At 35.6% G+C, this 288,358-nt stretch overlaps 1 protein-coding gene across 3 annotated transcripts; it reads right to left on the reverse strand.

Moving 5' to 3' along the window:
• Positions 1 to 30,257: 30,257 nt before the first annotated feature.
• On the reverse strand, positions 30,258 to 215,150 carry TUSC3 (tumor suppressor candidate 3). 3 transcript variants are annotated; one of them, XM_061177632.1, is made up of 10 exons: positions 214,818 to 215,150; positions 153,785 to 153,954; positions 137,780 to 137,897; positions 133,754 to 133,894; positions 129,665 to 129,805; positions 108,472 to 108,561; positions 59,239 to 59,302; positions 48,249 to 48,323; positions 44,579 to 44,669; positions 30,262 to 31,368 (listed from the first exon to the last, which is right to left on the reverse strand). In XM_061177632.1, exons 1-10 carry the CDS (start codon positions 214,953 to 214,955, stop codon positions 31,353 to 31,355), a joined length of 1,044 nt encoding a protein of 347 aa, XP_061033615.1. In that variant the 5' UTR covers positions 214,956 to 215,150; the 3' UTR covers positions 30,262 to 31,352. The 3 variants fall into 3 exon arrangements, with proteins under 3 accessions (XP_061033616.1, XP_061033615.1, XP_061033617.1); XM_061177633.1 differs by lacking the exons at positions 44,579 to 44,669; positions 48,249 to 48,323; positions 59,239 to 59,302 and having other exon boundaries at positions 30,258 to 31,368; XM_061177634.1 differs by lacking the exons at positions 30,262 to 31,368; positions 48,249 to 48,323; positions 59,239 to 59,302 and having other exon boundaries at positions 44,584 to 44,669.
• Between the last annotated feature and the right edge of the window lie 73,208 nt (positions 215,151 to 288,358).

A 288,358-nucleotide genomic window follows, 5' to 3' on the forward strand; every position in this document is an offset into this window, starting at 1 on the left:
GCAGTGTCTGTTGTAACTTCTCCTTTTTCATTTCTGATTTTATTGATTTGAGTCCTCTCCCTCTTTTTCTTGATGAGTCTGGCTAATGGTTTATCAATTTTGTTTATCTTCTCAAAGAACCAGCTTTTAGTTTTATTGATCTTTGCTGTTGTTTTCTTTGTTTCTATTTCATTTATTTCTGCTCTGATCTTTATGATTTCTTTTCTTGTACTAACTTTGGGTTTTGTTTGTTCTTCTTTCTCTAGTTCCTTTAGGTGTAAGGTTAGATTGTTTATTTGAGATTTTTCTTGTTTCTTGAGGTAGGCTTGGATTGCTATAAACTTCCCTCTTAGAACTGCTTTTGCTGCATCCCATAGGTTTTGGATCGTCGTTTTTTTGTTGTCATTTGTCTCTAGGTTTTTTTTTTTTTTTTTTGGCTGCGGTTGGTCTTTGTTGCTGCACACGAGCTTTCTCTAGTTGTGGTGAGTGGGGGCTACTCTTCGTTTTGGTGTGTGGGCTTCTCATTGCTGTGGCTTCTCTTGTTGCGGAGCATGGGCTCTAGCTGTGCGGGCTTCGGTAGGTGTGGCACGCAGACTCAGTAGTTGTGACTTGCAGGCTCTAGAGCACAGGCTCTGTAGTTGTGGTGCATGGGCTTAGTTGCTCTGTGGCATGTGGGATTTTCCCGGACCAGGGATCGAACCCGTGTCCCCTGCATTGGCAGGCAGATTCTTAACCACTGTGCCACCAGGGAAGTCCTCTAGGTATTTTTTAATTTCCTATTTGATTTCTTCAGCGATCTTTTGGTTATTTAGTAACGTATTGTTTAGCCTCCATGTGTTTGTGTTTTTTACTTTTTTTTCCTGTAATTTCTAATCTCATAGTGTTGTGGTCAGAAAAGATGCTTGATAGGATTTCTGTTTTCTTAAATTTACTGAGGCTTGATTTGTGACCCAAGATGTGATCTATCCTGGAGAATGTTGCATGTGCACTTGAGGAGAAAGTGTAATCTGTTTTTTTGGGATGCAATGTCCTATAAATATCAATTAAATCTATCTGGTCTACTGTGTCATTTAAAGCTTCTGTTTCCTTATCTATTTTCATTTTGGATGATCTGTCTATTGGTGTAAGTGAGTTGTTCAAGTCCCCCACTATTATTATGTTACTGTCGATTTTCTCTTTTATAGCTGTTAGCAGTTGCCTTATGTATTGAGGTGCTCCTATGTTGGGTGCATAAATACTTACAATTGTTATATCTTCTTCTTGGATTGATCCCTTGATCATTATGTAGTGTCCTTCCTTGTCTCTTGTAACATTCTTTATTTTAAAGTCAATTTTATCTGATATGAGTATTGCTACTCCAGCTTTCTTTTGATTTCCATTTGCATGGAATATCTTTTTCCATCCCCTCACTTTCAGTCTGTATGTGTCCCTAAGTCTGAAGTGGGTCTCTTGTAGACAGCATATATATGGGCCTTGTTTTGGTATCCATTCAACAAGCCTGTGTCTTTTGGTTGGAGCATTTAATCCATTCACGTTTAAGGTAATTATTGATATGTATGTTCCTATTACTATTTTCTTAATTGTTATGGCTTTGTTTTTGTAGGTCCTTTTCTTCTCTCGTGTTTCCCACTTAGAGAAGTTCCTTTAGCATTTGTTGTAGAGCTGGTTTGGTGCTGCTGAATTCTCGTAGCTTCTGCTTGTCTGTAAAGGTTTTAATTTCTCCATCGAATCTGAATGAGATCTTTGCTGGGTATAGTAATCTTGGTTGTAGGTTCTTCCCTTTCATCACTTTAAATATATCATGCCACTCCCTTCTGGCTTGCAGAGTTTCTGCTGAAAGATCAACTGTTAACCTTATGGGAGTTCCCTTGTATGTTATTTGTCGTTTTTCCCTTGTTGCTTTCAGTAATTTTTCTTTGTCTTTAATTTTTGTCAATTTCATTAGTATGTGTCTCGGCGTGTTTCTCCTTGGGTTTAATCCTGCCTGGGACTCTCTGTGCTTCCTGCACTTGGGTGGCTATTTCCTTTCCCATGTTAGGGAAGTTTTCGACTATAATCTCTTCAAATATTTTCTCAGGTCCTTTCTCTCTCTCTTCTCCTTCTGGGACCTCTATAATGTGAATGTTGTTGCATTTAATGTTGTCCCAGAGGTCTCTTAGGCTGTCTTCATTTCTTTTCATATTTTTTTTTATTCTGTTCTGCAGCAGTGAATTCCACCATTCTGTCTTCCAGGTCACTTGTCCGTTCTTCTGCCTCAGTTATTCTGCTATTGATTCCTTCTAGTGTAGTTTTCATTTCAGTTATTGTATTGTTCATCTCTGTTTGTTTGTTCTTTAATTCTTCTTGAACTTTGTTAAACATTTCTTGCATCTTCTCGATCTTTGCCTCCATTCTTTTTCTCAGGCCCTGGATCATCTTCACTATCGTTATTCTGAATTCTTCTTCTGGAAGGTTGCCTATCTCCACTTCATTTAGTTGTTTTTCTGGGGTTTTATCTTGTTCCTTCATCTGGTACATAGCCCTCTGCCTTTTCATCTTCTCTGTCTTTTTGTGAATGTGGTTTTTGTTCCACAGGCTGTAGGATTGTAGTCCTTCTTGCTTCTGCTGTCTGACCTCTGGTGGATGAGGCTATCTAAGAGGCTTGTGCAAGTTTCCTGATGGGAGGGACTGGTGGTGGGTAGAGCTGGCTGTTGCTTTGGTGGGCAGAGCTTAGTAAAACTTTAATCCGCTTGTCTGCTCATGGGTGGGGCTGGGTTCCCTTCCTGTTGGTTGTTTGGCCTGAGGTGACCCAACACTGGAGCCTACCCAGCTCTTTGGTGGGGCTAATGGTGGACTCTGGGAGGGCTCATGCCAAGGAGTACTTCCCAGGACTTCTGCTGCCAGTGTCCTTGTCCTCACGGTGAGCCACAGTTGCCCCCTGCCTCCGCAGGAGACCCTCCAACACTAGCAGGTAGGTTTGGTTCAGTGTCCTATGGGGTCACTGCTCCTTCCCCTGGGTCCCAATGAGCACATTACTTTGTGTGTGCCCTCCAAGAGTGGAGTCTCTGTTTCCCCCAGTCCTGATGGAATCCTGCAATCAAATCCCACTAGCCTTCAAAGTCTGATTCTCTAGGAATTCCTCCTCCCATTGCCAGACCCCCAGGTTGGGAAGCCTGATGTGGGGCTCAGAACCTTCACTGCATTGGGTGGACTTCTGTGGTATAAGTGTTCTCCAGTTTGTGAGTCACCCACCCAGCAGTTACGGGAATTGATTTTATTGTGATTGCACCCCTCCTACTGTCTCACTGTGGCTTCTCCTTTGTCTTTGGATGTGGGGTGTCCAAAAAATCATTGCCAAGACCTATGTCAAGCAATTTTTTTTCCCCAGTGTTTTCATCTAGGAGTTTTTGGAATCATGTTTTATGATTAAGCCTCTGATCTATTTTGGGTTAAATTTGTGGGTGATGTAAGCTAAGGGTCCAATTTCATTCTTTTGCATGTGTTTACCAGTTGTTCCAGCACTTGTTGAAGAGACTATTCTTTTCCTATTGGATGTTCTTGGATCCCTTGTCAAATATTGTTTGAATCTAAATTCTGGGCTGTCTTCTGTTCCATTGTTCTATGTGTCTGTTTTTATGCCACTACCATACTGTCTTAATTACTGTAGTTTTGTAGTATAGTTTGAAATCAAGAAGTATGATGCCTCCAGCTTTGTTCTTCTTTGTCAGGATTGCTTTGTCTTTACAGGGTCTTTTGTGGTTACATACAAATCTTAGGATTGTTTTTTCTATTTCTGTGAAGAATGCCATTGGAATTTTGATTGAACATAATCCCTATCTATGGATGGCTTTGCATAATATGAACATTGTAACAATATTAACTCTTCCAGTCCATGAACACAAAATGTCTTTTAATTTGTGTGTATGTTCTTCATTTTCTTTCAGCAAAGCCTTGTAGTTTTTGCTAGTATACAGATCTTTCACTTACTTGGTTAAATTTATTCCTAGGCAGTTTATTATTTTGATGCTGTTGTGAAATGGCATAGTTTTCTTTATTTCTTTTTCATATGTGTCAATAGCATACAGAAATACAAATAATTTCTGCATGTTGATATTTATATCCCATAATTTTACTGAATTGTTGATTTAGTTCCAACAGTTTTTTGGTTGAGTCTTTGAGATTTTCTATGTAAATAAATCATATCATTTGCAAACAAAGATAATTTTACTTCTTCCCTTTTGATGTGGATGTCTTTTCTTTTTCTTGCCTGATAGCTCTGGGTCGGACTTCCAGTACTATGTTGAATAAGAGTGATGAGAGTGTACATCCTTATCTTGTTCCTGATCTGAGAGGAAAAGCTTTCAATTGTTCACCATTAAGTATAATGTTAGCTGTGGGTTTATTTTATATGGAGTTTATATGTTGAGGTATGTTCTCTCCATATCTCATTTGTATAGGGTTTTTATAATGAAAAGATGTATTTTGTGAAATGCTCTTTCTGTATCTATTGAAATGATTATGTGATATTTGTCTTTTATTAGTGTAGTGTATCACAATTAATAATTTGCATATTTTGAACTATCCTTGCATCTCGGAGATGAAACTCACTTGATGATGGTGTATGATCCTTTTAATGTGCTGTTGAATTCAGTTTATTAGTATTTTACTGAGAATTTTTGCATATATATCCATCAGGGATGTTAGTCTGTAATTTTTTTCTCATAGTTTCCTTATATGGTTTTCATATGAGAGTAATACTGGTCTCATAAAATGACTTTTGAAGTGTTCCCTCCTCGTCAGTTTTTTGGAGGAGTTGGAGAAGAATTGGCATTAATTATTTTAAAACTTGGTAGAATTCATCCATGAAACCATTTGGTCCTGGTGTTTTCTCTCTTGGGAGTTTTTTCTTTTACTTCTTTGATTTCTTTGACCCACTGGTTGTTAAGTAACATGTTTAATCTTCACATTTTTGTGTTTTTCTTCCCATTTTTTTCTTGTGATTTATTTGTACTTTCATATTTATTATGGTTAAAGAAGATGCTTGATATGATTTTATTCTTGAATTTGTTGAGACTTGTTTGGTAACCTAGCTTGTAATCTATTCTGGAAAACGTACTGTGTAAACTTGAAGAATGTGTATTCTGATGCTTTTGGATGACATGTACTGTATACGTCTATTAAGTCAGTCTGATCTAATGAGTCATTTAAATCTGTTACTTATTTTCTGTCTGGATGATCTATCCATTGATGTAAGTGGGGTGTTAATGTCTCCTACTATTGTTGTATTGCTTTTAATTTCTCATTTTAAGTCCATTAATGTTTGCTTCATTTTTCTTGGTGGTCTTCTGTTGGATAAATATCCATTTATAGATATGGTATCTTCTTGCCGAATTGACCCCTTCATGATTATGTAATGCCTTCTTTCCCCTTTATGATTATGTAATGCCGTCTTTGTCTTTTGTTAAAGAATCTGTTTTAAAGTCTATTTTGTCTGATATGAATATTGCTACCTTAGCTTTATTTTTATTTCCATTTGCATGGCGTTATCTTTTCCCATCTCTTCACTTTCAGTCTGTATGTGTCTTTATCTCTGAAGTGAATCTCTTGTAGGCAGCATATAGATGGGTTTTGCTTTTTTATCCATTCAGCCACCCTATGGCTTTTGATTGGAGTATTTAGTTCATTTACATTTAAAGTGATTATTGATGGGTATGTAGCTTTTGGCCATTTTGTTACTTGTTTTCTGGTTTTTTGCAGTTCTTCTCTGTTCTTCTTTCGGTCTCTTTCCTTGTGATTTGACTTTTCTTTAATGTTATAGTTGGGTTTGTTTCTCTTTGTTTATTGTATTTCTACTATAGGTTTTTGGCTTGGTTACAATGAGGGGTGTGTATATATGTATTATGTACATACATATAATCTACCTGTTTTAAACAGTTATTTAAGTTCAAACACATTCTAAAAGTGCTACATTTTTTACTAACTTCCCCCCACACCCATTTTGTTTGTGTCATATTTTACATCTTTATTTGTATCCCTTAACTGTTGACTGTAGTTATAGTTGATTTTTACAATTTCGTCTTTTAACCTGTGTACCAGCTTAAGTGATTGATCCACTGTCTTTACTATATATGTACCTTTACCAGTGAGATTTTCTCCTTCATCTGTTAAAGCCTTTACCTTTTCAGTTAAAGAACACCCTTTAACATTTCTTGTAAGTCCAGTTTGATGGTGATGAACTCTTTTAGTTCTTGTTTGTCTGGGAAATTCAACATCTCCTTCAATTCTGAATGATAACTTTGCCACTAGTGTATACTTGGTTGTGGGTTTTTTCCTTTGAGCGCTTTAAATATATAACGTCGCTGTCTCTGGTTTGTAAAATTTCTGCTGAAAAATCAGCTGATGGCCTTATGGGTGTTCCCTTATATGTGACTCTTTGTGTTTTGCTGTCTTTAAAATTATTTCTTTATCTTTCACTTTTGCCGTTTTAACTATGATATGTCTTGTCATGGATCTCTTTGGGTTCATCTTGTTTGGGACTCTGGCTTCCTGGACTTGGTATATTTTCTTTGGTTAGGGAAATTTTAGCCATTATCTCATCAAATACGTTTTCTGCCCTTTCCTCTCTTCTCCTCTGGGACCCCTATAATGCAAACATTAGTACACTTGATGTTATCCCACAGATCATTTAAACTATCATTACAGAAAAAAACAAACCTTTATTTTTGCTATTCTGATTTCCACTATTTTATCTTCCAGTTTGCATATGTGTTCTTCTGTATCACCTAATCTGCTATTAATGCTTTCTAGTGTATTTCTCATTTCACTTACTCTATTCTTCATCTCTGACTGGTTCTTTCTTATATTTTCAAGTTCTTTGTTAGAGTTCTCACTGTGTTCCTCTATTCTTTTTCTAAGCTCAATGAGTATTTTTATGACAATTTTTTGATTTCTTTTATCAAGCAAATTACTTACCTCCATTTCATTGGGTTTTTTCCCTGAGGTTTTATCTTGTTTATTTTGTTTGTAACATATACCTCTGACTTCTCGTTTTGTTTGACATTTTCCTTTGTCTCTATTAAATTAAGCAAAGCAATTACCTTTCCCACTCTTGAACGCATGTCTTTGTGTGGGAGGATCCTTATATAGTCTCCGTGTGCCCAGTAGCTTTGGTGGGAGAGCTGGATCTAAAGTGAGCATGGGCTGCATCTTTCCCCAGGGTGTGCTGGTGGCCACCACCTTGGTAAAGTGTAAGCTGGAGCCACAGGGGCTAGAGCCAGAACCTGTTGCAAGCCAGGGCTTCTCCTTTGATATGATGGTGATCATTGCCCTATTGGGGGTAGTGACAAGGCAACAATCAGGAGCAAGCTGCAGCTTCTCCCCAGTGCAAAAGCAGTCTTCACCTTGTCCTGAGTGAACTCCTCTTCTCCCTGGCACAATGGTAGTTGCTGCCTTGGCCAAGGGCAGAGCCAGGGCCCAAGGAGCTGGAGCCAGAACCCAGTGCAGGCTGGGGGTGCACTGGGGTAGTCCTCGCAGGCCAACCAGAGAACCAGGCAGTTTTTAATCTGCTGCCTCTGTGCTAAAACTGGGAGCAAGCAAGTCTGTGTGTGTACTCAAGAGCAGAATCTCAGTTTCCTGCAATCCTCCTGTAAGTCTCACTGGTTTTCAAACCAACCAAGGAGGCTTGTCTCTCCAGTGCTGGATCTCAGGGCTGGGGTGCCCAACGTGGAGCTTGAACCCCTTGCTCCTTAGGGAGGATCCCTGAGGCTGTGATATTCTTCTCCTCTTCCAGATCACCCACTGGGGATGTGGATCTCAACTATATTACTTTTTCTCTCCTACCAGACTCCGTGTGGTTCTCTCTTTATAACCTTGGTTGTAGAAGAGCTGTTCTGCTAGTCTTTATGTTGATTTCAATGAGACTCAATATATGTATAGTTGTACTTTTGATGTTTGTTGAGGGAGGTGAGCTCAGCGTCTTCCCACTCTACCATCTTTATCCCACCCCTCTTAATGAGTTTTAAGAGTTCTTCGTGTATTCTAGGTACAGGTCCTTTATCAGATACATGCTTTGCAAAGACTTTTTTTCTGGTCTATGACTTATGTTTTCACTCTCTAAAGTATCTTTTGAAGAGTAGACATTATTTTTCTGTTTTATTTTTATTTATTAATACTAAGAAAAATCTTTATTTTTTTATTGAATTATAGTTGATTTACAATGTGTTAGTTTCTGGTATATAGTGGAGTGATTTAGTTATATACTATATATATATCTATATCTACACATATATATATATTCTTTTTCAGATTCTTTTCCATTATAGGTTATTAAGGTATTGAATATAGTTCCCTGTGCTATACAGTAGGACCTTGTTGTTTTATCTATTTTATACATAGTAGTGTGTATCTTCTAATCCCAAACTCCTAATTTATTCCTCCCCCTCCTTTCCCCTTTGGTAACCATAAGTTTGTTTTCTATGTCTGTGAGTCTGTTTGTGTTTTGTAAGTAAGTTCATTTGTATCATATTTTAGATTCCACACATAAGTGAAATCATATGATATTTATCTTTGTCTGACTTACTTCACTAGGTCCATCCATGTTGCTGCAAATGGCATTATTTCATTCTTTTTTATGGCTGAATAGTATTCCATTGTGTTGATGGACATTTAGGTTGCTAGCATGTCTTGGCTATTGTATATAGTGCTGCTATGAATGTTGGGGCGCATGTCTTTTTGAATTAGTTTTCTCTGGATATATGTCCAGGAGTGGGATTGCTAGAGCATATGGTAGTTCTATTTTTAGTTTTTTGAAGAACCTCCATACCATTCTCCATAGTGGCTGCACCAATTACCATTGCCACCAACAGTGTAGGAGGGTTCCCTTTTCTCCACACCTTCTCCAGCATTTATTGTTTGTGGACATTTTAATGATGGCCATTCTGACCGTGTGAGGTGATACCTCTTTGTAGTTTTGATTTGCATATCTCTGATAATTAGCGATGTTGAGCATCTTTTCATGTACCTATTGGCCATCTATATGTTTTCTTTGGAGAAATGTCTGTGTAGGTTTTCTGCCCACTTTTTTGATTGGGTGGTTTGTTTTTATGTTATTGAGTTGTATGAGCTATTTGTATATTTTGGAAATTAAGCCTTTGCCGGTTGCATTGTTTGCAAATATTTTCTGCCAGTCTGTAAATCCTTTTCATTTTGTTCATGATTTCCTAGACATTAATTTTAAATGAAGTCCAAGTTATTAATTTGTTTTTTTACGGATCATACTTAGTGCAATATCTATGAAATTGTTGTTTAACCCAAAATTACAAAGATTTTTTCCTAAAAGAGTTATATTTTATGTTTTAAATTTAGGCCTGTGATCCACTTTAAGTTAACTTTGATCCATACTTCACACCCTATATATAAATTAATTTTTAGACGTATGGATATCCAGTTGTTCAAGCAACATTTGCTGAGACTATCCTTTCTCCACTCTGTTGCCTTTGCACTTTTGTCAAAAATCAGCTGTCCATATCTGTGGCCCTAATTATAGACTCCATTCTGTTCTGTTGATACATATCTTTGTCTTTGTCCAAATATGTCACTATTTTGATTACTGTAGTTTTATATTAAGTGTTAGAATCAATTAATATTCTTTTTTTTTCTTACAGTTGTTTTAGCTATTTTAGGTCCTTTGCATTTTCATACCAATTTTGTAATTAGCTTGTCAATTTCTACCAAAAAAAACAGCCTCCTGGAATTCTGATTCAGATTGCATTGAATTTATAGATATCTGGAGAGAAATGACATCTTAACAATATTGAGTCTTCCAATCTGTGAATGCAGTGTATCTCTTTAGATTTTCTTTAATTTCTCTCAGCAACATTTTAGGGTTTTTAGTGTAAAAATCTTGTATTCCTTTCATAAGATATATTCATAAGTATTTCATGTTTTGATAGTATTGTAAATGGCCTTTTGCTTCATTTCTGATGTCTTTTTTATTGCTTATATGTAGAAGTACAACTGATTTTGGTATATTGGTCTTGCATTCTACGGCTCTGTTAAGCTCATTAGTTCTAATAGCTTTTTTGGGGTAAATTTTCTGGATTTCTACCTAGGCAATTATATGATCTTTGGAGATAGTTTCATTTAATCCTTTCTAATCTGAATGCCTTTTTATTTCATTTTCTTGCCTAATGGTATTGGATAAGACCTCTTTCTAGTGTATTGTTGAAGATAAATGGTGGGAAAGACCATTCTTATTTGTTTCTGATCTTACCAGGAAAGCATTAAAACTTTAACTGTATGTATGACATTGACTGTATGGTTTCCATAGATGCTCTTGACCAGGTTGAGGAGGTTCTCTTCAGCCTAGTTTGGTGAGAGTTCTAATCAGAAGTAGGTGTGATTTTTTTCTTTTCCCCAGTGATCTTGAATTTACAGATGTTAAAACATGCAATGACTTTTTTTTTTAATAATTTCTTTCTAAGATTTTTTTTTTTTTTTGATGTGGACCATTTTTTAAAAGTCTTTATTGAATTTGTTACAATATTGCTCCTGTTTTGTTTTGGGTTTTTGGCCACGGGGCATGTGGGATCTTAGCTCCCCGACCAGGGATCGAACCTGCAACCCCTGTACTGGAAGGCGAAGTTTCAACCACTGGACTGCCAGGGAAGTCCCATATACAATGACTTTTATGTTTTTCAAAAATCATATTATCTTTTAAAAAAATATTGAATTTAAAAAATAAGGTTTTTTAGTACCATTTTATCTAACCCTGGGAGTTGAGCACTTTTTATTCCTCCGCCTCTTCTTAGTCATTACCAATGTGAGTTGTAGGGATAATGTATTAAGATTGTGATTACTAAAATTTTAATGTACTTGCTGAAATTTTAAATGTATTAAGGATTTTAAAAAATCAATTGGTTTACTTATTTACAACAATGTTTACACAACTTTTTACATTGCACTGGTATCAATATTTATTGATCTCTTGTGCCTTTTTGTTCAAGTTCTTATATTTGATTAATCATATGGTTGAATAAAGAATATTTTTTGAGTAATTTTTTCCATGAAAAGTAATAGGCAATACATTTTGCCCTCAGAGAGAAATTAAAGCTGTCATACAATTAGATAGACATAGAATTTAGGGTAACTACATGTTCCTTAAAACTCTAGAGTGATACTAGTTCAATTTCATCTCTTACTTAATGTTATCAGGTCTTAAAATTCTTTGCAGTTATCTGTTCATTTTAATTAGTTTTCTTTTCAGGCTATAGAATTCCGCCCCTCACATTTGTCTTGAAATTAATGATTTCTTGAGGATATATCTTGGGATTAGTTTCTTCTATTAGCTTATTCTGTAACATGTTAAATCATTTAGTCTTCAAACTCAGATTATTTATTTAAAGTCTTTTTTTTTTTTTTGGCTGCATTGGGTCTTTGCTGTATGCGGGCTTTCTCTAGTTGCGGTGAGCAGGGGCTGCTCTTTGCGGAGCATGGGCTCTAGGCACGCAGGCTTCAGTAATTGTGGCACATGGGCTTAGTAGTTGTGGCTTGCAGGCTCTAGAGCGCAGGCTCAGTAGTTGTGGTGCACAGGCTTAGTTGCTCCGTGGCATGTGGGATCTTCCTGGACCAGGGCTCGAACCCGTGTCCCCTGCATTGGCAGGCAGACTCTTAACCACTGCGCCACCAGGGAAGCCCCAGATTATTTATTTAGTACAGGAAAGCTTTCTTCTATGATATATTTGATTACTACTTCAATTTCAGTTATGATAATCTTCCTTAAGAGTGTCTATTATTTTTTGACTGAATATTCATTTCTTTTTATGTCTTTGCTCACTGTTTTAATGTCTTCATTCCCCTTGGGAATTCTTACAGTCTCAAACTTTTCTCTACCACACTGAGTTAATTTCCTACAGATTTGCCTCTATTAATCTCTTTAATTTAGTTTATAATTGTTTTTTTCAATTTTTTTCCTACATAGTCTCACCACTGCCATCTCCTTTTGATCCTGTACTCTGTCTTAATCATGTCCCCTTTCATCTTACTTTACACTGCTATGGACATGATCCTTTTTGTTGTCTGCATCTTATTGAAAACACAAATCAGCTTTCATTTTTCTATTTTTATTCAATTTACTAGTGAACATATTGGACAGTATAGCATCAAAATTCAATTAATAAATTGACTAAGTTGAAATTTGGGGCATTTGTGCAGCTCTTTAGACAAATTCCTTGAGTATGTCAAGGATCTGGCTAGTGTCAGAGTGTAATCTACAACAATATCATGAAAGTTTTTACTACCACCCTTAAATTCCAGAAGATCCATCAGCATGTCACTGAAATAATGAATCCCCTATTCAAGAATCTGCACCACTACTTCCATTCTTTATGCCTCTAATCTCTGTCTCATAATCTGTCTAGGGGATGCTGAGACTCCAGGTTCAGAGTAGTTTATACCTGTTGGTGTACAAAGAAGAGTGGCAAAAGGCCAAGATTGATGGAAATATATGGAAGGCAAAGATACTTCTTCTATCTCTTGAAACTCTTCCAGAAATGTTCCCTCCCAACACCTGAGAGAAATTCTTGGACCGATAGAGACTATGAATTCCAAAACAAAGTTGGTGCTCACTAGACACTCACATTCAAGCATAAATAGGAATAGGAGACAAAAGACAGAGCATTCTAACAATTTTTAGCATCTGGAAAGCAAACTTTATTAAGGAAAATTGATTGCACATGGATAAGAAAAGACTGGAAGGGAATTTAATAATTAGAAAGAAATGATTTATTCTCCCTTGCCATTGAGAACAAGGGTAAAAGAAATTGGCTTAGAGAATAAAATGTTTTGTTTAAATATTACAACATACTTTTTTATGTGTGGCTTTTATTACATCTTTCAAATATAAAAGTGACTCTTCTGAATATCTTTAAAAATAGATGATCGTTGTATGTGTTTGGAATTGCTTATCTAAAGGTGAGTAATAATACTTTATATAAACTACTACTCCCAATGTTTCAATATAGCCTTTTCACTTTTTTGTGATAATATACTTCTTAATGGACGGTTTTTCCTTGTAAATTTGATGTAAAAGTTCTATGTAACAGAAACTATTCATAGGCTCCATATTATTAAATATTATTAAATTTCTACTGATTTAATAATAGAAATCAAGGTTCTTTTTTGGCAGTACATTTTCTAATTACAGGGTTTTGCTAGGATTGCTACCCTATTCTTCTCCATCCTTTTCACACTCCAAGGATATAGCCTTTATCCAAGGTCCTGGTTTCTCATGCTGGAGACATATGGGTTTTTTCCTTGATCCCATGGATCATGGTATTTCTTTATGGAAAATCTCAAATAGTATATACCATTACTCTTTTTCTACAAGTATTATGGAGAAAGGATAATGCTAAGGGTGGACTACTCCTAGTAACTTCCCAGGATGCATATGAGCATAACTGAAACAGAATATCCCAACCCCAGCCCTACTCCTGAAACATTATTAAAGCTAGCTTTTTGGAGAGGTAATATTCTAGAGCCCTGGGGTTTAATATTCAAATAGAAGTAATGTAAACTCAGAAAAACAAAACTTTTAAATGCCTCATTCTGTATTCATTGTTTGATATCTAACAACCCAAAGCAGAATAACATGCGTAAAAAGTTTCTTTCTATAACTTGCATTCCCAGATAATCACCTTTTTGAGGCCACTTATCGTCCCCTTTGTATAAGGTGAAGGTATATTTTGGGAAAAGTACTTTTGGAAATACACACGTCTCTTATTTAGTATAAAAATCTAGGTAAATAATGATTTTCTAGGTGAATGGCATAAGGTACCTTTTATACTGTGCTCAGTGTGGTAACGATAAATGTTGGCAGCAGAATAAAAGAGAAAAGATGGTTGCATTTATAAAATCTTTGTTCATAGTTTTCTTCTTTGAGTCAGACCTGAATTTAGTCCCCTGGTGTAGTAGATAATTAGTCAGTAACATCTAATACAATATTAGAGTCCAAAGATTTCTGCCTTGTCTTTTTGTCTGTTATTCCCAGCACCCTAAAAAGGCACCATTATCGAGGAAGATGGTTTGTTACTGGCAACACTTTCTCTTTCTCACTTAAGGTTGTTGTTACCTTAGTGCTAATTATAGTTTCCAGAATGAATACAGTAAACCGACTTTTTATGGAAATCAGTAGCTTTGGTACCTGAGCAGTGACTCTTAATTGGGTGGGAGCAAGAGTTTTGTTAGCCAAATTTTTTTGCCTGATTGTATTGGGCTCTGAATCTCCAAAGTAAGGACATATTGGGATTGGTGGGTAAGGAGAAGGAAATGGTGTTCTTCAAATGCTCTTTTTGTTTGAGATTTAAATGCTGTTTTTGTTTGAGATTTAAGCACAGACTCCTTGCTGATCATTTCTAATCTGGTCCATCTACACTGAAGTTAGGTGAATTCCTTCAAGAAACTGACAAAACCGTACATCAGTAGCTTTACTTTTTCAGAACTTTCATGAATTTATACTTTCTGTGTCCTTATATATGTGTGTATGTGATACTTTAAAAGGGAATTTCAGAGAGAAGAAAAGAGGATGAATCGGGAACAGTTAGCCAGTAGGCATCACAGCCCATCAGTCTTGGAGCATTTATTTTCCTCTGTGCTGTAGGCAACTATCAATACAAAATCTGTAGTTATACTTGCCTTATCAACTATAAGAAACTGTAAGGCTCAAATATAAGATAATATATGTGCAAAAATTTCAAAGAGTTAGAGGTGCCATATAAAAAGTTAGTATTATTTATTTATTATACATTTATTTATTTATTTTTGGCTGCGTTGGGTCTTCATTGTTGCGCACGGGCTTTCTCTAGTTGCGGCAAGTGGGGGCTACTCTTCATTGTGGTGCGTGGGCTTCTCATTGAGGTGGCTTCTCCTGTTGCAGAGCACAGGCTCTAGGCGCACGGGTTTCAGTAGTTGCAGCATGTGGGCTCAGTAGTTGTGGCACATGGGCTGTAGAGCACAGGCTCAGTAGTTGTGGCCCACGGCCTTAGTTGCTCCGAGGCATGTGGGATCTTCCCGGGCCAGGGCTCGAACCCGTGTCCCCTGCATTGGCAGGCAGATTCTTAGCCACCATGCCACCAGGGAAGTCCCGAAAGTTAGTATTATTTATATACTTTGAATCTGCTCGAGTTGTGGGACTCTGTGTTTCCTCCTTGACCCACTAACATCTAGCACAGCACAAGACTGAATTTACATATTCAAGCTTATATTTAAGCAGCATATGTAGAGATGTAATATCTTCTACCCATTAATTTTTGTGCCCTGTCACCAAGATAGGATAAAATTAAATCTCCCTTCATAAGTAATGAGGATTGAAGTAAAGGGAATAGGGACTATGGGAAAGCCATAGAGGCAAGTTATGCCTTTTTTCATGTTGGGAACAGCTTGGTAACACCTCTCACCCCCCAATAAGGGTGTGATGGTAATCATGTTACCTTGATTTTTTTTCACATAATAAAGGCTTAATCTCACAGAGATTTATAGAATTCTTTTGGAAGACATCACTTTAAATGATTATAATATCCAAAGAAGGCCTTAAAATAACGTAATTTGCAATGGTAGAGCATAAGACCATTAAGAAGAAATATTTAAATGATAATATAGCTCATTGCCAATTAGAGACAATAGGAATGAGGCAAAAAATACTACTAAAAGGCCCCCGAAGAATGTTAAAAATGGATTTGAATATCTAGCACAGTGACACTAAATGTTAAAATTTCTTAAACACCAAATAATGATAATACAGAGAAGGTTAAAAAGCTGCATTGAACCTTGCAAATATGAATACATGGGCAAATAACAAATCTAAATCCATGCGTTTTGAGATAGGACTGAAATTTGAAAACAGCATATTGACACATCAAGTATTGCAAAGATGCTTCAGAAATAGTATTCCCTAAGTATCAAGCAACAGCCTTCTCTCCCAGAGGAATGGCAAGCCACGTGCTTACACTTTCAGGAATTCGTCCTTTCATAAAGGAATCTAAAAACATGTGCTAAATATAGAAGTGCCTTCTTCCTTAGGGGTCATAGAAAAAAGTGTCATGTTTTTAAACATGATCATAGGTGAAAATGAGACACCAGAAATTAAAAAGCTTTATGAGAACTTTCAAAAGCTTCTCTTTATGAGAATGAACTTTTTTCATAATCAGCTGAAAAGATGCTGATATAAAAGCAATCACCAGTGAAGATATTCTTCAAGGCTACTGTCCCTTGCGTAGTGATAACACTAAATGTGCTTACAATGCAGAAACTACCAGGCATTTGAAAAGCAGTGAATTAGACAGGCACATCTTTTCTGTATCTAAAAACTGTATAGTAAAATTTCAGAAGAATTAAAGAAAAAGAATTGAAAAACAATCTCACACCCCTCCCCACCATTTAACTTGATTTCCTTTTTCTACATTGGTTTGATTATCTTGTTTTCTGCCCATTTTTCTCATGTTTTCCACACTGATCAACCTCTTTACTCCTATACAAAGGCACAATACAACAGGGAAAAAAAGGCACATTCATAAGCAATGCCTCTTTTCTATAAAAGAATTTTGCCTTTTTACCATTAAGGATATTTTATTTATATATACATATGTGTATATCTGTAAATCTACCTTTTTGGTCATTATGTACCTAATTTAGAGTCTGAAAGTCCAGATGACGGGACCATGTCTTCTTGAATAGCACTGGTTTTAGGTTGCCAAAAAAAATTTTTTATTAAATAGTTACATGTGTAATTTCTTTGTGGTGGTAAAAAAAAAAAAAAAAAAATCCATACAATTTACCATTTTAACCATTTTAATGTGTATATTCAGTGTATTAATTACATCACAATGTTGTTCAACAATCATCACTATCTAGTTCCAGAATATTTGTCACCCTAAAAGAAAACCCTAAACCCATTATGTAGTCACGCCCCATGTTTCTCCTGCCCCCCAGCTTCTGGCTACCACTAATCTGCTCTCTATCTCTATAGATTTTTCTATTGTTGGCATTTCATATAAATGGAATTGGCTTTTTGTGTCTGGATCCTTTCACTTAACATAATGTTTTCAAGGTTCATATGTTTTAGCGTGTATCAGCAATTCATTCCTTTTTATGGCTGAGTAATGTTTCATTGCATGGATACACCCATTTTGTTTATTCATTCATCAGCTAATGGCCTTTTGGGTTGTTCCATCTGTTGACAATTATAAATAGTGCTGCTATGTACCTTCATGTACACATTTTTGTTTGAACATCTGTTTTCAATTCTTTGGGGTATATACTTAGGAGTGGAATTGCTGGGTCATATGGTAATTATATGTTTAATTCATTGAGAAACCATTAAATTGTTTCCAGAGCAGCTTATTCATTTGACATTCACACTAGTAATGTGTGAATGTGTGCTCCCACTTTTCCACATGCTTGCTAACACTTGTTCTTTTTCTTTTTAAATTGCAGCCTTTCTGGTAGGTGTGAAATGGTATCTCATTTTGATTTTGATTTAGCATTTGACTAATAACTAATGACATTGAGCATCTTTTCATGTGTTTGTTGGCTGGTTTTGTATCTTTGTCCTAATGTTTACTCAAGTCTTTGCCTATTGTATTAGATTCTTAGGGCTCCTGCAACAAAGTACCACAAACTGGATGGCAAAAAATGACAGAACTTCATGGCCTCCATGTTCTGGAGGTTAGAAGTCTAAAATGAAGGTGTTGGCAGGGCCATGTTCCCCCCGAAATCTTCAGGGGAATCCATCCTTGTCTCTTCTTAGCTTCTGGTGGTTTGCTGGCATGCTTAGCATTCTTTGACTTGTAGCTGCATCCTGCCAATCCTCCATATAGAATTCTCCCTTTGTCTGTCTTCACATAGTTGCCTTTGTCTAAGGACACCAGTCTTATTGTATTAGGGGTCCACCCTATTACAGTATGACCTCATATTAACAAATTACATCTGCAGAAACTCTATTTCCAAACCATCCCTTCTGAGGTACTGTTCTTAGGACTTTCATGTATCTTTCTTGGGTGGAACACAGTTCAACCCACAACATCCATTTTTATTTGGGACTTTATCTTTTTGTTATTGACTTGTAAAATTCTTTATATATTCTAGATATTAGATCCTTATTAGATTTGATATGCAGATATTTTCTCCAATTCTGTGGATTGTCTCTTCACTCTCTTGAAAATGTCTTTTGCACAAAAGTTTTTAATTTTGCTGAAGTCCAATTTATTTTTCTTGCTTGTGTTTTTGGTGTCATATCCAAGAAACCATTGCCAAATCTAAGATCATGAAGATTTAATGCCTATGCTTTCTTCTAAGAGTTTCAAGTTTTAGCTCTTATATTTAGGTCTTTGATTCATTTTGAGTTAGTTTTTTGTAAATGGCATGAGGTAAGTGTCCAACTTCATTCTTTTGCCTGTGGGAATCCAGCTGTCCCATTATCACTTCTTGAAGAGACTATTCTTTCTTCATTGAAAGATCTTGGCACCCTTGTCAAAAACTAAAAGAACAGAGACTAGAGGTATATTTTGGGGCTCTCAATTTTGTTCTATTCATCTGCATGTTTATCCTTATGCCAGTGCCTATTTTGGGGACCTTGTAGTTGTCAGTACCAATATTTCCATTACTGAAGCACTGAAGTAAGTTTCAAAATTGGGACATGTGAGTCTTCCAACTTTGTTCCTCTTTTTCAACATTGTTTTGGCTATTGAGGGCCCCTTGCAATTCCATGTGAATTTTGGAATCAGCTTGCTTATTTTTGCAAAAAGCCCACTGGACTTTAATAGGGATTGTATTAAATCTGCAGATTGCTTTGGAGAATATTGCTGTCTTAACAATATTGTTTTCCAATATATGAACACAGGATGTTTTTCCATTATTTAGGTCTTCTTTAGTTTGTCACAGCAAAGTTTTATATTTTTAGGTCCTTGATTAAAATTTATTTGAAAGTATCTTACTCTCCTTGATACTACCTTAAATGGAACTTTTATTAATTTCCATTTCAGATTGTTCATTGTTAATATATAGAAATACAGCTGATTTTTGCATGTTGATCATGTATCCTGTAACTCTGAAATCATTTACTTTTTAAAAATTCTTTAGGATATTTTTAATATATAAAGATCATGTCATCTGTTAATAGTTTTATGTCTTCATTTCAAATTTTGGTGTCTCATTTCTTTTTCTTGCTGAATTGTTCCGGCTAGAACATCTAGTACAGTGGTGAAAGGGGGTATTCTAGAAGTGGTGAAAGGGGGTATTCTCATGTTCCTTAAGGGGAAAGGTTTAAGTCTTTCACTATTCAGTATGATGCTACTGTATATTTTTCACAAATGTCCTTTATCAAGCTGAAGAAGTTCTCTTCTAACTTGTAGTTTGTTGAGACTTTTTAAGAATGAAAGTGTATTGAATTTTGCCAAATGATTTTTCTTCATCAACTAATAATACTGTGTAGCTTTCCTGCCTTCATTCTATTAATGTAGTCTGTTACACTGAATTTTTTTTATCAGTTAAACCACCTTTACATTGCTGGAATAAACCCCACTTGGTCATGCTGTATAAAACTTTTAATATGCTGCTGAATTAGATTTGCTAATATTTTGTTGAGGATTTCTGCATGCAGTCATAAGGGATACTGGTCTATAATTATAGTGTCTTTTCCTGGTTTTAGTATCAGAGTAAACGCTGGCCACATAAAATTAGTTAGGAAGTGTTCCATCATCCATTTTTTGGGGAAGAGTTTAAGAAGGATTAGTGTTCATTCTTCTTCATTGGTGAATTCTACCAAATGTTTGAAGCCATCTGGTATTGCGTTTTTATTTATTGGGAGCTTTTTAAAAACTGATTTGATTTTCTTGTTATAGGTCTGTTCAGATTTTCTGTTATCTTCTTGATTCACTTTTGGTAGTTATGTTTCTACGAATTTATCTATATCATCTAGGTTATCTAATTTGTAGTTGTACAGTTGTTTATAGTACTCTATAATTTCTGTAGGGTGTTAACGCTCCCAATTTCATTTCTGATTTTAGTAATTAGAATTGTTGTTTTTTTTTCTTACTTAGTCTGAAAAGGTCATCAAAATTGACAAACCCTTAGCTAAAGAATCAAGCTTTGGTTTCCTTGACTTTTTCAATTGTTTCTCTATTCTCTATTTTGTTTGTTTCTCCTCTAGTTTTTTTTTTTATTATTTCCTTCCTTCTGCTACATTTGGACTTAGATTGCTATTCTTTCCCTAGTTCCTTAAGATGTAAGGTTACAGTACTGATTTGAGATTTAAAAAAATATAGGCATTATCGCTATATATATCCCTCTGAGTATTATTTTCACTGCATCCCATAAGTTTTGTCATAAAGTGTTTTTTCTTCTATTCATCTCCAGGTATTCTCTAATTTCCCTTGTTATATTTTTTTCCTTTGACCCATTGGTTGCTTAACAGTGTGCTGTTTAATTCCACATAGAGTTGACCCTTGAACAATGTAGGTTTGAACTGCACAAATCGACTTATACACAGATTTTTCCATAGTAAATAGTAAACAGTACTACATGGCCTGTGGTTGGTTGAATCCATGGATGCAGAGGAACCGTAGATACAGAGAGCTAACTATAAGTTATATGCAGGTTAACCCTGCCTTGTTCAAGTGTCAACTGTACTTGTGAGTTTTCTAGTTTTCCTTCTGTTACTGGTTTTTTTTTTTTTTTTTTTTAGTTTTATTCCATTGTGGTTGGAGAAGATACTTTGTATTATTTTGATATTTTAAAAGTTACTGAGACTTTCTAAAATAGTCTGTACTGGAGAATGTTTTCATGTGAACTGGTGAAGAATGTGTATCATGCTGGTATTGGTGGAGTGTTGTATATATGTTAGAATTTACTGGCTTACAGCATTGTTTTTGTCCTCTATTTGCCTTTTTCTCTTTGGTTACCATTTGCATGGAATATCTTTTTCCATGTATTCATTTTAGTATATTTGTATCTTTGGATATAAAGTGAGTTTCTTATAGACAGCATATAGTTGGATATATTTTTTTAAATATTAAAACCATTTTATGGACAAAGGTATACATGAATGAACAACAGTTTTATGTCTCTCAAACCTTTCTGAATATATTGGGTTATATATATAAACTTGGTGCCTCTAAGTAGAAGAATATTAGCTATCAGTCTCAGAAAAGTACTTTTCTGCATGTACCATACCTTTTTTTTTTAAAAAAACAAGGTAACATTGGTTTGTAACATTATATAATGTACACAAGAAACTTATATATCAACTTCTATATACACTGCAGCATGGTTACCACCAAAAGTTTAGTTTCCATCCATCACCATACAGTTGACCCCATTTCACCCTCCCCAACCCTGCTCCCTCTTTTCCTCTGGGAAGCATTAATCTGTTCTCTGTATCTATGTGTTTGTTTTGTTTATTCATTTATTTTTTATATTCCACATATGAGTGGAATTATATGGTATTTGCCTTACCCTGTTGGACTTATTTCACTTAGCATAATAGTCTCAAGCTCCATGTCATAAATGTCAAGATTTTATGCTTTTTATGGTTGATTAGTATTCTATTGTATATAGGCATGTATATATGTGTGTGTGTATACACACACAAACACACACACAACTTTATCCATTCATCCATCAATGGGTACTTGGATTGTGTCCACATCTTTCTGTATTTTGGCTGTTGTAAATAATGCTGCAATGAACATAGAGGTGCATATATCTTTTCAAATTAGTGGTTTTGTATCTTTGGATAAATACCCAGAAGTTGAATACCTCGATCATATAGTAGTTCTATTCTTACTTTTTTTGAGGGACCTCCATAATGTTTTCCATAGCAGCTGCACCAATTTACATTCCCACTAACAGTATGTTTATGAGGGTTCCCTTTTCTCCATGTTCTTGCCAACACTTGTTATTTCTTGAGTTTTTGATAGTAGCCACTCTGATGGGTGTGTGGTGATATCTCATTGTGGTTCTGATTTGCATTTTCCTAATAATTAGTGATGAACATCTTTTCATGTGCCTGTTAGACATCTGTGTCTTTGGAAAAATGTTTATTCAGATCTTCTGCCCATTATTTTGATTGAATTGTTTGTTTTTTGTTATGAGTTCTTTATATATTTGGAATATTAACTCCTTATCAGATATGACTTGCAAATATCTTCTCCCATTTGGTAGATCTTTTAATTTTGTTGATGATTTCATTTACTGTGCAGAAGTTTTTAATTTGATGTAGTCCCATTTGTTTATTTTTGCTTTTGCTTCCCTTGCCTGAGACATATCCAGAAAGATATTGCTGAGACCTAAGTCAAAGAGCATACTGCCTATGTTTTCTTCTAGGAATTTTATATGGTTTTAGGTCTTATATTCAACTTTAATCCATTTTGAGTTTTTGTGTATGGTACAAAAAAATGTCTTTTCCTTCTTTTTCATGTGGCTGTCCAGTTTTTCAACACCATTTATTGAAGAGGTAATCCTTTCTATGCTGTATGTTCTTTGTTCCTTTGTTGTAAATTAATTGTCCCGCTGTATGTCTGGGCTTATTTCTGAGCTCTCAATTCTGTTCCATTGATCTTTATGGCTGTTTTTTTTTTTTTTTTGCTAATACCATGCTGTGTTGATTGCTATAGCTTTGTAGTATAATTTGCAATCAGGGAGTGTGATATCTCCAGCTTTCTTTTTGCTCAGAATTCCTTTAGCTATTCAAGTTCTTTTGTGGTTCCATACAAATTTTAGGATTTTTTGTTTTAAATCTGTAAAAAATGTCATTGGGATTTTGATAGGGATTTCACAGAATTTGTAGATTGCTTCAGGTAATATGGACATTTTAGTAATGTTAATTCTTCCAATCCATGAGCACAAAATATCTTCCTCCTTCTTTGTGTCTTCAGTTTCTTTCAACAGTCTTAGAGTTTTCAGTGGACAGGTCTTTTACCACCTTTGTCCAATTTATTTTATTCTTTTTTGCTGTGACTGTAAATTGGATTGTTTTCTTAGTTTCTCTTTCAGTGAGTTCATTTTTAGTGTATAGAAGAGCAACATCTTTTTGTATATTGATTTTTATACCCTGAAACTTTGTATCCTTTTATTATTTTTATTGGATTTTTGGTGTAGTCTTTATGGTTTTCTATATATAAGATCATGTCATCTTTAGTGACAATTTTACTACTTTCTTTCCAATTTCAATGTTTATTTCTCTGTCTTGCCTAATTGGCCTGGCTAGTACTTCCAATACTATGTTGAAAAAGAGTGGCAAGAGTGGGCATCCTTGTCTTGTCCTTGATCTTAGAGGGACAGCTTTCAGTTTTTCACTGTTGAGTGTGATAGCTGTGGGTTTGTCATATATGGCCTTTATTATGTTTAGGTTTTCTTCTATACCTGTTGTGAGTTTTAAAATCATAAATAAGTGTTGAATCTTGTCAAAAGCTTTTTCTGCATTACTGAGATGATCATACGCCTTTGTTTCATTTTGTGGTATATCATGTTGGTTGATTTGCAAATGTTGAACCATTCTTACATCACTGGAATAAATCCCACTTGATCATGGCGTATGATCTTTTAAATTTATTGTTGTGTTTTGTTTGATAATTTTTTTTGAGTATTTTTGCATCGGTGTTGATGTCTGTGTTGTCGTTTGGTTTTGGTACAAGGTAATGTTGGCCTTTTAAGATAAGTAGGAAGCATTCCCTCCTCTTCAATTTTTTGAAAGCATTTGAGAAGGATAGGTAGTAAATCTTCTTTGAATGTTTGCTAGAATTCACCTGTGAAGCTGTTTGATCTTGGACTTTAATGTTTGGGGAGGATTTTGATTAGTCTTTCAATCTCTTTACTAGTAATTGGTCTAGTCAGGTTTTCTATTCCTTCTTGATTTAGTTTTGGAAGTTTGTATGATTCTAAGAATTTATCCATTTCTTCCAGGTTGTCCAATTTGTTGGTGTATAGTTCATAGTATTCTTCATAATCTTTCATGTTACTTTTTTATCCACTATAATTTCTCCTCTACCGTTTCTGATTTTTATTTATCTGAGCCTTCTCTCATTTTTTTCTTAGTGAGTCTAGCTAAAACTATGTCAATTTTATCTTTTCAAAGAACCAGCACTTAGTTTCACTGATCTTTTATATTATATGTTTAGTCTCTATTTCATTCTTTTCTGCTCTGATCTTTATTTCCTTCTTCTAGTAACTCTGGGCTTTTTGTTGTTGTTGTTGGTTCTTTTTCTAGTTCCTTTAGATGTAAGGTTAGATTGTTGAGATCTTCTTGTTTCATGAGGTACGTCTGTATAGCTATAAACTTTCCTCTTAGTGCCACTTATGCTGTATCTCATAGATTTTGGTACCACAATTTCATTTTCACTTGTCTTCCGGTACTTTTTAAATTCTACTTTGACTTCTTTGAGCCCATAGTTGTTCAGTAGTGTATTGTTCAGTTTCCACAGATTTGTGATTTTTTCCCAGCTTTCCTTATGCAGTTGATTTCTAGTTTTATTGGAAAAGATGCTTGAAATAATTTCAATCATATTACATTTATTGAGACTTGTTTTGTGTCTCAACATATGGTCTATCCTTGAATGTTCCATGTGCACTTGAGAAGAATGTGTATTCTACTGCATTTGGACAGAATGTTGTGTATAAGTCTATTAAGTCAATCTGGTCTAATGTTTCATTTAAGGCCACTGTTTCCTTGTTGACTTTCTGTCTGGATCATCTGTCCACTGATTTAAGTGGGGTGTCAAAGTCCCCTACTATTATTTTGTTGCTGCCAATGTCTCCTTTAAGACTGTTAATAATTGCTTTATATATTTTCATGCTCCTATGTTAGGTGCATATATGGTAATAAATGCTACATTTTCTTGATAAATTGTCCCTTTTATCATTATATAATGTCCATCTTTGTCTATTGTTACCTTTTTTGGCTTGAAGTCTATCTTGTCTGATATGAGTATGGCTACACCTTTCTTTTGGCTGCTATTTGTTTGGAGGATCATCTTCCATCCCTTCACTTTGAGCCAATGTTTGTCTTTAGAGCTGAGATTAGTCTCGTAGAGGCAGCTTATAGTTGGGTCTAATTTTTTTTTAATCCATAAAGACACCCTGTGTCTTTTGATTGGCAAGTTCAACTCATGTACATTTAGGGTGATTACTGATAAATGAGGACTTAGTACTGTCATTTTACTTTTTATTTTATGGTTGCTCTAAAACTCCATTGTTTTCATTGTGTTTCTGCCGTTTTACTTTGGTGGTTTTCTGTTTTTTGTCAGTTTCTTCTTTTTTAATATGTTGTGCCTCTGCTCTAAGTGTGTTTTGTGGTTATTATGAGGTTTGTATAAAATGATAAACTAGTCCTTTGTCTGCTGATAGCATCTTCATTTGCCTATACGACTTCAGTCCTTTTGTTCCCCTTATGTTTTTGTTGTTTCAAACGATCCCTTTTTATTTTGTGAGTTTGTTACCCAATTGAAGTAGCTATAGTTATTTTTATAGCCTTTTCTCTTTAATTTTTATGCTATAATTGTTTAACAACCTATCCTGATACAGAGTTTCAATTTTCGGAATCTGTCCATCTATGACTTTACTCAAAGTTTTATGTACTTTTGCCTTTTCATTTCAGGTAGAACTGCTTTCAATACTTCTTTATAGGGCAGGTCTAGTGGAGATTAACTCCTTCAGCTTTTGTTCATCTGGGAAATCCTCTATTTCCCCTTCACATCTGAAGGATAACTTTGCTGGACAGAGTAGTATTGGCTGATGGGTTTTTCTTTCGATACTTCAAGTCTGTCACTCCATTCTCTCCTGGCCTGTAGAGTTTCTGCTGGGAAATCAGCTGATAGCCTAATGGGGATTCCTTCATAGATTACTGTCTTTTTTCCTCTGGCTGCTTTAAAAATTTTTTCTATGCCATTGACTTTTGCCAGTTGTAATGTGGATCGGAGAAGGTCTCTTTTGTGTTGAGATAATGAGGTGTTCTCTTAGCTTCATGGATTTTATATACAGTTACTTCCCCAGGATTAGGAAGTTATCAGCGAATATTTCCTTAACTCTCTGTGCCCTTCTTCTCCCTCTCTTTTCCTTCTGGGATATCCGTTATTCTCATTTTGTCTTTCCTAATAAAGTCAAATAGTTTATACAAAACTTCATTTAAAAAAAAAAAAAACTCTCTTCTTCTACCTGAATCATTTCTGGAGTTCTGTCTTAGAGCAGACCTTGTGAAAGAGAAAATTAGCAAACTCAAATTTCCAATGCTTTCAAATATGTTCTTCATCTCATTTATTGAGTTCTTCAGCTCCAGAATTTATGTTTGGTTCTTCTTTTTAGAGTTTCAATCTCTTTGGTAAAGTGTTCCTTCTGTTAATCTGATTCTTGAGCTCACTGAACTGCCTTTCTTACTTTTTTTTGGAGCTTGTTTCTTCATGACAGCTATTTTGAATTCTCTCCAGTTGCAGTGTTCTGTGACTTGAAGTTTGGTTTCTGGAGAATTGTCATTTTCTTTTTGTGACTCTGTTACCATGGTTTTTCATGGTGCTTGATGAATTGTTTCTCTGCCGGCACATTTTGAAGTAGCAGATACCTTTCTTCTTTAGGTAAAGCTTGTCTTTTACTTTGATTCTAACAATTTAACAGGTTGGTAGTTAGAGGCCTTTCTTTGTTTTTCAGTAGGTGGCCCTATAGCATAAGTTACTTGTTTCTTTTACCTGGTCTGCCTCTGGCTATATTTGAGAATCAGTACTTTTTATTTCATGGTGTCTGACAGGTCTCTTAGGTCTCATAGGCATTGCCCATTTTTCCTTCGTTCTTTTTGTTTTGTTTTTGTTCCTCAGACTGGATCATTTCAATTGATGTAGTTTCAAGTTCACTGATTCTTACATTTGTCTTTTCTGCTGTTGATTCCCTCTAATGAAGTTTTCAATTCAATTACGGTATTTTTTAGCTTCAGAGTTTGTATTTGATTCCTTTTATAATTTCTATTTCTTTATTGATAGTTTCTATTTGAGATATTGTTTCAAATAGTTGTTTCCTTTAGTTGTTTATGGTTTTATTTAGCTCTTTGAGTATATTAAAGACAGTTATAGTCTTTATCTAGTAAGTCCAATGTCTGTGCTTCCTCAGGGATAGTTTTCTGCTAATATTTTTCTTTCCTGTGAACAGACTATGTTTTTTTGTTGTATGCTTTTATTTTTTGAAACTGGTCATTCTTAATACTACAATATGGCAACTCTGGAAATTGAATTCTGCTCCCTCTTCAGAGTTTTTGTTGCTCGTTGTGGGTTGTAGTTGTTTGGTGACTTTTCAAAATTGTTGTTGTAAAAACTCTATTCTTTATCATGTGTGGCCTATGAAGTTTCTATTTCATTAGCTTAGTGGTCAGATAGTGGTGTGACAGCTTTCCTTAAATGCCTAGAGACAAAAAGAAATAAAAGGAAACAAAAGAAAATACTATCCTGGTCTTTGCAGATGGACTCTGTGTTGTGGTGCCCTTTCAACACTTACCTAGGGTGTTTACAGTTCTGCTTTAGCCTTCACTTCCTGCTTGGGCTTGGGTGTAAAGATCAGCAAGAGGTAAAAGCTTAAGGTCTTTCCAGATTTTTTATGAGGATGCATCCTGCCCTGGGTTATTGGCAGGTCCTTTTAGATTCCTTAGAATATGTGGGTGCTTTTCAAAGCCCTTACTCCCCAAAGTATGTTACTCTCCAGTTTTCCTCTCAGGCTTTCAGCTCTGTGTCTGTTGTTTATCCCAGCTATTATCTTTTGCCCAGGCAGCAGCATGTTCATTTACCTTCAGTTTTAGAGAAACACCCTCTGTGTGTATCCTTTTTGCTACCCTGAGTTGGGTGAAACAAAGGCAAGACCCTTGCATCAGTTCTCCCAGGACCCTCCAGACACGTCAGAACAAACACTGTTCTTTGCGAACAAGGTCTGTTCTGTTTCCTCCAGAACCAGGCACCCACACTAGGAACACAGGCTGCCATTTTTAAGAGGCTGACTGAGGAGGAGGGTGGAGGAAAAGTAAGATGAAATGCCATTAAGCTCTCCTCCTGGGTTTCAGCTGTTGTTTTATGTTTGCTTGTTTGTTTGTTTTTTAGCATTTATTTGGCGCCTGTAAGCCTTTAACTATTTTCCAGACTTTGAACAAAACTGACTTCTATCAGTTTTTGCCAGTTTTTTTAGTGTTTCTATGGAGGGGGCAGGTCCCTAGAGTTCTTCATTCTGCCATTTCTGTTGACATATATGCATATTTTTAATGGAAGTAATGCACCAACATTTGGGTGAATGTGAAATGATTTTCCTATTATAGTCTGAATATGTGATCTTTATTAAAACTTTGTGTACTTATACTCTAGTTATGATATAAACATTTGCATATATTTCAGAAATATAAGTAGATAAAGAGTATGGAAAATTAAAAAATGATAGATGCTCATGAATTATATAAGGAAATTTAGGGGCTTATATGTACATACTTATACCCTTTGAGTGTAACTAGCTACTATGCTCATCCTTTCCCACTATTAGAAAAAGTACTATTAGATTATTGGTCAGACCCAGTATAGCTTCCTGCTGGCATATGAAAAGCATCTTGTTTTAATGTTTTAAACTTAATGTTCCTCAGAGCCCATGGAATTCATTAAGTTTCCGAGAGGCCACTCAAACGTTTTGTCCCTAGATGCTACAGCTAATGTGTTTGCCCCTGTCACCAGTCCTTCTTAAAACATGATGTTTAACGTCTTTGGTATGTCATGCCTTATTTAGAATAACGACTCCCTTCATGTACCCTTAGAGAGGTTCTCATGATAGCAAGAAAGGGAATACTTGGCAAGCTCTTTGGTGACAAGATCTCATCTCCCCAAATTACCATGCTTGCTGAATTGTAACTGACAAGGATATTACTTCATGTACTAAAAAAAAAAAAAAAAAAAAAAATCAGAGTAAACACACAACACTATTGGGCTTACTCTTGTGAATATCTTCTAATGCAAGGAAGAGTGTGCTAAGGAAAATGGAACACTTTATTCATCAGGTGTTATTATAGATGAAATTTTTATATTAAGATTTAAATGGAATTTTACTCCTTTGGATGGAATTTTATATTAAGATTTTTCTCTCCAACTGAGTAGGAAAGTTAATTCCTCTTATTCTAACTGGAGATCATTAAACATATAATACATTTTTAAGGGAGTCTTGGCATACAGTGAATCTAGCTGAAGTGACATTGGAGGATATAACATAGCGCATACAAATTAATTTTTCAATTTAAAATATTTGGGAAAGGTAAAGATAATATATTTTGTATGTGATTTTCCACATGCTACATTCTGAAAGCAAACTACATTTGAGCCACTCTTTGTAGCACTTTCCAGTAACAACTTATTTTAAGGCAGATTTTTCCCTTTCCCTAATGCAACAATTGTCTATAGAGAAGCCACATCTTTTTAAACTGAAATTCTGAAAAAAAAATTGTTTTCATAGTTGGCATATTTTTAATATTTGGAGAAGATTACAGAATGTAGGCTAGAATTTTTTTACTAATCTGAGATAGGGAAGTTTTCCTTACCTCAGTCACAATGTCTGAGAACTCTCTGACTGTGGTCATGATTAAACGTTATTAGGCTTTATACAGAGAGATTAGATGTGTGTTGTTAATAAGAATTTTGAGCTTTAAGGGGACAAACATAAGCAACTGTAATTAATAAACATTTACTTGATGTAAAACTTGGCCTCAAGCTCCAATTTTGATGTTTGTACTGAATAAACTTTAGAAAACAGAAAAGTACTAGATGGATTAAGATTTATAGGTCAAATGCTACCTAGGTGTAGATATTAAACAAATTATTATAATCACTTAATGGCTTTTCCATAAATGCCATTCCAATACTGAATTTATCAATCTGTGAACAGGAACTAGGGGAATGAATGTGATTTTTAATAATAGATTTTGGGAATATGTAATAGCGTTAACATAGTTCAGAATTTATTTCGTAATTTTTGCTGAATATAATTGTGTTTTGAAAAGATAGCTTTCTTCCTGCTAGCACACATACTGCCCTGGGATTTAACTTCATATACCCTTGTAGGCTTTTATAGTTCTCATTCTTTACTGAATTTCATAGATACAAAACAGGTAGGGTCACTGGATATACACCTGGGTCCTGGTTTGAGACTACACAGGTGGAAGTCTCAACTAACAAAGTTCTCCATGGTCTATTACTAAGATCTTAATGAAAATTAGATAACAAAGCCTAAAAAAAAGTTTATTGAGCTGACTAAATAACTGTGTTTCTAAATCCTTCTTTAGGAAGCACCACAGAAAACAGAAATTCAGGTTTGAGAGTTTGAAAGCCCAGTTACAAGCTCTATTTTTTCTTTGCGGCTTTCAGCTTCCAGTACTTAAATAAGTCAGATAAAATTTACATTTCCTGTCTAAATTCCTGTCTAATTTACAGGGTTGATGTGAAGAAAAAAATACCATAACACATGGGAAAGTGCTTTATAAACTAAAATACAATATACAAACATAATAATGGTTACACTCCTATATTTGATTTTCAAGAAAGCATCATTGAGTCCTTCATATTAGGATAACTAACCTATATCTGGGTCTGGGAATAAGGTTTTGATGGCAAGCTTCTTCCATATAACACAAGGGGAAAATGTCCATAGTGGGTTAGTTTTGTGGTTGTAAGTCTGGATTCTTGGGTGACACTTCTAAAGTTGGAGAAGAATTAATTCCTAGTTGTGGTGTGTTGCTTTCATTGCCTGATGCCTTGAGGCATGTTGATTTAGTCATGTTGGCTTTACATTTATATTCTGGTAAGGACCTCCATGTCCCAGCGTAGGCATCTGAGTACTGTTCATCCAGCTCCCTGTCCTATCTCCTTTATCTGGTTATGATGAATAAGAACAAAACGCTATTTGTAACCATACATGTCCTTTATACTGAAACTGCAGAAAGTATTATTTTTCAGTACATGACATATTTTCATGCATACACCTATCTCTGTACAATCCCAAGAATTAAGATACATTTCATAGTTTTCTTTTACTAACATTGTGGTTTTCTTTACTAGTGAGTGGACAGTTTAAAAGCATGAATTCATAACTGCACTGTCATTTATTTCAACCTATTGCATACAGTGAATATAATATGCTTGAAAAACACTTCAATGATGCCTTTGTTTTTTCCATATTAAATTTAACCATCCATGTCTATGAATTAAGTTCACTAGGAAAACTCACGTTTTAAAAAATTGTACAAGAAACAGCTGGATTATCACAATCAGCAAGGAAATGAACTCAAGTATTTGAACTAGTATGTCAGGAACACTTTGTCTTCATGGTAAACATTCACTTTATGCAAATCCCACTCGGCTTCATTTAATTAAAAAGCTGAAAAAGAAAGAAAATTCTGTGCTGAAAATAAAGAAAACACCATGTGCTTTTTATTCCATTCTAAATTAGTACATGTAAATATAAAATAAAAATGTCATAGTTACATTATTTCATCTCATTCTAATTTTTATATCAGGGCAATTTCTCTGAACTAGTTCCTGTAATGGGATCAGGCTTGTGGTAAGAATAGGTCAGGGGTGGAAGCAGTTGTTGATAAGAACTTGAACTTGTGGTGTTTAAGTTTAAGTAACTTCTTTTTTTTTTAATAGTTGATTAACAATGTTGTGTTAGTTTCAGGTGTACAGCAAGGTGGTTCAATTATACATATACATCTATCTCTTCTTTTTCAAATTCTTTTCCCATTTAGGTTATTACAGAATATTGAGCAGAGTTCCCTGTGCTATACAGTAGGTCCTTATTGGTTATCTATTTTAAATATAGCAGTGTGTACATGTCAATCCTAATCTCCCAATGGGTAACTTCTGTGAGCCATTCTCATTGTTAGCTAGACCATTAGTTAAATTGGCATTTAAACTGACAATGTAGGGGAAGAAAAGGGAATGGATTGAAACACATATTTGGAGTGGGCCATTTCAACGTCCTAAACAAAATATTTTTTTCTGGTTATTTAATCTATAATGCATTTCTTAAAATAACTAAAGACTTTTAAGGATTTTATAATTTCATTGAACAGCCAAAAAAGAATGTATTATAAATCATAATAAAAATATCATCAGATTCTGATGAAACAACACAAATATGTATTTCTATATGTACATATAGAAATACAAGTAAAAAGTAACTATTTTTCCCTTCTTAACTTCCATAAGCAAAACTTTAACCTATGAAAAGAAATTTATTTAAGTTTGTAAAATCGTGAGTCAATTTAAATAACATTCTGTAAGCTTTTGTTGGTTATTTGTACCTTTCTGCTAACAGGTAGCAACTTTTTTTTCTAAAGTCTTGACAACATAACTTTAGGACAACCAGAGATGAACCAATTCTTAACTAAATATTAAAAAAAAATATTAATGGTTACTATAGTTGAAAAACTGTGTAGTTGGGAAACTGTTCAAACTAGTAAGTTTAATACTTGAACATTTAAATTATAATATCCTAGGCATATGTTACTTCGTCTTTCTGAACCTCGGTTTCCTCATTAGTGAAAAGAACGGTTGTTTTGGATGATTTCTAAAGTTCTTTCCAGTGCTAATATTTTATAATCCTGGTGATACTATATGCTAATATTTTATAATCCTGGTGATACTATATGCTAAAAGTAAATATATGTATTATAAAACATTATATAAAATATTTAAACATATACCTTAAGTATATGTTATCTATATTGGTTTACATTATATAATAAAGTAATTATGCAATAGAAACTAAACTTTTTATTACTCTGTATCTGTTTCTGAGGAATTACTAAATTACAAGACAGAAATCATTGTGCTGATATCTAGATGCAACAAGACATTGCTTCTATTTTTTGAGATAACAAGTTATGACTTAAGTACTGCCAGGGTAACCAATGCCATGAAGAGTCAGAAGTAAAATTCCTCAGAACATTAAGATACAGATGCTATTCAATCCACATAATCCTTAACAACACTGATGGCAAAGCGGGTATATATGTCATGTGTAGATGAACACTTCGGCTTTCTCTGTCCTCAATGAAAAGACTGCCCTGAAGATAAAGCTGACTGAAGAATAAGGGTTAATGAAAAAAGAAAACCTGATCATAAAATATTTAAAACTGTAATTAAAGTTGAAAAACTTATAACTTAAAAGAAACCTGAGAATTTATAGTTTCTTTTGTGTGAAAAATAGTCCGCACATTTCCAGCGACGGAATACTAAAGATCACCTTTTAGCACTGCTAAAAGTATTACCATCATAAAAGCAAGAATAGTAATATGACCTTTATGGTCATTTTATACTTGCTAACTTTCTGGTGCTGGAAAGGTTAAAAAGGTTCTACAACTTTTTATATGTTGCTACATTCACAGAGTAAAAGGATCTTTGTATTTTCTTAATATTGAAATAGACTAAGAATCCTTAGTTACCAAGGTATTTGTTTACACCAGGGTTTTTTCCAAACTGAAATGTTTTTAGAAAACTGTTAAAATAATCTTTTTTTATATATTATTATGAAATGAGAAATACATATTTAATCTTGAACTGATCATTCTATTAATTGTACTAAAATAAAAGTTTAATCTAGCAGAGTACTATCTAATTTATATTTAAAAGCTTTTTCATAAAGAGTTATAAGCATTTGTTCAAGACACCGGAAATACCTGAGGCACAAAGGTGTCAAATATTTTGTTAAGATGTTTCTTAGAAAAGTATGAACTATTATTCTCCAGGTAATCATTCAATAGTTCATGTTTGATTTTATTTTTTTATTATATAAATGTCCAAGTTGTGTTCCAGTATGAATGTTTTATACTGATTTCATCGCTCAAGAAATGAGTTCCCTCATTTCTATGTATCAGGGTCTGACATACTTTTTGCTCTTCTCACATTTACCTGTCTAATGTTGATGTATCATCTAACGGTTCTCATAGATTCATGCTTCTAATACTGTTTGGATATTAACTTTCCTAATAAGGCTTATTATAAAACACATACAATGCTTTTGTATCATACTTAAAAACTGTTGAATGCTAAACACTGAATATATTCCTCTTATTTGGAATGTATTTTTCAGTGTTTCAGTCTGTTTCCTCAGAGGGAGAAGCTGCCTTGGGTGCCACAATCAACTTCTGTCCACCCGCTATCATGAATGAATCTCATGACAATTCATGGTAGTCTATACATGCATAACACTGACTACCGTGGCTGGCTTATTCTCAAGTGAATACATGCATGGTCAACCCTAACTCAGGTAGCGGTATAAGATGGATGCTACTTGGCAAGGGTATTGACCTGTACCCAGCAAGAACAGGTAGAGGCCAGGACCAGCAAATATGCCCCAGAAGCTCCCCTTCTCCTAGCCTAAAGGGATGCAAATATTCCCTTCTAGTGTGTAACTTTATTATTGCTTAAAGTACATCAGGGATGCCGAGGGGCCTTGTATATACAAAGTCAAAGCACTTCTCCCTTTAAGTCTGGCTCTCTGCTAATGCTCCCTCACAATAGCAGATATTCAGGATTTAGATAAAAATGCAGTCCCTGACTTGCTGGGGAGTGATATTCCAAAAGTTCATAAACAAGCTTATTATTTGAAATCAAGTTTTTCTAGAGAAAGATTATTTAAAGTAGTAACTATTTCCTCAAATTCAGGGCCCCCAGAAGTCAGCTTCAATCAGTATTCAACAAGACTTACTGATCATCTACTGTGTAGAAGAATATTATGAATAGAAGGGTGTTGCAAGAAAAGCAATGATTGAAAGTCATGGCCGTTATGTTTCTTCTCTAGAGGAGAGAGACCTGGATACAATAAAATATAACAGTGCCACACTTGATAAGATGGCAAAGAACAATTTAAACAAGCAAACGAAGGAAAAAACTGGGAACAAGTGAAATGAAGGGATAACAGCCTAAGCGAAAGGAGCTGATAGAGGAAAGACAAATTATGAGAACAGATTCCGTGTGTGCCTCACGGCTAAACCAGGAGTCCGCACACTGTGAAAGGCCTGGAAGTCAATATTTTAAGCTATGCGGGCCATAGGTCTCTCTCGGAATTACTAAATTAAGCTGCTCTAGGGCAAAAGCAGCCAAAGACAAGGCATAAACAAATGAATCTGGCTGTGTGCCAATAAAACTCTATTCATGGACACTGAAGTTTGAATTTTATATAATTGCCACGTCACAATATTCCCTTTTTTCCAGTGATTTGAACCTTTCTTAGTTTATATGGCACACAAAAATTGGCAGTGGGCTAGACTTGGCCCAAAGGCAGTAGTTGCTAACCCTGCTCTAAACCACAGGGTACAGTGAACGCTGTGCTGTAGGATGAAACAGATGGAAGCAAACTTTAATATAACCCTTCCCTCGGTTCAAAATATATACAAGTCAAACTGCTGACATCCCAACTTGAGTGTCGGGATTATAAAACATTTTATTTTATTCAGTTTCTTGATATTTTCTAGAAGGAACCTGTATTAACTTTTCCTTCTTTCTGGTTAGCCATCAATGGATTTTGATGAAGCAGCAGCATAATCTGTGCATATCTTAAAAAAATTCTGCATTACTCTCAAGTAAGTGATGGCTTATCGATGATAACGACTAAACACAGAGATAAATTAAGAGGCTGGGTGATATTCTGAAAAAGATACTAGGTATATAATTTAAGACGGCAGCAGTGGGAATAGAAAGTGATGGAGGCCAAACTGACTCCAAGGTTTCTATCTTGTATGATTATGAGAATAACAGTGTCGTAGGGAAAATGGGCAGGGCAGGAGACACAGGTTTGGAGCAGAGAGTTTGAGCTTGGCTTTGGGGTTGAGGGTGAGGGGTTAATGTGGTATTAAGGTCTGTTTCTAGATCTCAGGAGAAAGATCAGGATTTAACCTGTATATTGGGGACTGAGAAGTAATCTAAAAGGAAAAAGGAAGGTCCAAGCGTGCCATGTTACAAAGTCCAGGGCATATTATGTCCAAGAGGAGCTAGTTAACTAAAGTCCTAGAAAGGTTACACGGGTTGCAGAATGAGAAGAGACATCTGGATTTGGTCATTGGGTGGCTGCTGGAGACCCATATTTCATGTAATATGTAATGTTTGTTCCTTTTCTCTTCCTGTGAAATATCTGAACAGGCACCAAATAGTGGTTTGCACTTTGTTTTGACTTCTCTTAATTAATTTATCTGTTCCCCAGTGTTTTAAAAAACCAGAATGTATGCGGCGCTCTTGAATGAATGAATTCTGTCCAATTGGGAGCAGGTTAAATTCTCTACCAAGATCTTCAGCTGGACAGAATTTTCTTGTCTTATGTTCTCACTTCCTATTCTCAAACTGGGAAAGAAGTCAGAAACCTCATGGTTATGTAATGGCACTCGGTCGCACAGAAATCACTTCTGTGGATAAGGGGCAGCTGCTCCGATTTCATCTTGGAGCCAAAGAAGTGCAGAAGGGAGGAAAAGCCTTGGTTCTTTACTCAGAACAAGGATAGGCCACTAGTGAACTCACTCCTGTTCCCCTGGCCTTGTAGCTAGTAGAACTTAATGAGTCACTGTTCTCAGGATTTTCTAACCTTTATATTCACAAGTGTTCTAAGGGGATGCGAGGGAGAAGTAGTTATGGCTGTCAGCCAGGCCTCTTCAGCCAAAAGCCCTGGGGCTCCCTTCTTTGTAACAGAAAATTACCCAATCCAGAAAAGTCTTCAGGTCTGAAGTACATGATCTGAAATAAAGCCCTAAAGAAATTCAGGACTTTATTAGGAGTTGGGAAAGGGATCTTTGGGAATGGAAACCTTTCTATTGATATACCTACGGTTACGCAGGGTGAGAGCGGTCAAGTTTAACGACTGTTGAGGCCTCTTCTCTACAGCCTACAGAGCGGGGCACTTCGGAAGAGTCTGGATAACATTATTGTCACTATAACCAGGTGTGGTCAGAGACGTGGATGCTAGGTCTGGGGGGAAAAGACCAATAAAGCTAGTATGTGGGGTAAGGTTGGGGGACAGGTGAACAACAGAACTTCTAGATCACAGGAGCTTCCTACTCTTTCCCTCCTTTCGGGGGTTGCTGAAGGGTGGAGTTTCTGCCGGCGTAAGAAAGTTGTGTTTGCACAGTGGAAATAACCCTGTAGAGCTTCCTTTGCTGTGTGTGTCTCTGCTCAGACCATGTGTTCTGAGGTTTGAGGGACTGCAGTGCAAAATCAAAAAGCCTGGGCTCTGAGTTTTCTATAAAAATCACTTTGGATTTATACACAGGTTCCCAGCATCTATTTCTGAATTACCAAATGTTGATTAAAAAATCAGTACGTGTTTAGAAGACTTGTATTTTATTATTCTGGATATTAAGGCTTATATTGTTTGTTAGTGGGAAAAGGCATTTGACTATATTTTTCCTCAGCAGAATTAAACATATTTCTGTCAGTTGTTCTGCTTTCCTCCCTCAAGTAATAAAACAGAAGTAACCAAATAGAATTATATTTTGTTTGAAGTGGTGGGCATATGCATGCATATGAATATTATTGTTTAAAAAAACATACTGTGTTTGTCAGTGGTTAATTCCATGGGTCAAAGTCTATTGCTGGAAATTTTTTTCTGAGGGCTTGTCCCTGTAGCAGCTAAGTACAACAGCGTAAGGCTGGGATACGAGCTCGCATAGTTCTAAGTTATCTTGCATTTGTAAAACAATAGTTGGCCACAACTTGTCTTACTTATGAGATAAATATTATGGTTGTTATCCGAAAGATGAGGAAAACTGAGGCTCAGAGAAGATGAAAAGACTTGCCTGAGGTTACAGTTTTAAAGTGCCATGGTCCAAATCACATCTTCTCACTCAAAGTCCAGATCACTTTCCAATACACCACAGTGAAATACAACAATATGGAGAAAATAGTCCTTAAGATTCGATTTCCATTTGTACAATAGTATTACAAAGATTTAGCACTGTATTCTTTATGTAGATAAGATAGGACACACACCGCGGTGCTGCTATAGCACTCCAGCTCTTCTCTGAACCACCTCTAAGTCTTTGGTCCTTTACGTCATTCTTCAAAGCTGGAACTCAGCATCAGAAAGGCAATCCCAGTGAAATTCTTATCAATGATACATATTGTGGATTGATCACCACACCATTTCTGTGTTTTCTTTTGGTATGGCTCAAGATTGTGTTTTATATTTTCCCTACAGATGAAAGATCTACATCTAAGTAAGATGTAGAAAGGAAAGTGATATTGTTACATAGTGTACGTCCTGGGATTTTTTGCCTTGCTGTGCTTGTTCACTAGCATACTTTTCTCAAAATTCATTAGGAGTATCTTTCATGTCTAGCTTTTATTCTGTACTTTCCCTTACTGAATGTCAATCCTTTTTTTGGTTATTCATCATCTCTCAAAGTAACCAAAGCCATCATGAATTACAAGTATCTTGTTAAGACAATGGAATAGTTTCTATGTCCACTGTAAGCTTAATTAATACATATTTTTATATTTACTTTTGATGCCAGCCAGCTCAGGATCATTTTGAGGTTGCAATAAGTATCTTTAGAGCCCAGGTTTCTGGAATAATGTTTACACACTCCACACACCCCTCTAGGTGTGTGGAACAACCCAACAACTCCATGGGGTATCATGTGATGTGAATTCCACCTTCTGGAGTTGTGCAATGTGGCAAACCAGTACTCTTCTCTCCACTATGTTTCTATCTTAATGGTTCCTGTTGCAGTTAGATAAGGAATAAATAAAAAATGTTTTTGAATAAACATATTCAATTAACAAGTATATGATGAGCACCTACTATGTGCACAACACTTTGGAGATATAAAAAAGGCATTTCCAAGGACCTTCTCTAAAATACCTTATGATACTCTAGAATGAAAAGAACTGCAACACACAAAAGTTATATATGAATACTTAATGAAAAATGTAACGTGGTAAGGTGCTACTGAATAACCAAGTGCTGAAATGGCTAGTACAGGCAAGAGGTAGGTTAAGTAATTACTTCTGAGAACCCACTACCTTTCAGGCACTACAAATTGATTATATAATTTATCCCCTCAAAATTCTCAGATAGGTATTAATTATTATGCCAAGTTTACAGACGAAGAAACAAGCTTAACAAAGCTGTTATCCAACCCCATAAAAACACTACTTTTAGAGGTGAAGAAAAATGAGACTCAAAAGTTAAGTAACTCCAAGTCCCAAAGTTAGTGAAGAGAACGGAAGATTCAAACTTGGATCCGTGTGACTGCAGAGCCAGAGTTCTTAACTAACATACAAAATTATATACTGAATTTGAACTCAGATCTTGTGATTCTAAACATTATTTTTCCATTATACCATACTACCTCTCAAAGACAACCAAAGATTCGTAAACAGGAAGCAAAGTGATAGAATTAGTAGAGAATGTTTCATGCTGTTTTCCTACTAAAACAGAGACTTGATATGTCAAATAGTTTTATAGAAATTTTTTGAAGAAAACTTTGAATCAAAGTGTGTCAGTGGAAAACAGTGGGAAAGTAATTACCCATAATGGAAGACTCTCATGTATGACCACTAGCACTTTACTCTTCTTAGAAAATGGAATAAGCCCTAAAGTTAATCTTTATTTAGTACACAAGATGAATTCAGTACTATCACTAGAATAAAATTCCTTCTTTTTCTGAACTATGGCTCAGATGGTAATTACATCAAATTCTTAATAATCTTTGATATTTCACTGATAATTTCAAGGGATTCGAGAGCCCAATTAAGTTCATCAAAAGGTTCAGGGAAAATCTGTTCTTCACCCAACTGAACCATGCAAATAAAAAACAACAGTTGCCAATCCCAAACTCCCTAACAACAACAACAACAACAACAACAAAAAGACAAAAAATAATTGTAAATCACTATATTGTACACCTGTAACTTATATGATATTGTACATCAACTATACATCAAAAAGAAAGTGAAAAAAAATAACCCCAAAACAACAGTTGCTTAATCTTTAGCGTAAAAAAATCCTGCTTAGGAAAAATTAAATATAAATGTGTAAAATCTTTATATCAGAACTAATAAGAATAATTAGCATCAAAGAGTTATTGAGTAATTAATACTATGTGTCCTTTGCTAAGTACCAGGCAATGTGCTAAGTGATTTACATCATGTAATCTTTACAAATGTCAAAGTATGTAAACATTTCCCATTTACAAATGAGAAAACCAAGGTTTAGAAAAGTTACTTAACTTTCCCAAAGTCACTGAGCTAGTAACAGGTAGATCAGGGATTTAAATGAGGGAAGTTTGCTTATTGAAACTTAAAGATGATCTGGGAGAATTTAGTGATGGCATGAAACATGTTGATACTGTGGGGAAAAACCCTTAAGACTAAAATGTGGGGAAGATTTAAGGAAATAGAGTAAACATGTAACAGACTTTTATCCCTTTCAGCAAGTACATAGACCAAAAACAAAAAAAATAGCAGTGTGAAGTACTCAGAAAATAGGAAGCGCATTAATGTTTAAGGTTTTGTGAGGTTTAAAATTAAAATAAAAATGAAAAGCAAAAAGATCATTCCACATAGAAGAAATTAAAGGTTGTATATCAGACAATTCAAAATTGTGAGGAAATAAAAAATTAGTTTTAAAATAAATCTGGACATAGTTCTGTGCATCAGAGGCATTTCTTGGTACAAAAGTTATAATTCACAAACCTAAAACACAGATATCAAAGCCTACCAAAGGCTGGGACATTACACCCAAGAGAGTCCTTTGGCATTGGAGCCAAAGCCCCTGGCTAAAGGTGTTTTTCAGTTAGTAGATGGTGTTATGTTCAAATATGCATTTTCAGTAAAGGACATCTCTCGTCTTATCCAAAGTACTGGTATTATCTAAAGTAGGTAGAAGTGGGAGGTTTTTCCATTCTTTTTGAAGAAAACTGTTTATTTGTCCTGGCAGCTCATCTCATAGTCAAGGCAATGGTCTTGGTTGAGAAAGTCGTCTTTTTTTTTTTTTTTTTGCAAGCCTACTTCAATGTATGTCTGGCACAAAGGATTGGATTGATTTAGCTCTTGGTCACCAGGGTTTATGATTCATTATACTAGGCACTAGCTCTCATTGAAGATGGACATCCACAATGTCTTTTCAGAAGTACCCAGGCCAGGACATACCTCTGGAATATGGAATACCTTTCCTCTTGCTATAATGATGGTGTCCAGTATCTCATTTTCTCATTCCCTACAAACTACTTTTATCCGATAGGAGCAATATTTGGTTTGTTTTTTATTTATCAAATACTATAATGCTGGTGCCACAGACACGTGCTTCTGGGAATGCAAAGTGTTCCTTCAGAATGTGGTACTATGTTCATAACTGACCAAACCTCTCCCATAGGATAATTCAGTGGGAAATCTCTAGTCTCTTTTCCTTTTTTATTAACATGTCATCTTTCAACTATTCCCAGAATTATTTCTCTTGTCCTTTCTTTCATTTATTCCCTCTCTCACTCTGGCTTTTGCTATCACCTTTGCTTTCTCTCTAGTGAACTAGTTGGACAGAAATTTTTTTCACTATACTGCCAGGTTTTTAGAACTTAGCTCAGGATTTATCCAAATCTCTGGTATATATACTCTCTCCAGTCCTTTTGGCAACACTTGCTCTTGATGTTAATCATCTATTTATTATCATAATCATTCGTAAGAGAACTGATAAAATTTCTGAGAAAAAACCTTATTCTGAAAGAAAATGATGCAGTGGATTAAAAACAAACCCCAAAGCAATAGTAACCTACCATTACTAAAGTAACTCTGGCATATATCCACGTGTTAGACTAATAAGAGAATAAAGCTTTTCAGATGCAAAGTTGGTATTTTTTGCTCATAATGCTCCCCTCTACCATATTTTGTTAGCTCAGAGGGATGCTGTAAATGTAATGAAGGGAACACATATAACCTATTCTATCAACCTGACAAGGCAAGAGAATTTGATGATGAATGATTGGAGAGGTATGAGCTAGGAGGGCTAGAAGGATTTATGGAAGCATGATGAACGATGATGCATCACTATATCCATGGAAAAGACAGAATGCAGAAAAGCAGATACAAACAAAAGTTCTTAAGAGGCTGAAGAGAAATATTAGAAAGCTTTGAAGTGATATGAAAAGAGATGAATAAACTAAAAGAATGATTTAAACTGGGCAGTGGAAGAGCTGGATGGCTAAGTCCTGCAACAGTGCAGCAAACAGTGGAGCTTGAAAGAGTGGAGGCCAAAGCCAGGATCCTGCCTTCACGTCTCTCTAATGACATGTCACAGTCTTTCAGTGCACTGGGTTTCCCAGGCTTTTTTGCTGAGCTCTGTTCTGATTCTGTTTCTTGGCAGCTCCTTTTAGGGGTTTTCATCTAAACTATGTCAAATTTCATATTCACCAACCACTCTTGGGCGTGATTTCCATCTGACTTCTTACATCTCCACTTCCAGCCCCGTGAGGCCAGCTAACGGCAAGCCCAGTCCTTGTTTAGCCTGGTGGGCCCTCGACAAGGGAGTGTGACTGTGGCCCAGTAAGAATGGTTGATGCCACACTCATAAAGAAATAAGCGTATACTCTGGTTCAGAAATGCTTACTATGAATATCTAGGGTGAGGCCTGGAATAGGTATTTTGAAAAGCTTCCCAGGTGATTTACATGTCCACTCCTGGTAAAGAATCAGAGGATTAGAGATTTATACTACTAAATGACAATTACTTCTTGGGAAAAAAGTACAAACTTAAACTCTTCATATCATAACAAAATAGTGCTGTCAAATGTAACATTATTCTATGGAACGAGAAAAACAACTTTTCTCTACTTGTTCTAACATAGAGATATAATGACTAGAAAAATCTAGATAGGGGATGATATTCTTGTTAGATTTTGATGCTCTGATGTATAAGGAAAGCTGGAATTTGCTCTTTACCTTCCCCTATTTTCTGACCGTCAACTAAATAGGTTTTAAGAATCGCACAACATCCCTTACTATAGTAGTTTACCTTTTATTAAAATAGACACCTTTCATGGACACTGTAAATGCTGTAGGTTGAAATGAATTAATTTAACTGGTTTTTGGCACCCTGAATAAAAACTTAAGAGAAATAGAAATACTCTTCTACAGATTCCATCAACAGAAAACATGCAAGTCAAACTGAGACTCCAGTCATACAGAACCGTGATTCTCAGTCTTAGGGTAGGGGAAAAAGAAGAACATAAACTGCATCTTTCTTGGACGTACTTAATCTGGGATTTGATTAGTCTGATTTCACATTTTCAAAACCAAAATCAGATAGCCAGCCAATGTCAAGAATAAAATCAAGAAACTGGAGGCTTTAATTGCCTTTCTTATTACTCTTCTTGCCCTCAGAACTAATGTTTTTTAAAAATTCACTTATGCTGCAGGCAGGATTAAAGGTAGATGGCCTCACAGCTCAGATCTGATACTCACATTTCTTCCACTCCTTTAGTACATTTATTTTTAATGGGTGTGAGAAGAAGAGATTGGAAATGTGCCTCTGTCTATATGAGAAAACAGAGAGGTGGGGTTGAAGCGTCTTATTCTTCATTGTAAGCCCATAATCAGATCTGTGTCATGGGAATAGTTCTGTGCCCCAGAAAAAGCTATACATTGCTGCCATCACCTATGTAGAAACATTCTCAATATAATTGCTCAGTTCACATGCTAAAGGGATGTAAGGTATGAGATTTTATTTTCTACCAATATATCATTAGTTCTACTATCTCAACAGAAAAGAGTTTTCAAAATCTCTGAGAAAGGAAATACAGAACCTTTACTTATTAATTAGAGAGAAGGATGGGTTATTAGAAGGACTCCCTAGAGAAAGAGAAAGTGGAATATTGATTCCTTTGAGAGAAGCTGAGGGAGGAATGTGGTCAAGAAATGAATCTGCCTAATTCATGACCTGGACGACTCTAATCTGGCACATCCGTTGTATTTTGCTTCAGTGAAAAGTATAGTTTGGTTATAATAACATCATTTTGGAATGAATTTTCAACATCTTTCCATCCCCAATTATGAAAATATGTTGGTAAAAATCTTAGGAGATACTCATTATACAACTTCCAGTGACCAGACATTATTTTATCATTTAATTTTGCCTTTCAAGTTTGCTTTTCTTATTTGAAAAAAAGCTAAAACTTTGCAGAATTCAAAAGATGATGCAGTTTATTGGACATTGAACAGTAGATTTTATGAGAAAAAAATTTTGCAAATGAAGTAAAAATCATGATGGACAGGCAAACCAAGACAAGAAGAAATTCTGATAAATTCCACAAAATTTAAAACATTTTGTTATATGTTTATATACATATGTAATATGCATATAACATGTATCTCTAAAATAAAACTATACTATGCTAGGGAGCAGGAACCATGCCTTATATCTCCTCCATATAGTCTATGCGGAACACATGGCAGGTGCTCAAAAACTTGCTTAACAGAGTTTAAAGTCACTTGGCAAATAAGTTAGCTACTTTATATTAATCCTTAAATATATATTAACCATTGAAATTCTATTTATTCTATTAGTTAAAAATGAAAACAGTCACATTAGTATAATGATATTACCTGTAAGGGTAGCCGTGGTACTTGGAACGAAATATTGAAAGTAGAAAACTGAAGAAGAAGACCACCAGGCCTAATCCCACTAGACAAATGACTAGAAAGAGACAGAAAACTCCATTGGTCTAGACACACACAACCCAAATGTTTATATTTTTTAAATGCATTCAGTTAATTACAGTATACTTACATGTAACAGTTCATGGCACATACAGGTACAACAAACCAGATAATCATTATTTTCCACATTCTTCTCAATGAAAATGTACTATTTGGGGTATGAAAACAACAAAAGTGACTGATCTAAGTCTTCTGGTGGTTTTCTTCTCTTACAGAATTCCTACAAGTACTAAAAGGCCCCCAGAGGGATCAAAACAAAACACAACAAAATATGTGATAAACCGCAAACAAGATTATCAGCCCCTGCATTGTGAAGTACTGGCTATATTAGCAGAGACATTTGCATTATTAGAATGTGCAATATAATTTTATTTTCAGATGCCATGGAATATTTACAAAGAAATGTAATTTTAGGTTATTGGCTAGATTATTGCCTCAGTAAAAGCCTGTTACTTATAAATAACAGTTCGTCCCAGCGCACTGAAGGCTAGAAACAAAAGCTTGGGGAGTGAGAAAATATGAACTCTGTGACAGTCAAAGCAGGAGAAAATCCCCCTAAATTGCTGGTAATAGTGTCACGGTATTACTGTTTGTTTGTTTGTTTTACAAAGGAACACACGGTGTATGTTACAGCAGAATGTGCTTAGGCTGTGGTCTAGGTTTTCAGTATCACTTTGTCCAAGGCAAATTGACAACAGGGAAATTTCTTTTCCTTTCTGTTATGGTTAGGAAGATTTTACTCTAAAGTAGATGACTAATCAAATATATATAATATATATAATAAAAATGTATGCAAATACATATATTGGATTTTAATTAAATAAGATACATTGCTATTAGTAAAATAAACAAAACATAAATGCTTAAAAATCTGAGCCAATTAAATGCAGGTATGTTTAGAATAAAAGAAAACATAGGTATATTTAGAGAAATAGAAATTTATTTAAATCTGTTCTGTAAATAAGTAGAAATTAGTTCTCTTAATAAGAAATAGCTAACCGTTTCTTAAGAATAAAACATTTGCGCGATACTTGTATCCTTTGGTTAGTTTCAGGGAATTCTTTAAAAACACTGAAATATCTAATATAATTAATTATAAAAGAAAGGGGAAGACAAAAGAGATTAAACACACTAAGAAGGAAACAAGGAAGATTAAACGGTTCTATATGCTGCTATAGTGATGAAATACGATTTTTAAATTAATCTAGCATATAAATTAGACCAGGTTTAATTACAATCCTGGAAATCAGGGAGTAGATGAGGTATGGCATTGTTAAAACATGGTCTAGAAATCTGTCAGTTTTCTTTCAACTCTGTAGGAATACCATTCTCTCAGTTTTGAGAACAAATTGCGAAAAGTCCTAAGTGCTTAATAGCGTTGAGCTGCAGCCTCTGTGGCATTTCATTTCAGATGACACTCATGAAGGTGAACTTCAAATGAATATTGGCAGAAAGCAAAGCAAAAACAGTTGCTGAATACCACAAAAATGAAAAACACCTTTTTTTCCTTAAATTGTGGAATGTCCAAGTATGACAGACACTAAGCCACTAGACATAGCAACTGTGCTTACAATAATCTTAGTAAACCCAGAATTAATGACATGATGCTTTACTTTATACCTTCCTACATTTGGCATTACCAAATACTTCTTCCTTTCCTCTGTCTTCTTCTCCAGAAGCTGAGTAAAACACTTTTTCACTCCCTTTGCCGCTTTTGGTAGCCTCATCTGATTGTGTTCGATGGGAAATAAGCCTCAAAATGTGATCAAGTAAGACAGAGTATATTACTTGATTCTATGCAGTGGAACAAAATAATGCTGCTCAAGTACTCGCACGTGGGGGAGAGGACCCGCGACAGGAGTCAGTAATGACCCAAAAAACCACTGCAGCCCGTACGAGATAACATACTTGTGAGAAGAAAATGCTATGACGACACAGCCGCATTCTGACCTGGGCAATCATAATCACAGTACTTGTATTATATCAAAAATAAAAGTCACACTGGAATCAAAAGGGATAATTTAAAAATATTTTTCCCATTCCCCACCCCTTCTGTCTGTCTCTCCCCCTGGCACTCTCACACTCACACACACACACTCACGCACACACACACACTCACACTCACACACACACGAATAAATAAACTGGCAGTGGGTGGGGGCTGGAGTGATTATTTATATATATATAATTATAGACCTGCGATTAAAAAATTACTACATATTTCTTACTATTTTAATATGAAGGATACATGATAAATATATAAACACATAAGAATTTGTCCTTATAAATATTACTTGTCAGTCCCAAGAACGTCACATTCATTATTCAAAACATAGATCATAAAATGATGTTCTGAACAATGATTAACTAAAGAAAGTAATGTGTTCGGCGCTTGTGTAGTTTCTTTCTAACAGTGTATAGATGGCATCATGGGAAAACAGAGGGTAGGCTAAAGTGTCTGTTACGTCCAAAACATTTCAACACTTAAGATACCTAAGAATTATATTTAGAAATCACTATGACTGACTTACATACATGTCACCATAACTAAAATTCCCGTAAAAAAAAAAGTCTGGATTTTTATTTTAAACTTCTTAATAAATTATGAGTCTTTTCCAGATGCCTGTGTTCCTCACACATACATTCTGGGTTTTAAAAAGGGTTCAGAAATGCAAAGCATATTGAGAAAAATCTTAATTATAGGTTTCTGGAAGCATAATCATAAACTCACATAGGGACTTTATATTAATTATAGAAAGATCTGTGGCACGAAATACTGAATTTAAGGCTGTCTGTCCTTTCCTAACCTATGCTCCTCAGGGCAGAAGATTTTTCCCATGTGTTTTCCCTTTTCCTGCCAAAAATATGTTACTTTATAAACATGTATTCTTTTTCTACAACCCCCTGAGAGGAACAGTTCTGTCAAAGGATAAAACGTAGTCACCTTGTTAAGACATAGTGCTGGAACTTGGCAGAGTTGTAAATCTTGGAGTATCATTGGAAAAGGCAAAGACACTGGAAAACATGGTATCACGAAATGCCCCCTTTCTAAATGTTGCTAAAAGGAGGTTTTGGAGGTAATCGGAAGTATAATATTTCAGGGTACAAGACCTAAGCAAAAACTTCTCTGTCTGAGTCAGTCCTTGAATGCATACCTGATTCCTGTGGCACAGGGAACATATCATTAGCCAGTAAAACCTCTGAAGACTCTGCCCGCAGAATTTTCCACCTCTTCCTGTAGGGTGGACATGACTACAGAGACTACAGCTTCAGCAGAGATGAATCAGAGCACCCCAACCAAGGGTGAATAAGAGCTCTTCTTTATATCCAGTTCCACAGAAAATCACCCAGTCCCATTTTGGAAGAAATGTATTTTTAAGTATTTGCACACACACATCCAAGAATGAGAAAAAAGTAAGAAACACCACAACTGTCTTCAAACCAGAACATTTCTTTAGAAGTTCATTTACAGAGGACTTTTTATCTATTTCCCATTTGATTTAAATGAAGCTTAAGACTAAAACAAACTTAGAAAAATACCAACACAGAGACTTACTCCGTCTTTTTCCAACATCGCCTTTGGATGTTGCCGCTTCATTTAGAAGAACCATCCCCATGGTGATAGCAGCATCTATAGTAGTTGTCAAGGAAACAGTAGAAATAGATGCAAATAAAATCTATTAATTTTTCTGGATCTGAACACAATGTGTTCTGTCCCAGAATGATTAAATTACAAACGCACACAGAGGTGAATGCAATTTATTCTCTTTATATTAACATAAGATTACCACTCTTTGTGTATTTAAATATGCCTTAATTTTTAGACTATATAATCTGAAACTTCGAGATTTTAAAGGTCTAATTCTAAATGCCCTTAAATTCCAGAACTTTCATAGTGCATAGGAATTATAAACTCTCAAAACCAATAATGGTATTTCACATTATACATAAAGATATACACCAGTTACAATTAGAATGACAATTTATTGGCAATCATAGAAAATTAGAATATATTCAGCATGGGTCCAACCAACCAACCTCGGCTGGACGCCTCATGCATACAAGAGAAAAAGCCACTACCAGCCCCATGCAATACCATCCCCCTGCCCGACACACATGTATACCACTAAACTTTGAGGGAATCCACAATAACACAGAGGTTTGAAAACCTCTGAAATTTAGATAATTACTAAGTTCTTTGTGTTTCAATCATGTCGTCATGGCCTGAAAGGACAAGGTAAGAGAATGAATGTTTTGCAGTAGCAGTATGTTAGTTTGTGGACTTTAAGGATTCATTATTCTTAAGGTGTTTTGGACAATTTACTGATATAAACTCTCTCGAGTCCAGAGTCATAGGAGGTTGCCAATAATGATCGAAAAATTAAAAGCTTGTATCACTCAAACTGCTGATACACAGGGAATTTCGACTGCTTAACTTAGTTCTCTGGAGCAGACTGATAGGACTGATGTAGATCCTTAATAAGGAATTAAATTAGGGTTCTCCTTTCATCTTTCTTTGGCAACACCCTTTTATATTCATGTAAAATTCTAATCTATACATTTATGTACGTATTTGATCTACTGAAAATTCACAGAGTTCTGGATTATTTTAACTATCACAAAAACATTTTTTATAAATATTCAAAATATAAATGACACTTAAAAATGATTTTATATAGATAATATAAATGAAACAAATATTTCTTTTATGACACCATCTGCTCAGTAGCTTCCAAAATTCCTTTATAAAACAGGGAAAATCACACTATTTTTATTTCTGGGGAAAACAAGTTTTAAAAATTAAATGCTTTAAAATTTTAATGAGAGTAAAGCCATATATTCAATATTCTCAGGATAAAACTGAATACATGAACACACATGTGTACATAATATATATGTGTGTGTGTTATTAGCACACATAGACATAAATATGCACTTAGGGAGAAGTTATTAAGTAAATTATATTTTATTGGATATTAACTATGGTCACTCAAGTGTAATATATCCCTGTTAATATATCTTCATACGTGTTATTTTCACTACTGTCCCTCTGTAAATTGCTGCATTATTATGTTGTAAACTCTGTGACCTACATGCCGCTCATTTGACTGCTTTTGAACTTCACACAAATTCAAACAATGTTGTTACAAAATTGTAAGATTTTCTAAGAGGGTACCACATGTTATTGCTTCATCTTACTGATGGGCATTTGTTTCCAAATGTTTGCTATTTCAAATACTCCTACAAAGACTGTCTTTTTATATGTACACATGCAATATTTTTTTCTAGGGTCTACACCTAGAGTCTTTGAGAGGCTGATATGTGTATTTTCAAATTTACTAGGTATGATCATATTCTGTAAAACAAGTAGTGTTAAGAGTTTCCATTTTTCTTACGTTGCTGAAGAAACGTTACGTTGGTATTGCTGAAATACTGATTTTATCAAATTGTTGAGTGGGGATCTGTATCAATAGTGAGTCTGAGTATCTTTCGATATGTTAATTCTTTTTTGTTTAATCTTTTGTATAGTGCTTATTTATTTGTCCATTTTTCCATAAGCATACTTGCCTTTTCTTACTAACTTAGAAAATGCTTCACTTTTTTCTGGATATCAGTTGATTAAAGTGTTGCATATAGATTCTTCTACTTGTCTTCTGAATTGTTTAGTTATGCAGAAGGTTTTCATTTTAGTATGGTCAAATTATTATTCTTCTATGAGCTTTGGTTATTGTTTCTTGCTTATGAAATTAATTCCTACCCCTCAGTCTTAGAAATATTCTCTAGCTTTTCTTAATTGAAATATACAATATTATGTTAGTTTCAGGTATACAACATAGTGTCTGGACATTTAAATACACTAGGAAATGATCGCCACCATAAGTCTAGTAACCATCTCTCCCATACAAAGTTACTACAATATTATCAACCATACTCCTTATGTTGTGTATTACATCCCCATGACTATTTTAAAACTGTAAGCTTGTACCTCCTAATCTCCTTCACCTGTTTTGCCCAACCCATCACCCACCTGCCCTCTGGCAACCACCCTGTTCTCTGTATCTATGAGTCTGTTTTTGATTTGTTGTTTTGTTTTGTTCATTTGTTTTTTAGATTCCGCATACAAATGAGATCATAAGGTATTTGTCTTTCTCTGACTTATTTCACTTAGCATGATACTCTTCAGATCCATCCATGTTGTTGCAAATGGCAAGATTTCTTTTTACTTAATGGTTGAATAATATGCCATTGTGTATATATACGTATATATATGTGCATATATATGTGTGTGTGTATATATATATATATATACACACACATACACACACACACACCATATCTTCTTTATCCATTCATCCATTGATGGTCACTTTGGTTGCTTCCATATCTTGCTTATTGTAAATAATGCTGCAATGAACACAGAGGTGCATATATATTTCAGAATTAGTGTTTTTGTTTTCTTCAGGTAAATAAAATATCCAGAAGTAAAACTGCTGAATCATATGCTGGTTCTATTTTTAATTTTTTTGAAGCACTTCCATACTGTTTTCCATAGTGGCTGTGCCAAATTAGATTCCCACCAACAGTGCACAAGGGTTCTGTTTTCTCCACATCCTCGCCAACACTTGTTATTTATTAAGTTCCTGATGATAGCCATTCTGATGGGTGTGAGGTGGTATCTTATTGTGGATTTTATTTGCAGTTTCTTGATGATTAGAAATGTAGAGCATCTTTTCATGTGTCTGTTGGCCATCATCTGTCTTCCTTAGAAAACAGGAAGTCCTCTTCAAGTCCTCTGCCCATTTTTTAATTAGGTTGTTTGCTTTTTGATACTGAGTTGTATGAGTTCTTTGTTTATTATGATATTAACCCCTTATTGGATATATGATTTGCAAATATCTTCTCCCATTCAGTAGGCTACCTTTTCATTTTGTTGATGGTTTTTTTCAATGTGCAAAAGATTTTTAGTTTGATGTAGTCCCACTTGTTTGCTTTTATTTCCCTTGCCTGAGGAGACAGATCCAAAAAATTATCACTAAGACCTATGTCAAAGAGCATACTGCCTATGTTTTCTTCTAGGAGTTTTATAGTTTCAGGTCTTTAATCCATTTTGAATCTATTTTTGTATATCATGTGAGAAAGTGGTCCAGTTTCATTTTTTTGCATGTAGCTGTCCAGTTTTCCCAACACCATTTATTAAAGGGGTAGTCTTTTCCCCATTGTATATTCTTGCCTCCTTTGTTGTAGATTAATTGACCATAAGTGCACAGGTTTATTTCTGGGCTCCCTAGTCTGTTCCATTGATCTATGTGTCCGTTTCTGTGCTCATACCATACTGTTTTTATAATATTACCATAGCATTTTAATATGGTTTGAAATCAGGGAGCATGATACCTCCAGCTTTGTTGTTCTTTCTCAGGGTCGCTTTGGCTAATCAGGGTCTTTTGCAGTTCCATGCAAATTTTAGGATTATTTGTTCTAGTTCTGTGAAAAAATGCCATTAGTATTTTGAAAGGAATTGCATTGAATCTGTAGATTGCCTTAGGTAGTATGGACTTTCTAATATATCGTTAAAGTCAGTCAGGTAATGCCATTCTTCTCCTCAGAGCACTCTTATAGCTTTCCATCTCACTCTGAGTAAAATCTAAAGACCTCAAAATGACCCCAAGGCTGTACCTGATTTATATCCTGACCCACTTCCTATACTTCTCTGCCCTTGATTGCTCTGACTCATGTCCTTGGTATTCTTCCAACAAGAGGAACCCCTCTGCCTCAGGATCTTTGCAATTGCTATCCCACTGCTTGAATACCCTTTCCCCCCAATGTCCATGTAACTCACTCCCTCACTTCCTTCAGGTTTTTGCTCCAATGACATCAGAGAAGCCTCCCTTGAACTCTGTACTTCTTTATCCTGCTTTGTTTTTCTCTATTAACATTGTTTTTTAAAGAAATTTTAGATTCTGTATCTTTTTTATTTACTTATTGTCTCTGTCCTGTCACTACAAATGTTAGCCCCCAAAGGGTAGGAACTTTGTTCACTATGTTACCCAGTACCAACTACTCTTTGAACTACTCTTTGATGTAGATACTGTACTATCATTATTATCCTCGGTTTACAAATAAGGAAACTGAAGCCACCAGAGAGGTCCAAATAACTTGTGCAAAGCCACAAAGCTAGTGACTAAAAGTTGCAAACCAAAAGAACATAGAAGGAATGAAGTAGGATGATGAGAGGGTTAGATGAAAACGATGAGGGAGAAGCAAAGGAACAAAATAGCTAAATCTATTTTAACATAATGTGTTAGCATAAAATTTTATGTCAAGTGAAAATGTACATAAACAATATAATCTCATCTCTTTAAAAACAAATAATAAGAGAAATGCAGGGAAAGAAAGATAATAAAAAGTTGAAAGCAACTGTCTTGGGGTAATGAGGTTGTTGTGGGTTTTTGTTTTCTATTATTCATATTCTACATAGCAGTAGTTTGCAAACTTTTTCTCTAAAGGGCCAGAAAGTAAATATTTTGGGCTATGCAAGCTGTATGGTGTATTGTTGCTACTCAACTCTGCCATTGTAGTGCAAAGTAATCATAGACAATACACAAATGAAAAGGTGTGGCTGTGTTCCAATAAAACTTTATTTATAAAAATAGTAGACAGGCTGGATTCTGCCCGTGCTGGTCCTAGTTTGCCAACCCTTGCTATAGAGGATCTAAGACCATGCCAAAGATACTATAAACTATTATGTCTGAGAGGAAGTTAGCTTTGCTCTTATGTGAAAATAAAGAAATGAAAAACTTAGTAAACCCTTGTGTTATGATCTTGAAGTAGGAATTTTAAAGCAAAGGGATTACTAGATACAGGTGTTTTGTACAACTCCAAGATAAAATATTTTATTAGAAAGTAGCAGGGTCAGGAACCAAGTGTGAGTTTGTACTCAGAATGTTTCCTGCAAAAGTGAATTTTCTAGGCTTTAGCAAGGAATGAGCTGTGAACCCACTTTAAACTTGATGGCTGTAATTAAGATACATGAATTAAACTAAAATGGCTTTAAACTTGCCAACCCTCCTCTTTTATTTAAAGATACTTTTAAACTTAAGGACTTCGAGTATTGAGAATTATTTAGCTTAAGTTCTACTGTATCACTGAAAACAGTTTTGGCTAAAAGAGAGCCTACATAATACTTATCATTTCGGGAAAAAAATCACATTGGTAACATAAACATTCTTAGATAAAGGACTGATTTATAGACAGAGGAAGAAGCTTGAAGATTATTTGTCAGAGTTAATGTGTAGGTCTTCTTTCATTGGGTGGAAGGCTGAATGACTAATGAAAGGTCCTACAAATCTCTAAGAGATTCTATGTCTGACTCTGGAATAACAGATGCTTTTCTGTCATTAAACTGATGGGTGTAACCATTTGACTATGCCTTATTAAAGAGTCTCAACATTAAAAGAGAATAAAAGAGACGTAAATATACACTAGATAAATTATAATGTTCCTGAGACTTTTTCTATTGTTCTGAGATTGTTAATGCCTATGCCTACACACACACACACAAACACACACACACACACACACGCCCTTGTTCTACTTCATGTATTACTTTGCACATTTGCATTGATTAATATCACAGCAATATACACTCAACTACTGTGTACTCCAGTTTCTCTCTTTATCCTGTCAATCACCTTCTTACCACGAAAAAAGTCAAGATATTGATATGATCCTACATAAAACAGAAGCTGCTGTTTGTGTAAATTATATACAAAACCCAGAGGCAATGAGCATCCTACTGAACTGGTAACACATACATTTGCATTACATTATAATCCATTCTCAATTGCACATGATGTTGGGTTTACTGTTGCTCCTAGGAAGAGAATCAGGACTGTCAATTTAAAGATAAATGCAAACAAATGTTGAAAAAAAGTCAGCACATTATAGAAGACTTGGTCTTCTATCTAAATATAAAATATCAACTTGCATCCATCATTAATTTTCTTCTATAGTATGTTTCTCCTTGGATATAACACATTAAAATAAAAGAAATATTTGCTCTCTATCATAGATTGAAAACAAATCAGAGTAAAATCATACTCTTTCATAATAAGTGGAAAACAAATATTTTTCTCATAGGGAAAGCAAATATGAACCGTGTAAGAATACATATGTTTTTAAATATTTTAAAACTGTTATTATTGCTAGTGAAACTTTTGCCTTTTATTTCAGAACTTTTACTTCCAATTGACACTAATCTTATGTCACCTTCTTGAGATTCCAGAACTTAGAGGATATGCAGAATTAAGGGACAGGTCAGAATTTGTATACTTGACAATAAAGCCAATCCTGGAACTCATGTGTCTTGTTTCAACTAGCACATATAACGTATCTTGGTGATTGAAATTTCTTAGCAAGGTATGGGAAGATATTCATTATCCAGCCAACTAACCTTTCATCAATCTGCCCTTCACAGTTTGAGAATACTCTCTCATTTTATGTTTTTGTACCTGTTGCACCTTCCACTGGAATATTCTCGCTCACTCATTCTCCACCTGGGGAGAAACCCTTTTTCTGCAGTATCAAAACCCAGCTGAAAAGTCCGTTCAACTTCTCCAGGCATCAAGTTGCTCCTTCCAAGCACTGATTATAGGATCTGTCATACCAGATTAAAATTATTTCTCTATCAGTCTACCTTCTTGCAAACAGCAAATATCTTATATTTTCATTACATAACTAAATGAAAAATTTAAAAAATATTTTACTCAGAAAAATATAAAGGATTATATGAGTTAGTCTTAGTTCGTATATTCCTTATTAAAATGTCATAACATTTTTTATTCCTTTTTAAAATAGTTTTCTCTCAAAGACTACTTAGGACTGTTCTCCCCCCCCCCCTCCCCAGTAAGGTACTGAAATAAAACACTACTAAAAGGGAGAAAAATCTTACTTTTACTAAATGTGAATCAATAACCTATGACGTCAAATGATTCCATCTGTTCTTTCTTAGGTTTTTTTCAATAAAATTTTGTATATAGCAATTAAATCTAATGATCTCGCTTACTAAATTAGGAAGAGAAAACCAGAAAGGCAGAAATGTTCTCTAAACAAAAAGCAACCACCTGGAATTTACCTTTTTTGTTGTTGTTTAAAGAGAAAAAATATACATGCAAATTACAAAAAAATTACATGATAAGTTTAAAAAAAAATATCGGTAGACTCTGCCAAGGAAAAGTAAAATCAGAAATTATTATATATATAAAAAAAGAAATTATTATATACTGGCTTCTACTAAACTTTTACTGATAATTTTAATGAGTCCACCATTTTAAAAGACATTTTCTCTTTTCATAGATATCTGTAAATAAAAATAACAGGAGCGATAAAGCAACAAATAGTTACTAGTAGCAGAAAGAAAATAGGGGCTTTTAATTCTATGTACTACTGTTAAAGCAATTATACTCCAATAAGGACGTTAAAAAAAAAAAAATCTACATGGAAGACTTCATACTGTTTGTGGAATTTCTTTGCATCCTAAATCTCAGCTTGATGTCAATGAACCAGGAAATGAAACCTTGGGGAATTCCTGCCATACAATGGAATGATGGTCTCAACAAACCTTTTCATTCCTTTTGCTAGGTACTCCTGATGTATTTAATAGGCTAACTGTTTGGAATAAAGTATACTGCTGAAATGCCACATCATGGATTGAAATTAGATAGAAAAGAAAAAAAAAGTCCATACAAATAAGTACCAAAAAGTTACCTCCAATACATATTCCCCCTTTTCTGCAGGTTCACTTCTGTGGTTTCAGTTACCCACAGTCCAAAAACATCATATTGAAAATTCCAAAGTAATTCATAAGTTTTAAATTGAGATTTAAATGTCATTCTGAGTAGCATGATGCAATCTCACACCTTCCTGCCCTGTCCCACCCGGATGTCAATCATCCCTTTGTCCAGAGTATCCACGCTGTATTCACTAACCATTCATTAGTCACTTGGTAGCCATCTTGTTACCAGATAAACTGTCGTGGGATCACAGTGCTTGTGTTCAAGTGACCCTTTTTACTTAATGGCCTCAAAGCACAAGAGTAGTGATGCTGGCAGTTTGGATATTTTCTTACTGTGCCTGATCTATAAATTAACCTTTATCATAGGTATGTATGTATAGGAAAAAATATATGTAGGGTTTGGTACTATCCACAGTTTCAGGCATCCACTGGGGGTGGTCTTGGAACGTATTTTCTGTGGACTTTGGGGGGGGGATTACTGTACTGTGTTTTAACACAAATGTGTTTTACTTCATAAATTAACTTATATAATTAAAAGATAAATTAAGAGCAAATATGGCATTACCCTTAATTTTTTTAATAAGGATGAGATGTTCTTAGAAATGTATTTGCAAATATTTTATTTTCTCACCTAAATTCCCTCTAAATGTGCAGAAAGTATTAATCTCTTATATGAAAGTTGGAAAAGAGAAACCAAGTAGTTAACTTATCAAGATCACAAAATTTGAGAATGGAATTGGAAATACCTACATTTAAGTAAACAATCTGAGACAGACTAGAGCAAGAAATACTCATCATAGTACCTTCTTAATTGTGAAGCCACAAAGCACATAGGTAATTAAGTAAATGCAAGGAATGGGTTACAGATATGCACAGTTCCGTGAAATGCACTCAAGTATGAGTAGCCAAGGCTGAAAGGAATAAAAATGTTGAGAACTGATACAGAGGAAGATGGTCGATGTTGTTTGATGAGTTTCAAAAAGATAGTGTTTAGTTCCCCTCTAATAGAAAATGGAGTCTTATAATCTCATTTAAAGCTTCATTTCCAAGGTCACATCTTCCAAAGGTGTCATTTTACTATCTTGTTAATTACACATGATCAATGCGCTCAGTGAATTACACTCCAGAAAAATTAATCCATTATGTTCCCAGTGTAACCTTTAGAATTCTGATAAATACCATAAGACTATGTTTTTGTTTTGTTTGTTTTGTTTCCGGTCATCTACGCCTTTGCCAAATGTTAAGAGAATCAACCAGTAAATGTTTATGCATGGTATCTGTGACCAGCAAAGTTTTGAGTGAGAAAGATGGGAAAATACAACGGGAAAAACTGAAGCCTTTAGTGAATACTAGATGTTTTCTTTGTGCTAGCTATCTCGTATTCCACAGAGAAGTGCCATGTGGTTAGTTTACTAACCCTGGTTTTACAAATGAGGAAGTTTGTGAGCTTCTTGAGAATTGGGAGTGCTTTTAAGAACCTCCCACTCCTTTCCTCCACTATAGTTAATACAAGTCTCAGTATATCCTGGCACCTGATGCACTGTCCAGAACATATTATGCAAGTAAAAGAGAACTAAAGGTGGCATATACGTATTTGCTAGGTGGATTAAAGAGTGCACTGTTATAGCACAACAAAGTAATAAAATACAAAGCTTTAATGCTATTAAAAGATAGTCTTTTCCATCCAGAATAAAACTAAAAACTTCAAGATGTCATGACTGACACTTATTCATGAAATCCTGTAAATAATAATATAATATATAAAACCTGTACAACCAGTAGACTATTAAAAAACAAACAAACAAACAAAAAAAACTGAATTCTAATTCTAGTTCTTCCTCCAACCTAAGGCAAGTCCATTAAATCTTGTGGGTTTTAGTTTTCCTAGCTATAAAATAAAGTTTTGGCCTAGGTGAGTTCTAAGAATCCTTAAAGGTTTAAATAGTTATGGTTACATCAAATACTGGAAAATTTGGTCTAGACTGCTTCATTTGAATATGAATCTCAGTAACCAGGAGACTAATCAAATTTTATAAATGACACTATAAGGCACACTCTAAATCCCGATAATGACTCAATACTTTCAACACTAAATTTAACATACAAATATTTCCACGGGACTCACACAAATGTCAATGTTCCCCCAAAGTACAGTTTTTTGCCCCAAGAGTAACCTTACTTCATTCTAGTAATATTTAGTTTGTTTTTAGATACATGAACCTTACCTCTTTCCTATCCTGCTATCTTCTTTACCCTTCTACCTCTAAACCATAAATTGTACTGTTATCTGATTCATAACATTTAGTCTGCCATGTTCCAAAAAGATGTCAAATTATCCTAAATCTCCCTCTTCTCACTTACTATAATATTTAAGGGAACCACTATTAAGATAATTTTTTTATCCTGCTTTTTATATAATAGGACACTTTTTTCTCCCCATTAAGATCCTAAAGGGGAAAACCATAGAAACGTCACAAAAAACTCTAGCCAGAGATAATCAATGCAGAGCAAAAGCTATTCTTCAAAATTCAGTAGTCAGTTAAAAGAAAAAAAAAGAAAATTACAGTCTATTAATGATTCAGAATTTAAAAAATTACAATGCAAGAAAAAATAATCAGCATAGGAATTAGAAAATTAGTCAAATGGTAAAGTTTAAAATTTAATGTCTTGAAAGTCTTGATATTAGAAAAAAATCAATTTGATAGCATGCAGCTTTGCTTTGTCCTTTTCAGTCCATCTGTGTTTTAAAGGATACTTAGTAGCAGAATAATGTGTGACTCTGCCACGAATTGAGCCTGGCTGCTCCCATGGATGTAGCTCTATAAAACAAGACAAAGAAGCGAAAATTACAATCCGGGCAAAAGCAGATGTTGGGTAGTTTTTTTCTTTGTATTGTATAGTTTTATGCCTTGAAGATAAACAATGGATGAATCTATGAATTAAGCCCTTATTTATAGTTTTTTTTGAATAAAATAATTATTAGTTATTTTTGAATAAAATAATGATTAGTTAACTAGAAATAACAGATGAAAATGTTGGTGGCTGATGTAACTGTAAACTGTAGAAAGCAACCTAACATCAGAAGTAAACTTAATATAATTTGTTAAAAGGTTTTACCACAAACACATACGCACAATGTAATGATTCTTCCAGAGTTACTGTAAAATGTACTTAATATAACATAAGGTACAAATTAGAGCAACTAAGTTTAATGACTCTCCATCCTTCAAAGTAAGTAGAAAATGACCTATCAAAAGTTATATGACTCTTTTCCACATTATCAAAGTTTTAAAAATAAGGAGATAGCTTTATCAATGCATTCATTTTATTAGAGAATTTCAACTGATTTTTTTCAAAATATAATTACTATAATCGTTTAACTCCATTGAGAAATGTACAGTGTCCTATACCTAGTTAGAACTCTATTAGTTGATACCAGTCAGTTATAGAAATTTGACAAAAATCTCCATGCAGGATATTTTGCTGATTCCCACAGTATTTCTGCTTTAATGGAAAGAGTATTTAACTAGGAGTCAGAAAGTTATTCCATCTTGTCCTCAACCCTGGCATGTCACCAAATCTCTCAGATATTCAATATCCCCTCATCTATAAAACTAGGAACTGGATTAGATGATTCCTGTGATCTTGTGGAAGCATATACAGTCTTGTGTATATTGTCATCAACTCTGTCTTGGTATTTCCACGCAAAGGCTGCTCTTGATACTCTGATCTAAACTGTCTTTGTTTCCATCTCTAATTTCTCAGTCATTTGTAGTGCAGCTGCCTCATCCAAAGGTGTGTTCGGATATATTTTTAAATCACAGCTTCAAGCAAACTGACTAAAAAATAGCCATTTCTGGTTTATTCACATTATAGCTTCTGAGGAATCCTATTATGTGTGTTTTCTTTTTATTCTATTAAATATTTACCAATGAATGACAGTAGTGTAGCAAAACAAATACAAATACTATAAGCCATGTGCTTGACATTACTTCATCTGATTAGAAACTAAGATCTTCAGAACTAAGAAATGAAGGTTTTATTATTCTAATAACTGTAACAGCATAGATAATAACAAATACAACCATACCAAGTACTAATAACAGCTACCATTATCAAGCACTCATTTTGTGTTTAACACAAGCTCTACATGCAATATCTCATTTAATTCTAATAACTGTAACAAAGTAGGTATGCTTTGGCATAAGTTCCTTACAAGAAAAAAAAGGTGCTCACACCAATCCCAGAGAGATGTGATTTTGAATTGTGATCACTGAAAAAAATGTAACTTATTTAAAAAGAAGCATTTATGACACCAAGAAAATGGCAAATGAAAACTAAGGTTTGATAGTGCCTGGTGTTACCCAAATGACAGTTTCAGTTCAAGGTCAAATCCACAAAAGCACTTTTGGTCCCTTCTTTCATTTTTAAAGTACAAGATTGCAGAATGAACCAACAGCTTGTCAACAGCTAAAGGAAACGCTGTTGTGATTATAATTTACCATCTACATGAATTCTTTCTGTCCAGTCTTTTCATGCAGTTTGACTCAAATTAGTTATGAAATTTTATTTGCTCATTTTCTTTCCCCCTTCTTGCATACATCATGAAAAATTACCCGTGTGAATCCTTTCAGCTTTTTTCAGTCCCTTATTTACTATCTCCCAGTACAGGAAGAGCAGACACTTGAAATTTAAGAAAATATTTAAGTGATAATCTCTCACTTGTCTAGCATATGACTCTCATTCTTTGCAACAGAAGTACTACAATAGCAAAAAAAAGAAAACAATGATTTATTATCAACATAAAATCAGAATGTAGGATGAAAATCTTGTATTTTCTTTGGCAACACTTCCAAGAAGTCAAAAGAGTTGCCTCATTGCTCTTAAATAAACTTATGTCTTTAAGGTTAAAGTAATTAATTCTCATCCCTCCCACAAAAAAAAAAAACCACTTCTAAATAACAAATGGGTTAAAGAAGAAATCTCAAGAGACATTTTAAAATATTTCGACTAAATGAAAATGTAAAACAACTTATCAGAATTGTGGAATGTAATGAAAACAGTGCTTGGGGGATATTCATAGCACTGAATGCATATATTAGAAAAGAAGAAAGATCTGAAATCAGTAATCTAAGTTTCCGCCCATAGAATGTACACCAAGAGTGAACTCTAAGGTAAACTATACACTTTAGGTGATTATGATGTGTCAGTGTAGGTTTGTCCTTGGTAAAAAAAAAAATAAAATAAAATAAATAAAATACCATTTTGGTGAGTGATATTGATAATGGGAGAGACTATAAATGTGTGAGGTCAGGGGATATATGAGCAATCTCAGTACCTTTCTCTCAACTTTGTTGTAAACCTAAAACTGATATTAAGAAAATAAAGTCTTTTAAAAAGAAAGAAAGAAAAAAAGTTAATCTTGGCTATTTAAGATTTGCCAGTAGAAGAGCCACTGCTTTCCTGATCAAAGCCCATAGACAATGAGGGATCCGTTTTTTATATATGATAGAATCAATCCCTTTTTTTTTTTTTTTTTTTAAACCATGTAACTCTAAATAAAGAAGATGCTATTTTAAGATATATTAATTAGTAGGAGTGCAGTAATGACACCCTAGGCCTGAGTCTCCTTGGTGTGCCCAGGTACCCAGAACTAAAATGAAATCATCTTTATTATTTCCTTCTCAGTTTCTTTCTGAGAATACTGACATCCAGGAAGAGATTCTTTTGAACTATCAAGACATACTATCTTATTTAGTGTTAAATTTAATAGAAGTACTTAAAGGCATTCTGTGATCTTCCCACTGTATGATACTACAATCTTGCTTAAGGTGGAACCAATTACTTGAGTCTTATAGTAAAAACAAAGTGTGAGAGCAGGCAGGTAGGCAGACGGGCAGGCAGGTGGGCTTCTGTTGGCAAATGGGAGTATCTGGGTCACCTGCTGGTGCACAAAACGAGTGGAAATCCCGAGGTACTTAGCACTCTGACATCCTAATAAAAGATTTCTCTATTTCTTGACAGTTACATATTCCTAGCCCTTTCCTTAGGGGTCCTCTTTTTATTCATCAAACTACATAAACTTCTCTGAGGTAGCACTAGTTCTTGCTAGGCTGCTACACCAAATGGCAGATGTGATATAGATCATACAATAGCTAGGCCAAGTCCTCCTGGATTTACCTAAAAGAAGAGATATAAATAGGTATTATCTATATCCAGGTGGCAAAGAATGCCACTGTGTTTGATTTCCCCAGGCTAGGAAGGGTATGATTGGTCTTAATCAAACCCTTCTCTACAAAAAGTTGTCAGCCCTGCTAGTACAGTGAAGAAATGGCTGTCCTTATGAGCTTTACCTGAATTACAGTGCCAATAAGACTGGTAGTTCACATACTGTAAAGGGGGGAGGGGAGGGGGGAGAAAAAGTAACAAAACAGAACACCAAAAACAAAAAGCTCCAATCAATACTAAGGAAGTCCCCAGCAGAATATGCTGAAATAGTTCATTATAATTGGCCCTCCCTAGAAGGTCAGCCAATGAGAACACAGAGTGCAGGGCTGGACGACACTGCAGATACTATAAAACAACCCTAAGCCCCAGACACTAGTAAGACAGCTACTGGGGATAAACTATGTTTGGAGAAGCACCTTTTACTTTTTGAACAAAACTGATAATATGACTGATGAGAGAGCTTCTCATATTCACTGTGCTTTCAAAATGTTGAGAGGTAAAAAATGTGACAACACAGTAAGACTAAGTTTCTTCCAAGTGTACGGCAAAAACTTAAAAGGGCCTATGACTCAGCTTCTAAGTAATTTTAGTAATTAATATTTTCCTGAGAACACATTTCTAGACTTATTATAGATTTTCTTTTATTCACTAATGAAAGAAAACTTGAAATGCACAGTATAATTACTCTCATAGAATTTTTTTGGTAACTAAAGTAGTAAGTTCAAAATGAAAAGTTACGTTATATTCTTCATTTTAAAATCCAACAGAACAGCTTTTGATGTGAGATGAACTGAATACGTAAATCTACAATGCAAAAGTTTTGGTAACTCTGTCATATCAGATATATATGAAAAGTATAATTTAATAAAAATATGTGGGCTTTTCTCCTTTTTATCCTTGGAAAAAAAATCAACCATCAAGGAACATTACTATTCTCATGTCATTATTGTAAATGTAATCTAAAATGCAAGAACAACAACAACAAAACAACTAATGTAGCTTAAAATTTACATGATTCTGTGTTAAAAATAAAATCACTCATTTCATATCACTGAATATTTTGCATCTGTGATTGGTGTAAGAAATGCATTAGGAACAGAGTTTCTCTTTTGCCCTATCCTAGCTTTGCAAATAAATGATTTCCCCCAGGAAAGCCATTTAACCTCTCTTTAATTCATTTCCCTGGTACGGATCATTTTTTGTTACTTATGGGGCTACTAGGTGATAAAAAGATGCTATTATCAAGAAAAATCTATAAAATGCATTTAAACAAAAAATAAACAAGAAAAGGACCACTGTCTTTTGAAGCATAGTCTCTTATATTTTTCCTCTTTTTTGGCTTATCTGTGAAAATGGACATTCACATCTTCACTCTCAGTGCTCACATGATAATCTTTGATAATCCTATATATGGAAGCATCTTCACATGGATGAAAGTACCCTGGGTGGCTAGGCAATTATTTCTTAATAATGAATCTTTTAGCGTATCTATTAGATCATCCTTTGATCACTGTTTTTACTTGCTATTTTTTCCTGTCACCGCCTCACTGACTGCAACATGAGTAAAACACTGCTCAGTCTGGGTCCCATTACATCATGCTGGACTACCTGCTATGACAGTTTTTCTAGTCCAGTTCTTCAGATAGCTTTAGTCCTTGAAACTTCTCTTATATTGTCTTAAGAATGATACTCTCTCTAAAGTTCACCTAATGCCAACTGCTTTAAAAGTCCAGTGTCATCCATTTTCTCCGAATGTCCAGGATCACTGCATTTTGATGAGCAAGTCTGGAAAATCACTGCCTCTGTATCTTTGACGTCAGAGACTTTATCTTGACATTTGATGTGAAATATAGCACAATGGTATGATAAATGAAACCTGTCTAAAAAATGAAAATGACGCTGATAAGGATTCAGATATTAGATCCATATAACACTGTTGACAGTACCACGGCTCTGCAGGCCTTGAGACTGGCTTTAACTAATGATGGATGCTACTGGTGGAGCCTGCTAATCTGCCAAATGAGACATCAAATTCTTGGTGTGATTCTCTATTTCTTTAAGCTTAATATTTGAAGGCTTCAAATTAACGGCATTCATCTGTATATTTAATCAGTATACTAACAACGTGAATCCAGGTATATTTTGCATGTAGAGGCTAATATACAACTTCTGGTTCTTCCATAAAAACTTTATAGCACCAAACACAGCAGTCATCTTCAACAGAAGTACCACACTGATGGCTGGGAACTCTGGCTAGAAACCAGGCTGCTAGCGGTGTGGGATGGGGCGTGTTACGTAACCGACCTGTGGTTCCGTTTCCGTATCAGTAAAGCGAGGATGTTGTAGTAATTTAAAGCTTTAGAAAAGTATGACATGAAGTAAGCTTCATTAAGTGTTGGCTATTGTTGTTATATTTATTTATTCAACTGGTATTTATTGAATGTCTAATATGTGATAGGTACATTTCTAGGCACTTGAGATAAGAGTGAACAGAGCAAATATCCCTGGCCTCATGGGGTTTATAGTCTAGTGTTTGTGCACACATGTGTGTGTTGGGGAAGAGAGCCAGAGAAAGACAAAAAGACAATGAACATAAATAAATACATAATACATGTATGTATATATAAATAATATAAAATTAATTGTATACAGAGAACAGTATTAGCCATACTGATTTTGAGGGATGCACACACCAGGCAGAGGGAAATCATGGCCGGCGCGAAGGCCTTAAGGTAGAAATGTGTTCAGGGAACAGAGAGGTCAGTGTATTGGTGAAGCCTTAGATTTTACTCTGAGTCACATGGGAAGCCTTAATAGGTAAGTTTTGAGCAGAAGAGTAATGTGAGCTATGCTGAGAACAGACTAAAATGGAGTAAGGATAAAAGCAAAGAGATGAGATGGAGGTTACTACAGTAATCCAGACAGCAGATGCTGGCAGTTTAAAGCAGGTTGATGGTAGGTGATAACAAGTGATCTGACCCGGGATACATTTTGAAGGAAGAACAACAGCATTTCTTGTTTGCTGTGTGTTCTTATGCAAAAGGAGATCAAAACTTTATAACAGATAGAATGTGTAGTAAAAATTTAGTTATTTCAAAGTTCAAATTCATAGTAAATATATATATTACAGTATTTATACTAATATATAGAACATTTACATTCAATTGGGAATACATGAATTTAAAACAAAATCTAGGTATTCATGGGTTTATTAAAATAAAGAGGTCATTAAAAATGGTAACATGTACTTTAATTAGTAAGGACTCTATAATTGAAATATAGAAAAGTTACGTTATTTGTCCATGACATTCTATTCTCTTTTCACATTTTCTCCTTTGGATGATTCATACTCTTAAATTCAATAGCTCTTTTGTATGAAAGACTCCTTCTCAGACAGGTCTATAGTGTCACATTTTATGGAGTAACTACTAATTGGATATATCTACTTGAATATCCCACTTGAATGTCCTAACACTCGAAAACCAAAATTTTTTCAAACAAATGTCAGTGTTTTCCACACAAAATAATTTACCTTTGCCAGACTTGCTAGACTTCTATGCTCCTGTCAATAATGCAACCATTCTTCTAACGACCAAGTTTCAACTTTAGCATTTATGTCTGCATCAATCATAGAGCCAGTGAACACTTCCTATTCTACATTTGCCATTTTTCTGTTACCTTGACACAACTGATTGTGTCTGAATGTTTATTATATCATGCTTGGATTACAGATGCTCTAATCTTTACACTCCAATCTCTCACTTCTAGCTAAATCTTCGAAAATCACCACTTTCATCAGTCTACTGCCCACAAACCTTTGAAAATTTAAAATTGCTTAGAGACCAAAGCCCTTGTCAATTAAGTCAAACACTTTTGAATCAATCAATTAATAAATCAAGCCAGAAACTATCTACTCAGTACTTAAGAGAGATACTGTATTCCATAAAATGAGAAAACAAGTAAATATAAAACGTGGTTTTTTTGCTCAAAAGGAAACATAGTAACATTTGCATAAAGAGATCTCTAACCATATAGACAAAATAAAATGAGGGCAGTGTACTTAAAACACTCTAGAATTAGTAGACTAAGATTTGAGTCTGGGCTTGAGTTGCCTCCTTCGTAAATGGGGATAATAATAGAATCTTTCTTACTGAGGACTGCTATAGGATTGAACCGATCAGAAGTTAATAAAATTAGCTACTAAATTACATGGTATTTAGTAAGGACTATAATTTTGGCTATCAGTTTAGCTATGTGTCCAGTGAGTTCTAGAGAAATATAAAAGGTGAAATTACTGTAGGGTGAAATGGAAGGAAAAGACTCCAAAGATGGTTAACTGTAAACAGGGTATTTCGATGGAGATTATGTTGAGATAAATTAGGAACACTGGGAGAGGATTTTAATCAGGTAGACTGTGACAAGGAAATTAACAGAGGATGGGAAGGAGTTTAATCTTACTGGGAAGGGGTATGGAGGTAGACATGATTGGGATGTCACATTAAGTCCATTTATTCTCACACTATTTCTATTAAAAAAGATTACACCTCAATTAAAAAAATAAAATTATGGCCCCCAAACATCCTATCCTCATTTCCACCTCTATATGGGTTCTTAAGGCTGTTCCATTTTTTTTTTTTTCCCTGACCCATATCAAGGAATGATCTTTATTCTTACTGGGTAACCAAAATTCAGCTTGATTTAATGCCAACTCAAATTCTATCTCTTTTAATAAAATTTAATAATTAATTAATAAACAGTTAATGCTCTTAAACTATTATAATACTGTCTATAACATTTAATCTGTATCTTAATCACATGGATTTAGAATGTTAGGATTCTGGACTTAAAACTCACATGAATAACACTGTATCAGGAAAAAGGATATATCATTTATAGAATACAGAATATTTGTTATTTTTAAAAAAGAGAACAGGCTTCAAATACTTGCTTCTACATATTTTAAAGTAATTTAAATACAAAACATATTTAAACCCTAAAGTGAAATGTAAAATGATTGTAGAACTCTGTATATGTAGTGTAATTCAGGAATTTTTTAAAAATCTAGAGCATCTATTAATAACTCCATATTTTTTAACATCTTAGATGAAGCTAACATATGAAGTTAAATTCCTCAAAATAGCATAAAGAACAGTTAAACTCTGGAAATTTTATATATAAATCTTAGAGAAAAAGTGATGCTTTAAACAGCTATGTAGCGTGAATGTTATTTAAAATTAATAAAATCAGAGTTTACTCTTTTCAGATTGAGACTGAGCTCATTAAATAATGATTGTTTTTTAGTAAGCAGTTTTTTGCCAATAAAATTTTTAACAAGTAAATATTGATATTTGGTGGTTATCAGTATGTACTATAAGCATATAATTTAAAAAATCATATTTCTCCAGATATTTCAAAAGTGTATTCCATCATTAGTAATTAATGTGTTACAAATGTACTTGTGTATTAGTATTACAAGGGAGTATTTGTATGCACTTAATGAATTTTTTACATATAAATTGGTTTTGTCGTATATAATTCCATTTTAAAAACATTGGCTTTTTCTTTATAGATTTAAAAAATCTTACATGAGAGCTTGCAAATATCAAAATGTGAACTTACCTTCACATATTGAGTTTGTGACACTATAAATATATGCATTATATAAAGACTAAAGCTTCTTCTAACTGTGCTTTCTCTCTCTTTTTTAAATTTTTTAAAAATTTATTTATTTTATTTATTTTTGGCTGTGTTGTGTCTTTGCTTCTGTGCGAGGGCTTTCTCTAGTTGCGGCAAGTGGGGGCCACTCTTCATCGCGGTGCGCGGGCCTCTCACTGTCGCGGCCTCTCTTGTTGTGGAGCACAGGCTCCAGACGTGCAGGCTCAGTAATTGTGGCTCACGGGTCTAGCCGCTCCGCGGCATGTGGGATCTTCCCAGACCAGGGCTCGAACCCGTGTCCCTTGCATTGGCAGGCAGATTCTCAACCACTGTGCCACCAGGGAAGTCCTCTCTTTTTTTTAAAACTGGCTAATTCATAAGAAATTCTTCAGATTTGTTCTTAATCAGAAATACACAATAGGGGGAAAAAGGCACTCACAAATTTTGTATTTGGATATTTAAGGCCAGTCAAAACTCATCTTATAGATTTAAGACTTTTGCACTTTTCTGTCAATTCTAAAGAGGTATATTTTCAAAGAAATATTATCCGGAAAAAATAAGCAGAAACAAATGAGAGTCTTTCCATCGTATCTGTAATAAAATTCTTCCATGAGTTTTTCACTTATAATCAGGAAGTACTTTTTTTCAAAAACAGCCAGCACTGCTGGGAGAAATTTGAAATGACTTTTTACAAACACAAATTATATACACATATATGTATATATATATATTTTTTACAAGTGGACATGTGTGGAAAAGCTTAGAAAAGCAACTGGAAAGATCTGCACAAAATTGTAAACCACTGTTAACTGTGGAACATATTTTACAAGTTGAGAGAGGAGTATTGATAAAGGAGGCTTACATATTTTCTTTTACATAGTTTTGTATTATTTGAATCTTTTACAACGTTTACAAAAATATTTGTGGATTATTTGGGGAACAACATGTTCTTTTAAAAAAAGGCAAAATTTTTGCTCTTGTCATCAAGTAGTTTATAATATTCTAGAAAAGTAAGAATTGCTTGCAAATGCTGTGGACAAATCAGATTTTAAAAATGACTGGAAAATGTCCATCTGATTTAACAACATGGAAAGCCCTGGTGAACTTGGTGTGATTTTGAGGGGAGTGATGGGTGTACAGGAGCCAGACAGAAGGACGCTGGGAGTGACCAGAAATGAAGTGAGTTCATGGGCACAGACAACCTAAGAGAATAGAAGAAACCGAATTCAGTGATACTAATTTCAAGTTTGAGAGCTTGGTTTTGGGAAATGTTACAAGTTTTGATGAGGTTTCAAGTAAATAGTTCCCAAATGGGCAGTTTAAGTGGAATGAATAGGTAGGTTATAGAATTTAAAGAGAAAAAAATGATCATAGGAGGCCAGTGTCCTAAAAGAATCGACAGCATAGGTGTTCTGAACAAAGGGACTGAAAAAAAAAAAAAAAGATTTCATCATGTCTGAAGACAGAAGAATGAATTAGATAACGTTTGACGTCTTTTAAGACCCTCTAATCTTATTTTTCAATGAAGTTACTACATGGTTGTCTTCAATATTGTAAAGAATATTTTCCAAAAAGAATATCAATGACACAAAGAATATTGAATCCTAAGAAATAAAAATGTAACATCATTTACATAAGTGCTGCAAATCAACTTAATGGGATTTTTTCCCTCTTGAAAATATTTAAAAAAATCAAGGGCTGCACAGGTCTAATTTATACTACTTAATTGGAATTAATATATCATCTGGTGGCTATTGCAATGTTTTCTTTAACAAATCACAACAACATGTATTCATAAAGTTAGTTTCTTATTTATGGTTTCCTTTCAGTTCCTAAAAAAATAGTGAAAACCTGACTGTATCAAACTGGGGGGAGAAGGAAGGTATAAATTTAAAAACAAATTCTCAAATAGAATAACTCTGTCAAGTAAAATTTCGAAAGCAGAAAACCTACTCAGTAAAAGATAAAATATATTGGCAATTAGCATCATCTTTATGGATATAAACAATCAAGGTACTATTGTCCACTTAAAGATATTTTCTTGGACAATCTAAACAAAACTCAGTCAAAACTGTTTACAGATTTAATTTGCTTAGTAAACCAGGCCTGCACCGTACAATAGTGTACTTATCTAAAGATAATGTTGAATTATCACAAACTCTAAAATTGAGTCCTTCTTTTAGTGAAGTATAGTTGACTTACAATACTGTGTTAGTTTCAGGTATACAGCATAATGATTCAGGGTTTTTGCAGATTATATTCCATTATAGGTTATTAAAAGATATTGGGTATAATTCCTTGTGCTATACAGTAAATCCTTGTTGCTTATCTATTTTATGTAGTTTGTATATATGAATTCTATATATATTGAGTCCTTAATTAATGCTTAAAGCAATTAAAAAATATATGTACCTTTCTTTTCTTTAAAATGTAGTAAGGTGTTTTATAAGATAACCTTTTGGTTTAGAAAAAATAAATTATCAATGGCAAAATGCTTTGAAATTTTTATCCTTTCAATCTTCCAAATAATGTTTGAGAAAAAAAAAACAAACTCTTCTATGCCTAGTGGACTAATTCTGGAACCCTACAATAGAAGGGGGAGACTCCCAAAATATGATCTTAGGGCTTAAGGAGTTCAACACTGAGGAGAAACTTACAAGAATTCTTCAGAAGAAAAGTTTTATGAATTTTTATTATGAAGGAGAAAGCTGGTAGGGAGGGAAGATGACAAGAAAACGGAGGGAGAAGAAAAAGGAGGAAGTACCTTGGGGAATAATGCTTGTTACATCTGCATGACCAGGAGCAGGCCTGGACTGAGGCAGAAGTTCTGAAACTTCCTGTACATAAAACGCAGGAAACCCTTGACGGGTGGATTGAGGTGGATTAACTAGTGAATAAGGGGAGTGTGGAGCAACTTCTGGAATGCAGGCTACACTATATTTCTTTTTTTTTTTTTTTTAAAGAGAGCGGTTGCTTGAGGATAAACAGCTAGTTTTTTTTTTTTATTAATCAATTAATTAATCCATTTATGGCTGTGTTGGGTCCTCACTTCTGTGCAAGGGCCCTCTCTAGTTGTGGCAAGCGGGGGCCACTCCTCATCGCGGTGCGCGGGCCTCTCACCATCGCGGCCTCTCTTGTTGCGGAGCACAGGCTCCAGACGCGCAGGCTCAGTAATTGCGGCTCACGGGCCCAGCTGTTCCGCGGCATGTGGGATCTTCCCAGACCAGGGCCCGAACCCGTGTCCCCTGCATTGGCAGGCAGATTCTCAACCACTGCGCCACCAGGGAAGCCCTACACTATATTTCTTGATCTGGGGCTGGTTATGTAGGTGTGTTCTCTTCATGAAAATTAAGCCACACACTTATGATCTGTGCACTTTCTTAAATTTATGTAATGTTTCTATTTAAAAAATCCAAGATGAACAAACAAGTAAATAAATTGGGAATCTTGCTACAAGGTACATTTCTGGATACCATTTTCTGGAATCTGCATTTTCAACAAGTACCCTGGGGGTCTATGCAGCCATTCCAGAACATAACTGGAAAAACAATAGCTGAGAGGTTCAAAAGTAATTTCTTCATCCTCTCAGCAACTGCTTTCTCCAGCCACAGGCATTTCTGGGTATTCAACAAACCTGCTGATTTGAAACCCTTCTACTCTAGTTGGCCAGGAAGCAGCTGGATTACTGACTATAGACGTGGGGTCATAACTCATTTCCATCCTTACTCTTTACTTATCTAGGCTTAAGATGCACCTGGCCCTGTACTGGATACCAGAGAAATGAGAAAATCATAGTTTCTGCCTTCAAGAAGTTTATAATCTAGTTTAAATAACTATACATTACCGAAAATACAAAACAAGCAAAAAATTAAGTGGTGTAAGTAGCAGCAAACAAAGCACTATAAAAGTAAGAGGAAGGATAGAGAAGCAAACAAGGCCTCTTGGAAGATAGCATCAAAACTAGATAAAACCTAAAGTAAAATGTCAACAGACAAGAGAAAAAAGAGGAAATGCTCCTGAAAGGGCAGGTTGGGAGCACTATGGTAAAGACAGCACGGACTGGATATGGGCTACTGGGAAGAAAGTAGTTAAAGATGAGGCTAGAAATGCAGGTGGTCCCTACCTTTAGAGGGGTCTTGGATAAAACGCAGAAATAACTATGCCTAATTTTAATTTTATAGGAATAAGAAAGTCACAGAGGACTTTTGAACAGAAAGGAGACGTGATTGTAAGTCACTTCAGGAAGCTGAATCCGGAAGCCACAGATTTAATGTACCGCGACAAGATGAAGGTAAGTCAACATGCTGTATCACGGTGACTGTAAATCAAGGCTACACAGAGAGATCTAGGTTCTCTTGCTGCTCTACTTGATCAAGCTGCTTAACCTCTCTGAGTCACGGTTTCCACTTGTGATTAGGGATAATAGTGACTACTTCATATAAGGGTACTGTATGCACAGAAGGAGGTAACATGTAAAGTTCCTAACATTAGAGGTAGTTCGTCATTGTGGTCCTCGTCGTCATCCACTTTTTCACATCACTCAAGTTTTTCCTGTGCTCTTAGATATGGTATTTTTGGAAGGCTCACATGAGTTTGCCTGGAGCTAAATTCTGATGAGGAAAATAAAGGGTAAGGTAAAAGGGGGTAAAGTGAAGAAGGTATAAGATACATGTAAGAAGTTCAGTATGCCAAAGAACTAAGATATATGTGAAATAGCCAAAAATATACAAAATACAACTTTTCTAGTAGTACTTGTTCTCATCCTCGGATTTGGGTAAAAGCTTCCAGATTGGCTTTGATCCCTCTAATAAAATAACAGAACTGTATATTGCTGTCAAGATAATACAACTAAAAGAAAACGTGCTTTCCCTCCCCCCCCCCACCCCCAGCGGTAACCAATCTGCCTACCTGATGTTCCAAGATAGCTTACATTGGTTTTACATATCCTAGATTTTTACGTATGCCTTTCCAAATTTAACACAGTCTAGTATTTGGTTGCCCTCTCTTTTCTAGTCAGGGTATCTCTCCTCTTTTGAACCAACTTAAATATGACTTATCAAATCTAAATTCAGTACCACTTTCTTTCTTTTTTTTTTTGTTTTTGAATTTTATTTATTTTTTTATACAGCAGGTTCTTATTAGTTATCTATTTTATACATATTAGTGTATATGTGTCAGTCGCAATCTCCCAATTCATCCCACCACCCCCAGTATCACTTTCTAAATGAGGCTTCTTATAGCACTCAACTTGACATTGATCTTTTTCTAATCTTAAACTCTGTAGTATGTTTAAGTCAGAACTACTAAGTTTATACCTGATTATATGTTGATTTGAATTATTCTCTGCTTCACTTTTATTAGTCTCATGACTCCAAATGTCTGGTAAAGTTCTTGAAACAGGACCATGGTTGTGCATATTTATCTCCAAAATACCTAGGATAATGTTAGAAAGTGTTCCTAAAAAACTGCGGATTGGGACTTCCCTGGAGGTCCAGTGGTTGGGACTTTGCCTTCCAGTGCAGGGGTTTGGGTTTGATCCCTGGTCAGGGGGCTGGGATCCCACATGCCTCTGGGCCAGGAAACCAAAACAGAGAGCAGAAGCAATGTTGTAACAAATTCAATAAAGACTTTAAAAATGGTCCACATCAAAAAAAAAAAAAAAAAAAGTTAAAAAAAAAACAACCTGCTGATTGCTCAATGAAATTCTCCATCTAAAAATTTAATGTTATATCTTTCCTCCCCCATGAACATTCTTAGTTACGTCATAGGCTATCAACTTGCCTCCCAAGCCAATCTCAAAATCACCCCAGTCCTCTCTTCTTAATTCTACTCATTTTACCAGGCATAAAGTTCTGTCATTACCAGTCTAGAGTCACTACCACACTTTTTGTTCAGGAACCCACCATCTGTTACCTCAGTCTTCAAACTAGTCTTCCAACCAACAGTTTTACATATCACTTCCCTAAAAAATACAAATCTACCCCTGGCCACTCAAAGACTTATAGGTTTCTAGCAGCCAAATGCCTACAGAAGACTGTCTAAACATCTTAGTGTAGCACACAAGGCTTTTCCAAATCTGTACCAAATCAAACTTCTTAGAATCACCTGAACAGTACTCAAAATTCACTCCATTTACTCTAAATTGATTACCCTGAGCCACCTAATAACTTTTCATGCCTCTGTGCCTTCAGGCATTTTCTTTATTATTGTACTTTGCCCACTGTAGTGGGTTGAATAGTGTCCCCACACAATTCGTGGCCACCCAGAAACTCACCACATGACCTTATTTGGAAATAGTGTCCTTGAAGATGTAATTAGGTAGGACTGGGATCATACTGGATTAGGGTGGGCCCTAAATCCAAAAAGAGTATCCTTATAAGAGACAGAGAAACAGAAGGAGGTGATGTGAAGGTGAAGACAGAGATTGAAGTGATGCCTCCACAAGTCATGGAAGGCCAAGACTTGCCAGGAATCACCAGAAGCAAGGAGAGGGGCATGGGATGGTTTATCTCTCAGAAACTCCAGAAGGGAACCAACTCTGCCAATATCTTGGTTGCAGACTTTTGGTCTCCTGAACTGTGAGAGAACAAATTTCTGTTGTTTTAAGCTACCCAGTTTGTTGTACTTTGTTATGGCAGTTCTAGAAAATGAATTCACTCAGTTATCCACTTGTCAAAATCCTATTTTAAACTTAAAGATCTGGGCTCTTTCATTTCTCTCTCCTCATCTCCTATAGATTCATCCAAGCAGTAAGCTGTTGCTCCATCTTTGCTCCCACAGAAATATATTGAAGCTTATGTCTGTCACTGAGTTGCATGGCTGTTGTCTATTTATGTCATTTCCCCTGTGGCTCTGGGAGCATATTGAGATTGATTTCCAGTATTTAGTGGTGCTTGACATAATAGAAACTTTATGCTAAAAAGTACAGGCTGCTAAAAGTATAGGTTTTAAGAAATAACATAAGCCCTACAACTTACAAATTTTATATTGTATTCAATACTGTCATTACAATGCTTATTACAGAAGTTCAGGGTAGAAAAAGCCCAACACCTTAAACCTAATTTCAGATTTTTTAACATGTAAATATAAAGCTTTTGAGAATAGCTTGGCAAAAGCATTTTTCAGCTGTATATGCATTTACATTAACCTATTATCTAGGTTCAATTACTCTGTGCACACACTGTGAAAGTAGCTGAATCTCAAAGAAAATAACACCATCCTATGTAAAATTAGGTTAGTCTGACAGACTTTAGTGTAATAGTAAACAGTGGTGCTACAGCTTCCAGAGACATAACATAACTTGAAAACAAAATTAGTATTCAGAAAAAATATGGAGTCTAAAATTCATGAAATACACTTCTCTTATAGTTCACAAATGAGGATTTATAATTCATACGATTCAATGATCAGGACTAGCGTTCTTCTAGTTATCACTGTTTAACGTTTGGACGGCTGAATCAATTTCGTGACTTCACCTACGGCTTAATTTCCCAAATTTAAAAGCACAAAATAGTGGACTAAAGAGTAGAATAAAGATGACGACAATATATGCTTCTCTAGAAGTACTTTAGTTTCATGAAATGTTGAAATGGTTGTACAGTGCAAGCAAGGGTGTTCAGAAGATGTTCATGAACAGATTTTTGCACAATCAAGGGTTCAATGTGGTTTGTGTTGCATCCATGCAAAAGGCGTAATTATGATTTTACTGTCAAGTTATGAAATATTTATCATTGTATTAACATCTATCATATTACAAACCACATTTTATAATATAAGCAATGTAAAATTGCTTACACTTTAAAAACAATGGTAATAGTGATATCTTTTCTCCACTCCTGCAAACATAATTGCAGAATGGAAGCTTTTTCTACTGACATTTCAAACACTTTTTTAAGTATTCACATGATGATTCTGATATGTTTGATAAGTACAATGTCATGAAAAAAGTTTGAAGAATAATTTCTTCATAAGCTTACTTAGGAACCAGTATTTTATTACCTAATTAAATGCTTTTGTTAGAATATATATCGTGAGAAATCTTTGTTTCACTTCCTGGGGAAAAAGCACCCCAAAATAGAATGCTGTTCATAAGAAATAACATTTTCTTCTTTTCATTTGCTTCCTTAACTGATCTATTGATAAAATAAATGCAAAGAATAATACACTAAGTTCTAAAATGAAAATAAGCAGCAGATATACAATTATACATCAAAAGATACCATAAATATATGGTATAAGGTATATACATGGTATCTTTTTAAAATTTTTATTTTATACTGGAGTATAGTTGATTAACAATGTTGTGTTAGTTTCAGGTGTACAGCAAAGTGATTCAATTACACATATATATGTATCTATTCTTTTTCAAAATTTTTTCCCATTTAGGTTATTACAGAATATTGAGCAAAATTCCCTATGTTATACAGTAGGTCCTGGTTGGTTATCTATTTTAAATATAGTAGTGTGTATATGTCAATCTCAAACTCCCAATTTATCCCTCCCCATCACCTTTCCGCTTTGGTAACTGTTCAGTTTTTTTCCAAAGTCTGAGAGTCTGTTTCTGTTTTGAAAATAAGTTCATTTGTGTCATTTTTTTTTTTTTAGATTCCACACATAAGCCATATCATACGATATTTGTCTTTCTCTGTCTGACTTGAAGTTCACTTAGTGTGATAATCCCCAGGTCCATCCATGTTGCTGCAAATGGCATTATTTCATTCTTTTTAATGGCTGAGTAATATTCCACAGTGTATATGTACCACATCTTCTTTATCCATTCCTCTGTCAATGGACATTTAGCTTGCTTCCATTTCTTGGCTATTGTAAACAGCGCTGCAATGAACACTGGGGTTCATATATCCTTTCAAACCATGGTTTTCTCCAGATATATGCCCAGGAGTAGGATTTCTGGATCATATGGTAGCTCTGTTTTTAATCTTTTAAGGAACCTCCATACTGTTCTCCATAGTGGTTGTACCAATTTACATTCCCACCAACAGTGTAGGAGGATCACCTTTTCTCCACACCCTCTCCAGTACTTACTGTTTGTAGACATTTTGATGATGGCGATTCTGACTGATGTGGTAATATCTCATTGTAGTTTTGATTTGCATTTCTCTAGTAATTAGCAACGTGGAGCATCTCTTCCATGTGCCTTTTGGCCATCTGTATGTCTTCTTTGGAGAAATCTCTGTTTAGGTCTTCTGCCCTTTTTTTGATTTTTTTTTTTTTTTTCTTTTTGATATTGAGCTGCATGAGCTGTTTGTAAATTTTGGAGATTAATCCCTAGTCAGTCACATCATTTGCAAATATTTGCTCCCATTCTGTGGGGTTGTCTTTTCATTTTGTTTATGGTTTCCTTTGCTGTGCAAAAGCTTTTAAGTTTAATTAGGTCCCATTTATTTATTTTTGTTTTTATTTCCATTATTCTGGGAAATGGATCGAAAAAGATATTGCTGTGATTTATGTCAAAGAGTGTTCTTCCTATTTTTTCTCTAAGAGTTTTATAGTATCAGGTCTTACATTCAGGTCTTTAATCCATTTTGAGTTTATTGTTGTGTATGGTGTTAAAGAATGTCGTTTCATTTTTTTACATGTAGCTGTCCAGTTTTCCCAGCACCATTTATTGAAGAGACTGTCTTTTCTGCATTGTATAGTCTTGCCTCCTCTGTCATAGATTAATTGACCATAGATGCGTGGGTTTATTTCTGGGCTTTCTATCCTGTTCCACTGATCTATATTTCTGTTTTTGTGCCAGTACCATACTGTTTTGATGACTGTAGCTTTGTAGTATGCTCTGAACTCAGGGAGTCTGATTCCTCTAACTCCATTTTTCTTTTTTAATATTGCTTTGGCTATTCAGGGTCTTTTCTGTTTCCATACAAATTTTAAGATTCTTTTGTTCTAGATCTGCAAAAAATGCCATTGGTAATTTGATAGGGATTGCACTGAATCTGTAGATTGCCTTGGGTAGTACAGTCATTTTGACAGTATTGATTCTTCTGATCCAAGAACATGGTATATTGTGCCATCTGTTTGATTTCTTTCATTAGTGTCTTATAGTTTTTGGAGTACAGGTCTTCTGCCTCCCTAGGTAGGTTTATTCCTAGGTATTTTATTCTTTTTGATATGATGGTAAATGGGATTGTTTCCTTAATTTCTCTTTCTGATCTTTTGTTGTTAGTGTATAGAAATGCAACAGATTTTGGTGTATTAATTTTGTATCCTGAAACTTTACTGAATTCATTGATGAGCTCTAGTAGTTTTCTGGTAGCATCTATATTTTCTGTGTATAGTATCATGTCATCTGCAAACAATGACAGTTTAACTTCTTTTCCAATTTGGATTCCTTTTATTTCTTTTTCTTCTCTGACTGCCGTAGCTAGGACTTCCAAAACTATGTTGAATAAAAGTGGCTAGAGTGGACATCCGTGTCTTGTTCCTGATCTTAGAGGAAATGCTTTCAGTTTTTCACCACTGAGAATGATGTTTGCTGTGGGTCTGTCATATATGGTCTTTATTATGTTGAAGTATGTTCCCTCTATGCCCACTTTCTGGAGAGTTTTTATCATAAATGGGTGTTGAATTTTGTCAAAAGCTTTTTCTGCGTCTACTGAGATGATCATATGGTTTTTATTCTTTAATTTGTTAATATGGTGTATCACATTGATTGATTTGCATATATTGAAGAATCCTTGCATCCCTGGGATAAATCCCACTTGATCATGGTGTATGATCCTTTTAATGTGTTGTTGGATTCTGTTTGCTGGTATTTTGTTGAGGACTTTTGCATCTATGTTCATTGGTGATACTGGTCTGTAATTTTCTTTTTTTGTAGTATCTTTGTCTGGTTTTGGTATGAGGGTGATGGTGGCCTCACAGAATGAGCTTGGGAGTATTCCTTCCTCTGCAATTTTTTGGAAGAGTTTGAGAAGGATGGGTGTTAGCTCTTCTCTAAATGTTGGATAGAATTCATCTGTTGAAGCCATCTGGTCCTGGACTTCTGTTTGTTGGAAGATTTTTAATTGCAGTTTCAGTTTCATTACTTGTGATTGGTCTGTTTATATTTTCTATTTCTTCCTGGTTCAGTCTTGGAAGGTTGTACCTTTCTCAGAATTTGTCCATTTCTTCCAGGTTGTCCATTTTATTGGCATAGAGTTGCTTGTAGTAGTCTCTTATGATCCTTTGTATTTCTGTGGTGTCAGTTCTAACTTCTACTTAATCATTTCTAATTTTATTGATTTTAGCCCTCTCCCTTTTCTTGATGAGTCTGGCTAAAGGTTTATCAATTTTGTTTATCTTTAAAAAAAAAACCAAAAACAGCTTTTAGTTTCATTGGTCTTTTCTGTTGTTTTCTTTGTCTCTTTCATTTATTTCTGCTCTGATCCTTATGATTTCTTTCCTTCTACTAACTTTGGATTTTCTTTGTTCTTTCTCTAGTTGCTTTAAGTGTAAGGTTAGGTTGTTTACTTGAGATTTTTCTTATTTCCTGAGGTAAGATTGTATTGCTATAAACTTCCCTCTTAGAACTGCTTTTGCTGCATCCCATAGGTTTTGGATCATTGTGCTTTCATTTTCATTTGTCTGTAGGTATTTTTTGATTTCCTCTTTGATTTCTTCAGTGATCCATTGGTTGTTTAGCAGAATACTGTCTAGCCTCCACGTGTTTGTTTTTTACAGTTCTTTTTCTTGCAGTTGATTTCTAATCTCATAGCATTGTGGTCAGAAAAAAAGCCTGATATGATTTCAATTTCCGTAAATTTACCAAGGCTCGCTTTGTGGTCCAGCATGTGATCAATCCTGGAGGATGTTCCATGTGCACTTGAAAAGAATGTGTATTCTGCTGCTTTTGGATGGAATACTCTATAAATGTCAATTAAGTCCATAGGAGACCCTCTAATACCAGCAGGTAGTTCTGGCCCAGGCTCTTATGAGGTCACTGCTTTTTCCCTTCGGTCCTGGTGCACACAAGACTTGTGTGTGCTCTCCAAGAGTGGAGTTTCTGTTTCCCCCAGCCCTGTGAAATTCCTTCAGTCAAACCCCACTAGCCTTCAAACCCAGATTCTCTGGGGGCTCCTCCCCCCATTGTCAGACACCCCCAGGCTGGGGAGCCTGATGTGGGGGACTCAGAATTTTCACTCCGGTGGGAAAACCTCTGTGATATAATTATTTTCCAGTTTGTGGGTCACCCACCTGGTGGGTATGGGACTTGATTTTATCGCGATTGCGTCCCTCCTACTGTCTTGTTGTGGCTTCTTTGTCTTTAGATGTAGGATATCTTTTTAGTAGGGTCCAGCATTTTTTGTCAATGGTTGCTTAGCAGTTAGTTGTAATTTTGGTGGGTTTTTTTTGGTAAGAAGAGGTGAGTTCATGTCCTTCTACTCCGCCATCTTGTCCTTATCAGCTATGTGGTATCTTTTAATAGTCATCCCTGATTTCCTGAAAATTCAGAAGCACACTGTGTACTCCTATGCTCAGTCAGGGGAATTGAGACAATAGGAGGTAATGCTCCTGTCTCTAGATGAGAATCCAGTTCAATTAGGTACAAAAGATAACTATTTGTTAGACTCAGTACTGAAATCTGGGAGAGATTCAACCATGTATAATATGAGCATCTGAAAAAAGTGTACTTAATTGTCATCTAAAATTTAAGTTAATGACATTTAAGAAAACAGATAGTAGGCAATGGAATGCCTTGAAGTTCATCTCTGTTGAGTCACAGCACAGGGATTCAAGCTTTATGAGCAAGAAAGGGCATATGGAGTTTTACCTGATTATAAATAAGATGTGGAACATGACAAAGGGGATGACAGCAGAAAGAGAAGCTATAATATCTAAGAAATATGACTGACTGAACATGACCCACCTGCCATCACCACTGGAGTGAAGCAGTACTACACAGAGAAGAGGCATGAAGACCTTGTTTTTCCTAATCTATCACACGGTCATGCTCAAGGAGGTCAGGGTGCAGTCTTCTGAGAAGGATTTATCAGAACAGGCTATCAACACTTGAAGGCAGTTTGGCAGTTCTATCATATTACCCCAAGAAATGGTTACATGAAGACTTTGTTCAAAGTTTATGTAAATTTATATATATGGCAGTAGTGTTAGGTGATCAAATCTAATGTAACAAATATTCATCTTGATTTCTAAAAATAGTTTCACAAAAATGAATAAATTCTGGATTACTTTTCTACAACCATTTAAGATGACTTCTTGCTTAAATATTAATGTTTAGAATATTTAAACATTTATAGTTTGCTTTTGCTCAAAGTAAATCTTTTCTTTTTAAAAACATGTACACCACCATGAAGCTCTACTCACCATAAAAGCCAATATTGCTTTTTATCATCAAAATACTGTCTCTGCCCTCCTCCTTTGGAATAATTATTTTGATGATTATGGCTCTAATCCCTGCCTCTAAGAAGGAATGCATGATTCTGAGAAAAAAGTCATGCAACCAGGGCATTTTAAATGATCTCTGGAGAGATGGGTCATGAAAATATAAAGATGTAAATAATACACTAATGAAATAAAGCCATAAACTATGAGATGCCAACTTGCTATGTGGCTTTGGGCAAATTATTTAACGTCTTTGGTTCCCAGATTCTTACCTCAAATTTAAATGACTGGAGTAAGGATTCTTCCCATTACAGAATTCTATGGTAAAAGAGTTAAATCGCATAGGAACAAACAATGTTCATTCTCTCTATTCCTAAGCATCATAAATCTGCAAAAGAAAAAGAGAAGGATGGAGGATGAGAGGAAGAGGGACAGACTGGGATAGAGGGTGAGTGCGATAAGAAAAAGGAAGGAGCAAAGGGGAAGAGGAAGGAAAGGAAAGAAGATTTCCTCTAGCTGGCATTCATGCCTATCTCGGTACTGTTCTTGGAGTGTTTCTGAATGAAGGCGCACCATTTGTGATGGGGGAATTCTGATTGTTAGTGTCCTACACGCTGCAGAACGTTTTGCTTCTCTGATCCCTAGTCACTGTGAAACCAAAAATACCACCCTATACTTCCAAAGTGCACTTCTGTGTGGGGGAGGAGGACACATTTCTGCACGTGTCTTGTGGAGGACCATATTAGAATCCACTTTATTAGCAGCCCTAAAGTGAATGAAAACTAAGAGCCAGTAAAGCTGCATGGCTGTCTTTTCAAAAAAAGTGATTCTTTTAAAATGTCAGTTCATCTCACCCCTCTGCTTCATATCCTCCAGTGGCTTCCACCCCACTTAGATGAAGTCCAAAGTCCTCGCCATGGCTCACATATCCCTACAAGGGTACATACAAGGTCTGCGAGCCAACCCACACCCCCAGCCCTACCCCTGCTATCACTCCAACCTCAGCCATCATGCTCTCCTTCACTCTCATCACTATAACCACACTGGCTTCCTTGCTAGTCCAGAAAAATGTTAAACATGTTTCCACCCCAGGGCCTTTATATTTGCCACTCCTCCTTCCAGGTATTAGTATAAATCACTTTCTCACTTCTTTCAGGTCTCTGCTTAAATGACCCCTTTTCAGACAGGCCTTCTCAGAACGCTATGTAAAAAAGCATTCCCCCCAACCTCCTATTGCTTGGCTTTATTTTTCTCAAAGGGCTTATTACCACCTGACACATTTGCTTTTTACTGTCTGTTTCCCTCAACTAAGTGGAAAGCTTTTGGAGGTCAGGAGCTTCATCTATTTTGTTCGCCACTTAACTGTAGTGAGTAGCCAAGATCACTTAGCAGCCTGATTAGAACAGTATTAGTAGACACTCTTTAAACTTCTGTTGAATGAATAAATAAGTGAACAAATGGATATGAGGCTGCCAAAAACTTATTTTCAGTATCACTAATATAAAATACACAATGTTAAAAACAAGACTGAAACTTCAAACTCTCCAACTCAAGTGCAACCCACAGTATGCGAAATTGGAAGAAATTCCCATTTAAAATAGATCAGAAAAAGAATGAGTAGTGTAGGGTAGTTGGAATACAGTATTTATTTTAACCCCTATTTCGATTGTGCTATATCCTGTAATTAATTAGGCTCCAGTCACATATCTCTTTAAAGTTTACAGCTATACTAGTGTCCCCTGCTATTTCTTCTACAAAGTCCTTGAATTCAAAGAGTTTAGAAAGATGCTTCCTTCCCTAATAACAGCAAGCCAAGCAAGGAGAATGACATTTTGCCATCATTTGGGGAATCAACAAGCAAGAATCTCAGCAGTTCTTCCCAGTACTAGGGTCTGAATGGAGCAAAAATAACCAGAGCATCAGTGCTCCTGCCTTTGCACAGCTGTTTTCAAAGAAGGACTAGCAGAGTCAGATGTGTGGTATCTCTCCCTGCCTAAGAGTTAATCACTGAAGAACAGAGATTTCTTTAAAAATATAAGAAATCCAAACACCGTCTATTCATCTGGGCTTCTATTGACAATGCTTTCTAATCTCTCTTTCTCAAACCACTAACTCTTTGAGGGGGCATTCCTTCAGAAATACAACTAGATTTTCTCTTTCAACTTGCAGAAGCATGGTTTTTACCATGGTTTTTCCTTACACCAACTCATTACAAAAACGTCCATTCACTTTTAGATGGTACAGATCTGAAGCAAAGAGTAGCTATTCTCTTTTCAGTTAGTAACTAGGGACAGTGTACTTCCAAGTGTCATGCACATAAACAGGTAGTTTCAACTCATCTCTCTGGAACCCCATTACCTGTCATCCTCAACTGTCCCTAGTAATGGTGAAACCAAATGAGCTGCGAGTTTAAGTGTGATGAAGCTGTTAGAAGGCTCTGAGAAAGTTAGTTTTGTTTTTGTTGTTGGTCTTTAAGTATGTAAGCCTGGTACCCAGAAATAAATACTTCTCCTCCTCCCTGTTCAGAACATATTCAAACTTGAACACCGCAGTTAAGAGCAGCACTGACAAACGAGAATAAAACAGAGGACAGTAATTAGGACAGTGAAGACTTACACTCTGCCCCATGGTAACAGTTGAAGGAACTGGAAATAGGTTGCCTAGAAAAGAGTCCAGAATGATAACCCACCTCACATTTGTTCAGCTGATATACAGAACTTAGAAGGCACTTATTCTGTGAGATTTCAGCAGGTGGGGCGGTGAGTATTAGTATTAGGCATTTCAAAGGAGCAGTCTTCAAACCAATATAAGAAATACCTTCCCAACAAATAAAGCTAAAATTGGCTGTCTCATGAGAAAGCTAAGTTCCCTCTCATCTAAATTGTTTAAGAAGAGGCTCAAAAACTATGATTTAATATGGATCTTATAAAAGGGATTCTTACTCAGAGAATTCTGGCCTTGATAAACTTCTAGAATCCCTTCCATCTATAAGATCTATAAAAAGTCTGAAAATTAAATGCCAAAGTGAAAAGTCTACAAAAGTAAGCCCCATCAGCCCCTGAAAACAAAATCTCTTTATTTTTACTCCAAATATACCATATTGATTCCTTACCTAAAGGTTCTCCCGTTCTCATCACATCACTATTACTGTGGTTGCAGCCTTAATAACTTGAAATTCATCAACAAACTTTTAACTTATCCCTGAGAACTGAGACCATCTGTGTCAACATGACTTAGTAGTTTGTTCAAAGAAATCTTTGCCTGGCAAAGATAAGACTATAAACCAAAAAAACAACCTCACTGTTTGCTTCAGGTAGTTCTTACAGATCAATTTATCAGAGACAGTAGTCTGCACACCTGAACAAACAGCTTAAAGATTTTCACCTCTAATTAATGCACAGAAATCTCTTGCATTCCTATACACTAATGATGAAAAATCTGAAAGTGAAATTAAGAAAACACTCCCATTTACCATTGCAACAAAAAGAATAAAATACCTAGGAATAAACCTACCTAAGGAGACAAAAGACCTGTATGCAGAAAACTATAAGACACTGATGAAAGAAATTAAAGATGATACAAACAGATGGAGAGATATACCATGTTCTTGGATTGGAAGAATCAACATTGTGAAAATGACTATACTATCCAAAGCAATCTACAGATTCAATGCAATCCCTATCAAATTACCAATGGCATTTTTCACAGAACTAGAACAAAAAATTTCACAATTTGTATGGAAACACAAAAGACCCCGAATAGCCAAAGCAATCTTGAGAAAGAAAAACAGAGCTGGGGGAATCAGGCTCCCTGACTTCAGACTATACTACAAAGCTACAGTAATCAAGACAGTATGGTACTGGCACAAAAACAGAAATATACATCAGTGGAACAGGATAGAAAGCCCAGAGATAAACCCATGCACATATGGTCACCTTATCCTTGATAAAGGAAGCAAGAATATACAATGGAGAAAAGACAGCCTCTTCAATAAGTGGTGCTGGGAAAACTGGACAGCTACATGTAAAAAGAATGAAATTAGAACACTCCCTAACACCATACACGAAAATAAACTCCAAATGGATTAAAGACCTAAGTGTAAGGCCAGGCACTATAAAACTCTTAGAGGAAAACATAGGCAGAACACTCTATGGCATAAATCACAGCAAGATCCTTTTTGACCCATCTCCTAGAGAAATGGAAATAAAAACAAAAACAAATGGGACCTAATGAAACTTAAAAGCTTTTGCACAGCAAAGGAAACCATAAACAAGACAAAAAGACAACCCTTAGAATGGGATAAAATATTTGCAAATGAAGCAACTGACAAAGGATTAATCTCCAAAATATACAAGCAGCTCATGCAGCTCAATATCCAAAAAACAAATAAATCCAAAAATGGGCAGAAGACCTAAATAGACATTGCTGCAAAGAAGATATACAGATTGCCAACGAACACATGAAAGGATGCTCAACATCACTAATCATTAGAGAAATGCAAATCAAAACTACAATGAGGTATCACCTCACACCGGTCAGAATGGCCATCATCAAAAAATCTACAAACAATAAATTTTGGAGAGGGTGTGGAGGAAGGGGAACCCTCTTGTACTGTTGGTGGGAATGTAAATTGATACAGCCACTATGGAAAACAGTATGGAGGTTCCTTAAAAAACTAAAAATAGAACTACCATATGACCCAGCAATCCCACTCCTGGGCATATACCCTGAGAAAACCATAATTCAAAAAGAGTCATGTACCACAATGTTCACTGCAGCGCTATTTACAGTAGCCAGGATATGGAAGCAACCTAAGTGTCCATCGACAGATGAATAGATAAAGATGTGGCACCTATATACAATGGAATATTACTCAGCCATAAAAAGAAATGAAATTGAGTTATTTTTAGTGAAGTGGATGGACCTAGAGTCTGTCATACAGAGTGAAGTAAGTCAGAAAGAGAAAAACAAACACCGTATGCTAACATATATATATGGGATCTAAAAAAAAAAAAAAAATTCTGAAGAACCTAGGGGCAGGACAGGAATAAAGATGCAGATGTAGAGGAAAGACTTGAGGACATGGGGAGGGGGAAGGGTAAGCTGGGACAAAGTGAGAGAGTGGTAGTGTATATATGGATATATATACACTACCAAATGTAGAATAGATAGCTAGTGTGAAGCAGTCGCATAGCACAGGGAGATCAGCTTGGTGCTTTGTGACCACCTAGAGGGGTGGGATAGGGAGAGTAGGAGGGAGATGTAAGAGGGAGGGGATATGGGGATATATGTATACGTAGAGCTGATTCACTTTGTTATACAGCAGAAACTAACACAACATTGTAAAGCAATTATAATGCAATAAAGATGTTAAAAAAAATTAAAAAAAAAATTTTCACCTCTAGGTGTCCAGTAAACCTAAACTATTCTGTAATAATTTTGCCTAATTCAAATCAGCCACCTGCCTGGAAAAGCCCACCCTAAACCATTTGAGTTCAGATCGCAAGATCCTATAAATAGCCTACTTCTACTTCCTACTTCCGAGATACTGCAAAGGGATTCTTACTGCAGCAAGTTCTGATACATTTAGCTTTGCTTTATTAACGGTTGTCTGATGACACTGTGGGGGGTTATGCATCTCCATGCACCAACCATCCCTTCACCCCCAAAACACCTACTGTACAACTAACTTCCTTCTTAAAAGATTACTTTTTAAAAAACGATTTATTTATTTATTTATTTTGGCTGCGTTGGGTCTTCGTTGCTACGCACGGGCTTTCTTTAGTTGCGTTGAGCGGGGGCTACTCTTCGTTGCGGTGCGCAGGCTTCTCATTGCGGTGGCTTCTCTTGTGGAGCACAGGCTCTAGGTGCACGGGCTTCAGTAGTTGTGGCTCACAGGCTCTAGAGCGCAGGCTCAGTAGTTGTGACGCATGGGCTTAGTTGCTCCGTGGCATGTGGGATCTTCCTGGACCAGGGCTCGAACCCATGTCCCCTGCATTGGCAGGCAGATTCTTAACCACTGTGCCACCAGGGAAGTCCCTAAAACATTACTTTTAATATATTGTTCTATTGCTTAAAAATTTTAATAGTAAAACTATATACACACACACAGACGCTCATAAATCATCTTCAATCTCAAAAACACTGTTAAGTAAGACTATATATATTACAGATATATACTCTGTAATTTTTTTTTCTTAAATTTTTAAGCACAGGCAAATTAATCTATGGCAATGGAAATCAGAACAGTGGCATCCTATGAGGGAGTGGGGTGTAAATGGAAGCAGGCCTGAAGAAACCCATGGGGGGATACCAATAGTCTATATTTTGATTGTTACAGGAATATATACATGTATGAAAGCTTATCAAGTTGTACATTTAAGATCTGTATATTACATTGTACACTTTACTTCCATAAAAAATTTGTAAAAGTCAATGTTAAAACTTGTGGTTATGGACAAGATGGAATGGACATACTTCTCCTCATTCCTCGTGCCAACTACTGCCCCAAACCCTGGATGTTACTTACATATAAAACAAACATAAGAAGACTCTGAAAGGTAGGGAGAAGAACACATACAGGCTAGGGACCTCAGGAACCAAAGAGCAATACAAGTTCCTTGGGGTTTCTTTGTACTTCTTACATCCTGGAGTGGATGATACTGTAGAAGCCGGGAAGCCAGAAACATTAATGGCCCAGACAGAACAAAAGCCTGCTCCTTCTAGCCAAAAAAACCCCACAACAACCAGGAAAGGGGCAGCCTCACAGTGCAAAATCATTTAGACAGACATTCTCACGCCATGTCACACCACTCTTTCTGCACAACCTCCCATGATTTCCTACTGCTCTTATGATTAAGAACAAATTACCATAAGGCTTTTAAGGTCCTTCATGATACAGCGCCAAGGTATCTTTACAGGCTCAGTTCTCAACATTCACAGACACTAATCACATCAAATTACTTTCTCTTCTCTGAATAAGGCATATGGCCTTTGTTCACTCTGTCCTCTCTATCCTGAATATATTTTCCACTTGTCCTTTAACTGATAAAATTTTATTTTTCCTACAATACTCAGCTGGAGGGGAAAGGTCTGTCATTCCTTCTTACTCTCTGCTCACGCATCACTTTGCCTTTATCATGATTATAGCTCTTGTCACACTGTATACGAAATGGAGTCTATATTTTCCTGCATCCTTGACTAAATTGTGAAACTCGAGAATGCAAGAATTAAGCCCAGAATATTGTTACAATGCCAGAGCAACAGAGAGTGAAAAGCACACAGTAGTTATTTGTTGAACTGAACTGAAATGATTGAAATGTAAATATTTCTGTGGTATCGCATGATAACTTCAATTTTTTCTGACTCAGTGCCACTGGTTTCCTAGACTTCGAGTTTATTTGGATCTGAGTGGATTTAGATACTTAAAATACCATCACCTAGGCTTACTGCTGTCACTGCAATCTTGTTCTTTTTTTTTTGATCTCAGGAACATGCAAAGGACAAGGTATTCGATTTCTACAACTGATAATGGATTCTGTTAAATTGTACACTATAAGTAGATTGTGATGTAGAATGCCCTTTATGCTGACGCAAATCCTGCTTATAAAGAATGAGCTGGGATGATCTTTTATATGGGCTTTGTTGTTTCTGTAACTCTTGCTTCTATGCTATTTGTTGCAAGGACAACCATTTGGTAAAGAAAAAACAAAAAACAAACACCTATTTTATAAGTTCTATTTCTCCTCTAAGTGCTTTATAAAACACAGAATTAGCTTTTCCCTCTGCCTTAGTTACTGACTAATAGAAAGTCTATACTCTGAAAACCGCACTAAATCTAACAAGCCACAAAGTATTCCAGTGATGTGTCACACTAGTCCAAGAGAGGGAAAAAAGCCATGCATTATCACTATGTAAAATTCATTAGAAAATCCAACCATAATTAATAAGTAAGTTTCATTCTGAATTTAATCTTCTTTCTGGAGTAAGTAGCACTTTAAGTATTTTCTCTGCAGTATTTTTTCCAGCTTTACTGAGATATTAATTGACATATAACATTGTATAAGTTTTAAGATGTTCAACCTGTTGATTTGATACACTTATACTGCAAAATGATTAACACTATAGCATTAGCTAATAACTCCATCACATCATATAATTACCATTTCTTCTCTGCTGTAAATGATATCCCCAGGATATAAGATATTCTTATAAGGTAGACATATAAGATACATACCTTATAACTGAAAGTTTATAACCTTTGACCAGTATCTCCGTATTTCTCCCACCTTCAACCCTTGGTAACCACCACTCTACTCTGTTTCTCTAGGTTTGGCTTTTTTAGATTCCACATATATGTTATACCATACTGTATTTGTCTTTATCTGTCTGGCTTACTGCACTAAGCATTGTACCCTTAAGGTTAATTCAAGTTTTCAAAAGTGGCAGGATGTTCTCATGGCGGAATACTATTCCATTTTATATATATACATATGTATATCACATTTTATTTATCCATTCATCCACTGACATACATGCAGGTTGTTTCCCTATCTAGGCTTTTGCAGATGTATACCCAGAAGTGAAGTTGCTGGATCATATGGTAGTTCTGTTTTTCATTTTTTGAGGAAACCCCATACTGTTTTCCATAGTGGCTGCACCAATTTACATCCCCACCGAAAGTACACAAGGATGCCTTTTTCTCCACATACCTCGCCCAAAACTTCTCTCTTTTATTTCTGATGATAGCTGTTCTGACAGGTGTGAGGTAACATCTCATGGTGGTTTTGATTGGCATTCCCCTGACGAGTAGTGATACTGAGCCGTCTGTTCACGTACCTTTAGATCATCTGTACGCCTTCTTTGGAAAAGTGTCTATTCAGTTCCTCTGCTCATTTTTTAATCAGGTTGTTTATGTTTTTGCTGTTAAGTTGTATGAATTCTTTATACATTTTGGATATTAACCCCTTATTGGATATAGAATTTGCAAATATTTTTCCCATTCTGTAGGTTGTCTTTCCATTTCGTTGATGATTTCTTTTGCTGTGCAGAAACTCTTTAGTTTGATGTAGTCCCACTTACTCTGCTTTTGTTTCTTGTGATTTTGGTATTACATCCAGAAAATCACTGCAAAGATCATTGTCAAGGATCTTTTTCCCAGTGTTTATTCTAGGAGTTTTATGGTTTCAGGCCTTAGGTTTAAGTCTTTAATCTGCTTCAAGTTTAATTTTTGTGAGTGGTGTAAGAAAGGGGTCCAATTTCATTTTTATGCCTGTGCTTATCTAGTTTTTCCAACACCATTTATTGAAGAGAATATCCGTTCCCCTCTGAGTATTCTTGGGTCCCTTGTCAAATGTTAGCTGATTGTATTTGCAGGGTTTTATTTATGGACTCTCAAATTCTATTCTGTTGATCTATGTGTCTATTTTTATGCCAGTATCATACTGGCATAAAATTACTATAGCTTTGTAGTATAGTTTGAAATCAGGAAGTGTGACATCTCCTGTTTTGTTCTCCTTTCTCAGAATTGCTTTGGCTATTCAGGGTCTTTCACAGTTCCACATAAATTTTAGGATTTTTCTATTTTGTGAAAAATGCCATTGGAATTTTAAAAGGTATTGCATTGACTCTATAGATGGCTTTGGATAGTATGGACATTATAATATTAATTCTTCTGGTCCAGGGCCATGGAATATCTTTCTATTTATTATGCTTTCTTCAATTTCTTTCATCAACGTCTTCAGTTTTCAGTATACAGTGTATATAGATCTTTCATTTCTTTGGTTAAATTTATTCACAAATTTTTTTGATAGTATTGTTAATAGGAGTGTTTTCTTTCTTTCTCAGATATTTTATTGTGAATGTATAGAAATGCAAGTGATTTTTATATGTTGATTTTCTATCCTGCAGTTATACTGAATTTGTTGATTAGTTATAACAGTTTTTTGGCAGAGTCATTAGTATTTTCTATACATTTTCTATACCTTTTCATACCATTGGCAAAGAGTTTTACTTCCTCCTTTCTGATTTGGATGCTTTTATATTTCCCTTTCTTGACTGATTACTCTGGCTAGGCCTTCCAGTACTACACTGAACAGGAGAGATGAGAGTGGGCACCCTCATCTTGCTCCTGATCTTAGAGGAAAAGCTTTGAATATCTCACTGTTGAGTATGATACTGGTTATTAGTCATATATGACCTTTTCCAGGTTTTTTCCTGTTATTAATAGTTTCACAGCACTGTAGTCAGAAAAGATAACTTGGTATGATTTCAATATTCTTAAATTTGCAAAGACTAGTTTTGTGACGTATCATATGGTCTCTCCTGGAGAATGTTCCATGTGTGCTTGACAAGAATGTGTATTCTACTGCTGTTGGATGGAATGTTCTATATATGTCTGTTAGGTCCATTTGGTCTAATGTATGGCTCAAGCCCAATGTTCCCTTCTTGATTTTCTGTCTGGATGATCTATCCACTGTTGAAAGTGGGGTACTGAAGTCCCCTACTATTACTGTACTTTTATTATTATAAAAGTACAGTAATAGTTTTTTATTTTTATTATTTTTTATTTATTTTATTACTGTACTTTTATTATTAGACTGTACTTTTATTCTACTTCTTCCTTCAGATCTGTTTACTAATATACTGCTTCAAATATTAGTAAACTTAATGATCCCCTTATCATTATATTGATATAAAGACCTTCTTGTCTCTTGTTACTGTTTTTGGCTTAAAGTCTATTTTGTCTGATATAACTACCCCTGTTCTCATTTGCTTTCTAATTTCATGCTATACCTTTTTTCCATCCCTTCATGTTTAGCCTGTGTCCTTAAAGCTAAAGTGCATCTTTTGTAGGATGCATATAGTTGGTGTTTTATTTTAACCATGCAGCCACTCTATGCTTTTTGATTATTCAATACATTTATATTAAAAGTAATTATTGATAGGTAAGGACTCACTGATGTCATCTTCCTGTTTTCTGGCTGTTTTGTTTTTTCTTTGTTCTTTTCTTTGTCTTGCTGCCTTCCTTTGTGAATTGATGATTTTCCATAATGATATGCTTTGATTCCCTTCTCTTTATCTTTTGTAAATCTACTGTAGGTTTTTGCTTTCTGGTTACCATGAGGCTTATATAAAACATTATATATATATATATACATATATGTCCATTTTACACTGATGACAATTTTACTTTGATCACATACAAAAACTCTAATCTTTTACTCCCTCTTTTGTTTTTGATGTCACATTTACATCTTTTTATATTATTTATACATTAACAAATTGTTAAAGCTATAGCTATTTTTAATACTCTTGTCCTTTAACCTTTATACTAGAGTTAAGTATCTAACACATCACCATATTACAGTGTTATTCTGAATCTGACTATACGTTTTCTTTTACCAATGTGTTGTACATTTTCATATGTTTTCATGTTACTAATTAGTGTTCTTTTGGCGAAGCTTGATGAACTCCTCTCAGTATTTCTGTAAGGTAGGTCTAGGGATGATCAATGCCCTGCATTGTTTATTAGGAAAAGTCTTTATCTTGCCTTCATTTATGAAAAACAACTTTGGTGGGTAAAGTATTCTTGGTTGGAAGTTTCTTTCTTCTGCACTTTGCATATGCCACTCTTTTTTCTCCTGGACTGCAAGGTCTTTGCTGACAAATCTCTGATAGTCTTCTGGGGCTTACCATGTATAAGAAAATTTTTTTCTTACTACTTTTAAAATTCTTTGTCTCCGATTTCAGATAGTTTTGTTACAATGCATCTTAGAGAAGATCTTTTAAATTGAAATTTTGGGTTTACCTGTTAGCTGCAGAACTTGGAAGTCCAAATATCTTCCTATATTTGGGAAGTTCTAAGCCATTCTTTCTTTCTTTTTTTTTTTTTTTGGCCACGCTGCGTGGCTTGTAAGAGCTTAGTTCCCCAACCAGGGAACCTGAACCTGGACCCTCAGCAGTGAAAGCATGCAGTCATAACCACTGGACTGCCAGGGAATTCCCTATTATTTCTTTAAATAAGCTTTCTATCCCTTTCTTCTCCTTCTGGGACTTCAGTGATGCAGACATCATTTCTCTTCATGGTGTTCCATCAGTCCCATAAGTTCTTTATTCCTTTTCATTCTTTTTTCTTTTTGTTCCTCTAACTTGATAATTAAAATTGATGTGTCTTCTAGCTCACTGATTCTTCTGTTTGGTCAAGTGTACATTTGAAGCTCTCTACTGAATTCTTCAGCATTGTATTCTTCAGCTCCAACATTTGTTTGGTTCTACATAATGTTTTCTATCTCATTGTTGAACTTCTCATTTTGTTCTTGTATCATTTTCCTGGTATTGTTAAATTATCTGTGTTCTCTTATAGCTCTTTGAGCATCTTTAGAGCAATTATTCTGAATTCTTTGTTGGCAATTCCTGGATCTCTATTTCTCTGGGGCCAGTTACAGAGGTTTACTGTATTCTTTGGTGGGGCCATGTTTCCCTGATTCTTTGTGATCCCTGCAGACTTGCATAGGTGTCTAAGTATTTTAAGAAGCAGTCACTCTTCCAGGCTTTATGAACTAACTTTGATAAGGGAAGCTTTTCACCTGTGGGTGGGGCATAATAGAGCATGCTGTCATCCTGGGTCTAGTGGTCCAGACCACCAGGTGCGGGGCATGTGGTGGCACCAGGTATGCATGTGTGCGTGCACGTGTGTGTGTGTGTCTGTGGTGGGACTCAGGCATAATACCGCTTCTGCTCAGGTTGCCGGACATGGAGCTTGAGGTTAGCAGGGAATCTAGGCTTGCATCTTGCCTCACAGAGCCCTGAACTAACTGCCACCATGGCTCCCAGGTTCCTGTGAAGGTGGGGAGGGACTCAGACGGCTGGTGTCTTACCCTTGTGCAGATGCAGAGGACTGTGATGGCTGCTGGTGCAGTTCTGGGGCTACAGCAGGGGTGGGGAGGAACTCAGGTGGCTAGTGTCAGCAAATGTAAATACCTGTGGAGTGAGACATGGCAAAATTTGCTGGGGGTCCCTGGTGGCTGTGCTGGCCATTGGCTTCATCAGTGGCAAAATCTGCTGAGCCTGTCCTCAGAGCAGGCCTCTGCGAAATGCAATTATTAGCACTGCATTTGTGCTAATAATAGTCCCTGCTTGTCCTCCTTGATCCTAGTTGGCTCTATAAGTCTCAGCTTTGTTGGTGTGGGTGGTGTGAAGCTGAAGTTGCACAGGGCCCCAAAAGGATGAAGAAGCTGTTTGCTCACCCCACTCTTCCTTTTTAGGCAAGGGGAATTCTTTCTAGCTAGGAAGTTCCTTCCTGGTGCTGAACAATGCCAGCATGGGGGTGGGATGATGCAGGCAAAACAAAGCTGTTTTCCTTCTCTTCTCATGAGATTATTTGCAGGTGTTTTGTTCCACTGTGTTGCTAAAACTTCCTAAGTGGACTTTCTAGGTTTTTATTTGTGGATAGCAGTCCAATAATTGATTTTTATGAGGCGCATGGGGGACTGGGAGCCTAGGATCTCCTATGTTGCCATTAGCACTTTTAAGTCATTAATTATCTCAGATCATAGTATCCCTACTAATGCTAGATTTTATGATAGACTTTGATTACTGACAGCTGGAGACTTAAACACCAAACAACTTGGATTTTTTTTAATAGCATTAATGAAATAGAAAAAAAAAGGGAGCTATGAAGGTTTGAAACTTTCCAGAACCATGGTGAACGTAGGAAGTGTTTGGAAAAAAATACAAAGAAAAAAGTTTCTCTAAGATGAGGATGTCTTGGGACTTCCCTGGCCGTCCAGTGGTTAAGACTTTGCCTTCCAATGCAGGGGGTGTGGGTTCGATCCCTGGTCGGGGAGCTAAGATCCCACATGCCTCATGGCCGAAAAACCAAAAACATAAAGCAGAAGCAATACCGTAACAAATTCAATAAAGACTTTAAAAATGGTCCACATCAAAAAAAAAACTTTAAAATGAGAATGTCTTTAGTAATGACTTAATAATCAGTAATGAAGTGTAGATTATAACTCAGTGAGGAGTTATTATAGTTAAATGATTGCTAGTTATATTTACAGTGTCTTTTAATAAACCTGTTAGTTTTTAAAAATACGTTGAAGATGATCCATGCTTTCAGAATTTAATATATTAACCAATAAGCAAATTTATTGGTTATTACAGGAATAATGGTTTCTAGTCAACAAAGCTAAAATATAAACGATATAAGAATATCATGAAGACATAACATGACGACAGATTCTTGTGAGACTTGATGTAGGACACAATAATTTTGTTTCTTGGCAGAAATAAAACGTGGCTTTTCAGAGTAATTGCTTCTTTGGGAGAGAATTAAAGCATCTTTGCATTATTAACACAGCAGCTCTGCTAGTACATCCATTATAAAATTCATTTTAGTCATGAGGCTTATTTAGAATATTATAAATTCAACAGTTTTTTTTAATGTTACACTCAGGGATAAAATAAAAGATTAGACATTATAGTAGAGGCAAGCAATATTTAAAAATTGTTTTAAAACATTTTATGGTATAGACTTTGTATTTCAATACACAGTTTGGGATAAACCCAAATCAGACAAGTCCAAACTTTTCAGAGAGATTAAACTTTAGTAAGGTAAGAAATAAACAATTACAACCTGTGTAAGTAAATTATTAATAGACTACTAGATATAATTGTATAGCTAGAAATAATTTCGTAAGTAATCATTTCTATACTGTATATAGTCAGTGGTCTCCTAGTTAGTGAGTAGAACAAAATTAATTTAAAGCACTTATTTTCTCCGATTAACCTAAGAACAAGCAAATAAAAAACAAAACAAAAACTTTGACACTTTATAAATAGCTAGGAGAACACACACAGCATTATCGGCCCAAATACAGAATAAAATGTACATAATCCATCAGGTTTGATCATTTTGTGTGTGTGTTCTTTGGCTCGTTTATTCATTCATTCATTCATTCATTCAACAAGTCTGTATAAGTCTTATAAAGAGAATTATACAGATAAGTAATATTCTAATTCTGTGGCCAAGGTAATTTCATTTTATTAGTGGAGATGATTATGCAAAAACTATATAAGACTGAGAAAAATGAATATGACAAATAACTACCATGGCCATTCAGAATTGCAGAACTTTATATTCATCCAGGAGCATAAAGAAATGACTTCATCCAAAAAAGCAGCACTTCTTTGGATGAGAGAGGAAGAGGGTGTTACAAGTATAGAAAAGGAGGAATGTCATTCCACAATTATAATACTTACAATAAAAGGAAATGTATTATGTGTACATTGTTAACAAGAGTTAACAGAAAATAAAATACCTCTGACTCATTTTTCTACTTGAGTCCTATTCTAATACATCCTTTAGGCTATTTTATTATTTAGCTAAAATGACACCAAAAGTTTAATAATATTTAGGGGGAGGGAAGAAATGAGTAAGAGAGAATTACGGAAGGGGAGAGAGAAAGACAGAGATCTACTGTTACTTCAAAATATTCAGCATGACTCCTCCAAGATAATGGGACATTTCTCCAATGCAGACCTATTGTTTCTTCCCCTTGAGGTTATTAATTATTCATAAACTATAGCATAATTTGGTCTACAGCATGACCATATCACACTGTGGCATTTTTTTTTTTTTTAATATAAGAGGGACACAGTATATTTGATTCTCTGTTTTGATAAATATATGTGACACATATGATGTGGTGTTTAAGGCTTTATGGGGAAAAAAGGTTACTTAAATATACAGAAACACTAAAACTTATTTTAATGTAACCTAATATGTAAATTTTACACAAATTTTCTCATGGCTCCTAATCTTTATATCTAAAGGTGATGTGATAATATGAATATTGAAATAATTTTTGAATGCTAATTTCATCCAAGTGTATAAAAAATTTATTTAAATCATTGATTAGCATTTTAAAGAATCAAAATATAATGATGTTGGAAAATATGCAATGAATAAGAAATATTCTGAGTTACTGAAATTTACATGGTCTTATTTTGAAGTTGTGGAGATATACCTCTAAAATGCTTTTTTTCAAATTAGAATGTATATGCTTATTATGTTTAATATAATTGACTCAATTTTATTCATAGTATGAGAATAATTTCCTTGGTTTATAATGACCATAGGGGTCTATTTAGTCCATTATTCTTTCCAATGTACTAAATAATTTACCAAAATTGGAAAAAACTTAAATAATACAAACCGGTTAGCAAATAACTTATCCCTTTCTCTGTGGGTGGGTCAATTGTTCATGCCTTTGCTTTTTTACTATTTTCTCTGAAATCACATTTATTCTGGATTCTCAGAATGTTTAACTGTATTAGATTAAGTTTGACGTCGTAAAACACATTCTCATTTTGTAGTTTTATAATCCCTTTGGGTATGTGCTTCAAGGTTTTAATTACAAAGTACAAACAAAGCTCAGGAGGGAAACCACTGTTTTTCAGACATAGTTAACATTTTTGAAAGGCTGAAAATATAACTTGAGTTCCTATTTGCAAAGAAAGATTTATTCATCTATTCAGCTTTATTTTTATTTAATATCTGCCATGTGTGAAATGTTTTGATAGGTGGTAAGGATACAAATCACATGGTCCTTCTTAATTAATTGCCAGGGTTGTTTGTTTGTTAGTAGCTAAACAGTTGAAAAGGAAGTAAAGGAGCAGTTTGGGTTGGCTTCAGAAGTTGGTAAAGATCAGTGAGTTTAGGATCAAAAGTGCATACTGTGATGATGAAAGTGAAAACCAGGTGTAGAGAGGGCAGAGAGAAGCAGCAATAGATGCTAGAGATAAAGGCAAAGAGTCTTACCAATGGCCAACTAGACGCAAAAAATTTAAAAATCAAAAGAAATAAAAAGATAAGGCAAAGCTTCCCAAGAGAGAAGATGCAAGGTCACAGCAACAGAGCAACCATGGTACTGAGGCAAAATTTTAAAACAGCTCAGTTTCTAATAAATACCACACAATGCAATAATAAGCAGAACTTTAATGACTGAGACTTTGGGCAAATCCAGATCATACTGCATCTCTCCACTAGTCAGCTCCACGATACAGCTGTACTACTAGGGCAGATACAGTACCTGGTATTGAATGGGCTCTCAACAAACATTTATTGGATGGAAAAATAAAGGAATGAATAAATGAAAAGGCAGACTCTCAAGTCCAAACTCTACCATAAATTTTTTGCATACCTTTACCAATTATTATTATCTTTCTGGGTTTTTTTGTTTAACATTTTTCATTATATGTTGACATTCTCTTTGCTGGTAGTATGAAGATTATAATAAAACTCCTGAATATCCTAAATAAAATAATTGTATTTAGTTTAAATAAGCCTATACAATTTTCCACTTAGGGCTAAAATATGTCCCTCAAAGAGCTAGTATATGCAAAAATCCCTGAGGCATGAGAGTGTACAGCACTGGAGAAAGTGTAAGACTATTATGGCTACCTGAGACATAGAAAAAGTGCTACATTAACGATAAATTCTCGATTAAGCAGCATGCATTTTTGCAACAAAATGCTTTTGCATGTGCATGTAGAACACAGCTCTTAGCTACATTCACAACTGAAGTATAATGCAGTGAAAAATTTTGGATTATATATGGTAAACCCATAGCAACCCTCAGGCAGCAGCTAAAAGCCAAATCTTAAAAAAAAAAAAAAGGACAATATATTTATTTAGTTGGGAGTTATAATCTAAGCACAAGTTTATTTCACTGAATGCATCTCATTCAAGATTTTTTTTTTTAACAACAGAAAATGTCTTTATGTCCCATGTAATCATACAGTTATATAGATTCCCTTTAGCTACACAGTAATGACTTTTTGTGGTGACTTTCACGCTGTGAAGTAGACCATCAGCACTTGACTTGTGCCATTACATAGCAACTTAACAGTAACAAACAAACTTGCAAATCAGCATAGTAACATACTGCCTGCACTATTTTCTTTACATTCTCTATATTCATTTACGTTTAAGTTCAGTGTGGTGAAACTTACTCTGATAACATCTGTAGATCCTTGTAGACATGTGTTACTTCACAATTAATATGTGAAAATGTGAACAGTCACTGATATTACAAATATATATAATTTTGTAAAGCTAATAGCTAAGTAAAGACCCAACAACATACTCCACAGTCTTTTAAGCTTGTCTGATCCAATTAGCTCAGTTCAGAGAGAAAACTGAACTACTGAAGCTAGAATCAAAACTTCAGAGCTGACACAGGCCCACTATCTATCAATTCTGTTGATGGCCACTAACTATGCACTACTCAAACCAGTGTAGATCCTAAGGTGAATGAAGAGTGGGGATGGATAGCTGAGAGGACTGTAATGTATACCGCTTCCCGAAAATACAATTCAAAACACAGGCCCCATTGACAGAGCATCAGTAACAAACCTTCTATAAAGGAGCAAATAATCTGTTCACCTACGTAAGAATTGTTAACATGTACAACAGGATAAAACAATTTCTGATAGATATTCTTAAATAAATACGTTTTTATACTTTTCCCTACAGGATTATCTACAAGACAAATATGATATTGACTTAAAAAATTATTCACAATTGGTGAGACATTTTGACTACTTGTTGCTATTGTTTTCAGAGCGTGGTATCTTAAAAACACCAATTGAAAAGTATGTTTCTTCATGATTTTTTCCCTCTGTTTTGGAATCTACTAACAAAGAATAAATTCTTAGCATATTATGAGAATCTGTAGTAGACACATCTACAAGGGCACTGCCCGTGCACCAGCCTGACTTCCACCAGCAGCACCTGCATTTCTGTGCCTGGGTGGCTTTCTTGAACACCTGAAATCCACCAGTGCAGGGAAAGTAATGCCTTCCCCAGAGAAATAGCACTCAACGAGTGACTGATGAGAGCTGGTATATAAATATCAATACCTTAGTTTCCCTCACCACTTGGGTGGGAAAATCGCTGTATGTGTTCCACACCAGCTCCCAGAGATCCCCAAGCAGTATTAAGCTTCAGTGGCCCACAGCACTCATGGGCTGGATACGGCATCTTTTTTGACTGCCTTCCCTTCCTGAACTCAGTTTCCCGCTCCTTTCTCACGTTTGCCTCACCTCCAGCATGAGCTACTTTCATCTGAACTGCTGTCTTTGGGTCTGTTCTGGGAGGGACCCAAACTAAGACAGGAGTGTTTTCAACTTTTAAAGGCACTTATACATCTATGATTATATTTTATCTCACAAACTGCAAGGTAAGAAAAGCAGTATTAGTCCCTCTTTTCTTATATTAAATGAGTCTAAGTAACTTCCACCCCTAGCGACACAACTGCTAAGAGGCAGAGCTTGGGAAGAACTCAAGCCCGTTTTCTTCCCATCTGTTTCTCTGCCTGTACACTTCAGGACAAGGCATAAACATGACTCCATGGGCCTAAGAGTCATTTTTACTCTCTTAAGTAAACATCTCTTTTTAAGCATATATAACATGTCCAAGATTAAATAGCATCTACTAAGATGGATTAAAGCAAACAATTATACCCCAAACATTTTCATATCACTTATATTTAGTGATGGCATTCAATATATACAATCCTCCCAAACATTAAACCACAGGTCAGTGTGATCCGAAGCACTCACTGGTTGCTTCAATTAAAAAAAAATTTTTTTTAAGAAAGTCATCCTTTGGGTATAAATGCTAGATGGGATGGCTTTCTTGTCTACAAAATATGTAAGAAAACAAAATTATATTTAAGATTCTCTGGAGCTTCTCATTTTCAACACTGATGTTTGAGCCCGGTGCTTCCCTGCTGTGAGCAGTGTCCTCTGCACTGCAGGATGCCTAGCGGCATCCCCGGCTCCATCACTAGTTGCCAGTAGAGGGCACATGCCCCCACCGCTGTGACAACCAAAACCGTATCCAGAAACTACCAAATGTCCTCTGGGGGTGCCGGGAGGAGGGGGGGCAGGGAGCCAAATTCATCCCTCTTGGTATGATATGCGTTTCACAGCCCAAACATCCCTTCACTACTTCATGAGACAGCCGGTCTATAAGGGCTACTTCATGAGATAGCCGGTCTATAAGGGCTACTTCATGAGATAGCCGGTCTATAAGGGCTACTTCATGAGATAGCCGGTCTATAAGGGCTACTTCATGAGATAGCCGGTCTATAAGGGCTACTTCATGAGATAGCCGGTCTATAAGGGCTACTTCATGAGACAGCCAGTCTATAAGGGCTACTTCATGAGACAGCCGGTCTATAAGGGCTACTTCATGAGACAGCCAGTCTATAAGGGCAGTAAGGGTCAATGTGGCGTTGGGACAGAAACCACTTATACCTACCTTGAAATTTTACAAATGAGGAAAAGTTGAAGTCCTGGTAACATTTACCTAACGTTACAGGGTTCCAAAGTTAGCAAGAGTGGAAGAAGTTAACAATGGGTGTGAAGCTTATGCTTCTGAAACATTACTTAATGCTGTTTCACAGAAAGGACCATGGCTTTTCATGTTTGGGGCCAACAAAGGAATCTGTCATCAGCTTGTCTTTCCCACTAGTAGCTCAACATAGCCCTGACAGCATGAGGCAGAACATGAAACCTCTGGTAAGATGAGAGGAGGACATGGGAAGTAAAACAATATTTCTGGGGAATAAGTAAAATAAATGTAAGCATACTGATGGCAACTTAAAGAGAACTCTGAGGAAGTTCATAAGCACAAAGAAACTATATGCCAATGTCCATTTCAGTAAATTCAGATGTTAACAGAAGTTCTCGCATGCTTTGGGATTTGGGTTTAATTAGCTTTACTTTGTAATTCTGTTGTTGGCTTTGCATTTTGATGAATCCCTATCAATCAGTATTTAACAAGAAGGAAGGCAGAGGTGTATCATACCACCATCTTAACTCTGAAAATCTCTCTTCACTTCTGTTTCACTGTCATCTTTTTATAGCATCATCTTAGGAATGTACATAGACCCATCCCCTTTGTTAAACTGTGCGTATGTAGGTTTAAATCTATGGTATTTGCTTGATGCAAGAAAAGGCTAGTCAATTCTCAGTGGCCTTTTAAGCTCTCTGCATATATTATGAATGACTAGCCTAGCTTTTAATGTTCTGCATCTCATACTTCTCCTAACTTTACAGCTTAATGCAGCAACATTCTCTTTAATCTCTTACCTATAGGGAGACAGTTTACTTAACTACATAGTGTGTTCTTTCTCCTTGACATGAAACTACAAGGGGTTGCATTTATTGATACCTATTTTTTATAATTTTCTAAATTTCCATAGTGAGCATTTATGAATTTTATGATCAGAAAGTAAACTTTAAAAGCAAAAGTTGAAAGAGGAAGTCAAAGTGTCATATTTCAAAGAATAATGAGAGGAACCAGATAATAGAAAAATACAGCCTGGAAGCTAATGACACATTCTAGGATTACACCTGGCCATGTGTATCTTTAAGCCTCTAGGGTCTTATTAGGCCTTAGTCATTTTATTTAAAAGGATTATGTCTGTCAAGGTTATGGAGGTTTCATGACATTTCACCCATATTTAATTAGTCAATCTCCCTGCAGAAAACAGTAGGTATCATTTCGGATTCACAGATTGCTCAAGGCCCTCAGACTTCTTAGAATTTCTGTCAAAAATTTAAAACAGATTTTAGCATCAAAATCCAAACATTAACCACTGTTACTAACAATATTTATGTCTAAACTTTAAATATGTATTTTAAATACTTAGTCTAATTATTATCAACTTAGTCTTCAAATGACTCTCGATCATGTTACAAGATCCACCATTCTAATTCTGGCTTCTACTACTTGGACTATTATTTTTCCTCATTTGTAAAATACCTGCTCTCTGACCTCACAGTATTATGCTTAAAAGGTATAAAACTAGACGTTAGAAAGCCAAATCCATTAAAAACTCCCATATACAGGAAAAACGGCAAATTAGGCAATTTAAAAAGTTCGACACAAAAGAACTCACCACCATCCAGAATTCTATTTAGAAACCAACTTCAGAAAAAGGGGGGGGTGGGCGGGGAGAACAGCCCAACTATTTCTAGAAACCATATAGACCTTCATAGTACAATTTTAAAGTATTTACAAAGTTAAGTTCAGTTTAACATTGAAATAATTCTTCATAAACAATTTTAATACAAATTTCTTAAACCATCTAACATAAATCAAAGTTGAAGCCAAACATATTTTAAAAATTAATTTAGAAAAAATGAACAAAAATTAGAATCCAATTAGCTGATATTTATGTGTAATAGCTAACTAAAAATAAGTCTTTAAAATGTAAATGGTTATTCAATTATGTTACAAATATGAAAACCACAGTAAACTTACTGTTTCATATACCTTACTCCACTAAATGTGCATTGGTCATCAAGAATTAATGCCAAATTATAAAATTCCTTTATAAATATTCATAAGATACTCACTTTGTCATTTTATTCCATACCACTGAAAGAGATAAATAGCCTAATTATAGTTATTCTCAAAAACACAAATCCTACATGGTAATTTCTTTTTAGAAATACAGGTTAAAATATGAAGAAATTACCAAGAAGGATAGTGCTAATTTTCAAGTTATATCTTGAAATTTAAACACATCTATTATAAAGAAAACCATTCACTATTATTATTCTAATGGACAGTCATTGTTTAAAGTATAATTCTGTACCAGTAACCACTTGATTTTATAAAGCAAAGTTAATCTTCTATTTTGTTCCAGTAATATGAAAACACATTATTATGCAAATCAATTCATTAAAACAAAACTTAATTTTCTGTTTCAGTGTATGTTGACATTATGCATATTAAAAAGCAGGAAGGGAAGTTTTGCTAAAATACGTTAAAATGCAAAACAAGAAAAGAGCTATATACTAATGGGCAACATTCTCCTGCCCCTTTAACCTGCTTTTGTCTATACTGCTTAGTAAGTAACATCTTAGTAATTAACATCTCAGATCAGTCCAAAACCGTATCCACATCTCTGGCCAAGAACACACTCAAGCAATTGATTGTGTAGCAAGAAGCTCCTATGTTTCCAAGACTTTTGTGATTTTTTTCCTTCAATCCTAATACTTTATTCAAATATAAGAAAAAATATTTTTTATAAAATATGAGGGTGAAGAGTTTGGGACAAAATTCATTTCTTTAAACTACTGGGTTATAGGTTTAAGTCTCATCATTTCTGTAACTTTTGATTAAGGTGCTGAAAAGCTAAAATACATACACTGAAAGCCAGATGCACATATGAAGGAAAAGTTTTTTTCTTTTAAAAATATAGAAAATTCTGTTTTCTTAATGTGTTCCTCTGGGCCATCACAGTACCTTTTCCTAAGGGCCATGCCAATCTCTACCTACAAAATAGTAATACAACAATGTGGAGGGGGGATGATAAAACATTTTCTAAATCAATAGAGAAAATTTCTTTCCAATCTAATCTAAACCTTAAAATAAACGTTCCTGTCACATTAAGGTTACTAACTGGTTTATGTGGAATTAACAGTGACATGTTGATCCTATTATCCTTCAGACTAGTGACAAAAAATAAAGGGAAAGAATTAAGATAATACAATTCAAGAAACCAAAATCTCCTAGTGTGAGTCTTTATAATCATTTAATAAAACATTTATTGAGGACAAGCTGTATGTAAGTGTAAAGATGAAAAATAGCTTAAAAGAAACTCCCTATGTTAAGAATTTGACTAATACATGAAATATTAAAAAATTATTATAAAGGAATGCAGAGATACATAAATGGGCTAACTACATATTTATAAATGTGTAAAGGGAAGAAGAATTTCTAACGTAATTAAGGAATGCATTTCACAGGGATGGCAAATTAGGTGGTATTTGAAGGATGGGCATGATTTGATAGAAATTCCGGGAATGGAAGCAGCAAAACAAAGCATATATTTAGAGGACAAGGGACAGTACAAATACACTAACACGGAGTTTCTCTGCAAAGGAGTAGAGGTCTTAGGCTGAAAAGGAAAATTACGATGGGCAAGTAATGGAGAGCCACTTAGGATTTCCAATTTAACTGGTAACTCTGGTCCACACATATTAATATTATCACTATAGTCAAAGTATGCTTTAGGAATATTCATCTAGTGGCCTAAAATACTCATTTGTGAAGTCTCGTGCCTAGCATATATTCAGTGAGCAACAGATGGCATCCACGTTGTCACTGTTACTGTAATCAGTGCAAATTTTTTTGGAGCTTACTCCAGTAAACATGTGAGGGGATTAGAGTCTCATGATTCAGCAAAGTAATGGCTGAAATGGTAAGAAGATTACAGTGAGAATGAAGAGTGACAGTATACAACACTTTAAAATATGCCACTTTGGCCTAAGAATTATTTTAAGCTGAAGGCACTGAGAAGAAGCAGATACTAGAAAAGTTCTCTGCCTTCCCCAATCTGCCTAAAAGCAGGACATAAATTCACAATGGTGTCCCTCCTCCTTTCTCTACCAGCAAGGACATAGGTAGAGACAATCTACAGGTAGAGACAATCCCTGGAGACAACTTTAGATCCTTATCAATGGAGAAGGCAACCACGAACTTAAATCTGCACACTACACCTCACTTTTGCTTATCTTACTTTTCCTGGTCACTTCCACAACTGGCTTTCCCGCAATACCTTTCTTTCTGTCTGTAACTGAAGATGGCACTTAAGCCTGAGCTCTAAGCCACCTCTGAGAGTTATTCATTTTTCCCTATCTCCCATGTATACATGAGGTATACATGTTAATCAATTTGTTTGTTTTTCTCTTGTTATTCTGTCTTTTGTTACAGGGGCCTCAGCCAAAGACTCAGAACAGTAGAGGGAAAATTATATTTTCTTCCCCTACATAAGCTAAAACATTTCACAAGAATGTTGATGAATTTTTCATGTACTTTAACAAATGTATTTAAGCAAATAATAAAAAGCAATGCTTAATATGTTTATTTGCCTAAGGAATATTATAAGAATATTAAAAGGCAGTAATAAAAATTTTATCAATTTCCAAAATTTACACTTTTAAGTATCATTAACACAATAGTGATCAAATCTTTGTGTCAGGCCCTCTTTATGAAATAGGAACATATCAGGGACCAAAGTGGATAAAAAGCCATGCTGTCAAGTGCTTATACCCTACTGGGGTCCTGGCAAAAGACAAACAAAAGTAACACAAAATAAGTAAATTATATAACGTGTTGTAAGTGCTATGGAGAAAAAATTTAAAAAGGAAAGGAAGACAGTGAGTATGGGTATTGGGGAGGAGGATGAGAGAAAAGGACTATACTTTTAAATAGGATGGTCAGGAAGACTTGAAGATAAGGGGACAATTTATTGCTTGATAATTACTTCCAATTACTTTTTCTGTAAAATTAATTTTGAATATGAGACATTCAAATCACTTTTCTAAGTAGTGACAGATTTAAAAAATACATAGTACACATAACAAAAGACATGTCTGATTTACTACAGCAGCTGATTATCCAGAGTCTAACTTTAACTCCATATTCTTGACACCTATAGAAGAAATCTGAAAATGCTGACAAAAATATGAGACCAAAATGGTTATTATATAGTATCAGTGACTGTAACTAGCAACCAGCCCTTAAAATCTAATTGAGCCATCAGGGTACATACAGTAAGTAAAGTGAATTATACCCCTATATTACAGTTCCACAAAGAAGTTCAAAGAAAGTCACAAACAATTTAGGAAGAAGAAATAACTTGGTAGCTTTTTTAATATTAAAGATATTTGAAGTACTGTAAGCAATGAAGAACAAACCTCATAAGCTTACATTATACATTTAGATTTATAGAGAAATTATAACATGATTTGCCATGGGATAACTTTATTCCATTCAGAGCCACAATTTTCAGAAATTAAGAATTTATTACCATTTTAGGTGTGATTCTGGTACTGTGGTTATGATTTTCTAAGAAAACCTCATCTTTTAGAGATACCTACTGAAATATTTATGTTTGAAATGAAATGATACTGGGCAGTTATTTCAAAAGAATCCAACAGTGGTAAAGAGAACTGAGTGGGAGAATAGATGAAACAAGATTGGTTATGAACTGGTAATTAAGTTTGGTGATGAGTGCACGAGGGGTGTCATTATAAAGAAAAAGCTAGAGAAAAAAGGCACATTTTAAAACAGTAATCTTCACCAACCTAATACTAAGCCTCAAAGACAGTATTCTGCAAAGTTGATCTATGACAATATTTCCCACCCACCAAAAGGAAAGGGAAGGCAGCAAAACAGTAGCAGTTACTAATGTAAATTTTGCTACTGATTTAACTATACACCAATTTCACTTTCAATTTTCTGGCAAACAGTTCCTGGCATCCTAATACAATGACTTCAGGGTTCTTAATGATCTTCTGAACTGAATTAAATTTATCATTGCTGGGACACTGGCTACAAACTGTTCCTATTTCCTCTTTTGGCATTACATATTATTGCCATAGCAGTCTACAAAGTTGAAAAAATAATTTATGTGTGTATATTTGATAAGCAGGTACACTGACTGAATTTATTTTTTTAATCCATGCTAAAGCAGTCCTCACCCTAAAAAAAAAAAATATATATGCGCATGTTGTGTGTATGTACATGGTGAAGGTAGTAAATGAGAAGAGAAAGAACGTATATTTAGATTTACAAATAGAATCCTTTCTTACTAAATGCTAAACATAATTTCGGATTCCTATGTAAACAGGATTAAAGTTCATAATACTGATGCATAGAACATGCACTCACCACTTGTCCATTGTGCGGGTTTTTATGAGCATATGGTGGTCCACGGATATGATTCCACATCTGGCCAGAAGTCATAGCAAAGACTATACACTGAAAAAACAGGGTACAACATTATAACATGTAAACTGAAAAATAAGAGAATACTGCATTCTTTAAAAAAAAAAAGGGTCATGAAACTGTCAAATATCATGTAACAGCTCATACATTAAAATCATTTTCATTTACTAACTATGGGACCTTCAGTAAGTTACTTTTCTTCTGCTTCTCAGATTTGATATCTATAAACTGGGGATACCAACTATGCTGATGACATACGTTAATGATTAAATTGGGTAACATATGTAAAGCATCTGGCATGGTGACTGATAATCTGATATGTCCTAGCTAGAGCTAGTCAAAAGTATAGGTAAAATATGATGTTTTAGATATAGCCAGGAATAATTCACAGAAGCCATATTCCTGCTAGATCTAGCAAAAAAGGCTGCATTTGGAAAACTAATCTTAAAGATCCGAGACATTACAGAGATGGTGGGGGAGGAAAGAGTATGAACCAGAAGTCACAGTCAATCACTATAACTTATATGTAAGCATGTTTTGTTTAAATCATACATGCTTAAATTTATAAACATGGACATCTTTAGACTGAAATATGTCTTCAGGTTAAAACACTTCCTACTGTCTCAGAACTTGCCCGGCTCACTCTTTATTTGAACTGCCCACCTCTGGTAGGCAGCTATATCAACAAAGATTCAAGGTCAGAATGAGCAATGTGTGACCAGGGATCTAAACATACAAGATTTGCACAATTTTTAAAGGAGAAAAGAGGATACAAAAGGGGAAAAGTAGGATGAGGCAAATTAATGGAGGATTTTTAAACCCAGAGAATAAATCTGAACTCTGTTTCATAACTTCTTGGGAACCACAATATTTCAAAAGAAAATAAAAATGATATAACAGGATTATAGAGATTAATCTGAATCCTTTCCACACTTTCTTGAGAATAACTCTGAAATAAACTGAAACTTCTTAAAAGTCAGATTTGACTTGTATATAGACTTTGCCTAGATTGAGATTATTTCCTGAAAGTCAAGACTTTACAAAATATTTGCACTTTAAACTTAGAAGGTACATTAGAATTTAGGCCCGAAGTGAAACAGAGAATGATGCACCACCTAATAAGTCACTTAAAAATATGAAATTGTTACGTGAGAAAAATAAATTGTATATCTAATTTATAGGAGTATCATGTCAGTGATTTAGAGAATATATTAAAGTTGATTATTCTGTAGATAGATTATAATATAGTAGTGTGAAAGGCAGAGTATATTTTAAAATCCAGGAAAAGATATATCTAGTGAATAAACACATTTATAGAATAAGCAAGTGACATTTTTGTTTTTAGTAGATGCTCAGTAATACTAGAGTTCTATCTTTTTTGGGATCTAACCCTCATAGTCACTAAATCAGCACTGAAACTGTATGTATTTCTGGTTTTACTTTTACCTGTCTGCCTATTCCTTCTCTGTCTTCTACTGCTTCACTTGATATTCCTATTTCCAACTATGGTGGGAAAAAATGCATGATCAAGTCTGTATTTTAGAAGGATGGTACTAGTCACAGTATGTAGAATAGACTGGAGAAAAGTATAACTTGAGGTAGAGAAATCAGTTTGGAGGCTGATGCATAAAAACGCTTGAGAGACTATAGTGGCCAATTCCATGGTAGTGATAGAATTGAGAGATGTGGACAAACAGGAGAAATATTTAAGAGATGGAATCAATAGACTTTTGTGACTGACTGATGTGATAGAAAATAGTCAAAATTAACCTCTGAGTTTCTGATTTGAGCAACAGTGTGTAGTTAGTGGTGACACCCAATGAGATACAGAATAAGGCAGAAGCATGTAAGGGTGAAAGGGAAGAAGGCAACAAAGATTTGGAGTTCCCTCTGTTTTAATTATATATATATTTTTTACAGTAGGTCATTGTTGTTTATCTATTTTAAAAATAGCAGTGTGTACATGTCAATCCCAAATTCCCAATCTATCCCCCCTACTCTTTCCCTCTGGTAACTGTAATTTTTTTTTGAAGTCTGTGAGTCCGTTTCTGTTTTGAAAATAAGTTCATTTGTGTCATTTTTTTAGATTCCGCACATAAGCGATATCATATGATATTTGTCTTTATCTGTCTGACTTACTTAGTATGATAATCTCCAGGTCCACCCATGTTGCTGCAAATGGCATTATTTCATTCTTTTTAATGGCTGAGTAATATTCCATTGTATATATGTACCATATCTTCTTTATCCATTCCTATGTTGATGGACATTTAAGTTGCTTCCATGTCTTGGCTATTGTAAACAGTGCTGCAATGAACATTGGGTGCATGTATCCTTTTGAACCATGTTTTTCCCTAGATTTATGTCCAGGAGTGGGATTACTGGATCACATGGTAGCTCTATTTTTAGTTTTTTAAGGAACCTCCATACTGTTCTCCATAGCGGCTGTACCAATTTACGTTCCCACCAGCAGTGCAAGAGGGTTCCCTTTTCTCCACACCCTCTCCAGCATTTATTGTTTGTAGACTTTTTGATGATGGCCATTCTGACTGGTGTGAGGTGATATCTCACTGTAGTTTTGATTTGTATTTCTCTAATAATTAGTGATGTTGAGCAGTTTTTCATATGCCTCTTGGCCATCTGTATGTCTTCTTTGGAGGAATGTCTATTTAGGTCTTCTGCTCATTTTTTGATTGGGTTGTTTGCTTTTTGGATATTGAGTCACATGAGCTGTTTGTAAATTTTGGAGACTAATCCCTTTTTGGTTGCATCATTTGCAAATACTTTCTCCCATTCTGTGGGTTGTCTTTTCGTTTTGTGGTTTCTTTGCTGTGCAAAAGCTTTTGAGTTTAATTAGGTCCCATTTTTTATTTTTGTTTTTATTTCCATTACTCTAAGAGGTGGATCTGAAAAGATATTGCTGCAATTTATGTTGAAGAGTGTTCTGCCTTTGTTTTCCTCTTATAGTATCCAGTCTTACATTTAGGTCTTTAATCCATTTTGAGTTTTTTTTTGTGATGGTGTTAAAGAATGTTCTAGTTTCATTTTTTTACATGTAGCTGTCTGGTTTTCCCAGCACCATTTACTGAAGAGACTGTCTTTTCTCCATTGTATATCCTTGCCTGCTTTGTCATAGATTAGTTGACCATAGGTGTGTGGGTTTATTTCTGGCCTTTCTATCCTGTTCTACTGATCTATATTTCTGTTTTGTGCCAGTACCATACTGTTTTGATGACTGTAGCTTTGTAGTATAGTCTGAAGTCAGGAAGCCTGATTCCTCCAGCTCCGTTTTTCTTTCTCAAGATTGCTTTGGCTATCGGGGTCTTTTGTGTCTCCATACAAATTTTAAGATTTTTTTAATCTAGTTCTGTGAAAAACGCCTTTGGTAATTTGATAGGGATTGCATCAAATCTGTAGATTGCCTTGGGGAGTTCATTTTTAAATGGGTTAACTCTAATGTACTTTCAAAACATCCATTTCAAAACATCTTTGGAGAGTGAGACATCTAAGAGACATTTACATATATATCTAATGACAGAGGTGTAGGGAAGAAAAACTACAGATCTGGGAATTGTCAGCATATAGGTGTTCACTGAAGTCATGGGAATGGATAAAATTGCTCAAGAAGAGTAAATAGGGTGAGAAAAATAGAAGGCCTAGAGGGCTAGAAAAGAACACTGATGAATACTTGTAAGTTCATAAACTCATAATGAACTCATAGACAGGAGCCTGCAAAGGAACCTGGGACACAGAAGTAGGAAGAAAATGAAGGTAGGAGATATAGTGTAACAGAAGCCAAGGATAGAATTTTGAAAAAGAAGAATGTGGTGGTCAAAAATGGTCAAATGCTGGGGAATGATCAAATACAAAACAACCTGAAAAGACTTATTTTTTCTTGACTATTCATTTGAGACACTAAAATACTTAAAAACTATAACAGTTAAAAAGAAGTTAAAAGACAGTAGTATCTATCCAGTGACCTGCAACACTCTTAAGATCCACCACTGGTATGTTTAAAGTACTTTGCCCAGCAGTATATCATAGTAGTTAAGGACAGCGGCTCTTAAATTAGAACACTTGAGTTTCAGATCTGTCTTGAGCATTTGGAGAAGTTCATCATTCTGGGCCTATAACATTAGGATTATATTAGCATCAACCTTTTTAAGCTATGGAGGTTTAGTAAGTTATTATTATTCCAATGCCCTCCACAACCTGGTCCCACATTCCTAAATAGCACCGTGCCCCACACTCCTTAACTGGCTCTCTATGCTTCATTCAGGTCACTCTTCTTGCTCCACCCCCTCCATCCAGGAAGCAGTGCCTACGTTTACATCTTGTTAATGCGATACCTGCCCAGGACTCCTACCTAACCAACCTCTCTACACTTGGGGGTCTATGTATGGTTCTCTCTGAAGCCATTCCAGTTTAATTTACTCATTTGACAATTATTAACTGAGCATACCAATTATTTACTGGATACTAGGAATATAGCAATGAATAAGATAAAGATAGTCCCTGCCCTTCAGTGAAAACCCTAAATAAGTGACATGTGCTCTGCATCATAAAAAATAAGTAGGTATTTCTCATTCATTCATTCAACATTTATATACTGAGAACCCACTATATATTCAAGAACTGTTTCAGAAGCCAAGAATAAAACAATGAACAAAAATATAAGGGGGGAAACTCTCCTCATGGAGCTTACATTCTACAGGGAGAAAACAGACAGTAAAAAATTAATTAAATTATATGAGAGACAATGATAAATGAACTGAGGAAAAGTAAAGCAGTGAAGGTGGAAAAAAGTCATGAGAGAAGGGGTCGTAATACTAATAAGTGGTTGGGAGGGGCCTCTCCAAGGCAGTGGCATTTTCAGCACAGATCTGATGATGTCTAAAAGCCGTGTAAATACTTGGGGAAAGAGGGAAGAGCCAGTGAACCAGGCTCTAGTGAAGGACAATGTCTGGCATATTTTAGAAAGAGTAAAAAAGCCAAGAGGACTGAAGGACAGTTGATGAGGAGAAATGGATAAGGTTGGTGAAGCAGTACGGGGCCAGATCCCAGAGCCTCCTGGGTTGGAATTTTGAAAATTAGCTGTATGGTGGGTAAAGATGGAAGCTAGGATATAGTTAAAACGCTACTGCAATAAGTGGATTAAGAAATAATTAGAGCTCAAACAAGGGTGGTGGGTATGGTGAGAAATCGTTGGAATCTGGACATATTTGGAAGGAAGAGTCAACAGGATTTTCTGAAAGATTAGATGTGGGGTATGGCAGGGAAGAAGTGGTGAAGGAAGACTACAAGGTTTTTGACTTGAACATGAGAAGTCAAAGGCTATGGGAGAATTAGGTCTGGGGCCTGAGATGGGGAGTCTGTCCTGTACCTGTTCATTTGGAGACACCCAGTAGACTTCCAGGTAGAGGTGTAGCATGAGCAAGTTGGATTTATCAGTCTGCAGTTTACAGGGAAGATCTGGCCCCAAGATAAAATTTAGGACTCAATAATAGTTAGACAGTTTTTAACCTTTAAAGCTGGACACCAATTAAGTAAATATAATTAGAGAAGATGACCAACATCTGAACCCCTGCTAACACCAAAATAAGTGCAGAAGATAAAAAATGAACGAGCAAAGATGATTAAGAAGTAGCAGTCAGAGAAGTAAGGAAAATCATGAGTGTGGCCTCCTGGAAGACAAGTGATTCTGGATGAAGAGATCAGTTCTGTAGATACAGAGAGAGCAGTCATATGAAGACCCAGAACTAAAAATTGAATTTATTTCCCTGGAAAATATTTGTGCCCTTGACTAGAGCATTTTCAATGGAACAGTGAGGCAAAAGCCTTATGAAAAAATAAGGAAACAATGTAGACAACTGTTTCAAGGAGTTTTGCTCTAAGAGGGCTCAGGTAAATAGAACAATATCCGGAAGGGAAAATGGTGTCATGTCCCTTTAGGATGAATAAGGAGATGTTTGCATTGCTAACGAGAATGATTCAGTAATAAAAGAAAAAATTAGGATGACAAAGAAAGAGGGGAGAATTGTTGGAACACTGTCACTGAATAGATGAGATGCGATAAGATCTAGTACACAAGTGGGGGTGTTAGTCTTAGATAAGAGCAGAAAAGGTTCAAGTAATACAGCAGTACACAGACTCCAAGGGGCTGTGCATAGAATGCAGTGGTGGAAGGAGATCTGGGTACTTAAATGGGATAAAAACAAATCTTCATTTTCACTATCTTCTAAATATATCATTTCCTTCAACTATGAATGTAGTTGACAGACCACAATAGTTTTAGCAGCACCTGTGATTTTCATTAGTGAGGGAAATGCAAATATCTTCATACTATAACATTTTCATATTATAACAGTAACTATCTCATATATCTCTTATATTCATACTACTTGAAAACTATGGTAGTTATTAGATCCACACTAGGTTTGGTGATTTAATGCATTAATAGGAAACATATATATTCCAATATTATAAATTTTACTTACACATAAGAGAAAATGCTCAAATTTTAAAATGAGATGTTAAAATTAAATAGCAATAGCTATACTATCTATGGTTTGTTACAGAAGTTTTAAAAAATTCATCTTAATACATGATTTATTCAAAATTCCAAGAAATGGTTCAATAAAAGAAAAGCCGACTTAAACATGGTGTTTAAACATGAGTCATTTCAAGTAGTGACAGATGTATTTACAGTATTTATTTATAATTACACACAGAGCTGTGGCACTTCTCACAACATAACAAAATACTAAACAAACATAAACTTCTAAAATGCAAAATGGGCCAGATTTATAGAAACTCTTTTTCTAAGTAAGTATAATTGATATTTCCTTTTTTGATTTTAACAATTGAAATGTCCAGTACTTCACTGCTCTCATTAGTTTAGAAATTTAAATTTTTGTAATTAATTTAACTACAATTTTATTTTTGTATCTATTTACTAAAATATTCATGCAAAAAAGGACATGATTCATAAGTTCAATGAATGAATGAATTTTTACATGAGCATACCCTTGTAACCAACACTGAGATCAGGAAGTGGAATACTATTAGAAAAACAGGAGTCCAGTGATGCCTCTTCCTAATCATTACCTGCATAACCCTCCGAAGGGGTAAGGATATTTTCTTGAAAATGCTGAATCATAGAGTATGTGTATACCAGGCTTTAGTGGACTAACCAAACATTTCTCAGAACTTTCGATCAAATTTACTCTCCAACTAGCAGTGTTTCAGAGTTCTGGTCCATTCACATCCATACCAACAACTGGCATTATCTCTGCATGTGAGTGTATGTTCATCTTGGCTATTCTGGTAGAGGTGTGGCAGGCCATAATGTAGTTTTTTTTTAATTAAATTACTTATTTATTTATGGCTGCATTGGATCTTCGTTGCTGTGCATGGGCTTTCTCTAGTTGTGGTGAGCGGGGGCTACTCCTCGTTGCAGTGCGTGGCTTCTCACTGCGGTGGCCTCTTGTTGCAGAGCACGGGCTCTCTAGGCATGCGGGCTTCAGTAGTTGCGGCTCGCAGGCTCTAGAGTACAGGCTTAGTAGTTGTGGCACACGGGCTTAGTTGCTCCGTGGCATGTAGGATCTTCCCGGACCAGGGCTTGAACCCATGTCCCCTGCATTGGCAGGCAGATTCTTAACCACTGTGCCACCAGGGAAGCCCTATACTATAGTTTTATTTCACAATATCCAGATGATTAACAAAGTTGAATATGTTTTCATATGTTTACTGAAATTTGAACGTTTTGGTAAAGTACCCAGCAAGTCTCTACTCCTCTTCAAAATTTGATTATCTGACTTTTGCTTATTGTTTTCTAAAAGTTCTTTATATATATAAAATAAATAAGTATACACATGGCAAATAATCTTTACCAAGCTTGTGACTTGCCTTCCTTTTCATTTTCTTAACGGTATCTTTTGGCAAACAGAAGTTCTTAATTCACTGCAGTTCAGTTTACCAGTTATTTCTTCCATTATGGTCTGTTTCAAGAAATCTTTGCCAATCCAGCAATCATAAATACCTATGTTTTCTTCTAAAAGTGTTAATGTTTACATTTCACACTGAGATGCACAACACACTGAGATTCACAATTCACCTTTTATTTTATTTGAGCTATAACTGACATACATTATATTAGTTTCAGGTGTACAACATAATGGTTTGATATTTGTGGGGAAATGATGACCACAATAAGTCTAGTTTAACATCTGTCATCATACATATTTATAGACTATCTTTCTTGTGATGAGAACATTTAAGATCTACTCTCTTAACAACTTTGAAATATGCAGTACAGTACTGACTATAGTTGCCATGTTGTACATTACATCCCCAATAGTCGTTTACTTTATAACTAAAGTTTGTACCTTTTGACACCCTTTGCCCATTTCACCTACTCGCACCACACACCCCTCTTCTCTGTATCTCTGGTTTTGTTGGTTTTTTTGGGGTTTTTGCTTTTTTTGTTTTTGTCTTAGATTCCACATGTAAGTCTTTCTTCACTTAGTATTGGGTTGGCCAAAAAATTCGTTTGGTTTTAAGTAGACATTTTTCAGTTTCACCAATAACTTTATTGAACAATGTATTCACTAACCGAACGAACTTTCTAGCCAACCCAATATAATAATGCCTTCAAGGTCCACCTATGTTGTCACAAATGGCAACATATAATTTTTTAATGGTTGAATAATATTCATTATATTTACCACAAAGTCTTTATCCATTCATTGATGGACACTTAGATTGTTTCCATATCTTGGTTATTGTAAATAATGCTGCAATGAACATGGAGGTACATATATATTAGTTTTTTTGTTTTCTTCTGATAAATATCTAGAAGAATTGCTAGATCATATAGTAGTTCTACTTTAATTTTTAAAGGAACCTCCATACGCTATTCCACAGTGGCTATACCAATTTACATTCTCACCAATAGTGCATGAGGGTTCCCTTTTCTCCACATCTTCTCCAACACTTTTTATTTCTTGACATTTTAATAATAGCTATTCTTACAGGTGTGAAGTGACATTTCATGGTGGTTTTTATTTGCATTTCTCTGATGATCAGTAGTACTGAGCATCTTTACACATGTACCTGCACCATCTGTATCTCTTTAGAAAAATGTCTATTCAGATCCTCTGCCTATTTTTTAATTGACTTGTTTGTTGTTTTTACTACTGAGTTGTATGAGTTCTCTATATATCTTGGATATTAACCCCTTATCAAATACATGATTTGCAAATAGTTTCTTCCATTCAGGTTGCCTTTTCATTTTGTCGACCTTTGCTATGCAGAAGCTTTTTAGTTTGATGTAGTCCCACTTGTTTATTTTTGCTTGTTTTGCCTTGGTTTTTGATGTCAAATACAAAAAATTATCACCAAGAAAAACGTCAAAGGACTGTCAAATACAAAAAATTATCACCAAGAACAACATCAAAAAGCTTACCACCTAAGTTTTCTCCTGGGAGTTTTATTGTTTCAGGTCTTACATTCAACTCTTTTATCCATTTTGAGTTAATTTCTGTGTACGGGGTAAGGGTAGGGGTCAAGTTTTACTCCTTTGCATGTGGCTGTCCAGTTTTCCCAATACCATTTATTGAACAGACTGTCCTTCCCCAATGTATATTCTTGGCTACTTTGTCATAAATTAATTGACCACATATGTGTGTGTTTATTTCAGGGCTCTCTATTCTGTTCCATTGATCTGTACGTCCATTTTTATTCCAATACCATTATATTCTGTTTACTACAGCTTTGTAATAAAGTTTGAAATCAGAGAGCATGATGCTTCCAACTTTGTTTTTAAGATTGATTTTGCTATTCAGGGTCTTTTATGGATCCATAAACCTTTAGGATTTCTTCTATTTCTATGAAAAATGCCATTGGAATTTTGATAGGGACAGCACTGAATTTGTACATTGCTTTGGGTAGTATAATATTTGGTAGTTAATGTTAACAATACTAATTCTTCCAATCCATGAGCATGGTATAACTTTCCATTTATTTGTATCATCAATTTCTTTCATCAATATCTTTCATCAATATCTTAATAGTTTTTGGTGTACAGGTCTCTCAACTCCTTGGTTAAACTTATTCCTAGGTATTTTATTCTTTTTGATGAATTGTAAATGGAATTGGTTTTTTAATTTCTCTTTCTGATAGTTTGATATTAGTGTATGGAAATGCCACATAGTTCTATATATTGATTTTTTTTAGCCTGCAACTTTACTGAATTCATTTACTAATTCTAGTAGTTTTTTGGTGGAGTCTTTAGGGTTTTCTACATACATATTATGTTATCTGAAAATAGTGATGGTTTTACTTCTTCCTTTCTGATTTGGATGTCCTTTATTTCTTTTTCTTGCTTAATTGCTCTGACTAGGACTTAAATAAAAGTGGTGAGAGTGGACATCCTTGCTTTCTTCCTGATCTTAGAGGAAAAGCATTCAGCTTTTCACCACCAAGTACCATGTCAACTGTGGGCTTGTCATGTAGGGCCTTTATTATGTTGAGGTATGTTCCCTCTGTTGAGAAATCTTATGATAAATGGAGTATAGAAGTTAGGTGGTCACTCCATGTACTGGATCTTCACATTGAGGCTTACTTGTGACTTTATAATAAGCAAAAAACTCAGACAACCACATTCAAATGCAAAAAAAAGGCAGGTCCATCTCTCTATGAGTAATTTTAAAATGTTCTTCAAGTTTATTGACAACATTACCTATCCTCCTTAAAGAAAATTAAGTGCTAGATTTATTAAGAAAAATATACCCTAAGAAGATGATAGATATTAATTCATTTCATTATATTGTTGCCATACTCCTGACCCAAACAAAAATGTACAGAAATTACCTATGTCTAAATGGACATACCTATCTTCAAATGGGCAAATGATTCAATTGCCTGATGGGAAAAACTGTTTATTCAAACAGTTACTTCATTGGAAAAAAATATTATCAGCAATTATTTGCTTTTCACTTGGAAAGAGAACAAAATAATATGCCACAGAGATCATACCTATATATTACATAGTACATAATTTTATTCAAGAAAAATTTGAACGAAAAAGGAGCTTATTCCACTCTATTTGAAGGCAGAGCAGTCACAAAAAAATACATTTCTACTGATACACCACAATGTATAGACACCAAAGAACCGTTCAGGAATTGTGAAAATTGTGTAATAATATATATTAATCTTGAGCTTTTAAGTTTTTCATAAAACTAACATAATTAAACTGATATAATTTCTTTGAGACAGAAGAAACATTAAGGTATGTGAATCATCCTATAATGCAGAGCATCAGTGTTAAAAGGCAGAAAACAGCTTCTATCCTACTGAGATTTACTGTAATAATAAGGTTTGGGTTATTAGACCTTTTAAATGATGTTTTATCTTTCATGGTTTTACTCGCAGATTCTTAGGATGTTTTTCTTTTATGTTTTTAATGAATGTAACTACTCCTCACACTCATATTTCTGGTTTGAAATGACAGCCATCTCTGAAGAGCATTAGCCTTCCATGAAGCTCTGCATTTAAGAGCTACAAAATGTAACATTTTAACTCATTTTGATATTCCTAGTCAACATTTCTTCCTGAAGACCGTAAACTATATAGCTATCCTACACTCCCTGAAGTTATGTACTGGTGTAGTTAAATACTTTTACTCAACCATTCTGCTTTAAACTCACCATGAAGCAGGTACTGTGTATACTTATTGTCCATCATCCTCCATCTTTAGGGGGTGGAAGAAGTTTGGAAAGCCAAGTGAAACCAAAACAGAACCAATGTATCTTCAGCTCCATAAACAATCATCAGTACCTATTAAATAGTAGTTAACAAGCACTTTTCCCCTTAGGAAGCACTTACGAATGAATACTCTTTTACCTATTTTTTTTTTAAACTCAAAACCAGGAAGCTCTAATATCTATGTATGTTTGTTTCAACATTTGCATATGTTACCTCCCCTATGCCAGGAAATTGCAAGCTTTGTCTCTAGCCTACACCCTAAAGCACTATGAATAGCCTCCTCTCCCCAGTATACACTTCATTCTTAATCCTGTGAGTCATAAACAATAATATGAATATGATAATGAAAAAGAAAAAAATTACCAGCCATAGAATACAGTCTACCCAGAACTAAGGACTCATAACACTAAGTAATCTCAGAAGTACTTCTGCACAGGTTCAGTGGTAAGACACAACTGCTAACTGTAGGTAGACTTGTTCTTTACTAAGAAGTGAGCATGTGGCTAGAAATTCTCTACCGAATTGTGTTTCTCGTTATTTTCCTTTTGCAGATAAATTTTTTCATTACAGAAGTGGTCTGCTGTTGTATAGTTCATTACTATTTTTATTTTAGGACTTTCATTTTACTGTGCAATCCAAGGCTTTCATCAGAGTTTCTACAAATCAGATGACAAGGCTTTGCCAAAAATTATTTTAAAATATATTCTCATTTCCAAAGGAAAATGGGATATTGGTTGCTTTTAATAGACAAATGTTTAAGAATCTGAATAAATGGTTCAGCATTTTGGATAGCCTCTTAACTTTGTAAGGATATCCCAAGAATAGGATTAAAAAAAGACTGGAATTGAACAAATCCAGTTTTTCACTTAAAAAGTTTTTCTTTATAAACAAAAATCAATCAAGTTTGGGGTGGTAATGGTGACTATCAGACAGAAAATGGTAAAGGAGATTCAAATTATTTATCTGACCTCATTGTTTAAGTGACTTGAATAGTTTCATAAGCCATCAGCAGATAAGAAAAAAACCCCACAAATCTGTATAATTCAACATTTTATATTCAGAGTAGTTTTCAAATGTATTGTTTGTTTGAAAACATGTCTGTTCTCTGCGTCCTGTTACTGACGTCTGAAAGGCTGCCACTGGGGAGCAGATATACCTGACAAGATTTCCTTCTCAAGTATGTGTGAATGTTAGAATATCTTCTGTTATGCCAAGCTCATTAGCTTTCAAGGATTCAAAGAAGAAAAACAAATCTACATGATGTAGCAGGGTGCAAGAAAATTGATTGTTGAAGTACTAACATTTATGCATCACATAAATGTTCTTAGGCATTTATTTACAGTCCTAATGGCTCACATCTGACATACAAGACATGTGCCCAGATTTAGAGAGAGAACGCGGCACTGTGAAAAGAATACAGAACTTGAAGTCAGACACACACACAGAATCAAATCCCAGTTAACCATTTTCTAGCTGTGTGAGCTTCTGCAAATTGAGTTTACTGAATCTTAGTTTCCTTGTTTGTAAAATGAGGATGATACAAATTCCTTTTCATAGTTATTGTAAGGAATAAGCATATAAAACATACCCCAAAAGAAAGAAGAGATGCAGTAAATGGTAATGCCTGTTATTACTAACTTTCAACAATAATTCTGGGGGTCTTCTCAAGGAGAGAGAATAATAAAGGCATGCTAATGTCATCTGAGTCCACTTCAGCCACGGGATTACATCTTAAGTAGACAGTTTTTTAGTAGACTGAAACAGTGACAAAATTTGGTATATTAATGTTGAAATACTAAAGGAGTTTTAACTTTCCAACACTTTGAAAGAAGTGCTGTATTTTTACCAAGAAACTGGGTAGCTTTACTGAATGAAGCAACCTGAGCAAAACACTTTCAAACTTAATGACTACAGTGACTGAGATCATCCATAGTATCCAATTATACTAAATAGAGTATAAACTAATTAATCTCTTTTAACTCAATTATCAAAAAGTGAGAAAATATTAAGAAACTTTCCTTGAAAACTCTTATCTTCCTTACTCTAAAAAATCCAAACTTAATCCAAACTTCAAATTCGTACTTCTCTATCTACCACAAAGCCATAGAGGTTCTCTGTGAATTTCTAGACTCTAGCTATTATTACAGATGATGGGTGCTTTAAGGTGATTTGCTTGGGCTGCTTATTAGTCTATCCTATCACATCCAAGTCAGTCATAAACACCACTAATTCTTGGCTGAAAAGAAAAATGGAAGGATGAAGGGCTATTGCAAGAAGGCAAAAGGAACAAACTGACACTTAGCATATACATTTGTATGCATATATATTAAACTGTTTCATTTTTGATATTGTTTACAAATATTTTATACATCTTTTGTTACTTTTAAGTACCATTACTTTTCTTCTTCCTACTGGGAAAGAGACTATATTTTCAATTATCTATTGAAATTGTTTACTAATGATTTTTGGAGACTGACTTTGAATTCAGAAAACTGTTCAACTCTAGTATTAATTTCATTATTGGTTCTCCATAAATTGTGATGAAATTTCCATATGGACAGTCATACCATAGGCAAATCATATCTTAAGTAAATCTCTTTTTTTTTTACACTTTTTTGTTCCCTGTATTTCTTTTTACTAGTGGTCTTAGTCAAAGTATAAGAACAGAAAATGATGAAAAGCAGGTGATTGTAGGCATCATTTAAAATTATCACTACTAAGATATTTGCTAGAGATTTTAAGATACCCTTAACCTAATTAAGAAAGTTCACTTTCTTAATTCATCATGAATTAGCTAAATTTGGTTGGTAACACATTTTCAAAAAACTTTTTGCTTGCTTCTATGTTCATAAGCAGGATTTGCCATATACCATGGCACACCTTGAAGGTGGTGAAAGTAAGCCTTTGCAACAACTACTGGCACATGCAGAAAGCCAGTCAACTCTGCAGGACTAGGAGAAAGAACACAAACTAGAGCATTCAGCACCACCCTAGGGAAAGTGAGCAAATGGGAGGCTATCAGCCCCCAACCTAGCTTTACAAGATTGTGAGAAAGGATACAATCTTGAGTATGCCCACAAGAGGGAACAAGAAGTGTGGAACAGGCTTATCCACAGAAAAGATTTGAGAAAGCCTCAGGGTCCCTAACATGACTGAAGAAAGGAATTTCTCTCCCAAAGCCACCTAATTTTGGAGGAGGTACACTTCTTCAAATATGAAGAAAGTAATGCAAGACTTCAATTTCAAGGGACATGACACCATCAAAGGAAAACAATTTTCCAGTGACCAACTAATAAAGAATTCAAAATAGTTGTTTTAAGGAAGCTCAGCCAATGAGCTACAAGAAAACACACAAAGATAAGTCCATAAAATCAGGAAAATAATACAAAATGAGAAGTTTAACAGAGAGATAGGAATCATAAAAAAGAGCCAAATAGAAATTTGGGAGCTGAAGAATATTACAAATAAAATGAAAAATGCCATAGAGAATATCAACATCAGATTGGATCAACTGGAAGAAAGAATCTGTAAAGTAGAGATCACTTGAAATTATCCAGTCAGGGGGAACAGAGAAAAGAATAGAAAAGAGTGACAAAAATCTACATAAACTATGGGATATCTCTAAAAGGAACTATCCCTGCATTACTGGAGTCCCAGGAGAAAAGAAGAAAGGGGCAGAAAGTTTAAGAAATAATGGCTGATGAAAAGAACCCCCAAAACAGAATTAAATCTGAATTTTCACAATTAGGAAACAAATACAACCGTCACTGAACAATGCATTTTTTTTTAAGTTTTAGTTTAAAAATATGTATACATATGTATATTTACATAAAGGTCTTTATAAACATAGGAAGAAGTCAAAGGACTGCTTTGCTTATTAGACGTTATCCCTAGGGAATGTCCCTTCCTGATGTAATTAAAATTGAGGGAAAAAAGATAGTTTTTAACAGCAGTAAAGTTACTAAAAAGTAGACTTGTTATTTTCAAAACTACTCTCTAAGCATATTTGCTAAAGACAAATGTGAACAATCTTGCCCTAATTTATTTTCTCCACTTTGCAAAATACTGTTCTCCCAGCCTAAATCATCTCCTCCAAGATACACTATAGTAAAACTGTCTAAAATCAAAGACAAAGAGAGAACTTTAAAAGCAGCAAAAGAAAAAAAAAAAAAATCCCTCATATACAAGGAAAACCCCTTACGGCTATCAGTGTATTTCTCAGCAGAAACCTTACAAGCCAGGAGAGAGTGGAATGAAGCATTAAAAATGCTACAAGAAAAAAAAAAATGCCAACCAAGAAAACTTTACCTGGCAAAGCTGTCCTTCAGAGATGAAGGACAAATAAACACTTTCCCAGACAAACAAAAGGTAAGAAGTTCATCACCAATCAATTTGCCTTACAAGAAATACTGAAAAACATTCTTCATGCTAAACACACTGGTAAAGGCAAGTATATAGTCAAATTCAGAATACTCTAAAACTGTACTAAAACATGGTACTATGTTAATGACTTAAATCTAGAACAAAAATTAAATAAAAACAACAGCTATAAAAAAGTAAAATTGTGACATCAAAAACATAAAATGTGTGTGGGGAGAATAAAAGGTAGTTTTTGTATACAATCAAAGTTAAGTTATCAAGGTAAAAGAGACTATTATAAGATGTTTTATGTAAAGCCTCATGGTAACCACTAAGAAAAACTACAGCAGATGCACAAAAGAAAAGGAGAAGTGAATCAAAGCATACCACTACAAAAAATCATCAATTCATAAATGAAGATAACAAGAGAAGAAGAAAGAAACAAGGGAACTACAAAACAGCCAGAAAACAATTAATAAGATAACATTAGTAAGTCCTTACCTATCAAAAGTTACTTTAAGGGGCTTCCCTGGTGGCGCAGTGGTTGAGAATCTGCCTGCCAATGCAGGGGACACGGGTTCGAGCCCTGGTCTGGGAAGATCCCACATGCCACAGAGCAACTACGCCCGTGAGCCACAACTACTGAGCCTGTGCTCCGCAACAAGAGAGGCCGCGACAGTGAAAGGCCTGCGCACCGTGATGAAGAGTGGCCCCCGCTTGCCGCAACTAGAGAAAGCCCTCACACAGAAACGAAGACCCAACACAGCCAAAAATAAATAAATAAATAAATTTTTTTAAAAAAAGTTACTTTAAATATAAATGGATTAATTTATCCAAACAAAAGGCATAGAGTGAATGACTGGATAAAAAAGGAAGACGTAACTATATGCTGCCCTCAAGAAACTCACTTCAGCTTCAAGGAGACAAATAATTTCAAAAAAAGGGATGGAAAAAGATATTTCACACAAGTGGAAACCAAAAAAAATAAGAAAAAATAGAGTAGCTATACATTCATCAAACAAAATAGACGTGAAGGAAAAAATGATTGCAAGTGACAAGGTAAATGAATAAAATGAAAGAGGAGACATTAAACTCATACTACAGAAATACAAAGGATTATAAGAGACTACCATGAACAACTGTATGCCAACAAATTGGATAACCGAGAAGAAACAGATAAACCCTTGAAACACAAACCTATCAAGACTGAATCGTGAAGAAATAGAAAATTTGAACAGACTTATAACAAGTAAGGAGATTGAATCAGTAATTAATGACCTCCTAACAAAGAAAAGCCCAAGACCAGATGGTTTCCCTGGCAAATACTACCACATATTTAAAGAAGAATTAATACCAATCCTTATCAAAGTCTTCCAAAAAATTAAAGAGGGAACATTCCCAAACTCATTGTATGAGGCCAGCATTACACCGATATGAAAAGATAAAACTACAGATCAATATCCCTGCTGAATATACATGAAAAATTCTCAACAAAATACAGTAAACCAAACTCAACAGCACATTAAAAGAATCATACACCATTAACAAGTAGGATTTATCCCTGGGATGTAAAGACAATTCAACATCTGCAAATCAATCATTGAGATATATCAATGAACAAAATGAAGAATAAAAATCACATGATCATTAATGTTGATATAGAAAAAGCATTTGACAAAATTCCACATCCTTTCATGATAAAAACTCAATAAATTGGGTATAGAAAGAATGTACAACAACATGATAAAAGCCAGATACAATAAGCTCCCAACTAACATCATGTCCTCTAAGATCAGGAACAAGAAAGGGTGTCCTATCATCAACCTTATTCAACATAGTACTGAAGTCCTATCTAGAGCAATTAGGCAAGAAGAAGAAATAGTGGATATTCAAATCAGAAAAGAAGTGAAACTGTCTCTGTTTGCAGATGATATGATCTTATACACAGAAAGTCCTAAAGACTCCACCAAAAAAGGGTTTGAACTAATCACTGATTTCTTCACTAAAGTTGCAGGATTCAAAATCAACATACAAGGACTTCCAAGGACTTCCCTGGTGGCGCAGTGGTTAAGAATCTGCCTGCCAATGCAGGGGACATGGGTTTGGGTCCTAGTCCAGGGAGATCCCACATGCCATGGAGCAACTAAGCCCCTGTGCCACTGCTGGGCCCGTGTGCCACGACTACTGAAGCCCATGCGCCTAGAGCCCATGCTCCACAACAAAGAGAAGCCACTGCAATGAGAAGCCCGCACAACGAAGATTAGCGAAGAAAGCCCACACGCAGCAACGAAGACCCAACACAGCCAAAAATAAATAAAAACAAAACACAAAATCAGCATACAGAACTCAGTTGCATTTCTACACTAATAATAAATTATCCGAAAAAGAAATAAAACAATCCCATTTACAACAGCATCAAAAACAGTTAAATTCATTCCTAAGCATTTTATTAAGGAGGTGAAAGATCTGTACATGACGTTCATGAAAGAAATTAAAGAAAACAAATGGGAAGTATCTTGTGTCCAACTATAGATATCCAACTACCTAGATTGGAAGAATTAATATTGTTAATATGTCCACACTACCCAAAGCCATCTACAGATTCAATGCAATCACTATCAAAATTCCAATGGCATTTTTTACAGAAATAGAAAAAACAATACAAACCACAAAATGATCCCAGATAGCCAAAGCAATCCTGAGGAAAAAAAAAAAACCAAAGCCAGAAGCATCACATTTCCTGAAATCAAACTATATAACATAGCTACAGTAATCAAAACAGAATGGTACTGCCATAAAAATCACATAAACCAATGGAATAGAATTGAGAGCTCACAAATAACCAATGCATATGCCATCAAGAAATATTTGACAAGAAAACAAAGAATATACATCAGGGAAAGGACAGTCCCTTCAATAAACAGTGCTGGGAAAAGTGGATATTCACATACAAAATAATGTGAATAACTACTTCCTATCTTATACCACTCACAAAAATCAACTCAAAATGGATTAAAGATTTAAATATAAGACCTGAAACTGTAAAACTCCTAGAAGAAATACAGGGAAAAGGCTCCTTGACATTAGTCTTCACAGCAATGTTTTGAATATGACACCAAAATCTTTTCATTTTGTTGATGAGCTTTATAGATTCCCTTTACTGCTCCTTGAGCCAGAACCAGAGATACCTTCTAGATATCTTTGCTCCACATGGCTCACTTTCAACTTTCAAGCTGAACTGAGTTTAAGTCAAGAAAAACCAAAATAGTAAACAAAAAATTATCAACCCTCAACATCTTCTAATTAGATGTCATTTTGAAAGCTGATGTTCTTACCTGATCTACCTGCTGACACTTTTTAAAAACATCAAATACTTGAGCCTTGCATTCTCTCCAGGTTTTATAGTTATATCACCAGGAGAAAAAGGTTGGCATATGCATAATGCCATCTTACCTATAAACAGAGTGTCATTTTTTAAAACCATGATTTCTGTCTTATAACTGAGTAGCAATAATCCTTTACATATTCTATGTGATAGCACATAGTCTGCTATTGCATTTTGATCCAAACTGACAATTTCTGTCCTTTGATCAAGGTACTAAATCTGTTTATATTTAAAGTACATAAGTATATTGATATGATATGACTGATATGATAGTATTTAGGTCATTTTTTAAATTGTACTGGGTTTCTTGTGTTTTATTCCTCTGTTCCTCCTTTCATTCCTCCTTTGTGTTAATTATACATACATATTTTTAGTATTCCGTTTTAATCACTATCTTAGCTTTCCAGCTAATCTCTTTGTATTATGTTTTCAATTGTTCCTCTGAGGATTACAATATGTATCTTAAACTCACCCTAATCAATTTAAAGTTGATATTGAACCACATCGGGTAAAATATAGGCACTTTTCAACAACATAGCTCAATTTATCCTTTAACATGCTATTGTCATGCACACACACACAACAAACCCACCAATCCATCAATGCAATGTCATATTTTGCTTTAAACAGTCATATGTCTTTAAACTATAAAAAGCAAAGAGAAAAATATTAACCCACTATAATTAGGAAAGCTCCATTTTCTAGTAAGAATTTAAGTCTATTTGCATAATATAGATATTATGCTACCATTTATATTATTTTACACCAATATTTTTAATTAGTATAACTATTAAGTATCAGATATATCACTGAATATATTTTATTTATATACTGTTTACATTTCCATTTTATTAGCTAATTTTTTTTTTTTAATTTAGCACAATCATAAAGGGAAGAAAAATCCTTTTAGTACAAACTGAAATAGGATCATGTTCACCTGGATTCTCCTAATAGTATCCTAACCAAGTTTCCCAATCCCAGATTTACCCTTCAATTGATTGCCCACTGCTACCAAAGTGATCATTCTAAAACATAAATGATGTCACACACTCTAGGAAGCCTGTCATGACCTTCATCACTCAAGATTAGGTGACCTTCCTATGACCTTCCTATGATATTTTGTGCTTACCTCCATCACAGCATGCGTAACATTACACTGTATTTGTCTTCTGATTAGTTTGTATCCCCACGATGAATTACGTACAGGTAGGGTCTACGTCTTACCTTTATACCTCCAGTACCTAATAAACATCAGGCACATAGAAAAGAGTTGCTGGAAAAAAACAACTGAATGAGTACATTTCCAACTGCTTCAGTTTGTAAGAGTCTCCAAACTACTAATTCTTAGTATATTTCTAAATGTATTCAACATACATTCATTTAGCACTTGTAATATGCCAAGTACACATGGAAAGACATTACATTTTAATAGTGAAAAGTAGAAGGGAGGGAGCACAGTCTAGGCTAACAGTGAACTTAAATTATATCACCTTAAGTCCTAAAGAGCTAATTCCTCTCATCCAGACTTGATTTCCATTATAGTAATAATAATCTGGCTAATTTTGTTAATATTATACAACTTATACCATTACACAAAGAAATAGGGTAAATGTGTTAACATACCAGAGATACCATGGCCCAACCAGTCTTGTTATAGATGAACTCCAAGTTGTTCCTTCTTAAATAGAGCAAACCACCCACAAGTGACACTAACAAGGCCAAAGCAATGGTGCCAGAGTAGTTGGGTGGTCTGAAGACACGAATCTGCAAGAATACAATGAAAGTTTTTAAAGTTAAAGGAAAGTATTACTCTTTTTCGCTGGACCATATTCTGGTCCTTCCAGTCTTTAACACAAATAATTCAGCAAGGTGTCACCTTACTTTTCATACCTGGAAATAACATTCCTTTTGCTGTTTATGAGTCAAAAAATACATGCCTTAAAACATCATGGCTATGTAACACGACTTGCTCTTCAGGTGCTTTTAGGTGAATACAGTTAAATATATGCAAAACCTACTTATATTCATCCCAGAGCTGTTCTGGTTCACCCATGGAACATGGGATCATCTGGTAAAAAGTCGAGGTGAGATGGGGGGTATAATACTTGTATTATTTCAAATTGGAACTTTTTAAAAGGTTTTTGTAAATAGCTTTATTGAGCTATAATCCATATACCATACAATCCACCCTTTGAAAGTGCACGATCCAATTTTTTTTTTTAGCATATTCACAGATATGTGCAACCATCACCACAGTCAGTATCAGAACATTTGAATCACTTCAAAAGGAAATCCCATACCCTTTAGCATTCACTCCCTTACTCCTCTCACCCTCCAACCTTAAGCAACCACTAATAAATCTACTGTCTGTCTCTATACATTTCCCTATTCTGGAATTTCATATAATATGTAGTCTTTTGTAACTGGCTTCTTTCACTTAGCATCATCTTTTCAAGGCTCATCCTTGTTGGAAAATGTGCCACTGCTTCATTCCTTTTTTATGGCTGAATATTCCATTGTATGGATATCACATTCTGTTTATCCATTAATCAGTTAATCAGTTGATGGGTATTTGGGTTGTTTCCACCTTGTGGCTATTATGAATAATGCTGCTATAAACATTCTTGTACACGTTCTTGTGTAGGTGCATATTTTCATTTCTCTCAGGTATATACCTAGGAGGGGGATTGCTGGGTCACATAGAAACTCTATGTTTAATGGTTTGAGGAATCGTCAAACTGTTTACCAAAGTGGCTGCACTATTTTGCATTCCCACCAGTGGTGTATGTGGGTTCCTATTTCTCCACTTACTTGCCAATGCTTATGACCTCATTTCTTGATTCTAGCCACCCTAGTGGGTGTGAAGTGGTATCTCACTGTGGGTTTGATTTGCATTTTGCTGATAACTAATGATGTTGAGCATCTTTTTTGTACTTATTGGCCACTTGTATACTTTCCTTGAAGAAATGTCTATTCACATCCTTTGCCCGCTTTTTAATTGGGTGGTCTTTTTATCAGTTATAAGAGTCCTACATATATACTAGATATAAGTCCCTCATAAGAAAAATGATTTGCAAACACTTCTCCCATTCTTGGGTTGTCTTTTCAGTTTTTGATCGTGCCTATCAAAGCACAGAGACTATTTTTTTTAAAGTAGCTGTATGAAAATCATAAACACGATTTCACAGATCTTGGTTCCAATAACATTCCCCATGAGAGGAAACCAAGGCTCCTAGGAGAGATGGCTAACTGAGCACTGGGTAGAATATATGTGTAGATACAAGATGATCCTGAAACATATTATGTCAGAAAGTAAGAAAGTGTTTAAAAGAAAATGATGGAGACATGTTACAAGGACAGGGAAGCCGGCATGAAGGGACACCCACTAGTCAAATCTAGAACAATTCTGGCACCAAAACATTTAAGCACAGTAATAACTTACAAACCACTGGAGGAAAAAAAAAAGCAATTCATGAGTCTGTACCAATGAGTAAGTGATAAAGAGGGGAGGACTCTTGCTTACAGTAGAATGCTATGAGCCAACTAGAAATATGGACAAAGTGCTAGAACTGGAACACCATCATTTTGCAACCATCATGATAAAATCTGGATCAGGCAAGGATCATCAATGGATGCTAAATATTGACAAAACTTTGATGAGGAGTAGGATCTTTGCATGATCTTAAGGTGTCTCCACATAGATAGCTTACTAATTAGAAAGGGGGGGGAAGAATAGTAATTATATAATGGAGAAATGAAAGACACCTTGGTAAGATGTTCAAAATTAACATCACCAATGAGGGACAGAGGGCATCATGGGCTATACATGTAGTTAGAACAAAACATGACCTCTGTGGTATTGTGGTCAAGAATGCATTAGCAGAATCCAGTCAAAAACAAACATCAGGCAAATCAAATGAGGATCATTCAGTTCAAAAAGTGGGAGAGGATTATATTCTTCAAGATGTCAATGTTTTTAAAAGACAAAGATAAGTTATGGAAATGTTCCAGGTGTTCCAGGTTAAGCAAGGATAAAGGACAAGTAAATGTAATACCTAACTCTAGACTGGATCTTGTACTGAAGGTGGGAAAATATTATTAAAGGATAGTATTAGGTCAACTGACAAAGCTAGAATATGTACCATAGCTCAAATAGAAATATTATACCAATGTAAATCTGTGAAGGTGATAACCGTACCATCTTCATGTATTTCTTAGGAAATGCAATGCACCTTAAAATGGTTCAGAAAAAGACTGTGTGTGGGTGTGTAAGTATGTGTGGAGAGACAGCGTGGGGGAGAGGTAAGAGAATGAGAATGGCAAAGCAAAAGCTGTAAAAAGTCAACACGATGTGAATCCTGATAAAGGGTATACACTGAAACTATTTATACTATTTTCATTTGTGGAACTTTTTAATTTGAAATTATTTACAAATAGATCCACATTTGTAAAAAAAAAAAAAATATCTACTAACAATGTGTAAGTATGATAATAGGTTAGAATCATTTCTGATTAAAATTTAGTATTTCTTATAAAGAATTAATAGTACTTTTCCATATTACCTTTAATATTTTGTACCAAATAAATGATACACTGTAGAGCTGAGTATCTGCCAAAACATTTCCAAAAATAATGATGAGTTAGGAAGTAAGTTTAGCCACTGAAATATCATTAATACCTATATTATTTTATTTACAATGATGGTAGTATAATATGAGAGACGTCTTTCTCTCTCTCATATAATATGAGAGACTGAGAATAAATGTGTTTACACCTTATGGTAAAATTCAATGTTTCTGTATTACTTCTAAGGTAAATATAATTTTAAAGTAGCTGGTTATAACCGTTCACTGCAGAACATTCTGGTGGCATTAAGCGCTCCACACAGACATGAACTATCGTCCACATTTTTGTTCATTCACTTGCTGAATAAACTGTCTATACATCTACACTCATATTTATGCTTTTCTGAGTCATACTATAAATACTATTTTTCTAACCTACTTTTTCACTTGTTATACCTTAAGCTTCTTTCTACATCAAATATTCTTGCAAACCACCGTCTAGACTCTGGCACATTTAATCAAGTCTCTTATTTTTACACATTTGATTTCTTTACGATTTTTTCCATTAAAATGAACGTTTAAAATTTTCTTCCTATGGTTAAGAATTTAAATCATTCCTGATTATATCCTTAAGTTAAATTCCTACAAGTGGAGTTATTAAGTTAAATTCCATAAAATAAAGACATGACACATACCATTAGAATAGTTACACCAATTTATAGTCCCAAGCACAGTATATGTCAGTGGCATTTTCTCACATGGCTCATGAAAAAGTGGGTATTATCCCATTTTTATTTGCTCAAAGGATAGATAAAAATTATACAACTGGCTTTTTAATTAGAATTTCTTTGATTACTAAGACCGCTGAGCAACAGTCAGTATATTTTTTAGCCTGTGAAATTACTTTGTGCCTAACTTACGTATTAATGGTTCCCTGATATTTTAAGAACCATTATTTTAAAAACCATTTAAATTCACCTAACTCAAAGTTTAACTTACAGCTATCAGATGCAGTTTTCTTGAAGCAAGGAGAAATGTTCTATAGAGAAATTGAAAAAAAAAAAAAAATCCTGTGGCCTTATTACAATGTTCTACCAAACCACGCTAATTAACCTATTACTAAAACTGGTAGGGAATAAGAACATACATGAACATCCGTTCTGTCAGCAATCCACTTTGCTAGTTGCTCAGCTGCAAATCCAATTCTTTGAAGGTCAAAAGTATCCGCTCTCTTGGGTCTGCCTTTTGGAGGAAAATGCATAAATGTAGGAGCAGAGTTCATGTTGAGCTGTAAAACATGAGATAAAACATACTAAATACAATATCCCAGCAATCTTTATATATCCTTCATCTGACATTTTATGGGGTTTTTTCCTGCATGAATTTTGGAAAGATAGCGTTTATTACGAAAATCCAAGTGGCTTTCCAGAGCTTAACTACTGTTTTTATTCATCTTAATATATTGTTGAATAGAAAAGAACTTAGGAATTAGGCCAAGCTTGCTGAACCTTCACATTTAACATACATCATTCATATTCTCAGCTGCATCATCTATTTCATCGGCCATTTCCTTCTTTATTTTCTAGAGATCTACAACTAAAGAATGAAATGATTCAAAGTGCAAAATAGAAACACTGTAATTTGGTGGTACATGGACTGTTTTCACTTCTTAAGCAAGCAGTTATTAAAGAAAAAGGACCGGCATTTGATGAAAGATATAAATATATCATGTAATTAATTTCAAGTATATTGACTTCTCTGTTAAAACTTTAAAGACTTTTGTTCAACTCCTCTATTATTTCAACTGTCTCAAAATGGTTATATCGCATAACTATTTTCTAAAGGCAAGCTCCATTTGAAAAGTATACTGAATAAAACACTATTATAAACAATATAATATCTAAAAACAAATATGAGGTTAATTTGCATTGAGGAGTAAACTGCAAAACATACATACAGATTAAATTCTTGCTGCCCAAGAATTATGAAAAATGTTTCAAATGAAAGGCAAAGAGATTTTTGGCCCTGACTTCCAATATATAGTTCAGCATTCCCCAATAATGAGAATAGAAAGCAAATTGAAGTAACAACAAACATGAGCTCATGCTTGCTGTCATCAAGGTAAAGATACAGCAGTACCAGCTGTGGGCCTGCATGTTACGGACATTTAGTAATTTTTATTAAATTGAACAAAACACAGTCACCAATTCCTCTCTTCCCTGTGCTTTCTCCCCCTCCACACTTTGTTCACGTGTTTCCTGACAGATGCACGAGAGATAGCGACAGCCAATATGTAAATGTAAGATTCAGGGAGAGGAAGTCCCTGCATTAGAACAATCAGAAACTCCACGCTTAAGACTTCACATCCTAGAATTTTAGAGTTAAAAAAATATAACTCAAAGCTTTCATCGTAATTAAAATGTACAAATTCCCAAGGCTACACAAAGCAGGGTACAACACACTCCTGATTGCTAGTGCAGAGCGCCTTCTAACACATCATTAACTTGTTGGCCTGCTGTCAGACACTTAGCCTCAGCCATCACACGGGAATCACATATAATTTACTTTCCAAACAAGTCTCCAACAAGCCAGAGATCGTCAAATTTCTGCACTTGTTCTTAATATCATATCCAGACACCACAGTGACAGTGTCGACTGACAGTGCTTTAAGACATCAGTTTAGAGAGAGCACTTCAACAAAATGTGATCCGGTAGTTAGCAAGAAAGAAAACATACGCATTAAGAATCTTTTAGTAGTTCCCAAGTAAAACAAAATATACACTTCCCTATTTTTGTAGATTATAATTCCCCATAAAAATCATTAGCAGCTATAACTTTTATGCACTTCTGCATTTTAAAATGAAAACTCCCATTGCTAAGCCAGGGGCTAGGTTTTGGATAAACAAAGCAGTGCTGTGTTTGGAATTCTGCTGATTCAAAATTAACCTGAGGAAATTTTTCAATTAAAAACAATCTTGACTTCAACTCTCATATCTATGCCAAAGTTAAAAAAAAATGTTTAAAGCATATAAAAGAACTCAACAATTATATCTAACAGTATATCTATATGTTTATATACTGGCAGCCTATACAGTCAGTACCTAGCACAAAGGAAGAATTACTTTGTCCCACAATTTTCTTTGGTTTTCTTTAATCCGAATTAGCTGCCAACGTTTTAAAGATAGAAAAATTTCATATAAAAATTCATTATTTGGGTCTCTACTTGAAAAACAGCTCTAGCTCCACTGGCCTGCATTTCTTCACTAGAGAGAGAGCTGAGATGCATCTCCCTCACTGGGTCGGCTGGTCCTGTCCAGTCCGCTGTAGCCCCACCCATGCCAGTGAAACCAACGGTCAGCTGCATGGCATTCTGCTGATTTTGTTTCTTACAGCAGTTAGGAAAAAAGTGAAATTTGAGTGTTTCCATTAAATATTTATTTTTTTAAAAAAGACCGAGAAAGATTTTGTTCTAATAAAGATAGGAGGGAACATATTTAATTATTCCAGTGAAGAACTAATGTTTTTAATATACTAAGTATGTACATAAACAAAGATCCCATAATGAAACTAAACTCATGTAACTGGTTTCCCTCATTCAGCTTCCAGGCCTAGCCAGGGTAGACGTTTGGGCTTGAAGCCTCTGCTCTAGCAATCAGACTGGACCTGGGTGACTGTTTTCTAAGATGGCAGAGAGGATTCATGTATATACTGAGTGAACATATATATTCATTAATACATTAATGTACAATTATTAATATATATATTCATGTATATACCAAATGCTATATATATAGCACTTCCATTGGATGATCTCTAAGGCCAAGTCTCCTGAGATTCTACACAGACCTATAAATTACATGAAAAAATATTTGGATGTTATAGCACTGTAATTTACCTTTACAAGGTTATTTGAAATTACACACTTATGTTTATGTGTTTTTCTTTATTTTTATATTATTAGCTCCCTAGTCTATAAGCTCCTTATGGGGAAGAACTATGTATGTTTTTCTTACCAATTCAATAACACTTCCTGAATAGATGGACAAAAGGAAACATGCCCAAAAGGTAAAATAAATTTATAAGGAAAAAATAAATGAAGAATACTAATAGGAAAGCCCAAAGGTAAAGGGTATTGAAGGCAAAAAGAGAGAATTTATCCTATTTAACTAGAAACTGTCAAAGAAAAATGAATTATCAATCTGGAAGCAAGTAAGCAGAAACACTCACTAATGGACCATTTACAATTAGCTTGAGTCTTTACAGAACTAAATACTTTTCCATGACGTGGTAAAGAACTGCACCAGAGTGTCACATGTGAGAAAAATAAAATAGACCAAGATACCCAAACTAATCAATGCTGGGTATGGCACTAAGTTTTACATTTGAAAGGCATGATCAAGTAGTGATAAATACAAGAAATTAATAACTGCAGGGTACAAGCAGGGATCAAGAAGCCAGACAGCTGAGCTCAAATTCTATCACCATTTTATTTTATTATCTCCATATACTAACTCTAACCTTGGACAAGTGATGTTAACCTCTCCATACCTTAATTTCCTCATCTATGAAACAGAGATAAAAACAACATATTTCTCTTTGGATTGTTATGAAGCTAAATGAAAGAAAACACATGAAGTACTTAGAAGAGTCCTTGGACTTATAAGGACTCAATGTTAGCGATGATGATGTAATCACGACAAATTCCAATAGGACTGGTATCCTTATAGGAAGCAGGACGTGAGTCCCATTGGGTTAGGGTCCCATTCTTAATGATCTCATTTAACCTTACTTACCCCCTTAAAGGCCTTATATCCCCCCAAAACAGCATAAAGGTTAAGTAAAACTTACACTGAATCTTACATAAAATTTCACAAATTTATGCAAAATACCACCCAAACCACATACAATTAAATATCAAAATAAGGCTAATGCATGTAAACTGCCACTGTATGCTGAAAAAACATACTTCCTCTATAATGGAAAAGTCAAAATGTGTTTATTCACTAATGGCAAAAACTATGTACTGATAAAGATAACATTGACTAATTATAGTAATCATATCACATAATTAATAACTACTCATTGTATTCACTGAATTGTATTTTTATCTGGCAAAGATGCAGCAATCGTAACTAACTCTATTAAATATGTTATTAAAATAAAACTCTTTTACCTGCTGAAAAACATCTGTCCCCTCATCGTAGTCCACCATACTGAAGAAGAGTTTGTTACAGAAAGCAGAGGAATAGCGCCAGGAGTTAGCCAGTATTTGATATTCTTCGTTAGCTTGCCTGATAAGGATAATGGGACAGAGTAGAAACATTATCAGTATTGAGACATCAACAAAGCTATTAATAAAACAGGTAATTCTGGGGCAAGAGTTGGCCTGTTTTAGTGTGGACTACAAGCTAAGAGTAGATTTTATAGTTTAAACGGAGGTAAAAAAATAAAAAGAATATTCCATGACATGTAAAAATTATACAGAATTCAAACTTTATCATTCGTGAATAAAGGGTTACTGCATCACAGCCACACTGATTCCTTTACTTACTGCTATGTTTGCTATTACGCTACATAAGGGCAGAGTGGAGGAGTTCTAATAGAAAGTGTGTGGGCAAAAAAGCCCATCTTGACCCTTTAAATAAGAAGCCCGACAACTCTTATTACAGGGGATAAAATCATTTTGTGCCGTCTCCTATACATATAACATAAATCTTCTGATGATTTTTAGTAAAAGGCATAGAGCAATTTTTAAGAATTTTGGAATTCACTTTAATAGAGAAATAAAAATCATGGATATATGTTTTAAAACTGTAAATACAGTTGTACTGCACCTTTATATATTCCATCTATCTAAAAATGCATTTACATTCACACCTAAAAGTAAGCAAAAATTTGAGTAGCTAAACCAAATGCCACAAACAAGCTCTTCTCTAAGAGCATATTTACTCCTATTTTGAGTTTGTTTCTATCGGACATTTTGTTGATATGCCAGATACTAAAGCTCTATTTTTAGGTGAAGGCAGGGAGTAGAAATAAAGAAACGGTGTTGCTAGAAGGATGTAGGTACAGTCATGGAAAAAGAAGCAACAGTGATTGCTAAAACTTTAATTTTAAAAAGAGAGAGAGGGGGCTTCTTCCATACGGTTGACTATTCACAGGAGATCTGGGGAGTCTCTCCCAAAAGAAGTATAGATATAAAAAGGTATAACCCCACAGTCACAAAAAGACTTGGAGTGGAGTCAGCAGCAGATAAGCGATTTCAAGAACTATCTGGAAAACATAAGGCTAGTGGAAAAGTTTTGATGGAGGAAGTTACAATCTCAGAGAAGACTGCAGTACAAGGAGAAGCTAGGAAAAATACTGGATTAGAAGCAGCAGAGATGCTGGGTCTGAGATTTCATCTTGCTAACGAGCTAGCCTGTTACTGTTTCATGGATGCTGGCAGAAGCCATGAGACTCCTGGGTTAGAGACCTAAAGGACTTTATTCTTCGTGTTTGTTTGCATCAGTTCCCCATGCCCCCAAGTTCATGGGGTGGCACAAAAGGCCCTTCCTGAATACCTGCACACACAGTTCACTGTGTTACAGGAGAGCCATACTGAGTTTGGAGGACTTACTGTTTTTATAGCATATGATGATAAACCCCATGCTTTGTTCAGTGAAACACATAATGCCACTCCTTAAGGCTTGTCACCGCACACACAACCCTTTGCATTCTTGGCATGCCCAGCAAGAACATGCAGGATCATCAGAGCCCATGGCAGGATGATCATACTGTTGCTTTTCCCAACAGTATTCACAAAAAAATAACAATGCCATATAAAAAAAAAAAAAAGAGCAAAGAAAGTAAAAGAGCGAGCACTTGTAAATAGAAAATATGATTTCTCAAATTAAACACCAATATTAGAAGATAGAGTTAAATCAAGTTCAAAGAACAAAAAGGACACAGGTGGACTATATTGGTGGGAGGAAGGAGAAAGGGACCTAGGCATATAATCCAATAAGCCCAACCTTCAAATAGAAGGAGCCCCAGAAAGAGAAGAGACAAAGGAAATTTTCTGGAAACATAATACAATTAAAGGAGACTAGGTATTCAAATTAAAATTACTTCCCAGGTTCTGAATAAGAGGAATAAGAAAACACCAACATATTGTGATATTTTAGAACACTATGGATAAAAAGAAGATCCTAAAAACTTTCAGAAAAAAAAAAAAAAAAAGTACTTAACAAAGGCAAACAGTGAGACCGGGATTGGACTGGTTATTAGCAGCACTAGACGCTGGCAGATAACAGAATAACGCCTTCAGAGTTTTGAGGGCATGTTATTTTCAATCTAGAATTGTACATCAAGCCAAACGATTGATTAAGTTTGAAATAAACACGTTTGAAGAAATGTAAGTCATATGAAATTACCTTAGGCTATAATTGATAGAAATGGTAAAAATGAGAGTGTGATAGAAGAACTGTAAGGAAGGTAAAGGGGCAACTAGAAATATGATGCAGTAGGAAAGGTGGAAGATGTGTAAGAAAGCTGTGATCCAACTACAAAGCTATGAAATACAAATCAGGACAGGAATTTACTTGGACTTCAAGATGAAGAGAACCGATTCTAAGCAACCATTACAATTAGAAAGAGTGGCATGATGTCCAGACTATCGTTAAGGCACATGTGGTCCTGCGACAGGAAAAACAACAACAACAAAATGAATCTAAAAGGCAAGGTCCAAAGAAGAAGAAAATTAAAATGTATCATAATCTTGATTGCTAGGTGATGGGAAAAGGTAGTCATTTTGAACATTTTCTTTTGCATCAGGGAGGGGCTCATAAACAACAGCACTGTGGGAAAGGAACCATAATAAAAACCTACTACTTTGCAATTGATGCTATTTCTGTGAAAACAATAAGTCAACCTACAGACAGAGCACAGATGTAATGATGGTTACAGTACAGAACGTAAGAGCTATCAACTATGACAATACAGAAGTACAGGTAACAGGATTTGGTAGGTAAAAGGGAGGGAGAAGGTGTACTTGCTAATCTTCGACTTAGGGAATCAAGAGATATCACTTACACTTATGAACAAGAAATAGAAGAACGCTATTTACTGTTTACAATAATAAAAGAAAACTATAAAAATGATAAGGGGTGAGATGAGTTAAATCCTCACCTATTAGAGCCAGAAATGTAAAAGATCAGGTCTACTGCATGAAATATATAAGACTAACATTTAGACGTATGAAAAAAACACCAGGAGAAAAAAACACAAAGGAATAACAGTGATTGCCTGTGGCTAAGTCTGCAAATAAGTGAGTGCAAGGGCTAGGGACATTCTAGGCCCGTCTTTATTAACAAGGAGCACATAACGGTGCTATGATTAAAATATATTTAAGTGGGCTAAATATGAACAAGGCTATAATCTGAGGTCACTTAGCATAAAGACCTTAAGGGCACGTTTTAAGCGAGCACAGTACAAAAACCGACCACTGTAAAGATCAGCCTGAGACTGCACTGTGCTCACTAGGCAGAAACTATATTGTATACATTCTGAATCTGTTCAATGAAATAGTCACAAACTTTCAAAACTTCGGTGGTTAAATAAGATTTAACCTGAGCACCTAATAGCAAGAAGTGAGCTAATCTCCAAGGTCTCTGCTTTCATGGAGTTGACGTTTTAGTGAGGAGACATATAATAAACAACCAAATAAACGAAAATCATTAAAAGGTAAGATATACACTGAGGAAAAAAATTACATGGAAATGTATTACAGAAAACAATGGAGGATATACTCAGATGACACGGTCATAAAAGGCTTCTCAGATGAAGCGACACTAATGCTCAAATCCCAAGGATGAGAAAAAGCCATCTCTGAAAAGAGCTAGAGAATGAACATTTCGGGGAGCAGGAAGAGCAAGCACGAGGGCTAGGAAGGGAAGGAATTTAAGATGCTGGAGAAATGAGGCTGTGATATAAATGAGAACTGCTCTCTGTTTCCTGGAGGGATACATGCGGATTACATAGTTTACACCCTCCCTCATCTATTTAAAACAGTGCCTCACGGCTCCTCTTCCAACCCTAAATAAAAGCAGAGTTAGGACCAATAGGAGCCCTAAAATCTGATTTGATTTTTGTCATATGGAATATAATATTACAGGTAATTATTCATCACTGATTTTCAAAGAAAAAAATGTATAGTAATGTCTCACGGTGAATTGGCACTGACGATTAAGTAGATCTGAAAGTCTCTGTACTAATGAACCTTAAGAGACCAGTGCCTCCTTAAAAAAAAATCATTAAAACGATAGCATAACAATTAAGAAAACAGTTTATTTTTTCACAAAAGAGCATCTTACACAAAAGCACATTTTAACTTTTAAAATGAAACTTAGGGAAATGGCACATCTGCAAAAACTGGCATTCTTATGATAATGATGCTCTGAGAAATGAAAATGCTTCATTTTGAAAAATACACAGGAAAAATACTATCAAATTTTGGTATTCAACATCTGTATATAGTATCTTATGGAATGACATAAGACTGGGATAATCTTGAACTTTTTTCCCATATAATGTTATAACCTACCCCAGACCTATTAGAATCTACTAAGTATACATTCATTCACTCATTAATTCACTCCACAAATATATATTAGTGCCAACAATGTGTCAGGTAATGAAGGACTGAATAATAAGTTCAAGGGCCCTGACTTCAAGGAGAATACACTCTAGTGAGAAAAAAGATGCCTCATACAAGTATACACAACATGTCAGATAGTTAGAAATACTCTGAAGAAAATAAAACAAGAAAATGTGATAAGTGGTATTGAGGGGTCAAAGAGGATGAATTCATTTTGCCTTCAAACTCTGTTTTCTACACCATCCACTTCCTCAGTTTAATTTCCTAATAATCAACTGTGGGTTCTATCCTCTGTTCCAAAGTCCTAAAGAGTTCCCCACTGCCCATATAATGAAGACCATGGGCAGAAGAGAAGACAAGAGCCCCTATCCCCTGGCCACAATTTACATCTACAGTCTGTATCCATAGGAACATACCACACGCTCAAAGGGTCTCTCCGTTTTGTGACACCCTGTGTTCATTCTTTAAGCTTTAAATCATTAAATCCTCTGCTTAAAATGTCCTCCCTTCTTTCAAAAGCTTGCTCAAGAATGCCCCTCCTTCAGAAGCCACTTCAATTCTCTATAATACTTCGGGCAACTGTCAGAAATGGAAATTCTCAGCTTCTGTGCAGCGCTGTTTATTTTATGCATATACTGTTCTGCTTATGCATACTATGTTTACGCAGTGATTGTTCGGTGGCTAGGCCTTAGTCCAGAATAGGCATTTAATAAAGGTTTGATGATGAATAATATACTTTCCTAAAGAGTCAATATATTACATATACCCTAAAACTAAATAATACTAAATTAGAGATTTTGAATTCTGGACAGTCTGACTAAAAGCCCACTTAGTCAGATTTATGTCACAGGTTAATGTCTCTCTTAAGGCCAATTTGCTTCACGGTATTGGTGGTCTTAGGAAGAAAAAAAGAAACACCTTAAATCTTTGTACCATCACAAATATATGCTATTTGTCAAAGGAACAGTGGTCTTGATTTGAAAGATTATAACGACTAAATCATCTCCTAACGTCATGTTCCTAAATCAATTTCATATGAAATATAAAATCTAGATCTTAATCATCAGTGATGTTTATTCAGCGTTTTAATATATGCTGCAATAATAAAAAAGTATACCTCACAGTCTCCGCCTTTAAGAAGCCTGTCAGAGAACAGAATGGACACACACTAACACACAAGTAAGATACACATATTGAAGAAAGAATGCAGATTGTAGGTGCTATACAGCATACAGAAGAGAAAGGGATCACAGTGGATTGGGGCAGCTGGACAAAGTGTGAATGTGAAAATATTCAGAAAAGAATGGAAGGACTAAAATTCTAATAATCAAGGAAGGACAGGAAGAGAATATGAAGGCAACAGAAGCAGTATAAACAAAGGCTACCCAGTCTGAAATGTATATTATGTAGTCAAATAACAGAACGAAGTTTCATGTTAGAAAATAAGGAAAGAATAGACTGGAAGCTCTCTTCCAGGAGAAAGATAAATAAGATCTTGACTTTATTCTGTAAATAGTGAACAACTCCTACAAGTGTTTTGAAAGAAGTGGATTATGCAAAATACTAATTAAGAAAGCTGTATCTGGCAACAGTGTGCATAATGTATTAGAGGAGGAGAAAATAAATGTTTGTAAACCACTCAGAATGTTACTATACTGGTCTAGTTGGGAAAATATATGCGGCTATTAAAATACTATATAAATGAAGATATGACCTATTTCTTACATATTCTCCTTTAGAATCTAGAGCACCAAAGCAACGAGCAAAATTTTCTACACATCTTGCTTCTAGTTAGGAATCTATCTGTTGGCATAAAGAATTCCAGGGGAGCTAAGCAAATTACATTTTTTCAACACAAATACAATACTCGGAGAAAATTTACTACTGACAAGGTAAATGGGGGCTTTCTTCTGTTGAAGGTAATTTAGTAGCAATAGGACTAGAGACCAGATCTGGTTGTCACTAGAAATAATTCAATAAGCCTGAGAAAAACATACTTCAATGTTGATGATATCTATTTAGGGTAAAAAAGACTTGTTAGAAGGAATATGCCCCAATAACATAAACCCTGTTCTCTAAACTTAACTACTCCATCATCTCTTATCTCTCCATATTCCAACTTCTTCATGCTTAACAGGGGGTAGAAGAAGCCTAACTAATGACATAGAAAGTGACTGGCTTCTTGCATATGTTTGTGTCAGCTTAGACTAATGAGCAAAGGTGTCACTAATGCTTATTAGAACCCGTCAAACTTCACTGCCATCTGAAATTGAAAGTTGAAAACCACAAATGCTCCTAGCACTTAAATAAGCACATTTCCAACACTGTTAGCTAAAAAAGTATTTTGTTTTAATAGTTCATAGGAACATTAGAGACATAACTTTATGAATGGAAGGAACACTGTAAATTTTTCTAATCTATTAACATGCAGCCTGAAGAGGGCAGTCAAGTTGCAGCAAAGCATCCAGGAAGGCTTAAGCAGTAACTGCAGGGCACAGTTCTGCTAAAACTCTTATATTAAATCTTCTCAATTTTTTATTATGGAAACAAGAAAAAAATCAATCCAAATGCTATAACAGTTTATAATCCTTTTTAAAGGGTTATGTAAAACTAAAAAGGATTATTAACTCATCCATAGTTGTATATATTTAATATAGCTCCCATGATGAATGTAGTTTTTATCTTTTATGGCCTTGAAGGGATTTTTAAAGAAATATGGTTTCTCTTTTTAATGTTAATCAAACTTCTTATAAAATAAGATTCATATTAAAATCTCTCTGTATGCCTTTTATTTATATTTTTATGATAAATTATATATAGATATAACAATATATTGCATGGATATTCCAAAGTGTATCTTCATAAAACCTCAAATTATTCAATCTCTATAGATAGTGATATAGAGAGAGAGAGATCTGGTGTGAGTGGAACCATCCATTACTTACGGTTCTGATACCCTGAAGAGAAAAAAACTGGTAAACAACACCCTGCACAAAGATTTCAACAGTGATTTCTCTCTGGTTGTGCTACAAGTATTCAGGACCCTACTGAACATACTGAAATATATTAAATAGACCCAATGCCTCTGAAGAGCTGAAGAATCCACAGTTAACTACCACTTTGTAACTGGCTCTGTGTAATTCACTACTTGCCAGATAAAGATATTGTGTCCATTACGCCTATGTTTTCTGAGCATCTATTTTTTTCTTTGGAAAATAGTTCTAAGGTGAACATGCGATTCCAACACATATATTACAGCAAAAATGTATATGAACGTAAGAGATATTAAACTGTATATAACATGCATAGTAGCAACTCAGTTTATGAGTCAGCAGAATTTTTGTTCTCTTAAGAAAAATGGTAACACTAACATACAAAAAAGCTTTAAAGGTTGTATGCTAAGAAAACTGACACATAGCTAAAAGAAGAAAGGAACTGTGCAGAAATTAGGAAGTCTAGTTCATGATTTGTTTTCAGAGATCATACTGGTGTTGTAATTCTAAAACTACTTTATATGCACTGAAAGGGAGAGCAAATGAGCAAATACACCAATATTGCTGGGATCCAGGTTTTCATTTTGGAGAAAGGAGATAAAACTATGGAATAGGGAAAATAGAGGAAAAACCCTACAATGTTAGCTTGGAATAGGAGATATCCAGTTAAAGTCATTTATATATGTATGTATGTATGTGTACGTATACACATGCACACATCCTAGCTCTATCTACTAAAAAAGGCTGAAAGCAATGATATTATCCCAGCAGTAAACAGTATAACTTGCCCAGTTCTTGCTTTTTAAATATCATTTCCTACCAAAAAGACGAAGGACTCCTTGAAAAAAATGCTTCTTGCAGTTCCATAACAGGGAAAGTATATAAAGTAGGCTTAGAATATTTTGTTGAGCCAGAAAGCAAAGACTAACAGAGGCATGTAATGACACAGGAGTTGGTTTCCACTGATCAAATTTAGGGCAACTTGAACACTGAAGAAGAATAATCACAGCAACAGATTAGTAAATAAAAAAAAGAATCTTTGCATTGAGATACTCAGAAGGGCAAATGGAGGAAAGAAAAGCTCTCATTTATAGAAGAATACCAACTAATTAATGTTAAAGCAATGACAGAATGTTTAAAAATCACCCCTTCACAATCATCAATGTAATATCAAATTCAGGCAGAGATTATCAATGGATGTTACAATCACTGGGTAAAAAAGTGCCAAGAAACAGGATAGTCATATTATCTCAAAGTGTCCCCCCTCTTAACCCATTCATCTCCCCCAAACACTTATTACAAGGGAAAGATATACTTGTACAACAGAAAGATGTGATGATCACCGCCTTGATCAAGTGATCGATCTCATCACTGGTATTTGAAAGAACTAACATGATGTGCCTCCTGATAGGATGCAATAAGAAGTACACAAATAACTGCTATAGTACTTTTTAAAAAAGCAGATTATGTCATTGAATTAATGCCATTTCACTTAAAAGTAATAATGGTATTCTGATTAGGTAAGAATGTCGTATTAAAATATGCAAACTGAAATATTTAGCAGTGGTATTTCAAGATGTCTACAAGTTAAAAGTACATTTGCTGGTATGTGACTCATTTTTTACTTATACTTAAAAGAATGTGAACAAAGAAGAACAAAGAGCATCTGTCATCACCCACTTCCACAGGGGTTAAGTCGCAACCATTGCAGCCACCCACAGACAGTGTACCAAGAGGAGTTCAGGATGAAAAACAGGGTGAGGCGCCCTGTGCTTTGGATAAACAGGCCCTTAGATAGTTAGGCACATTATCTCAGGAAGAATTTCAATGACCCGAGATTCTTGCATCTTCCCAGACATAGCAAAGCACTAAATCGTTAACTGGATACACCTGTTCTTTGGAATTAGCAGTGATCTTTTACCAAGATGTGTGTCATTGCTTTTACCAAGACTGCATGTTATTTCCTAACCAAAAAAATTTATAAACTGGCCCCTCCCCTACCTCTTCAGAGCAGTTTCCTCAGGACTAACTGAGTGGCTGTCTCCCAGGCTATATATAGTCCCCAGTAAGACCGTGAATAAAACGTAAACTCACAACGCTTATGTGTCTTTCTTTAAGGCAATGAGCAAAATCAAATGTGGCAAAATGTTATAATTAGTGAAATCTTGGTAAAGTGTAGACTGGTGTCTTTGTACTACTGTTTCAATTTTCTGTAGGTTTGAAATTATAAGATGGGTGACTAAAGCTGGACTTTATATACAAATAATATAGAAAATAGAGCTCAGAGAATGCTACAGTGTCGCATAGATAATGAAAGTTCATTGAAAACATCCACTTATTCATTGTAAAAGAGTTGGGATTATCCAATCTGAGGAAGACACACCTAGGAGGAAATTTAATACAATGAACTTAAATCACATCCCTTCGACCTAAAAAAATAATTAAACTAGACAGCGTTCAGCAATAACCCTAAAACATCATTTATATTAAACTGGTCATGGATTCAGTCAAGTCTGAAACAGTCCTCACGTATTAGCCAAGCCAGGCAAAGAATGTGTGAATGGCATGAGAGTTTGCCAGTCTTTGACAAAGAAGTGAAATACTTTGTCCAGGTAGCCAGACATATTAGAAAAACTTAAGAATTAAGGCCATAGAGAAATATTATCCAAGGACTAAAGGAAATGATAAGGGTTGTAATCCCAAAACCATTTAGAAAGCACTTACCAGTGCATTAAGAGATGGACAGGGTAATTTTATCTATAAACGATTCTCACATTATGTGCTCACTTTAGAATTGAATCTCCTAAGAGATATGACTTCACTGTAATGAAACAAAAGGCTGATGAGCTCTTCCACATGGTCTTGGCCAGCTATCTCCACCTCACCAGCCCTTGCTATGAAATGCTAATCTGAATGAAAGCTTTTCATGATCTAATGAGTTTAAGGAATGCTGGCTGATGGATAGCTGCACTAAAAGATTAATAATCTTAGTTGGGAATGCAAAATGCAAATTACAGTTCACAGGGTAGAAGCAATAATGAATATGTACACTTAAGGAAAGCATTAAACTTACTAGCTCTGGAGTCACAAATCCCAACCCTGACAGGGTATTAGCTCTGTGACTTTGGGTAAATTATATAACCTCTCAGCTTTGATGTTGTCATCTAAAACATGGATTTTTTTTCAGTCCTACCTTTTAGAGTAGTGAGAATGACATGAGATATTATATATATAAATGACCTAACACAGGGCTGCCCAAATAGTTTATACATAATAAACAATCATTTTATTTAGTTAGAGAAGAAAAGATGTTAGCCAGTTAATATCTAATATATCAATGTAATAATTTATTCTCCCTCCTCTTTAAAATACCTTTGTAATTACTAATCATTTTTTCATTTATTTGAAGTCCAACAATATATTAACTTCCAATACATTACCAACCTTTGATTGTATGTGCACCCTGCTTGATTCTACATGTACTTTTTGATTTTCCTTCATCTGGATGTTTTTTCTTACATCTATTGAACAATAGAAATAACCTTAGAAGAGGTTATTTTGTTCTTAGAATTTTTAGCGAATTCTGGAAGAGATGACTTTATGGTAGAATACATCTAAAAGATTTAGTAATTATGGGGAATATTCCTTATAGTACAATTTGGTAAAGGAAGTTTGGAGTTAACACTTACAGGAGGTGAGAATTGTATTGAGTAGTCTTAATTAACAACTTTATTTGGCCAAGGAGTTTGATGTGTGCACTGAGGAAGGTGAGAATTGAATCCTGAGATTTGTGAATAAACTGACTTTGTGAAAGAAGAACAGAATGATTTGCTAAGAGGGCTTACAAGGAAGCCAATAGCTCATTCATCAGCCATTCAGCAAAGAAAAGCAACTGGAGAATCTTTAAGTGTGTCAGCTCTAGAAGAAAATTTCACTTTTTCTTAAAGAAAAAAGCAGAAAAAGTCTCACAAAGGAAAGCACTAATCTTTTAAACTTACAGCTATGAACATGTCAATGATTCTACAGAATTATAAAAAAATTATAGCAGTATTATAGAAATGGTCCCAAATTACACTGACACAGAAGGACCCAGGAGAATTCAAGTTTTTAAACAAAAATGACTGCTGATGATAGAGTGCCTTTCTCAATGAATCTACAACTCCCTTTGAGGCACTTAATTTATAATACAGAATATAATTTGAATACTTTTTCTTGAAAATTTTTCTTGAAACTCCTCTTTACCTTTTCATCTTGGTTGTCCCCTTGAGATCTCTTTCATTCACTCTGCTCATGTGGGTCACATTCGGTACTCTCTTGGCTCAATGACAGTAGATCTCAGACCACTTTTCAACCACAATTATTTAACAGATCCTCCTTTTAAATTTATATTACTCTATAATGTAAATCTATCAACCTCATCCAATAAACTCCAAGACATCCCTCTTTCAGCTCACTTAATATTTTTCCTCTCCAGTTCCATTAAAATCCTGAGTTATTTCGACATACGTGTTTATAATCTAGATGTGACCCCAGCCTTACCATTCCTAAAGCTTCTCTATTATATCCACAATCATCTACATTATACTTCAGCAATTTACTCATTTATTTAATCAACCCTTTACAACTTCCTAATTTTCAACCCCGTCCTCCTTTCACACAAAACCTCTCCTTCACTCTTGTGAAAATCTAGCTTAATTGTATCACACCTAGTTTATCAGCTGTCCCCTGGCTTCTTTGACCCCCTAACCAACTTTTAACCCACAGTTATACATTTCAGATATACTCTCACTAGCATTCTCAGAATATTTGCCGATTAATCCACTTCGTAGAATAAAGCAAACAGGTTAATCCCTATGGAGGGTGTTCTTGCTCTTAAATTGCTGAGTATTGGGGAAGAAATCATTTAATTCTAGAGATTCTTCACTAAAAATCTGAGTATTCTAGTTTCATAAAGGATCCTTGTCAATGCTATATGGTCATCCAATTAACTAATAAGGCTTCATCCATTCCCATTGTTCCTCAACGAAATTAAATTTTAAAAAGCTGTGAATCATGAACCTGCTTCTTAGCTTCCCTGTCTCTATACTGGCTGCACACTAGAATTACCTAGAGCATGTTTTTTAAAATGTCAGTGTTGACTCCCCCAAAAAAACCCAATTAAACCAGAATGTCTAGGTATGGGAAGCACATATCTGCTCTACACTTTTTATTTGCCTCTAAACCTTCATGGCTCTTCCTTTCTCCTCTAACAACTTCACCATCATCTTGATCCATGAATTAACTTTTTCTAATAACTTCAATCTTTTTCTCTTGTAAATCTAAACTACTCTAAAATTTAAAAGTTTATTACAAAATAGGCTGTAATAAACAAGTAAATAAAGGTTATTTTGAGCTAAGCATCATTAAAAAATTGAGGGTCCATATTTAACCATTTAACAACATAATGAATTAAGTAAACTATTAAAGGATATACCATTTAACAGTATGCTGTGGTTTATGTTATCAAAATATATACAATTATATGTAACTGAAATAAATACTTGGATAATAAAGTCTTTCTAGGTTACAGTTGCAAAAAAATATAATAATCAATTAAATAGATTTCTTCATAACAGTGGTGAATACAGGAGATCAATATATTCAGTTTTTAGAAGCAAAGAAATGATCTCCCTAAAATATATAAGGTTTTGTAGGATGCCAGAGGACAGTTTATATTTTTGTGGAATCTGAACTGTTATACCAAATGCCAACTAAGATGGTATTTTTGCCTCAGGAGAGCTTTTCAGCACCCCTTAGATAAACATAAAATACCCTGTCCTTAAGTGCTAACCTAATTCTGACAAATGTTAATGTCCACTTAAGTACTGGTCCTCAAATTGATAGGAGGGGAACTCAGAATCATCTGAAATGGTGTTTTTCAAAATATTTTGCTTTTCATCTTTTCTACCCACTTTGAGCTATGTCCCAACATACACTCATTATTAGATTGTGATAAAATCTTTCATGAAAATTTCCGAACACTGAAATTACCTTTCTGCAAGCTAGTCTGAGAGAAACTGGTTTATTTTTTTCATTGGCCCATGTTACTAATAATTTTGGTTTCCACTAAAGTTCAAAATGGTTTAGAAATCTAAAGTCTACAGATGAATATACAATGTGAAGAGTCTGAATGTGGAGCTACAAGTGTTTGTTCTTGAAAAGAAAGTGTTCAGCCAAGAAGAAACAGAAAACCTGAATTGTCCTTAACAATTGAGGAAATGGAATATGTAATTTAAAATCTCCAGGTCAAGAAGATTTCACTGGAGAATTCTATCAAACATTTAAAGAAGAATTAACATAATTTCTAAAACTGTGTAATTTCACAAATCACTTCCAGAAAATAAATGAGGAGGGAACATTTCCCAACACATTTTATGAGGTATTAGCGTAATACCAAAATTGGACAAAGACAGTATAAATAATGAAAAATATAGATCAATATCTGACATGAATTTAGATATAAAATACTTCAACAAAATATTAGCAAATAGAATTCAGCAATACATAAAAAGAATATAATACAATCAAGTGGGATTTATTCCAAAATGCAAAGCTGATTCAGCGATTGAAAATCCATCAATGTAATCTACCATATCAACAACCTAAAAAAGAAAAAGCGTAACAACTGACTCCCCAAAATCTGACAAAATCCAACACCCATTCATGACAAAAGCGCTCAGTAAACTAGTTCCTCAACCTGATAGAGAACATCTACAAAACTCTTACACCTAGTATCATACTTAGTGATGAAAGACTGAATCCTTTCTCCCAAAGATCAGATCAACATGTAAAACATAAAACTATAAAACTTTCAGAAAAACACATAAGAGAAAAAAATAGAACTTTGTGATCTAGGGCTAGGCAAAGAGTTCAATTTGACAACAAAAGTAAGATCTGTAAAAGGGGAAACTGATAAATTGGACTCACTAAATTAAAATCTGCAAAACACCTTGTTATGAGAATGAAAACACAAACTATAGACTAGGAGAAAATATTTAAAAACCACATATCTGACAAAGGACTAGTATGTACAATATATAAAGAACTCTCAAAATTCAGTAAAAAAAAATTCAATTAGAAATAGGCAAAAGACATGAAAGATATTTCACTAAAGAGGTGATACACAGATGACAAAAAAGCAAACGAAAAGATGTTCAACACCATTACACTAGGGAAATGCAAAATAAAACCGCAAATTAAAACTATATACCCATGGAATGGCTAAAATAAAACAATGACAACACTGATGCTGGTGAGGATATGGAAAAACTAGGTCCTTCACACACCACTGGTGGGACTGTCAAATGATACAGCCACTCTGGAAAACATTTTAGCAGTTTCTGATAAAGCTAAACATGCAACTACCATTGCAATTCAGCCATCGGACTCTGGCTATTTATCTCAGAGAAATGAAAACTTAAGTTCACACAAAGCCTGTACAAGAATGTTCATAACAGTTGTATTTGTAATGGCCGAAAACTGGACACAATCCAGGTGTCTTTTAACAGATGGATGCTAAACAAACTGCAGTTCATCCACACCATAGGATATTACTCAGTAATAAAAAGAATGAAGTACTGACAAATACAACAACTTGGATGGATTTTGAAGGAGTTATGATAAGTAAAAAAAGCCAAATATAAAAGGTCATATACTATATGATCTCACTTACATGATAATCTTTAAATGATGAAATTATAGAAATGGAGAATAAATTCAGGAGGTGGGGAGATGGGGTGGGTGTGGCTATAAAGGGCAAGAGGAGGGATTCTTACTGTGATGGAACTGTTCTGTATCAATACCAATATCCTGTTTGTGAAACTGTGCTACAGTTTTACAAGATGTTAGCATTGGGGGGTCACTGAGTAAAAGGTATATAGGATTTCTCTGTATTATTTCCTAGAATTGCATGTGAAACTACAATTATCTCAAACTTAAAAAGTTTAATTTAAAATAAGCACTGTTGTATATATATTATATTTATACTTGTCCAAAACTTTCTTTGGTATGTTCCCACTGAAAAATATTTCATTCACTTCAAATCATATCATAGGAAGAAATTTCTATATCATAGGAAGAAATTTCTCATCATTAGAGGTACTGAAAAGTAAACAGACTTCCTTGAGTATGTCCTCTTGATTAAACTATTTAATCAGAGTATGTTTAAGGGGGCTACTTCATTGCCCCTAAGATATATGTAGGTGACCTACAAGGCAATATTTGAACCAAATTCTATGACATATGTACCTTTATACAGGACATAAAGATAAAAAAATCTGTTTTATGATTACATGTGGATTGGTCAAGTAAATATTTTATACAATATAAAAATATGAGCCTATCAAAGTCATTTCCTAGAAAACAATGACTTCGAGCTTACATTTAAATGCACATAATTATAGTTGACTACAACATTGAACAAATGTTTAATTCTATTATATACACTTATCTTAAGTCTAACAAACATATAATCATACAATGTTTTTAATTTTTTAAATACATACATTACCTGCACACAGAACACTGCCGCTGAGGTTGAAGAGCAGTGAACATAACAATCATAGAATAGTTTCGAGGTGGTGTCTTTATAAATTTTCGGAATTTGTCACCATTCATTCGGAAGATTGAGCGCCTGGAGCTCCATTCCATCAGCTGTTCTACTTTCTCAGCTAAAAGATTCTGCAATAAACATAGGAATTTAAATTTACACAGGGTTAAAATTCTTCAGTTTGTACTTCAAGTAAAAAGAATTACATGGGATTATATTTTACCTAAAATTCATTTCTGCTAAAAGTTCTTGTTTTGGTGAACACAGTCATTGCTAACTGACCATATATGCATAAAATATTTCATCTATTTTTCCTAACAATTGTTAAAGTTTATAAAAATAGATATCAAAAGTAAAATAGACTTTCACTTCCAGAAAGATGGAATAGATACGCTTTTCCCTAATCCCCCACTAAATACAGCTAAAAACTCTGGTCATTTGAAAGACAAGCGTAAGAAGGCTCTGAAAAGTGGAAAGAAGAAGGAAGGCTGGCTGGCGACCCCAAAATGAAGAGCGCCGTGGTGGTGAGTGCCCTGAGTTTTGTTTCAGCCTCACCCATCCCAGACTGGTAGCCAGAGACACTGGCAATCCAAGAACACCAATGGACGCAAACAAAAAAAAAAACCCCAAGAAAAGCCTGCTCTCTTTACCCAAAGGACAAAAAAGGGCGACCTAGTAAGACAAAAACTAACTGCTCTGGTCTAGGCAAACACCACAGACGAAACACTGCCCTTCCACCACTTCCCTCGCTAGCAAGGGCGGAATGGGGAGCCTCAACCCAACTCTAAATTCCCCTCCAAGCATCAACATGCAAACAGCTTGGAGGGACCTCATGAAGACAAAACTGAGCGAAAGACACGTATGCACAAAAGAGCACTGCATGATTCTACTTATAGTAAGATCAAAAACAGGAAAAAATCTACTGTGCTAAAAGTCAGGATAGTGGCTTACTGCAGCAGGCACTGGGATGGTGGGAGGCGTAGTGAGGCGAGATGGTACCATGGCTGGGGGCTAGGAAGATTCTCTTCCAGGGTGGGGTGACAGTGAAAGTAACACTCTAGCCTCTGTACAGAATGCTCTTAATCTTTAGATTGTCCATTTTACCTGAAAAAGTCTGAGAAGTAAAAAACTCTACAGGGTTGTATTCCTATAAGAAATTTGTTAGCCTTGGAAAATCAAGAAAGAATGAGTGGTCGGGAGAAAAAGGCTTCAACTGTGCCATTTAAGAAGGACTAAGGACCTAGGCACAGACGAAATCTTAACTGATGAGACGTATGATACCTAGAGTTACACCTGAGCACACCAAGCACAGTCTAAGAGTCCTGTACGAAAAGAAAAAGGGCTGCGTTCTGGTCACTATACACGAAAGCTTGGACAAGACACTTCACCTCTCAGAACGTAGGGACTCAGCTATTAACCTCTGACCTTCCAATACATACCTAGATGATTTACTGAGAGATGATAGATTAAAAACCTTTGTAAATTATAAAGTACTATAAAATACAAGGCAGTATTGGTAGAAGTATTGTTTTCACTATTGTTACATAACAAAGGGTGATTTTACCACTATAATCCTACATGTAGTCTACAATTCTTTTCCTGTCAAATTTCCTACATATTCTGAATATACATCAAAACACATGAGAACCACAGTTTGAATTCTGGCTATTACTGGAGAACTTGTGAAGAACATTATATTCAGATTAAATATTAGATGACAAAAAATAATGAGATATTATCAAATAAAAGTCTATCTTTCTCTAGTTACAGTCTCAGAATATTAAGTGCTTTAGACATGCTAAGCGCCATGCTATGGACATCACATATGCTATCTTATTAAACTCACATAGCAACCATAGCAGCACAGAGATAATAAGCTTAATCCACAGAGGATGAACCTGAAGTCTAAAGAACGGTAGCTCTCGCCACTGCCCTACCCTGAAGTGGTTTTACTTGCAACAGACTTTAAAAAGTACACCAGTTACCTTAAACCAGCAACTGACATCTCTAGTGAGCTCTCACTTTTACTCGTTTGACAAGCCTCAAATCCCCCATTATTAGAGGAAAAGGTACTGCTGACGTATTGTTTGAGATAAAACACCTTACCATGGTAAGTGGTACAGAGGTTTATTAGTTTGGGTTTTTTTTTTTTTAAATGAACATTCTAATTTTAAAAAGGTGGTAAGTCAATAATTTCTATATGTGGAGAAAATATTCTTAGTAAACCAAATACATGTCTTTCCATGTGAAAAAAAACATATAAACAGCAACAATTTCTGAAGATACTCAACTATATTAACAAATCAGGTCTAGATACAAAACAATAAAAAGGGAAAGGTATTGTAAAACATAGCAGTCATGCACCTTAAAGATCTGTAGTAGTAACAATAGCTAGCACTTATTGTGTGCTTACTATATGCTAGACACTGTACGAAATGCTTTTCTTATATAATGAATTCATCAATCCTCATAACAATCCTATGATGGGGGTATCATTGACATTTCAAGTTTAGAGACAAGGAAACAGAGGCACCAAGACATTAAGTAACCTGTCGGAGATTATAAAGCTAGTAAATGGTAGAATTGGGGATTCCCAGTCTTATTCCAAAGTACATACTCTAAACCTCTATACACACTGCAGGATCTTACAGGTTTTAGAGGTTACAGAAAAATTCTTGCAACCAATAGCCTAATATTCAAATGAACACATTGCATTCAAAATAAAAATGTTAAGGGAATTCCCCGGTGGTCCAGTGGTTAGGACTCCACTCTCACTGCCAAGGGCCAGGGTCCAATCCCTGGTTAGGAAATTAAGATCCCATAAGCCATGCAGCGCAGCCAAAAAAAAAAAAAAAAAAAAAAAAAAATTAAGTAAGAGAGTCTACATAATGAAGAAGGGACAACACTACTACATAAGGAAAGAGAAACCTCATCGCATCTTGAACTAGTCACCTTTGCACAGAAAAAGAAATAAATGGTCTAGGAAGGTAGGTTTTTAGGGCATCATGGTTGATTCAAACTTTCAAGAGCGTTTGTTGTAAAGAAGGCTAAGCTACTTCTCAAAGGAAGATGTTACAAGGTGATGGAGTAGAAATATTCAGTAAGGAACAGAAATCGGATTAATGTGGATTCATGCTTTTAAAATCTACTAAGAAAGAATCACAGGTCGAGCTACAGTCCACAAATAGGGTTTATTCTACGTTGCATTTCTCTGCGACAGGCATGTGATTTTCTTTAAGGAGAAGGCTGGGTGCATCTGTTCTGTCAAAGTATTTCCCTTGTCAGGGCCATTTGTACCCCTCTGTGTTGGGAATTTTTCTGCACGCTACAGCTTCCCTTGTCCAGGACTACTTTCAGGACTTCACCACCTTCTCTGTTTGTGTGTCCCTTTCGGTCTCTTGAAGAGAGTGACGCTCACGAATCTCTCTTCCCACTGGAGAATGAAACCTGAAACAAAACCATGCCCAAGGGAATTTTGTGTAGTGAAGGGAACATGGAAACATCCACAATATGGAACATAGTGCAACCTTTAAAAATTGAAAAGGCGCCATATGTTCATTTTAAAAATAGAAAAGAATTTGATGGCTGAAGTTTAAATGACGATTCTGTATTTACATGCAGTGTGACTTGACCAAATTATTTCTCTGAATCTCATCTTCATCTATAAAATTGAAATAATATCTCACAAATTGGTAAAATTAAATGAGTTAATGTATGGAAAACTCCTAGCACAGCATCCAGAAAAGTACAGGCACGCAAATTCTGTTCCCTTCTCCTCGGGTTAATTTCTATCAGCAACCTCAATCAGGTTGCTAAAGGAATAACTACAGAGGGAATTTTTTTTTAATCTTATTAGTACTTCAATCTCAAGAGTTACCAAATGTTTTCTGAGTACTTAGTACATAGCAAACATTGTGCTAAATTTCTAAACATGCATTGTGGATTACTAAATACATGACCAGCACTATGCTAAGTTTATGGAAAATGAAAGTACAACAGATCCTACTCTCAAGGCTTTATAGCAAATAAGCTCTAGCATTAAAAAATATACTTTGCTTATATTGATGTGTTATGGTTGTGGCTTTGCTGTTAAATAAATGGCTTAGTGCCAACTCAGGAAAGGATGGCACACAAGATCTTATTTCTGTGAACACTAACTGACTAGTAGCAGCTAATTTAAATTCAGTGCAAAGCACAATTTTGAAATTCACACTGATACTATCAGTAAAGAGGGTGTGAGCAGTTGAGTTTTGTCTGCTGCTGGCACAAGGCTGGGAAATAGAGACACAGATGCCATACATCTACCATTTCTAAAAGGAAAAAGAAATCTAAAACTTAGAATCTTCAAAGAAGAAACCCTGTCCTTACCTGTTACCTTGTAAAAATCATGGGCCAGCAAGTCCCACATATAAATGAAGGTAAGATACTCAGTCACGCTAACTACAGGTGCCCAGCCCTCTATTTTTATCTTAATGTTTTTATAAAAACTGAATTGTAAGGCAATTCACTATTAATAAACAAACTGGCATAATCAACATATGCCAGTCCCCAACATATGACATTACTCAATTTTTTCTCAATTCATGTTTTTTTAACCAATTCATAACAAAAATACAAAGAAATGGTACATTTCACTAAACAACATGATGAAATTGTTCATTCCAAAGTGAAGCTTAAACAGGAAAAAAAAAAATCTCGCTAATACTCTTATACCCATATTTTTTTCCAGCATTTTATCCCTAGGTAAATTTTAATGATGACCAGATGCACCAAAACAAAGATATGTATGTAGTCTCTTGTCTTAAAAAACATCTGCCAGAGGGATAGCTATTCATGTGTCTGTTCCAGTCACCTACGTAGTATTTACACCTACATGGTATTTGTTCAGGTGCCATATATACTACTATGTATAATATAGATAACTAATGAAAACCTGCTGTATAGCACAGGGAACTCTAAAAAAAAGAAAAAGACAAATAAGTATTAGGATATAATGTACAACATGATAATATAATTAACACTGCTGTATGTTCTATACGTAATTTAAGAGAGTAAATCCTAAGAGTTCTCATCACAAGGAAAAAAACTTTTTTTTCTTTTATCTTGCATCTATACATGATGATGGATGTTCACTAGATTTACTGTGGTAATCATTTCATGATGCACGTAAGTCAAATCATCATGCTGTACACCTTAAACTTATACAGTGCTATGTGTCAATTATATCTCAATAAAAATGTAAGGAAAAAATAGCCACACTATAACTTGCTTACAGTAATTCACAGGACATAAATTTGGAATGAGAATAAGAAGTACATGTTGAAGGTATCTCTTAGTGACACACAGAAACTTCATGACCCTTCTGTCCTTCCCTGTATTTTATAGAAAATCTCTGAGAAGAAAAGAGAGCTGTACTTTTCACAACTTGAATATCCAAGAGGTTCAATCAAAGCCCACTGACAAGGCAAAGAGAAGCAGCCAGATGCATATTTTTGCATTTGGGAGAAAAGTTAGCTTCAATTTCTACAATTATTTGATCCCCAAAATCTTACTCATTTTCTTAATATCATGCCATTCTTCTCAGATTTGAATAAAATATAAGGGGCAATGAATGCTTCCAGAAATCAAAATATCAGAGATTATACCACCCCATGTATTGATACATTACAAAGTGTTCACTAAGATCACCAACAGCCTTAAGGGCACTCAGCCTTAAGACCACAATGAGCTACACAATAAATAGGACAAATACACCATTTTTATCAAAAATAAAAAATGCATACAGTACACATGCCATAAAGAAGGCAAAGATTCAAACAAAGGGTTAGTTAAGAACTTGGCAAATCATGGTATGTCTGCAGGAAATATAATCTACACTCTACAGGAAAACCTCAACTATCATTTCAAAGGTGAAAAAGTGAGAGATTCAAAAATACATTAAATAAATCATACTGAGAGTTCCTTGATGTATTTAACATCAAGCTCTTTAAAATTAAAGAAAGAAATACTAGAAAACCCCAGACCAGTTCTTCCTCAGTGTAGATACTAAAGAGAACCTGGCTGTGTGACTACAGAAAAGGGAACCCGGCCGGCTACCTAAGGCCAGTACCAGCGCAGCTACGAGTTCATATGGGGGAGAGTGTTATGTAAGTTTTTAAGTCCAACATGTTAAAGGTAGTATCTAATTCAATTCAGATCTGAATGAGAAATGTAGAAGTAAAGTTATTTATGAAAACATTTTTTCAAACGTTCATGCTTTTTTAGAAAGGAGAGAAGTTCAATTGATGGAGCTACAATATTCAATTAAGTGAACTTTTTCTAGAGACTCAGTAAAAATATTTCCAGTGACACTCTTTTAAGTAGTGACTTTATTAACCTGAACTCTCCCCAGAAAATTTCCCTAGGAAAAGATCCACATTTCCATGATTTTGTATCCTCCTGAGCATGGCTAGCTCCTGATTGGCCCTGAAGCTCCCTCTGTATACACTGTGTATCTACTGAATGGAATCTGTAAAATTTTTAAGCTATAAACTAAGAATCTATAATTTATTATTCCTATTCAAATGTAACTTAAAAAAAAAGGATTTCTAACTTCAGTTTATCATAGATTCTTTGCTCTATTTTTTCACTGCTTCGAAAGTGCAAAGAGTATTATAAAAGAAGCAACTGTTTCCTGAACTTGCATATTTATAGTATATATAATTGACATAACCATAAGAACTTAAGAATTACTGTGGTCAAATTTAAAATTAATAATTCAAGAATCTAATATCAATTTGAATTATTCTAGGATTTCCTAATTCACAAAAATAAAAGTAGTACATTTACATAAACACATGAATATAAATTCTACAATGAAAAATATCAAAATGTTTTGTTCCATGAGAAACTTAACTATCCCATGGCAGTAATAAATTTTAAGATTCCTAATGTTAAATGCCATTATACCTTAATTTTATTAGAGAAAACACACAAACTATCACACGGTGTTTTGAAATATTTTGTATTTGATACTAGTAGTAGTAACAACACTAGATTAATGAATGTATGGAATTATATAAATTCAGGTATACTAGGAAATACATCCATCCCCAAAAAGTAAGGCCCTACACAAAAACATTGATACAAAATAATAAATTATTATCAGTGTGATGTAATCACATCTACTTTAACATACCCTAAAAAATAATTCCAAAGGAAAAAATCTGAACATAGTTATGTGATTAACATCAATAAAAATAAAAAAGCCAGGAAATAAAGAGCATATTAAAACAATGAAATATTAGGGACTAGAATAATATATATGTGGTCTGTAACTAGTGAAAAAATTCTATTATAACATTAAGTGGAAAGATAGAAGGCAAAGTTTATACTAACTACAACTAAATAACTACTAACTATCTACAGATAAATAAATCAAAGTCATGTAAATAGTCAAAAACTGTCTTTTTTAGAATTGGGAGTGATTCTGTATTATTTTTTACTATAAAGTGAACACAGTTTGGTTTTTGGTTTTTGTTTGGTTTGGGAGGAGGTTTTCTTAAACTCACGTGGGTTGTCTTTGTGACCTTTTCACTGTACAACTGCTGAAGTACAATACTCTCCTGTCAAGAGACAGCATCATTAGAATGGGGACCATGATGTTTTCACTTGAAGGATCAAAACATGAAGTCATTTTAATAAGGAACAATCATGACATGGGCTAAATGAGCATCCCATTTTTATTCCACTATTGCATTAGTTTCTGAGACCTTCTTTTCTGAACTCCTTCATATCCTTCTATTAGACATTTACTCTTGTATAAATATCCCACTGTAAAACAGGCACCAGATATACAAAGAATAAGAGTAGCTGTATGAGCAGAGAAGAAAATCAACTTGAGGCTGTATAGAGCCATCGGGCCTTACTGCCTCAAGAGCAAGGATCCAGGCAGGATGGTCACTACCAGCATCAACGAGTATAGCAGATGCCCTATTATAATAATGCATTATATCATAAAATAACCTGCACTGTTCTAGAAGTGGTTGTATACAACTCTTCACTATTAAGAGCAACATACTATGTGCTACAGCTGAAGAAAAGTTTTATTACAAGAATATGGAAAAATAAAAACATTATTCCATAAATTGCAAAATGAAGAGAAGACTTTTTTCAACAGGTTTATTCTTGAGTCATATAAATTTTTGATAGTAAAATTTGTGATGGTAAAATTATTAAAACCAAGAAAAATTAAATAGAATCCAACAGAAAGCAAGCCAAGAGGAAATCAAAGCTTTAAATGTACTTTAAAGCTTTCCAATACCTTTTTCACTAACCTAAGTAGAATTTCGCCTACCAAATTACTTCCAAATGGCAGCAGCAAGCCAAGTTTTTGGATAGAACAAAAGATCTGGTTTGGTTATTTCATATAAACGGTATACTATCAAAATTATCACAGCTACCTACTAACCGAAATCTGTATTATTAGCAGAGACCCCAAAACTGGGGGCATTAAAACCTCCAAAGAAACTAATTACATGGGGCTTTACGTAGAAAACACTGAGTAGTATTAGAAATAATATTCTAACCTCACACCGTGCCTCCCTTTCCGGATAAGGGATACCTCTACTATTGTTCCATTTATCCCTATTATTATAGGGATAATACAAGAACAATATCATATTGAAATATATTATTTAGTAAAAGCATAAACATAATGTAAGGTAACAAAGCAAGTAAAAAATTAATGAATTCAGTACAAATTAGACCCAGTCACAGAGGTGGGGGGACTACTTGAGGATAAAATCCAACCAAGAGATACATCAAAATAAAGAACTCAGGAAAGGAGAAGCTATGGATAAAATCCAACCAGAGGTGACTCAAAATGAAGAACTCAGGAAATAAACTATGATAAAAGACTAAATGTTGACTATAGTGTTTAATTTATTAAATACAAATACACTTAAGTATAAAACTAAGAATAATAAACAACTCCAGCAACTATTGTTATAGACAGTCTGATCATCTTAATTTGCCTAGGAGGACCCGAACTGTACTCGCTGTCCCTGCGTAATCATGAATAGTACCTCCTTTCTCTCTCACAAATATCCTTGTCTGGATAAGTTATATGGTCGCTCAAGATTTATAACACTTGCATTACGTTCCAAAATTAAACAAAGTAATTTATCAAATATTTGGAGACAGGAAAGGGAATTTGGGAAGGAATGTAAGAGTACAAAGTTTCTACATCTTCTATAGCACATAGTTAATCAATATAGACTTTAATTAAAACACAGTACTATTTAAAATAGTAGTTAATCTATGCATGTAGAAGGAAAGAAGGATACTTATTTCTGCAACTTACTTTAAAAAGGTGGACGATAAATGATAGGATTGGACACATGATAAAGCAAGTACAGTAAAATGCTGACTGTAAAATCTGAGTGGTGGGTATTTTTGAGTATTCACTGTAAATTTCTTTCAACTTTTATAAAGGTTTGAAAATACTCATAATAAAATGTTGGAGGAAAATGAAATTCATCCAACATTAATGACTGTTGTTTTTAGGTGGTTAAATTGTTTTGTGAAATGTCTTTGCTCTCATCTGTGAATATTTCTATTTTGCCTTTTGTTACAGGGTATTATTTTACAAATGTCATTTTATAACCACAATGCTAGTTTTTTAAATAGTTGCCTATTAGCAGCTACTTATCAGTTTCTACCACTATATTATTAAAGTAAAGCCCAGAACTTAAAGCCCAGGACTGTGTCTCATTCATCGTGTCCCCCGTGCCCAGCCTGGTGCCTGCCTCATAGATAAATACTTGCATAACTTAAGTAATGGAACAATTTACTGGAAATGTAGAAACAGAATTAACATAGCTCTCTCATGGCTAACATAGTCCTTGGTCCAGACACTCTTTCCCCATCCCCTTGTGGCAGGAGAATTACTCTTTTAAAAACATTTGCTATTATGATCAGAGACAGCAGCCCAAGATGAAAGCTGATCATTAAAACTTGGAAGTGGTATGTACATAAGGTCCCATATGTTTAGTGGTAATATTCATTTGGTAAAAATACTATAAAAACATATTGTTTCCACTTCACATATGAATATAATGTTATATTAAAAACACCACTGTAAAATATTAAGGTAAACAATATGGATATACATTGGTACAATCTTTCATGGTCACACTAATAATACATATAAAATTTTAATGTATGTACCGTTCAGTACAGCAATACAATTTCGAGGGATTTATCTTAAAGAATCAGACAAGGCACACATGTTTATTCAAAAGGATACTCACTGCAGCACTGTTTATAATTGCAAATATTTGGAAATAATATGTGTGCCCATAAAAAGGAGATTGGTTAGATCATAATATGGTATGAAATGGAACATAGTATAGTCAATAACAAGACGAGACAAACTTACTAAAGGGATAGTCACAACTTACCTTTAAGTAAATCCAAAAGGATTACTTATCACAATACTACGTAAAGAACTATTTCATATTTTAGAAATAAATGTGTGCTATTCACTCATTAACTTATTTTACATACATGCTAAATATCTTAAAGGATATATAGTGAATTGATAATGGTTTATTTCTAGAGGTGAAGATTACAGGGGTGTACTTATTCTACTTTATTAGTTTCTATGTTATTTGAAATGTTTACCTGTATTACTTTATAAACAATAAAACAACAGTTATTGCCAATTGGAAAGAGACAGTGAAAGAAATAGCCAAAAAAGAATAGTTAAAAGACAAGAAATTCTGATTTCTGTAGGAAGAAATGTGTAACACAGCCAGGGACTGCCTCGGTTGCCCTGTGCATCTCTGCAGTTCCTTACTAACCTTCCTATCTATGGACTGAGTCCACGCTCTTGGAAGCTATGTTCACTTCACTTCAATCTAATCCTTACTTTTTGGTCAGGTTGGTATTTGAGAAAATGAAGACGTTTCATCATATTCTAACTTGTGCAGTTACTACTACATTCATCCTTATTGACGAACACCTTAGTTCATTTCAGTGAAAATGACCTGGAGTATTTATCAAAAGTTCTTCTTCAATAACCAGGATTTTATGTATCTCTTTACTAAGAAAGTGAAGAAAGCAATCCCAGGTATTTCAGATCTAATTTAGTGAACCATTAGAGAGAAGGGATACAAGACACCAATATAAGCCCAACAAATAAAACCATTTTCCTGGGTCTAGTAAGATAAAATTTTGAGCTTTTCTGGTGATAAACATGCCAGAAATGGACAAATTTAGGGCTATTAAGTTATTGCAGAGTAACACAGTCCTAACCACATTAACTGAGTTTCCATTCTGCTACCATAAACATCAACTGCTATTTAAAGGCTTACTTTTACAATCTAAATAGAAAAGCAAAAAGCAAATACTTGCATTAGTCACAAAATATCAATAGTACAATTATGTAGGAATAAGCTATATGTACCTGAAGCAAATGAAAGAAGTTAATCCCCTTTCAACTAATCTGTCTGTACCACTTCTTTTTTTATTACAATGTTTATTTACAATCACTATAATAAAATATTTCATCATAATCATTATTTTAAAATGTTTGAGAACTGTTTTAATTCTGAAAAGTACAAAGAATAACAAAGCAAACACCTATGTACCCGTAATCTATAACTGATTATTATTGAGTAAGTTTGAGATTCTTTTTTAACATAAACATTTAAAACATTGCAGGTATATCTGAACTCTTTATCCCATCTTATTCTCCTCTCTCCCATTTAGGCAAAAGTATTATTTCTTTTAAATCTACCTTTATTATCTACAGAGACACACACAAAAACAGGTACTTAAAATCATCAGCAATATGCAATATAGTTTTATACGTTTTTTAAATTAGCATAATATTCTTTTCTAATTTCATACTGAAACTTTTAAGTCGAAGTTTTAAAAAGTTTGTTTTAAAAACCTATGCCTATTGACCCGTACAGGTATAATCTATTTATTTCCATTGCTGGAGAGCATTTATAAGAATTCTAACCATTTATAAGATTTAAAAAAATTCTTATAAACAATGAGCACTGTTCATGGTTTATAGACGCTCTCTGCAAGAGTTCTTAAACTGGGTCTCCACTGCTTCCATGATTAGAATTCAGGGAAACCATGAACTTGGAAAGGACGGAAAACATGTCTTCATTTTCACAAATCTCTAACTAAAATTTATGATTTCAATTATAAATGGAGACAACAAACACCACAGAATTAACAGTATCTGTGACTTTGTAACCAATAAAAATCAGGAATATTTTCCTCTTCCATTCTACTTGTTGCTGATAGCTCTAGATATTGTTTATACTCCTCACTACTTTGAACTCAGTTATAAGACCTGTCATTAGATTCTTGTTATAAAATGACTTCACAAAAAAACAAACATTATTGCATCACATTTATATTTTGATAACAGTATTTCAATGAGGTTATTATCTTTTGTATGTCTACGTATTTTATTCATTTAAAAATTATTCTGCAAAGAAGTGCATAGACTTTACCAGACTGTCAAATTCGCCCACAGCACATAAAAAAGGTAGTAACCAATCGTAAGGCATTGCCAAATGGCTTATCCAAACTAATTATGCCAATTTAGACAATGTATGAGTTCCTATTTTCCCACATCTTTATCAACCCTACAACTGTCAGACTTCTAAAAATTTCTTCCAGGCTGATGAGTAACAAATAGCATCTCAATATTTTTGTAATTTTCATATCCCTGATGATCAATGATATTATATTCATTTTAATATTTTAATATGTTTACTAACCACTCAGGTTTCCTCTACGAACTGCCTTTGTTGTGTATTGTTGCAAAGATGAGGCAATTTGCAGGAGGCCACAGAGATAGCTACTTGTGCTGACTGACTGCAAACTCTACACTGCGAATCAGAGACACTGTATCACCTCCTCATTCTACCACGGGATACTGCCTCTAATAAGCTCAACAATACTTTTAACAAGTGAGTGTAAAATGTGAAGCTGTAAAAACTACAGTCCATTTGACAAATTGCGGGAAAATAAAACCTAGTAAATATTTTTCATCATATCTGTATTAAAGTTCATTTAATGGAGATTTTTTCCCAGAGAAATCAAATTTTATCATGTATTCCACACAGACTCCACAGGAGATAAGTCATTCTGTGTAAACAGCAGGCAACAAAACAATAAAATTACTAGTAAATGAAGTCCCATATAATCCAAATTGTTATGTAAAAGTAAATACTGATACTGCATTTCAGTTAATTCTGGAAACTAAAAAACAAACCACAATAAAAATAACCTATCATTGAATAAATTCTCACAAAGTATATGCAAACAAAGCAAATATATTCATAAAAACTGGTATGAAGCAAAAGCCACAAAATGCAATTCCTATAAGGTTACAAGTAGTCACAGCGCGTGTAGAAAAACAAATTTTTCAGAGAGAAAAACTGGCCCAAAGCATACATCAATGTAATAAATTGAAAGAATTCCAACATTATGTTCACACGTGTATTAAAATCAAATGTTTCAGTTAGTATAATGTGTATCACAGTTGAAAAAAATATAAATGAATCCTAAAAGAAATTCATACTTTAATGACTGGAACTAGAAATATGAGTATGTTTTTATCTTCAAATCTAGAAAAATCATTCCCAAGGTCTCAAAAGCCATCATTCCTTCAGAAACTCAGGCAATCTCTTCATCAGGAGCCTTAACTCCATTAGAACCATCACCACTATCTTCAAAATACCACTCTGCACCTCTCTACTTCCTTCATAAAGTCTCCTCATACTTAGCTTGAAGCTAACATTAAAGCAATGCCCCCCACTGCTACAGAACCACAGGTTTTATAAGTGGACAATAATAAATTTAAAGAGAAAGTATTGACTTTAAATCTAAATTGTTACAGAAGCAACCCAAGTTCTAGTTCTGATGAGTTGTGTGGCCTGTGGCTTATTTTTTAAAAAAAACAAAAAATTCTCCATAAAACGGGACCTCAGCCTCACTCTAAAGTGTTGGGTTACCAGGCTTCACCACTAGGTGGGAGTATCACCACTACGGGCTTTCTTGCTCAGCGGGCTACCATCTCTCCCCAGATCCCTTCAATCTACTAACCTCTTACTTTAAGCACTTAGACCTTCCACCCCTACTATGAGTATACATTGGTCAGAGAATACTTTGGGGAAACATTTGTGTGTTGTTTTTTTTGGGGGGACGGGGGGGTAATACATTTTATACACTTACAAATATAAAGTAGACAGCCACTATAATTAATGAATAAATACAAATACTGCTTATTAAAATAGTCCTCTGAAATAGATGAAGACCTCATCCTCATAAGAATATTTCAGTTAATGAACCCACTTTAGGCCTGCTACCCATGGATACCATGGGAACAAATCCACTAATGACCTCCTACAAAGTTAACCTATAATTTAGAATTCTGTAGTGTTACAGACTTGTAATTTTAATTACTTCTCTTGATTTCAGTAAACCTGTTTTCCCTGCTGAAATGGGGAAAAAAAGGTATTTCCACTAAACACATAAGGTATTTAACACAGTGCCACACACAAACTCTCAATATGAATAATTATTAAGAAATTCAGATTAGTCATTTCTATTGTTGTGAAGCAATTTCCCATTGATATTCCATTTAACTAATCTACCAGGGACACAATTCCTTTATTAGCAAGTTCAACAATGCTAACAAACACTAAAAAATTTCAGAATCTGTAATATATAGCAGGTAGCTGAACCCTCATTGAGAAGGTTCAAGAATGTGATTTCAGTTCTTAAATAGCAAAACAATATCCCATACCTCATATCTCACAACCGTTGCTGAGTCACCTCCTCAAATATTCATGTATGTTTTTATCCCTCTCTCCTAACTGCCTATCCAATTCGTTTTAAACTGTAATCCATTAAGATAAAACAAACAGAAATAAAATAATACCTTCTATATGTCTAACAAACTTAAGAGTAAGAAAAATGATAAAAATTAAGGAAAACAAATTTATATACAAAATAAACTATAAGAATCATTATCCACCTCTAATTCTCCTTAAAGTTAATTATTAATAATTCTTTTTATATTCTCTAAGGCTACGTAAATCCTAATCAAACTTGCTTATCCTAAATACAAGGATTTTTTCCCTAATTCAATCATTCAGCATTTTTCTTAAATACTGTTACTACAGCAATATTATTTTCTTTTACTTTCACTGCAGATGTCAGTGTTCCCCTCCCCCACTGCCAGTTAAATGTTCTTCCATGGACTAACTATAGTTTTCTTTTTTTTTTTAATTTAATTTTTATTTCATTTTAAAGTATAGTTGATTTTTTTTAATTTTTATTTATTTCTTTTAACATTTTTATTGGAGTATAATTGCTTTACAATGGTGTGTTAGTTTCTGCTTTATAACAAAGTGAATCAGCTATACACATACATATGTCCCCATATCTCCTCCCTCTTGCCTCTCCCTCCCACCCTCCCTATCCCACCCCTCTAGGTGGTCACAAAGCACTGAGCTGATCTCCCTGTGCTATGTGGCTGCTTCCCACTAGCTATCTATTCTACATCTGGTAGTGTATATATGTCCATGCCACTCTCTCACTTTGTCCCAGCTTAACTATAGTTTTCTAATAGCAAATATATTTAGACAACAAGTTAGAATTTTATAGCTCAAATGCTTACAAAACAACTTTTAAAACAAACACATTTGCAAGATGTATATATCCTGCATAGATGTGTGAAATCTTGTCCTACCGTACTAAAACTATACATCTTTAAGAGGAAAGTCGGGACAGGGGACACGGGTTTGAGCCCTGGTCCGGGAAGATCCCACATGCCGCGGAGCAAGTAAGCCCGTGTGCCACAACTACTGAGCCCGCATGCTGCAACTACTGAAACCTGCACGCCTAGAGCCTGTGCTACACAACAAGAGAAGCCACTGCAATGAGAAGCCCACGCACCGCAACAAAGAGTAGCCCCTGCTCCCCGCAACTAGAGAAAGCCCGCGTGCAGCAACTGAGACCCAACGCAGCCAAAAAAAAAAAAACAACTTCCCTGGTGGCATAGTGGTTAAGAATCCGCCTGCCAGTGCAGGGGACACGGGTTCAAGCCCTGGTCCAGGAAGATCCCACAAAAAGAGAAAAAAGTCATAACAAAAAAATGGAAAATACTGATTACTTCATCTAACATGATGAGATGTCCTAAATCCTACAGCATAGATTAAATATCAAATCAACAGTAAAATCTTGAATTATATTTGTGTACTGGTTAAGAGTATTTTACTGGGGCTTCCCTGGTGGCGCAGTGGTTGTGAATCTGCCTGCCAATGCAGGGGACACGGGTTCGAGCCCTGGTCTGGGGAGATCCCACATGCCGCGGAGCAACTAGGCCCGTGAGCCACAATTACTGAGCCTGTGCTCTAGAGCCTGTGCTCCCAACAAGAGAGGCTGCGATAGTGAGAGGCCCGCGCACACTGATGAAGAGTGGCCCCCACTTGCCGCAACTGGAGAAAGCCCTCGCACAGAAATGAAGACCCAACACAGCCATAAATAAATAAATAAATAAATAAATCCAAAGTTAAAAAAAAAAAAAGCAAATCTCTTAAAAAAAAGAGTATTTTACTTTAAATTAAATGACTTTGAAAACCTTGCAAACCTATTTTAAAATATGGAAATAAAAGAGGATGGAAAATCTACTTCAGTACTTCTACTTATGGTCCAACGTGCAATGGAACAAAATATGTTAGTTTTGATTAACTATAAAATAGGGCAAAATTTATAACAAAATATCACATCTCTAGGTTGTAATAAACGTAAAGGTCATCTAACTCAATCAAAATTTCAGTAAAAAAGGAATATTATCATGAACCTAAAACACATACAAGCAAGAAAAGCCAAAAGAAAAACTTTTTAACATTTGGAGGGTTGGGGGGAGGGGATGAGGTTTTGATTATAATAACAAGAATTACATAAAATCTCAATTTATATTATACTCTCTGAATCCCCTCTTCAGAGTTATTCAACCAGAAACTCTTGAAGTTTGGAAATAGCTAGATGCTCACAGCAATTATCTTAAACCTAGAAAAAACAACAACCTTATATGAAAACTACTTGGAAACTATCAACGATGGGCCACAGTGTTTCATGCTCACATTTGTGTGTGTGTACATATATACATACATAAATGTTGATCAATAAACATTATTGAAATTATATATTATTATTGAAAACAATGTTCAGTATCAACTAAAGGTATTTTCCCCCCATTACCAAATTAAAATGTCAATTGCTTTAAAAATCTAAGTCATACTTATTTCTGACAAATGATAAAGTATGAAATAGATGGCAAGAAATTAGGATTTAGACATAAACTTTCAATACATGTCCTTAATTCCAATGTCAGATATCTGGTCTTCATTTTCCAAGAACACATTCATGAAAGTTTTTCTAACTGCTATAAGTCTAATTTCAATGTTCAATTTCAATTTTATAAGGCTTGATCATTTAAAGAAATAATTAGCAGAGAATTTTATTTAACTCAAAATTCACTGTGCTAAAGAGAATAATTTAAAGAAAAAAAGAAACATGAATTTATCCAGTAATACCAAGCATAGTGACGAACTGAAGCTAGTCAGGAACCCAGCACCTAATTGGCTCAAGAACAGTACAAAGTTTACCTTCAAAAAAAGTTATCCAGATTATACGCAGACAAACCAAATGATATTGGTTCAGATCTCTTAGGCTCCAAGGGCCCCTGAGCCCCCGATATCAGTATAGACAACTCCTGGGCTGGATGATAGAGACTTAAATTACCACCACTAAAATCTGCAGCAAATCTCTATTATTAAATTAGCTCCTCTTCCCACTGTCATAATTCTGACCTTGAGCAAGGTGCTACCTCAACTCCGTACGTCACTTTTCATTATATTTCGGACCTCTTCCTACTGTGCTACCCCTGGTGATAGTCTCAGGCAACAATTCTTTCTTCTGCTGAACTGAACCGAACTGATGCAGTTTCTCCTAGCCTTCCACAACTAATTAGTTACTTTCAACTGCTGCTAACTGAGCAAGCTTTTAACTGGACTATCAGCCTACTGTGTTTGGGATTCGTTGACAATCAACGAATCAACACTATCACCTACTGCACAGTCTCCATCACAACCTGTAGGCCAATTCACTATGTTACATTTAAAACTATCTTCTATTACTTGAAGTGATAATTGAGTATAATTAGAAGATATTTATTTCATGAAACATTCAGGGACAGGAGAAAAGATTTATGAATAATAAAACTATGTTCAATCCCAATCATAAAACTATATCCACTCATTTAAAGTAATGTAAATCCTCCCAATGCCCACATCCTATATCGCACTTTCAAAATCTCTTTACAAGTCAATGAAATTTGGGATTTTATAGGGGAAATATAAGTATAACTGATGTACGAAGATATTAGCATAACAGAATACATAAAATTAACGTTACAATTTATAGGGCATATTAATTGAAGTGTCAATACTTTTTTAGCAAAACGCTCAAAAACATGGTATATTATTATTCTTTCTGTAAGCAATTATGCAAATAAAATCAACTTCTAAAAAGCCATCTATTTTAGAAACTTCATCTCATTATTACAGATAGATTATATGCTCCCAATTAGAACATGTGACTATAAAATGGAAAGGAATACTTAGGTTTTTAAATGCCTTTTGTAAACTCCTTCTGAGAAAAGAAATGTTATATTACCATAGGTGAGAGATTAGAAAACTGTCGAACTAAGTCTAGAGAATACTGGCTATCATCCTAGAGCTACTTTACACAGAACTTAAATTCTAAAGATCTTAAGAAATATATTAAAGATATACCCTTGAAACCTTTAATATTCAATTGGTCAAATTACAGTCATTCACTAAAATCACTAACTCTTTAAAGCATACCTTGGACTTATGACAGTGTCATTTTAATTCTTACAGCAAAGATAGGTAAAGTACAACTTGTAAGGATAAAAGAATTTAAGTCTACTTTGATTTCCATACACATACTAGAAAAGACCTCTACTTATTTTCGATAACTTTAGGGAAATGTAAAGCTAAAATGAGTACAACATTGTATTGCACTCAGCTTAAAAATGACTAGCTCCCTTAAAAAGTTTCTCTTATCAACCTCACCATGCTTTTCAAAAAGCAACAACAAATGTAATACTTCCATCTCTGGCCAAGATAAGCCAACAGGGACTGTATTTACCCACCTACCTGAAACAAACAAAGGCAAACACATATATGAAACAACAGTTTCTAAGACACTGGACATCAAGAAATAAGGCAGTGATACTTTGGGACAGGAGGCAAACAAGGTGAGCCCTATGACTATTCTACCACACTGCCTTGAAAGAGATCCAAGGCTGAGGCACATAGGTGGAGCTCAGGTGACTCCCTGACTTAAGGAGAAGGAGCTGGAAGTCCAGGTAACCAAGGCAGCTAGAATCACAGAATAGAGTACTAAAGAGAGCTGCAAAGAGAGAAACCTGGAGATCTACAGATGCCCCCCCTTAAGTATTCGGCTGAGTGCTGATCAAAACTTGCATGTGAGGAAATTACCTGGAAAAAAGATCTATCTGAAAGGATAATGAAAACAGTATGCAGCACTCACATGGGCCCAGAATAGTGCCTATTCCCACCAGCCAGACCGAAAAGCTCCTAATTCACAAGGCACTGGGTGGGGTACACAGAGGGTCTTGTCTTAGTAGTGAGCAATAATTATCCCTAAACTGAATGCTGTTCTGGTATTGCCTAATAAAACTTATAATCAAGACCCATAAGAATCAAAAACACTTGCATCCCAGAACAAAGCTCAATGATACTGATAGGAATACAAAAAAAACAGCATCCAATCAGGTAAAATTTTAAATGTCTAGAATCCAATCAAATATTTCTAGGCATGCAAAAAAGCAGGAAAATACACTCTATAATTGGGAGAGAAATTAATCAAAACTGACCCAGAACTGACACAGATGTTAAAATTAGCACAAAAGCACATTACACTGTATTCAACATGCTCAAAATGTTAGACGTGAAAGACCCAAACTGAACTTCTAGAGATGAAAACTACAATATCTAAGATGAAAAATACAATAGGTGGGATTAATGGCAGATTATACATGCAGAAGATTACTGAACTTAAAGATGAAACAATAAAACTATCTAAAATGAAACAGAGAAAAGAAAATAACAAAGATTGTACAGAAAATCAGTGAGATGTGGGACAACTTTAAGTGGCCCAATAACTGTATAATAATAGTTTTAAGGATAAAAATATTTTTGAAGAAATAAATGGCTGAAATTTCCCAAGATTTGATGAAATCATGCATTCTAAGAAGTGCAAGATCACGTATGCACACATAAGAAGTGCAACGAATCCCAAACCCAAGAAACCAAGAAAATTACACCAAAGCGCAGCACAAATTTCTCAAAACCAGTATCAGAGAGAAAATCTTAAAAATAGCCAGAGAAAAAGAAAGGCACATTAGATACAGAGGCACAAAGATAAGGATGACAGCAGATTTCTGTTTGGAAACAATGCCAGTGAGAAAACAACAGAGTGACATCTCTAAAGTACTGACACAATATATATAATCATCCAAAATGTCTCTTACATATAGATCTTATAATAAATCCCAAAGTCTTTGTGCCAAATTTCCCAAATCAGGAAATTTTATGGCTCTAAAATGAAGCTCACTATTAAAAAAATGTTTTCAGGTTTGTTGCCCTTCATTCCTCAAACTTATCTTTAACATGTTAGTCAATAAACACACATCAACTCTGATTCTGAAGTAAATACCATTAGCACAAAAATAGCATGTTAACATTCATACCTTTCAAGAATAACGTATCACAAAAGTGTGACCCTGCATACCAGCATAGCTATTTAGGGCTTTGATTTCTTGAGTTTCTCTTACCTGAGTACATGAAAGGACTGAAAATAAACAAATGCCTTGATTTTTGGGAATTTAAAAAGGGCTTTCTTATGTCAGGACACCTGGATTCAGAACATTATATTAAAATATAGGTACATGTAACCAATGATTATTGTATTTTCATAAGTCACTTTAACAATCAAAATTTCTTCAGCGAGTGCCTTCAATGGATACAATACTATACTATGCCAAATTCTGGAAGTTAAAAAATTAGATACAGTTTCTGGCCTCAGGAATCATACAAGTTGGGGAGAAAAAAACATACATGTACAAAACATCTCATAACATAGTACTATTAGCACATGACAAAGTTAGTGATATTGAATAATGAAAAGAAGAAGATCAATATTGGCTATAATAGTAAGGGACAACTTCATAGAGTAGTTTAATGCTTTCACTACGTCTTCAGAATTGGTAACATTTTGACTGATGGAGAAGAAAAGAAAAAGAGACAGCAGTCATTAAAAGGCAAGGATGAGAACAGAAAAGGAGGGACTGAATAATGATAACCAGTAGTGCACAGGGCATAAAGAATAAAAGGATGAAAAGGATCTTGGGTACAGAAAGAAGAAAACCAATGAAAAGCAACAGAGTGACTTCAATACAATGGTGGAAACTGAGGAAAGACTTCAAGAAGTTAGGAAGGTATGGATAGTAGAGCTACGGTAAAAAAAAAAAAAAAAAAGAAAAATCTAACCACTGGAATTGTAACTGTATTATTAAATTAACCTTTGGGAACAACAGGTGGCAAATCATAACTCAAGTGGATTTTGGTTTTAAACAAATAATGAAACTCAAAGAGCAGATGATAATGTATACATAACTATTAATAACTTTAGAAAATATCTCTATGGAAGTATATAATAATGCTCTGACCATGCTACTGGCCCGGTGAAAATGTAGTTTACACCATTTTAATAAGTGATAAACATTGTTTAAAAGCACATTAATACATAATGAATAGTTTGTTAATATTATCTATAGGCTAATAAATCCCAAAATGTTCATATCTCCGAGTCTGACCTTTCCTCAAACTCCAAACTCATAAAAATTGAGGCATACTAAAAGTTGAGTTCATTTCAGCAAAACTCAATTTGTTTTTCTCATATTGAGTTGTATGAGCTGTCTATATACTTTGGATGTTAACCCTTTAAAGGTCACACCATTTGAAAATATTTTCTCTCATTTCAGAAGGTTATCTTTTCATTTTGTCGATGGTTTCCTTTGCTGTACAAACACTTTAAATTAAGTCTCATATGTTTATTTTTGCTTCTGTTTCCTTGCTACAATTTATGTTGAAGAGTGTTCTATGTTTTCTTTTAGGAGTTTTACGGTTTCTGGTCTTAAATTTATGTCTTTAATCCATATTGAGTTTATTTTTTTTAATATGGTATGAGAAAACGTTCTCATTTCATTCTCTCATATGTAGCTGTCCAGTTTTCCCATCACCACGAAAAGCAACTTTCTAAAATCTCATTGTCAGTTAATGGCAAAGCCATTTTTCAAGCTCAGGCTTCTTAAACAAAATCCAAGATTCTGTCCTGCCTCTATCATTGCCACCATAAAAATAACAAATTCTTCTTCAGCCAAATCAAATTTTATTAAAAATGTATAATTTCAGTTCTCTCAGAATACACATGCAACTAACTCAAAGGGCAAAATTTACTACTCTTTTTAATTTGATATCAGGATAAACACTAATAACGGTGGGGGAAAAAAAATCTCAAGCTCTTCATTTGATGAATCAATAATAAGACGTATCTTCGCAGAGGAGAAAGCAACAGAATAATCTATAAGTATTTTGAAAGTGGTGAGGGTATGTAACTTTTCATACCCCTAATTTACTACCAAAAGACATATACAGAAATCAGCCACATATACTCAAGGAGTAGAGGTCCCCGAAAGAGTGAGTGTGGGACTGTTTCCCATATCAGTATCACCATAACAGCTGAAGAAACAAAATATCAAAATCTAAAGAAAACAGCTGTGAAAAATAACAAAGAAAACTACCATTGGGGTGAAGGAAAACTGACAAAATTTTTTAAACTACCACCTGGAGGGTAGGTAGCTCTCATCTTCTATCCCATCTAGTACACATAGTTCATATACTAAATTAATAATTACATAACAAAGTTCTCAAGATTTAGAGAACCACATTTACAAGAACCTGATTATAAGTAATAAAACATTTTTGTATAAATTGAAAAGAAAATCCAGGATGACTAATTTTAAAATTCAAATATCCATAAATGTCATCTATCATCTACTTTATGATGACACAATAATATGTGGCTGCCTAAGTACTAAGTCAGAGGCTTTTAACAGAACATTAATAGACTGGGGTCTAATCCAGACTTTAAATGGTAATCAGAAATTAGAGATACATTGTGAAGTGAAAGCTATCCCACCAACAAGAGCAAGTTTACCTTAACGAAGGCTTAAGTTTATTAGTTCTTTCCTATTCCTTACTAGAGACAGTGAGATTTTATACTCATTTGCTTCTACATGGACGTTTCCCCCAGCTTTTCCACAAGAGGTTCCAGAATCAGAAGAATTTGAATCATTCCTTGGTTCAACCATGAACTAACAGTGGAACAGTAACTACATTACTTAAGTTCTCTAAGGCTATTTGCCTCATTTGTAAGATGATAATAATGATGACGGTGATAAGTGACCTAACAAGAGGCAAATAAAATACTCAAATCTGTATTTTTCTTCTGTTTTTGAGCTAAATTCAAATTTACACATATTGTCCAAGTGATCTAAGGCTGCGAGCTTGGCATTATACACAGAATCTGAATAGGACCTAATAAATATAGGTTGTAATAACATTAAGCTTACTGAACCAGCACACTACTTATGAATCTCAATGAAACAGCAGGCTTATTTTCTATCTCATGGTAAATGTAATATTAATTTAAAATTTAATTTTTAATTACCCACTTTAATCTTATGTTAAATTAATTCTGCTCCATACTACACTCTTCCTTCCTAAGCTTCATCCTATATTTCTAATTGATCAATTTACTAAAATCAGCCCACATTCCAGTCATGTCCTATTCTATTATCTCAAGTTCTTCTCAAACTTTAAGATGCATAAGGTGCTCAGGATCTTGCTACAGTACAGATCCTGAAAATGTCTGGAATGTGAGCCTCAGACGCTACAGTTAAGCTCCCAGGTGAAGCTGATGTTGCTAATCCATGCAGCACACTTTAAAAGCAAAGGGTCAAAATACCTGCAGCCACAGAACAAGCACCTGGGTTCCAGGAATCTAATCATCCCAGGACCTTGGCTAACCCTTTAGCCCCCTGCCACCCCATCCTCACATCTTCATCTTGTTTTACTGGCTCCTTCTGGTGTTCTCCCTACAGACAAGTTCCAGCCTCTCCCATTTACAATAACAACAACAAAACTCCTCACTCCTTAACCCACAACATTCAATCCTCATACTTACACTTAAAGTTCCCAGCAAACTAAAGATGAACGAGCAAATCTGATGGACACCCTTCTGGCTTTACCTTATTTGAACACAGTATCTAGCACCATTAATCATTCCCGCCTTAAGATGTTTTTCCTAGTTTGAGACGCCACACGCTCCTAGTTCTCCTCATGCCTCCCCCTCACGACTTCTTCTCAGTCTTCTTCACTGCTGGTCCCCCCCAACCCCAGCCCCAGAATTCCGCTTCCTCTGGCCACCTGCTTTCTTCATTCTATATGAATTCATCTGGGTGATTCCATCTACGCTCATGGCTTTAACTATCAGTTTAAACATTTATAACACCTATTATGGATCCTAAGTCTATATACTGCTCTCCTCAACCTTAAATGAAATTGCCAAGGACCTAAACTGCCATGTGTCTAAAGTTGAACCCATGTGGATCCTAACAGTTCCCACACCTGTATTCTTAATGCCAGTGAATTCACCAGTTGCCTAAGCCAGAAACACAGAATTCATTATACAGTCCCCATTCTCCTTCATTCCTTATATCCTGGTAGCCATTCCACCTCCTAAAATGTTTGACTCTTATCTCCTTCTCTCCATTCCTTTTACCGTAACACCAGCGGCCTTTCATTATCTTTTCCCAACTAATATTTTCATAACCTTGATTGGCCTTTATTCCAAAAGTCTTATATTTAAAACATCTCCAACCCCAAATCCCTCCTCCACTACTGTGTGTTATCTTTCTAAAGTTAGATATGTAGTGTCTCACTTATCTGTATATTATCCTTCAATGTCTCCACATCTCCTACAATACAAATTTCAACTGCTTTGAATAACATTTCAGACCCTTAAAGCCTTGGTTTCCATTCATATTTGTCCAGCCTCACCTATGTTAATCCCAACAGAACTCTTAACTCTGTACGTGCAAAAGGCCCCACCATTTAAAATTCCCTGAATTCATTATATTTTCAGATTGTACCTTTGTGAATCCTGTTCTCACCACCCGGGGTTCTCCATTCACCTCCCGTCACCCACCCACCCCCCCCCCACACACACACACTCACTCACTCACTCCATATCCAACCTGCAGCCTTCATCAACTTGTCTAGCTCCTCCTTATGAGTCAAGACTAAATTCAATTACCATGCAGAGACATGGACTTATTCTTACGAGGTCATAAAGTGAATCTACCTAGCACTTATCATATTGTTTTTGTTAGTTTTTATATATGTCTCCCTCACTAAATAGAGTCTCTGAATAGGAGGTACCTTTAGATTCCCCCTAAACCTGTAAACTCCTGTAAGAGTGCTAGTACACATTTAATGAATGATCAATAAATTAAAACAAATAAAAGAATTATAATATAATTTTATATGTAATTGGAACCTTTTCCCACTTTTACAATATAAAAAGAAAACACACCCTTATTCTTGATCAGTTTGCCTTTAAGTCAATGATTTGCTGAGATTAACAATTTTACAACTATTCACTAATACATCAATACATTTGTCCTCTACTCAAATTAACTATAATATGTTCACGAGGTTCACAATTAAAAATATGTTAAAGAAATATTAAATAAGTTTAGCATCAATTAAGCATCTAAGTATATTTAATTCCCACAAAAATACTAGTTACGCCACAGTGTTTGATCACACTTCCCACGAACAGCTGTTTTTAACATTTCCTTACAAAATACTGCCGTTAGTAGAGTGCAATCTACTTACATCATTTGTTTTAAGATTTAATTCAGCTCACCTGCTTACTAAAATATTCCCCTTCCTTCATCCCATTCCTGATTTTCCCCCTAAAACTGTATCCTCATTTAAGAGGAGTCTCTCCTCAATTAAGAGGGGTTTTTTTTTTTTTTGGTTTGGAACATATAAATGGTTCATACTTCACGTACGTACTTTTTAAAGAACTGTCCAAGAAAGATAACAAAAAAAAAAATCCATTTTTTTGAAAGTCCATTACCATTCCCCTTCACTAAAGAATATAATTGGCATCGGAGTAGATGTAATTTAATTAAAACTCCCACACAATAAGGCATATACAGTATCCTGACAGTTGATCACCACAGGTGAACACTGAGTAAAAATTAGATTGTCAATACTGTAAATCAACTATACTTCAATAAAATAAATAAAAAGTTAAGCCAAGATTTAAAAAAGAGGGAGACAGAGAGAGATGTTAGAGAAATTCTAAAGCATCTTCAGAAAAAAAAAAATTTGCTCTTCAACTTCCCAGGATGGGATGGTCACAGGAAAAGGGAAACCACATCAGCAGTGACTCTCCTCCTACCAGATATGGTCATTGCTGTTAACCTACTCAATTGACATTACTTAATGATTCCTGACTACGAAGGCATAAAACCCGTTTTAAGGATGTGAGGAAGCACAGCCCAGGATGTATCTTAATGCAGTATCATCACCAGGCTTTGTTTCATTCATAGGTGTTTGCAATTGGTATATGGAATAATCTTTTTTGGGGGGGTTTGGGGTGGGTAATTTTTTTGAATTTTATTACTGTAAGAATACTTAGCATGAGATCTCCCCTCTTCACAAATTGTAATTCTATTACTGTTGACTACAGGCACAATGTTGTACAGCAGATCTCTAGAGCTTATTCATCTTGCTTAACTGAAACTTTTTGCCCATCGATTAGTAACTCCCCATTCTCCCTCTCTCCCCAGTGCCAGACAACTATCATTTCACTCTTTGATTCTATGAATTTGACAATTTTAGATACCTCATGTAAGAGGAATCATGGAGTAATTGTCTTTTGGTGAACAGAATTTCATTTAGCATGCCCTCAAGGTTCATCCATGTTGTTATATACTCCTTTTTTTTTTAGGCTGACTGTATACACCACACTTTCTTTATCCATTCATCTGTTAATGGACATTTAGGCTGACTCTACACCTTGTCTTTGGGAATAGTGCTGCAATGAACATGGGAGTGCAGATATCTCTTTTGAGATTATGATTTCAATTGTTTTGAAAAATCCCAAAAGTGAGATTGCTGGATCATATGGCAGTTATATTCTTAATTTTTTGAGGAACCTCCATACTGTTTTTCATAGTGTCTGCACCATTTTGCATTGTCATCAACAATATGCATTTCTATACACTAACAACAAACCATCTGAAAAGGAAATTAGGAAACCAACCCCATTTACAATAATACCAAAAAGAATAAAATACTTACAAATAAACTTATCTAAGGAGGTGAAAGACTTGCATAATGGAAACTACAAAACACTGAAGAAAGAAATTAAAGAAGACACAAAAGGAAAGATATCTCATGTTCACAGATTGGAAGACAATATTGTTAAAATGTCCATACTACCCAAAGTGATGTATGGATTCAATGCAATCCCTATCAAAATCCCAAATGGCATTTTTTGATAGAAATAGAAAAAACAATTCTACAATGTAAATGGAGCCACAGAAAACCACAAAGAGTCAAATCAATCATGAGAAAGTAATCTTGTCTTTCAAATATTATTTGAATAATATATTCAATAATCTTGATTGTCTTTCAAATGTTATTACATTGAATTTCAAGAACAGTTAAAATCTTAACTTCAACATATCAACTGTGTATACTTTAAACTCAAGAAATATTATGCAAAAAAAAGGGCAACTGTAAGAGGGTACAGATTATGGATGTTACTTTCCTACTTTTAATTTTTTAATATTGTTAGGCCATTTATTAATAAACAATTAAAATAATTTTAATACGTACTACCAGTTTCAGTTGAGCCATTTTAGTGGCCATACAACCGCCAAAGACCTGACCTCCCTTACCTGGGAGAAAATTCACCTTGGCGCTCCAGATATACATGGAACAGTGAGAGAGGAGGAGAGCGGAGGGCACATCAATCTAGACTATCAAATCAATCCTGGTATTCAGTGGAGAGAAAGATTTCACAGCTATATAAACCATAGCCTAGCTAGTTTGGTTTCAGTATATCCCACACTATCTCAAAGCTGAATTTTGATATTATGTTAACAATAGTTTGAAAACCACGGGAATTACAGAATGAGTAGAACCTAAAATCAGGAAAAAAAAAAAAAAAAAAGTCAGATTAATCACCAACTAGCTTATGGCATTATTTAGTCACTTAGCCTCCCATGAGTTAATTTCACCATCTGTCAGATGCATAAAATATCTCTAAATGCTTTCTAGAATCAAGATTTCCAGAATGGCTGTGAAAGGAGCTTGGCAGACTCTCTTCCTCAGCAAAAAAGAAGGAAACTGGTGAAAAGTATCAAAAACAATCATTTAAAGTCTCTGGAAATTGACCTAAGGGCGCGCAAAATATTGAAAAGCATCTATTCAAGATAATCTACTGAATCCTGAATCCTGGTAAGAACAGCAGAGTGTGTGGCATCTGAGCCAGCCATGCTCCCATTCCCATCCCAGCTACGTGTTGCAAAAGTTCTATCCCGGGCAGATGAGTCTGAGAAGAAAAAGGAAGAGGCCTCTTTCCCTTGCCCAGCCCTGTTCACAGGGCATGAGGTGAAGGTTCTACACGAGGAGGGAAAAACTGAGAAGACCAGGGACTACCTTCCCCTACTAACTCCTTCTCATGGGTGGAGGGGTTACTCAGGGAGAAGCAGGCTCAATCTCCCCAAGCCCAGCTCCAAGACAGCAAAACAGAGGCCCAGTCAGGAAGAGAAGCCAGATGTGAGAACTGGCAGCTCTGCAGCACAGCCTGGGGTATTACGTGAGACGCCAGAGATTATGTCGGCAAGCAATTACAGGAAAATAATACACTGGTCAGAAGTTTAACAGAGGGATTCAAGGAAAGAGGCAGCCAAAAAAAAGCCCTGCAAAGATTATACTCACCTTTTAGCCATCTGGAAAGCTGCATGTATACAGGCAGACCTCAGAAATACTGTGCGTTTGGTTCCAGACCATTGCAATAAAGTGGGTATCACAATAAAGGGAGTCGCACAAATTTTTTGATTTCCCAGTGCACATAAAATTTATGTTTACACTATAGTCTATTTAGTGTGCAGCAGCATTATATCTAAAAAAAACAATGCACATACCTTAATTTTAAAATATTATTGCTAAAAAATGCTAACCAACATCTGAGCCTTTAGCAGGTCATAATCTTTTTGCTAGCAGAAGGTTTGAAATATTACAAGAATTACCAAAATGTGACACAGAGACACAAAAAAAGCAAATGCTGATGGAAAAATCGCACCGATAGACCTATTTGACGCAGCATTGCCACAAACCTTTAATTTGTAAAACAATGCAGTATCTGGGAAGCTCAATAAAACGAGGAAGGTAGCCTGTACAGTATACTGCACATGCTCAGGAACCATTAGAAAAAGAACTTGCCAGCTGCTAACCCCTGGCTAACGCAAAGAAGACATGAAAACTCCCTTAACTTTGAAAACATTCCTCAAACCACACACAGATCCACTGGCAAAGGATGGAAGACTTACTGGGCCTGGACTCTTAATCACAACCTCTAACCAATCACTGGCAATTCCTAGGTAGCCAAGCTTAAAAATAAAAACAAGGAGGAAAAAAACTAAGCATTAAAATCAGAGGTTGAATACTGCAGGGGAAAGAGACTCCACCGAATTAATCCAGGCAAGCCACTAAATAACTAAGCAAAAAAAATTAAAAGAACAAGAATAAGCTAGGGGACATGGGGGGTAGTCAGAATCCAGACCTGCTAAAATATCTTATCTAAAATATCCACTTTTCAATAAGAAGAAATATAGAGAAACAGAAAAGTGTGACCCTTGCACAACAGAAAGAAAAAAAAAAAAAAAAGCAGGTGAGAGAAAAACCACCTCTGAATGGGAACAGACAAAGGTGTCAAAGTAGCTATATAAGTACGTTCAAAGCAGTAAAAAAACACGTTTGAAGAATTAAAGAAAAAGAGGATGACAATAACTCATCAAATAAAGAATAAAGAAACAAACTCTAAAACATAACCAAATGAACATCAGAGTTCAGAACATGTTTTCTACCTCCAAAAATCTAAGCAGGAGCAAACTGTCCTGACATGATTAACATCAAACAAAACAGTACTTTATTAACTCCAGGATCCACTGTGTAAGATGGCAAATTTGCTTTTTAAAAGCATCTAAACTAAAGTATACCACTTAACGTTGTCCTTAAGAAATAACATCATTTAGGCTATTTGCATTAGACATGCTTGGGACAGCCCTGGTTTATTCCTGTTGCCATGGGGTAACTCCTGTGAGCATCTCCTTTCATTCCCAAACAAGTTCCAATTCTGATGCTCAATTATATGGTCACCTAGCTATAGGTACCTTTACAAGTTATTTATAGCATCTTTAACTTTACTCTGTTTTATCTTTCATTATTTAATTGCCATTTAAAATGTTAATATGAATTTTTAGAAATTTAAGGTAGAGTTGTAGATATTTAAAGTGGTCAAAATGCTCTTCCTTATAGCATGAAGATATCCTCAACCAATTTGGGTACTCAGATAACAAAACAGAAATGTGTTAGGATAACAAAAAAAAAAGAATTTATAAAAATTGGTTTAAGTCTCATTCTTCAGGAAAAAGAGGGTACTTAATTTAGCTCCATTTTCACACCCTGATAGAAAAAGCAGTGGATTCCTAATTACCTAGCAAAAGGAAGCTGGTCCATCAACAAATGAACTTATACTTTAGTCTTCCACAGTTAAGCAAGCAAGAGTTCTGCACATATCATCCAAAGACTCTGATGGTTGCTTTAATGGCAACTTTTGTGCTAAGTAGGTTCAAATAAATAAAGAACCAAAGTATAATCATAATTTTTAAATTTCAACAGGGAAAAGAAAAACTAAACTCAGTCTCAAAATCTGAAATTTGTCATCTTATTCAGTTGCTATTATATCCATTTATAATTATATCCATTTAAATATATAAATCATAAATTTCTGATTCACTTTTATAACCCTTTCTTAGATTTTAAATTCATTTTAACCTTGGGTGTAAAAGTATATTTAAAAAGTCTAAAATATATATCATTTCCACCAAAAATATAAATTATGTATTTGTAAGAGGTACATCTCAAAGGAATTTTTGAAATAAAATATCTATTATTCCCTTATTTAATGAAACTATATGCACACACACATTAGATATTTAACTTCTTAATATTTCAATTAGTTGCCATGAAAAGATCATTGCCATTAAGAAGATAACAAGTTTGAATAATCGCTGCAAAATAAAATCAAATTATTCCAGTTCAGTAGTTTTTTAATACCCCATTGGCCACTTACTAGGAAGCCTTAGTGCTTTTTAAAAGTGTTAAGAATCAAATACAAAAAAGAACGTTAAAAATTCCTGTTATTTCCTAATATAGAGTATATGTTTATATACAAAAGATATGTATATATATATATACACACAAAAATTATTCAACTGATTCAATCTGTCCCATAAAATGTGCATTTAAAAAGACAATGTAGTATATTTTAAAAATCACTAATTGCTTTTGATGAGTAAGCTTACAGTAAATATAAAAATTTTCTAAACAATAAATTTTAAAAAATGTTTAATAAAAACTAAATATTCTGTAGGAAAAAAAACTCCCAAAAGTTAAACTATCTTTTCTACCTCAAAATAACCTTAAAATATAATAACACTAGGAAAGTTAGTTCCAGAGCAAGAAACAATCCTTACAACTAGAAGTATAGACCTTTCTCAACTTATTATGGGGTATGTCCCAAAAAAACCCATCCTAAAATGAAAATATAAGTCGAAAATGCACTTAATACACGCAACCTACCAAACATCATAGCTTAGCCTTGCCTACCCTAAATGTGCTCAGAACACTTACATTAGCCTACAGTAGGGCAAAATTACCTAACACAAAGCCTATTTTACAATGAAGTATTGAATATTCCACGTAATTTATTGAATAGGGTACTGAAAGGGAAAAATAGAATGTTTGTATGGGTACAGAATGGTTGTAAGTATATCAGTTGTTTACCCTGGAGATCACGAGTGGCTGCCTGAGAGCTGAGGCTCAAGGCCACTGCCCAGCATCACGAGAGAGTATCCTACCACGTAACATTAGACCAGGAAAAGATCAAAATTCAAAGTCCGGTTTCTACCTAGTGCATATCGCTTTTCCACCATTGTAAAGCCAAAAAATCAGAAGTCAAGCCACTGAAAGTCGGGGGCTGTATGAAATTAGACATGCTTATTAGGTTCTAACTGGCTGATCCCTCTGTTTCCAAGTAATTTACACCTAGATGAGAACCCATTTGGACAGAAAGTATAACATCTAGCTTAAAATAATATTTGATTGATCTACTTCTCTATGGTGGTTGCAAAGGACTGAATATTTGTGGCCCCTGCCCCCAAACTCATACGTTGAAATTCTTATGCCCAATGCGACAGTATTAGGAGGCAGAGCCTTTGGGAAGTAATTAGGTCATGAGGGTGGAGCCCTCAGGAACTGGATTAGTGTCTTTACATAAGGGACCTCAGAGAGCTCTCTTACCCTCTTTCTGCCGTGGGAAATACAATGACAAGTCAGCTATCTGCAACCCAGTAGAGGGCTCTCACCAGAACCCCAACCATTCTGGCACCTATTCAGACTTCGAGCCTCCAGAACTGTGAGAATTAAATTTCTGTTGTTTATAATCCACCTAGTCTATGCTACTTTGTTACAGCACCCCAACACGACTAATGCAGTGGTATAAACCCGCCAAATTCTCAAGAGCAATGAGACAACGTTAGTCACAAAACGAGCTCTAGCTCTTATGGAAAAAACTGTGAATAAAAACTCTAAAGTAAGCTCTGTGAGGCAGTTACCAGAAGAATTATCCACGTATAAATTACTCTTGAGGCAGCGGAATGCTGCACTAAATCACATCTATTATCCAGGCCCACCTTAACCTACCTGCTAAGAGTAGGAAAGAACCTCCAGTTTTAAGAAAGGGCCTGAGCAAGGGAGACAATGTGATGAACACTAACGACCCTAGAGAAGAAAGGAGAGCAGGATGACAGTGAAACAGAGAAGAAAAGAAGCTGAGTCCTAGAGAGAGAAAACGCCTCCTGACGATTTTATAACCTATGCAATTTTCCCATGCTCACCAAATTTATTTATAGTCATAATTGTACACTTTTGGTAGCAACAGTAGGAATGCAGGAGGTTAAATCTCTGTACACCTTGACGGTGTGGGTGGAGTGTGCACAAGAGCTATCAAGTGAGTGCACAAAAAACTAACAAGTGACTAGGAAGCGGATTAACAGCTAGAACGCCAGTGAGGCTCTCTTCACAGGAGAATGCTGAACTTTCTAAGTCCACCTAAGCCAGATAAATGAGTCCCAAAAAAAAAAAAAAAAGGACTGGAAAAACTTCCAGGAACAAAATATCACCCCAAAATGGCAATGGAAATAGCTAAAATTACCTAAGGAAAGAATTGTTTTAGCCAGCTTCTTCATTCTCTACCTTGTACTGTGAAGAAAAGTGTTTTTTTTTTTAATCCCTTATATTTAGAATTTCCAAGAAGCTGCAAGATGGCATGCACTTGGGAGAAAGATCTCCAATTTCTGCAAACCTGTCCTGTGACAGCTTTTCTTCCAGACTATCTTTTCAATAAACAAAAAGCCTGGGAGGCTAGAGACAGAGTTTCCCTCTGGGTCAGAGGAGAGATTTGCTTCCTAACCAGAATAATAAAGATATTTCTCCTACAGAGCAAAGGCTGGACAGGTTTGCTAGCTCCCTCATTAAAAGACATAAGTTTCCTAAACTCAGGGTTCCTCAACTGTGACACAGCCCCAGTGAGTACACGGCATCCACCAGGGCCTACCTCTGCATCACCCCATGGGATGTAAGGGAACATACAGCCCATTCAAACCTGAAGGTCATACTGTCTGCTGTGTCTGGAATAATAAGCTACCTAAATCCATTTGAGCTCCCTGTCTCCTTCCAGAAGAATCTATGGTAGTGTGTGGCAAGCAGCTGTGGCAGCCTAGCAGCTGTCACTACACCGTTCTCTAGAAACCATTTAATTGCTTGACATACACAAGCCCTGCATGGCTGAAGCTGTCATAACTTTGGACGCGGCTGCTGTGGAAGGCGGTATAGCTCGGATTCTCTTGGTTCTCAAACAGAATAACCCTAAGCACCCCAGGGGTGACTCGACAGTATGCCAAGAAAAACATGATACCCCATCCTGAAGCAGTAGTTATATTCAACTGAGAGTACAAAAAAGAGACAATTACATTTTTTAAATAAAAAAATTAATAGATAATGGAATAGAAAGCAAAGTTTGCAGAATGCTTTAATATAAAACATAAGATCACAAAGACAATCTGAAAAATCAGGTGGCTTCATGCTGCACCTACAGATCCCCAGAGGAACTGCCCCAGTATGAGGAGCACAGATAGAGTCATAGTTAATTAAAAGGAACAGCTTGGAAGTCAATTCTGAATTTCAATATTGGCACAACTGCTAGCTGCATTATTCAGGGCAAATGACTTCAACTCTATTAAGCTCATCTGTAAAATAAAATTGTACTAGGTTGTTGTGGTGCTTAAGTGAGGTAATATACATAAAAAACACTTAGAACATGGCACATAGTGGGTATTTAATAAACGGTAATTGTTATTGCTTTATTATAAATTATGTTGAAACATACCAACAAAATGTAAGTATTAGTGTCTGTTTTAAGTAAATCTAAACAATTATATGTTTTTAAAATAATTTTCAAATTTCTTCTTCCAAGCTCAAAACTACTAGTAGCTGCTGCTCAATGAAAAGTTTGAGATTTCTTCAGATCAATAAAGGAGGGAGGAAAAAAAACATAAGGCTGTATTTGAATTGATGTAGTTCCATATGTTGTAAGTATAGATGACAGACTGCAAACCAAAGAGTACAATCTTTTAACCAATTTCCAAAAAGCATCATTATGAAGATGAGTGAACATTCAATAGATGTGTTTCAGCACTCAATATATGTGTGTGTGTGTGTAAAATATTGTTTTAACACTAGGAAAAGACTAAAACATGTGTTACCATGTTTTGTGAAATAAATAAATTACAGGGAAGACATATAATGTGCAAAATCAGAGTTTCACCATACTAAGAAAATTACCAAGACTTCAGTGTTATTGACAAGCTATAAGCAATAAATGAGTAATGATAATGTGGGTACATTTTTATATCTATGGGCCTTTTTGAGAAAAATTTTCCACCAGTATTTTGTATATATAATCTAAAGTTCATTATTTACAAATACATGGATGCAAATAAACCTCTATTTTCAATGAAAATCAGTTGCTTAACTGATGAAAAGGCAGAACTAGTAGGGTAAAATTTTAAATCTGAGTTTAAAAATTAGAGAAATAAGCAGCACTAAAGCAACCAGATCAACACACAAAATCCTTGTGCAGCACAAAACAGATAATGAATCATACACAGGAGTGTAAACACAGTGTTTAAATACAGAGAGAAAGAGAACTTTTTGATCAAAATTTCTATAAAATAATTCCAATCAATTGATGAAAACATTAACTGTGTATCCACTTTAAAACCCTATCCCACTTCTAAGGTGACACATGTCATAGCTAGCCCAGGGACAGTCCCAGTCTACTCCTGTTATCTCACCAAAATTATTAATTGCACCTTTTTTCACAAGTATCCTGGTTTGGACAATAAATTATATGATTACCCTACTTCTAAATACCTGGCTCCTTCTGGCCGTAAGCTATTACCTTTGCCCTGGTGCAGATGTCAGGATAATTACACAGATATTCTGAGACAGGTAAACTCAACTTTGTGCGTATGTATAATGTTGTTTCATTATCATTATGCTATAATTTGTTACCTCAAATTCATATGGTGAAATTTCCTGATTCTCACCTCAGTTAGTCTTATTAAGGAGTATATATTTTGTATGAAAATAAATTGCCCATACATTTTCCAGTAGGTACCAAGAAAGACTATATAAATGAAGGTAAGAAATTAGTGACTAAAAGAATTAAGTTGCTTACCTATCATATAGTACTTGTGCAAAATACAGAGGCATCTAGGACAAAAATATTTCAACAATTGTAAGGGTGCAAATACACTTCTGTTTCACTTATTCTTAATCATATATAATAGCAATAAAAGAAATTAAGAAATTTAATTTGTATTCCTAGTTCTCAATATTTGCTCATCCAATACATAAGTAATCATACGGTACTCTTCAAAAATGATTTACCAAAAAATTGTGGAGTCTACAAAGTAGACATACAGATTGCCAACAAACACATGAAAAGATGCTCAACATCACTAATCATCAGAGAAATGCAAATCAAAACCACAATGAGGTATCACCTGACACAGGTCAGAATGGCCATCATCAAAAAATCTACAAACAATAAATGCTGGACAGGATGTGGAGAAAAGGGAACCCTCCTGCACTGTTGGTGGGAATGTAAATTGATACAGCCACTATGGAGAACAGTATGGAGGTTCCTTCAAGAACTAAAAATAGAACTACCATATGACCCAGCAATCCCACTACTGGGCATATACCCTGAGAAAACCATAATTCAAAAAGAGACATGTACCACAATGTTCACTGCAGCACTATGTACAATAGCCAGGACATAGAAGCAACCTAAACGTCCACCAAGAGATGAATGGATAAAGAAGATGTGGCATATATATACAATGGAATATTACTCAGCCATAAAAAGGAACGAAACTGAGTTATCTGTAATGAGGTAGATGGACCTAGAGTCTGTCATACAGAGTGAAGTAAGTCAGAGAAAAACAAATACCGTATGCTAACACATATATATGGAATCTAAGAAAAATGGTAACTGATGAACCTAGTGGCAGGGCAGGAATAAAGACACAGATGTAGAGAAAAGACTTGAGGACACAGAGGGGGAAGGGGAGGGATGAAGTGAGAGAGTAGCATTGACATATATACACTACCAAATGTAAAACAGATAGCTAGTGGGAAGCAGCTTCATAGCACAGGGAGATCAGCTCGGGGCTTTGTGACCACCTAGAGGGGTGGGATAGGGAGGGTGGGAGGGAGATGCAAGAGGGAGGGGATATGGGGATATATGTATACTTATAGCTGATTCTCTTTGCTGTACAGCAGAAACTAACACAACATTGTAAAGCAATTACACTCTAATAAAGATATTACAAAAAAAACTGTGGAGTCTAAAGCAGGTCTACTTGGATATATTTACTAAACAAATAGTTACATCTTCCTGAATGACTAAAGAAAGTAGTCAACCAGAGTGCTTTACCAGAAAACCATGAGGTTAAAGCCTGGAACAGAATATAAGAAAAAAATAAAGGATAAGGTAATCTCCATTTACTGAAAACTGGGAAAAAAATATAAAAATATATGACAAAAGTTTACCCAAATTCAGAAATTGGAATTTATTCATATATTTTAAAATCTGTATCATATTCTTAATGAAAGCTGAAATTACACATGGCTTTCATAATTACCAAAATGACTTTTATTAAAAATGACATAAACCTAATTCAAGCTAGCTTGGACAGAAAGGGACTGTATAAGTACATATAACAAGGAAGGATGGAAATAAATCTGGTTTCAGGAATGACTACATCCAAGAACTTGACTGTGTTGTCGGTACTCCCTCCAGCCACAGGAGGGCAACAATTTTTATATGGTATGTTTATTTCTGTATTGGTGGCATCTAGAACAAAGACCAGCACTGAGTTAGCATTCAAATATTTATTGAATCTGTGAAAATCTCTTTGTTTATCTGCTTAGCTTCTGTATATCAGCGTTTTTCATGCCAGAAGTGATAGGCAACCTAAAATCCCATCCTTCCAATTTCATACACAATCAGCACGGCAAGCTACCAGTGCCATTTAGAAAATCTCAGTAAATGACTCTAGGTCACTCGCCCAAGTCTGTGGCAAATACAACAAGTGGAATGAGTAGTATGACCATCATGGCCTGGTAATATACTCACCCCTGTGGCCCTTAAAGAGGGGATTGTTAAGATGAAAACAAAGAGGAGGGAAAGGAGTGACAGCCTACAGAGGACAAAAATAATAGGCGCCACACCTTCCTTACTATGTCCTTTCTTACCAGCAACAAAGAAGACAAACAAGCCCTTCATCTCAGCAATTTCACAGCAGTTTTCTGTTCTACGTATGCCACAGGAGCTCCTCCTTACCTAAGTATTCAATATGTGCACACAAAAAATACAAAGTTGCATAGAGAGGCAAAAAAGATCTACGGTATGTTCACTAATGAACCATCTGTTTATAAAAGTAATGCCTATGCAGACATCCATCCTCATTTCACCCGAGCATCTATCCCAACACACCATGTCACACTGTTTTTTGGTCATTATTACAATTGACTGCAATCTTATAAATGTCAAAGGATTTCATCAAGTTGATTTTTAAAACTGATGCAGCAGAACTACTCAAATTATATACAAAACCACTGACAAATGACTATCTGTCAGAATTATAATGAGTAACATATGAAAAGAGAAAACCAACTAGGAGGATGACATTAGGTACTTCAAAAGAGAATGATATGAATATCAAAGAACTGAGAGGCACCCCTGAGAAAAGTGGTAAACCTGAAAATATTTTTATGAAAATGACCTCCAGAATCATACTCCAAAAGTCAAGCATTAACTGAAGATGTCTGACTATGCTATCATATAATTTTATTGAGAAAACTCACACCAAAAAAAGATGAGCACTTACTCATTCCTTGTTCATTCTAATAAATCATGACTACTTCCAATTAAAAGCTAAATTTTAAGCATATGATCAATTGAATAAATTTTTTATAATTTTAATTTTAGACAATTTCACTTCTTTAAAATACTGTTCATCATTTTAACTAGATTAATAAGCTGGCCTCTTTTCAATTACTATTTAATTTCAGTTAAGAGAGACATTGTGTACTTAATGCTTGCTACTACTTAGAGTGTTAAACAAATACTTAAGTAAGCACCTGATCTGAGCAAGATACTGGACTAAGTTCTATGGGAGATTTGAAGGTGAATAATATAAAGGACAGTATGCTAATATTTGAGAGAAGAATTTAAAAATGTGCTGTGATAGCACTAGGAGAGTGATCAGTGGTGGCTAACTAAAGAAACAATAAGTTAGGAAATATTTTTAATTGAAAAAATATTAAATTTAGTGCTCTTTTGAAAATAAAGCTTCCCCTACTGCCCTGAAGTACTCTTCAATTCTTTCATTAAAAGGAATGATAAGATGTGAAAGCTGAAAGGCATATCTGATCTAGCTCAACTCTATTTTTTTTAACTAACAAAAGTACTGTGACCCAGAAAGTCAGAGTGGCTTAACCAAAAGGACAGGGTCAAGAGTTAAAAGAACTATGACTAGGGACTTCCGTGGTGGCTCAGTGGTTAAGAATCCGCCTGCCAATGCAGGGGACACGGGTTTGATTCCTGGTCCTGGAAGATCCCACATGCCGTGGAGCAACTAAGCCCATGCACCACGACTAATGAGCCTGCGCTCTAGAGCCCGTGACCCACAACTACTGAGCCCGTGTGCCACAACTACTGAGCCTGTGCTCTAGAGCCCCAAGCCACAACTACTGAGCCTGTGTGCCACAACTACTGAAGTCCGCGCGTCTAGAGCCCGTGCTCCGCAGCAAGAGAAGCCACCACAATGAGAAGCCTGCGCACCACAACAAAGAGAAGCCCCCGCTTGCCACAACTAGAGAAAGCCTGCGCACAGCAATGAAGACCCAACGCAGCCAAAAATAAATAAATAAATAAATAAATCTATTTTAAAAAGAAAAAAAAAGAAGCTTAGAATGCCATTGAGAAGTGCAGGAGAAACTAAGGTAAGAAAAGCAGCTACCGACAATCTCAGAGCATGGGATTCTCAAGAGCTCACCTGGAGCTCTTAGATTTATTTCTTGAAGGCTTCCACCAAGTTTCTTGGTCTGTAACAGCTAAGTGAGTATTTGCGATGGGCTAAACAGTGTGCTCCCCTCCAATCCCTGCAAGATGTTCACATCCTAATTCCCAGAAACTCGGAGCATGTGACCTTACATGGTAAAAGGAACTGTGCAGATGTGATTAAGTAAAGAATCTTGAGATGAACAACAAGGTCCCACGGTATAGCACAGGGAACTATATTCAATATCCTGAGATAAATCATAATGGAAAAGACTATAAAAAAAGAATATATATACATATATATTCAATATGTATAAGTGAATCACTTTGCTCTACAGCAGAAATTAACACAACATTGCAAATCAACTATACTTCAAATAAAAAAAGAATCTTGAAATGGGGAGATTATCCTACATAGCCGAGTGGGCCCATTATAATCATTAGGGTTATAAAAGAGGGAGGCAAGAGGATCAGTCAATATAAGACATCAGGATACAAGCAAGAGGTTGGAGTAATACAAGTAAAGAATCATAAAGAATTCAAGCAGCCTTTATAAGTTGAAAAACACAAGGAAATCAATTCTCCCCTCAGAGTTTCCAGAAGGAGCACAATTCTTATTACCACACCTTGACTTTAGCCCCTTGAGACTGATTTCAGACTTCCGATCTCCAGAACTATAAGATAATATATCTGTGTTGTTGTAAGCCAGTAAGTTTGTGATAATTTGTCACAGTAACAATAGGAAATGAACACAGTGGCGTCCAGGACATTCCTGGCTGATGCTGCAAACATCTGCCCATAAATCTGCCTCAACTACTTCTAAAGAACAGTGGCCTCTCTCCCTTTCTGTCTTTCAAATCTCAGAGGCAAACTAACACAGACCCTCACAGGGAAGCTTGGGATACAATCCTGATGACTCTTCCAAACAGGGTAGTGGACGATCAGCACAAGCCAAGGGGCAATCTTTAAGGCCAGGCTAGAGATGACAGACGTCACTTCCATTCACATTCCATTCACCATGACTGCATCACATGGCCCTAAATAAATGTAGAGGAGGCTGGGAAATGTAGTCTAGCTTGTGTCTATTAAGAAGAAAAAACTGATATGGTAAACAGCTCTGGCACAACAATTTAGAAAAAATGTAATAAAATCTGATAAAAATATGAAAGCCACAGCAGGAAAGCAAGATGAGAAGTAGCTCTCTAAAAGCTGTTGACAACTATGCTTAGGTATATGCACAAACACAAGTCACTATTAAAAAGATATATGTATCTCTCAAAACAGTATAGGATAATACCATATAAATTGTCAATTTTATTAAGGCATTATCTTGATATTCTACACTGTTCTGACTTAGTAATAAGAAAGTAGACAATGGATTCCATAGTATTACTTTTTTATAATACCAGTCTGTTAGCAGCTGAATGAAGGTAAGGTGCTAATATGAATATTTCAAATGAGACAAGAAATCACTTTATTTTATTTTATGTTTTAGCGGATAGTGAAATGTTGAATCGAAACAACATAACTATCCCAATTTAGGTATCTTCCCAATATTCTCTATAATATTAATAAGTACAATTTGGAAATGCAGGGTCCCTTGCTATGAGGCTAACAAAGATATATAAAGTAACACCCATAAAAGTGGAAAAAACATCTGAACTTAATAATTTTTCTATTTTGAAACCTTGAGTAAATATCTGAGAGAGGAACAGTGATTTATCCTATAATGGGGTGAGTGGGAGGGAAACATTTCTATAAAGCAGTTAATGGAAGAAAATTTATTTTAAAAATATATTCCACTAAACAATTAAGTTTTAGGCAGATTGAAAATTTCTTTTTAATTTTTAATTTTAATTGTAGGTTTCCCATGTGAAAAAGAAAATAAAATGTCTATTTCTCTTTGAACTTATTTATCAGTTTAACTGGTATCCTGAGGCTGCAAGATGAGCGAGCTGTTTAAAATAATTCTCATCATTTCCAACTACTTATTTTTGTGAATAACCATTTTCTCCTTACTATGCAATGTCAGAACTATGAGCTTTAAAAATCACTGAGGATGGTTTCACTCCATCCTCAGAGGTTCAGCTTGTTCTTATTCTTCCCACCGTACAGCATCCTCCCTTCCCAATTGCTCTTGGACCACAAACTCCAGCAGCAAACATGCAGACAATATCCTTACTTCACCAGCCTCCACCATTACATAAAGTCGGATTCCTGTAACAAATCCAGATATGGATATGTGCACACACATACATGCATGCTCATCTTCTTGAGCTCCTGCTTTTCTGACTGAACTCTGATACTTCCATTTTATTATCACTTCAATTTTATCACTTCAACTTTATAGCCTTACCAGAAGTCTTGTATTAAATAATGTTGTCCTATACACTATCATAACTGTTTATGTTGATTTTTATAAGGCACCACTTAAAAATACAGAAAAATCTAAAAGTGCAAGCTCACCTACTTTACTAGGTAGAATTCTAAAAAAATCCCCAGAGACCCATAACCCTTATATAATTCCCTCCTCATGAGTATGTACAAGACTTGTGAACGTGATGGAACAGCACTTCTGTAAGTATGTTACCTTATACGGCAAAGATGTGCAAATGTAGTCAGTTAACTTTTAGTTACTCACAAGGGAGATTATACTGAGTGGGCCCGACCAAATTAGATGAGCATTTCCAAAGTAAGTGAAGTCAGAGACACGAGCCTACTGGCCTGGAAGAAAGCAAACAGCCATGTTTTAAACTGACCATGGAGAGAGCCACACAGCTGGGACCTGAGGGTGGCCTTAAAGAGCCAAGAGAACACAGCCAGCAAGAAAATACGCAACTGGGTCCTTAAAACTGCCAGGAACTGAATTCTGCCAACAACCTGAGTGAGCTAAGAAGAGGATCTAGAGCTCCAGATGAGAATGCAGCCCAGCCACACCTGAACTTCAGCCACACCTGTGAGCCCCTAACAGAGAACCCAGACTTCTGACCTGTAGAAACTATGAGATTAAAAAAAATGAGCGTTATTTGTAGTCACTAAATTTGCAATAATTTACTATGCATTAATAGAAAACTAATACATTCACAAACCACCTTTGTATTTATAACTTATTTCTGAATGCTCCTAGTGGATTATTCATCTTAAGAGGAAGAGATAAGAGTGATGGAAACATAAATTGCAAAGCAGCTCTATTAATGGCTACACCACACTTTCTAAAAGATAAAGATTATTTTAGAAGAGACACTATACAATCTACAAATGATAACATCTCAGAAGAAAACCATGAAAACAAAACAGCAGTTGGTAAATCACTGCAGTGCTTAACCTCATGCAATAATTCTGTAATGACACCCCTGGTTATAAGAAAATGCTGGGAATGGTTTTTATCTCCAAAATCTCTAAAGCCAGAGACTCCTGCCTAGCTGTCATTGCAGCTGTTTTTCCATTTCTTTCTTGGGTATGAAAGATGACTTAAAAATCAATTCTTACCTCTTTTTCTTAATGGTTTGATCATGTATATCCAGAAATCATACATTACTGACGCATTTTAAATCAGAGGCCTATGAATGATTATGAATTCAAATTGGCTTATATCTCATAAAATGATCCAGAGCTGAAACAGTCCATAAGAAATTTAGCTAGAGTTAATACTGTTAAACAAAAGGCTGCCATTTGTAAAAGATCAAGTGTTACCAAATTTCTACAAGATCATTTAAGCAGAAGCAATATTCCATACATCTGTGAAATACTGCAAACATGAAAAAGTTTATCTGATTCATAAAAACGTCGTAACATCAGGAAATTGGTTTGAGACCTTGGAAGTAAGAGATGGAGGAAATGAAGGTCACCGTTAACTGCCTAACAATTTCTCATTTTAAAACTGCAATACTGTCACCTAATCAAAGAAAAAAGCTTATATAAAATTTTCAAAATTACAACGAATTCCTTACATTTTCTGTATCTATAGTGGGCGTTCCCCTAATCTCTTAGCTAGATCCTCTAGAGCTACTAAAATGGAAACCATTCATTGTCCTTAACTTTCACTCAGGGACAAGGGTAAGGTTAGCAGCCCCTCAGTTGGGTGTCCTCACATAAAAATCCCTGCTCCTTTATGAATCATACCGTCAAAACCTAACACTCTCCATCTTGTTCAGGCACTGTCATCTTCTGAACTCTTGCTCACTACCCTTCATCTTTCTATTATTCTGAGCATTGAATAAAGTCCACATAAACAGTCTTACATCCTAGCCTTTCAGCTCCTTATCCTCATCATTTCCAATGACGAACCTCAACTCCACTGCAGCCACTCACCACCAGGGTCTCGTCTGGTACTATTCCACCTCTGAAATGATAAACCGATGGAAGCCACTAATGACAAAAACCTACTCAACCAGTTCCCTCACCCTGGTTCCCCCACATCCTTCCGACCCTCCTCTCTCACTGGGGCCTTGCTTCTTTCCCCTCTCGGCACCTATGGTCGTCACCTTCCATATCATTCACCCCACAGCACATCTTCACCTCTCCTCCCACTCTTTCCATCTCACCCACCTGAAAACCTCCAACCCCGAACCCATCCAACTGCCTACATTTCTTGTCCCGATAGCTCCCCTTCTGAGCTCAGCCAGAGGGAAAGAAAATCAAATACGGATTATATTCAACACATGATTTCCAAACTCACACGGCCCTTTCTGTGACTTAACAGTGCCTCTGTGTTTTCTGAGTAAAATTACCTATTCTAGCTATTTAAAATGGGTAATTCTAAGCAAATTACCTAACACCTCTTCCAGCTATTTAAGACTGTATTCGCTGTTCTAGACCTCCCCGCCCTACCAGCTTATTCCTCCTTCCTAGTTTACCTTCCATTTCACAGAGAAAACATCAATCTCTGCCAACAAAAGAACAAATGTGCCTGCAACTGCACCCGCTTCTTTTATCCATTTCTCCCACTGAAAGGTAAGAGAGGTCAATACTCCTTGGAACAATTCAAAGAGCTTAAATTACAGAGCCCTAACAGCTCCAGATCTCAGTATTTAAAAAAATAAAGGTGGATTTCTCCAACTTATGGGTTGGCAGGGAGACTCTGCGCATCCTGTTCACTTGAGGACCCAGGCTGACGCAGCACCCACCGCGTCAAACGTTCCCAGTCACCGTGCCAGAGGGCAAAAGACAACGGCAAAGCATGTAATGACCCTCGGAGCTTCTGCCTAGAACTGACACGTCACACATCTGCTCACAACTCACGGGCCAAAGTCAGTCTTGGGGCCACGCCTGAGTTCACAAGAGTGGGGAAGTGCAATCCCATCACAGGCATGGAAGAAAACCCAAAACTACCTGAGAACAGCGCTGAGAACTACCACCACATTCCTGTAGGAAGCTAATTCCACCTGAGGGTCTCCGCTTCCCACTCCTTGCTCCCATCCTCTCAGCCACCTGGCTCTACTTCAGTTATCTTCCCTCTCCATGTCAACCTCTTCTCCAGCTACCACTCACTTAACTCTCCATCCATTCACAGCAAAAGTGCTTCATAAGAAGAGTTGGCTGTGTCTACTTCCTCACGACCCACTCATTCACTAACCCACTCACTCCCTTCTAGTTTCCATCCTAGCACTACAGTTAAACTGCTCTGCCTAAATCCAAAGAACTCTTTACAGTTTTTGTTTAGCCTGTCACTGTTTGTCTCTGTTGACCTCTGTCTTGCTGAAACATTCCTCCCCTGTGACATCCACAATCTGCTGGGTTTCTTCCTAGCTCTCCGGCAGCGCAGTCTTGGTCTCTTTTGCAAACTTGCCTTCTGAAGGACAGTGCAATACTGCCATCCCTGAGGGTCTGCATTTGCTCTTCCTTTTCACTCTGTATACTCTGGCGCGGGGATTTTGAACCACCACCAAAAACTCAATTCCCATTGATGCTAATGATTTCCAAATTCATTTCATCTTCAGCCCAGATCAAAGGTCCGTATCCAGACATTCCACTGCCTCTCAAACACCTGTTTAGATTTCACACAGGCATCGCGCACATCCTTAAAAGTGAACATGTTATCTTCCTTCCAAAATCTCTTCCTTCTCCTGTTTCCCATTTCAGTAAATAGAATTTCCCTTTTACCAAGAAATGTAGTCGTTATTCTTACCTCCTTTTCCCTCATCCCACACACAATCAACCACCAAGAACTGCCTCATCTGGCTCCCAGAGCTCAAAAATCCAGTGATCGTTCTGCATTCTCACTGCCACAACCTTCGACAAGTCACCACTTTCACATCCAGTTCTGCTGTAGCCTCTTGAGCAGACTGCTGCCCTTCCTCCAACTTCGCATCCCCACCTAAGCTAATTTCCACAGCAGGGCCAGAGCAACCCTCCTAAATATAAACCTCATCCTCTCCTCCAAGATAAAACCCTTCAGTTCCTCCCACGGACTTCAAGGTCAAGTCTAGATTCCAACATGGCTTGCAAGGTCCTTTGGGATTTGACTCTGGCTTCCATTCCAGCCTCCACCCTGCCACTCCCCAACCTGTGCATTCTAAGCCAAGCCATGTCGAACTACTTTGAGTTTCCTAAATTCGTTGTGTTTTTTCATGCTTCTTGACCTTTACTAGTACTATTTCTTCTTCTTAGAATACTTCTTCTTTCCTTAAGCCATTTCCTACGTGTATCTTCAGTTTTCAGCAGACTCCGATGTGCTAACATAACACCACGGCACTCAACAGTTCCCAGTTTATGCATCTCTCACACCACACTATAACTGCCTGTTTTCCTGTCTGAATCTCCTACAGGACTATGAGCTATAGGACACATCAGGGCAGTGGCTGTCTTGTTCACCACTTTACCTCCAAAATCCAGTATGGTGTCTGACACGTAGTATTCATCAACAAATATTTGTTGGAAAAAAGGAATGGTAGATCACATTTTAGAGAAATGTCAGTGACACGGCCCTTTATTCAGTAACGTGCCGTATTTTAGGGAGATGACACTCAAATATACTTATTTTCTATCATTTATTTCAATATTATTATTTCTATTTAAAACAATCAAAATGGACGTAATATGAAAAACATTTACAACGTATTTAAGAAACCAATAAGCAGACAAACAATCATAAAACATAAAAGACTCATCTACTTTGGGCTTCTGTGCTGATTATGATGACACAGACAAGTAAGACTAGGAACTTCCCACACTAAAGAAGTTTAGATTTTAGTAACAAATCAGGAAAACAATACAGAAAGGTCCCTGGGATCATCTACTTACCACGACATGATGGAATCCTGTGAAAATACAAAAACCAAAGGACTGCAATCTGTGTAGAAAATGCCATAACCTAACTTTACAAAAGTAGCTTTACAAAGAAAAGGGATACGAAGAAAAGGAAAACAACACCTTATTTCCCTCACCAATTCCTTTTTTAGATAATGAAATAGGTTCCTTCTATTCTGCTAATATGTATCTTGAACATTAGAGGCCAGTGCTAATGATTGTACTCAGACAAATTACTACTTTTCTAAGTTTTCTTATCTATATGAATTACTGCAGATATAGCACCTATGCTGTATTTTAAAAACTACAGGCATGTACAAAAATAGCTTATTGTTTTAATTTGTGGCTTTGTAGATTACATATTTGAAACAGGCAAATATAAGGCAAGTATAAATCTAATTGCTATCTGATAGGCAAATAAAAAGAACTGAAATAGCTCTGCCACAATTAGTTTTAGTTATCCTCTGTGGATCATATAACTCAAATTGTTGAAAACTAGTATTAGTTAAGCCTCTTTACGATAAGGATATTGTAATCAAATAAGAGCAGAACTATTACTAAGATTCAACCTCTAAGACATAAAATTACCTTTGATATATAGAGAAACTACCATAAATCATTCTATTACCATATTTCATATAATCATACCATCTAGAAAGGATCTAAGCAAACATTTAATCCAATAGTTTTTAACTTTTTAAAAATCTAATATACGTTACAGGTGCTCATGCCAGAAAAATCCATTTATGCCATAAATGAAAAACGTTTATAATTTCAGACAGCCAATGGGAAACTTTCCCTATTTTCCCCAGATTCAGATGTCATGATCTTGTTCAATGTTCTCATTTTACAGTTGAACAAACTGATACTTCAAAAGGTTAAGTGCCTTGCCCAAGAGCCCAGAGTTTATATCAAAGAAACTGGAACCCACGTATCATTTTTCAGAACTAACTTTTATAAAACCCTTGACATTTTGTAAAGTTCGCATTTTATTTCATTTCATCTTCAAAACAACCCCATGCGGGGAATTATCTCTAGTTTATAAAGAAGAAAATTGTGATCCAAATAGATAATTTGTAAACATAAACAATGGGGCTAGAATTCACATTACCTGCTTTTCTCATTCTAATTCCATTCTATAAGACTACCAAACAGTAAAATAAGAAAAAAGACAAGGAGAAAGCAAATGACCAAACCAAATTATACAGAGTGTCACAGGCTTCCATTAAACGCCAAAGAAAAGTGACAATAAAATCAATAGCAAAGGGCTTCCCTAGTGGCACAGTGGTTAAGAATCCGCCTGCCAATGCAGGGGACAAGGGTTCAAGCCCTGGTCCGGGAAGATCCCACATGCCACGGAACAACTAAGCCCGCGCACCACAACTACGGAGCCTGTGCTCTAGAGCCTGCGTGCCTACAGCCTGTGCTCTGCAACGAGAAGCCACTGCAATGAGAAGCCCATGCACCACAAAGAAAATCCAGTGCAGCCAAAAATAAATATAAAAAAAATAACTTTTAAAAAAATAAAAAATAAAATAAAATCAATAGCAAAAAAAATAGTAGAGGTGATAGTGGTGTTCTAATAATCTATGCTATCCATCATTCTGGTATAAAGCCATGTAAGGGTCAAGTCACAAAAGTCAAGGGTGGTGAGCTTTTGAAAAAAAGGAAATAGGAGTGATGTCAGCATAAGTCAGCCCTCATTTTTATCCTTCCCTCCCCTCAACAACAAAAATTCAGCATCCATCCAAAAGCAAAAGTACCTCTGTAGGAGCTGTGGGATCCAGAAACCCAAATTGAGCTGACTGGTGAAGTACTATATCTGTCAAAACAAACGTGCAAAGTCTGGAAAAGGAGACCACTTACTCAAATGTGCAGATACCAATGTAGGGAATCAAGGATCACGAAAAATCAGGTAAATATGACACCACCAAAGGAAACTAATAAAGCTCTAATAATGGATACTAAAAAAATGCAGATCTATGAACTGTCAGACAAACCTCTTAAAGAAGTTTAGTGACCTACAAGAACATGCACACAGACAACTAAATGAAATTAGGAACACAATGCATCAACAAAACAAGAAATGGAATAAACAGAAATTTAAAAAAAAAACCCAAACAGAAATCCTAAAGTACAAAAATACAATAACTGGTCAGAAGAATTCAATGGAGAGTTTCAAAACCAGACTCAACAATGGAAAAGAAAGAATCAGTGACCTGGAAGATAGGACAATTGAAATTATCCAGTCAGAAAAACAAAAAGAAAAAAGAATGAAAAAGAGTGAAGAAAGCCTATAGGAATTATGGGACACAATGAAAGGAACAATGTTTGCATTACGGGAATTCCAGAAGGAGAAGAGAAAGAAAAAGAGACAGAGAGTATATTTAATGCAATAATAGCTGAAAACTTCACAAACCTGGGGAGAGAAATAGACCTCTAGTTCCAAGAGGTCCAAAGGACTGCAAATAGGTTAAACCCAAACAGGGCTACACTGAGCACCTGTCAAATGCTGTAAGAAGTCAAATAGGAAAACTAACCATGCTCAAATGGTTACTGCCAAATCTTTAATCATTTCAAGAAAGGAATGATGACATTTTCTCAAGAGCCAATTTAGTAGCAGAATCTGTCACATAGGAAAATTAAGTATTCATGAAAAATTATGCATATCAAATGCCTTTAAAAGTTTCTTTTGTAATGCCAAATCAACTTATGCTACTCATGAAAATTCACTTTGGAAACATAAAACAAACCACAGAACATCCTGCAGTCATTCACCAATATCAGCACCAAAGCTAACGTTCACTAAACACTTATGTTCCAGGCACTATGCTAGGTATACTTAAGAGAATTATCTCACGTAAGGCTCACAACTCTATAGTAGGGACTAACAAACTATCTCCACTTTACAGATAAGGAAATAGAAGCTCAGAGAGATTAAGTATCTCAACCAAAGTAACTTTACTAAGCATTTACCAAGTACAAGGCACTATGCTTGAATATGGAAATACAGATACAAAAATAAACCCACAACCCTTCTCCTCAAAGGGCTTGTAGAACAACAGTAATGACAGACAATAGGCAATAATTCACTTAAGTGCCATAAAGAATAAGCACAGACATCTACCTATCTGAGCACAGGGTAGGAATTCCTGATCCAAAACGGGGAAGAAGGGGTACCCTGCTTAAGTTAACACTGGAAGGAAGCATGTAACAGTGGTGAGATAGAAAACAGGAGAGTCAGACAAAGGCTCACTCAGGAAAAGCACTCAAGAGCATGCAAAGAACGCTGGATTGCACCCTAGAGCCATGTAAAGAGTACCCCCCAAGACAGCACTGGTTAGGAAGTCCCAGGGGACGTCTTCAGCTGGGGTGAAGGAAGGGGTGTTGAAGAAAGTCACGACTGAGTAAACATTTGAAACTAAGTGAATGTGCCCGGATTTCTGGCTCCGGCAAAGAGATGTATGACAAGGCTTTCCTTAGCGTTAGGGACTGTAGGAGGTACTATTTGGGGAAGACAGATGGAACAGAAACTTACATACTTTCGTCATCCATGCAGGTTACAGAGTTCTGACTCTTGTGACTTAGCTTCCCTTAGACTAATTTCATTTATTTAAACAGCTTCATAAAGAAACAGATGGCCTAATTTTATAAATTATGTTCTCAAAGGGGTCAAGTCTAAGCAGTATTAATAGCTTTGTTTTAGAGCTGCCAAACCGGTAATCATTTTGAAGTTTACAAAACAAGTACCCATGAAGAAGTTCAGAAAAGATCAGCCATGAAAAGACAGAGGAAATGATAGTGTACTTAAAGTAATAAAGAGGGGAGGGGCAGAGACAGGACAGCATAACTGAGCACGGGGGTGCAGAAATAGCAGCTCTGGAGGCAGGAAAACTCCCTCCTAGTCCCAGCTTTGTTACTTAGCCTGAAATCTGACTTTCCTGCTCTATCATTCTATAACGCAGTGTTTAAACACCACACACACACACCACACACACACACACACGACAGTTACTATTCGCTTTATGATTTGGAAAACGCTCCAACATCAAAGCCTGTGACTCATGCTGCTCTCCGTAGGAAGCTATGCTGAGTGAGTGCCATGATGATGGTGTTACACCTCGACTCAGCCACTCTTTCTCCCTATAAAGGCTCCAAGAGGAAAAATGCACAGGACACAAGTGCAAGACACAGCAAAGCCACTCCACTTTCATGAATATGAGAAAAATCTTTTATTCCCTTTGAAAGCTTCCACTCTAAAAAAACTAGAACTAATCATCATTGCACAAAGCCTGATCTTTGAGGAAGGTCCCAGTTTTTCTTTTGCTTAATCTTAACTCAGATGTTAACTAAAAGAACATTATTAAAACATGATCATTTTAAAAATAAAATTAAGTATCTTCCTGAATTTTATTTCGCATGTCTTTAAAATGAAACTACGTATCAATCTATTAGATACACAAAAGCAAAAGGAATAAGTATTTCTTAAAAACATTCAAATAGAAAACAGCATACAGCAAATATATCTTGGGCATACTTACTCTCTTCCACTCTGTTCTTGGGCTAATAGTTTTTAAAGCACATAATAAATTTATGCCCAATTTCTTTCCTACAACGTTTTGGACATAACTTTTGAATAGAGAATTTCAATTCATACAATAAAACAAAATTATTTTAATAAGAGGAACATGAAAATTCACTTCAACGACAGTGAAACATACACAAACTTCTTCTAATACTGACAACTGATATTCAAAGACTGGGGACAGCTATACATACTTAAATGGTCCTCCACTAATATTTAATAACTAATTCACAAAGAGGGTCCGGTTACTAAAACATAATGTAGAAAGAGTTCTTTGGGGTAAGGCTGTAAACTTACAAGTTGTACAGTCACGGGTAAAACCCTTAATCCAAGAGGACCTTCCTCGGTAGAACGCTTTCAAATATAAAAAATCAGAAATTCAATTTGAAATGTCTTAAACAATAAGAAAGCTTATTAACTCATATAACAAGGAGTCCAGAGTTGAAGCATTTACAAGGCTAGTCAAGTCATGCCATGAAGTACCCATGTTCTTCCCTATTTTCTACTCTGCCAGCATAAACTTACTGGTTTTGCCCTCAGGCTTGTACTTTTTGTGATTACAAGATGGGTTCAGCAATGCAAGCATCACATCCTCATACACATATCCAAAGACAGGAAGAAAGAATTACCCCACTTTGGGTCCTTTATGAAGAAGGAGGAAACTTCCAAAAGCCCCACATAATTGTATCATGCTCACCCCTAAACCAATAATTTGCAGGGTACTGGATAATCATGATAATCTTTGACTAATAAAAATGATTGCTTGGGGCTTGGGATAGTCCCAATTCCTCCTATTACTTAAATAAAACCAAGGTATACTGTTAACAAAGACAAAGGTAAGGCAAAGGAAACTCTGTCACAATCACCAAGATACTGTGATGATTATAAACAATTTAGGTGAAATTCCTGGCATTCTATCCTCTATCGACTCTCCTGTTATGTTTTTTTTCATTTCCTGAAATAAGCCTTATTTCCAACTCCCAAGTTTGTTAAATTCACTAAATTATAGGACAGTGTCTCATTATATTTAATATTTAATATGAACGGTAAGCAGAACTTACAATTTGTAATCAATCTTGTACCTTAAGTTTTACCACAAAAATCATATGAACTAACTTTCCAATGGTTTGCTTTGTTTCCAAGCAGAGAAGACACTGAACCACAATATTTCTCCAAAAGTTGAGTCAAATCATATTGACAGCAATATTAAGCCATCTCTAAAAATACACATCTAAAATAAACAGTTCCATTTAATAAAATCAGTACCACAATTTACCTGACCTATACTCAAGTGCCCCTTTTCATTAAAGATGGTTGAGTTCTCATAGTAACATACAGGGGAAAGAAAATTTCCTTTTCACTTCCAAACATCAAACTAGTTAGGTATCTTCACATGAGCAACCAAAAATGTAATAACAATAAATGTTAGTAAAGACTTCCTTTTATTCTTAACTTTTTTCAACTCATCAATGGCTTCAGGATGCTATACTTCTAAGTGAGGACTTTTATCACAGATTGTGAAACACTGTGTAACATAAGCTCACTGTTGACACTGACCTTTTTCCTTCTGACATTAAACAGAGAGACAATCAGGCAAGCAGGGAGATAGACAGATATCAACTACTATGAAAAAAAATACTGTCTATTTTTCGGAATAATATATTTGAAATTTTACTATTCAAACTAAATATTTATGTTTTACATATCTATGTATAATAGAGGAATCATATTTTTGCAAGATGCTCTCCTTAAATCTATGTACGACTCTGCAAGAAATTATGTGAAGTCAGCCTCTCTGTGTACAACGTGCAAAACATAAGAGCTACAAAGATATAGTATTATATATGGCAAGTGATTACTTAAAAAAAAATAAGGTTAAAATGTGTTCCCCATAAAACAGCACTGTTGAGAGCAATGAGAAAACAGATGGGCCAGATGGGCAGAGGAAAGGATTGAGAGTTCCCTTTTAGGTATGCTCAATTTTTTTTCTTTTTTGAATTTTATTTTATTTATTTTTTTATACAACAGGTTCTTATGCTCAATTTGAGAAGCTGCAGAAATCTTGCCAATGGATAGAATAAAAACTGGATAGAGACTGACGTAAATACTACCTATTTGGTCCACACATACGCATGCACACAGTGTTACATTTGTTCATGATCTAGCAGGAGAAGAGTTACTCCTATACTTAGCCAAAGGTAAATCTTCTATCTTGGTGAAATTAGCATGATGCTGCAGGTGGGAGTCTTATGGAAAGAAGCAATCATTACATGGTCTAATACACCAAACAAACCTGGAGACTACTAAGGTAGTCACAGGCATACTGATCACACTCACATCCAAACTCACTGACTACTTAAGGCTAAAGAGAATATGCACAAGTAAATGCAGCCCAAAACAGTTAACAAATAGCTGATGAATCTGTGGCTCAAGTTTCATGTTTCTACCCTTTCCCTTTCTCTGTGTCTTCCACGTAGAAGAGAACACATATACAAGGGGCTGAACATGCTGGTGTTTTGTGTATGTGGAAGAAAGTATCCTGAAGTGTTCCCTTTTGACCCAGGTTAGATCCCTTGCGTAGGCAGACGGTTCGTCACGGTTTCTACATAACTTGCAAGGACAAGTACTGACTGACTTTGTTCTAGGCTATCTTTTCAAGGATGTTTGTATAGCACACAGCTCTGCTAGACACTGTCCCTTCTAGAACAAAGATCAGGTTTGTTTACTTTCCAATTTAATAAAGACAGTGACTCCCTCTAAGGCTGAAGTCAAATACGTTTACTGCCCATCATGAAAGATTTGGATTCCATAAGCTCAAGGTCCTCTCCTGCTCTGAAATTCACTACATTCGCAGGTGTCAGCTGGCCTGCGTCACCAGCACAAACGCTGATACTCTGGCAATTCTATTACTGTAATAAACTGTCCGCCTGTGACCCAGGAATCCCATGCCTTCTGCCATTATCCATGAAACTGCGGCAGGGTAAGCCTCAAAGTTATTGACAAGCAGTTTGGGCCATTTTAAGTGAGACCAGTCATTTCCAATTACTCTTCAAGGAGTTACTGTACACAAAATCTAACTTAGCTGACACAACTGCCTGACATCAGCATGACAGGTGTATATGTGTATACATATCAATGTATAATTACTATGCATTTCTTAAAGTTGTGCTCATATGTTTACAAACTATTTCTTCCATCTAAGTTCTCTGCTTAAAGGTAAAATCAAAATCCATTGCTTACCTCCATCCTCTCCCTATCATTTGCTAAGACACTAAAGTCTCTATTTCAAGGCTGTGCCACTAAAGAATAACTGGATATATACATCTCAGTGTAAAGTGTGCTTATAGAAGTTATCTCAGAGGCAACTAATAACACTACTTCTCTCTTAAAAAATATTTGTGAGCCGCTACCTACATGTTGTAGCCTATTCGCTAATCATTTTCTTTACAGAAAGTATAAATTATTATATTACAGTTGTCCTTCAGTATCCAAGGGGGATTGCTTCCAGGACCCCAGCAGATACCAAAATCTGAAACTGCTCGAGTCCCTCATGCTACAAAATGGTGTGGTACAGTCGGCCCTCTCTGAATGCAGGTACAAGACCCCCAGATTTGAAGGGCTGACGGTAGCTGCTTTTGATGATGGTAAAGTCATTAAGTCCACTCGAAATCATTACAGAATTTGAGCTCTTTTCATACTATTATAAGAGGTCATTAGAGATTAAAACAATTCTAAATAAAGCTGATTAACTGATAAGTGTTAACAATATAAGAAACAGAGAAACTGTCAAAATAATAGAAACCCATGATGCATCAGAAATGCAAATCGTATACTACTAAGAAGGTAAAGTCTCCCACAAATCCATCACTTAACATGAGGATTCAAAAATCACCTAACATGACTGTATTCAATGTAATTAAGGAAACTGACCATAAAAATCTCCCGTCAATTTTCTGTGCCTATTTAACTATTTCTATTGACTATATTCTTAAAGAATATGGCAAAACTATTTTTTGATGAATGAAAATGTCTTCATTTAGAAACAGATGTATACCTATATATGTAGACACACATACACAAATCCATGAATACTACCAATTCTTCCATGATGTAAAATCTCCTCTTGGGAAGTTCTCAAGCAATGTTAGAGTTTGGAATTCTCAGTGTTTCATAATAAAATAAGTAATGAACATTTTATTCCATAAACTATATCATTTACAATTATTATAAAGTCAGTTTATTTAGCAAAAAAATTAATTTGAAAAAAATTTTTATCACATTATAGGATCTCATTATCATGTCTATCTTTCATTTAAATGAAGAATATATAATAGCAGCTACCAAATTACTGATCATTTGTTATGTTCTAGGCATTGCACTAAACACTTTAAATACAGTCTTATTTAATCCCAATGACAACACTGAGATGTATGTATTATACCTGTATTTCCAAACAAAAGAACTAAAATTCAGGGAAGTTAAGTGGTTTGATGTCAATTAGATAGGATATGAATGGTAACTGGACCATCAGTTCTATTCAAAAATCTATGGTGGTAACTATTACTGTCATAAATGTTACTTCCTTAAAAGCAACTATCGTCCAATTCCTGATTCCAGGTTCAACTTTAGATTTCCGTTTGGGTTCCCCAGAACGAAAGAATACACGATCCATGCCAAGTCAACTATTCCAGTACTTATGTTTGTAATATTTATTGTAGTAAATTAAGTTCCAGCTGTTACATTTTTCTGGCTCAATGGTGTCAAATCTCATACTGGGCAACAGGTTCTAAACTAACCAAAAAAAAAAAAAAAAAAGCAGCAGCAGCCACCACATATGATCAAAACAACTCTGGAATATCCCTAGAAAAGTAACACACTTGTGACCTATATTTCCAAGAAAGAATGTTTTTTTTCCAGTATTGGAGGAGATCATAGTTTCTGAACTGAGTACCAGATACCGAACCAGACTGCATTTCAGAGACATGCATGCTCATTTAGTAAAGTATTAAAACTTCAACTATATGTTATTTTGCTATTTTCCTTAAATAAAATATGTGTATTCTACAATATCACCATGTAGTATTATTAGACTCTCCTATTTAAGAGAAATAAAAATTTTGGAAGACATCCTTTTTAAATCCTCAACAATTTTCTCCCTAATTTTGCATTTTTAAAATAACCTTTATAAAAAATATTTAATGGAAATAGATGTTATCACAATCTATAATTATACTAAATTAACAAATGTCACATGTTAAAGTAGTCTTACAATTGGAGATGCTAAGATGCTTTGAAGATGTACACTTTTTAGACTTCTTTTTGGGGCTTTTTTCCCCCTCCCAACTGAAAGTTACCATGGTTACGATGATCTCTCTAGGAGATAAATCATCAGAATTTGCTTGGAGTTCCTCATTGTTTTTAATGCCCTCTGCTCTGGTAATCTACACACAAAAAAACTACTTTTCAAATCTCCTCCCTTTCTCAAGAAAAACTATGCCCACAGCAAACATCATTCTCAATGGTGAAAAACTGAAAGCATTTCCTCTAAGATGAGAAAGAAGAAGGATGTCCACTCTCGCCACTATTATTCAACATAGTTTTGGAAGTCCTAGCCATGGAAATCAGAGAAGAAAAAGAAATAAAAGGAATACAAATTGGAAAAGAAGAAGTAAAACTGTCACTGTTTGCAGATGACATGATACTATACATAGAGAATCCTAAAGATGCCACCAGAAAACTACTGGAGCTAATCAACGAATTTGGTAAAGTTGCAGGATACAAAATTAATGCACAGAAATCTCTTGCATTCCTATACACTAACGACGAAAGACCAGAAAGAGAAATTAAGGAAACAATCCCATTCACCATTGCAACAAAAAGAATAAAATACCTAGGAATAAACCTACCTAAGGAGGTAAAAGACCTGTACTCAGAAAACTATAAGACACTGATGAAAGAAATTAAAGATGACACAAACAGATGGAGAGATATACCATGTTCTTGGATTGGAAGAATCAATATTGTGAAAATGACTATACTACCCAAAGCAATCTACAGATTCAATGAAATCCCTATCAAATTACCAATGGCATTTTTTACAGAACTAGAACAAAAAATCTTAAAATTTGTATGGAGACACAAAAGACCCGGAATAGCCAAAGCAATCTTGAGGGGAAAAAACGGAGCTGGAGGAATCAGACTCCCTGACTTCAGACTATACTACAAAGCTACAGTAATCAAGACAATATGGTACTGACCCAAAAACAGAAATACAGATCAATGGAACAGGATAGAAAGCCCAGAGATAAACCCACGCACCTATGGTCAACTAATCTATGACAAAGGAGGCAGGGATATACAATGGAGAAAAGACAGTCTCTTCAGTAAGTGGTGCCGGGAAAACTGGACAGCTACATGTCAAAGAATGAAATCAGAACACTCCCTAACACCATACATAAAAATAACCTCAATATGGATTAAAGACCTAAATGTAAGACTGGACACTATAAAACTCTTAGAGGAAAACATAGGAAGAACACTCTATGACATAAATCATAGCAAGATCTTTTTTGACCCACCTCCTGGAGTAATGGAAATAAAAACAAAAATAAACAAATGGGACCTAATGAAACTTAAAAGCTTTTGCACAGCAAAGGAAACCATAAACAAGACCAAAAGACAACCCTCAGAATGGGAGAAAATATTTGCAGATGAATCAACGGACAAAGGATTAATCTCCAAAATATATAAAGAGCTCATGCACCTCACTATTAAAAAAACAACCCAATCAAAAAATGGGCAGAAGACCTAAATAGACATTTCTCCAAAGAAGACATACAGATGGCCAAGAGGCATATGAAAAGCTGCTCAACATCACTAATTATTAGAGAAATGCAAATCAAAACTACAATGAGTTATCACCTCACACTGGTTAGAATGGCCATCATCAGAAAATCTACAAACAACAAATGTTGGAGAAGGTGTGGAGAAAAGGGAACCCTCTTGCACTGTTGGTGGGAATGCAAATTGATACAGCCACTATGGAGAACAGTATGGAGGTTCCTTAAAAAACTAAAAACAGAATTACCATATGACCCAGCAATCCCACTCCTGGGCATATACCCACAGAAAACCACAATTCAAAAAGACACACGCACCCCAGTGTTCACTGCAGCACTATTTACAAAGCCAGGTCATGGAAGCAACCTAAATGTCCATCGACAGACGAATGGATAAAGAAGATGTGGTACATATGTACAATGGAATATTATTCAGCCATAAAAAGGAACGAAATTGGGTCATTTGTAGAGACGTGGATGGACCTAGAGACTGTCATACAGAATGAAGTAAGCCAGAAAGAGTAAAACAAATATCGTATATTAACTCATATATGTGGAACCTAGAAAAATGGTACAGATGAACCAGTTTGCAAGGCAGAAATAGAGACACAGATGTAGAGAACAAACGTATGGACACCAAGGGGGTAAAGCCGTGGGGGGGGGGGGTAGTGGTGGGATGAATTGGGAGATTGGGATTGACATGTATACACTAATATGTACAAAATAGATAATAAGAACCTGCTGTATAAAAATAAATAAAATTAAATTTAAAATATAAAAATAAATAAATTTTAAATATGTTGGCAAGGTTATAAGATAAAAAATTTTAAAAAATAGAAAAACTATGAAATCTAAGAAATGTATATAAATACCAAATGCTAGGCAAAAAAATCGTTATATTTGTAAATACAGTCTTAATTTAACAGTGGTTCTTCACCAAACCTCTTACTATACCACCACCAAGAATTTCACTAAGGCCTATTTTTATGTTAAAGTAAAAAAAGTTAAAATTAAAAAGTTAAAGGGAAAATACTGAGTTCAGAGTTGTTTCAGGCAAGGAGTAAAGAGAAAGAGAATCAGAGTTACTTGTGTGTGAGGCTGTTTCTTCACTCTTTCTACCCAGCTATCAAGAAAGTTGCGGTAATATTTGAAACCCGAATTAGAGCCACGTGTATGTAAATAAAACTTCACCAGGAAAAACTATTTGCAATTAATATGGAGAGACACTCTCACTAAAATGACGTACAATTAGAAACCTTACTCACATTTCCAAAATAATTTTTTTTTCTAATCCCACAAGATCAACCATCCAAGGTAGAGATGGATAACTGAAATTCACAAATAACTCTACAACTACTTTAAGTACGGTCAGTTACTTCAATCCGCGTCCTCATCAGAGTTACTATAGGACTAAGATTAAAATCAGGTGATCTGAATTTCACAAATAAATTTGCGCAACCTAAATGTGAGGTTATTGGCACAATTATACCTTGAGTTTAATATAAAGAAAAATATACAGCTTTAAAAATGTATATAAAATACAGAATAACTTTAAACACGGTCTCAATATGATCTGTTGCCTCCTGAAACGGATAACGAAGGGAGCAGGGTAATGAACACAAGGGACAACTCGTTCCTATAGGTTTGAAATACTCCTAAACGGTGTTTTCACATCCAACACACTCTTTTTTACTGACTCGACGGCCCCGAAACTCTGCCTTCAAGTAAGGGTCAAAAACGCTCCGTGTCTTAAAGGTGTGAGGTGCTAGGCGCACAAAAGACGATGCTTCGTTGTTTTTTGAGAAAGCACTGGGCAACCCCACTTTTGAAACTGTGGAGCCCAAAGGACTCGCGCAAAGGCCTCCCAACCGCTCCCCAAACAGCCATCACCCACACCCGGCGGCCCGGCTGCCTAGCAACGCGGGAAGGCTGCCTAGGAACGCGGCCCACCTGCCAGGACCCGTCCTGGCCCTCCCGGGAATGCCCAGAGGATTCATTCTACCTCCTTTTTCTTCTGTCCTCCACCGAGCTGGATGCAAAGAAGCAGCAGGAGGAGGAGAAAGGGAAAGCTCCCGGTGGGCAGATACCGCGGTCGCCGCCCCGACTGCCTCCGGCGTGAAGGAGCGCCCCTGGCACCCATCGCCGCAGGGACGTGTCTCCTCCACGCTCGGTAACCGTGTGCGCCCAGCTCCTACCGGCGCCCTACACCTGCCAGGCCAGCCGCCGGGAGCCCCCTAACCGTCCCCCGTGGATGCCTGCGGCCTTGCCAGGGAGCCGGGAAACACCGGAGGACGCCGAGGAGGAAACTGACGGAGCATCCGGTTCACTGGAAGAAGAGACCTGGAAAGGCGCGGGATGGGGCAGGAAGTGGGCGTGGCGAAGGAGCTGCGCTGCGCTGCGCTCTCGGCCGGACTCCACCCCGAGACCCCGGCAGCGGAGGTCACGGTTTTCCACCTCGCTGATCTGAACCGTAGGCTGTCCTGCCACTGAAACCAACACCGGGTCCCGGGAATATGCGAGAGTCCTGTTTATCCAACACTTTACCTGGAACCAGAGACAGACATAATTGCCTTCTCCGACGATGGAGAAGAGCTTTGAGGAATTAGTAAGGATCTGGCCCTTCTAGCTAATGGCAATCTCTGATCCCATTGGGACATTTTTACTCAACAGTAGTTCAAAGAACTGAGTGATATTGTGATAACAGACGTCTTCTACTCCTGTCTACTTATTGTGAACATAGTTTCTTAGCACTTAACATAAACAAAAATCTAAAGAAGAAAGTGATGCCGAATATTCTCATTCTAGCAATAATTTTTATCCACAGATGCATAAACTAATTTTAAAAAACTTTATTTCTACAAGTAATGTTTTCCCAATACAGTTTTGCTTTTCCTGTTTATTACTGTTTTCTCAAATTCATAACACATGTTATTTTGATCAATTGGGTACTACTAATAACTAATGATAACTCAGTGCAAAACATAAATTTTAATATAGCCTCATGGTCACAGAAGTTTGTTTATATCAAATTTCAATTTATACAACTCTTTTGTCTGCATAGAAGAATGACTCTGAAGCATAAAAAAATCAATAAAAGACTTCCAAGCATAAAAAAATATACATTAGGATAAAATTCTATCAGATTATACTGCCTGTGGGAGAGTAAATTGGTTTAATCACCTTGAAAAATTGTTTGGCAGTACGTGCTAAAGCTAAATACACCTACCCAAGACCCAAAAGTTCCACATAAACATATAGTCAGCACCTGATATGTACCCATTTGTGTAGCAGCTTTATTCATAAAAGCCCCAAGCTGGAAAAAGACCAAATATCCATCACAGTAAAATAGAGAAATAATTTGTGATATAGTAACACTATATATCAATAAAAACAAACTAATGACACTTATACATAATATGAATGAATTTTACAGCATAAAGATCCAGACACAAAACTAATATATTGGGGTTTGTAGAAATAAACAAAGATCAACCAAATGAGAACAGGCAAAGGCAATTTATTCAGAGCTTGCAATAGCAAGTGAGTCAGCTGCCATCACCTGAGTTTGGGCAAAGACTCAAAGGCAGGCACAAAAGTAGGAAACATTAGTAGTAGAAAAAGAGGAAGGCTTCAGGTGTGCTATGACTGGAGGCTGTTGACATGTGGGAAGCTGTAGGTGGGCTAACCAGAAGGGGGCACCTATGTGACTGTCTAGGGGCACATATATAGCTTTCTTTAGTTGGTCTTAAGCTGGAAGCAGGGACAAAAATTAGGGAAGCTGTCAGTTACTAATCAAGCCCTGGCCATTCAGGATCAATTATTACAGAAGTTATTGTTTGGTTTCCTAGATTGTTATTAAAGCTAGCAATCTAACTTCCTACTAGTCCAACTTATAGCAGCCTGGCTTATTGGGTTATGATAGATAAGGGGTTGGTTTCCTGGGTAGGCTGCTGCAGGTTGTGGATCCAAGCTCTATTTTTATGTATGATCTAGCCGTTGTTGGTTATTATATTTATTATCCCAGATTAGAAGTCAGGACAGTGGAAGAGGACCCAAGAGACAACCCTGGGGTGCTAAAAATATTTTACAACCTATTTCTTGATCTGAATGCTGGCTATTAGATGAGTGTACATTCTTCGTAAAAATGTATTGAGCCAGAAACTTATGATGTATTTATGTGTGTTATATTTCAATACAAAATTTACTTTTTAATAAAGAATTTTATGAAAAGCACATATTTAAAATCCTTGGAGGCAATAGAATGGAAATACAAGTTCAGGAGGGTAAAAATGTAATATAAAATATTCAACTGTTATAAAGAAGAGCTCCTTCTTGTTTGTTAGTTTTGTAATGGATAATGATGACCATCATTTCCATACTTTGGAAATATTTAAAAGAATGCTGTGACTTATTTTTTAAATGTCAGTATTTATAACTTGTTGGAAATTTTATTCTTTGCAGCTATTTAAACTTATGATGAGAAGTTTTAGATATTTGCTTTAAAATGCACAAAAGGATATCTAGTCTTCCATACTCTTTTAGAGGGATGTTATCAAAGCATTTTGAAGACCATATTTGTCCTGTTTCTGGCAAATCAAATTTGGAATTTCCTAAGTGATGAGATTTCCTTGGAATTTCCTTGGAATTTCCTAAGTGATGAGAGTGATAAAAGTCTCTTTTGTAACATTGATCAGGTGAGATTTGGAAAGCACCTAAGGATGGTGCTAGTTGCCTGGAGAACTAACGAGGTGATGAAAGGGTTGAAGCTTTCAGTCTCAACACCTGACCTCTGGGGAGGGGAGAGCAGGGAACGGGGCTGGAGGTTGAATCAATCGCAGATGGTCAATGATTTAATCAATCATGTCTATGTAATGAAGGCTTGAGTTCAGAGAGCTTCTGAGTTGGTGAACAGGTGAAGATCTGGGGGGGAGAATGATGCACTTGGAGATAGCATGGAAGCTCTGCACCATTTATCTCATACATTTCTCTAGGCATCTCTTCTATGTGGCTGATCCTGAGTTACATCCTTTTATAACAAACCAATAGCCTAATAAGTAAAATGTTTCCCTGATTCTCTGAGCCACTCTAGCAAATTAATAGAACCCAGGTCATTGGAACTTCCAATTTATGGACTATCAGTCAGAAGCACAGGTGTTAACCTGGGTTTGTGTCTGGAGTCTAAGGAGGGGCGGGGGGGTGAGGAGAGAGGAAGGGAGGTGTGTAGTCTTGTAGGGCTGAGGACTTAACTTGTGAGATCTGAGGCTATCTCCTATCTCTGGGGTAAATAGTGCCAAAATTGAGTTCAATTTTAGGACACCCAGGTGGTGTTTGAGAATTCCTGGTGCTACGGAAAAATCCTGCCACACATTGGAATTGGGTGCAGAATGTTTTCAGTGATCAGTGTTGCTTTATCTTTCTTACTTAAAAATACCCAGAACCCAAAGATTATTTTCTAAGTAGCTTAATCATATGTCTAAGTCTGCTGTTAATGCAACTCTCTGATTATGGAAATGTTCTATATTTGTACTGTCTAATATGGTAGCCACTGGCCATATGTGACTACTGAGCACTTGAACTGTGGTTAGTGCAATTGAGGAATTGAATGTTTAATTTATTTAATTTTAAGCAATTTAAATTTCAGTAGCTACAGTGGCTATTATAATAGTCACTACTGTCCTGAATAGTCCAAGGTCTTGAAGTTAGTTAAGAACCTGGAATATAATCTTAGTTAATACATTAAGTTCTCATGATTGGCAACATTGTAAGAATTTCATAAAATTAAACATTTAAAAAGATGTCCACTGTTATCATTATGTATAAATACATATATGTATACACACACATATATATGTTTTCATATATTTTTAATTAAAAAAATAATCTACTTAAATCATAAATCATTTTAGGGAATTTAAACTGTGTGAAATTTAACCCTGATTTGTATAAATCTAAATATTGTGCTAATATTATTTTTATATGGTAAACTAAATTTAACAGACTCTTTAAATAATGCCAAAAGTTATTTCATATATTAGAACTAATATCTCTTTTTTAATCTCATAATTATAGTAATGAAGGCTAGTAAGTGCACATTGAAGCCTCTACAATTTTTAAAACAAATGTAACACAATAATGTTTTTCTTTTTTTTAAACAACTTTTAGTGTTTGCACTAGATATCCCCAGAGTGCATGTATACAAGCAAAATGATTTTTCTAATCTGTTACTCTTTAAGATTTCCCAAGCACAAGAAGAAGAGGGGGAGAATAACAGAAATAGAAAAATAAGAAGTGAGAAGAAGCCAACTTCCAACAAATATTAAATTATCACTGAAAAGAGCTAATTGTCTCCTCATTTGCAAGTAGAGGAGACAAAGTTTAGATGCAGGAAAACACATTTTGGCATATATACACAAAAGAGAGAAAGAGTGTTTGACAATTTCATCAAGCCATTCAGTTTAAAAGCCAGGGATTATTGTACCCTGAAGAAATGAAATGAAAGAGGAGTCTTCTACATTGAATAAAATAATCTCTTTGTTGTAGACAAGACAATCTCCCCATGAGAGTTTCTTCCCCTTTTGTTCCAAGGGAGCTATCAAATGAACATCTTGCTAATGTCAAAAGTTCCCCCAGCAGTCATTGCAGTTTCACATCGTCTCTGGGAAATTTCACCAGTCAGAGGGTAAGTCTATCTTATATTTAGAAAACATAAAGGAAAGAGGGGTTTGGCTTGAATGAGTTGCAGAGTTAGATCAAGATGGCCCCATGAGAACTCCAGTGGTCAGTAAAGTTGGTGTTTGTGCAAACTTGTATCTCTGAAACTTGCCCTGATCAGGAGCCAGAAAACTAACCCCGACTCTGGGCAGGTGAAACTACATAAATTATTTCTCACAAGACTGAGGGAAAACTCCTTACAAGTTTTTGAAATGGTGACCTAATGCATTTTTACTCAAAGAACATTAGTCTGTTGACACCTTCTGAACTCCTTCTTCAGCACTGGCTGAAAGATGGACTTATCAGGTCTATGTCCATCCCCTCCTTAGAGACTTTTCTTCTTATAGAATAAACAAGCAGACCATAGAAGTGAATATGACAAGGCCAGAAAACAATTCACCGAGAAACAACATAAATCTGATCATATGACCAAAAAAGTCCCAAAAGAACTTGTTCTTAAGTAAGTAAACAAAAAACCCAATGCTGAAGAATCACAATGAAATAATAATCAGAGCTTAGTTCAGAGTGAAATTAACCTCCCATAAGTGGCTAGGGTGATACCTTGAGCACTTGAGCAGGTAGAGATTTCAAAGGGGTCCAATGTGCACCTTATTACTGAGTCTAGTGTCCTGGTCCAACAGTGAGGGTCTCAGCCCAACCTTAGTGGAACCTGAGTGTCTGTTAATATCCTCCAGCCAAAGAACACACCTGAAGTGGAAGTAAGTTGAGTTTATTGGCTCATTGCAAACAAAGAAGATAGCTCATCATGAGGAACTGGGGGAATCTCAGTAAGACAGTGTTAGAAGAAACTGCTGTAGGATTTAGGCTTGTTTTTAAAATTTTTGGAAGTATTTTTAAAAATATGGTTCTGCTCTGGATTAGGAACTGTCAGAAACAGGGGCAAGTCCATGATGGTGTCTGAATAATTTCTGTCTAGAAGGTTAGAGGAACAAAGTAGAGCTAAAGATAAAATTGATCAGAAAAGGACAAGTCACTTATATCAGCTGAGATAGGGAAATGTTTGGTCATTTTTGTGGTTTGTAATGTGCTCTTCTTTTTGTCTATGTCCTGACAAGATTATAACGGGACTCGTTTTTGTCTTTCTCTGTCACAGTCACAGAGTGGCCTTGTCCAAGGTTGGTGTGTTCTGTGAAGTTTTTTATAATTCAACAGAGGAAAACTAAGGCCTGTTAGAACCAGGAGCTAGTTAGTCAGGAGCTAATTTGTTCTTCTCATCTTGAGCAAAATTATCTTAATTTCCTAATCAAAAAATCTATAGGATTCTTGTGAGGCTAAATTAAACAATACATATAAGGGAATTATTACAAAGCTCAGAATATATAAATTCTTAATAAATATTTGCTAGTGTCACGATTATCTTTTACCATTACATTGAAAATATGTTTCCCTCCTGCTGAATAGTAAACACTCTGAGGACAAGGACTGTATCTAATTTACCTTTGTACTCCCGGCACCGATTACCGCGGAGTCCTTGGGAGCATGGGCGCTGGAGCTAGACCCCTTCCTCTTCTTCTTAACTAGCTGTGTGATCTTAGGCAGATTACATCACCTCTCTGTGTCTCAGCTTCTTTATTTGGAAAATGAGGATAAGAATAAGACAATGAAGATGAAAGAAGTGAATGCATGCCAATAATTTAGAACAGTACCTAAAACATTGTAAATTCTGGGACTTCCCTGGTGGCGCAGTGGTTGGGAGTCCGCCTGCCAATGCACGGGGCGCGGGTTCGGGCCCTGGTCCGGGAGGATCCCACATGCCGCTGAGCAGCTGGGCCCGTGCGTCACGGCTGCTGAGCCTGCGCTCTGGAGCCCGTGAGCCGCGGTTGTTGGGCCCGCGTGCCACAACTGCTGAAAGCCCGCGTGCCTGGAGCCCGTGCTCTGCGGCGGGAGAGGCCACCGCAGTGAGAAGCCCGTGTACTGCGGCGAGGAGTGGCCCCCACTCGCTGCAACTAGGGAAAGCCCGTGTGCAGTGACGGAGACCCAACGCAGCCAAAAATAAATAAATAAATAAAATTAAAAAAAAAAACCATTGTAAATTCTGTTATCTCCCACTGTGGTCCTAGGTGCTCAATAAATATTTAACTGAATCCAGACATGAACTCTACTCTACTAGATACTATAGGCATAGTCCTTGCCTAAGAAACATGGCTAGATATCCGGCAGGTTTCCACTGGAGAGATGAGCTGATCAGTGAGGTGTCAAAGCATCCCTCTAGCTGCTGTGTGGAGGATAGACTACCAGGGAGCAAGAATGTGAACAGAGACTTCAGCCCCATATTCCTAACACTGTCTGTGATGCAATACAGGAGAATAAAAACCTTTTCCCCCAGATCTGTTATACCGATGCCGCTATGTGTTACATAGCGGACAGTGTAAAGAGAAAACACCTAGAACTCCAAGAAACACAGTTTGAAAAGCACAGTTTGGAAACATTAGGCATTAATATTTAATCCTAGCAGCCCTTTCTCATTTTCCTAAACATATTCATTTGTTAGATAGTATATCTAAGTAATTTTAGTATTTTTCAAACACTTGGCTATTTAAAACAAGTTTTCTATGCTGAGTGTTTCTTAGAAATATTCTACAATAAAAATAATTTTTTATGTTATGATAAAGTATACTCAATTATTTTAAAACTGTATCTTAGTAACTGAAATCTTGAAGTACTATGTCTACATAATCAACAGGAATTAGATTATTTTTATAGGTATTGTTAAACCTCAACCTAGTGCTACTTCCCATAGCATTAAAATATTCCCTTTTGGGCTTCCCTGGTGGCGCAGTGGTTGAGAGTCTGCCTGCTAATGCAGGGGACACGGGTTCGAGCCCTGGTCTGGGGAGATCCCACATGCCGCGGAGCAACTAGGCCCATGAGCCACAGCTACTGAGCCTGCGCGTCTGGAGCCTGTGCTCCGCAACAAGAGAGGCCGCGACAGTGAAGAGGCCCGCGCGCCGCGATGGAAAAGTGGTCCCCGCTTGCCGCAACTAGAGAAAGCCCTCACACAGAAACGAGGACTCAACAAAAATAAATATAAAAAATAAATAAATAAATAAAATATTTTTAAAAATATTCCCTTTTATTCATATAATTTAGTAGCATTTATAAAAATCCTTTGCATATGATCTTTTCATTGTTAGATTTTTGCCCTAGAATATCTATCAAATTCAATATAAATTCATATTTAAAACACAGTATTAAGGAATAGTCGAGTAGAAGATCCACCAAATGGAATTATAGTACTAAAGAGCACGCACCTGTACAATTACATTTTAGAACCTAACGTTTCTGTTTGGGATGTTTTCAGAAACATCCCCCAGCACATGATTTAATTATGTTGAATGTCTGGTTATCTCGAGCAGCATTTCACTTATTTGTTCAGCATGTTTCATGTATCAGGAGGGGCCAGTGGAGCGTATGGTAGGGTCAAGAAATATCATTTCAAGGAACTGTGCATTGGTTAGTAACTGGGGGGCCACTGTGAGAACCAATGGGGAGGGCATCACTTTCTTAAATTCTTATAAATCAGATGCCCTGAGGTCAAAGTCCAAAGTCTGGCTGCTTTTTTGGCAGAATGCTTCCAGAGTATTCTAGACTCACTAAGACAATGCAATTCATCTTAATGAAATTATATACAAGGAAGATAGGGATATGGACAAATGATTGAAGCTATTTAATTCATGCAATCTGTAGCAATTTTTTTTAAGAGAAAAGAATCCAAGAGGGTCACAGGAGCGCGTGGAGAGTATCTCAGAGATTCTGAAATAATTGAAGAAGTGTTCTACAGAGCCAGGAAAACATTGGAAAGGAAACTATGAAGCCAGGTGAGCAGAAGAGATAATTTCACTCTCCTTATTATGGCAAACATATTGTCTGAGCTTGGACAGATGTGAGTTTGCTGCTGAATACTTAACAGGATTATTTTGATTTGTAGTTTTCATGGTTTAAAAATGCTGTAATTTGTTAGGATACAAGTGGCCAATTTAACTTATTTTTACTTCTTTTCAATTATCTCTTCTTTTGAATTATATATAAAAGGTTAAATTGAACTTTAAAATGTAATGAATAAACTATATACTGAATATTCAGGTACATGGCTTTCTTCCTAATTTATTTCCTAAACTCACCAAATAAGGTACCTTATATGCCAATATTCATATGCCCAATAATTTTATTTCACTGAATAAATGTTCATTTTTAACCCTGTCATTTTTCAAGGAAAGAAATAACGGGTAGTTTTTTTTTTTTAAACACCACGAATGCTGAGTTAAGTATAATTTTTTTCATATTGGCAAAATTAAGTATTTAACTGAAATTATAATCAGTCATTAAGTTTTATTTGTAGAATATTATGACAAATTCAGTTGATTTCCTGCAAGAGTTCATCATCTATTCTAGGGGCTAAATTAGTTATTAAGATATATGTCAAAGGATATTTCCTGAACTAAAACCAGGACTAATCAAAAAGCTCAAAATGTAAATACCCCAATTTATTAGTTAATGGGGTTTAATCCACACTGGTTTTATTACTAAAAGTCATTTTTTACTCATTAAAATTATATGTAAATGAATATAGGGTAGGATGAGGGGGATGCATATGGAGCTTTTAAAGAAGGAGACAAAAAGCATTGTAACGCAGGGATTTATTTCGCGCAGTGATATTGAAGCTGTTGCTGCAGGGACAAGCTGCAGGGACATTCATGCTTCGCACACAAAGGGGCTGATAATACGTGAACTAACAATTTTAAATTAACAAGAAATACATTTTCTTGATTATGAAGTAAAACAGACCAATAGTTGATATCAATGTGGAAATTACAGTAAACTTTCAGTGACCTCGCATGATTAAAATGGAGAATCATCAGTTATTCAAAATAATTTTTATTTATTTATTTATTATTTATTTTTGGCTGTGTTGGGTCTTTGTTGCTGCGCGCGGGCTTTCTCTGCTTGCGGCGAGCAGGGGCTACTCTTCGTTGCGGAGCATGGGCTCTAGGCACACGGGCTTCAGTAGTTGCAGCACGCAGGCTCAGTAGTTGTGGCTCGTGGGCTCTAGAGCGCAGGCTCAATAGTTGTGGCGCACGGGCTTAGTTGCTCCGCGGCATATGGGATCTTCCCGGACCAGGACTCGAAGCCGTGTTCCCTGCATTGGCAGGTAGATTCTTAACCACTGCGCCACCAGGGAAGTCCCTCAAATTAATTTTTAAATGTTTCACACACTCTGCTTATGAATTTGCACAGTTAAAAATTCTAATATGATAAAAAAGACTTAATATGTAAATTATATCAAACATCATTTAGTAGTTATGATACAGAAGCGTCTTCAACATCAAATGGTGGATTTATCATCATTATCAATATTTTATCTTTCCTTCCAATCCCTGCCGTGTGCTCTGTTTTCCTTAATGCTACTCCGTTCTCACCCATCACTCAGGCTTCAAACCCTGAAACTCTAGCACTGGTCCTTATCATTTTACACAGGGACTCCTAAGAATACATTTTGACTACTTTCCCTCCATGTAGAATCTAATACACCATCAAAATGAACTTCCCCCAAGCGAAATTATATTTGTCACCCTTCTGCTTGGAAACCTTCATTGGCTCCCTAAAGCCAATATGATTAAATTTAAATTCCCCTAGTCCCGTGTTCTAGCCTTTGTCTTTCCTACCTGTCTCTTGCTACTTTTCTCATTACTTTGCTACCACTTGCTTTCCCCTTCCAGCCAAACACATCTAATTCCTCTACCCCCGCCCACTCCATGGTTTGCACCTCCGACTTTGGCTCCCCGACTTTGGGGGCCCTTTCTATTCTACAATGCTCAAATTCCCCTTTATCATTTAAGACCCAGTGCAAGTTCCTATTTCCCCAAAAAGCCTTCACAGAATCTCTAGTCCACCTTGAACTCTCTTTCTGAATTCTCTGCCTAGTCCTATCATTGGACAATTATTGACACACTGCAGCAGTTCTCAGACTTTTTGATCTCAGGATACCTTTACCCTCTTGAAAATGATTGCGGACCCAAAGAGCTTTTGATTATGTGGGCTGTATTGATCAATGTTTGCCATGTTCTAAATTGAAGCTGAGAAAAAATTTAAACAATTTATTTAACAATAAAAGTAAGTCAATCGCTTGTTAACATAAATAATGTTTTTATTTTAAAAAACAGTAGTGAAAAGGGCGACATTGTTTTACATTTTTGCCAATCTTACTGTCTGGCTTAATAAAAGACAGCTGTATTCTCATATTGATTCTACATTTAATCTGTTGTGATATCACACATCACATATATGATGTGATATCATATAACTTCTAGAAAACTCCACTGCACACTCATGAGAGAATGATAGTGAAAAGAGTTTCGCTATGGAATGATAGCGACAGAGTAAAGGGACAGTAGGTGATTAAAGAGTTAATCCCACTAGGGAATTGTAAGTAGAGAAAAAAGTATGGGAGACCCCTGTAAGTTAAGAATCACTCAAGAAAGCAGGTTTGCTTGCCCACAAAACCAAGCAGGCTTGCTTAGCAACAAAACCATGCATAGAAGCATGTGACATGCCCCAAAACAATAAAACAGTGGTGGCATGAGACCCACATCCTGCCCAGTGAGCTCAGTAAGTTAATGATTCCTAGGACACGGTCCTCCGTGCACACTAAAAACAAAAATATAAGGAAGAGGTGACAGTATACTGAAACCTGAGATGATTTACCGTATTTTAGTATATGTTACCGCCTTTTTTGCTCATTTCCATTGCACCATTCACAGTCCCAGTTTGACCACGTAGGGAGAAGAAATCTCCCCCACCCGACACAGAGGAGGAACTGATGATGGAAGCATGACTTCTACTCAAGAATGAGGAAGAAGGTGGTCTTCTCCCCCTCCCCACTTTTCCTTTGATTAAGTGATTCCTTTAAGTGATTAAAACTGTAGCCCACTAAGTTCTCAGGGCAGCACTCCCTTGCCCACCCACTTGTATCTCTCACAAGCAGCCTATACTAATAAACTCTTTTCTTACCTGTCACTCTGCCTTTCTCTGAATTCCTTCTGTGCCAAGACAGAAGAACCTACACTCTACTAAGTCCCAAGATGCATTCTGTCGGTTTCAGAATTAATCATAAGCTTGGGTATCTAAAAATGAGTCCTTCATTAGGTCTGTCTATATCTATATCTACTTGCAAAAAAGTAAAAGAAAAAGAGAAGTCATATATGGTCACAATTATTTAAACACAGATTACCCTCTTTGTGGCTTTAAATCCCAAATAAACTTCCTTCCAATACTAATGCTGGGTATAACTTCCTCAAAGTCTATTCTTAATTTAAGGAAAAAAATTTTTAATATAAGTTTAAGCAAAAGCCACTGATTTTACATAAATGTAAGACATTATTTTTGTTATAAGTCCATAATATATTCCAAATTCAAAGGTAAATGATCTTAAAAATTAAGTCACAACTTACTCCTTTCCATTACATATGGTAACTGAGAATTAAGTCTTTTAATTATCCCACAGTGTTCACTATTATTATGGCTGGATGGTTATAAATTTATCAAAAGGGATTATTTATAGTAAACAGGCTTACTATTATTTTAAATGCTAATTAACTCCTATTTAATATATCTACTTTCAAGAGCATAGTACTAAGTATGTGGTATGATCACAGCAGTTAACATAGGCAAAGAAAAAAGTGTTTCTTTTGAAGTGTTAGGATTATGGGTTAGTTTACTAGGAAATACACTTAAAAAAAACAGCTTTTTAAAGTCAATTATCTGAGAAGCAAAATATTTGAGAAGCTGGAAATACATTTACTATTTAATTGACAATTATTTAACATGCTACTCTAGGGAACATGGCACATTGATGGGTGATCTTAAATTTCAAATAAATGAAATAAGTTAAGTCTTGTCTCTCAGAGAGCTTACATATTTTTTGGAAGACAGAGCAAGCACTCATGAAAGTTATATAAGGAATAAGTAATAATACAAATGATACTGCCAAATGTATATCGTGTAGTGGGAAATGGTAAATGTGAGCCCACGCCTTTATTATAGGACACTCAGACACCTCTGTGTGCCACTCCATTTCTTCACATCCTCCCCCGCTCAGCCATGCATTTGGTGATTACTTACTCCAGGTTTACACAGATGCACTGGGCAATGCTTCAACTCAGACTGTCTCACATAATTCTCACTTCCTGACTCAGGGTTTGCCTGATACTGTGGTAGAGATACCCACAGATGCAGGGGGATTAATAGCATGGCATAACCCTTGACAACTAGGAGATGAGAGCCAATGGAGAGATGGTTCCCTATTATATCAACCTGGCAGATAGTTCTGAGTCTTTCATAAAAGTCATAAGGATTGAGGATTGAGCATCAGTCTCTCAGGTGATGCATCTTTGTATTACTTTTTACCCTTTCCCTTTTTCACTTCCACTGTCCCTCTCTCCTGCTACTTGAAATAATTTCCCAAATAAACTGCCTGCACATAAGCCCTGAAATAGGGCATTTGTGTGGATGAGCTTGAGGATCTTAAGCCATCAGAAGAACCCTTGAGTTTGGCAGACGTCATCCTCTTGCTAAAGGAAAGCAGCTTCCCGTTACCTGGAAACATTGCAAAAACCCTGCCTGAAGCCAGAGCTTCACAAGATGATGCTTTCTTCCTCACTGCCTCCAGCCCTATATCCTGGATCAGAGCTAAGCATAACTGGAATAGGAAATAGCCCTGCTTTGGGAGGAAATAGCTTGCACACCAAAAGTATTCACCATCTGGTTAGTAGGTAGCCAGGAATAAGTGGAACGCATGTGAGAGTGGAGCTTGAGCATGTTGGCCCAAAGTAACTAGAAGAACAGTCTTAATAGTGGAGTATTTACTAATTTAAGAGCATTTACCCATGACTTGGGGTGCAATGTCCCAGTAAAGCCACTTGAAGCTGGTCCAAAAACTGGTGAAATGTTTCTTTGAAGCTTGGGCACAACAATGGTCTATAGTAAACGAGGTGGGGATTCCAGAAATGCCTTGGCAAGGTATTGCAGAAGGAGTCAGAGGCTAGGGAGGTGGGAATAGAGAACATATTTCTCATTTCCTGCCCCAGTGGCATGGGTTACGTGCAAGACCAGCTAGCCGCTCAGCCACACACAACTTGAAAGTTCAGGGACATTAAAGCCCTGGATTAGCCTTGGCCAAAGGGGAAGGGGACCAATGAGAAAGTGTAGTCAACGGCCCAAAGGGGACATCATTTTTGAGACACATTTGTAAAGTACCTCAGAAGGTCCAGTGGGATGATGTGCCAGTCTCCAAGAGATGGGGCCAACTGGAGAACACATTCTTTGTAAAGAATTTCTCTCTTCCCTGTTTCATTCCCACTGCCCCTTACTCATTTCCTGTGGTTAATTCCCAAATAAATTACCTGCACATAGCCTTTGCTTCAGGTTCTGCTTTGGCAATCGCTTTCATCATCTTATTGTAAATATTGGTTTACTTTTTTTCTCTCCCAACAAGACTATAAGAACAGGAATTTTCATTTATTCATTTCTACATCTACTAGGCCTAGCACATAGTAAAACCTTACTGTAATTTAAAAAAATAAATGACAGCATTTGTGGAAAATTTCCTGTGAGTAAAAGCAATAGCAGGTTGCAGGCTAGAATTAAATAGGTAGAGAGTAATATGAATGCGTGAGCAAAATTATGGAGGGATAAACCCAAGAATCTTCTCTATTATTTCTATATCTCTGTATTTCCAGGTACATGCAATAAAAATTGTGTTTGTTATCATATAACACAGCGGTTTCATTCAATACAGAGGAAGGGATGTTTCATGGCATCCTATAGGACTCTTTTGATTTTATAGAAATATAGATTGATAGCATTTAAATAACAAGTAGCTGTAGGTAGCTAATTTTTTTTTTTTTTTAGAACTGTACCAGGCACTGGACCAAGTGGTTCACATGAATTATCTCATTGACAAATGAGGAAATGAAGGCTTTCAGAGGTTTAATATCTTACTCAAGGTCATAATGTTGCAAGTAAAATCCAGTTTTGCTGTAGCATTAATCTCAGTCTTCACGATGTTAAAGATATTTAAACATGTCTATCTACTCACAAAATCAGAAATCCTTATTATCAGAGACCATGCTTTATTCTTTTTTTCTCTCTCAGTGTTGCCATAATGCCTCTCAAAAAGGGAGTGTTTGTTGAATTTGAATTCATCTAAAATGTGATTAACAAAGATATCATGTGATTAAAGAAAAATTAGGAGATGAAAGGATAGCAGGATGAAGAGGTTAACTGGATCATACAAATCTCAGAATCTGTCTGAATCCAGTTAGGTATATAGGAGGCATAGAATATCCTAATTCTTTTATCCTTAAGTATCTCCAGGTTTTCCTTTTAAATACGTTGAGAGCTATACTGGCTATAACCACATACCAAGATTCCATATTGAACAGGCTAGTCAACAAACTAGAGAATTTTTATACATAAAAATATTTTAAAATAGAGCCAAGCATCCACTTGCCTTTGATGGTAGGTGTTGACCCGTCTACAACTATAAGATCACTGAGTCTATTGTAGCTTCAAGGCTCTGTAATTTATGAGTAATAAACTAGTTGAAAGCCTACATAGCTACAACACAAGAACGAACTATGAAAAATGCTGATTATATAAAATATCCTCCTAGGATTAATACCAAAAGATATTAATGTCTTTACAGTCTTCAGTAAGTTTCAATTAGGGTTTTAGCTCCAAAAAAGTTTTTAAAACTCTCCTAAAATTTGCCAAATAAGAGAATAAAATGCAATCATTATTCTCGCACTCACGACTCCTACATCATGCTTCAGCGGTTTAATTAAAAGATGGCCGATAAATCTTATGTCAGCAGATGTGTGTACGAGAGTGAGAAGGAAGCCAAGTCAATGAGCCAAAATACAGGATGACACAACATTGTCGTAACAGTGTTTTGCTGTATAAGCAAATGCTATTTTGTGACTTATTTGCATAAGAGATTTCATTTATTGATTCAATTTTAGGATAGTCGTATAGTGTCATGAGCATATTTTCAAATAGAGAAGAGAGAACAATATAATTTAGATTGATTCTTTTTTAAATGGAATTATTTCTTCATATTTAGATGCAAATTTGAGCATAAAACTTGTGTTTAGCTTTACAAAAAGATGAGGGATTATTAGCATTGCTCACTTTTTTTCTTTCTTTAAAAATTTTATTGAAGTATAGTTGATTTACAATGTTGTGTTAATTTCTTCTGTACAGCAAAGTGACTCAGTTATACATATTTTTCATATTCTTTTCTATTATGGTTTGTCACAGGATATGAAAATAGTTCCCTGTGCTATACAGTAGGACCTTGTTTTTATCCATCCTATATATAATAGTTTGCCTCTCTTAATCCCAACTGCCATTCCTTCCATCCCAGCATGGCTAATTTTAAATACTCTTTTAAGTAATTACTAAAAGAACCCCTGAGTAAACCTCTAGTGACATAAAGATGTTTTAACCCTTTATTTTTCTCTCAAAATTCAAATTTACTGCCATGACTAGTAACCACTCCTACACATATTTGGTTTATTTAATGTCTCTTTACAATATTGGGGAAAAAAAGAAAAGGACGTAAATATTATAGAAACTGAGGGTATCTTTTGATGAGAAGTGACTTGATGATACATTAATCCAATTCAATTAAAGAAATTCTTCTACTGAATATTTAATACATATTGTGTGTGTGTATATATATTATCTCTATGTAATTATCTCTATATTAGATATATTATTATATCTATATGTTAATATATTTTATCTATATAGTAACATTATATTAAAATATTATTATATAAATAGATATGTTAATGTATTATATGCATGTATATATCTTTCCTCCATTAAGAGAACAGAGAAAGATTTGAAAAGGGTTTGATAACATTTTTTATATTTCTCTTTATTTTCTCTGTATTTTTCTACTTTTTTCTCAATATCACACACCATAAGGATAAAACCATAACACGTGTAATTTGAGATTATAGTAAATAATCTGACACCAGAAAATTAAAAGCATATTTTATTGTGTAAAAGACTTTCTTTCAAATGGTAAAAGGTAATAATTATAAAAATACTAACCAAATCATAAAGCTAGAAAAGATTTCAAGAGATAAGCACAAGCAATATGCTAAGTGAAAGAAGCCAGAGATAAAAGGCCACACATTGTATGATTCCATGTATATGATTCCATGTGTATCAAACCTAGAGAATGGGTAAATATATCGAGGCTGAAAATAGATTCATGGTTATCAGAAGGGAGAGTGGGGAATAACTGCTAATGCACAGAGATTTTTTTTTTAAATTTTGCAGTTATGAAAATGTTTTGGAATAGATAGTGGTGATGGTAACAAAACTTTATGAACATAGTAATAACCACTAGATTATACACATTTTTAAAAGGGTAAATTTTATTGCATGTGAATTATGTATCAACTAGAAATAAAAATAAAATTTTAAATGGAGCCAAAAGACAGGACATCTACTCTTTTATTTCAAGATGACACACATCTTGGTGGAGATCTTTTAGTTATGTCCCAGGGGAAAAAAAACCAAACAAGCACAAGATTTGGAAATATATAATTGAAGGTGAAATATTTAAGATACGTCTGATGTTTAACAATTGTTTACTGTGATGTTTGGCAACTGTGTAACATGCACCGTATAAAATGAAATATGAAGAAAGTCTCCCTTTGAGGTATATATTGTTGAATTTGATCATTTTGCCAGAAAGTACAATCATCTAATAGCTGTGTACAAAACTTAAATGTGAATATTGTGGCTTTTTCTTGCCTCATAATAAATATTAGGATGTTCCCACAGTCCTTTATAGTGTAAGTTGTTATTCACCTTCACCCTAATAGGTGTGTGTGTCTATATATCTCCTCGTGTCTGACTTTGTGAGTATGTGTGCATGTGTGGTACATAGTAGCACAGGGAGGAATCGGGTGGAGGTCAGTTTGATGAGGGACAAATAACACTGTACTGGTAAGGAGATCTGAGTTATTTTAGCTTTGGGAATAACTTTTTAATGACCTTACACAAATCAATGTACTTCTTTGTTTTTAGTTTCTTCACCTCTAAAATAAAAGGATTGGATTAAGAGAAATTATGGCAAATAGGTATAATCTCAAGTGACAATTCTGAGCTACTGGTAGAGGCTCCCTGGAGTTCTTTGCTCAGAAGGAAGTCCAGGCTTCCAGGGAAAGTGGGAGTTTTGATTAATGACAGGTCACAGCTGAAAGGGAACAAGGGAACCTAAGCACTGATACCACGAACTAGATGATCTTTAAAGACCTTCATATTTTTAAAGTTCAATCACATTTTATTAAGATCTTTACCCAGTTGCGATACAATTCAAATAACCATATTAAAAGAAGCATACAATTAATCAGCTCACTCCCTAAAATTAAACTTAAATGATATAAACATTCTAACATTATATACTACTGTTAAAACCACAGACTCATTTGGAAATATATTCTTTGTAATGGATAACCCACATTTTTATATTTTGCCTGATTGTCTCTTACTCATCCTTTTTATTCTTCAACAAACAATGAGGGAATAGTGAGTGACCTTTCATATTTCATAGAATTAATTGTCTAAATATAGCCTGTCTAAATCAGAAGCATTATTGCCCTCTGGTTAATGGTAGTGTGACTGTGAGAGCAAACACTTCACATAATGAATGGCAGAACAGAGAGTTTCATGGAGGAACCAAATTCTTTCAGCTCCAATTTATAAACCTACCCACTTTAATTAAGAAAAGTAATCTGCATGGTAATAGAAACGCAAACCATTCTGGGGGGGAAATCACCTGCCATAGTACCAAGAAGCTATGTATGTATCAAGAGAAATACATAGAGCCCAAGTGTAACATATTGTAAATGAATAATGCCATGAAGTAATCAGAGTGAGAAGCAAGTCTGAAACAAAGGAAGCTAGTAAACAAAATGAAATTGTCAGTAATTAAGGTCAGGTGAGAACATTGGAAACATTTTAATCACTTGCTTTAAAAATTTGAAATAGATCATGAATTCTGTATATTGGTTGGCAATACATTCATCTGTAATTGTTTTAATGGCCACTCTATGCTGAATATATCAGGGACAAAATATAGGAAATATATATGAATTCTAAAATCAATGAAGCATTTCTGACTCAGTTAACTCAACCATGAAAGTCATTAACAATAGCTAACTATAAAAATCTATACTAACTTGACTTTTTATACATTCCTCCAAAGTCCCCTAAAACTTTTTAGGTTGGATAATTTCACGAAATAGGAAATTCTGGGAAAGTTAAAAGGGTATAGTAAAAATTTTTGAATAGTACATTCCTTGTGTAATATACTACATAAATTTTCCTATTTGAAAACACTTAATAAAAACTTCATTGACATTTTGCTCTATGCTGATGTTAACAGGACAGCCTCCAATTTTGGTTTCAAATTCTACAACTAATAACGAACCAAGGAAAATGTAACATTTGGACATTTGCTAGAGTCAGGAAGATGCTGAAATAAGGGGGTAGAATTTGAGCAAAATACACACCTAGATTATCAATCTCCCTTAAACTAGTCCATTATCCAGAGGTCTTATTTTCATTCCTCAGTGGAGCCAGTTAGGGGAAAAAATAAATGTAAGTATGTTTAACTATTTCACTGAGGATTGGCAGCTGACAGAGCTGGATTTTAAAAAGAAATTGTCCTTTAAAAAACATTAAGGTAGAAATTGATGGCCTCATCCTAAAATTCATATGGAAATGCAAAGGACCACTTTGCACAGATAGCCAAAACAATCTTGAAAAAGAACAAAGTCAGCAGCCTTATACTTTCTGATTCCAAAACTTTGTAGAAAGCTACAATAATCAAGAATATGGGTCTTGGCATATGGAAAGACATGCAGATTACCAACAGAAAAAAATTTGATTCCAGAAATAAATGCAACATCTGTGGTTCATTGATTTTCTAACCAAAATTAAATAATGATATCATTTATGGAGTATTTATTATATGCCAGGCATTGAGCTAGAATATCTACATATTTTCTTCTTGTCTTAATCACACCCATGCAAGGTAGCTTTTATTATATTCATTTTATCGATAAGGAATCTGAGGCTGAGAGAGTGTAAGTCAACACACAAGTAAGTGGCTGAGTCATAATTCTGAAGCCAGATCCACATGATTCCGGAGCCTGATTCCAAAGGAATCATGAATACCACCCTATGTGATTACTTTCATATGTCTTTATAAAATAAATAAGATAAAGTGGCTTTTGAAAATATTATTATTAACATCAAATAAACATAAGTGTAAAAATAGTTTAATAGGACTTCCTTGGTGGCACAGTGGTTAAGAATCTGCCTGCCAACGCAGGGGACACGGGTTCGAGCCCTGGTCCGGGAAGATCCCACATGCCGAAGATCAACTAAGCCCATGCGCCACAACACTGAGCCTGTGCGCCACAACTACTGAAGCCCGTGCGCCTAGAGCCCATGCTCCGCAACAAGAGAAGCCACCACAATGAGAAGTCCGTGCACCTCAACGACAAGTAACCCCTGCTCGCCGCAGCGAAGACCCAACACATCCAAAAATAAAAAAAATGTAAATAAATAAATACATTTATATTAAGAAAAAGAATTCTTTAAAAAATAGTTCAATAAACAAACATAGGAGGCTATTCCATACCAAAAACCAAAACAAGACACAGCGACTGGGTCCCTTGTTTCAGATTAGATATTGTCTTCATATTTTTAAATAATAGTGTATAATTCTCAATTTATCTCCAACAAATTAAATAGTACCTTTTGATTCTCCCCATGAAAGACAAAGAAAATGGAAATTTTAATTCCAACCACCAACTCCCCATCTCCCTATCTATGGCCATTTTTAAAATGATTTTTTCTGAGATTTTTTTTAATCCATTACTATCAAGTTATTGTTCATCTATTATGTAGTTTTCCTTTCATGAATTACAACAATTATACTACATTTGTAGCTACCAAGTTATTTATACTTAATCTATGTTTATTTGGATCTAATCCTCTTAATCAATTTTTATATATTATGACATTCATTTGTGAGTTTCTAATTTTTACTTAATATTTGGGTGGCTGTATTAAATTTTCAAGTAATATTTTCAGTTAGGTTCCTGAGTATGGTAGTTCACAATGTCTTGAATATTTAGGATTATTAGGAATCCTCTCTGGGCAAAAACTTCTTGGGTCATGTGCTAGGGTTCTCCAGAGAAACAGAACCAAGCATACACATATATGCAATATACATATAATATGTATAGAGATTTATGTGTGTGTGTGTGTGCATGTGTGCACGTGCACATAGAGAGAGAGGGGGATTTATTTTAAGGAATTGGCTCATGTGATTGTGGAGGCTTAGTGAACCCAAAATCTGATGGAGGAGGCTGGCAGCTGGACACTCAGGGAATAGTTGAAATATGAGTCCAAAGGCGGTCCACTGGTGGAATTCCTTCTTGTTCAGGGGAGATCCGTCTTTGTTCTATTAATGCCTTCAACTGATTGGATTAAGCCCACCCCATATTATGGAGCATAATCTACTTTACTCAAAGTCCATTGATTTAAATGTTAATTTTATCCAAAAGACACCTTCATGGAAACATCTAGAATAATGTTTGACCAAATATCTGTGCACTGTGGGCCAGCCAAATTGGCACACAAAATGAACCATCACATTTTTCTTTTATTCTACTGTGTTGACACTGATTCTCTCCTCTTCTTTTTCCTCCTCCTGATCCTTCTCCTTTTTCTTCATCTTCTTCATTCTCCCTAAGTGAGCTACTAGCTTTAATAGGGACAGAGTAAAGTGACAATGTAGGTGATTAAATAGTTAATCCCACTAGGGGATTGTAAATAGAGAAAAAAGTATGGGAGACCCCTGTAAGTTAATTATCACGCAAGAAAGCAGGTTTGCTTGCCCACAAAACCAAGCAGGCTTGCTTAGCAACAAAACCATGCATAGAAGCATGTGACATGCCCCAAAACAATAAAACAATGGTAGCATGAGACCCATATCCTGCCCAGTGAGCCCAGTAAATTAATGATTCCTAGGACATGGTCCTCCGTGCACACTAAAAACAAAAATATAAGGAAGAGGTGACATTATACTGAAACCTGAGATGATTTACCGTATTTTAGTATATGTTACCACCTTTTTGCCCATTTCCATTGTGCCACGACAGTCCCAGTTTGACCACGTAGGGAGAAGAAATCTCCCCCACCCGACACAGAGGAGGAACTGATGATGGACGTGTGACGTCTATTCAAGAATGATGAAGAAAGTGGCCTTCTCCCCCTCCCCACTTTTCCTTTGATTATAAAACTGTAGGCCACTAAGTTCTGGGCACAGCACTCCCCCCCTTGCCCACTGGCTTGTAAGCCTCACAAGCATCCTATTCTAATAAATCACTTCTTATCTATCAGTTTGCCTCTGGCTGAATTCTTTCTCCTCCGAGATATAAAGAAATGGAGCTCCTTGGAGCTCCCCTTAATGCATTTCTGTGGTTTCAGTTTCTTTTTTCTGAATTCTTGCAAGGTTCCTTTTTTATACTTACATTATAAAACCCCCTTGACTGTGGTCTGGCGGATCTTATTAATTTTTTATTTATTTTCCTTTTTTTAGACATTGAAACTTTTCAATCCCTACATTTAGGCTTTCTTTTCACTGGACCATTTTTTCATAATATTTTGATTTTTTTTTTCTGTTTTCTTCTGCACATAGCAGATTGCCATTGTCTATTTACTTGTGATATTATGATTTATAAGAAATATATATTTAATTATTCTAATGACCAAAATATATTTCTCACATATATTTGGTCTTTATTCACAGTTCTTGGCTCACAGCTCCTAAAACCCTTGGAATTTCCTATGTGTTTGAGAGTAATAAAGGTGTCTTTTGTGTAAATGAAGTGACTTTTGGAAAGCACCTACAGAAGGGGGTTGGTTGCCAGGAGAACCAATCATGTGATCAGAAGGTTAGAACTTTCTGCCCCACCACGTGACCTCTGGGGAGGGGAAAGGGGAGGGGCTGGAGGGTGAATCAATTGCCAGTGGTCAATAATTTAATCAATCATGCCTATGTAATGAAGCCTCCAAAAAAACCCAGAAGGACAGGGTTCAGAGAGTTTCTGGGTGGGGGAACACATGGAAGTGCTGGAGAGTGGCACCTGGAGAGGCCATGGAAGCTATGTGCCCTTTCTCTATACCCCACTGTATTCATCTTTTCTGCCTGGCTCTTCCTGAGTTATATCCTTTTATAATAAACCAGTAATCTAGTAATTAAAATATTTTCTTGAGTTCTATAAGCCTCTCTCATGGTCTACCCATACTGCTTAGCCTCTTCTTTCTGAGAAAGGACTCTTCATAGGAGCCCCTGGTTGCTGTCTTTTGCAACGCCAACTGAAATGTATGGTACACCCTTGTCAAGAACTGTGAAGGGTCTGGGATTTTTACAATACTTGCAAGCTAATAATTAGCTTACCACAATTTCATGGATGCCGGCAAAGGACAGACGCCTGGGTTAGAGACAAAGGACTTTATTATTTATGGCACAGTGGGCAGCATGAGCTTAGTGTTTGAATAGTTTCTTCTTGTCGGGCAAGTCTCACAAGGGCAAAACACAGGCCGTCCCAGGTGGCTACTATACACACAGCTGAGCTTAAGAAACCACCAATCTATTAATAGGCTGAGAGCAAATCTGCATAAACTTTGCCTCAGAGGGAGAAATTATCTTTATTATTTTGGTCAAGAAGCAACTAGACCCTCAATACTGATGGCAGACACTATGTCTATCTTCCAAAGTCTAGAACATAGATGTCAATCCTTCTTGCTCAGAAGAGGAAGAAAAACAAGGAATCCATGAAAAATTGTCTCCCCCAAATCTTGACCTCATTGTTCAATTTGTTTCACATTTTAGGGTCTTAATTATTTGTGACCTCCCCCCATTTTTGTTCTTTGTTTGTTTGTTTTGGTACATTTTAATACTGAAAGTTACACAAGTGTCATTCTAATCCCTGGAGGATGGGATCTTCCTGATGATGAACCTGGTGAAAGATGCAGAAGTTCCTGATGACTATAAACTCTATTTTATCTTTCAGAATGGTGATCTAATCTCATTACAGAAGAGCTACTGAGTAGTGAGAGGTCAACACTTTTCTCAGCACTGACAGGACCCCTCGACTGTATAATGGTGAAGAGTTACAGGCAAGAATGAATCCCTTTAGGGACCAAAGATAACCTACGTAGATGATCATACAATCTACCTACTCTAAAGTGAGCCCCATCAGTCCCTGCTTTCTGTAACTACCTTGTTTTGTTGTAATCTGTCCTTCAGGCCTCATAAATCCCGAATTTACAGCGGGAGTGTGGATGTTATCTCTTCCTAAACCAATAACTTGCCTGCCATGCAGCACTAATCTGAGATGTGCAAACATTTTTGGTAAGCAGTGTAGAGCCGTTAGAGATTCAGGCATGCTCCTAGTGACGCATTAGGATGATTCAACTATAAGCAGATATTAGGATTGATTGGAATATGAGAGATGATGAATTGAGAAATATTTTTATAACTTTGAATATGATATAAGAATTAACAACCTTATGTTTTCTTATACTGTTTGCCTCAAATAGAAAAAAATTCATTTTATTTTCAAAAAAAGTGATACACGCACTTATTAAAAAATTAATACCAAAAGCACTTTGTTAAAATAATGCAATTGCTTGCACCCAATGTCTCTCACCCAATTTTGGCCTCTCAGAAGCAATGATATTCAACTCTTTCAGCTACTTCTTTGGGGATTCTTGAAGTATAATTGACATAAATAAAATGAGTATTTTTAAAGCATAAAATCTGCAAGATTTTACATGTGTACACACTCATGAAACCATAACCATAATCAAGATAATGACCACATTAATCACCCACAAAACATTACTCATGCCCCTTTATAATCTCTTCCTCCTGTTCTATCCCTTTCTCTCTTATATTGCTATCTCTTTGAGTTTTTAACTTGAATTTCACCAATGATTAATGATGTTGAACATCTTTTCCTGCACTTAATTGAAATACATCCACCATCTTTCGTGAGGATCTGTTCAAATCTCTTGCTTGTTTTTTATTGGGCTTTTTTTTTCTATTATAGAATTCTGAGAGTCATTTACATATTTTGGGAACAGTTCCTTTGTCATATCCCAATCCATGGCTTATCTTTTCATTTTGTTAAGAGTGCCTTGCAAAGAAAAAAGTTCTTAATTTTGATGAAATCCATTTTATTAATTTTTTATGGATCAAACTTTTGGTGTTATATCTAAAAAACTGTTGCCTTACCCAAGGTCCAAAAGATTTTCTCCACTGTTTTCTTCTAGAAGTTTTATAGTTTTAAAATTTAGGATTATGATCTATTTTGAGTTAATTTTTGTATATAGTAGGAGATATTAATTGAAGTTTATTTTTTGCTTGTCAGGTCTAATTTTTCCATCACCAGTCGTTAAACAGAATTTCCTTTTTTAATTAAATTGCCTTTGTACCTATGCCAAAAATCAGTTGACCATACATTTGTGGGTCTAATTCTGGAATCCCTCTCCTGTTTCATTGATCTATTTCTCTGTCTTTTCACAAATATCTCACAGTCTCAATTATTGTAGCTTTATAATCAGTTTTTTCCTTTTATTTATTTTTTATTTATTTTTATTTTATTTTATTTTTAAAATAAATTTATTTATTTATTTTATTTTTGGCTGCTTTCGGTCTTTGTTGCTGCACGCAGGCTTTCTCTAGTTGCAGCGAGCAGGGGCTACTCTTTTTTGTGGTGTGCAGGCTTCTCATTGTAGTGGCTTCTCTTGTTGCGGAGCATGGGTTCTAGGCGTGTGGGCTTCAGTAGTTGTGGCTTGCGGGCTTTAGAGCACAGGCTCAGTAGTTGTGGTGCATGGGCTTAGTTGCTCCACGGCATGTGGGATCTTCCCAGACCAGGGCTCGAACCCCTGTCCCCTGCATTGGCAGGCAGATTCTTAACCACTGTGCCACCAGGGAGTTCCCTATTTATTTTTTAAATTGAAGTATAGTTGATTTACAATACTACATTAGTTTCAGGTATACAGCATATTGAGTCAGTATTTTTACAGATTATACTCCATTTCAAGTTATTATAAGACATAATCAGGGACTTCCCTGGTGGTCCAGTGGGTAAGACTCCATGCTCCCAAAGCAGGGGGCCCGGTTTCAAACCCTGGTCGGGGAACTAGATCCTGCATTCATGCCGCCACTAAGAGTTCGCATACCGCAACTAAAGATCCTGCATGCTGCAACTAAGACCCAGCGCAACCTAAATAAATAAATAAAAGATATAATCAGTTCTTTAAATTACATAGTGAAAAATCTTTCAACATCATCCCCGTTTATCAAAGTTGATCTTCCAGGTTCTTTGCATTTCCATATGAACTTCAAACTCAATTTGTCAATTTCTACAAAGTGCCTGCTAGAATCTTGATTGAGGTTGCATTAAATCTATAGAAAAATTTAGGAACAATTGACATTTTAACAATATTGAGTCTTCTGATCCATGGACACAGGATATGTCTCCAGTCATTTAGATCTTCTTTAAGTACTCTCAGCACTGTCTTGTAGTTTTCAAAGTATAAGTCTTGCACATCTTTTGTCATATTTATTTATAAGTTTTCATATTCTCGATATTATTATAATTCATGGCATTGCTTTTTAAATTTCAGTTTCTAACTGTTCATTGCTAATGTATAGAAATAGAACTCATTTTTTTTATATTGACTTTCATTTCTACAACCATGCTAGACACACTTATTAGTTCTAGTAGCTATTCTGTATATTTCATCACATTTTGTACATACATAATTATATCATCTTCCAATAATGACAATTTACTTCTTCCTTTTCAATTTGGACTCCTTTTGTTTTTCATTCTTGCTTTATTGCACTGGGTAGATGACCTTCCAGTACTATGTTGGTAATAGTGGACATTCTTGTCTTCTTCCTGAACTTAGGGGAAAGCATTCAGGCTTTCATTAAGTTTGGTATTAGCTGTAAGTTTTTTGTGTATGTGCTTTATCAGGTAGAGGAAGTTCTATTCCTAGATTGCTGAATACTTTCTCAGGAATTGACGTTAATTTTTTTAAAATATTTTTCTGCATCTATGGAGAATATTAAAGGGTTTTCTTTTTTAGTTTGTTAATAAGGTGATTTGCATTTATTGACTTTTCACAAACATGAAAACAATTTTGCATTCTAGGAATGAACTTCCCCCCCATTTACATAATGACACACAATCCTTTTTACACACAATGTCAAATTAAATTTGCTAAGATTTTATTTGGAATCTTTGCAGCCATAGTCATGAGGGATATTGGTCCTTGGTTTTATTTTCTTATAGTATCTTTGGTTATGTGATCAGGATAATACTGACTTCATAGAATAAGTTGGGAAGTATTCCCTCCTCTTCAATTTTCTGGAAAAGTTAGTGTAAAATTGGTGTCATCTTTTCTTCAAAAATGTGATAAAATTTACCAGTAGAGCCATCTGGCTCTGGAGTTTCCTCTTCAGGAAGATTTTAAACTACAAATTCTTTTCTTAAAAAAAGATGCAGATTTTTAGGTTATTTAGTTCTTCTTGAGTGAGTGTTGGTAGTTATCTTTCAAGTAAATTGTCATTTCATATTAGTTGTTGAAATTATTGATGTATATTTGTACATAGTATTCCCCCATTATCACTTAAATACCTGTAATTTCTGTAATGATGTTACTGGTCTTATTCCTGGTATTGGTAATTTGTATCTTTTGTTTTCCTGATCAGTCTTCTAGAAGTTTATCAATTTTATTGATCTTCACAAAGAACCAGCTTTCAGTTCCTTTGATTTTTTTTCTTTTCTTTTTTTTTTTTTCTGTTTTCTACTACTTTGGTTTCTGCTTTGATCTCTGATATATCCTTACTGCTTACTTTGGGTTTAATTCTTTTCATTTCTAGATTTTTTAAGGTTTGAAGCTGAAGGCTTTGATTTGAGGTCTTTTTTTTTTCAGTTATAGGTGTTGAAGGCCAAAAATTTCTCCCTAAGTACTGCATAAGCAGCAGCCCACGCTTTTGATATGTTGTATTTTCATTTCATTCAGCTCAAAATAGTTTTTAATTTCCATTTTAATTTCTTTTTTGACCTACACATTATTTAGAAATATGTTATTTGGTTTCCAAATAATGGGGGATATTCCAGATATATTTCTGTTATTCATTTCTAATTCAATTCCATTTTGATAGAGAACGTACTTGGTATGAATGGGATCCTTTGAAATCTATTGAGCAATGATATACATTCAGAATATACTCTCTTGTAAATGTTCCATGTACACTTGAAAAAGTATGTGTATTCTGTTTTAAACTTATTTTTGTTTATAAACTTAATCAGTTCAGTTGTTTTCCCAGGGAAAAGCAAAACAGAATCTGAGTTATAATGCCCTAGTAAATAACTTTAGTCAAGTAGAAATTTACCCTACAAGTTTCCTGAAGATGATCACCACTGTTGAAACTTTACTAAATAGGACTCCATTCCAACTAATTTGGAAACTTTCAGACATGGAGCTTCTCTTTGCCTTGAGGTTTGATTTAAATCTGACTATTGAATTAAACTGGAAACTAGATATTTAAGAAGACAGAGGATGAATCAAATCTTGTTACTCCAAAGCACATATAAAATAAAAAGATTAGGACTTCCCTGGTGGTGCAGTGGTTAAGAATCCACCTGCCAATGCAGGGGACGGGCTTGAGCCCTGATCAGGGAAGACCCCATATGCCGCGGAGCAACGAAGCTTGTGCACCGTAACTATTGAACCTGCACTCTAGAGCCCGCAAGCCACAACTACTGAGCCCACGTGGCACAACTACTGAAGTCTGTGCACCTAGAGCCCGTGCTCTGAAACAAGAGAAGCTACCACAATGAGAAGTTCATGCACCGCAACGAAGAGTAGCCCCCGCTCGCTGCAACTAGAGAAAGCCTGCGTCCAGCAACGAAGACCCAATGCAGCCAAAAATAACTAAATAACTAAATTGATAAAAAAAGATTAATTTTATTACTACTCGACATGTTTGAACTGTCAACGCTTTCTCGAATCTCCTGTTTAGCATTACATAAACAGAAAATAACTTGTTAAAGTAAAACATATATACATATGCATGTTTTGATCAACTAAAACACGTGAAGATAGTCCCTTTGTGTATTCACATTCATCGCATTTCTAAATGATTAGTTCAGTTAATTTACAGGGATGGAACGTGAACTTCAAGATGATTTGCATTTTAAAGATGAGATGAAGCCCAGAGATATTAAAAATTACAAATCCAAAGTTAGGACTACAAGTTTGTTCTGATAATACCAAATCTGATGTTTTTGCACTGTTATATCACAATTTCAAATTTCACAGAACATTAGATTAAAAAGAAAAGAAACCTGACATAGGGTGTTGCTGCTTATTTATTGACAAGTAAGGACATTAAAAAGGAAAACAAAAGAGGTCACTAATGTTCTCCAATATCCACTCTTCTCTTTCATTGGAAAAGAAACTTGATTTTTATCAGACCAAAGGATTTCACTCTTACCTGGGCCCTCAGTGTTCCTCAGCTATTCTTTTCTCTTTCCCCATTGGCTTCTTCTCCCATTCTCAAGACAGTTTATCCACATCATTCACAGCTTTCCCTAACTGTCCCTCTCATTCTGAGCCAATGCTCTTATCTTGAATTACAACTCTATCAATCGAGACTTGTGCAACCTGGGGCAGTTACATAATTTCTTAAATTTTCAAATTCCTATTTGGTAGAATGGAGTCAGTAACAGTACCAACCCTGTTGGGAGGAATTAATTAAGGTAACACATTTAAAGCTCTATATTTATTTAATATAAAATGGGACAAAGACAGTCTCTTCAAGTGGTGCTGGGAAAGTTGGACAGCTGCATGTAAATCAATGAAGTTAGAACACACCTTCACACCATGCACAAAAATAAACTCAAAATGGCTTAAAGACTTAAATAAGAGACAAGACACCATAAAACTCCTAGAAGAGATCATAGGCAAAACATTCTCTGACATAAATTCTACCAATATTTTCTTAGGTCAGTCTCCCAAGGCAATAGAAATAAAAACAAAAATAAACAAACAGGACCTAATCAAACTTACAAGCTTTTGCACAGCAAAGGAAACTATAAACAAGATGAAAATTCAACCTATGGAATGGGAGAAACTATTTGCAAATGATGCGACTGACAAGGGCTCAATTTCCAAAATATATGAACTCATACAACTCAACAGCACACAAACAAACAAAAACCCAATAGAAAATGGACAGAAGACCTAAACAGACATTTCTAAAAAGAAGACGTACAAATGGCCAATAGGCACATGAAAAGATTCTCAACATCACTAATTATTAGACAAATGAAAATCAAAACTACAATGAGGTACCACTTCACACCGGTCAGAATGGCCATCATTAAAAAGTCTACAAATAACAAATGCTGGAGAGGGTGTGGAGAAAAGGGAACCCTTCTACACAGTTGGTGAAGTGTCAGTGGTACAGCCACTATGGAAAACAGTATGGAGGTTCCTCAGAAAACTAAAAATAGGATTACTATATGATCCAGCAATCCCACTCATGGGCATATATCTGGACAAAACTATAATGCAAAAAGATACATGCATTCCTATGTTCATTGCAGCAGTATTCACAATAGTCAAGGCATGGAAACAACCTAAATGTCCATTGACAGATGAATGGATAAAGAAGATGTGGTACATATATACAACAGGATACTATTCAGCCATAAAAAAGAATGAAATAATGCCATTTGCAGCAACATGGATGGACCTAGAGATTATCATACTAAGTGAAGTAAGTCAGAAAGAGAAAGACAAATACCATATGATATCACTTATATGTGGAATCTAAACTATGGCACAAATGAACCTATCTATGAAACAGAAACAGACTCACAGACATAGAGAACAGACTTGTGGTTACCAAGGTGGGTAGGTGGGGGAGGGATGGACTGGGAGTTTGGGGTTAGTAGATGCAAATTATTACATATAGAATGGATGGGCAACAAGGTTCTACTGTATAGCACAGGGAACTATATTCAGTATCCTGGGATAAACTATAATGGAAAAGAATATATAAAAGAATGTACATATGTGTATAACTGAGTCACTTTGCTGTACAGCAGAAATTAACACAACATTGTAAAGCAATTATACTCCAATAAAGATGTTGAAAAATAAAATAAAATAAAATTTAAAAAAATAAGAAAAAGAAATAAATTTTAAAAAAAAGAAAGGAAGTCTAGATTCCTAAACTACCTTAATGTTTTGCCTTTGGACTATACATTTGTCTACAATCTCACTTAATCCCATTTAACCATTTTGTCAGTTTTCTAAGGAAGAGACCTCCATCTCTAGTTTTAGCTAATCTGACCTTCTGCTTTTTAGATCGTATGCCCTCCTTCCCTCTTTGAGATCTTGTCAATCATCCATCCCTTTTCTTCCCCACAGAGTCCTTCACTTCAGTTAATGGAATATCCTCAAATCTGTCCCACGAAGAAAGAATGCTCAGAGCAAGTTTCAGCTCAGCCTTTATTACTGTGGCTCACATACTACCTCTTCTGTTAAGATTTGTTCACCTCCCTCCGTTCTGTCTGGCTTTACCTCTTTGTTAGGCAATTCCTCTCCTCTATTCCCTTTGCATGTTTATCACTTAACTGTAATTCTTTCTACCTTCCCCCCATCCCCTACCCAGTATTAACTCCAAGAAGGCAAAGACTTATTAGTTGAACCTTCAGCACCTGTCAGATTCTCAGTACTTAGTGCTTGTGAAATAATTCTTGAATTAGAATATGAGAGGTTATAGAAATCATCCTCATTTACATCTATTTTCTTTGTCTTGTCTTTGTTCTTATAGATTCCTTTGACTTCAAAAGAGCATTATTTAACTTTTGAAAAATTTGATAAAACTGAGAAAGGGCAAACACTCTTAATTTTCTATAACTATAAAAAGAGCTGGAATCTAAAAGACACAAGGAAAATGGATGTTTTCCCATTTTTTTTTTCCAGATCACCATCTGTCTGATTTTCAACAAATATTCCACTTTAAGAGAATTTTGGTAAGGCATGAACTATAAAGGGATCAGAGTTATGTATATGGAAGATATCTGAAAAAACAACCACCAATAGACACTTCCTCCTCCCAATTAAAAAGGACCCTGAGGCCAGGGAATTAAAATATGCAATAGGAGAAATCATGTTTAAAGTGGTAAACTAAAGCTTACCTTATTATTCTTTCTGTCCGCGTAATGAATGCAGATGCCAAGTTCCTCTATAGTTTAAACAATATACTGTGTGTTCCAGCATGAGATGGGAGTTACTCTCTTTTTTACCCTCTCTTCACTCAAGGCATTTTTACAATTTTTGGTGCAGACTCTCTCACCTAGAAGCTATTGCAAACACTAGTACAACAGCTTGCTGTGGATAGGGATCATGAGTTGGTAAATTGATTTTTTAATTGTTTTTAACCTCTTCACTGTGTCCTATTGTTTGTGTGACCAGATTAGGCAAGAATATGTTCCTTAGGATTTTACAGAGATCTGTAATCAAGTGCTAGAAAGGAATGTTCTCCTTCAACCACTGGAAGCCTATATCGAATCCTTTCATGTGTTTACTATCAATCCTTGCTTCCTTTGAGGGTTTAAAGCAAAAAAAAAAAGTAACTTTACAAATATAAAGTAGTGTAAAGTAGTGTTCCCAATTTGGCATAGGATTCATCAGTTAAAAATATAGTTTTTCTGGCCCCCCTTTCAGACCTACTAAATCAGATTCCCCATAGGAGAGGCCTGAGTACCTCTATTTTTAGTTGATGAGTCTTAGGACAGAGAAGTTTGGGAAATTCTGTGGTAAAGGAAGCCACAGAATGGGAAGGAACAACTAGTGTGGCAATGGAACAGGCAATCAGGAAATGGTCCGTTGTTCACTGCTGAAGACTTTACCAACAGGAATAATGATGTTGCTAAGATTATGCACCAGCAATTAACACTCAAATTGACTGATAAAGAAATAGACATGGTACATTAAGTACAGACCTAAAAATATGTCAGAAAACAACTAGACTTGGCACAATGCCATAATAACAGACAAACCCCCGGATATCAGATTATCAGAATAACATCCTGATTCCTTCCTTCCTCCCTTCTTCCCTCCCTCCCTTCCTTCCTTCCTCCCTCCCTTCTTCCCTCCCTCCCTTCCTCCCTTCCATCCTTCCTTCCTTCCTCCCTTCCTCCCTCCCTTCTTTCCTCCCTTCCTTCTTTCCTTCCTTCCTCTTTCCTCTCTTTCTTTTGAACTGACAGTGCACTTTCACTTACTGACATAGATATCTTCTTTAGAAGAAATATTCCTAAAATATTTTATCACAGAAAAGTAGCTGTGGCAAAGGACATGAATGATATAAGGAAACAGTTGCAAAGTAAAGCCAGTTCTCATGTTGATAACTGAGATGATTTATTCCAACTGATGGATATTTTGTAGGCTTGGTGGATGGAAGGCAATCTGTCCTATTTTCATTACGTGGGAGCCAGATTTCCTGACTCTTACTATATGGCAATAAGATTTTTATTATTTTGTTTAATGTTTAATGCATATTGAAATAGTATTGCTTAGGAAGTCTCTACCTCTTTTGAAATGGAAAACACATGAATTACAGAAAAGAAAAAAACAAACTTCAAAAATGTAGCTCAAAAATATTACCTTTAATAGAAGAATTTGGTTTGGCAACAGGCGACATAGTTCCAAAGAAAGAGCACTAACAATATGGTGTGATAGGAATGTATTTCCTTTTGAATAATTCAATAAACCGCTGTTAATAATAATGATGATAACCAATACTAATAATAACTTATCCTTGCTGAGGGCTTATACCTACGTTGTCTCAGGCATTATGCTAAGTAATTTACATGGATTAATTTAATTCTCACAAAACCTCTATGAATTGGGAATTCTAATGATCTCCACTATTTTACAGTCAAGAAAACTGAGGCTTACAAACTTAGAAAGCTGGCTAGTAGTAGAGCCAGCATTTGAACCCAGGCCTACATTATTAACCATTACTCTGTAGAATTAAAGATTTGCCTTTGCTGGAAGCATTGCGTGCCTGACTGAAATCTAGTCTGAAGTGAGCAGTGGATGGGGAGATAAACTGTGTGCTCTTTTCTACAGAAATTCTTTTTATATCCATACCTCTTGGGTCTTATAACCCAGGCACATGAGGTTCTTGGTTATAAAGTGAAAGTTCAGTATCTAATCCCAAAAACGAGATTGGTACAGAATCGGTCAGTAAGTACTATAATTATATGTTAAAGTCAGATTAATATAATTTCCAAAAATGATGAGCTAGTAAACTGACATATTATTTCCTATTTTTGCTGTAACAAAGTATCACAATTTTGGTGTCTTAGAACAATACAAATTCATTATTTCATAGCTCCAGGAAGTCAGGAGTCTACTGGGCTAAAATCAAATTGTCAGTACGGCTGGTTCCTCCTGGAGGCTCAAGGGGAAAATGCTTCCTTTTCCGGCTTCTAGAGGAAGATGCCTTCCTCCATCTTCGAAGCCAGCAGGATAGCATATTGAAATCTCTTTCTCTCTCAGACCTCTGATTCCACCAACACATCTCCCCTTCTCACTTTGGCCCTCCTCCCTCCCCCTTGTAAGGACCCTGTGATTACGTTGAGCCCATCAGGATCATTCAGAGTAATCTCCCATCTTAAGAACCTCAGCTTAATCACATCAGCAAAGTCTCTTTCCCATGTAAGGTAACACGTTCACAGGTTCTGGAGTTTAGGATACAGCATCTTTAGAGGGCCATTATTCAGCCTACCACAACTGGATTGATAAATTCAAAGACATTGTGTGTATATTTTATTTATCCTACAGAATTTTATTGCAGAAAAAGACTAATTTCTACTGATGGAGAAATTGAGGTCAAGAAAGAATAAGAGAGTGTTGAAAAATAGCTTAGGCTCTTCAAGTTTCTTTTAAAACCTTAAATTAGAAGAGAAAATGGAAACTGTGACAGCATGTTTGCACACGAGCCAAGTGAAAATAAAAATAAGAGGCTGGCCTAGATAAGCAGTTGTGCAAAAATATACTCCCATTTTTTTTCCATCCTAGATGCTTTTACTGATGAAACTTTTACAGTGATAAGATCATGCACTGACAATTCTTAAGTCTTTCTCAGAATCACTCAAAAACGGCAAATTTTATACATCTGGTCAAATTTGCTGAAGCGTACGAATCCCTAGATTTAAAATTCACTCTGAGGGCACAGCATACTAAATTTAAAAGACCCATGTCAAGGCATATTAGAGTAACATTACAGACAATAGGGCATAAAAGGAAGATCCTAGAAATATCCAGAAAGAAAAATGGCTCTCACGCAAGAATCAATCTCAGAATGGTACCAAATTTCGCTAACACTGGAAGTCAATGGAGAAATACCTTCAAAATTCTGACTTTTCTAAACCCAGCTAAATTATTGACCAGATGAAAAATAGAATGAAGACACCTTTAAAAATACAAGAACTAAAAATAGTATCTCACTTGCACTCTTTTTGGGAAGGTACTGAAAGATGTGCTTCTGCAAAATGTAGGATAAAGAAGAGATAGATAAAAACATAGGATCCAGGAAATGGTGATCCAGTAAAGGCACTCTAATAAAAGGAGGTTCCAATCAGGTTCCAGTGGTAGAAGGAGGGTGGAATTCTGGAAAGAGGTCTCAGTGCTGAGAAGGGTGAGATAAATTATAGATTATATGATGTATTTGAGTTGGAAATATATTGCTTAGGTATTTGACAAATTAGTTGGGGCATTTGGGGGAAAACAGGAATGTATATATAAAACTAAGCAAGTGAAGAAATAATGAATATATAGACTCCAACAAAAAAAAAGTACAAAGGAAGACACAAGCATAGTTTACTATTTGGCTTAAATGTGAATATTGTTTACAATGTCAAAATAATCTAAACTCTGCAACTTTAACTAACAATTGTGATGTAACTATATTGAGAGGATGGATGTTGAAAAGATATAAGAAATGATGGCAGAAAGGAGTTCAATCCTCATAATAACATGAAACCAATAGACAATGACTAAAATTGAAATATCAAGAAATAGAATTATGAGCATAATTGTTTGGAAATATGGAGGTAAATACCAGAAGGAATAGATTAAAAGTGATAAGAGGTACTTCTACAGATCAATACTGGAGGAAGGTGGGGACAGATAGGATAAGAGTCTGCTGTTATTAAATATGTTTTCAAATACAATTTGCTTTTTAACTTTATACCAGAATAACTTTGACAGAAAGGAAAACTATAAAAGGGCACTAGAAACAAATTAGTAAAGCAACCAGCATCCTATTAGGTATACAGTAAGCACTCAATAAGTATTCTCCGTCATTCTTAGTGTTGTCCTTTGCTGGAGGGAGAAGACAGGAGTAGGAGGAGAGATGAGTGGCTTGCAGACTCATCGACACTTTGGGTGCCTCTGGGAGTCTTCCGTCTGGTTGAGGACGACTGCCACGCTCAACCTGGCTTCGTCCTCCCTGCTCCCAAATAGTGTACCAACTTGAAAGGATGAAAAGAAAATCTACCACCATTCCAGATTCAATATACATTTACTAAGCAGCTACTATTTTCAAGGCACTAGTGATTCAAAGATGAATATGACATTGTCCTGCTTTCCAATAACTGAAGACCTACTGAGCATATAAAGGTGGCAAGTTTTGCTAATTGCTGAAGTGAAGTATAAGCAAAGTGTCACGCGTGCACCAAAGAGAGAACAACTGGTCAAGATTTGCCTTCAAAGGTGGATTCATGGAGGAGGAGGTACATATTTTATTTAGGTCTTGAGAGTATCTTCATAGATTTCATTCAGAAATGGAGAAAAGGTATGGCCAAGAAGACAAGTTAAGCAGAGCCTCAAAAGGGAAAAAAATGTGAGAGAAGCCTCATAGTTTTTTGTATGAAGGCACAGAGAGATTTCAACAGTTCTATATCTGATTTGGTGATGTTAACACGGATGTATCTCGATCTGACAAAACTCATTTAATTGCACACTTTAATCTTTGCATTGTATTGTATAGAAATATACCTCAATAAGGAAAATACATTAAAAAATAAAAATGTTTAAAAATTTCAGACATGAAAAGAGAGACAGAAAGAGAGAGAAAGGAGAAAGGAAGAAGGAGGCTGGCTTGACATTGGAGAGATTGACACTGAATCCAGAAAGAAAGCATCAAGATGAAAGCAGCAATGGAAAGTAGTGGTGGTATAATTGATAAAAAGAGATTTGAAACTGAGATGGGGCAGAGGTTAGGGAAGAGGAGAGAGAGTAATTGGGCAGCAACAATGAACAAACAAGGAAAACACCTAGCTCACCTCCAGACCCAGTTTCTAAAGGTCTGTGGGAAAAAATAAAGAGGCACCTGGATCAGCTGAGGTTTAATTAGGTAAGCAGAAACACTACGAGTGATGTGGAAATGAGAGAATTTATTATATGGCTTAGACCTTACACGTTGGTAAGAACTGGAAAAGAAATCTATGGAAAGCTCTAGTGTCTGCATCTGGGATGGCTAAAAGTCGCTGTAGGTGAGCGGGGCCAACAACTGGGAGAAAAACCTTGAAGGGAGGAAAACAAGTAGAAGTGGGGGATCAACCAGAACCTGTATATTTTTCACTATTTCCAACGTTGACAATGCAGGTGATCTGCAGAAGATGGGAAAACCTCAAACACTGGTTATTTCCAATGTTCCACTTAATCCACACCTGCACTTGTGCAACTAATCGAGGTTGGAAAAAGACAAAACCATGCTGAGTGATTTAACTTCAAATTCATGGCTAGGAGCCTCAGGAAGATTCCTTGGCCACCATACTGTAGTTTTCTGGTCTATGCACTCTCCCACTCTCCTAGAATACTATTTCATACCTACTCTTCTCTACTCAAATCTCCAACATTTTCTTATTTTCATTTTCAACTTTTGCCCTTACTTCCTACTTCACTGAGAAAATTGAAGCGATCAGAAGAAAACTTCCACAAACTCAACACCACATCTATTTATCTATTCAGTCTCTATTCTTATGATCTCTTCCCTCTGGAAGCTGTAATCTTAAGGTTGAAACCTATACTTTCAAATAAATCTCACCCGGTTTCTCTACTCAAATGCACCATCCAGTAATTTTGCATCCCCTTTCCCAGATTACCAATTTTTCCTTGTTTAATAGGTCATTTTTTATCAGCATGCAAACATACTTTTGTCCCTTCCACCTTAAAAAAAACAAAAAGAGAAAACTTGTTTCAAGTACATTTCCCTTTTAGCTACTATCCCATCTACTGGAGCAAAACATTTCAAAAGACAATAACTATAGACCTGTAATTATTGCCTCTAAATCCTCTCCTCCCATTCTCTCTAGAACTTAACTGCAATTAGGCTTTAAATCCCATCACTCCAACAAATTGCTCTTGTCAAGGTCTCAGTCATTGGAAGACCATTCCTTATGGGTCTACAGCATTTCTGTAAGTTTTGGGAGAAGAGGCACTGACTCTCTTTTCTAAAATATCTTTTAAGGATGTCTGTGTAGTGAACAACCTTGGATGATAGAAATAGTGTCTTTCTCTGGGACAAAAGTCAAGCAGGATTACTACTCGTTATAAAAGTTTTGGATACCATCATTTAGGGATTTTTCTGCTCTGGTGTAACCCACTGCCTGTGTACTCGTTACCTGGCCCTCTTTACATCATCCTGTGGAAAGTAGGGCTTGAGGACAAACACTGACACTCTGATTCATTTCTCCATCAAGTCTCTGCTCAAACTTAAACTTCTTAGAGATTTTTACAATGAATATCTCATTAATTTGAAAATAGCATCATCACACTTTTTAATCCCCCTTACCTTGCTCATTTCCCCCCCCAGCACTTATCACATTTTCCACATTATATCATTTACTTATTTATTATGTTTATTGTTCATCATCTGCCTCCCTCATCTTCCTGGGGACAGAGATCTTTTTCTCTTTTGTTCACTGATATATTCCTAGTGTCTAAAACAGGGTCTGGCACATAGTAGATGCTCAATAACTACGTTAAAACAATGAGTAAATTCACATTTATTCTTCCTAGATTTCTACTCCCAGTTTCTTTTAATTCTGCTATGAAAATTTTCTATGCACACAAGTCAAGGTTTTGAAAATTCATTCAAAACAAAATAGTAATTCTTAAGATTTAATGTAAGACACAAACATTGAAAAGAAATTGTCAAATGAACTTTCCAGCATTGTTTTTATTTTTCTCTGATTAAATTTTACACATTTGATAGAATTTGATGTAACTGCATGGTCATGAATACAAATTTCTACTTTCTTCCCCTCTGTTCCACTCTTTAATGAATATCCTGCCTGCTAAACTACATCTAAGAATTTGCTTCACAGGGAATCCAAACTGACCAGTGATACTTGATGCCAGGAATGTTCTGAGAAAGCAGGTGCTAAAACGGGGTTTGGAGCTGCATCACTCACTGCCTGCTGGCAAAGAGGACCCTAGAGCTGCTAGAAGGTAGAAAACAGATAGACCCCTACACTAATTGTTAAAACTTTTACCAGTAGTGAATTGGTATAGTATGCAAATGGAAAGACTGAATTAGCTGGTGAAATGTATCATGAGTTTGAGGTTTATGGGAGAAATAATAAGTTTAAAGAAAGTAAGATGCTAAAATGGCCCAGCCCTCCCTATTCAAATGAGCCACTCCTTTTGGCTTCAAGGTAATGAGGCTTCTTCCATGCAAGATAACGTGTTCCCTCTTCAGGATCTGTTCCTATTCCCCACTTGGTCACTGGGTCAATAGCTAGGCTTAACTCACGAAACAGCTCAGCTGGGAATGTGCTGAGCATAAGTGAGGAAAATGACTCTATATCTAAGGACACACAAGGCCTTGCCAGAAACATGCCAACAAAAGCCAGGAAAGTATGTGTTGGCTTGAACTCAGGGTATTTGATCAAGAGGGCCAGTGCATAAGGTTGGATAAAGGAACGGTTATTAATTTGAGATCACTCTCCCAGAATACTGGATTTAACACTCTGGTAATGACCCTAGGAGATGATGCAAATTTGCTAATAGGATGCCTCCTAGAAGCATGGGGTAATCAATGGCCCGTGCTAAGTGAGGATGAAGTGCCAGATATTGCTTTGGCAGAGAACAGAAAATGTGTTTACGGGCTCAGGGAAGTGGGCTGGCTATGTAAAGCCAAGAGGTGTACCAGGTGATTATGTGCCATGGGAAGACCCAGAGGGTACACCATGTACCAAAGCTGTAAGGAATGCTGTTGAGAGCGGCACCAGCGTCACTGGTATTAGTGGTGTTGGTTCTCTGTGGGACAAGGCTGATGATAAAAGAGGGTATTAGGGAACTAGGGTCACTAATAGCAACAGGACTATTGCTAGTGGATGACAGGACTTGGAGCAGTAGAGGAGACCTGGTAGGGTTACATGTTGGAAGTCAGGTAGATGAAATTTTCATATTTAATTGCAAAGTAGGAGAAGCAGAACTTCACAAATTTAATAGAGCACGAAGACCCTAGGGACAAAATAAGTGAGCAGTAAACAAAGATACATTCAATCTGTAACAGCAAAAGAAACTAAAGGTGGATGATTATGAGTTCAAGGGCAATTTCTCCAATATAAAGCTCTAATGTTCTTCCCAGTTTCTCTACTGAGCCAGTTTTTGGATCTGGAGCCCACTGATGAAAGAAAAAGCTGCTTTCTGTGGAATAATGACCCTGAAAGATTATGGGAAGTATACTTGGGAAAGGTTCCCATCCTTACCCAATAGGGACCTATTTCTTGGGTAGAATTGTACAGTAGAGACCGGGGAATACACAAACATATCAAGGGCTACAATATATAGAATCTGAGTTATCACTAACACCTGGAGAATGAAAGCATCATCACAGAATCCTGCTAGAAATGGGGCATGTATGGGACAGGTGACCAGCTCCCATCCAGGCGTTCATCAAAGTCACCTCATTAGAACAAAAGACACTGCTATCACTCAGCAAATTCCAAGGGCTTTAGGAGCTCTGTGTCAGAAACTGAGGCCAAAGACCAAATGTTAGAACAAAAGATGCTCTTAATGCTTTTAACACTTAGGAAATTACAAGAATTTTAGGAGGTCTGTGCCAGGAACTGGGAACAGAGACCAATACATATATTTTCTATTATCTCGCAGTTCTACTCACCTTTCTCTTCTAAGTTTCCCTCTAGAAGAGTGGTCTATTGGATTCTTGGAGGAGCTTTTCACAGAATGTATATGAATTGTGACTCCAAGTAGCACAAGGAAAGGGCTGTAGCTGACACTGTGATGTGCTGCCCAGATCCCTCTTCAATGAAGTACTTGTTACTCTAGCTGCTAAAAAAGCTGCTGGGAAGCTCTTGGCAGCCAGACCTCTTCTGAAATTGCCTTGACCCCAGAAAGCCTCCTTGTCCAAGATCACAACACTTCCTGATTAACCCACACCCAATGACAGACCTCAGACTGCCTGTGGCTACTCTGAAGGGGACCTTCTAGCCCGAGAATCCCCCATGGGGTTAGCTGAGGCTGGCATTTGTCCCGCATCAGAATTCAACTTATCTCTCTGTTCATTTTTTCTTCTTCTTCTCCCTTCCACAGATACCCTTTAATAAATATCCTACATGCTAAACACTATCTCAGAGTCTGCTTCCCCCCAAAAGTTCATCTGTAACAGATATCTTAAGTATCCATTGATTAAAAAATGATAAAAACTATATAAATTCAGTAACCGTTTGAATAAATTTGTTTTCTTAATCATACATATATGAAAATAGTAGTACATATATGCTTGTGTACATTCCTTATTCTGCCTGTGGCAGGAATATGAGTTTGAGAACTGCTTGTAATAATTCTTTAGTCCAGTAGAGATATACTGCCCATAGGTTGGAAATTGGAATAGAGGTGTCTCATTGTTCCATAGGTATCTTTCATCTACGGTACATAATTTCATTACCTGTTAGATAGAACACTACTCCATGTCACTCATACAATTTAGACGATAGACTCCAAATTAGACGATATGACATCCACATGACAACCATGAAGGGCTTTCGATTCAAAATTCATTGACTATATATGGCACAGGAAGAGCACTTGAAGCAACACAGCCTAGTGGACACTGTGAGGACAGTAGCGGTGGCCGAGAGCAGGGCAGCTCGTGGAACAGCACGCTGGTATGGGGGGCTATTCTTGAACAAAGATCCAAGTATGTTACAAGTCTAAAGGGAAGGAAGTGCAAATAATACCATGTTGTGTAAACAGCAGCTGGACTTTAAATCAAAGGGCAAATTTTATGGGCACAAATCACTGAAGAGGTTATGGCATATTTATTGGCCTTTTCAGTGAAAATCATTAGTATAGTCCTTCAGCTATGAAGAAGGGTGATATTTAGACATTTTATATCTTGGTTTCCAAACTCAATCAAAATAATGGTTATAACTGGCTAATTGATTACCTAATTGATTGGCTAATTGATTGGGTAAGTAATTACTAGGAAGGAAAATTATAACTTTTATATTCTAGATGTAAAATTGAGGTTGATGTGTTGCACTCGTCTTTTTTTTGCACTCATCTTTTTGATGTGATTGTTAGTTAGCCTTTAATATACAGTATTTTCTTTTCCTAACTGGATAGTTCAGGGCAAGTTCAGATAGTAAGGGCAAGAACTACATTTTATATTTATTTAAAAATTTTATTAAACCTACTAGCACCAAGCATTCAATAAATATTTAGTGATTCATTTTTTTCAAGTTGATGCCTCAAAGTGGGACCCACAGAATGTAGTAAATTAGTACAGAATCTGGAGTCAGACCAAGGTAGAATTTTTAGCTCTTTGATTCACTGTGTGACTTTGGATAAGTCACTTAACCACTCTGTCTTAGTCTGTTAATAATAACTACCTTGCAGAACTTTTATGAGGATTAAAGATTATGTTTACCAAGCACCTAGCACTGTGTGTGGAACACAGCAAAGGTTCAATAAATGGTAGCCACTGTCATCAGTTCTCTCTTTTTTACAATGTATTATAGGACTTGGTGAAGAGAAGAAAAATCAACTCCATTATTTTTGTACGCTTGCACATTTTGAATATTTTATATATATCCATAAGGATAAAACTTCATGGATATCATAACTAAGTGATATATTTAAAAATTTACATAATTTATGTCTGAAGTAATCTGCAAATCACTACATAAAATCTCCTACCCAATGCATTATCTATAATGTTCCTAGGACCACCCAGTTTCTGTTAAACACTTCCACCTCAAGTCTTCAGTTTTGGCGCAGTTCTTAATATTAGAATACTTCACCTTTAGGGACTTCCCTGGCTAGTCCAGTGGCTAAGGCTCCTTCCAATGCAGGGGGCCCGGGTTCAATCCCTGGTCAGGGAACTAGATCCCACATGCCGCAACTAAAGACCCCACATGCCACAACAAATATCTCGCGTGCCACAACTAAGAGCCGGTGCAGCCAAATAAATAAATAAATACATACATATTTAAAAAAAAAAAAGAATGCTTCATCCTTAAGGTGAAAACAAATTAGGAAGCTGGCAATCTTCCTCCTACTGGCCTTAATCCTGCCTTCTGGAACTGTGTAGAGGAGACTTTATTGCACACAAGGTCTTCAAAGAACAAAATGGAAAGAATAGTAATACCGAGAAGCTAATGTTAACTGTCATATTCATATTACTAATATGAGGGGGAGGTCAATCAGGGAAGACTTCGAAGTGTGGGCATTTCTTCAGTTGCTGCTAACTCCTATTGTACTTCATGTCATCACTCTGCCCAAATAGGATTCACACACCTCTCCTCCGTGTTCCCACAGCCGCTGCGCGTACCTACACACCGATGAGCCCCTAGATGGTGGCAAAGAGACTTCCGTGTGGTGAGTATTTTCACAAATACTCACATATTTTACAAATAAATGAATGAATAAGGTAGATTAGGGGTAGAGGAATTTCAGGAAGCGGGAACCATGTGGAAAAACCTGAAAGTATGAGACTGCATAGTTATGTGAGGTAACTCTAGGTAGTTATATGCAATTAGCTGCACTAATGAATATTAAAGTTGTCAATATACAAAAAAAAATCATTTAGAACGGTTAACACATGGGAACTGCTTAGAAGAGAGACTTGCATGTTGGCCCTGTTTTCTTTAGGTCATGTCTCTGGGTTGATGGGTAGCAGCTAAATATGCCTACGGTTCCCAGAGGATGCTTAGCCCTGGTTTCTCCACCCTCTGACTTGTGAGTCAGCTGGAGAGGGTACAGCACAGAAAGGTTAGGGACTTGCTTCCTAAGGATAGTCAGCCACATTTAGCAGAGTGTGTGTAAGCAGAGAGAGAACTCAGTGTGGAAGAGGTCTGTAATTCTACCTCTTCACTAGAAATCTGGCCTTGTCTTTGGATTTCCCAGAGACTCATTCTGATTTGTAATACAGATCTAGCTAATGAAATTCTGAGAAAAATATCTCCTGCATTGTATTGTTTTGGTGAATTTCTTTCATTCTGCTAAGTAATATGAAACGATGTACTTTCTTTGATAAATATCATCCTTATTGCAGAAAAGAGTGATTTTTTTTTTATCAGATATAAAACAAATCAGCACCTCTCTCAGACAAAGGATGGACTGTTGTATAAGAGGAGGAAACCAGCATGCCTATTATGTACACTTGGGCTGTCCTGGGCTTATTAGCCCTCAGGTCCACTCCTTTCTCTTGCCCTGTAGGGCTGGCCTCTGCAGGCTGCATTTCCCAGGCTTCACGTCAGCAAGCCTGCAGCTGGGTGCAGCCAATGGGAGGCACTGCTGGAAATTGCAGGGTGATATTAGGGTTGGGGAGGGAGCGGTGCAGAAGGAGAGGAGAAAGATGGAGTGTTTTTTCTCCTCTTGCTCCTCCTCCTGGGGCAGCTCTCTGGTGGGGGCCATGCCTTCCCTGTGGTTCCAGCTCCTGGCGAACGGTCCTGCCACGATTCTACCTTCATGTGGTTGTGATTCTGGCTCTTGCCCTTTGATAACGGTACCTCTTTTCTTTGTCTCTCCTGCCTAGGGGTGGTGATGGTTTCATGTTGGTCTTAATATCTGATGTTACTCACCATCACCTATTTGGCTTTCTAGTCCTCCATCATCCATGTAAAAAAGAAATCTCTGTAATAGATTCCTTCTGTTGTAGATACTTTTTGAGGGCTCTTTCTTTCTGATTAAAGCCTCATTGATATAATGTCTTAGTAAAGCAACACAAAAGAAGACATCTTTTCTTCTCACTGTGTCAGCACCAACAGAATGACAATACTTTATAATATATGATCATCTAATCATAACGGAATTAATCTTTACTACCTTATATGCCTGATTTTGGGGGAATAGAATAGATTCTGATATAATGTATTTTGAATGGTTAGAAATCTTTAGAAACAATAATTGAAACTATGGGGGGGAGGAGTCTCAAAGTTAACATACTTATATTCCCAGAAGAGGTTACCATAGTGACAGAAATATTTTAGAGATAAATGCATATATTCGAAGTTGATACTGAAGGAAAATTTTAAGTGACATAGGAAAAGGAAACTTCAATCAGGATGGGATACAAAGTCAAAGAAACATACAAATTGTCTACTTTAGATCTTCCCTTCCCAAATGTGTATCATTTTACAGATAATGAAACCGATGCTCAGAAAAATTGATTTTCTAGAGGCCACACTACTTAGGTTAGAGCTAGGAGTAGAATTCAAGTCACTTGAATTCTATACCACTTTTTAAAAAAAATTTATTTCTTTAATTAATTTATTTTTGGCTGCGTTGGGTCTTCGTTGCTGCACGCGGGCTTTCTCTAGTTGTGGCGAGCGGGGGCTACTCCTCGTTGTGGTGCGCGGACTTCTCATTGTGGTGGCTTCTCTTGTTGCGGAGCACAGGCTCTAGGCGCGCAGGCTTCAGTAGTTGTGGCACGTGGGCTCAGTAGTTGTGGCGCATGGGCTTAGTTGCTCCATGGCATGGGGGATCTTCCCAGACCAGAGATCGAACACGTGTCCCCTGCATTGGCAGGCAGACTCTTAACCACTGTGCCACCAGGGAAGTCCCAAGGTCACCTGAATTCTAGATGAGCACATTTTCAACAACTCCATACGGCCAATCTTCTTTTTAGTAGAAACTATCTATGTCAGCATATTGACTAGTCTAGTGACAAGAACAATAAACTAAGACTAGATAAGAAATTAGGTAAAGTTTGCTTTGAAATTTAAGGCAATGGTGCCAAAAATATGTGATTATTGGAAATATCTAACATGGAAGATAGAATTTAGAAAAAATAATAGGATAACTTGGAAAATGTTTTGTATGCAAATGTAGGAAGACAGAATTACTTAGGGAAACAAGTGCTTTAGCTTATGAAAGAAGAAAGATATGAAACAAGCTGAGAGGATTAAAATACACAAAGAAAACTAAATAGATGATTAAATCAGGAAACTATTCCTCAAATATAGTAGGCAATGAAGAAAAAAAAAAGAGAATTTTATTGCTCTGCCAGAGAAGAAGGGAAACTAATAACAGATAATGGTATAAAAACTGAAGGTTTTCAATGTATACATTCCTGACACTTCAGTTATTTAAAAATAAAAAAAGTTAAAAATAAAATAAAACCCAACTATATGTTATGTTACTTTAAAAAAGCAATGACTAGGTGAATCGCGTTCCAATTATATTCAAAAGATGTAAGGCATAAGTTAGTAGGAAAATACATAGAGTACCTGGATATATTCCTATGATTAAGAGGCATACTTAAGGAACTACACTGTTATTAACTTCAAATTTTGAAATAAAGAATATAGAATAAATTCCTGAAAATTAATAAAAGAAAAATAATATGTTTATCTTAAATAATTATAGAATAGGAAGAGAGGATTATTCTTGGAAATCACAGAATAATCAATCTAAAAAATATTACAACCAAGTACAGGCAGTCTCACTTTGTATAGCCTGGATATGCACAAATTTCAGTTACCACATTTTAGTTAAGTAACACCAGGCCCCTAGGAACACAGTTCAAGTTTCAGTTACCCTATATATTAACTATAAATAATTGCATAAAGGACAAAATTAGCTGATAGCTCTTCAGTCCACAAATCACCACATAAATAATAGATGTATATTATGATCAATGGCCAATCACATCTCTTTTCTCAAAATCTGTGGCTAATTGATCAGTGTGCATCTGTTATTCAGTTCCTGCCCAGACAGCAAAGTGTGTAGTTATGTTGCTTACTTATTCCCCAATGATAAACCTATGTGACATTTTATGAAAATGATAGTTGAAAGAGGGAATTAGCCAATAAAGATGAAAGTGCAGCAAAGAAAACAAAAGTGATAACACTGGAAATGAGATTCACACTGAACAGAAGTGGATTTATAATGGCTGGTAATGGGAATGTTGACATTGCTGCCATTTGAAAGACTCTAGTTATTGAGCCAGAAGAACTTGGTGAAGGTGAAATTATAGACACAAAGGAGTAATGTGGTTGTGATAAAAGGGATAAAAGTGTCCTAGAGGAAGTGATGCTGGCAAAAACTTCACTTTCAAGGTACTCTTGGAGATATTTTTCTGACACTGAAAGTGCAAAAGATAAGTAAATTAGCTGATCCAAACTTAGCATGGAGCATTATGATTCTTTAAGGCATAGAAAAGATGCTCACTCCAGTCATAAACTATACTGTGAGAAGAAAGCAAGTACTGTTCAAATTACTCTTGATAAGTTTTTTGCAAAGAAATAAAACACGTCTCAATTTTCTAACGTTTTAAATTAAAATGTATAAAATACACACTTCTTTTACTATTTTTCACTTCCCTCTATATTTATAGCCAACAGTAAGAGTTCTTAATATTGACAAAATTTTTAATGGTTTTTGAACAATCATAAATTTTCCCATAGATTTTTAAGATTGCTTTGCATGGTTTCAGCTTGCACAGTCATCTTCATGACTCTGCATGACTTTGCAAAGCAAGAACTGCCTACATTAAGCAACTGGTTCGTATGTACCAAGAATAATATAGTATAATGCCTAATTATTTTTGTGAAGAACAAGGTGCTCAAGATTAATGTTACATTTTATCTATCTCATTCCTACTATGGAATGAGAAAGGGATAGATACGCTAGATCTCCTTTGACTGAACACTTAGGTGTATCTCTCATAAATACTGTAACACTTATGGGGTTATTGAGTATTTACTGTGTGTCCTCTATTACACCAGAAAGTGTGGAGAAAACTGAAGAAGCTTTTACTTCAGTGGCTTCATAAAATAATCATAAATATAAATGAGCACAAATGAAGCAACTAGAGAACAATTAAGTAGTGAACTATGTTCATTTCTGATACAGAGTGATTGATGTGGTGTTATGCTTCCTGGGGAACTGGGCTTAGGGCAGAGTGGGGATTTGAGTTAAGATATGAATCATGAGACGGATTTGGAAAAGTGGAGACAATTATATTCTAAGAAGGAGATGCATTACATCAGCATAAGATCATAAGTGGTTGTTGCCTCTGTCCATGTGCCTGGTATCCCTAGGGCACGGAATAGCAAAGGAGTTTGCTAGAATACACAAATAAATACTTGGGAGTCCACAGATGAAAGAGAGCATAGATCATCTGGAGCCAAATGTGTTATCCTCTGTAGGTCAGTGCCCAGGTCAGAACAAGAGAAGAATCAGTGTGAGAAAATAGAGGGTGAATTTACCACTTCCCAAGGACCACACAAAGTAGATGTTGAATTCCAAAGGCTAGAAAAAGAGACAGGAATTCGAAGGATAGCATAAACTCTAAGAATACTATTTTTGTACCTGACTTATATTTACACTCCATCAGGAAATATATATTTCCTTTTAAGGAAGGCATCAATTTATAATTTCCAGTTGTATTTCGCCCAGGACCTGAAGGTGGCAGCATTACACTGGTGGGTTTAAATAAATGGGGGGAAGACAGATTAGAAGATTAGAAGGGGATAAGACAATTGTTGACAGAGTATGAGAAAAAGGGCCAGATAAATAATCATACTATGAAAAAGTGGATGGAATAACACTTAGTTTTCAAATGATAGCTCGTAGAAGACGATACATGATTCTCTAATTAATGGGAAGAGTGTCAGAGATAGTTTATCTAATATATTAGAGCAAAAAGGTCTGCACAGAGCTGCTTTATGTAATCATGAATAAGATTCTAGGAAAGAAAAAGAAGTCAGCTCCAAACAGTGAAGATCAGACTGGCCTTAGACTTTTTCACAGCAACATTCACTGCAAGAAGGAAATGAAGCAAAGTCTACTAACGAAAGAAAGTCTGACTCTAAAATAAGCATAAATGTAGGAGGCAGATCTCCTTGAACATGAAGATCTCAGGTAATAGATCAGGGACGAGCCCCCATTAAAAAAAAAAAAAAAAAACTACATGATGGTAACACTCCCAGCCAACCAAGAGAATCCAGAAATGGAAAGCGTGTGGCAAAGAGCTGGTGGAGAACACTGAATCCATTTAAGTCAAAACCAAACAAACAATTTGAAAAGTTTGGGTTGCGTAACCAAGTATAAATATTAAAAATGTCACTAAAGTAGACATAATGTAACATATGTGACAGGATAGTGGGAGAGAAAAGAAGGAGAACATATAGCCATGCTCATCTCATCTTTTACAGTGGAGAAACAGCATGTAGTTAGAAGTCACAATGGTTTCCTTTATTCTTAACTTCAGAGGATTTTTTTTAAGGAAATAATAACTCATATCATTTAAAAATATTTAACTGAAAAATTTAAATGTATTCAACTTTACTCCAGTTTTTCTTTTGTGAACTGTAATTAACAATAAAATTTAATAGAATTTAACTTAGAAAGAGTATATTTGGTATTAACACATTTCTCCCTTTTCCTCTCTCTTTTCTCCTGTTCAATATATATGAATAGAGATGGATCTTGTATGTTCTGCAAATGTTTAAGGTGGTTTTTAATCTGTGAGTGTTTGCAGTTTAAGATGATTTTTTTCCTTGACATTTTTATATGATTTGAATTTCTGTGTTTTGTACTGGTACTATTTTAATTTATTAAGAGTCATTGTGTAAAGTAATATGTACTCAAGGTACAAACTTTGGAACCCAAAAGAAAGTTGAAAAAGGAGAAAAAAGTCACTCATCCTATTATTTAAAGACACTGCAATTAAAATTGTGTTTCCTGGATTTTTCCAATTTTTTTCCTATTCCTAAGAATTTCAGTAGAGACAAATTTGTTATTATTTTGTGTATATTATGTGTTACTCTACCACAGCATTAATTTCCCATGTCATTATAAACTCTTCATAAGCACCCCTTTAATGATTGTATAATATTTCATTGGGTATATATACCATAATTTAGATTAAGTACATCTAATACAGTTGAAAGGGCAATTACACAAATAGCCTTGAATATGCTGTAGTGGGTCAAACATATGATTAAAGGAACAGTGATTGGCATACTAATATTCAACTTCTTTCTTAATTATGTTAATTTTTAACTATGAAATCACCAGTAGAAGCTATAACTTTTCTTTACATGTCTTGAAGAATAAGGTCTTGGAGAGTGACGTTGAATGCACAAGACTCCTGGATTTAAGATGAAACATATAATTCATAAAATTTTATATATCCATTTTATTAATCAATAAAATAATTTAATTTCTTATTTTCAGAGCCAGTGTAAACAAAATGAGGGATCAGGTACTCAATTTTTACCCTTAGGGTATAAGGAATCACAGAGGATTTAATAGGACATCAATGATGTACATATATACGAATCAAAATAAACTGTATGCTACAAAAACAAATGATCCCCCGAATATTAGTGGCTTATATCAACAAAGATATATTTCTTGCTCACCATAGATATCCACTGAAGACAAGCTTCAGATAAGCTCTACATTGTCTTTACTCTAGGATCCAGACTGATAAAGAAGCATTTATCCTTAATAGTGCCCAAGGGAAAAGAGATCATGTGAGCCACAAGGTAGCCTTTAAAAGTTCTGCTTATATTTCATTGGCCAGACCAAGGACCAAGAGGTAAAGAGGTAGCAACGTATAATGACAACCGTTCCACAGGGAAGGGTACTGGAGTGAGGGAAAGTAGATTATTTGGCAGAAGAGTAGTTTAGTCATGTTATGGACTAACATGTATACTCCTCCCACCAAATTTATATCTTGAAGTCCTAACTGCAAGTACCTTAGAATGTGTCTGCTTGGAGACAGGGCCAAAGAAGTAATTAAGCTTAAATGAGGTTGAATGGATGGGCTCTAATCCAACTGATGGGTGTCTTTATGAGAAGAGGAGATTAGGACACACGGACAGACACGAGGGGCGTGTGTGCACAGAAGGAGAACCGTGTGAAGAGGGAGCAGGCGGGTGGCCACCTGCAAGCCATGGAGAGAGAGCTCAGAAGAAGCTACCCGCGCCAACCCCTTGATTTTGGATTCCTGGCCTGTGAGAAAATACATTTTTTGTTGTTTAAGCCACTCAGTCTGTTATGACAGCCCTAGCGGACCAAGGCATGTCAAGTATAACATATCTTCATGAAAGCTTCCGTGGATATTTTACTGATTTGTGTAGCGTTATGGAGCCTAATTCGGAAATAGGCAAGAAGGAGAAAAATAAGAAAAAAAATAAAGCAGGAAAGCAAGGAGATAATTTAGCCATCATGTGATTTAGGACCTACAATTCTTTGACAATTTATATGAAAACACCATAGTGTATAACACACATTTCTCACTATACTTATTTCTTGTAAATTGTCCAATGTGAAAAGTGAGATTGATTTTCGAAGTTAGTTAATTGATTGCAACTCGCTATTTGCAGAAGTAAACTAACTTTACAATAAAAACTTGATGTTGGGTTGTAGGCAAAGTTTGAGTCTCCACCCCAGAAAACTTAAAAAAAAAAGGTGAGGTTGTGGGTGTGGGTGGTATAACCTCATAGACGACTAAGTGGAGGCTTTCTGGGCAATGGAATTGGAAAATTCCTATTTTGGAGCACAACGCAGAATAAATTCCTTTGTAAACAACATTTTACGAATATAAGTGAGCCCTGTGTTAAACCTTAATCTCTGAGGATTTACTGGCTTTGGTGATATATGTGCTCCATAGAGGGGAAAAAAATCACTTTAATCAATCAGTAAAAAGACCAGTGTGTTAAAGTCAAAACACTCTGTAAACTTCTGAACTATTCAAAAAAGATAAGCTATAATAGAACACAAATGAATACAATACATTAAGAAATAAGACACATATTTTGGGTGATTAAATATATTTCCTAGGATTTACTGTAGGTTTTCAAATTATTATACTCTGCTCAGTGTTCACACTGAATTAGACATTACTAACTTTTTTTTTCTTTAAATGGATTCTTTTCTTACATAAGAATGTAAAACCTATTTGAAAAATCACACAATTACATAGTCATTCCTTGGGTACAGGCTGCACTTTGGTATGTTAAAAAAAAATTCACTTTATTCAGAATGAAATTTCTAAGTCGTAGCAAACAAGTATTGTAGGAATAATTTTAAAGATATTTTTGAAAGCTTGATGCACAGAAAGCCAAAAAATACCTCATTATGTTGTTAAAATTCTAGAAGTTCTATTCTATTGAGCTCTAAATGTTCATCAAACTGAGTTATCCTTGTTAGAACAATCTAATTAGAAAGGAATATATTCCGGAATCACTTAAATCTATCGGGGAAGAGAATTAATGCAACTATATCATCTAGACTTTCAGAGTGCATACATCCTGTTAATGCTAATTATATTTATAAAATGCAAATTACTTACTTCCCTTTGCTCTGTGTATTTATGTTAATGTGCACAATTTAAACGAAGGCAAAAACACACAAGCTGATAATGTTCATATAAAACTAAAATGATTAGTTTATTTTAAAAGATAACTATTGTAATGGTGCATATCCCCAAATACTCTAATGCTCCAATTTTCCAGTTTATTTATTTATACTTTTTCTTTCAACTCTATAAAAATGAAAGTATCTGTACAGGGTTAAATAGTTTCCGGTCTCTAAGTTTATCTAGGGGAATTTAACTATCACTTTTGGGATTTGGCTAAGAGGCTGAGAGATAAACGGAAAACTGACAGATGGGAAGAATAATATTGGTACTAATTAACTGAATCCGAAGATGATACAACCTAAAAATTATCTCAAATGCTGCCTTAACTATGTAAGCACCATACAAGAGCACAGGGTAATAGTGCCCACCTCTGGGGACAGACTGATTTAGATTCTGCTCTTAGCTCTGTCCTTCATCAGTTCTATAACTTTAGGCAAGTTTCTTAACATCTCTAGACTCATCTATAAAATGGATCTAATAATCATATAAACCTCTCAGAGTTGCTGTGAAGATGACATAGGATAATTTAAGCCTTCAGGGCTTAGCAGCAGTGCCTGGCAATATAATAATTGCTCAGTAAAATTAGCTATTATTATCATGTAGCAGCAAACCACATAAAAAGGGGACACATAAATGCAGTAGTTAGATCGTATCAGTTGACAATTATCCAAACATTTAAGTAGCTAATAGCAAAATAAAGTAAATGAATCTCTGTATCAACACATGACACAGAAGAGAGGGGTGGCTTGAAGATAGAAGAAGGCCTTCTTTAACAGAGTGAACAGAGTCTGGCAGCGATGCTTAGGGTTGGAGTGGGATGAGAATGGGATGTGGGTGTGTGAGTACAGAGGAAGAATACAGAAGGTGAGATTTTGAAATAAACCCCAAGTTCTAAACTACCAAAATGTCCTAGTTATTTCACTTATATTTAAATGTATTCTCATTTCTTTGAACATTCACTTTTAAGTTTTTTCTACTATGAAGAAACAAACACACATAGTTCCTTGTTTAAAAATATCACCACAAACCCACAGCTGTAAAATTATGCATTATTTTTTTCCTGAATTTTCCCAATAAAGAAGTTAAATTCCAGGATGCATGCAGCTTTTCTTGTACCTGTTCCATTTGTTACTCCTAGTGAAACTCAATGACTTTGTCAATGAAATTAGGTAACTTTGCTCAGTAGAACTGAAGGTTTTTTCTTGTTCTGTGAACCTATTAACTCTAAACCAATGCTTTGAGTGACAGTGCCAACAAGACTTCAACTTGAAGAACAATTTCAGATGAAGCAAGCTTTTTTCATATAATGTTTCATATTAAAGTGACACATTATAAGAAGCCCCACTACTGGTTTTATGGATCCTGATCTGTATATCAAACCACCTGAGATATCAGTATCCACCACAGGAAAGTTCGACTACTTTCAGAGATAACATCAATGAAATTATACCGTATACTGAAAATACCTATGCTCCAGATTGGTATAGAGAGTCATACAATTGCCTTCCAAATTCCAACAGAAGTTTTCAAATTTGCAACCTGATTCTAAAGGCTATATGGTAGAGCCAAGTTACAATACTAGGCATAACAACCTCACACCTGTCAGAATGGCTATCATCAAAAAGACCACAGATAACAAATGTTGGAGAGGATGTAGAGAAAAGGGAATCCTCCTTCACTATTGGTGGGAATGTAGTTTGGTACAGTCACTGTGAAAAACAGTATGGAAGCTTCTCAAAAAAACTAAAGATATAAGTACCATATGACCAAGCAATTCCACTCCTGGGTATATATCCAAAAAACCAAATACACTAATTCGAAAAGATATGTGCACCCCAATGTTCATAGCAGCATTATTTACCATAGACAAGATATGGAAGCAACCTAAGTGTCTATCAACATTGCCATTTGTAATGACATGGATGGCCTTGGAAGGTATTACGCTAAGTGAAATGTCAGGCAAAGACAAATACTCTATGTTATTACTTATATATGGAATCTAAAAAATAAAACAAATGAAAGAATATAACAAAACAAATACACTCATAGATACAGAGAACAAACTAGAGGTTACCAGTGGGAGGAGGTGAGAGGGGAGGGGCAGGATAGGGGTATGGGGTTAAGAAATACAAACTACTATGTATGAAATATATAAGCTACAAGGATATAATGTATAGCTCAGGGAATATAGTCGCTATTTTGTAATAACTATATATGGAATATAATCTTTAAAAATTGTGAATCACGATGTTGTACATCTGAAACTTATATAATACAGTACATCAACTATACCTCAATTTAAAAAAAGAATAGTCATAATACTCTTGAATAAGAAGATAAAACCAGAGGAATTTCCCAGAGAGGTATCAAGGCATATGATAAAGCTATACTAACTCAGATAATGAGACCTTGACTCATATTGATCAGTATAATAGAGCTCTTCTAAATAGGCTCATACATATAAAGACATTTTAAATATCATGGAGTGGATGCTACAAATCACTAGGATAAAATAGCAGTCCTCAGCAACCCGTAATACACGAAAAAAAGAAAAATCAATTGGATTTCTACTTCAATTCAGATAGGGTGCTACAAAACGTCACACAAACCTTTAAAAAAATGATGTGGCAGAACTTCATTGGTGCTTTCTCTAACAGTAGCTAATCTTTTGGCCAATTATAGTAATATTTCAGACATTCAGGGAGGGCCCATGTGACCCAATTCATTGGCTCAAACTTAAAATAACATTATTTGCACCCTGTGTAAATACCAATATTCCTGGTAAGGGTAACATTTTAATCCACTGAGTAACATTTATATCAATCATAGTGGGAGCTAAGTATATGAAAGTGGGTTTTTATTGAGATAGGAGCAACAAAGACATCAAATAACCACATACTTTCTTGAAGGTCACTAAGAAATCAGTCCATTTTCAGTTTATAGCTCTGTCTTTTCCAGAAGACTTTTAAACAAATCTGCCTATTAAGACAGTATTACTTTTTGGTTTCTTCCTTTGCAAGTTTAAACTATATGGGCTTAGTTTTTTTTCATCCCTGACGGATAAACACGTTCAGGCAAATATTTCTGAAAACCAACTGTATAGATTAGTTCTTAGTAAGTCTAGGAAGCTGTGTTATTGATGCTATACCCAAGAAAAGGCTCAGTAATTTTTTGTCTCTTGAAATATTTTTCTGTATTTGAAGAACTTATAGAATTAAAACATTATTTCTCACATCAACCTGAGACTCAAATGATGTAATTTATTCAAGTTCACATCCTTTGTGAGGCTCACAGCTGAGATTAGAATCCAGGTCTGCCTGATTCCAAAGTTGGTATTTTTTCTACCACGTTTATCATTCATACACAGAAGGAATGAAACAGTGAAACAGAGTCATGCAGTTATATGCAGAGTCATAACATTAATGTGAAAATGTAGTAAATTATTTCAGATTTTGCTTTGGGTATAGATCCAGAGTTCACGCATAATTTCAGATACAGCTTCAGGGAACATAAATACAAACTGATGTATGTGTCTGATCAGTGAATATATGTCATCCTAGGCATAGGCATTCTGCCTAATTATATCTGTAATGCATTTATCATTTCATTGCATAAAATATTTGACCATATTTTTGCAGCATAATAGATTTGACCTTGATGTTTAGTAGTAGAAATGTGGATAACTGGCTACGTGGAGTAAAAAATTTTAAATTGACATCATTTCCAGTTTACAGCTCGAGTCCCAGGACACTACCTCCTTGCCTACGTCCTTGTGTTGTACTGGATATCACTAAAGTGAGCTTTATTTCAGAAGAAAATAATATGATTCACTTTGATGTCCCACTCGAAACAGAAAGTTGGGGCTTGATGAATACTTAGGAAGGACATTAAGATGATGAGAGAGGTTTTGACTACTTCGAATGTACTTTTGTCCATAATGGAAGGAATGGCCAGAGACAAAATTCAGACCTTCAAAAATCACTTTCAAAAATGATTTGTTCATGGTAATATCACAAATTGATGTAAGTATGATATTGAATCTTTCGTTCAACCTCATGGATGACAAAGTTTTAGGAATTTATTTTATGTTCGTTTTTGTGGCCAATTATCCTTGATCTAAAAATATTTCACCATCTCTTAGGCTTTGAATTACAGAAATCATTTGAGGCAGACATTTTGGACGTTTACCACAGAAAAGCAAGTCAAGTTTTAGGCATAAGTTGGAGAGACCTTTATTTTGCTTTCTCTATATGGTATTTGAAACAAGCTAGTTCCAATTTGGAAAATTCCTCATAAATATTGCCATCAGAAATACACCAAAGATATTTTCTCAAAGCTAAGAATTATTTTATATATTTCTCATGTATTATTGAATAATTGCAAATCTGTTCACTATGATTATAACTTGGTTGAATAGGGTAGCCTATTTTAATTAATTTTTCCTTGCACACATAGCCAGAAGACACATTGAAATTACGAATTATGTTATTCAATTATGATATTAAATCAGTGGAACTGGAACGAAATTTCACAGTTGTAAATTTATAAAGCTATGATTCATGAGGTCTTTTATGTGAATGTCCACTTCTTCCCTAAAAAATTGAGTAAATTTAAGATAGTTTCTCTCAAAGGTGAAGTGAAGAAAAAATTTTCATGGTAATAGATAGAAAATACCTTCTTCCAGGGACAATAATACATTCTTTCAGAACAGCGTTTTTCAGTTTGGAAATAGCCAGAAAATGCAAGTAACAACAATTGTTATAATGAATGAGCACTGGGGAGCAAATTTCATGCAAATTATTTTGCATCCGTTTCTCAATAAAACAGATAACACTACACTTGAGAGGCAATATGATATTGTGAAAAGAGTATGCTTTGGGAGTAATATGGAAGGTCTTTGGACTTCAAGGGCAGTAAATATTTTCTTATTGTTATGTTCCATCTTGCTGTTAATTCAATCTTTTTCCATTAAGCAAATTTGATGTTATAGCAATTTTGACACTATTAAAACAATTTGCCACTTAAAATTGATAAGGGAATATAGGAAATGGGCAAATTTAAAAAAATTATTGGTTTGCCATTATTTTAAAGTTTGAAGAAACATTAGCCTTGGAGATAAAATATTAAAATAATCTCTAAAATTGCAGTACTGAAAAGTTCTATGTTTTCTTTGAAACATTGTACTAAGCATTAGCACCATTGTTATTGTATTAATTATATTATGTGAAAAAAATAGATCACTGCAAAGTTCAAAGGGCAAAACTTTTCAGCAGTTGATGTGTTCCTCTTATTTCATCAGATAAAAGCAAAAGAGGATGGAAGCTTGAGGCTGTTTGGTCTAGTCAGTACACACGTCTGTTCACTACATTTCTAAGCAGTTTTTATTTTTCCTAATGTATCTTGCATGTTTCTTAATTTTTCATGGCTAATGTCATCCTGGAAGAGTTTCACAATTTTATTCTGTGGCTATTATAAGCGCTCAGAGCTCAGCTATTTAGTTTGAATTTGAAGGATGTAGTAATGATAAGGATTTTTAACTTCCCCTTGCACTATTGTAGAATTCTGAAAGCATTAAGAAAATGTAATACAGATGAAATATATTAGGACAATCATCTTATATTAAGAAATAAGCTCTACTCAGATATTAAAAGGTGTATGTATAGCTCAAAACAGGACAGGCTTTGAGATCACAAAAACAGGCAAAGCTTGTCTCTGCATCCTTTCAGCCATGCCCTTTGGACATTCCCAGAAACAAGACACCTTATTTCTTCATGGAAACCAGTATCCATATCTCTAGTTTCATATTTTCTTCTACAGACATATCCTCAAGAACTCAGGACACAAACACCTTCTCTGCATACTAATCTATTTAATTCAGGTCTGCTGATGCATAAAATGAACACACTCTATTCAGAGAATAGGATAGTTCCAACTTGAATAGTAATGCCAGAATGGTAGTGTGAGAAGTAGACAGAATAATGGCTTCACAACCAGCTAGATCTATGTTTTAAACTCCTTCTAGCCATTATTAGCAAGTTGTTCACTTTTTCTGAATATCAGTTTTCTCATCTGTGCAATGGAGTTGTTGTGTGGACTAGAGAGCACATGGGGTATATATTGAAGCAGTGATGAAAGCTCCCATGAATTGCCCTGCGTGGTCCACACTGAATGACTCGACAGTGTGGATGACTTAGAGCTTTTTGATCGTGCTTCTCTAAGCAAAATGTAGAGTAAACAAAGGATCTTCATAGATACCAACCATACTAATGGATATTTTGATGATCTGAAAGCAGATCCCTAGGAGAGATTTCTATCCAGTATCATTTCCTAAATAGTTGCTATTTTCCTGAGAACTTGCTTTTTTGTTGTTGTTTATTTGTTTGTTTGCTTTTTGGTTTGTTTGTTTTTGTCTTGTGGGAACTTGAATTGATCAGGTTTCCCTTTTTTGGGGAAAAGTTTAGTATCAGAACTGAAATAAAACTATTAAATATGAATGTTGTTTGACTCTTTCATGGATTTAGTTTTTCTTCTATTCCTGTTTACTTTTCTTCTTTTGTTATAAGTATATATATTTATACACATTTATATATACACACATATGTATGTATTCATATGCACACATATATATGATTTTTTCAATTATCACTCTACCTAAATTTATACTATCTATATTATTTATGCCGTCATGTTGTATTTTACTTACAGTTTTAAGTTACATAATTTTTTCTGTAGGACAGTAATTAAAAGTAACTTGAAGTATTTTAAAAAGTAAAGTATTTATTTATTTATTTCACAAAATTATAGGGAAGTGTAAAGAACAGAAAAAAGGATAAAGTTTATTAGAAGGGCTGATTTAAAATATTGAGTGCATTACTGAGCACTAAATTCCTATTCCTCTTTCTATTTTAAATTCCAGTGAAAGAAATATGGTGCTGACTGTGAACTTGTTACCTTCTAATAAAACTGGTAGAGTTCTGTGGGAAAGGATATCTGATTATCTGTTCCCAGTGGATTATTTGTTTATATTCTTACTAAAATTCCATAAAAATGTAGTACAGGATGAACACATACAATATTGAAAAGTAGGACTGATAAATAGCCCAATGAAACAATCTAGAAGGAATTAATGACATTAGTGACAAAGACTCCTCTTTGACCAAACTTTGGTCAAGATCCTGTGAGCCCTCGTCTAGACTAGACCTCAACCTTGGTCTTCTGTGTCTATGACTTCCTAAGCCTGGTTTTGGTGTGAATCCCCTTATCCTTGATATGTGATCAAGTTCTTCATCCCCAATCCTTGATATGTAAGGTTTTTGGTCTGCCTTTAGCAAGAAACAAATTAAACCAGTTTAGCAAGAATTCCACTATGCTTGATGTCTCCTTTTAGTAATTTTTCATCCACTGATCCCTTCACTCTGCTTGTGGGTATAAATCTGTCTTTGTTTTATTCAGAGATGAGCTTGGTTCTCAGCTGAGTTCAACTGAACTGAAGTCTCTCTCCTCTACTACAACAGTTTGAATAAAATCTGTCTTGCCATTTTTAACCAATGCCTGGGGCAAAATTTTTCTTTATACTAGTAAGCAATTAATTGATGCAATTACACACACACATTATCCAGGCTATAGCATATGATACATTGCATCTTTGCCTTATAAAATAGACCACTTAAAAGTAAGAAGAGGCTCCATATTGTTAAAGAAAAAATTATTCATGAAACTTGTTAATGAACAGTGAGGCTGACTTTATATAGGAGGGCTACTGCAATAGATACAGGGTCTACTGCATGGGATTTTACAGTAGGGGGAGAGATTGGGCTCAACTACAAAGACAACAAGAAAAATGGAAAATTACAGCCAAGGAGCAGGGTGTGTGTGTGTGTGTGTGTGTGTGTGGCAGGGGGTGGTCAATGAATGGAAAATTACAGAGGAAACACCAAGGGTAAGAGGGGATTCTGGCTGAAATGACCTAACAGAATTTTTGATGTAGGCAAGCTGGGGTGATTAGACACCACCTGGGGATGGTGGAAGGTGAGAAACCTGATCAGATACTGAGATTGATCAGATATTGAGAGTAGGGAAATCTGGCTAAACTGACTCAGCAGGTCGACAATGTAGAGATGAACACTGAAGCCCCAAATCCAGGACCAAGTGGAAAAGAGAGTTCAGAGGATCCTCATTAGAGTTGGGTCAAGAAAAGAATCTTTGCAGTAGCTCCCAAATATCTGTTCTCTGACTCAGAAATTTAGAATTTATGATATGTAAAGAGAATGATAAATGTTTTCCTGTATCCTTAAAAGAGTACCAAGTGAGGCAGGTAGATACAATTTCCTGTACCTCATCTCTCCATTTGTCAGTATTCTTCATCTTGAGAGAAACACAAAAATCCCAGCAAACTACTGGAAAGGAAGTAGAAGGAGAGTGCTGACAGAGAACATTCTGGGAACTTCAGACCCAGGAGAAGGGTAAGCTGGGAAATGTATTGTTTTCCTCTGCTATGTCAGTTTATGTACCAGAAAACTGGGCAGTGGAGGAAAGAAGCAGATTAACTAGCAGAAAGCACATTAGAAACAAGAAATTTGAAATGAAGCTATTAACATCAACAGCCCTTCCAGTGCAGGTCTGAGGACGGAGAGGAGGAACAGGGAACGAGGAAAATTAAATGATCTCATGTCTGTATAGATCTCCTGACTTAAGGGTGAGTAAGAATAAAAACTAACTGTAGGCTATTAAAATCATTGCAGAATAAGGAGAAAAAGTCTCTCCTGGCGGGGAAAAGCAAAACTCTAAAAATGATCTATTCCAGGATCTATTAAAAAATTCCAGGGAAATGTTTGTGATAATCTACAGACTAAAAAAAGATAATGGCCTGTTTGGAAAAGATGTAACAGGTCACATGGAGAGAACAAATTGAGATGAAAAGTGAACAAAATGGAAGTGTAGGTAACAGAATAGGACAACAAAAGGAGGTAAATAAAGTAAAATAATGATTTGAAGTAAATGGCAACACTATTCAAATGGAAATTCACACTTAGACTAAAGAATAGAAGTGTTTCTGAAGAAAATTCAGTTGGTGATATGGAGAGCAACTTCAACACTGTTTCCTAACTGAAGAGGATGAAACATACAATTAAAATAATGAGATGAGATAACAGAGAATGTAGAGTGTTCTCTGCATAACAGATGTTCCTAAGTTTAGTTCAAGACAAAGTACAAGGAGAAATCTGAAGAGCATCTATATTACTCTGTTAGGACTGACAAGGTTATTTCTGGTGAGACCTCTCTTCCTAGCTTGCAGACAGCTGCCTTCTCACCGTGTCCTTACGGCATCTTCTCTCAGTACAGGTTATAAGAATCTCTGGATCTTTTCCTCTTATAAGGACACCAGTCTTACTGGATTAGAGCCCACCCTTACGACCTCATTTAACCTAACACCTCCAGAAAGGCCTTATCTCCAAATATAGTCACATTGGGGGTTAGGGCCCCAACCTATGAAGTTTGGAGGAGACACAATTCAGTCCATAACAATTCAGGAAAAAAAAAAACAAATTCAAAAAACCTCCCAAACAACCAGTATCATACTTCAAGGGATGCACACTTAAAATCCAGAAGACAACAGAACAAGATCTGAGGAGTTTTGATGAGAAAATGCTATAACTCAATTTATATACATGATAGTACTTCATGTGCTAGAAAAACAAAGACAAAAATTGAAAATAAATAAAAGCATATGAATGAGGAAGAAACGGCATTAATGGAGATTAAAGATGCAAATTTAAATTACTGTTAGATACCTCATTATAAAACTAAAAATAAAGATTAAAAAGTTTTCTAAGAAGAAATTTTAAATATAATAGAATATTTCTAAATTGAAATGCTCAAAAACTGAAAAGTTGATGGTACAGGAGTAAGAAAAGAAGCAGTAAAAATGTAGCAAATGCTTCGTTTAAAATAGATTTGACACACAGATTCTGTCACTTTGACACTCTTGATACTAACGTGCTTCAGAAATATAGGCTAATGATTACCTTTGAAAAACATAAAGGCAATTATGTCACTTGTTCAGTTATTTTTATTTTTCCTATTTAGAGGACATTATGTTCGCTCCTCTGCAGGAAATCAAATGTATGTGATGTAAAATGTCAAAAAATTATTACCAATACAAGAAACGTTAAGGGGGGCTTCCCTGGTGGCACAGTGGTTAAGAATCAGCCTGCCAATGCAGGGGACATGGGTTCGAGCCCTGGTCCGGGAGGATCCCACATGCAGCGGAGCAACTAAGCCCGTGCGCCACAACTACTGAGCCTGCGCTCTAGAGCCTGCGAGCCACAACTACTGAGCCCAAGTGCCACAACTACTGAAGCCTGCGTGCCTAGAGCCCGTGCTCCGCAACAAGAGAAGCCACTGCAATGAGAAGCCCACGCACAGTAACGAGGAGTAGCCCCCAGTCACAACAACAAAGACTCAATGCAGCCAAAAAAAAAAAAAGTACCAATGTCATTAAAGGCCAAAGGAAACTAATTAAAAAAAAAAAAAGAAAGAAAGAAACATTAAGGGATTTCACACAAGAACATACAAAACCAGAGATAGCCTCATAATGTTATAATGTATAGTTCAAAAAACAGTCATAAAGGATGAAGAGCTGCATTATTTGGCATGGTAGCCCCTGGATACATGTGGGTATTTAAATTTTAAAAAATTTAAATTAATTAAAAATTAAAAGTGCAGTTCCTCAATTACACTACATTTCAAGCAATCAATAGCCATGCATGGTTAGTGGTTACTGTATTGTATGGCATAGACACAGAACATTTCCATCATGGCAGAAAATCCAACTGAACAGTACTGTTCTAAAGGGTATTATGCTGAAGGAAATAAGTCAGATGGAAAAAGACACACATCAAATGATTTTATTCAACTGTGGAATATAAAAAACAAACAAAAAACCAAAATTAATGAACAAACCAAACCAAACCGAACTGAACCAAACACACAGATACAAAGAACAAAGTAATGGTTACCAGAGAGAAAGAGGCAGGGAGAGAGCCAAATGGGTCAAGATGATCAACTGTATGAGAATGGATGGAAACTAAATTTTCGGTGGTGAGCACGCTGCAGTGTACAGAGAAGTAGAAACATAATGCTGTACACATGAAACATACAATCTTATAAACCAATGTTACCTCAATAAAAACATCTAAAAAAAAGAGTAAATAAATATTGATACAAGCTAAAAGGCACATATCAGAATCACCTTTGGAACTTTCTCCTATTTTAAGATGGACCTACTCAGTCCTTCACATGTTCTATTATTTGAAGAAAATAGTAGGGCACATGTGAAAAACATGTACATAGACTAGAGTAGGGTCCATTATAGTATTATTAACAAGCTTGAAAGAGTCGATATAAAGCTTTGCCCAATAATATTACAGTGCTGGTTAAATAATGAGTATAACACTATCAGGCAAATATTAAAATTGATTTAGACTTTTTAATTGAAGTGGAAAGATATTTATGATGCATTGTAAAAAAGAAAGAAAAGAGTAGTGCTAAAATGGATATATGACATAATTATATATATACACACACACACACACACACACACACACACACACACAAACTCATATAGAAAAGCTTAGGAGGATTTACTCAACAATATTTATCTCTGGGTAGTGGAATTTTAAAGTTTGCGTGTGTGTGTGTGTGTGTGTGTGTGTGTGTGTTTACATGCTTATCACTATTCTCTTTTTTTTTTTAAAGCAAGAATCAGGTTTTTTTGTGTAACGAGTTTAAAAATAATTATTAAAAGATAATTTAGAAAACTGCCGCTTTATACGAATTTGATACATACTTTATTTGGTGAACTGAGTATTTAGGGCTCTTTTTTCCCACTGAAGAGATTTTTTTTTTAAAGCACACAATGAATGCATTCTTATGGAGAGAGTTTCAATAACACTAAAGTTCTATCACATACCTTAATTACACGTAAACGGAAATTGACTCTGGCTGACTGTTTCAAGCAGGCAAGAAACTAATTAAAAGGATACTGCGTAGCTCATAGAACCTCCAGGGAGCTACGCAGGCGTGCTTAGAACCTCCAAAGCCGGAAGAAATGGCTGCACGGCCTATTGGGAGGACACTGCTGGAGTCTGCACGGGCGGCTTGGTTTGCTGACCCCGCGGGTAATGGACTGGGTACCACTCCTAGCATCTGCCACTCCAGGTTGAGAACCGCATCTGCCAGAGAGGACTCGCTACATACCCCTTTCCTGGACATCATTAGCTCTTGATTCAAAATTCACTTAATGACGTTTGGTCATGAGTCCGCGTCCTCCCTGCAAAGGAAAGCTTGAGGAGCAAGTACGTGGCATTTTCAGCTTTTATAATGTGAGAAGGTTCTAGATCATGGGCAGCTCCAAAAGGTGATGCTGTCTCACATGAGTAATTAGAGTAAAATAGGAACGCACTCAACAACATCACCATTGTCTCCTTCTAACTCCTTCCTGCGCCTGTAGTAATTATGATAGGAACTTAACGGTAACAGTACTTTGTAGGAATTGAACCATGAAATTATTGAGGGTTTGCTATGTGCATAAAAAACACTTTTAAAAGTGTTTTAACTGTAAAATCACATTTAATTTCTACAAACGACCATATCAAGTAGCTCTTATTAGTATCCCTATAAATTTAGCAACAGAGAAATTGGGAAAATTGACCAGGGTCACAGCACTGACGAGAAATATGACAAGATTTTAATCCAGGAAATTTGGTGCCAGAGCTCACACGCCGAAGTCTGAGGTTATGCTGCCTCCCATATCTTCAAAGAACTCTGCTGTGGTGGTGATTTATATTTCCCTTAACCAGATTTATTAGAATATCTTTCCATGCCAGTAATAAAGTGAGAAAAAACTATCATTTTCCCATCAGTGTAGCTGCTTTATTTTACCTTGCTCAGGGTGAACCTGGGGATATTTTTGTTTGTTTTGGTTTATCTTGGATGTGAGGCTGTGAAAGGCATGCAAAATGTTAGGTTTTTTTGTTTTTTTTTTGTTTTTTTCCAGGAAAGAAAACATTTGTCAACAATGGAACATTTTGTTTGCTGACTTTCTTCTCACTTCCCCTTCTTTCCAAACCTGTTTAAAAACGTTTTGAGCTCTTGGTTTAGATACTACATTTTCAAGGTCAAAAAGAAATTTGGATGAACTTGTAAATTAAATATCAGAAGATCCATCAGTGAAGGCAAAGGGGCAATGATTACCAATTCCTTTAATTATATGCATGTAGAAATTATTCTTTCCCTACCAGAGTAATAGTTTGCTAGTTGTAGATATCTACTTAAGTTCTACAACTTTCCCGAACTTTAAGAAAAGGCAAAACATATTACTAGGACTCCTTTTCAAATAGAGATACCGTAGTATACAGGTGAACTACGTAACTAGAATTAGTGGCTAGGATAGAACGTAACATACACATAGGCTGGTGATTTTAGTATGCAGACATGGGTGACCACGTCCACCCATTTTGCTTTCTGTAAAGGTCAATGCATGGCTTATATGGGTGATTGCAGAAAAACTGCCAACTGGAATAATTTTTTTGAAGAATGCCTGTGTGTGTGACTTTACATTAGTATGCTAATAATTATTACTTATAATTATTTCAAATTTTAATAATGTCCCAAAACCATGAAAGCAATAGATTCTTCTTTCCCAATCATTCAAATAAATTGAATAAGTATGTATATTTATTCAATGTTCATTTCTCTCTCAATGACATTGCCTGTTTACTTTTATGGCACCAGCAAAATAGCATGTAGCTCCTTTCCTGTCAGCATCTTTCAAGAAAAAGTGGTGATTTTCCATCAGACCTTTGACTTGTCAACTTGAGCAAAATGACTCCATGCAGCTGCTGTGAAGCATTTAACAAATCACTTTCTTTTCCCATCCAGTTGCAGATTCATTAGCTACGGTGGCCACATTTTCAACACATGCATAAATGCATGGATTTCTTGAATCACCAAGAGGTAGACAAACAGGATTTAAATATATTCATAGAACATTCTACTTGGGGCAATCACTTGGGACTTTATAAAATTACACAGAGGACTAATTCTCAGGAATAGGGTAACTATTTATTCCCAATGTGGCGCCTATAGATTATGTATACGTTATTTTAGCTACAGGATTCTGTTTTGTCTTTCCAGATTTTCTGTCAGGCATTGATGCTTTAACTAGCCTCCAGCCAGCTATTTGATTCAATTCTGTCATCTATCAGGAACACAACTTTCTCTGACTAGCTGTTCCTTTCTTCTTTTAGGGTTCCTTTTACTTTGTAAAATCACTCAAATATTGCTGTAACTCAGAGGGAGCCCTTATTTTGTATGTGTTATGTAACCAGAAGTAATTTTGAGAAGGAGGTATTGAACTTGCCTGCCCAATTCTTACAGTTAAGTAGGCAGAGTTGATTTGGAAAATTATATCCTAAACCTGTCAGGATATAATTTAATCAATGATTCAATAAGCACGTTAATTGCCTTGTGTATTTTTCATACTAAATATAAACTTTTTTCTGTACAATTTCCAACTTTGTGTAAAGCATATCAGTTTAAAATGTTAGAATATTCTCTTAGCCGCTAGTACTAGTTCCCTCTTTCAAGATGAATCCTGCAGGAATTAAAGAGGAAAAAGACCAAGAATACCATGGGAAACCCTTAAGGCAATGGGTGGTGGTAGCAAGCAGGGTGTTTTGAGATAATTGGAAGGTGATGACTTTGACCTGGGGGAGGAGACAACCTCAAAGGGCTAAGGCAGAATAGAATGGTAAAGGAGACATTTGTCCTGCTCCTGCCTCTCTCCACTACCGCCTTGAGATAGACACCTGTGAATGAAGATCCCAGAAAAATAAGTTCATACTAACTGATCACTAGCATTTGCTTCCCATCCCTTTTTCTCCAAAGTCCCAGGGCTGGCAAATCATGATCTAAGGAGAATCTAATGTGGCCTCTCTCTGGGAAGTGAAGAGAAAATTCCTAATCTGTAGATCTGTTTTATACACTGAGGAGCCAGTGACTGGCTTTCTGATGCCTGGGTTTCTTCATCATAGGGCCAACAGGTTAAAATGATAAGATATTTGAGAAGTATAACTATTTAAAAGAGGAAAAAAGGCATATCGGACTATGGACTTTCATTAGGAGCAGACATATTAGAAAGATGAATTGAGAATATGTTCACTGCAGCACTATTTACAATAGCCAGGACATGGAAGCAACCTAAATGTCCATCAACAGAGGAATGGATAAAGAAGATGTGGTACATACAGACAATGGAATATTACTCAGCCATAAAAAAAGAACAAAATTGGGTCATTTGTAGAGATATGGATGGACCTAGAGAGTGTCCTAAAGAGTGAAGTAAGTCAGAAAGAGAAAAAGAAATACCGTATATTAATGCATATATGTGGAATCTAGAAAAATGGTATAGATGACCTTATTTGCAAAGCAGAAATAGAGACACAGATGTAGAGAACAAATGTATGGATACCAAGAGGGAAAGGGGGGTGGTGGGAGGAATTGGGAGACTGGGATGACATATATACACTATTGATACTATGTATTAAATAGATAACTATTGAGAACAGACTGTATAGCACAGGAAACTCTACTTAATGCTCTGTGGTGACCTAAATGGGAAGAAAATTCAAAAAAGAGGGGATATATGTATATGTATGGCTGATTCATTTTGCTGTACAATAGAAACTAACACAACATTGTAAAGCAACTATACTCCAATAAAAATTAATTTAAAAAAAAAACCTACCCAAATGAAATGTTCTAAAAGTTATTAGGAAGGGATTAGCCATAAGTCTATGAACAAGAAAACATGAGAAAAGACCAAACATAAATATCAGGCCTAATTTTTTTGAACAATTGAACAACATATATGAACTAAATACCAAAAACATAAAATTGAAGAATGAAATAATGCGTTGGAAGTCTAAATTGAGAAAATCTTCTAGAATGAGTTGGGAGATTTTTTTTCAGTATAGGGCCAGAGAGTAGACTTTACGTTTTGTGGCCACAGATGGTCTCTGTCATATATAGGCATGCCTCATTCTATTGTGCTTTGCTTTATTGTGCTTTACATTTTTTACAAAACGAAGGTTTGTGGCAACCTTGCATGGAGCAAGTCTATTGGCACCATTTTTTCAACAGCATTTGCTTACTTTGTGTCTCTGTGTCACATTTTGGTAATTCTCACAATATTTTAAACTTTTCCAGTATTATTATATTTGTTATGGTGATCTGTGATCAGTGATCACTGATATTACTATTGTAATTGTTTTTGGGTGCTGTGAACTGCATCCATGTAAAATGGCAAACTTAATCCTTAAATGTTGCATGTATTCTGACTGCTCCACCAACTAGCCATTCTCCCATCTCTCTCCTTCTCCTTAGGCCTCCCTATTCCCTGAAACACAACAATATTGAAATTCAGCCAAGTAATAACCCTACAATGTCCTCTAAATGCTCAAGTGAAAGGAAGAGTCATGTGTCTCGCACCTTAAATCAAAATCTAGAAATGATTAAGCTTAGGGGGAAGGCAGGCTGAAAGCTGAGATAAGCCAAAAGCTAGGCCTCTTGTGCAAACAATTAGCTAAGTTGTGAATGCAAAGGAAAAGTTCTTGAAGCAAATTAAAAGTGCAACTCCAGTAAACACAGGAATGATAAGTGAAACAGCCTTAATGCTGATATGGAGAACGTTGTAGTGATCTGGACAAAAGATCAAAACAGTCACAACATTGCCTTAAACCAAAGCCCAATCCAGAGCAAGGACCTAACTCTCTTCAATTCTATGAAGGCTGAGAGAGGTGAGGAAGCTGCAGAAGAAGAGTTTGGAGGTTTAAGAAAAGAATCTGTCTCCATAACAAAAAAGCAAAATGTGAAGCAGCAAGTGCTGATGTAGAAGTTGCAGCAAGTTATCCAGAAGATCTAGCTAAAATAACTAATGAAGGGGGTTACACTAAACCACAGATCTTCAATGTAGACGAAACAGACTTTTATTAGAAGACAATGCCACCTAAGACTCTAGGAATTACATAGCTAGAAAGGAGAAGTCAGTGCCTGACTTCAAAGCTTCAAAGGACAAGCTGACTCTTTTGTTAGGGGCTAATGTAGCTGGTGACTTTAAGTTGAAGCCAATGCTCATTTATCGTTCTGAAAATCCTAGAGCCCTTAAGAATTATGCTAAATCGATTCTGCCTGTGCTTTATAAATGGAACAACAAAGTCTGGATGATAACACATCTATTTACAACATGGTTTACCAAATATTTTAAGCCCGATATTGAGAACTACTTCTCAGAAAAAAAGATTCCTTTCAAAATATTACTGCTCATTGGCAATGCACCTGGTCACCCAACAACTCTGAGGGAGATGTACAAGATGAATGTTGTCATGCCTGCTAACAAAATACCCGTTCTTCAGTCCACGGATCAAGGAGTCATTTTGACTTTCAAGCTTTATTATTTAAGAAATACATTTCAGGCTTCCCTGGTGGCTCAGTGGTTGAGAATCTGCCTGCCAATGCAGGGGACACGGGTTCGAGCCCTGGTCTGGGAAGATCCCACATGCCGCGGAGTGACTAGGCCCGTGAGCCACAACTACTGAGCCTGTGCGTCTGGAGCCTGTGCTCCGCAACAAGAGAGGCCGCGATAGTGAGAGGCCCGCGCACCGCGATTAAGAGTGGCCCCCACTTGCCGCAACTAGAGAAAGCCCTCGCACAGAAACGAAGACCCAACACAGCCATAAATAAATGAATAAATAAATAAATAAAATTTTTAAAAAAATTAAAAAAAAAAAAAAAAAGAAATACATTTCAAAAGGCTATAGCTGACATAGGTAGTGATTCCTCTGAGGAATCCGGGCAAAGTCAATAGAAAACCTTCTGGAAAGGATTCATCATTCTAGATGCCATTAAGAACATTTGTGATTCATGGGAAAAGATCAAAATATCCACATTCACTGGAGTTTGGAAGAAGGTGATTCCAACCCTCATGGATAACTTTGAGGGATGCTAGACTTCAGTGGAGGAAGTAACTGCAGATGTGGTGGAAATAGCAAGAGAACTAGAATTAGAAGTAGAGCCTGAAGATGTGACTGAATTGCTGCAATCTCATGAACTTTAACAGATGAGGAGTTGCTTCTTATGGATGAGCAAAGAAAGTGGTTCTTGAGATGAAATCAACTTCTGGTGAAGATGCTGTGAAGATTGTTGAAATGACAACAAAGGATTTAGAATGTTACGTAAACTTAGTTGATAAAACAGCAGCAGAGTCTGAGAGAACTGAATCCAAGTTTGAAACAAGTTCTACTGTGGGTAAAACACTATCAAACAGCACGGCATGCTACAGAGAAATTGCTTCATGAAAGGAAGAGTCAAACAATGCAGCAAACTTCGTTGTTGCTTTTTTTTTTTAACTTTTATTTTATGTTGGAATATAGTTGGTTAACAATGTTGTGATAGTTGCAGGTGTACAGCAAAGTGGTTCAGTTATACATATACATGTATTTATTCTTTTTCAAATTCTTTTCCCATTTAAGTTGCTACATAATATTGAGCAAAGTTCCCTGTGCTAAACAGTAGGTCCTTGTTGGTTATCTATTTTAAACATAGCAGTGTGTACATGTCAATCCCAAACTCGCTAACTATCCCTTCCCCCTACCCTTCCCCTCCCGGTAACCATAAGTTCGTTCTCTAAGTCTGTGAGTCTGTTTCTGTTTTGTAAATAAGTTCACTTGTACCATTTCTTTTTAGATTCTGCATATAAGTGATATCATACAATATTTCTCTTTCTCTGTCTGACTTACTTCACTCAGTATGACAATCTCTAGGTCCATCCATGTTGCTGCAAATGGCATTACTTCATTCCTTTTTATGGCTGAGTAGTATTCCACTGTATATATGTACCACATCTTCTTTATCCACTCCTCTGTCGATGGACACTTAGGTTGCTCCCATGTCCTGGCTACTGTGAACAGTGCTGCAGTGAACACTGGGGTGTGTGCATCCTTGCCTTATTATAAGAAATTGTCACAGCTGCCCCAACCTTCAGCAACTATGACCCCGAGCAGTCAGCAGCCATCAACACTGAGGCAAGACTCTTCAGTGGCAAAAGGATTACAACTCACTGAAGGCTCAGATGATGGTTAGCATTTTCTTTTAGCAATAATGTATTTTTAAATTAAGGTATGTACTTTGTTTTTTAGACATAATATTACTTTACACCTAACAGACTATAGTATAGTGTAAACGTAACTTTTATCAAAAAAATTTGTGACTCTCTTTATTGCAATAGTGGTGTGGAACCAATCCCACAATATCTCTGAGGTACGTCCGTATGTATTTTAAAAAAAAACTATTTAAAAATGTAAAAACCATTCTTAGCCTCTGGTTATACAGAAACAGGCTTCATGTCAATTTGGCCCGTAGACTGATAACCTTTCAACTAGAAGGAAGAAGAAAAGCAAACCGAATAGAAAACAGAAAAGACCATTGTAAAATATACATGGAAATGTAAATTGATAATAGCCAGATACTACAGAAGAATAAGAGCACTTATGGTCAGTTAATCTATCACAAAGGAGGCAAGAATATAAAATGGAGAAAAGACAGTCTCTTCAATAAATGGTGCTGGGGAAACTGGACAGCTACATGTGAAAGAATGAAATTAGAACACCGTATACAAAATAAACTCAAAATGGATTAAAGCCCTAATGTAAGACTGGATACTATAAAACTCCTAGAGGAAAACAGTCAGAACACTCTCTGATAAAAATTACAGAAATATTTTTTTGGATCCATCTCCTAGAGTAATGGAAATAAAAACAAAAAGAAACAAATGGGACTGAATTAAACTTAAAAGCTTTTGTACAGCAAGGAAACCATAAAGAAAACAAAAAGACAGCCTACAGAATGGGAGAAAACATTTGCAAACAATGTTACTGACAAGGGATTAATTTCTAAAATATACAAACAGCACATACAGCTTAATATCAAAACAACAAACAACCCAATCAAAAAAATGGGCAGAAGACCTAAATAGACATTTCTCCAAAGAAGACATACAGATGGTCAACAGGCACTTGAAAAGATGCTCAACATCGCTACTTGTTAGAGAAATGCAAATCAAACTACAATAAGGTATCACCTCACACCAGTCAGAATGGCCATCATTAAAAAGTCTACAAATAATAAATGCTGGAGAGGGTGTGGAGAAAAAGTAACCCTCCTAACACTGTTGGTGGGAATGTAAATGGATACAGCCACTGTGGAGAACAGTATGGAGGTTCCTTAAAAAACTAAAAATAGAGCTACCGTATGATCCTGCAATCCCACCTCTGGGCATATACATGGAGAAAACTCTAATTTGAAAATATACATGCACCCCAATATTCACTGCAGCATTATTTACAATAGCCAATACATGGAAGCAACCTAAATGTCCATCGACAGTTGAATGGATAAAGAAGATGTGATATATATGTACAATGGAATATACTCAGCCATAAAGAAGAATGAAATAGTGCCATTTGCAGCGACATGAATGGACCTAGAGATTGTCATGGTGAGTGAAGTAAGTCATACGAAGATAAATATCATATAATATCACTTATATGCAGAATATAAGAAATGATACA

This window comes from Eubalaena glacialis, chromosome 20 (assembly GCF_028564815.1).
Source record: "Eubalaena glacialis isolate mEubGla1 chromosome 20, mEubGla1.1.hap2.+ XY, whole genome shotgun sequence".
NCBI classification, from domain to species: Eukaryota; Metazoa; Chordata; class Mammalia; order Artiodactyla; family Balaenidae; genus Eubalaena; species Eubalaena glacialis.

Excerpts from the sequence above, each read along its gene's own strand:
- TUSC3 (XM_061177632.1), bottom strand. The coding sequence starts at position 214,955 with ATGGGTGCCAGGGGCGCTCCTTCACGCCGGAGGCAGTCGGGGCGGCGA. Across the intron at positions 59,303-108,471 it reads ACCCGCACAATGGACAAGTG|AGCTACATCCATGGGAGCAG; the intron begins GTGAGTGCATGT and ends CTTGTTTTATAG. Across the intron at positions 48,324-59,238 it reads ACACATTATTCTGCTACTAA|ATGCTGCTATCACCATGGGG; the intron begins GTATCCTTTAAA and ends CAACTACTATAG.